General features: G+C 39.9%; 1 protein-coding gene and 1 pseudogene across 2 annotated transcripts; both read left to right on the top strand.

The window, feature by feature from the left end:
* The first annotated feature begins 52,672 nt into the window (after positions 1 to 52,672).
* LOC110542342 (elongation factor 1-alpha 1-like) lies at positions 52,673 to 54,405 on the top strand (annotated as a pseudogene).
* Positions 54,406 to 165,034: 110,629 nt separating this feature from the next.
* Positions 165,035 to 272,970, top strand: Marchf11 (membrane associated ring-CH-type finger 11). Of its 2 annotated transcripts, XM_060380411.1 has the most exons (4): positions 165,064 to 165,918; positions 167,076 to 167,231; positions 251,212 to 251,404; positions 272,496 to 272,970. In XM_060380411.1, the coding sequence occupies exons 1-4, from the start codon at positions 165,397 to 165,399 to the stop codon at positions 272,816 to 272,818; spliced, it is 1,194 nt and encodes a 397-aa protein (XP_060236394.1). In that variant the 5' UTR covers positions 165,064 to 165,396; the 3' UTR covers positions 272,819 to 272,970. The 2 variants fall into 2 exon arrangements, with proteins under 2 accessions (XP_060236395.1, XP_060236394.1); XM_060380412.1 differs by lacking the exon at positions 251,212 to 251,404 and having other exon boundaries at positions 165,035 to 165,918.
* The last annotated feature ends 15,388 nt before the right edge of the window (positions 272,971 to 288,358 follow it).

The following is a 288,358-nucleotide window of genomic DNA, read 5'->3' as shown; positions in this document are numbered from 1 at the left end:
TGTGAATAGCAAAAGATGTTTCTATCATATGATCATTATTCAAGGGTTTAGAAGCTCTCTGCTCAGAACTGAAGAATAAGCCTAAGTGTACTTTTTGTTTGTTTATTTGTTTGTTTGTTTTGTAATTTTACCATAATATGGGGATCCTACTCCATCCCCTGTGTCTTCCTTCCTTGTTTATCTCTGTGACTCCAGAACTGTCATGAAATCTTGCTGGCAATCTTTCCCCACCATGCCCACTTCTTTACCATTGCTACACACAGACAATATAGCTATCTGATTTTTCAGTCTTTCATTGAAAACAGCTATTTTTACTTCATTTTTATTCTGTATTGCAGCAACTTCTAGAATAAGAAATTTAGAGAATAAAATGGCTGATGATGGTGCTATGGTTTACATTTGTTTACTGTCCTCAGAGGCCTGTGTATGAATGGCTAGGTCCCCAAGGCAGTAAGATTGAGAGGTGCTGTCCTCTTTTAGAGGTGGGTTTTGTTGGATGTTCAGAGATCATTAGGGATGTGCTCTGAAATGCCAGCTTAGGGCTGGGTGTTTTAGATACATATTTTTACTACTGTAGCCACTTTGAAAGATAATTATTGGAGCCATATGCATCTTGTAGCACAGTAAACTATAAATGGAAGACCTTGGTCTGAAGAGATGGCTCAGTAGTTAGCATTTTTGATACTCTACAAGACCTGGCTTCTACTCCCAGCACTCACATTGTAGCTCACAACTATCTGTAACTCCAGTTTCAGGAATGCTGATTCTCTCTTCTGGTCTCTGCAGGCACTAAATGTGCAAATGGTACTTAGATGTACATGCAAGCAAAATGCCCATATGCATAACATTAAAACAGCAAACATTAAAAAAAGAGTGGAAGACATCGATTAGATACTGCCTAAGGCACTCTGCCAGTAAGGAACCTGAAGGTGGCAGGGTATTTAAAAAAGGCTAATGCACGAGGTAAAAACATTGGACTTCCATAAGAAAAGTTCTTGTGAGGTGCTGGATAGATTGTGGCTGAAGCTGTCGAGCAGCTGCCATGTCCAGTGCTGGCTGGGCAGCCAAGGCCCGTGATGTGGGCCACACACAGTTCCCAGGGTCTCAATCTTTCTTATATATTTTCTGGCCCACGAGAAGAGCATTTTCCTTACTATGTGTTACCTGCCATTACCATCTGGCACTCCTGATGGGGTCCAAGGAAATATTTTCACTGCATTTGGGACTGCTGCTTACAGAACTGAGAAGCCAAATATATCTTGACTGTTTACTAATCCTCCATCTTAGGTATATCACAGTTACATATTTATGTCATCTTATACAAACATCAGTTTTCTGTTTATATGAGTATCCACAATAGACAGATTGGGTATCAATATGTCTATTATCCTGGTAGATAGCAGGTTGTGCTACCTCAAAGCATGTTGCTTGGCATGTTGAAGATTTTAAACTGGAGGAAAATAAGGTAGGAGCAGAAAGGACTCTGTGACCTTGATCTAAGCAGAGTGTAAAAATGTTACATGAGAGATGCTCTTCCTGCCATAAAGGAAAAGAACGTTGTTATGTATCTCGGAAGACAGCTGACCCAGAAGAATCCTAGAGGAGGGTAATCACTTCTTCTAGCTTAGATATCTTTTGATCCTATTATATTTTCCCACAACTTTTACTTCAACTCTAACACAGAAACAGCATTTCTTTTAACTTTGATTTTTCCCAGAACCTCTCATGTCAAGTAAAATTTATACTACATAATTTGTATGTTCTTTTTTCTCATTTGTTTGTGTTTTTAAAACAAGATTTATTTACTTTTGTGTGTGTGTGTGTGTGTGTGTGTGTGTGTGTGTGTGCCTATAGAGGCAGGAGAAGGAGTCATATCCTCTGGAGCTGGAGTTATGGGGATTGGTGATCCACCCAGGATATTTAAAATAGATATTTTGTATGCTTTTTTATAGCAGTATAGGTCAGGAGTTTTAGGGTCAGATCAATCAATGCTTAAGCCACAGCATGACTTTTTACTAGGCCCCGATGTCACACAAACTGAGCACTTTGAGATTCCGTGTCCTCCTGTGAAATTAGGTGATGATATGTATACCCCAGAAGCTCGCCACTGCAGTGAAAATGAGCTCGGCACAACCATCTGTAATATGCTGTATTACGCTGGTTTTCCATTTTTCATTGTTCATAGTGTCCTTTCATTACAATTTATGCAGACCAACACTTCCATTCTTGAAGGTTGTCCTGTGAGCTGCGCGGGAGAACAAGATGTTCCCTCTGTTCAGTCTTTGGATGGTTTCCAGTTTTTAAAATGTGTAATCAAAGCCAAGACGGAAATCCTTCTAATGTTATTTTGAAGAGACATTTTTATTCTAGAAAAATACTGTTAAATATTATATGTATGTTAAGCTGTCTTTGTGGCCAGATCCTTCTATGCTCTGCAATTAAAACCATCCACCAATTCCTCCTAATGCAACCATGGATCTCTCAATCAAACAATTCTTTTATTTGATGATACAAGAGATTTCTTCTTACCATTCTTTGTTGGTTTATTATCCTTCCTGATTTTAACTTGTTCATTTCTTCTTCCTGGTGTCCTTACTGTATTAATTCTGTATCACTCTGACCAAAACACCTGTCTGAAATGACTTAAGGGAGGAAAAAAATTATTTTTTGTTTCATGGTTTCAAAACCTCTATCATGGCAAGGAAGGCATTGCAGAGTTCATGACAGTGTGTAACGTGTAGCGGAGCCTGCTTATATTTTCACAGTCTAGAAAACTGGGAATTGTCATAAAACAAGTGATATATTACCGCCAGCCAGGCCACTCCTCCTAAAAGCCTTACAGCTTCACTGAAGAGTGCTATCAGCCAGGACACAAGAACGCCAAACACGAGCCAGTTGGGCACACTTCAGATTCCACTGAAAACTTCTGGTCCTACTCCCTAGATGTGTGTGGACATCCTATAATGCAAAATGTACTTGTTTCCACTACCAATAATAGTTTAAACATTATTCAGAAGTCCAAAGTCTTTTCTCAGACTCAAGACAAGCTCTTAGCAACTGTCAGCTCCCTGTAAAACCAAGCAAGTAAGCAAGTAAGCAAGCAAGCAAGCAGCCAGCCAACTGAACAACAAGAACAAATGTTCTAATATACATTGGCACAGAGTGAAGATTCCATCCCAAAAGGGAGAAATTGGGGGGAACAAAAAGGAGAGATGAGATCAAAGAAATTTCAAAATTCAGCAGGTCAAACAATAAATATGTAGCTCCATGTCTGGGATCCTAAGCACCATGAACACATGGTATCAGTATGTGAGTATCATTGGGTTGCTCCATCCTTCCAGCCCTGCAGCCTACAGAACATTTGGCTACTCTCCCAGGCTGACTCCACTCATTGCCTGAAAGTTTCCTCAGAAGATATTCTACATTTCTGGCACTGCAATCATTTCAGTGTCTTCAATGAAACTTGGGCTTTCTCCTCAAAGTTTAATGCACTATCCTTTGAGATTCCCTGCATTGATTTGATACTATGATACAATATATTGGGTAGATTGGGGTGCAGTTGTCTTGTAATGCTCCCACTCTTTATGCCGACAAAGCCAACACTTCATGAGGCTGCACATTTTGCTACTTACTAAGAGGTAGTTTATAAACAAACAGGTGTGGACTTATAGGAAATATTATGAGAAGCCTCAACCCCCTCGTTGGAACATCCTGTATCAGTTCTAGAACTAGCAGTGGTGGTGTCCGAGGTCTGAGTAGGTTCAGGAGACCATTGCCCCCAGTGGTGAGACATGCTCCATGTAAATTGACTAACTCCATGTTTTCCTCCACTTTTGAAAGTCATTTAAGGTTCTTAAATTATCTTTTCTTTGTTTTCTTTTTTTTTTTAATTTTTCATCAATTACACTTTATTCATTCTGCATCCCCCCATAAGCCCCTCCCTCCCCTCCCAATCCCACCCTCCCTCCTCCCTCTGCATGCATGCCACTCCCCAAGTCCACTGATAGGGGAGGTTCTCCTCTCCTTTCTGATCTTAGTCCATCAGTTCACATCAAAAGTGGCTGCATTGTCCTCTACTATGGCCTGGTAATGCTCAACTAAAAGGAGACTTGATGGTGTTCAATCAGAGGATTGACCTCGTGCAGGAGCAAATTGATACCCTATGGCAAATTGCTCAACTTGGCTGTCAATGGAAGTATGCTGGACTTAGTGTCACTAGCATACAATATGAGAATTTTTCCCGTGCTGCAAATCTGTCTAAACAATTGTCTAGCTATATTTTAGGCAATTGGACTGAAGAATTCAATACTATGATGGAGCAGCTGAGACTGGCCATTGTTACAAATTCTACCAGAGTGGACGCAGGACTAGCCACAGGATTATCATCATGGATTGCTGCAGCCATGAATCATCTGAAGGAAGGGGCGGGCATGGGAGCGTTAGCAGGCCTTCTGGTGTTGGTCTCCTTGGTTTGCCTGTGGTGTATATGCAAGATTAGAGTCTCACAACAGAGTAATGCAGCCATGATCATTCAGGCCTTTACAGCCATTGAAGCAGGACATTCTCCCCAAGCATGGTTGGATACCATAAAAAGCTAAAATGATACGCTCAGGATGCGAGGCTAAGCACTGCACTCAGGGTCAGCCGCTTTGGACCCAGAGAAGAGCATGTCTGATTGCATGCGGGTTGATGCCCCAGGTCCCGCCTCTGAGAAAAAGGTATCAGACGGGTCTGATGCTCTTTGGGTGGATGACACCTAAATGAACATCGGTACAAAGTCCCAATTTATTTCTAATATCAGAGATCAGACCTCTACTCTTGCCTGATGCGTCCAAAACAAAAAGGGGGAACTGTAAAGAGCTGCATAATGCCGTGCCTTAAAGATGGAGCTGGTTTCCGCCTTCCACATTCCCGATGCTGAGTGCTCTCTGTCACGAACAACTCCATATTTGGCTAAGGCTGAGGATCTGGCTTGCTTCCGTGTATGTGGACCTATCTGCATTGCCTACGTGGCACGCTGGGGTTGGCTATCCAGAGGCTATTTAAGCTGTGGGCTGGCTTTCCCCAGGGTCAGAAGATTGTTCAAGGTTCCTGAATATACTGCATTGAGAAGAACAAAAAAAAAAAAAAAAAAAAAAATCAGAAAGAAGGAGAGGAGGACCGCCCCTATCAGTGGACTTGGGGAGAGGCATGCATGCAGAAACGGGGGGAGGGTGGGACCAGGAGGGGAGGAGGGAGGGGCTTATGCAGGGATACAAAAGGAATAAAGTGTAATTAATAAAAGTTAAATAAAAAATTTAAAAAAAAAGAGGTAGTTTGCTGGGCTATGGCAATGGCCTCTCCTTGGTAATACAGTTGAACTCAGGGAAACAGTTCCTTAGGTGGCCATTTGAGCAGAGGACTGTTTTGGCATTCTCTTCAAATGAAAGTCTTGCAAATGAGTTCTCAGTCATATACTCGGGATCCCCTAATGACTGGCGTTTCACCCTCAAGGCACAGTTTGTATTGCCCTGGTCTCAAGGTGCCTGGCTTCTCTTTAATGGTAATTGCTTTAACAATAGCAGCTTTGTCATCATTTATATTTCCATACAACATTAAATGTGCTAATGAATAAATTATATATTTGCAGATACTTCTGCTTGGTTTAGGTTCCCAGTTCTTACTGTAAACACAGATAAAAGCAGCCAACAAAAACTGTGCTACATCATGAACACTGTATTATAGTTTTCTCAGTGAAATAAACTAGTTGCTTTTGAATTCAGTCTCACTTGGATTTCAAGACAGACGCAACAGCCAGATTCTTTTTAAGAATATAAGTAACATGAATTTTCTTTTGTCCAATTTTCAGTGAAGTTCCCCTTCTTATTTGAAACCCCATGATGATGGCTCACTGTCCACATATCTATTGGTGTTAAAGTCTTCCAAATTCCAGCCAGAATTACCTCCTAAGCCAGGCTTGCAGCATTATTGGGCTTCCTCAGTTCCTGTCTCTGACTTTTTCATATACTTTCTGTAGGCCAGTTATAAGTCTTATGTAGTTATGGCACTGACCCCACTTCTGATAGCAAGTTTTTGTATTCATTATTAATTTTTGTATTGTTATGATCATAGTACCTGACAGAAATAACTTAAGAAAAAATTATTATTAATCTTGCCCATACTTCCAGAGGATCTAGTCTGTCGTGGTGACGAAGGCATGACATAAGTAAGCCGTTCATGTGGAGCCTAGCTGGAGAGCAAAGAATGCTGGGCATTTTTCTCTTTTTGATTTGTTCAGGCCCTGAGGCTGTAGGATGGCAATGCTCACCACTGGGGTGGATCTCCCTTCCCAGTCAGTTCATTCTGGAGAGGCCTTCACGGGCACACCCACAGGTGTGTTTCACCAGTCGCCCTGACAATGGAGACTGATCACCATACTCACCTACTAGACAAGCTTCTATAGCATCTGGTGTTTGGTCACTCTCTTTGGAAAGGAAAATCAATTTTCACTGAGTTCTGGTCATGAATCACAATAAGTGTTTTAACAGTTTACAATAGTATCATCTTTCATGATGATTGAGAAGGGAGCTATGTGTTTATTATTGGATTCCAATAATAGATTGCGAGGTTCCTATTTTTATTCACCTTGCCGAGGCTCTATAACTACCACATATTGAAACAAAAGGTAGTTTTGCCATTAAATATTAAGTGATGTAGAGGCTAATTCTAATTTGACTAGTAGTTCAAACATTTCCATATACTATGCCTTATTTAAAATGACAGAGCCAAGAACATAGGCAAAGATTGGTGGAAGAATAATGGACACTTCAAGAAAACCACGAGAACACAACTGACAATGCACCAGCTAATACAGAACATCAAGTGACCCTGGAGCAAATGTCTCTCACTAATTAATGGATGCTACAGCAGCACGAGAAAAACACTGCCTCAGAAAAGGGAAAAAAGGTCAAGGTGATATGAATAGTCACTGTGCTTCAAATACTGTGACTGGCAGTTTACCTGGACAAACTTAGTAGAAACTAAAATTGTTTAGAGAATTAATGGTGACAGAGGATATGTGGGTATGTCAATGTTTTTATGCTACCTAAAAAATTACCACAAATGAAGGCAGTTGGAATAGCTCTAAGTTTGGCTGGCCAGTGATAGTGTTGAGTATAACTGGATTCTTGTTTCCAAAATCTCACACAGCTAAAATCAATTTAGCAACCAAATGTAATGTATTCTGGAAGCTGCAATGAAAATCCTCTTCCTGGATGCTTCAGGCTAAGACAGAATCATGTGTACATCAGAGAGGTCCTTTATCTGGCCTCCTCTATCTAAAACACCATTCAAGATTCATCCTCAAAACCCTTACTCAGACTTCTGCTCAGTCTTCTGCCTTCCTCTTTGGCCACTATTAGAAGAGTATACTTTGCTTTTAAGGGCCATCTTCTTGTACCAAATCACTGTATCATATACTCAGAACAAGCAAAGGGGTGATACCACATGGACACAATCTGGGGACTAGAAAGTAAAAAAAGCCACACCCAGAAATTCTGCCTAATAATTTAGAGTCTGTTTGGGTTTGGCTAACTACTAATGAGCATAGAGCATTCCCTGAAGTGAGGTTGATATACCCAGTGTCACTCTACCAGAGAAAACATTATTTTTCTCTCTAGTTTTAATTCGTGTCAACATTTATTTATTTATTGTTTTATTGATTTATTATTTATTATAGGCTATTCACTTTGTATCTCAGCTGTTGCCCTCTCCCTTGTTTCCTCCCAGTCCTATCCTCCCTTTCTCTTCTCCCCCTATGCCTCTCCCTTAGTCCACTGAGAGGAGAGGTCCTCCTCCCCTACTATTTGGCCCAAGCCTATCAAGTCTCATACTATGTGTGTCTTTCTGAGTCTGGGTTACCTCACTCAGGATGATCCTTTCTAGTTCCATAGATTTGCCTGTAAATTTCATGATGTCATCGTTTTTAACAGCTGAGTAATATTCCATTGTGTAAAAGTACCAGATTTTCTGGTATACATTCTTCCATTGAGGGACATCTAGGTTGTTTCCAGTTTTTTGACTATTATAAATAAAGCTGCTATGAACATAAAGTTTCTTTTTAAAGTTATTTCTACTAAAAAATTGACTCTCACCATTTGCCTGCAAATTTTATGATTTCCTTGTTTTATATTGCTGAGTAATATTCCATTGCATAGATGTACCACAATTTCTGTATCCATTCCTCAACTGAGGGGCATCTGGGTTGTTTCCAGCTTCTGGCTATTACAAATAAAGCTACTACAAACATGGTTGAGCAAATGTCCTTGTATACTTGAGCATTTTTTGGATATATATCTTCTGATATATGCCTCGAAGTGGTATTGCTGGATCTTGAGGGGCTATTCCTAATTGTCTGAAAAGGCACCAGATTGATTTCCAAAGTGGTTGTACAAGTTTTCATTCCCACCAGCAGTGGAATAGAGTTCCCCTTTCTCCACATCCTCTCCAGCATGTATTGCCACTTGAGTTTTTTATCTTAGCCATTCTGATGGGGGTAAGGGAAATGAAATTTGCAGGCAAATAGTAGGAACTGGAAAATGTCATCCTGAATGAGGTATTCCAGAAGCAGAAAGACACACAGGGTATACACTCACTCATAAGTGGATATTAGATATATAGTATGGGATAAACATACTAAAATCTGTACACCTAAAGAAACTAATCAAGAAGGAGGACTCTGGCTAAGATGTTCAATCCCCATTCAGAAAGGCAAAGAGGATGGACATCAGAAGAGGGAGAAAATGGGGAGCAGGACAGGAGCTTACCACAGAGGGCCTCTGAAAGGCTCTTCCCTGCAGGGTATCAAGGCAGATGCTGAGACTCATAGCCAAACTTTGGGCAGAGTGCAGGGAATCTTATGAAAGAAGAGGGAGATAGTAAGACCTGGAGAGGACAGGAGCTCTACAAGGAGAGCAACAGAACCAAAAAAATCTGAGTACAGAAATCTTTTCTGAGACTGATACTCCAACCAAGGACCATTCATGGAGATAACGTAGAACCCCTGCACAAATGTAGCCCATGGCAGTTCAGTGTCTAAGTGGGTTCCACAGTAATGGGAACAGGCACTGTCTCTGACATGAACTGATTGGCCTGCACTTTGATCACCTCCTCTTGAGGCCGGGGCAGCCTTACCAGGACACAGAGGAAGACAATGCACTCAGTCCTGATGAGACCTGATAGACTAAGATCAGAAGGAAGGAGAGGAAGACCTCCCCATCAGTGGATTTGAGGAGGGGCATGGGTGGAAAAGGGGGGGGTAGGGTGGGATTGGGAGGAGGGGAGGGATAGATCTACAGAGGGGATACAAAGTGAATAAAGTGTAATTAATAAAAATAAAAATAAGAAAATACAAAAAATGACTCTCATTGTAGCCTTTATGATTATTTAAATATTTTTAAAGCTTTTGCTTCTTTTTGAATAACTAGTTACTAGACTTTTCAGAAAAAAACTTTTCTATATCAAAGGATCTTAGTTTTCTATATCAATGGATTTTAAAAGAGAAATGGTGTACTTTAAATGATTGAACATTTTGTTCGTAATAAAGCTTCGGAGTAGTGTACACATACATAAGAATACTTTCAATGAACTCTGCCTTCGTTTTTGTTTCTTTGGGAGGGATAATAGATGAAGAAGCAGAGTTTTCTTATATGTTGACCTTCGTGGTAGTCAGGATTTCACTTGAAAAATACTTGAATCCATGTAATGTTGTGACAAAGCTTAATTATTCATTATGGACATTATAGCTCTCTTTTGCTTATATAACTTCGGGAAATATCAAATAATGAAGCTTGTCTTTCTTATACATATTTATATCTCTTATCATAATTAACTCTTCTTTTTCTCCTTAGATCCAGTTCTCTGTAGGTGGGTGTTTATTTGTTGTCTGTTTCTTTCCTCTTCACTCACGAAGACAGAGAACTGCTTTTATTGTTTATGGATGCCTGTATCTATCTACATTAGTGTGTGCTCTAGTGCTGTGGGCTCATGAATGAATGAATGGATACATTTAAATTACATGGGCTATCCATTTTCTTAGACATTTATGCACATAAAATTATTTTATTTTTAGGAAAAGAGGTTTTTTAGGAGTTGTAAAGCAGCTAGGATGTGTATGTACAGCTACTGTTGGTTAATACAATAAGAATCACCTCATGGAACATTTTGGGCAATAAGGCAGGCATGTTTTTAGAGTTTGACTTTCTTAAGTCAATCCTATTATATACAGTCCTGTTTCTGGCTAGTGTTCTGTCTGAGGTTCAGAAGATGTATTGTCTGAGTTATTATGGGTTGCTGCAGCTATGTGTCATGGAGTGAGGTACTTAAACAATACTATGTAGTTCCCATGGCCTGAAAGCTAGAAAGTCTGGGGCCAATGTCTACCACAGTTCCTGGCGTAAGTACCTCTGTGCCTTGTTCATGGCCTCTGTCTTGCTGGGTCCTCACAGGACAAAAAGAGTTACCTTTCCACTCCCTTTCTTATATGGCATCAATCCGGTAATGGGAGCTTCCTGCTTAAAACATAATCCAATCCCAATTACTCCCCAAAGGTTTCACCTCCAAGTAGTAACCTTGACACAGGGGTTAAGTTTTAACATATGCATTCCGAGAGGATCCACTCCATCTCTAACAAGGTCTAAAGGAACCAAAGTTCAACAAAGATGCCACACAGGGAAGTAATTCTTCAGCAAATTAGAGGAGCTGGCTGGCAATTCGATTACTGAGAACATTTTGCTGATACAGCTTGTTCTCAGGCAGCTCCCATGATTTCCTTCCTACCGTTTTCCTTTTCAGCTCATCACAGGAGTGAGTGGTCTGCAGACCATTGTGAACAAAATTTAAGAACTCAGAACTTGAATTAAAATTTTTAATTTTATTTAACCCCTTAACAAAATGTACCATTTCCTTTTATTATAACTGTAAGAACAGAATAATAAAATTTTTATTATATCACATTACATTACACAATTTTAACATTAACAGAAATCATGAATAAGTTCATGCTGTATACTACAAACCTAAAAAAAAAAATTGTCCGGAGTCATTAGAGCTCTGACATCTTTGTTAGTAGTATTGGCATTGTTTCCTTAATCAAAGAGCTTATGTATTATTATAGCATAAATACATTCATTTAATTAAAATCTTACTTTAAATCAGTAAATGTTAAATTGTTAGTTCAGCTTTAGATTCTCAGTGAAGCCGAGCAGAAAGCATCGAGTACATATGTACCCTGTTCCCATGTCCCATAGCCTTCGTTGCCACCAGGCTGTGCCAGGGCAATACCTGCCTTACATAAAGCTAGACGATCACATTATTGTCAACTCAAGTGCACACTCCACGTTCACCTTCATGTTTGGTACGCTCTATGTTTGACAAACGTATAATGGCATGTATTCACCATTGCAGTCTCACAGAGATTGAATGGTAAACTTGTGCATACCTGTATCCGTATCCCCTAAGCCCTGGGAGCTCTGACTCTTTCCACTTTCACAATTTTCCCTTCTTTAGAAGCTCTTGTAGCCGAAATCATAAAACCTGTGGCCTTCTCAGCCTTGCAGCATTCACTTAGTACTAGCTTCTTAATTTCCTCCATGTCTCTTCACGGGTTGATAACTCGTTAATTTTTAATAGTGAATAATGCTCATCCATCTGGATGTGTTACAGTGAATCTGTTCATTTTCCCAGTGAAGAACACCTTGGTTGCTTCCAAGTTTTAGAAATTATGATTAAAGATGCAATAAGAATTTATGTGTGAGTTTCATGTACATACAAGTTTTTAGTTCATTTCTGTCAACAGGAAGGAGCATGGTGGCTATATCATGTAGTGAGACTAGGTCTACTTTTGTAAGAAAATGCCAAACTATCTTCCAAAGAAGCATTTAAAATTACTACCAGCCATGAGTAAGAATTTACTTGTCAGCATTTTAGATTTTTTTATTTTAACAGATGTGCAGAACTAGCTAGAAGTCTAGTTCTGATGTGCACCCCTGAAATGCCCCCCGCCCCTTGCGAACTTCTTTTGCTAGGCTTACCTTCATGTCTGTAGCCTTTGAACTTGCTTTGCTGGTGGGCTATCTTTGACTGGTGAGATGCTCATTTTCTCTTCCATCCTTCCCTCCACCTGCTGCCATCTCTACACTGATAGACCAAGCTCCACATCTGTGTTTTGGGAACCATATTTGCCTAGTCCGATTAAACAGTTTATCTACCAGCCTTACCTGGCCGAGCTCTAGTCACACAGCTCCTATACTGGTTCAGTATTTAAAGCAGGATAGTTTTCACATCAGACACACAGCAAAGAAAGAAGTTCACATGTCCAGGGCAAATTGTATAAACAAAACATCAGTGTTCATGGCAGCATGTCTCCCATCAGGCTCACTTAGTTGAATGGAAGTGCTCTCTAATGAAAACTACCTAGATGAACTTCAGGACACAAAATCATATATTTTATCAAAGAATTCAATAAAAAACTGGAACAAACACTTTATTGGATGCCAAGTGGATAACAATGAACTTTTGAGTGATGTACAAGGAGATACAAATACATGGCTGGATGATAATGTGGGATTTAAAAACTGTATTCAATAAAAATATAGAAACACAAAATAAAATGAAGATAGGATTGACAAACTTATCATTTCAATTTCAAACTCAGGGAACACAAAAAGAGAATCAAGTAAAATATCAGGACTCAAGGATAAATCAGGGAAATAAGCCAAATAAGAAAAAATATGGAAAATATTTAAAAGCATGGAAAAAGATCAAGCAGGCAATGTGGGTAACCATCAAAGGACAATATTTTTAATTATAGGTATCGATGAGCAAGAAGAATCCAAGGAAAATAGCATAGACCAGTGTTCAACTAGATCACAGAAGACAACTTCCCAAACTAAGGAATGGCATACCCAAACAGATACAAGAAGTACAAAGAACACCAACAAAACAAGATTAGAAAAGAAAACTCCTTCCACCATTTAATAGTTTGAGCACTAAATATACAGAAAAAAGCCTCAAGAGAAAAAAACATTAGTAGTTATCAATCAATCTGTCATCTATCTCTCTCTATGTATACATCTATGTATGTATGTATGTATGCATCTATCTATCTATCTATCTATCTATCTATCTATCTATCTATCTATCTATCATCTATGTAAAACCAAATTAAACCAAACCAACCAACCAATCAAACACCATCACCAATATTACCACCAACAACCCTATCAGAAAAACATCCAATTTCCAAACAGAAACTCTGGAAGCCAAAATGTTGCAATCTCCTTGCCTAATTTTAAAAATTGCCTTTCATCCTCTGTCAGATATAGGGTTGGTGAAGACCCTTTCCCAATCTGTAGGCTGTCGTTTTGTTTTGATGACAGTGTCCTTTGCTTTACAGAAGCTTTTCAGTTTCATGAGGTCCCATTTATTGATTGTTGATCTTAGAGCCTGTGTTGTTGGTGTTCTGTTCAGGAAGTTGTCTCCTGTGCCAATGAGTTCAAAGTTCTTCCACAATTTTTCTTCTAATACACTTAGTGTGTCTAGTTTTATATTGAGGTCTTTGATCCACTTGGACTTTAGTTTTGTGCAGGGTGATAAGTATGGATCTCTTTGCATTTTTCTACATGTAGATATTCAGTTAGACCAGCACCATTTGTTGAAGATGCTATCTTTTTTTTTTCTTTCCATGGGATGGTTTTGGCTTCTTTGTCAAAAATAAAGTGTCCATAAGTGTGTGGTTTTATTTATGGGTCTTCTATTCAATTCCATTGATCCACCATTCTGTTCTATGCCAGTACCATGCAGTTTTTATTACTGTTGCTCTATAGTACAGCTTGAGATCAGGGATGGAGATACCTCTAGAAGATCTTTTATTGTAAGCAATTCTGGGTTTCTTGTTATTCCATATGAAGCTGAGAATTGTTCTTTCAAGTTCTGTAAAGAATTGTATTGGTAATTTGATGGGGTTTGCATTGACTCTGTAGATTGCTTTTGGTAAGATGGCCATTTTTACTATGTTAATCCTGCCAAGCCATGAGCATGGGAGATCTATCCATCTTCTGATATCTTCTTCTAATTCTTTCTTCAGAGACTGGAGGTAAAGAACTCAAGAAGTTAAACGGCAACAAATCAAGAAATCCTTTTAAAAAAATGGGGTATAGGCCTAAACAGAGAATTCTCAATAGAGAAATATTTAATGGCAGAGATACACTTAAAAAAGAAATGTTCAACATCCTTAGCTATCAGGGAAATGCAAATCAAAAAGAGCCTGAGATTTCACCTTATACCCATCAGAATGCTAAGATAAAAAACTCAAGTGAAAATACATTCTGGAGAGGATGTGGAGAAAGGGGAACCCTCCTCCACTGATGGTTGGAATGTAAACTTGTACAACCACTTTGGAAATCAATCTGGTGCTTTCTCAGACAATTAGGAATAGTGCTACCTCAAGATCCAGCTATACTACTCCTGTGCATATATCCAAAAGATGCTCAAGTTTTCAACAAGATGTTTGTTCAAACAACGTTTGTAGCAGCTTTATTTGTAATAGCTAGAAGATAGAAAAAACCCAGATGTCCCTCAACTGAGGAATGGATACAGAAATTGTGGTACATTCACACAATGGAATACTACTCAGCAATTAAAAAGAAGGAAATCATGAAATTTGCAGGCAGATAGTGGGAATTAGAGAAGATCATCCTGAGTGAGGTATCCAAGAAGCAGAAAGACATACATGGTATGGACTCACTCATAAGTGGTTATTAGACATATAATATAGTCTAATCATACTAAAATCTGTACACCTAAAGAAGCTCATCAAGAACAAGGACTCTGGCTAAGATGCTCAACCCCCATTCAGAAAGGCAAATGGGAAAGACATTGGAAGAGGGGAAAAAAACAGGGAACAGGACAGGAGCTTACCACAGAGGGCCTCTGAAAGACTCTACCCAGCAGTGTATCAAAGCAGATGCTGAGACTCATAGCCAAAAGTTGGGCAGAATACTGGGAATCTTATGAAAAAAAAAAAGGGGGGGGTAGAATAACCTGAAGAGGAAAGGAGTTCTACAAGGAGAGCAACACAACCAAAATATCTGGGTGCAGGGGTCTTTTCAGAGACTCATACTCCAACCAAGGACCATGCATGGAGATAACCTAGAACCCCTGCTCAGATGTAGACAATGGCAGTTCAGTGCCCAAGAGGATTCCTAGTACGGGGAACAAGGACTGTCTCTGACCTGAACTTAGGGGCTGGCTTTTTTATCACCTCCCCCTGGGGGGTGGGGGGAAGCAGCCTTACCAGGCCACAGAAGAAGATAATGCATCCAGTCCTGATGAGACCTGATAGACTAGGGTCAGATGGAAGGAGACGAAGACCTCTTTGGACTGAAGGAAGGGTATAGGAGAAGAAGAGGAAGGAAGGGTGGGATTGGGAGGGGATGAGGGAAGGGGCTACTGCTGAGATACAAAGGGAATAAACTGTAATTAATAAAAAATAAATTAATTAAAATAATTGCCTTTCACAGGCAATTTAATATAATGAGATCTACTTTACCAGTTCCTGGTTTCATGGATCTTATATTTGTTACTGTTATTTAAAAGATGGCTTGTTCCAGCTCATCCAGACTTTTATTTCTCTTCTAAGGATTTTGTCACTCTGTTTTACTCATGCATATCTGATCCATTTTGGTGAAGAATGTGAAGACATTTGATTTCTTTGCTTATGGTTGCTCAGTTGTCTGAGTACAATTTCTGGACACACCATCTTTACTCCATCGCACTGCTTCTGCTTCTTTCTAAAGACTCAGTTCATCTGTTTTGTTTCCCCCCCCCCAAGGGTTCAATTCTGGCCAATTTATACGTTCTGACCCCTACCCCCACTGTCTTACTAGTTTTGAAGCAAGTTTTTATACTTGGTATCCAGCCCTCTGACTTTTCTTCAGTATTATATTAGTGAATGTAAAATCTGGATAATCTTTTGTGCTCAGAAACGTTTTCTGGGATTTTTATTGGGATTGAGTTGAATGAAATTTAGAACAACAATTTTCTATCTTTCTAAGTATGAACATGGAGGTATATCTTTATTCATTTAGTTCTTTGACAGCCTTTGTAGTTTTTACACATAGATTTTTTTAATTAGATGTGTCCTTCAGATATTTGGGAAAGATGCTGAGTTAAATGGTAATGTGTTTTATTTTATTTTACTTTTTTGAGGTTTTAATTTTTTTATAATAATTTTAATTTTTTATATTAATCATAGGTTATATACTTTGTATCCCAGCCTTAGCTCCATCCCTCATTCCCTCCCAATCCCACCATCCCTCCCTCATCTCCTCCCTGCCCCTTTCCAAGTCCACTGATAAGGGAGGACCTCCTCCCCTTCCATCTGACCCTAGCTTATCAGGTCTCTTCAGGATTGACTGCAATGTCCTCTTCTGTGCCTAGCAAGGGTGCTCCTCCCTCAGGGGAGGGAGGGGTTGAAGAGTCAGCCATTGAGTTCATGTCAGAAATAGTTCCTGTTTCCCTTAGTAGAGAACCTTCTTGGATACTGAGCTACCATGGGTTATATCCGAGCAGGGGTTCTAGGTTATTTCCATACATGGTCCTTGGTTAGAGAAGCAGTCTCATAAAAGACCCCTGTGCTCTGATATATTTGATCCGTGTGGAGCTCCTCTCCCCTCCAGGTCTTACAAATTCCCTCTTATTTCATATGATTCCCTGCACTCTGCTGAAGGTTTGGTTATGAGTCTTAATATCTGCTTTGATAAACTGTTAGGTAGAATTTTTCAGAGGCTGTCTGTGGTAGGCTCCTGTCCTGTTACTTGTTTTCTCCTACATCCAATGTCCATCCCATTTGTCTTTCTAAGTGAGGATTGATCATCTTACCCTGGGTCCTCTTTCTAGTTTATCTTCTTTAGGTGTACATATTTCAGTATGTTTATCCTATCTTATAGGTCTATATAAGTGAGTATATACCATGTGTGTCTTTCTACTTTTGGGATACCTCACTCAGGATGATCGTTTCTAGGTTCCACCATTTGCCTGCAAATTTCATGATTTTCTTGTTTTTAATTACTGAGTAGTATTCCATTGTACAACCACTTTGGAAATCAATCTGGCACCATCTCTGAAAATAAAGAATAGTGATTCCTCAAGATCCAGCTATACCACTCCTAAGCATATATCCAAAAGAGGCTCAAGTACACAAGGACATTTGCTCAACCATGTTCGTAGCAGCTTTATTTGTAATAGCCAGGACCTGGAAACAACCTAGATGTCCCTCAGTTGAGGAATGGATATTTTTTTTAACTTATTTAATCATGTATAGCCTTATCTCTGATCCCAGCCTTCTCTCTCCTCTCTTCCCAGTCCCACCTTTAGGTACCCCTCCTCTCATTCCTTTCTCTCCTTAGTGAAGGGTAGGCCCTCAAGGGTACAAGCCAACTGTGACATCTCAAGTGGCAGCATGACTAAGCATATCCTCTTCCACTGAGGCCTGACAGGCAGTCTAGCTAGGGGAAAGGGATCAAGAGGCAGGCAACATGTCAGAGACAGCGCCTCCTCCCATTGTTAGGGGACCCATATATTGACAAAGCTGCACATCTGCTACATATGTGTCAGGGGTCTAGGTCCAGCTCATGCTTGTTCCTTGGTTGGTGGTTTAGTCTCTGTGAGCACCCATGGGCTCAGCTTAGCTCACTCTGTAGATCTTCTCATGGTATTCTTGACCCTTCCAGCTCCCCTATGCTTCCTCCTACTCTTCCCACGAACTCCTTTAGTTCTGCCTATTGTTTGGCTGTGGGACTCTGCATGTGTTTCCATCAGCTGCTGCATGAATCCTCTCAAAAGACAGTTATGCTGCCTGTAAACATAGTAGAAGAGTGTCATCAATAGTGACAGGGGTGGGCTCTCCCATGCCGTAGGTCTCAAGTTGGGCCAATCATTGATTTGCCATCCAATCAGTCTCCTTCTTTATCCCTAGACTTCTTGTAGGCAAGACAAATTTTGGGTGGAAGATCTTACGGGTGGATCAGTGTCCTCCTTCCATTGGAAGTCCTCCCTGGCTTCAGGAGATGGTGACTGCAGGCTCCATATTCTCTGCTGCTAGGAGTCTCAGCTAGGGTCACCCCCATAGTCTCTTACAGGGATACCTACTTTCCAAGAAATGTCCTCCACCCACCGATTTTCATTCTCTTTCCAGGTCTTCCACCCTACCCCACCTCCACTCTTCCTACACTTTATCCTCACCCCCTTTCCCACCCAGTTCTCTTTTTCCATCCACCTCCAATGTATATTTTATTTCCCCTTCCGAGTGAGATTCAAGTGTCCTTCCTTGAGCTCTTCTTATTAACTGGCTTGTTTGGGTCTGTGGATTGTCGCATGGTTATCCTGTACTTTATGTGAATATCCACTTATAAGTGAGTACATACCATGTATGTCTTTCTGGGTCTGGGCTAACTCACTCAGAATGATCTTTTCTAGTTCCATCCATTTGCATGTAAATTTTATGATGTCTATAGGGGTGACCCTAGCTGAGACTCCTAGCAGCAGAGTATATGGAACATGAAGAAGTCATTACCTCCTGTAGCCAGGTAGGACATCCAATGGAAGAAGGGGACAGTGACCCACCCATAAGTCCTTCAACCCAAAATTTGTCTTGCCTACAAGGAGCCTAAAGATAAAGAAGGAGCAGAGATTGAGGGAATGGCAAACCAATGACTGGCCCAACTTGAGACCCGTTGCATGGGAAAAAAACCAACCTCCATCACTATTAATGATACTCTGCTATGCTTTCAGAGTGGAGCCTAGTATTCTGAGAGGCTTCACCTAGTAGCTAATGGAAATAGATGCAGAGACCCACATCCAAACAATAGGTGGAGCTCAGACAGTCTTGTGGAAGAGTGGGAGGAAGGATTGAGGAAGCTGGATGGGTCAAGGACACAACAAAAAGACCTATAGAGTCAACTAACCTGGGCCCATGGAAGCTCACAAAGACTGAACCACCAACCACAGAACATGCATGAGTTGAACCTAGGCTTCTATATATTTTAGAGATACAGCTTGATCGTCATGTAGGTCCCTTAACAATTGGAGTAGGGCTTGTCTCTGACTCGTGCCTAACTTTGGGTCTAGTTCCTTTAACTGGGCTGCCTTGTTTGTTCTCAGTGGGAGAGGATGTGCTGTGACTTGAGATGCCAGGGTGGTTGGTACATTGAGGGCCTCCCCTTCTCAGAGGTGGTGTGAGGGTAGGACTGGAAGGAGAGGAGAGAGGAGGGCTATGACTGGGATGTAAAATGAGTAAATAAACAAACAAACAAACAAACAAAGAAACCAAAGACATTAGGACATGTTCTTGCCATATGCTTAACCTTAGAAAATTCTTAATATTCTCACCATTGATGCTAATGCAGGGATTTGTAGACATTATTTATCAAGTGGAGGAAATTCTCCTGTATTGCTGTTTTGATGAGAATGCTTATCATGGATGTGTGTTGGAGTTTTCCAAATTCTTATTTTTCATCTATTGACATGATCATATGCATTTCTCTTGGTCAGTTCAAGAATGTGACCAAAGTATTAATGAGCATTCTAGTGTTGAACCAGCCTTACGTATTTTGAATAAATCAGTCTTGGTAATAGTGTAACATTTTTAAAATAGAATTTTAGGTTCTATTTGCTAGTAGTTTGTTAAGTAGTTTTGCTTATAGGTTCAACTATACTGGCTTGAATTTTAATATTCTTATAAAGTCTTTCTATGGTTTTGTTAGTGAATGAACTGTGGGCTTGGCTTGTAGGTCAAATTAGTAAGTGCTTTATGTTGATTTTTTTTCCTTAGGGAGCTTATGGAGAACCATTAAACGTTCCTTAAATAATCACCATTGAATCTCATTCCATGTCTTTAGTAGACAAAGATCTATTTCTCTGGGCATATTGGTAGCATGTCTTTTTCAGGAAATTGGTTCATTCCATCTGGGTCATCAATTGTGTGAGCATGGAGCTGCTTACGGTACTCCTTTATTTTTGTGTCTATGGGTTGGTAGCAATAGTCTTATTTATTAAAGATACTGCATTATCTCTCTTTTTCCTTAGTCTGACTGTAAGTGTATTGGTTTCATCATTTTTTCAAAGAAACAGCTTTTAGTTTAGGTGATTTTTGTCTATTAATTTTATGTGTCCGGTTCATTAATTACTCTTGTACTTTTAATTATTTCTTCTCCTATTTTGGATTTAAGGTGTGGTTCTTTCTTACAGTGTTTGAACCTTAGAGGCCTTGAGTATTAACATTGTATACTTCTTTATTTTGAAATATGTTTTTTTTTTTGTTAACAGTTCTTTTACTTTGCCCCTCCAGATTCACAAGTTTCATTTCCTTTCAGTTTAAAAACATTTTGAAATTCAGCCCATGAGTTATTTAAAATTGTGTTGTTTTATTTCCAATCACATGGGAGCTTTCTAGGCATATTCCCATCACTAGTAATTCGGTTTAATGTCACTACCTTCTGAGAGCAGGCACTGCGTTTTTTTGTTTAAGTTGTGTTTTGTGGCCCTGGATGTAGTCTATCTTGGTGAATATTCCTCAGGCGCCCGAGAAGGTTGTGTAATCTCTCATTGTTGAATGGAGTATGAATGTCAATTTTATTCAGTTGATTGATGGTGCCTCTGAGTTCAACTATATCCCTGGTAATTTTCTGCCTGCTGGGTCTGTCCATTTCTGATAAAGGTGTGTTTAAATCTCCAAGTATAATAGTGCATTTATCTGTTTCTCCTTGTAGCTCTATCAGTTTTTATCTTAAATAACTTGGTGTTGCTGGATGCATACACATTAGACTGTCACTGTTTCTGGAGTATTGACCCCTTTATCATTATCCCTGATAACTTTCCTGGCTCTGAAGTCTGCTCTCTCTCAAATCAATATAGGCACTCCTTTCTTCTCATTAGTGCTACGAGGACATATCTTTCTCCATTCTGTGACTTTTAATCTATTTTTTGTCTTTATATATAAAGTGGGTTTCCTGTTGACATTTACTGGCCTTGCATTTTTTAATCCACTGTTTTCATTCATTGCTGCACTAAACAGCTGATACTTAAGGAGATGACTTTCATAGTGTTTTACAGCTGAACTTATATCTAACATGCTCGTTACTGCTTTTCCTTTGTTGCCCTTGTTCTTTGTTCCTGCTTGTGTTTTCCACACTTTCCCAGCACTTTGAGATTTTCATTGAGCGTTTTATGAGTCTGCATTTTCTGTGTCATAGCTTATCAAATATACTTTTCAAGACCTCCAGTGGCTGTTTCAGAATTTGAAAGATGCATTTAGCATCTAACCCCAATTGAGATTCAAACAACACTGTAGACTTTATATGTACTGCACACCTTTTTGAACACTTCCTTTCTTGTCCCTTGTATAGATATTGCCACTCTCATACACACAGAAGCAAATGCAGTGGGCTATATCATTACTGTGATTGTTATTCAAATATTTTTATTATCATATATTAATCATACATACAATGACATTTTTATACATGTACACATGTATTTCAATCATATCTACTCTCCATTTCCTTCTTTGTCCTTCTACTCCCATGAACTCTCTTTCTCTTCCAGGATAGTCCTATTTGTATGTGGTATGTGAGTGTGTGTGTGTGCATGTGTGTGAGTGTTTGTATGTGTGAGTGTGTCTGCGAGTGTGTGTGTGTGTCCCACTGACTTTCATTATTCATGAGGATTTTCTGCACAGGAGAAAGTTTGTTTATAGGAACTAGGCGTCTAACCAGTAGCTACACCAGAAGAGGATGTCTCTACGTCCCCCACCTACCACTAACTGCACATATATCCTCGTACAGGGATGACTTCATGTCCTTGATGGAGCTCATACAAATTCTCAGTTTCTCATCTGTTAGGATGGAGTAGAGAGTTCAGTAATTTTCGCATGATAGTCTGAAAACCAAAGTCCCCTGAATTTATTTTAAAATATTTTAATGAAGATACTTTATTCCGGTTTGTTCTACAACATTATTACATAATTAAAATAAACCGAACTCCGAGTCTTACTGTAAAGATGCCAGAGGCTAAGGAGATGGCTCAGTCAGTAAGTGCTTATGGAACAAACAGGAGGGACCTGAATTTGAGTCCCCAGTCCCTGTGTAAGGCCAAGCATGCTGTTACATGCCTGTCATTCCAGCACTGGGAGGGCAGAGAATTCCTGGCACTTACCCCTGAGTGAGCATAGCCAAGTCAGTGAGCTCAGGGTTCAGTGCAAGAGCCTGTCTCAAAACAAAGGTGGGGGTGGAGGAGACTACCTGAGGTGATGCTCTAGCCTCCAGTCACACACACACACACACACACACACACACACACACACACTTCAGCAAAATACCAAAAGAATACATGGCACAAAAGATTTTAGAGTGTTCAGTGTAAACAAGCAGATGCTGAAATGAATTGTGTTTGATTTGTTCTCATAATGTGTGGAATCTCTTGCTGAGTTTTAAAGTGATGTTTGCCAGGCGTAGGAGACAGCATCTTCAACTTAAGTCTCTGGCAAAAGACACTAAGCGCTTCTGGGTCTGGGCCTGGCTCAGAGGTGCCATAGGCCAGCCACGGTTCCCCTGCAGAAAACAACTTAAGCACTAACGGAGGAGGAAGGAAACCATGATACCAATCTGTAAAAGCCGCTCCGCAGCTCTGGCCTGTGAGCCCTTAAGCCAGAGACTCGGAGCAGGAGGAATCCTGGGTCTTCCTGCAGAAGCCGCTGGTATCTTCACAAAGATTCCCGTTTGATTTTGACTCCGATCCAGCGTTCTGCTCCCAGCCAAGTTTACAAAGCTCATCGCCAGAAGAAGCGTCAGGTTGTTTCTGGCTACTTCCCAATCGCTGCTCGCAGCTAATGAAGAAGTGGATGTTCAGTGCTGCTAAGAGCCCATGAGAGGCCAGTGGAGGGGAACTCCGTGCAGAGGGTTCTCATTGTCTGGGAGCCAGGGATACCCTTGTTTTCTGAGGCTGTGTGGTGGCTGCTATTGAGAAGCTGGGGGCAAGCTGCAGGGGCATTGCTCTATTAAGGCTGCTGGCGGACCCCAGCGGAAGGAAGACTGCCAGAAAGGCCAGAACAAATTAAACGTCTAGCAGAGAAGAATGGGTGTCGACAGAACAGCCTGAGACCATTTTTCAAAGTGAAAATTGAAGCTGTGCTTGTGGAAGATATAGACACGGATCACAAGAAGAGGGTTTAGCTTAAAGGGGAAAGAAAACTGGTAAAAGGGCACATCTCGTTTCTTGCTTCAGCGCGTCTGTTCCTAAAATGATGAATTCAAGAACACAATCTAAGGAAATGGCTCAGTTCCCATGCACTCTAAAGTAGTTACACTTACATTACATAACAAAGAGGCTTGTATCCTTTGCAGGATGCAATGCTAAAAAATTCCATCATCTCGTTATTCAAATGAGCTTATTAAAATAGTTGGGAAGAAGAAGAATTTTAGAGGTTTCCTTATTGGACAACTTAAATAATTCCAATGATTTTTTTCCATTTATTCCTTTGGTTTATGAAGAGTGGTTATTCTTCTAGGATTTCCTGATAAGCAGATCCAGATGAAACAACCTTAAAGATCCAGATGAAACAACCAAATGGTCTCATGCCCAGCACAACCTCACACTATGAGAAAAGGAATACTTCACAGATGAATTCCCAGATGCTAAAGAGAAAGGAAGATTGAGGGCATGACACTTGCATGACTAAAGGATTGTATCTAAGATTTAGTTTCCAGCTTTGGTGTGAGGCTTAAGTTAAGGGGAGAGCAAGTGAGTAATTATTACAAGCAGAGTAATGCTCTGGCTTACTACTCTACATGCTCAGTTGAGACCATTGGGCAGCCCAGGAGAAAATGGAAAAGAAAATGGAGGTTTAGGTCCTACTAGCTTTGTTTGTATCTTACCTATACAGAGGTGTACTGTACAATGGGATCTAAATAATAATTTTTCTGATTTTTTACTATTTTCTGTGCATTGTTGTTTTGCCTGCATATATGTTTGGTGTGAGGGTGTTGTATCTTGTGGAACTGGAATTACAGATAGTTGTGATTTGCCATGTGGGTACTGGGAATTGAGCCTGCGTCCTCTGGATGAGCAGCCAGTGCTCTTCGTCACTGAAGAGCCATCTCTTCAGCACCCTAAAATTAGTTCTTTAGTTGGAATATTTATTGTTAGAATGTTTGGAAGAGTGGGAGGATTCCATGCAAGACAGAATGGAAAATACACAGCAAATTGGCCAGACTAGGAACATATGGTGGAGGGGCTGAGGAGAGCTTGCTGTGCGGCGCGAGTGCACAGATAGACAGACAGAGACACCCCCACACACACACACACACGACTCCCAGAGTTTGGATCCCCCGTACTCTTGTGAAAAGCGTGGCTATGCAGGTCTGTAATCCAACTGCTGCAGTGGCTGGAGACAGGGTGCTTGGGTTTTCCTGGCTCTCAGCTTTGTTCCAGGGTCAGTGAGAGGATGTGTCTCAAATGAATGAGGTGGAGAGTGATAGAGCAAGACCCTCGTGTCCTCTTTCAGATTCTACTCACCCTACTGAGACACATGTGCGTATACCTTCTCCTTCTTCCACTAGCCCTCTCCCCCCCACAGACACAAAGACAGTAATAGACACATAAACAGACATTCACAGAGACACACAAATACACAGACACATGCAGACATGCAGACACACACAGATACAGACACAGAGACACACACAGACACACACACCCAAATACACAGACACACAAACACAGATACACATAGACACAGACACACAGAGACTCACACACACAGATACATTCATACACAGACACAGATATACACAGATCACACACACACAGACACACGACTGGGGGAGGATAAACTAATAATAGAATAAGAAATGAAAATCCAGGAACTTCTTATTTACCTAGTCTCTATGCATCACAGATTTGGGGAGGGCTTCAAATGTTCATGGGGATGAATGATATTTGTACTTTAACTGGACTATATGAAATAAGATCTTTCCAAAGTGATTCATGATGCAAAAGCACATTAACCCTCTAACTTTCCCCAGCAAACAGAAGAATAAGAATTTCTTATATTTGAACCCTATTGCTCAGGAATTCAATAAAAAATATAAGAGCCAAGCAAAAACAGTTTTGGACCAAAGGATAACAATGCTGTTGCTTACTGTCTCCTAAATGTATAGAGGGCTAGTGTCAACCCTGATATTTTCCATTTGGTTCCTTTTGTTTATTGAGTGTCTACAACAAAGTACCCTCTAGGAGCCTCTAGGGACCAGTAACTTACTGTGTCCCTGAGGATGCTGCCATTTGTACAAAGACTACGAGAAAAGGAAAGTCTGTGGGATAAAGAACAGTTATTCATCTACTCACCTGGACTCTATGTTTGAGCACACACATGAGAGCACATGTCCCAAGATGGCATCCACAGCTTCATCTGGCTATTTAATATTTGCTGATTTGGAAAATGAAGACTTTATTTGGCTCGAGGACAGGTCGTTCCTTTGATTCCTGGACTTTACTAAGAAGAGGTAACTAAAATAATGGAAACGTTCAAACATTTAAGTTGGTGTGCTACATCTGTTGCTTACTGCTGTGATAGCTATTTTAAATTTTCAAAGAAAGATGTAAAAGTTAATTCTCTTGGGTAACAGCTCAAATGTGATACCATTTTAAGGAAAATCAACTGTGAAAATAGAAAATCAAGGTCGATTACCATTTAATCCATCTATAGACTAAGCTAATTGGATGTTACAGCTGCTAACAAATAGAATATATATGAATGTATAATATCATGTGGTATATATAGTGTGTGTGTGTGTGTGTGTGTGTGCGCACGTGTGTGTGTGTGTGTGTGTAACTGTGTGTATGTGTGTGTATAGGGGCATACACCTCTCTCCAGCAATATAAAGGTTTTCTCCAAGCTCTGTTCCTTACAATTATATTCATGCTTGAGCAAGGAGATTGACCAATAGGAACACACTCTCATTTTCTTGTTTGCTTAGGTTTGTGCCTCACCTTACTTTCCCTGTATTTTAAATAAATTAGGACACAAAGAGGAAAACAGATACTTCAGTTGCTTAAAATGTTGCTAGGTTCAATTTATCTTAAAACTGTATAGAAGAGCTAACCTATATATCATGGTATCTACTTTGGAGTACCAAGGTCAGTGTAAAATAATAATTAAAAAAATAAAGTTTTCCTCTTCTCCTAGAGAAAGTAAATACATTGGTTACACAAGAATTGTCTCACTGGAAAAACAATGTGAGTTAATTTCTCCAATTTGTCCATTTCTAGTGGGCTATTTCTATTGAAAATGTGACTACATTAGTTCATACAGAGGTGGGGATTGCCTCTTGGAAAGGGAATTGTAGTAAACTGTATGACCAACCTTCCCATCTTAGCAAACACACCTTCTTAATTCACTAATGAACTTTCATTTCTCCCATTTCATTTATTAATTTCACTGTCTTACAACTACAGAGGTAACATATTTGTCCTGTCTATGTGACAGACTTGTGCCAAAGCTGGTCAGAGTTCTAAATGAAAACCAGTATGCAAGACCTCTGTCTACATGATCAACTTGCCTATTAAAAAAGACATGGTTTGGGGTAGGGAGTTGAGTATACAAGATAATTCTCCCCCTGCTCCTTATCTGCTCAAAATTAAGACATAAACTTAAAAAATAAACTCTTGCTTTACTACCAGGAAGGACAAAAGTTGATTGCTGGAGATGACCACAAACCTTTGTTAGCCTGGAGAAGGCACCAGAATAATGTATACATCAAACTAAAAACTGTCTTCTACCCACTGCTAGCTTCCAACAACTTGCCTTCTCACAGTTTACAGTCACTGGAGATGGTAAGCCCTTGTCCTGTCACATCTCCAAGGATGCTCTACTCTCCATTGAAGACGTCCTGTAAGGCAGAGCTCCAAGCCTTCTGTTCAAGAATTACCCCTTCCCTGAGTTTTCTTGTGCAATTACATAAAATAACAGGTTGGCAAATCATTTTGTCAATCTTTCAGTTTTCTTCCAAAATTAATTGTAAATTGATAAGTAAAAGTTGCAAATATACTACCACAACATGAACTCAGGTCCTCTGCAAGTTCAGCACATACTAAACCTCCCAGCTCCATGATAATGCACCTTAGATATTATTCACCATGCTGCAATGGCTATTTAAATACAGAAGCTATTTGAATCACTGATTTTGTTTCTTTTGGCTATATTAAACTAAAATGAGGATTGCTGGATCATGAGGAAGCTCTGATTTTCAGGTCTTAAAAATAAAACCTACAGATTGTTTCTGAGAGCTGTGTTATGTACAGTCACATCAGCATTGTGCCAGGACTCCCCTTCCTCTGTCCCCATCAATATGCAACTTTCTGTCTTTGACCTGGCAGAAGAAGATCTTATTGTGAACTAAACAGACTTCCACGGTGATTTTAGCTATGTAGTCTTTTTTTTTTTCATACGCTTGTTATATACTTATCTGTCTTCTGTTGAGAAATTCTTATTCAAGCCATCTATTTATTTATTTATTTATTTATTTATTTATTTAGTAACTCATTTATTATTTATTCTCATGTGTTGTTTTACTGTCTAATATAATTTGAATATTGGCCTCTTGCCAGATGTGTAGATTAAATATTTTCTCTAATTCTATATGAGGTCTGTTCACTCTGTCAATTGTTTCTTCTGCTTTAATGAAGCTTTGTAGTTTGGTGGTATCTCACATATCTGCTTTTGTTTTTGTTTCCTGTGCTTTTAGGGCCACAATGAAAGAAAAAAAAAAAAAACTCATTGTCAGCACCCACATCACAGCGCTGGTTTTCTCCTAAGAGATTTTGTGTCAGACAGCACAGGTAAGCCTTCCCTCATTTGAGATGCTATTTCACTACGATGTAAGGTTCTGATCCCCTTCTCTGTGTGGACGTCTAGTTTCCCCACTATTTATTGAGCAAACCTCACTTTACCGGTCCTGTGTTTCCAGCATCACTCCAAAATTAACTGACTGAAATTCATGAATGTGATAACTGGCTTTCTGGTTTGCCTTTTGTTAGAGGGTCATAGCTAAGGAGTGAGAGCAACAGAAAGAAGTGATCACCCCTCCCCTACCATTACACTTTGTGTTGGCTTTATGTAAGAAAATTAATTGAGATATGTGTTAATATGTATCTCAATATGAAAGATATGAAATAATATATACTTATTTCAATAAGAGGAATACTTTTTGAATAATGGAAAGAGAAGAATTAGATAAAAATATAAGCACTCAAAGAGGAATAGAAAACAGCAAAAGAAGAAAGTAAGTGTCTGAAGGAAGGCTGTGCCTTTGTAGGTTCTTGTAATTGAGCAACTCTGTCTGGACCTGAGCTCTCTGGTATCACCCGCACTTTCTTTTTTAATTTTAATTTTTTTATATTAATTACAGTTTATTCACTTTGGATCCATCTGTAGCATCCTCCCTCATTCCTTCCCAATCACTTCCTCCTTCCCTCCCTTGTCTCCTCCTATGCCCCTCCCCAAGTCCACTGACAGGGGAGGTCCTCCTCTCCTTCCATCTGACCCTAGTCTATCAGGTCTCATCAGAACTGGCTGCATTGTCTTCCTCTGTGGCCTGGTAAGGCTGTTCCCCCTCAGGGAGAAGTGATCAAAGAGTCAGCCACTGAGTTCATGTCAGAGACAGTCCCTGTTCTCATTACCACTTGGATATTGAGCTGCCATGGGCTACATCTGTGCATGGGTTCTAGGTTATCTCCAAGCATGGTACTTGGTAGGAGTCTTAGTCTCAGAAAAGAACCCTATGCCCAGATTTTTTGGTTCTGTTGCTCTCCTTGTAGAGCTCCTGTCCCTTCCAGGTCTTTCTATCTCCCCCTACTTTCATATGATTCCCTGCACTCTGCCCAAAGTTTGGTTATGAGCCTCAGCATCTGCTTTGATACACTGCTGTGTAGTCTTTCAGAGGCCCACTGTGGTAGGCTCCTGTACAGTTTCCTGTTTTCTCCAACATCTGTCCCGTTTGTCTTTCTGAGTGAGGATTGACCATCTTATCCAGGGTTCTCCTTCTTGATTTAGGTGTACAGATTTTAGTATGTGTATCCTATATTATATGTTTAACATCTACTTATAAGTGAGTATATACCATGTATGTCTTTCTGCTTCTGGGATACCTCACTCAGGATGATCTTTTCTTTCTTTCCTTTTTTTGAAAGTGTACTTTCTTTTTTTTATTAAATTAAATTTTTATTTTTTATGTTAATTACAGTTTATTAACTTTGTATCCCAGCTGTAGCCCCCTCCCTCATTCCCTCCCAGTCCCACCTTCCCTCTTTCATCTCCTCCCTGCCCCTCTCTAAGTCCACTGATAGGCGAAGTGCTTTCCCCCTTCCCTCTGACCCTAGCTTATCAGGTCTCTTCAGGACTGGCTGCAATGTCCTCCTCTGTGGCCTAGCAAGGCTGCTCCTCCCTCGGGGAGAGGGGAGGTCAAAGAGCCAGCCATTGAGTTCATTTCAGAAACAGTCCCAGGTCCATATACTAGGGAACCCACTTGGATACTGAGCTACCATGGGCTACACAGGATGATCTTTTCTAGATCCCACCATTGCCTATAGATTTCATGATTTCCTTGTTTTTAATTGCTGAGTAGTATTCCATTGTGTAAATGTACCACAATTTCTGTATCCATTCCTCAGTTGAGGGACATCTTGGTTGTTTCCTGATTCTGGCTATTATGACTAAAGCTGCTATAACATGGCTGAGCAAAGGTCCTTGTTGTGTACTTGAGCATATTTTGAATATATGCCTATCACCTGCACTTTTAATAGCATTTTTTACATTAATAGTTTTAAAAATTTTCTTCCTGAAATCTCCTACACCCTGCTGTTGGAGATTGCTGTTGCTTGTTTGTTCTAAAAATAAATTAGGAGAATTTGGAGGTGTTCATGAACTGGAAGCAGCCAGATCACTGACTTGTTTGGTTTAGGGTGGTTTAATGGTGATACATCAATTTCTAGCTATTGACATAGACTATTTGATATACAGGATTGATTGGTATACTCAATTTCTTAACAAAGTCAGAACATTTTTCTCTTATATAGAAACATTGTCCTAAATCCAGTATTTGAAATCAAGTTGGAATATAGGTAAAGCCATTATCAAGCAGTAAAGGTTTAAAAATGTTGGCAGCTATTGGTAAATTGCTAGCCTCAAGTCCTTACTGTTAAGAAATTTCCTTTATGAGAAATTTCTTGCCAATGAGTTTTATTCTACCATGAATTGTTGGTAACATTTTTCTGCCTGTCTACAATAGCCTGTCTCCCAGTCTGGAGTACATGCTTCTTGAGTGCACAATTCATATGTTATAATCATTTAAAAGGTTCTCTAACCTTGAACTTCACTCTTTGTAACTATTCAATTCGCAATGATTAACTTTTGGCCACTCTCACACTCAGGTCAGATAAAGGAGGAGTGTGTTTGTAGCCAAGTGGCAGGGCAATTTTCTTGGTGACATTTAAGAATATAAAATGTATTTTCCTGCTTATAGGAATTCTAAGAAATGGAGCATGAAAATCATGACAGTTTATATCAGTTCCATGGCCCATTTATGTGACAAAAATTAATGATTTTAAAAATCAGGCACATGATCGTTTGGAGTCCAAATAATCTATTTAAATTTTCTTTTTAAAATTGTCTGAATTATCCATTTGTTTTGTCTCTATGTAAACAGAACAAGGGTTTCTATTGATGAATCTATATTTTATGCTCCCACCCTGAAACAGCTGTAATTCAGTGATTTGGGAAAACTTAATGAGGTATTGATTGTCTGTTGAACAAGCTTTGAAACTGGTACCCAAATTGTGGAAGGCAGTGTTGTTAATGAGAGAAAGAGAGAAAATGAAAGGTGAATTTCTAATGAAGACAGTAGATGAGTTCCTGTCAACTTGATATAATTTGAACTGGATGCTTTGAATCTGAGAATAAATTATTTAACTGTGGATGACAAACATGAGCTCATTTTGTTCACTTGGAATTTAGAACTGGAAGAGATTTGTACATATCTCAGAAAGCAGAAAAGTTAAAAACTATCTTAGAGATGAATTGTAGTGGCCCACTGTTTTTCAAGCCAATTTTTAGTTGTTCAAACTGGAAGAACAAGAAAAACCTTAGCGTAGGCATAGGACTCTGGGGACAGGAAATTAAGGAATGGCTTCTTTTGCTTGTTTCCTAAACATTCTCTGGTGGCTCTTAATGAGCTGTATCATTGCATCTTGGCATGAAACACCTCTATAAATTACCAAGATGGAGGGAATTTGAATGAAGGTACTATAGAAGTAGGCACACTGCAAACCTGTCCCCATATGGCATTTGGTTAGATACTGATTTCATGGATGAATGTCTGGTCTCTTGAGGGAGTTAGCCAACTTTGCAAAAAACTTTTTAGAATCACTGATCCAAATATTATACTAAGCAGGTAAACTGATGTTGGCCTGCACATCTAATTAAGCCACTACATTCCTCTCTTCCTTGTTATCTTGACTTCTTTCCATTAAGAAAACCCAGTCATTGATTGTGTGTCCAGATGTAATGGATTTGGTGTTTCCCATGAGCTCCGAATGCTTCTATTACAGTACAGATTAGAAACAGGAAGAATGGGGTGGTGAGCCATACAAAGAAATGAACCTGAAGCAAAACAGCAGAAGCTGACAAGTTACAAGCAGAATTTCCTTCAAGTCCCTGCATACTTGAGAGGTCCCAAAGCCATGGAAATCCTTAGGAAGAAACTAGCAGCCATCCATTTTGAAGACTCAACTGGCTTTTCTTACCTTCAAGAGATTTCCATACATTTAAATTTCTCTCAGTTTGTTGGTTACAGGCAGATTCTTTTAAGACAGTGGCTCTTGTATCAAAGGTGCATTTTGCCTTCTCTCTGGGGGCATTTTAGTTGTCATAACCGGAGAGAAGGGAGATGTCACTGGCATTTAGTAAATAGAGGTCAAGGATGTTGATAGTCCCCACAAGAAAGATTGATGTAGCCTCAATGTCAAGGGTGGGAAATGCTGGAAAGAGACCAATTCTAATGGATAGGTAGAGCTAATAGGACACTAGCAATGACTTAATGGCAACCAATGAAATGAAGGAATAAATCCAGGCAAGAAGAAGTAAGAATGTGACTGGATAAAGCAATGAACTTGACAGGTATATGGTGTCATACAGCATTAAGTTTGGACGGTGTGGCTCAGAATCACTTTGGCCCACTGCTGAGATCTGATTAGCATTTAATGGAATGTTTACATAGAGTGTATAGTTATAATAAATACAAACAATGGCAGTAAGTTTTTAAAATGAATTTCTTTCTTCCATTACCAGGTAATTATCATTTCCTCAACACCTTCTTTGCCCTGGCACCATGTTCAGTATGTTTAAAAATCCATTTACATTTGTATTCTTTATGTTTCAAAGCAACCTGCAATAGCACTAATAGGTAAGTTAGTTATTCCAGAAAGATTAGATACTTCAGCTATGCACCTTGTTTGATTTCTAAAAAAATCAGTATAGGTGAGATTAATGTGTGGAATGAAAAAAATTCCAGATTGTCTTTGCATGTGCTTCATGCACATAAAATATTAACAACCTTAAGGACTTTAAAGGCATCTGTATATCACTGTCTTGAAGAGCATTCTTCTTGGTCTGCTTTTAGGATCTAAAAGAAGTTTGTTAGGTGTTAGAAAGTGGCCAAGAGTTCTCCCGATGTGCTAAAAACCCTTGGTTCCATTCTTAGTACTGGAATAAACAGACAAAAAAAATTAAATAAAGTAGGAGGTTGACATTAATGACCTCAATGTTCTTTTCTTACCTAAGAGTCAAGATCTTGTCCTTTCCTGTGGTCAGTTAGGGTTGACAGAATTGGCTTTGCTGCCCATTTATCATGGAGAGTCAAAGAGACTAGAAAAGAATTAGCTGCTTAACTTTTATTTATAATTTATTACATGACAATTGTCTATGTGTGTATGATACATTTTGGCTACACTCAGCCCTCAACCCTCTCTTGTTGCCCTTCTATCCCTACTACCTCCCCTCCTACCACGTCCTCATTTCACTTTTATACCTTTTGTTTTGGCTTTGTCATCTACAGTGTTATCTGAGACTGTTGTATCAGGCATGGCTGCAGAGGTTTTTGGAGCATGAGTAACTCATCACTGGCTGTATCACTGAAGACAGAGTAATTTTCTCTCCTCTAGTAGCCTCAAATGCCATCATATAAGCAAAACTTTTAAGCTATATGCTTGGGATTATTTTTAATGGGATGAGTTACATATCTGCACAATAATATAAATACTCTGTAGCTGTGAATAAGTTAAGAATCACGGGGAGGGGCAAGATGGCAGCACCGAGTGGACTCTCATTCTGAGCAGCAGCAAAGCAGGATCGGCACAGTGACCAGCAATCAGAACTTTCGGCCATAAAACACAAGTGTTTGTGTTTCCCAGGTGAGAGGATACCCTACAGTGGGGGATTCAATCAGCTTTAAACTCACCCGGCTAAACCTCGGAAGAAATCCCAGTCCCGCCATTTGCTTGGTCGCTAGCCCCAGTCCAGAGCCACTCGCCAGTGTGCTCTGGTCATGTTCCCAGACTGAACTGTGCTCACCACAACATCAGAGACTGGAATCTCTAGTCAAGAGATAAACCCACGGTGCAGGAAACAATTGGGACCGACCTTAGGTCACCCAGACATCCCCTGGAAAAGACTCAGGTTCCACGGCTGCCCAGGAGCCAGCCCGGAGCCAGAGCCAGGGACCCAGGCTCCGGCACAGAGCCCTGCCTGAGCACCTGATTCGCTGCCCCAGATAGAACTGTGGGCTCCAGGGCACCAGAGACTCAGTTTCACTGTCGGGTGCAAACCCACAGGGAGGGAATCGGCTGGTCTGATCTCAGAGTACTCAGCCGACACCCCCACCCCAAAAAGGTCTCTGGAAAATTTCCCAGTTTAGGCAGACACCCAGACTCCCAAAGGCCAGAAATGCAGAGCCAAACGTGTCTGTGCCTGCGGGTTCTACTCACCATCCCAGACAGAACGGCGGTCCCCAATCTGGCCCAGAAGGGGACACACACTGCCAGCCCAGAGCAGAGCATAGAGCCTCTAGACCAAAGCAGTGCCCTCAGCTGCCATCCCAGACCCGGGTGCACAGCGTCTGGACTAGAGCAGGGCCCGCAGCCACCATCCCAGATAGGGACACACAGCTTCCTGCTCCGAGTGAGGCACCCAGCCTCCTGACCAGAGAGGAGCCCTGAGTTGCCAGCCTAGAGAGGTGTGCACAACATCCAGACCAGAGCAGTGCCCCCAGGCGCCAACTCAACCTAGGCGCACATTCTCCAGGCCCAGAGCGGAGCACTCAGCTGCTGGCCCAGAGACAAGTTGGGCATTCAGAACAGAACTGTGTGCCCAGGATACCAGACCGAGTTTCCCTGTTGGGAAAAACCATCTAGGGAATCAGCAGGATCTTCAAGAGGGCTGTACCTGGAAAACAGTGTAACAACAACAACAGCTCACTAAATTCAGAATGAGAAACCCAACAGCGGGGCAACTGTCTTGAGAACTTCTACAGGTGAGAGGAGAGCCTCCCTAACTAACAAAGACCACAGCTACTACTCAGGTCTATACACCTGAGGTGAGCAGTGGCAATTCCTGAGAAAAACTGGCCATACAGTGACCATACCCAAAAAGCAGAGGGGGCCTCCTTCAGGAAAAATCATCTTCCGGCCAAGGGTATTCTCCCTACCTCAGGACTCCAGGAAGCACAGAAACTAACAGCCAACACCTAAAACAGCCCAATGAGTAGAGGTCAGCGTAAAAGCCCAACCAACAAAAGACAGAGCAATATGGCATCTCCAGAACCCAGCCATCCAGGGGCAAGCAGCCCTGGACAACCCAGCATAATAGACAACCAAGAAGATAACCTTACATCTATGCTGATGAAGAGGATAATAGAGGAAACAAATAAAATACGGAAAGAATTAGAGGAAGATAAAACCAAACAGATCATGGCTATCCATAAAGAAATGGAGGAAGTTAAAGACAAGCAGATTATGGCCATCCGTGAAGAAATATGGGAAGATTCAGCCAAACAGAAATAATTAAATCACTGAAAGAAATAAAAGAAACAGAGCTGAAGAAACTAAAAGAAAAACAGGAAAATACAATCAGACAGGTGAAGTAAGTAAACAAAAAATCTCAAGATCTGAAGATAGAACTGGAAAAATTAAAGAAAACACAAATGGAGGAAATAATGGAGAGGAAGAATTTAGGGAAGAAAACAGAAACTACAGAGGTAAGCATAACCAACAGACTACAAGAGATGGAAGAAAGAATCTCAGGTGTAGAAGATACAATAGAAGAAATTGATGTATCTGTCAAAGAAAATGTTAAATCCGAAAAATTCCTGACACAGACCTCCAAGAAATCCAAGACAATATGAAAAGACAAAACCTAAGAATGACAGGAATAGAGGAAAAAGAAGATTCCCTTCTCCAAGGCCCAGAAAATATTTTCAACAAAATCATTGAAGAAAATTTCCCCAAGTTAAAGGAGAGGCCAATAAGAATACAAGAGACCTACAGAACACCCAACAAATTTGACCAGAAAAGAAAATCCTCCCACTACGTAATAATCAAAACAGTAAGTATACAGAACAAAGAAAAAATACTGAAAGCTGCAAGGGGAAAAGGCCAAGAAACATATAATGGCAAACCTATTAGAATCACATCTGACTTTTCAACAGAGACTATGAAAACCAGAAGGGCTTGGACAGATATCATGCAGACCCTTAGAGAACACAGATGTCAGCCCAGGCTAGCTACTATACCCCGCGAAACTCTCAGTCCTCATAGACAGAGAAAACAAGATATTCAGTGACAAAAACAAATTTCAACAATGCCTACACACAAATCCAGCATTACAGAAGACACTGGAAGGGAAAATACAACCCAAGAAAATTAGCTACTTTCAAGAAAACACAGGAAATAATTAACCTTACTACTTTAAAACAAAAGCAACCAAGCACACAACCTTATGACCACAGCCAACATCAAAATCAAAGGGTCTAACAGCCACTGGTCATTAATCTATCTCAACATCAATGGACTCGACTCTCCAATACAAAGACACAGACTAACAGAATGGATATGTAAACAAAACCCAGCAGTCTGTTGCATACAAGAAACATACCTAAGGCACAAAGATAGACATTACCTGAGGATAAAGGGTTGGAAGACGACTTTCCAAGCAAATGGACCCAAGAAACAAGCAGGAATAGCCATTCTAATATCTGATAAAATAGACTTTCAACCAAAATTAATAAAAAGAGATGGGGAAGGACACTTCATACTCATTAAGGGAAAATTCCACCAGGAAGACATCACAATCCTGAACATCTATGCCCCAAATACAAGAGCACCCACATTTGTAAAAGAAACATTGATAAAACTTAAACCACATATAGATCCCCACACATTAATAGTGGGAGACTTCAACATCCCACTCTCAACGAAGGACAGGTCAACAAAACAGAAATTAAACAAAGAGACAATGTGTCTAACAGAGGTCATGAATCAAATGGACCTCACAGACATTTACAGAACCTTACACCAGAACACAAAAGAATTTACCTTCTTCTCAGCACCTCATGGAACCTTCTCCAACATAGACCATATAGTGGGTCACAAAGCAAGCCCCAACAGATACAAGAAGATTGGAATAATCCCTTGTATCCTGTCTGGTCACCATGGAATAAAGCTGAACCTCAACAACAACAGAAATAACAAAAAGCCTACATACACATGGAAAATGAACAACTTGTTACTAAATGACAGCTGTGTCAGGGAAGAAATAAAGAAAGAAATTAAAATCTTCCTAGAACTCAATGAAAATGAAGACACAACATACCCAAACTTGTGGAAAACAATGAAAGCAGTGCTAAGAGGAACGTTCATAGCACTAAGTGCCTTCAAGAAGAAATTGGAGACAGCTCATTCAAGCAACTTAATGGCCCACTTAAAAACCCTAGAAAAAGAAGAAGGAGACACACCAAAAAGGAGTAGACGGCTGGAAATAATCACACTCAGGGCTGAAATCAATCAATTAGAAACAAATAAAACAATTCAAAGAATCAATGAAACCAAGAGCTGGTTCTTTGAGAAAATCAACAAGATTGGCAAACCCTTAGCCAAGCTAACTAAAAGGCAGAGAGACACCACCCAAATCAACAAAATCAGAAATGAAAAGGGGGACATAACTACAGACACTGAGGAAATCCAAACAATCATTAGGACTTTCTTCAAAAGTTTATATGCCACAAAATTTGAAAATCTAAATGAAATGGACTATTTTCTTGATCGATTTGACTTACCAAAGCTGAATCAGGACCAGGTAAATCAATTAAATAGTCCTATATTCCCCCAAGGAAATAGAAATGGTCATCAAATGTCTCCCATCCAAAAAAAGCCCAGGACCAGATGGTTTCAGTGCAGAATTCTACCAGACCTTCAAAGAAGAGCTAACTCCAATTCTCTTCAAACTATTCCACAAATTAGAAACAGAAGGAACATTACCAAACTCATTCTATGAAGCCACAGTCACCTTGGGACCTAAACCTCACAAAGACTCAACAAAGAAAGAGAATTTCAGGCCAATTTCCCTTATGAACATTGATGAAAAAATACTCAACAAAATACTTGCAAACCGAATACAAGAACACATCAAAAATATTATCCACTATGACCAAGTAGGCTTCATCCCAGGTAAGCAGGGGTGGCTATGAAAATCCATCAAAGTGATCCACCATATTAACAAACTGAAAGAAAAAAAAAACATGATAATCTCCCTAGATGCTATAAAAGCCTTTGACAAAATCCAACATCCATTCATGTTTAAAGTATTGGAGAGATCAGGGATACAAAGCACATATCTAAACATAGTAAAGGCAATATACAGCAAGCCTATAGCCAACATCAAACTGAATGGAGAGAAGCTTAAAGCAATCCCACTGAAATCAGGGACAAGACAAGGCTGCCCACTCTCTCCATATCTCTTCAACATAGTGCTGGAAGTCGTTGCTTGAGCAATAAGACAGTTGAAGGAGATCAAGAGGATACAGATTGGAAAGGAAGAAGTCAAATTATCACTATTTGCAGATGATATGACAGTATACATGAGTGACCCCAAAAACTCTGCCAGGGAACTCCTACAGCTGATAAATACCTTCAGCAAAGTGGCCGGATACAAAATTAACTCAAAAATATCAGTAACACTCCTGCATACAAAAGACAAAAGGGCTGAGAAAGAAATTAGGGAAACAACACCCTTCATAGTAGCCACAAATGACATAAAGTACCTTGGTGTAACCCTAACCAAGCAAGTCAAAGACATGTATGAAAAAAAATTCAAGTCTCTGAAGAAAGAATTAGAAGAAGATATGAGAAGATGGAGAGATCTCCTATGCTCATGGCTTGGCAGGATTAACATAGTCAAAATGTCCATCTTACCAAAAACAATCTACGGATTCAATGCTTTTCCCATCCAATTGCCAACACAATTCTTTATAGACCTGGAAAGAAAAATTCTTAACTTTGCATGGTATAACAAGAAACCCAGAATTGCTAAAACAATCCTCTACAATAAAAGATCTTCTGGAGGTATCTGCATCCCTGATCTCAAGCTGTATTATAGAGCAACAGTTATAAAAACTGCATGGTACTGGCATAGAAACAGAATGGAGGATCAATGGAACTGAACAGAAGACCCAGAAATAAATCCACACACCTGATTTTTGACAAAGATGCCAAAACCATACAGTGGAAAAAAGATAGCATCTTCAACAAATGGTGCTGGTCCAACTGGATGTCTACATGTAGAAAAATGAAAATAGATCCATACTTATTACCCTGCACAAAACTGAAGTCCAAGTGGATCAAAGACCTCAACATAAAACCAGACACATTAAATCGGCTAGAAAAAAAAGTGGGGAATACCCTAGAACTCATTGGTACAGGAGAAAACTTCCTGAACAGAACACCAACAGCACAGGCTCTAAGATCAACAATCAATAAATGGGACCTCATGAAACTGAAAAGCTTCTGTAAATCAAAGGACACCATCATCAAAACAAAACGACTGCCTACAAATTGGGGAAGAATCTTCACTAAACCTTTATCTAACAGAGGGCTAATATCCAGCATATATAAAGATCTAAAGAAGCTGAAAAGCAGCAAACCAAGTAATCCACTTAAAAAATGGGGAACAGAGCTAAACAGAGAATTCTCTGTAGAGGAATATCAAATGGCAGAGAAACACTTGAAGAAATGCTTAACTTCATTAGCCATTAGGGAAATGCAAATCAAAACAACCCTGAGATTTCACCTTACACCCATCAGAAGGGCCAAGATCAAAAACTCAAGTGACAATAAATGTTAGAGAGGCTGTGGAGAAAGGGGAACCCTCTTCCACTGCTGTTGGGAATGTAAACTTGTACAACCACTCTGGAAATCAATTTGGCGCTTTCTCAGACAACTAGGAACAGCGCTTCCTCAAGATCCAGCCATACCACTCCTGGGCATATATCCAAAAGAGGCTCAAGTACACCATAAGGACATTTGCTCAACCATGTTTGTAGCAGCCTTATTTGCAATAGCCAGAAGCTGGAAACAGCCCAGTTGCCCCTCAACTGAAGAGCAGATTCAGAAATTGTTGTACATCTATACAATGGAGTATTACTCTGAAATGAAAAATAAGGAAATCATAAAATTTGCAGGTAAATGGTGGGATCTGGAAAGGATCATCCTGAGTGAGCTGTCCCAGAAGCAGAAAGGACACACATGGTATATACTTACTCATATAGACTTATAGGATAAACCTAAAATCTGTCCGTCTAAAGAAACTAATCAAGAGTGAAGACTCTGACTAAAATGCTCAGTCCCCATCCCAAAAGGCAAAGAGGATGGCCATCAGAAGAAGAAGAAAGCAGGAAACAACCTAGGAAACTGCCACAGAGGGCCTCTGAAAGGCTCTGCCCTGCAGATTATCAAAGAGGCTGAGACTTTATGACCAATTGTTGGTTAGAGTACATGGAATCTTATGTAAGAAGTGGGAAATAGTAGGTTATGGAGAGGACAGGAACCCCACAAGGAGAGCAACAGAAAAGAGACCCATACTCCAACCAAGTACCAGGCATGGAGATAACCTTGAACCCCTGTGCAGATGTAATCCATGGCAATTTAGTGTCTAAGTTGGTTATATAGTAATAGGAAGAGGAATTGCCTCTGACACAATCTGATAGGCCTACTCTTTGATCACCTCCCCCTGAGGGGAGAGCAGTCTTACCAGGCCACCGAAGATGACAATGAAGCCACTCCTGATGTGATCTGATAGACTAAGATCAGAAGGAAGGAGAGGAGGACCTCCCCTATCAGTGGACTTGGTCATGCATGAAGAAGGGGTAGGGAGGGTGGGACCGGGAGGGGAGGGGCTTATGGGGGAATACAAAGTGAATAAAGTGTAAAAAATAATAATAAAATTTAAAAAAAAAGAATCACTACAGTTGGCTGTGATATCAAAAAATGTTGCTATCCTCTGATTTATTTTTCTGTGATTAGGATTGGAATATTGGTGCCTTACAAATACTAGGTAGGTGTTCTACAGCCCAGTTATACACAGAGAGCTATTAACTCTAAAGAGTGAAATTCTATCCAGTAATTCGAGACACTGCAGTTGACCTTGGGAGCTATAGACCAATTTATGCTATAGGTCAGAGAAAGAAGAGCAAGGCAAACAGCATGGAAAGATGAACAATCTGTCGTCATCCCTACTCAAAGAAGAGGTCACAGACAGAGGAGAGTTGTTTTGAGATCTCATCTGTCAGAACTACATATTGTGTTCTAGTGGATGACAGCATTCTCTCTCTCTTCTCTCTCTCTCTCTCTCTCTCTCTCTCTCTCTCTCTCTCTCTCCAGATTTTGGAGCCAGTGGAGAGATCGGCAAGAGAAGTAGGACAGATGGGGATTAAAGAGAAAGTTGGCATTATGATTGACTAAACTGATGGGAAACATGGCTTTACATGTGGGCCAAATAGCCTTAGTAACACTTCATCTGAATCAGAAAGCCTTGAGCCAGCAGTCTTAGGGCTAGCCAGATAACTGCAAGTGAGAAGCCTTGGACCAGCAAGTCCCAGGGAAAGCCAGATAACCACAAGTGAGCAAGCTGCTTCAGCCTACTGGTCAGAGCCTTCGATTTGCTTGTAGTGATAGAGTTTCTGAAGATGAACTTGGTATTACTTCATTTTGACTCTCAACCCACCAACTAGATATTCCCTTTTCCTACTGGCAACAGTAAGTGATGGGCAGAGAACAGTTTGTTTCAGTAATTGTCCCTCTAGGGTGCTGGATAGAAATTCTCTATTATTTTTAGAACAAAGGGAGATACAAATGAAGTTTTTTCTTTTTAATTAGTATCATTTTATTAGTATCATTTATTACAATTTATTCAATTTGTATCCCAGCTGAGGTTCCTTCCATCATCTCCTCCCAATCCCACCCTCTGCCCACTCTGTTCCTCCCCTAGTCCACTGATAGGGAAGGTCCTCCTCCCCTTCTATTTTACCCTAGTATATCAGGTCTCATCAGGATTGGCTGCATAGTCTTCCTCTGTGGCCTGGCAAGGCTGCACCTCCCAGGGGAGTGGTAATTAGAGAGTCAGCCACTGAGTTCATGCCAGAGAAAGTCCCTGCCCCCCTTACTAGGAAACCCATTTGGAGATTGAGTCTCTGGGCTATATCTGAGCAAGGGATTTAGGTCCTCTCCATGTATTGTCCTTGTTTTGGGTATCAGTCTCTTCAGGGTCCCCAGGGCTCAAGGTTTTTTTTTTTTTTTTTTTTCTCCTTCTTTCCTAAGATTCCCTGCACTCTTTCCAAAGTTTGGCTATGAGTCTCAGCCTCTGCTTCAATACCTCAATCAGTAGAGTCTTCCAGAGGCCATCTGTGGTAGGCTCCTGTCCTGTTCCCTGTCTTCTGCTTCCAATGTCTATCATGTTTGTCCTTCTGAATGAGGATTGAGTATCTTCTTCAGGGTCTTCCTTTTTTTTTTTTTTTTTAGCTTCTTTAGAACCCTTTTCCATTGCTGGTGGGAATGTAAACTTGGACAACCACTTTGGAAATTAATCTGGCATTTTCTCAGAAAATTGGGAATAGCCCTCAAGATCCAGCTATATCACTCCTAAGCATATATCCAAAATATGCTCAACTATACAACAAGGACATTTGCTCAACCATGTTCATGGCAGCTCTATTCATAATATCCAGAATATGGAAACAACCCAGATGTCCCTCAATGGAGGAATGGATACAGAATTTTTTTTTTTTTGTGGTACATTTACACAATGGAATACTACTCAGCTGTTAAAAACAAGGAAATCATGAAATTTGCAGGTAAATGGTGGGAACTGGAAAAGATCATCCTGCGTGAGGTATCCCAGAAGCAGAAAAACACACATGGTATATGCCACTCATAAGTGGATATTAGCCACATAATATAGGATAAACATATTAAAATCTATACTCCTAAACATATGAAGTTTTTTACCCCAAAATTTAAGAGATTCTTAGCATCCAAATATGGTTCTGAACAGCTTATTTTAAAAATGCATGCAAACAACAGCTTGTCAAGTCTGTATAGAGCAGAATAGGCATTGCTCAAAGAGTTTCCCAAAAGACTGCACACAGCATAGTGGGTTCTTTCTGCCACTGTATGTTATGACCAACTGATGAAAGTCAGATACATTGAAGAAGCGCGGGAAGGAGCCAGGTGAGAAGTATAGGAGTGAAAGCCAGAGAAGCAAGTCCTAGGTAAACCTGTCAACTCATGATGTGCTATGATCCTGGAGTGGTGTGGTTTCTGTTCTCCAATTTTACCTCACCTAAATCTACAAAGTCCTATGGACTTAAATACGTTTGGGTTGCTACCTTTCACAAATAGCAAAAGTAGTTATTTTTGAGAAAGAACAGAAAGCCTGGACTTGGGAGAGACATGATATTTCCAAGAAGCAGAAAGGGTCTTGTTTCCAGGGTCACCTGATATATTAACCAGTTTGATCACTCTAGATTTATATCTGATATTCTGGGGTAGCTATTAATAGAATGTGTTGTATTCATTCTCAATTGTGTCTTGTTTGGATAAATTTGATTTAAGGTCTTTTTTTTTTTTTTAGAAGAATGGATTTACCATTACACATATAATTAGTTCTACAGAGGTCTATGCCAAGCTAATTGCTTTCAGGGAGAATCAACTGATTGCAGTAATAAAGCAATCTCCAATAGGTTCTCTGTATCTATAGAAGACGTCCTAGGGCTAATAAAGGGTTAAAAAGTAGAGGCCCAGTACCAGTTGAAGCGATGAATGAGTGGGTAGAGTTGGAGTGGTGAATATGTTTCTCAGGCATCCATGCATCAGCTGCACACAAATTCTCAGGATCATCTCATACTCAGATGCTCTTGTTCCAATATCGGATGTAGTGATGGCCCCATACAATGTTCCTCTTTCTTGACTTTCTGAGGTGGATAATGATACTTGAAAAATGTTGGTGTTTCAAAAAAATTTTTGAAACATTCCTTCTATTCTTGATTTATACTTTTTATTTTATTTTTTGTATTGTTGAAACTCTGTATTTGCTTTTGTTCATGCTCAAAGAACCCCATTCAGGGTTAGCCAGCTGACAGCCTTTAGTAAATACTTACTTGCTAAACCAATGAATGGATGGTCAAGTGGAGAGCTATGCAATTTGCTAACACGGTGTAGAGCCAGGCCTTCCATCTCCCACTCCCAGCCCTACCATAGAGACCCTCTGATTCCACTGCTCTTGATCAAAATGTACCAGGAGAAAAGCTGAATAGTGGTCTGGAGAGCACTGGGGTTCTGTCTGTAGTATCACTGTTTTCCAAGGAGCTAAAGTATCACCTTACTCTATAAGTAGTTGGCAGAACTGTTAGTGCCTGTGAAGAGGAAAGTCATGGCTGGAGCAGCCAGAGTGTAGGCAGGCAGGCAGGGTCCTGTGTAAGCAAAGAGGTAAGCAACAAGGTCTTAGGAAGGAGCTTCGTGCTTCTCCTTGGTCAAGATTCCAGATCTGTGTCAGCTGATCGCAACCTCCATGCTTCTGACGCTAGTTAATAACAAGACACCTACCCCTTTTTTATACCTGCTAATACAGTCTGCATTTCACTTACACCAGGGTTGGACATGCTTCGTTTTTGAAACTCACTTGTCCTTAGGATGAAGGACGAAACTTGGAGACCCTACAGTCTTCTTTATACTTTCTTTTTTAAAATTTGTATTAATTACACTTTATTCACTTTGTATCCCCCCATAAACCCCTCCCTCATCCCCCTCCCCATCCCACCCTCCCATCCCCTTCTTCACGCATGCCCCTCCCCAAGTCCACTGATAAGGGAGGTCCTCCTCTCCTTCCTTCTGATCTTAGTCTATCAGATCTCATCAGGAGTGGCTGCATTATACTTTCACCGTAGCAACATCATTCTGAGTGCATGAGTCGTATGGGGATGCCTTGTAACTACTAGGGGTTATACACGGACTGAAAATTTATCACCCACAGCCACTCATAATGACATAAAGTAAGATAATGACAAATAATTAAGAAAAGAAATCTCTATGGAAATGGCTGCTATGTGGAAGAAGGTTTGTACAGATAGTGAGATAAAGAAAGGCACGTACCACAGAGGTTTTTTTTTTTTTTTTATGGGGGAGGAGCCTTAGTATCCGGGCAAGAAGATGAGGCAAGGGACTGCATGCTTTAAGCCAAATGCGGTGCCGCTTCACCAAGGAGCCTGGAATCTGTGGCATCTCATAATTTATACTTTTTAAATACTTAATTAGAATATCTTATTTTCCAGCTACTATTTGTTGCCAATTATTTTAAGTATTACTTACCATTTTATTTTTAAGTGAGGTAAAGCTGGCAAGCAAGTGAAAATCATTGTATAAAAACAAACTCCTGTAGGGCATTTGGTATGACTCTCCATATTATGTTGGCAGACCCTGCTTGCTATAGCCCAATGAATTAATATTGTGGCACAGCGAAGAGAACACAGATATGTCAAAGTAAATAACCTTTCTCTGCTCCTTCCTTTTCAGTGTGCTCTCAGGAAAGATGCTTGGTGCAAAGGTCACAGAAGACTGTGGGCCCACTTACTTATTGTGACTAAGATAGATAGGAAACCCAGAGTCACTTAATATTGGCACTACTTATTGTTAAAATAAAAGTACAGATGTGATTTAGCTGATAAAGAACCATGGCTCTGATGTCTTGTGAGCTACTCCGCACAGTTTCCTGGCTATCCTCTGGATCTCTGGGTCCCTCAAGATAGACCAATGGGAATCAGTATTGACAGAGTGATACTATGGGCCTCTCCCCATCCTGTTCTCATTTGCTGTGGCCTGTGTGGTAGATGGTTGCATACAACACCAGTTTCTCCCCTGATTGTCCTCTTCAAGGGGCAAGACTGCATTGTGTGTGTGTGTGTGTGTGTGTGTGTGTGTGTGTGTGTGTTTGTGTATTCATCATTGTCTTTTAGGGTATGCCTAAATAAGTTTGCTTCTCATAAGGTAGGTTAATTATTTAGTGTTGATAGTTTAGTGTTCATAGCAGGCACCTTTAGAAGTATTTTATTCAATGAAAATATTAGCTAGTTTCTGGCAGATGGTCATCTAATTTTTGTATTACTTTGGCAATGGGAAGTTTACTATCCCTGGAGGTAATTTCCCCCATGAAGTAAATAGGTAGACTGACCTACATTCATTTTATCATAATGATCTTCATCATAGAGAGCTGGCTCTCTATGATAGTCAGCAATAAGATTAACCTTGCTGAAGATGATTTTCTGGATGATCTCTTCTTACTAACTTTCTCCATATTCATATTCATGAATATTTCTTCACATTTAAGAAATGTCACAAACCTAAGGAGATGACCTGGTTATGATCCCTGACCTTGGTTGAGGAAAATGATTTGTACATTTTGAAGCATCCAGCTATTCTAAAGTCATCCCTGTCAAAGGAAAGGATGGATGGATAGATGCAAAAATGAAAAACCTTGTGAAACCTTTTCTATTAGACTTTATAGAAAATACCCCAGTGATAAAAACTTCATGAACTTTGACTGACTTATTTCAATATTTTGTCATAGCAGTAATGAAGAGTGTCTGTTCAGTCCCAGATGAAATCCCTGTAGCCATTTTAAGTCATTTGTGCCTGTAATACTTTAGGTGTGTTCCCTTTGTCTTGCTCCATTCCAAGACTGACCTTTGTACTGATCAGGCAGAGGCAGAAAGAAGACCAAACATAGAGTCTTCAAAATATGAAACACAAAAAAATATGTTCAACATCCAGAAAATGAAAAATAAACTACTTTGAGAGTTCATCTTACCCTAGAGAGAATGGTCTAGAAAAATGAAACAACAGCAGATTCTGGCAAGGATTCAGGGAAAGAATGACACATATTCATTTCTGAGGAGAGAGTTTTTGAATTGTGGTTTCTGGATTCAGCCAACTACAAACACGGCCAGACCCTACTCTGAACAATTCTTCTGATCCTTTTCCTTTAACTAAAGCCCCACCTCTGCAGACACCTCTTGCAGGACTCTAGTCTCCACATCACAGATGAAGCTTTGTTCCAGGGAAAGTTTTTGTTCATAAAGCAATTAAAACTCCTGGAAGGGCTCATCCTATGGTGATGATTCTTTAAGCCCTGTTTAATGGTGAGCTGAACATGCAGGGGTGGGTATGCCAGAACAACTGATGTTCTGTCTTTCACGCTGCCGTTTGATCACACAACTCCCTCTAAACACTGCTGCTCTCAACTATCAGGCTTGAAATTCTCTTCATTTTCTGAATTGACTGCTGTTCAAGTCTGAATTGTACACCAGCCATGGCTTTCAGCTTACGAAAACTCAATATATCTACTGCCCTGCTGAGGCAGAAGGGGACATCAGGGATTAATATTTTATCATTTTAAAATGCCTCCAAGATACAGTCTGACTCACCCTCATAACAGCAGTGGGAAACAGGAAGGAAGCAGGTAAATGTGTACTTCACACAGTTTTTACTTAATGGTAAATTTAGTGTTGTTTGGTTCAAGTTGAAAAATGATGAAATTATTCATGGGGAATCTAATTTGAGATCATCATTCTTGATGACATTTATGACTTGCTGCTGGCAAGAACTGTGTTATAGTACTGTGACGAATGCTCTACTTTTTATTTGAAGGTGACACTATTGTCCCCACATAATCTGCATGTGAGTTTTGCAGCATTTTTCTAATAAGAGGGACAAACTTTCATTTCGGCATTTTTGCTCTCCCTTGACATTAGGACGATGGACACACATTTCTGATGCCTGGCTTAGGATAAGTGTTACAGTCATCACCACAAGCAGAGAAAAACAAATTGCTTGCTTAGGGATTTGAACTTTTGCCACTGGCCTCATTAGTATGGTGTGCTAACCAACTAGGGTAGCCACAGGCATGCAATTATAAAACAGCGTGAATCAAACTCGATGCAGGGCCCTGAAATTTAACCTTTGAATATGTCCATTAGCCTTGACATATCTCTATGGAAGAGTATGACCTTTCTCTAAAGACATTTACTGCAAAAGGGAGTGCTGTTATCCTTCATAGAAATTTAATTTTTAGATATAATAAAAATAGAAAGAGAAGTGAATACTGGAGGACTGAAATTTGTGTTTCTATAATACTAGGTGTTAATTTTTGAACAATATTTGCAACTATGTCATTTATGTGTCAAATTTATGTCAATATTTCATTCCAATGTTAAAGACATCCTTGAGTCACATTTGAATTTATATTTATTAACATGGGTGAAGAATTAACATTTTACCACTAGATCACAAATATCAACACAGTCCTTACAGCAGTATCTTCATAGATATGCCAGACAGAAAAATCTCTGAAAGAAAGTATTAGTTCAAAAAGAAAAGAAAATTCTTTTCGGTCAATGCTTTCTTGAAAATTATTTTTAAAGAAAAATGCCTAATTACAATTATTAATAATCATAAGATAGAATAAACAGATATAAAAGCGTCAAAGGAAGTGAAGATGTAATAGATACACTCTGATGTTTATAAGCTGGGAATAGCTTGATTTTTTTTTTTTTACTGTCATGCAGCTTCCTCTGTTTCTTTCACTCCCTCATTTGGTCAGTCATCAAGTCTTGCTGATTCCATATTCCTAATTTTTTTTTTAATTCAAATTTTCTGTCAGGGCATCCCCAGTTTCTCACATGGAGCATGACGATAACTCCCATCTGTTTCCTGCCTCCAGGCCTCTGTTCCTTTAACTAATTTCCCATATTTTATAAACTGCAAATGAAATTATGTTGCTGCCCCACTTTAGTTCCTCCTTAGGACTCTGAGAGCTTTTATCACGGAGTCTGCAGTCTTTTCCTTCAGAGGCAGCCACTTACAGGGATGTGGTGTGGACAGCGTCTATGTATGCACATCATAAGCATTTTGGAGGACATCATCTCACATAGTGAAAGACCTCGAATTTAGTTTTCTTGCCTTAACTGTAAAATATATGATGGGAATAACATCATTATGTTGAATAGGTTTATGTTAAATCAGAAGTGTAAATATTTAACATTTCTAATTATTAAAATCTTTCTTTTTTTTTTTTTTTCAATGCAGTTTATTCAGGAACATTGAACAATCCTCGGACCCCGGGGAAAGCCAGCCCACAGCTTAAATAGCCTCTGGGTAGCCAACCCAGGCATGCCACGGGGGCAATGCAGATAGGTCCACATACATGGAAGCAAGCCAGATCCTCGGCCTTAGCCAAATGTGGAGTTGTTCCTGACAGAGAGCACTCACCATCGGGAAGGTGGAAGGCGGAAACCAGCTCCATCTTTAAGGCATAGCATTCTGCAGCTCTCTACAGTTCCCCCTTTTTGTTTTAGACGCATCAGGCAAGAGTAGAGGTCTGATCTCTGATATTAGAAATAAATTGGGACTTTGTACAGATGTTCATTTAGGTGTCATCCACCCAAAGAGCATCGGACCCGTCCGATACCTTTTTCTCAGAGGCGGGACCTGGGGCATCAACCCGCATGCAATCAGACATGCTCTTCTCTGGGTCCAAAGCGGCTGACCCTGAGTGCAGTGCTTAGCCTCGCATCCTGCAAATCTGTCTAAACAATTGTTGAGCTATATTTTAGGTAATTGGACTGGAGAATTCGATACTACGATGGAGCAGCTGAGAGTGGCCATTGTCACAGTAAATTCTACCGGAGTGGACGCAGGACTAGCCACAGGATTATCAACATGGATTGCTGCAGCCATGAATCATCTGAAGGAATGGGCGGGCATGGGAGTGTTAGCAGGCCTTCTGGTGTTGGTCTCCTTGGTTTGCCTGTGGTATATATGCAAGATTAGAGTCTCACAACAGTGTGATGCAGCCATGATCATTCAGGCCTTTACAGCCATTGAAGCAAGACATTCTCCCCAAGCATGGTTGGATACCATAAAAAGCTAAAATGATACGCTCAGGATGCGAGGCTAAAATCTTTCTTAATACCTGATCATTTTGTTTTTTGTTTTATATTAGTTTATTTACTTTATATCCCAAGGGTATCCTCTCATCCTTCCAGTCCCCCCAACTTTTTCCTCTACTTCCTCCTACCCCTCTCTCCTTTCCCTAGAAATATGAAGCCACCTCCTTTCATATCAACCTTCCCTAGCATGTCAAGTCACATCAGGACTGAGCATATCTTCATTCCCTGAGGCCAGGCAAGGTAGTCCTGCCAGGAAGAAGTGATCCAAAAGCAGGCAATGGAATCTATGTTAGAAACAGCCCCTCTCCCACTTGTCAGGTGCTCCATATGAAGACCAAGCTGCCCGTAGGCTACATGGTTACAAGGGGCCTAGGTCCAGATCATGCATGCTCCTTAGTTGATGTTTCAGCCTCTGAAAGCCGCCATAGTACTGGGTTAGTTGTCTCTGTTAGTTTTCTGTGAGGTTCCTGTCTCCTCCCAAATCCTTCTATTTTTTCCCCCAGTACTTACACAGGACCTCCAGAATTCCACCCCATGTTTGGCTGCAATCCTAGTATCTGTCTTGATTCTCTGCTGACCATTTTGGCAAGAAGGAACCTAAGCAGGAAAAATAATGTTAACTTCTTGCAACTGAAAGCCATGGTCCAAACAATGCAGCTTATTCTCCAATCCTCCAAACATACCTGCAACCTTAGTTGCCTGAACTTTTTGCCAGGAAAATATAGACAAATAACTCCTTTCTGCCACATCTTTCACCCAAGATTGTGTGCAGACCAGAGTGTAATTCCATCAAAGCCTAACTTGGAGAATCAATGAGTTTATTTGATTTACTTACAGACGATGGGTGAGCAGTAATTTACACACGCCAAAGCAGCCATACTATTGAAAAGTTTCACCCAGCACAGATGATGACTTCCTTATCACTGTATAAATGGAGTTTCTCAATTAGTTAACATTCTAGAGTCTATATAACTATAGCACCTCCTGAGATCATACAACTAAGACAGACTCACATATAGCTGACAGAGAGTCATGCAAGGGAATGGCTGGATTTTCAGGGGGTGTTGATGATTATTAATATTTATTATTGATTTATCTTTTAGTTAAACAGTGGTTATTCCTAAACCAGCTGTATACACAAATAATCACACATTAACCTAGAATACAATGCTGGACAATAATTACTCCATCCTAAACCTCCTAGTCTGCTTCCTCCCATTCAGATTTCCAACCTTATGCTTGCTTTTTAGTCATATCTTAGGTCTTTTTCATCTCTCCTGGTGTTTCCAGGTCCTCTCCTCTCAGATATTTCTCCTCTCACCCTCTTCCCACTCTTTTCTTTCTCCTCCCCTCCAGACAAGGACATCCCACCCTATTCTCTCTATTGCTCAGCATTGGCTGGCTGTTTTATTGACAATACAGAGAACAAATGGTAGCATGTTTACACAAACTTGAGACAGGTGATGCTTGGAATAAACATCACAATACAATGTCTGGATTGAAACCAGATAGTGGGTTAGAGAAATCAGCAGGTGAATGAACAAGGGAAAATTGTATACATTCCACAAGAACATCATACCAACACAGGGGAGAGTCCAATGATCCTTCACATTTCTTGTACAAGGAACATCAACAGCTGATTGAAAGTCTATTGTGAGTATTCATAGTTGCTCTAGTAAAGACTGCAGCCGTTAGTTTATTCTAGCTGATAATCATTACAGCTGAATGCTGTAATTGCACAGTATTTATGTCTTGTGTTACATTAGTTTTCCTAGAGAGATAAAAAGGCATGTCTACTCATATAGACCATAAGATCAAAGAAAAGAGTTTATCTAAGTCCAGCTTGGTGAAATATTCAGTTTATTGGCATTATTTGCAGGGTGACTTGTGGACAGCTAATTCATTACAAGTCCCAACCCACTATGTTGAGATAGCTGTAGAATTCTAACCTCTAGTCAGCCTTTTAGCCCCCATATATGATAGCACCCTCAACATCATCCTCAACTTGTGACATGAGGGTGTCAAATCTAGAATCTAATGTGAAAATATAGTAACAACTTCTATAACCTAGAAGTAAATATTACAAGTTTCAATGACTACAGTGGATATAGCCATCCGTCATTGTGTTGTTTTCTTATGTCTCTGTCATAACGTTGGGCCAATGTATTTTGTAGGTTACCATAGTTAGTATGCTTAATGACAGGGGATGGTCACCTGATAACCAAAAGAAATAGCTCTTCAACAATATAAGGGATCAGAGAATGGATGTCAGCCCACTGAACTCTAGAAAAAGAAATGAACACCCCAAAATAAGAGACACTTAGAACTCTAGATAGATATGACCAAAGGAGAACATCTTTATGATATGTTATAATCAAAATGTTAACAATACAAAGCAAACAAATAACATTCCAGTGTGTAAGTGGAACTGATGAGATTTCTTGGTGAGTAAAGGGACCTGCTGCTGAGCCTGATGACCTCAGTTTGATCCCTGAGATCATATGACAGAAGGAGAGAAATTTCTCCTCTGATCTCCACAGCACAGGCTTGCTATGATGAAACACACACACACACACACACACACACACACACTGAATGAGTGAATGAATAGAAAAGAAGTATTTTAAGGGAAAATGCCTACTTATATATGAAGGCGGGACCATCAGAAGAGCACCAGATTATTTGTCAGCCACTCTAAAATTTACAGAAGGCTTGAATGATATAGTTTAATCCTGAAAGTCAATAACTGTAAACCAAAATTGTTGTACCCAGGAAAGTTATCACTTAAAGTCAATGGAGAAATAGCATTATATATTCATTTAAAAATGAAATTAAACATATGTTAATTTTAAAATATAATTAAAAAAGGTAATTCATGCTGACCTGGCAGTCATGTGGAAAATACTAAAAGGAACTCTATAAACTGGGGGTGGGGGGGGAAGAAATATAGTTCACATAAAAATATAAATATAGTTTTTCGCAACGGGTTTGCCGTCAGAACACAGGTGTTGTGAAAGCCACCGCTAATTCAAAGCCAAAATGGGAAAGGAAAAGACTCACATCAACATCGTCGTCATTGGCCACATCGATTCAGGCAAGTCCACCACAACCGGCCACCTGATCTACAAATGTGGCGGGATCGACAAACAAACCATCGAGAAGTTTGAGAAGGAGGCTGCTGAGATGGGAAAAGACTCCTTCAAGTATGCCTGGGTCTTGGACAAACTGAAAGCTGAGCGTGAGCGTGGTATCACTATTGACATCTCCCTGTGGAAATTTGAGACCAGCAAATACTACATGACTGTCATTGATGCCCCAGAACACAGAGACTTCATCAAAAACATGATTACAGGCACCTCTCAGGCTGACTGTGCTGTCCTGATTGTTGCTGCTGGCGTTGGTGAATTCGAAGCTGGTATTTCCAAGAATTGGCAGACCCGTGAGCATGCCCTTCTGGCTTACACCCTGGGTGTGAAACAGCTGATTGTTGGTGTCAACAAAATGGATTCCACTGAGCCACCCTACAGCCAGAAGAGATACGAGGAAATCGTTAAGGAAGTCAGCACCTACATTAAGAAAATTGGCTACAACCCTGACACAGTAGCATTTGTGCCAATTTCTGGTTGGAATGGTGACAACATGTTGGATCCAAGTGCTAATATGCCTTGGTTCAAGGGATGGAAAGTCATCCGCAAAGATGGCAGTGCCAATGGCACCACACTGCTGGAAGCTTTGGATTGTATCCTGCCACCAACTCGTCCAACTGACAAACCCCTGCGCCTGCCCCTCCAGGATGTCTATAAAATTGGTGGTATTGGTACTGTCCCTGTGGGCTCTGTGGAGACTGGTGTTCTCAAACCTGGCATGGTGGTTACCTTTGCTCCAGTCAATGTCACAACAGAAGTCTAGTCTGTTGAAATGCACCATGAAGCCCTGAGTGAAGCTCTTCCTGGGGACAATGTGGGCTTCAATGTAAAGAATGTGTCCCTTAAAGACGTTAGACGTGGCAACGTTGCTGATGACAGCAAAAATGACCCACCAATGGAAGCCGTTGGCTTCACTGCGCAGGTGATTATCCTGAACCATCCAGGCCAAATTAGTGCTGGCTATGCTCCTGTACTGGATTGTCACACTGCTCACATAGCATGCAAGTTTGCTGAGCTTAAAGAAAAGATTGATCGTCGTTCAGGCAAGAAGCTGGAAGATGGCCCTAAATTCTTGAAGTCTGGCAATGCAGCCATTGTTGATATGGTCCCTGGCAAGCCCATGTGTGTTGAGAGCTTCTCTGACTATCCTCCACTTGGTCACTTTGCTGTTCGTGACATGAGGCAGACAGATGCTGTGGGTGTCATCAAGGCTGTGGACAAGAAGGCTGCTGGAGCTGGCAAAGTCACCAAGTCTGCCCAGAAAGCTCAGAAGGCTAAATGAATATTACCCCTAACACCTGCCACTACAGTCTTAATCAGTGGTGGAAGAACGGTCTCAGAACTGTTTGTCTCAATTGGCCATTTAAGTTTAATAGTAAAAGACTGGTTAATGATAACAATGCATCGTAAAACCTTCAGAAGGAAAGGAGAATGTTTTGTGGACCATTTTTTTTGTGTGTGTGTGGCAGTTTTAAGTTATCAGTTTTCAAAATCAGTACTTTTTAATGGAAACAACTTGACCAAAAAATCTGTCACAGAATTTTGAGACCCATTAAAACAAGTTTAATGAGAAATATATCTATATATAAATATAGTTTATATGTAAGAAATATAGTCTATAAAAAATACATTTTATGAGATGACTAGAAAAGAGTTGGTAAGGAAACCATTATGTACAACACAGTAAATCAGTAAATCCTTAATATAGGGGAAGAAGAAAAGAACAACCCATAATCCAGTCAGCCAGAAAAACTTCCAAAACCCCAGAACAAAATGAAAACCCCTCTCAATAAAAAAATCCCTAAATGCAAGTGACATCATCAATTAGAAGATTCAGTCTAATTGAGATAAAAAATATGACTCAACTGTCTGTAGAGCTTAAGAAACACACCTCACTAGCAAACACATTCAAATTCTTTGCTAGTCAAGGGGTGAGACTCACCTTATTATGTAAATAGAGGCTATAAGCAAGCTGGTGTAGCTGGACTAATCTAATAAAGTAGATTTCAAACCAAATCTAGGCAGAAGAGATAAAGAAAGCCACTACATAGTAATAAAGGGAACAATTAATTAGAAATATGTAACAACTATAAACATGTATAAAACTGGGGCTTCCAGTTTTATATAATAAAACAGCATAAGGCATGAAAAGTCAAATAGGTTCTTTTATAATAACAATGTGAGACTTTACTATATTATTGTTATTTTTAAATAGGTTTTCCAAATTAAATACCCACAGAGAACTTCACATTTAAAATACATCATAGATAAACTTGGTTTAACAGATATCTATAGAATATCCTATCCACAGATAATGTGCATCCTTTTCAGTGGTGTGTGGAATTGGCTCTAAAATTGATCATTTCTCTTTACTCTCTACCTCATTTATATGGAGACTAAGCAGCTCCTGGTGGAACATTCTGTTTTCCTTCTTCCTGTGAACCTCACTACACTCCTTGTTTATTTCCATTGATGAGCAACAGCTCTTGATACCCAGAAACACATTTTGTCTGGACCCCCAAAGGCCATACCTATCAGGTCCACAGCTACCACTCTCTCCTAAAAACCAGAGAGGAAAAAGAAACCAAGGAACAAAATGCCCACTTAACAAAGATAAAACCAGTTATCAGCATGCAGAACTATAATCTTCCCAATCCCAGGTGCCTAGATGCCAGCATAAAAACACAATCAGTAACAGCCAGGACAATATGTCTCCACCAGAGCCCTGAAACCCTACCACAGAAAGCCCTGAATGTTCTAACATAGCTGAAGCACAGAAAAAGAGTTCAAAACAACCCCTGAGAATATGGTCAAGGCCCTTAAAAAGAAAATAAAGAGGAAATTTTATAGTTATAAGTTGATATGTTTAAATATTCAGAGAGGACTGGCAAGATGGCTCAGTGGGTAGGAAACCATCACCAAATCTTAACCTGAATTTGATTCCTGGGACTCACTCCTGTAGCTTATGCCTTGATTTTCACAATTGTGCTGTGGTGTGTGTGTGTGTGTGTGTGTGTGTGTGTGTGTGTACATGCACGCATGCGCACACAAAATAAACAATTGCATAATTTTTTAAAATTCAGAGATATTTTAAATAAATAACTTAAGTGTTCCCTTTCACCACTTTTGTTTTTTTTTACATTATTCCTACCTCCCACCTAATTTAAAAACAACCATTATTAAGTATGAATCCTCCAGTTTTTATTTTTTAACATGAATGTTTATTAAAAGATAGTTGAGAGCACTGTTTTATGCTTCTAAAATCATAAATGTTTATACACACGAAGTATAACAAATCCCATGCTACTATGTGATTCCTAAGTATCTTCCAAATAGTTTAGGTTGTTTGGTCCAGGGATCCTCCCAAAAGGCTATAACAGATCCCACATGGTCATGGTCACATCTGCTTTATCCACTACTGTGCTCCACACAGGGACAATCCATTAAAGGTTTTCAATCAATGCTAGCTGAACACACTGGGAAAACATTGATCAGAGGACTCTCCGTGGGCAAGCTCCAGCAGCACCCCGTGGACAGACAGACACTGTAATGTTCTGATGGCCATGAGAGAGTTCTGAGACCCCAGAGCTGTTGAGGAAGATCAACGCTAGTCTTTTTTGGGGGGGATGGGTGGAGGGTGTGCACAGGCTCTTTATTGTTATAAGAGAACATTAATGGTGTTTGAGACCAGACTTCAAGGCAAAGCTCTTTAGGATGTTTTAATGATCAGTGAATGACTTAATGAATGTTGAACTGCAGGCGATTAACTCTTACTCTGACCTCTATTAGCTGTGAATTAAGACAGGGATGTAGGCTGCTAAGAAGGGATCTGAGTAAATATGGAAAGTAATTAAGCTTCTGTGGGTTCCCAGATTTTTGCAATTTCCATTGTAGTGATCTGTGTTATTGCTGAGGAGGGTTGATGACTCTGAATTCAGGAAGAAAAGGTTTGTTATTTTCAGGTCCTAAATTTGCATGTGAATGCATTCCTGTTTCCTCTCTATGAGGAAGGAGGTGAGAAGGCAGTTTCAATAGATATAAAATTGATGATAGTGGAAAGCAGCCGTATGCTTTCAGCTGTAAGATACAGTTGTCTGGGAGACTTAGCTTTTGTTTTCACCTAAATAAGCTTCTATACTTGGCCAAGGGCAAATAAACAATTTTTCATCTTCTCAGGAGAATGAGGAAAGACATATGCTTCTCTCAATATGTAAGACACCTGGGTAGGTTACATTGCTGAACTATGAATTTTAAATCATTGTTTTTTTGAATGGCTATGAAGCATCAGGAATTCTCTGGGCCAACAGATTCACCAACTGAGGTTTTAAATTTGTTTGTAATTTGTAAATTTTAAGCCAATAAAAAGTCATTCCAGAATAGTGATTATTTCCTTTACTCTCATTAGATCTTCCAGTATATAATGTCAAAATTTTGGAGATTGTTTAATCTTTTTTTTTTTTAAATTTTTTTTTTTAAATTCACTTTACATTCTTGTTGTAGTTCTATCCCTCCATCCCTTCCAGTGTCTCCTCCCTCTTCCTCCCCTTTCCTCAGAAAAGGGGAGTTCCCTTCCCCACCCAGCCTAGCTGGGTTGCATCAAGACTAAGCTTCCCCTGTGGCCTGGTAAGGCAGTCCCACCAGAGGGGAAAGTGATCAAAAAGTTGGCAAGTGAGTTCTTGTCTGAAGCAGCCCCCACTTCCCTTAGAGGAACAATATGAAGCCATCTGCTGCATCTTTGTAGGGACCTAGGTCCAGTTCATGCATTGTTCTTGATTGATGCTTCCATCTCAACAAGCCACTTTGGGCCCCGGGTTCTTGGTCCTGTTGGTCTTATGGAGCTCCTGTCACCTCCAGATCCTTTTCTCTTTCCTCCCACTTTCACATCGCCCAATGTGTGGCTGTGAGACTTGGCCTCTGTTTTGAGGTGCTCTTGGGTGGCACCTCTCAGAGGACAAACTCTGTCAGGCTCCTATCTGCAAGTATAACAGAGCATCGTTCATGGTTTCAGAGGTCGGTGCGCTCCGATAGGGTGGGTCTTTGGTTGGGCCATGCATTTGGTTGGGCGTACTCTCAATCTCTGCTCTATCTGCTCTATCTTTATCCCTGCACATATTGTTGGCAGGGTAAATTTTAGGTCAAAGTTTTTGTGGGTAGGTTGGTGTTCCCTCTGCTAGGAGACTAGTCTAGTTATGGGTTATACTCTTTAGTTTCTGTGGCCTTTGCTACTAAGGGCCCCTGCTTGAGTATCCCTCATATCCTCCCAGGAGCCTATCCTGACTTAGGTCTGCAGAGATAAGATAGATATCTTGCTTGTCAGAGAGATACCCCACACTCAGTTTCTCTTTTCTCTACAGTCCTTTCGTCTTCTCACCCTTGCTCTCCCCAGGTCTGTTCTCCACCCTCTTAACTCCCTGCACCCCCTCTCCTACCTTGTTTCCTCTCTTCAGCCACTACCTCTGCCTATTCTGTCTTCCCTTCTGGTGAGATTTATGCATCCTCTTTTGGTTCTTTTATGTTAGTTTTCTTCTTTGAGTCTGTGCCTCGTAGTATGCTTATCCTGTATAATATGACTAAAATCCACCTATAAGTGAGTGTATACCATGTGTGTCTTTCTACTTCTGGGTTACCTCACTCAGAATGATCTTTTCTAGTTCTGTTTATTTGTCGGTAAATTTCGTGATTTCTTTGTTTTTAATAGATGAGTTGTATTCCATTGTATAAATGTGCCACAGTTTCTTTATCCATTCTTCAGTTGAGGGACATCTAGGTTGTTTCCAGATTCTAGCTATTTGAATAAAACTGCTATAAACATAGTTGAGCAAGTGTCCTTGTTATATGGTGGTTCATCTTTTGGGTATATGTCCAGGAATGGTATAGCTGGGTCTTGAGTTAAAGCTATTCCCAGTTTTCTGAGAAAGTGCCAGATTAATTTCCAGAGTGGTTGTACAAGTTTACACTCTCACCAGCAATGGATGAGGGTTCCCCTTTCTCCATATCCTCACCAGCATGTATTGTCACTTGAGTTTTTGATCTTAGCTATTCTGACTAGTGTGAGATGAATCTCAAGAGTTGTTTTGATTCTCATTTCCCTCATGACTAAGGAGGTTGAGCATTTCTTCAAATGCTTCTCTGTCATTTGAGATTCCTCTATTGAAAATTCTTTCTTTAGCTCTGTGCTCATTTTTTGGCTTGTTGGTGTTTGATTTCTTGAGTTCATTATATATTTTGGATATTAGTCCTTTTTCATATGTAGGGTTGGTGAAGATCTTTTCTCAATCTGTAGACTGTTATTTCATTCTATTGACAATGTCCTTTGCCTTGCAGAAGCTTTTCAGTTTCAAGAGGTCACATTTATTGTTGATCTTAAAGCCTGAGCTGTTAGTGTTCTGTTCAGAAAGTTGTCTCCTGTACCAATGAATTCAAGGTTCTTTACCACTTTCTCTTCTAATAGATTTAGTGTATTTGGTATTATATCAAGTAGTCTTTGATCCACTTGAATTTGAGTTTTTTGCAGGGAGACAAATATGTATCTATTTGCATTTTTCTACATGTATATATCCAGTTAGACCAGCACCATTTGTTGAAGATGCTGTCTTTTTTCCTTTGTATGGTTTTAGCTTTTTTGTCAAAAATCACATGTCTGTAGGTATGTGGGTTTATTTCACATCCTTTAATTTGATTCTCTTGATCAAGCAGTTTAGTTCTATGCCAGTACCATGCCGTTTTTATTACTATTGCTCTGCAGTATATCTTGAAGTCAGGGATGGAGATACCTCCAGGAGTTCTTTGATTGTATAAGGCTGTTTTAGCAATTCTTGGTTTTTTGTTTTTCCATATGAAGTTCAGAATTCTTCTTTCAAGGTCTATAAAGAACTGTGTTGGTAAGATGGCCATTTTTACTATGTTAATCCTACCAGTTCTAGAACATGGGACATCTTTCCATCTTCTTCAGTTTTTCTTTCTTCAGAGACTTGAAGTTCTTGTCATACAGGTCTGTCACTTGCTTGGTTAGAGTTACGCCAAACTACTTTATATTATTTTGTGGCTATTGTGAAGGGTGTAGTTTCCCTAATTTCTTTCTCAGCCTATTTGTCATTATTGTACAGGAGGGCTACTAATTTTTTGAATTAATCTTGTAGCCAGTCATTTTTCTAAAGTTGTAGGGGTTTTCTGGTGGATTTTTTCAGGTCACTCAGGTACATGATCATATATCATCTGCAAATAGCGATACTTTGGCTTCTTCCTTCGCAATTTGTATCCTCTTCATCTCTTTTAGTTGTCTATTGCTCCAGCTAGAACTTCAAGTACTATATTGAATGTGTGGAGAGAGTGGGCAGCTTTGTCTTATCCCTAGGTTTCTTTTCATTTAATTTGATGTTGGCAATTGGCTTGCTAAATATAGTCTTTATTATGTTTAGGTATGAGCCTTGTATTGCTGATCTCTTTAATACTTTCATTATACAGTGGTGTTGGATTTTGGCAAAGGCTTTGTCTGCATCTCGTGAGATGAGCATGCATTTTTTTTTGAGTCTGTTTATATGATGGATTATGTTGATGGGTTTTTGAAAACCTAAAGGAAATAGATGATTTTCTGGATAGATTTCACTTACCAAAGTTAAATCAAGGTCAGGTAAACAGTTTAAAAATCCCATATCCCCTAAGGAAAGAGAAGCAGTCATCAAAAGTCTCCCAACCAAAGAAAGCCCAGGTCCTAATGGTTTTATCACAGAAGTCTACCAGACATTCAAAAAAGAGTTTATACTAATACTCGTCAGACTATTCTATAAAATAGAAACTGAAGGAACATTACCAAACTTGTTCTATGAAGCCACAGTCTCCCTAATACCTAAACCACACAACAATTCAACAGAGAAAGAGAATTCAGACTAATTTCACTTCATGAACATCCATGCAAAAATACTCACATCCTGAATCCAAGAACACATCAAATATATCACCTACCATGGTCAAGTAGGCTTCATCCTAGGGATGCAGGAATGCTTTAACATAAATCTTATTTTTAATATAATATTTTAATTAATTCTTTGAGAATTTCATACATGCATACAGTGTATTTTGGTCATATTCTTTCCCACAACTTCTTCTGGATCTACCACATTGTATACCTTTCTTCAAAATTCATGTCCTTCTTGCATGTTTGTTTATTTGAGACAGGGTCTCACTCTGTAGCTTAGCCTCACTTGGAACTCTCTGTGTAGACCAGGCTAGCCTCCAACTCATGGAGATTGCCCTGCTTCTGTCCCCCAAGTACTAGAAGTAAAGGTGTACAACCTTACTCAACCTCATTGTTTTACTAACTCACTGAGTTGGTGCTGTTTAATACACATGAGTGTTGGGCCATCCACTCACACAAGGCTGACCTACCAGAAACCATATCCTTAGAGAAAATGTACTGTCCTTCCTCTAGAGGAAATCAGCGACAGTATCTCCTCTGATTGCAGTGGCAGGCTTTTGACACCTCTCCCCTTCCATTGCTGGAGTTTTGACTAGGTCGATCTTGTGCAGACAGCCATGGCTGCTGTGAGCTCATCAGTACTTTGTTCTTGTCAAGCTCCATCTTGCACCAGTTTTCCCTGATTTCTTATGATTTTTCCACTTCTTCTTCTGCAGTGTCCTATGAATGAGCCTTGGGAGGTGGGTGATTCAGATATTTATGCTGATCACTTCATGGACACTTAGTTTTGCACTTGGGCCAGTTGAGAATTTCTGTGTAAACTGCTGTTTACTGCACAAAGAAACATTTGGATCTGAAATCAGAGCTGGAAATTTTACAATATCACTTTTCTTTGTAGCTGAATGAAATTCCATTATATATATGTACCACACTTTTATTATCTATTAATCGGGTCATTGACATCTAGGCTGGTTTCATGTTCTAGCTAATGTGAATAGAGATGCTATTAGCGGGAAATGGTATGGAAGATAGTCCTTTGTAGATATTCTAGTGAGTGGAATGCCTGGCTGCTATGGTAGATCTGTTTCCAGCTTTCCGAGGAGGCGTCACACTGATTTTGTAGTGGCTGCACAAGTTTGTACGCCTCTTTTACAATGCCCACTGCTGGAAGTTTCACCTTTCCTAATTTCAAATTGCACTATAGAGTCATAATAATAAGAATGGCATGGTACCAGCACAGCAGACGTATGGTACCATGGAATAGAATTTAGAAAACAGATGTAAGTCCATGTACCTACAGCGACACAATGTTTGATAAAGATGTCAAAACTATACATTGGAGAAAAGGCAGCATATTCAACAAACGGTGCTGGGAATACATGTAAAAGAATGAAATTTTTATCTCATCTCTCAACCTGCACAAAAATCAAGGTCAAGTGGATCAAAGATTTCAATATTAGACCAGAAATCTCTAGAAGAAGGAGTAAGGAGTATTTCTCAGGATATTCTGTTTGTACAGGAAAAATGATGAACAACCAACAATTGAGATCTCATAAGATTAAAAGCTTTTGTACTAAACAGGAAAATGTTCACTGACTGATGAAATGGCCTACAGAATGGAAAAATGCCCACTTGACATCTAGCAGATTATTATTATCTAGAATATTCAAAGATCTAAAAAGCAAAACCTCAAAAAAACCTCGAACAATCCAGTTGAAAATTTCTATACAAAGGAATAGAGAGTTCTCAGAAGAAGCAATAAATATGACTGAGAAATGCTGTCAAAGGTGTGCAGTGACCTTGGCCACGTAGATATGCATATTAAATTGCTTTGAGACTTCATCTCACCCTGGTCAGAATGGCAAAGATTAAGGAAACAAATAACAATAAAGGCTAGCAAGGAAGCTATAAGAGGAGAATTTAATATTGTTTTAATATAGCAAGAAGCCTGGTGATAGAAAATGAGTTACTAACAGCTTAGAAAATTTCCATGACAGTGTTTGAAATCTAACTCCTTTACTTTAATATGAAAGTCATGACTTCTAGACAGCATGACTGTAACTTTCCGTCACCACTTGGGAAGTAATCATTGCTTGGACTGGTAGCAAAGTCTGTTTATATGGTAAACATTTCTATTTCAATGAGACCCTGGTGATTTTAGGGTTGTCTGGGTCTGTAGGCTCCTCATTAGCAGACGAGCCTTGCCTTGTCAACTCTGGTCTTCAGAAATGTGTGCCAACAGCGGTGTGCAGATAAGGGGTTACCAACTAGCTCTTGGGAACAGTGCTATAATGTTGCTAACTGTCAGGGTCCAAACATCCCTGGCACATTTGAAAATGCTGAGTGGCAAAGAGATGCACAGTCAGGCGCTGAGCTGGTGTGGGTTCTCCCCAACTCTCTCGGCAGCATCTTAATTTCCTCTACAAATGGCACAGAGTTTGTTGACTTTGCAGAGAAAGCACTATGGTGAACACATTGTGACAACAACGAAGTCAGAAAGACTTTGTATTTCATATTAAAACATTTATCATGAGAATTAAAAGGTCATAATTGTACTTAGTAAAAAATGTAGTAATTATGTTTTAATTTTATGATATACCTAATAAACCAACTCAAAAAAGATTACTTGACAAATTAAGTTGTATTTGGACTGGGCTTTAAAATGGCATGTGTGTAGCTTATTTTTGTGATGAAGTAAAATCACTATCATGCTAAAATAGAGGAATATAAACCAGAACATTTTAGATTAGTTTTTGCATAAAGATTTAATTAAAGGAATGTTTTTGCATTTGTTTTCTAAGTGAAAAAGTTTGTTATTATCTTTGTAAGTATCTAAGAATGCACAAATGTCAATCAGGGAGAATAACTGAGTTAAACTAAAATGGAAGAACTTTATTTATTTATTTATTTTTTATTTTGTCAACTTGATCCTTGAAGACTCAAATGAATCACAAATTACATACTCTTGTAAAAACACTAAATTTATATCCCCAGGTGAATATTTCAAGTACCATTTTTAAAAGAGTCTAAATACAAAAAACATTGTTCTTTAATGATAATTTGTTTCTTTTCTAAAATCTTTAGTGAAATATTGAGTCTTTAAACCAATTTATTACTTAAGACGCTCAGTCTATTCACTGAACGTCTTCCAAAGAATTAAAATTGTACAAAATTGCTGCCGATACAGGATAATTAAGTACCACTTATGATTACATGTATTATTAAATGTATTCATTTAAAAATAATTACATTTAATTGAGGAGGAAATGTACAAAATGCTTAGAAAAAAGCAATAAAAGAAATGAAGTCATTTCGACACAAACACAAGAATATCTGCTTCATTGCATATTAGAAAAATCTGTTTCTATTACTTTGTGATTGTGTATGTCCATGTATATGTATGTGTATATATGTCCATGTGTATATGTATGTATGTATGTATGTGTGTGTTTGTGTGTGTGTGTGCAGGTGCTCACAGAGGTCAGAAGAAGGCATCAGAACTCTTAGAGGTGGAATTAAAGCTAAAGTATGGAATTCAGTTTTCTTCTTTTCTCATGTGTGCTTCAGAGGTCACACTCAACACTCTGGCTGTTAAGGTGGGCATCAAGCACCCTTACTCACTGAGCCATGGCATCTGCTCTCTACCTTATGTAAACAGAGTCTCTTCTTAAGTCTGTAAGTCACCGATTTGGCTAGCCTAGCTGCTTGAGAGCCCAGAATCTGTCTGTTTCTAAGTCCTGTGCTAGGATTATTGGTGAATACTGCCGTGCCCAGCTTTTTAGGTTTCTGAGGATGTAAACTCAGTGTCTAATGCTTATGCAGCAAGCACTTTGTCTACACAGTCATCTACTGAGCTCTGAGACTATATTTTTTTATTAACAGGTTTATGTCATAAGATTTTTATTAATATGTGGCTTTGTTTACCTCTCAACTGGATCAAGAGGCTGTACGTTTTAGGGTATTTACACTGTTAATCATCTCTTTTCTGTCTGAAGTTGTAACTAATATTTTTTTTAGTGGAAAAAAAGAGGAAGCTTGGAACTGCTGGTTATTCAACTGTGAAAAATAAATGCTGTCCTCTGGACATGATGCAGTTCTCATACTCATAAACTCTCACTAGCTGTAGTTACCTACGCAAGATCAGGCTAGCCAAAATTCTGGAACAAATGGGGTAGGTGATCTCCAGGCCCCATTGCTTACTGAAGAGATATTGGCAGTTGGTAGCTGCTGGGGTCCAGGAAGAATCTCTCTTTTATGAGGGCGTGGCCACTGGCAGGCTTCCCAGTGGGTGGCTACTCATCCAGGCATGTATGGACCACACTAAGTGGACTTAGTGGGTTATAAAAATAATAATAATAAATGTACGTTTTGGAGATACTAGGGGAGGACAAAAGGGAAGTTTCAGGGGAAAATAGGAAGTAGATATTATCATATTTCATGTATACCCATATAAAATTCTCAAGAATAAAAAAAAATAAAGCTGGAAGATAAATGCAGATTTACATTCTAAGTAATAACAAGCCATTTAGAGGACAGCTAGGTTTGGAGGCTAAAATAACTTCTGGGAATAAAACACTGTTCTTCATTTAATAATGTAATAAAATTGGCCTTTTGTTATTTTCACAAAATGGAAAAATTATCAGCAAACTGGATTGCAATGATTATCATACTTCTGGAATTCATTCTTTAGTTTCTAAAACACCTTTTAATTCTAACCACCTATCATTTGACAATGATATCTAAATCAGTCTGCAATTTTAGAATATATATGACCTGATAATATTTGGATGAACACTGAATGTGTGCTCCTAAATCCTTACATTGAAAGTGAAAATATGACGTGAAACTATGTGCAGATGGCACTGTGGAACATGATTTGTTTGTAAGGGCAGAGAACTCATGAACAGGATAAGTGTCTATGGAAGATATAGAAACAATGCCTTTGCTATGTGGTGTCAGCAACAGCAAGCTATCTGCAAATCCAGGAGTGGGGCCGGCAGACAGGGAGCCCGGTAGACAGGGAGCCCGGCAGACAGGGAGCCCGGCAGACAGGGAGCCCGGCAGACAGGGAGCCCGGCAGACAGGGAGCCCGGCAGACAGGGAGCCCGGCAGACAGGGAGCCCGGTAGTACTTTGACCTTAGACTTGGTTTGCAGTTCACATGTTAGAAGTGAAAGTATAGTCACTGTTATCCACATTATGGTGATTTGTTATCATAGCCTGAATGAATCAAGTCAGTCTTGATTTTTATATAATCTTTAAAGTATTCTTCTTCTACCTCTACAAATAAGGGTTATATTACACTTATGATAATTCCTAACTGTAAAAACGGTCAAGCAAACTACTGGTTTCTCTCATAGACTGGGGAGGGCCTTCCCTGCTGTGTCAATGAGGTGAAAATGTGTAAGAAGGATCATAATTAAGGATTAAATTTGTATTGGAAATAGTGAGGGGATATAGCCACAACAGAATGATATGTTGGCATGAAAGAGAAATGGTCACAACTGTGTTTGCTATAGAGCACATAAAGGCATTTGTCACTTTCAAATATCCGTCTCCTTGTTTATGACCAATGTAACCAATAAGGGTTCAGAATCTCTATGGCATGCCTTGGTTTTGTTTAATCTTGTACACCTAACATCATAGCAACAATCACAACAAGGACCCAGATTTTGGCTACTGACAATGACAAGAACCAAAACTTTATAAGAATGGCTGCTTCTAGGATGTGGAGATGAGGACTATGAGATGATCATTGAGTGTTCAGCAGCATCAGAGAATACAGCCACATCTGCATGCCCATTGCAGCTTAGATAGGAAATGTCCTCAGTGAAAGCCTCATGTGGTGGGAGCTTGGTTTTCTGTTGTGGACACGAGGTTGGCTGGAGGAGGTGAATTACTGAACTAGCTGTTTGGAGTTATCTTGTCGGTAGGTATTTCCTATCTCATTCGCTGTGTCCTTTCCACCACAATGGGGCTTGCCTTGTTCCATCACACACTCCTTTCCATGACAGACTGAACAATCTGGAACCATGAGCAGAATAAATCTCCCTTTTAGTTATTCTATAACATATTAACAGCAAGAAATTTTATCAATGTACCCACTAAGCCACCACACTGATGGACTGTGCTAGATGACCTCAGCAGCCCCTAAGAGCTCTGAATGGGAACTTTGTGACAATAAATCAAACAACATCAGCTTGCAGCCCGAACTATAACATGTCCATAATGACATAATGAGAAACTCAATGAAAGATGAATTTTTTATATAGAGTTCCAAATGGTTTATATAGACACTCATGTTCAAGGACAATAACCATTCCTCAGGCATGGGCTATTAATAGCATCTTCCTTTCAGGTATGGAAACAAGTAGGAAAAGAAGAGTTACAGTGATGAGACCTGGCAAAGGTTTTATTAGACAGCCAATTATGGCCAACTTTAACAGTTAAATGCCATGTTGAAAGCATGCTATTGACAAAAGTGATGCTTGATTGCTGTGGTCTTTGTACTATAAACTCGGAATACAAATATTAAAAAAGCCTTTCGAATTGATTTTTTGAGAATTTCATACAATGCATTTTGGTCATATTCACTCTGCTTCTCCCAAATCCACACATCTCTCCACCTCTCCCACCTCATGTTTTCTTTTGTTCTATAACTCTTCAACTCCAACTGTGCTTACTTCTGGGTATGCAGCCATCCACTGAATCATAGATGATCTACTTGGAGACACATCCTTAAAGAAAACTGTCTTGACTTCCTCCAGAAGCCATCAACTATCCATAGCTTCTCAATTAGGAGTGGGGGATCATGAACTTCTTCCCACTCAGTGATAGACTGTTCACTGGCTTGATCTTGTGCAGAGCTTGTGTAGGCATCCACAGCTGTGAGTTTATTAATAGAACAGTCTGGTTATGTCCAGAAGACACTATTTCCCTCTCATCTTCCCTAACCTGAGTACAATCTTTCCATCCTCTATTCTGAGCTGCTCTCTGAACACTGCGGTGTGGAGAAGCCCAACCTCATAAGGAAAAGAATATCAGGCAAATCCAGTGTGAGAATATGTTACACAATAGCTTCCCTCAAGCTGTTAAATTCATAAATAGTAGTTTGGTAACAGCCACACCAAAGGAAGTACAAGAAGACATGGTGTCTAGGTGTAGGACTTGTATATCATCTCTACATTTTTATAATTGCACTAATATGTACATATTAATAAAAATTTATACTTGCTTTACAGATTTTATCTCTTAATGTAAATTGTATTATACTGTACATATTTACCAAGGCTTCATTATCTTTTTAACATTATGAAGTTTTAGAGTTGTCTACCCAGATTACATGTGGCATTGGATACTGTGGGAGTATGTGTGTGTGTTGCAGTATTTGCAACACTACAGCAATACTGTACACATTGTCTTTGTATAAATCTTCTTTAATATGTGAACAAGATTTCTCGAGTATTTGTGCTCAGGGGCAGGTGTATGTAGACTCAGCTTTCCTAGAAATTGACAGATTGTTCTTCAAAGTGCCAGTAATGAGCATGCTTTGTTAGAGCATGACCTTTTCTGTGAACTTGCTTTTTCACCAAAGACAAATGCTGTCACCCAAAGATATTATTCACCTGCTACTCTATTGTTCTTTCTGAGTGACTTCTGCCCTGTAGAAAGGTCTTCCACACTCAAAGATTATGTCTTAATACTACAGTGTAGCTTCTGAAGAATTTAATCTGAAAAGGATTTCCTGAAAGGGATTCAGCAAATAAATGTTTTAACTAGCAGCTTCCTCACTTGAGTAAGTATATACCTTCTGGAGCTTATAATTGTGAAGGGCTGTCTTAAGATACTGTGTAAATTATTTAGCTTAAATGCTGTTAATTAATAGACACATTAGTAAAATGGCAAACAGACTTGGAATAGAAAAGAAATGGGAAAGATGAAGATCTTAAAACTGATTTTATTAGATCATCTGTAGATTCCATCTATCCCAGAGATTACTAACCTGGAAAGGAGAAAAGCAGCCTGCTGTTCTAATTAGAGCTGGGCTCTGCGAGCATCCTTGGGAGGGCTGTCAAAGCAAGAAGTTCATCATTTGAATTGGAGCTTTACCTCCACCAACATCCTGCCTGAGCTGCCCACCCTCAGCTGTCCACCCACCAATGTCTGATGCAAGGATAGAATACAAGAACAACACTGTGTTTCTTTCCTTGTAATTTCTTCTCAGACAAAAGCAAGTCCTTGTCTTCCGTTTTTTGTTCCCACACTTCAATATCTTGCTTTTACTATCTTTTCGGCTTTTCCTTAATTACAGTGAAAAAAAAATGCCAGACAGAGAACAAGCAGGTGGGGTGCATGAGAGAATGGGGGTGATATCTTACGCCTGGATGTGTCTGAAAGGTACATCTTTTCCTTCACTGCCGAGTGCTGAAAGATTCTTTGCCTCACTCTCTTAGTCACTTAACTTTCTTCTACCCAAAGACTTTTTGAGTTAACCTGTGATTGATGTTTTCCAGGTCTCCTTAAGACTTTGCTGCAATGGGAAAGAATCTGGTTACAGTGTGTATTTCTTATATTTTTAAAGGATCTTTTTAAAAAAATTATTACTGTTTTTATTAATTACAGTTTATTTACTTTGTATCCCAACTGTAGCCCCCTCCCTCATTTCCTCCCAGTCACACCCTATCACCCTCTTCTCCACCCATGCCCTTCCCCCAGTCCACTGATAGGGAAGGTCTTCCTCCCCTTCCATCTGATCCTAGTTTGGATCTTCTAAACAATTTGCTACCAGAACTGAAGTCCTCTTAGTGAACAATGTAGTCTTAGTAGAGAGTATCACCTTAACTCAAGAGAACACAGTGCAGCTGCCAGCGCACAGCTGCCCGATTGCCCACATGCAGAAAGCAAGATTCAGGAGGTCGTTTGGGAGAGAATGGCTTTGTCAATACCTGGCTCGGTACCACTACTGTGCCTGCGTCCTGTTCTTATTGTAAAGCACAAATAAGCTTTGTAAAGATACTTGGTTACGGAGGTTAACATTTTTCAGAACCTTAAGGGAATTCCTGAGTTTGCTTTCCTCAAAGTAAAATAAGGGCACCAGACCTCAAAGGAACAATCATTTAGAACTCCAGTTTTTGATTCTGCAAACATTAGTGGGGAAAGTCACAAATGAAGGGATTTATCTTCGTGTGTCCAGATTACCAAAAAATGTTGGATGATGTTTGTCACTCACATCATGTATAGTAGAGTAAAGGGAGGGTTCAAATGGTTTTTCCACACAACAAGGACATTTGCTCAACCATGTTTATAGCAGCTTTATTCGTAATAGCCAGAACCTGGAAACAACCCAGATGTCCTTCAGTTGAGGAATGGATACAGAAATTGTGGAACTTTTACACAATGGAATACTACTCAGCAATTAAAAACAAGGAAATCATGGAATTTGCAGGCAAATGGTGGGACCTAGAAAAGATCATCCTGAGTGAGGTATCCCAAAAGCAGAAAGACACACATTGTATATACTCACTTATATAGACCTATAAGATAGGATAAATATACTGAAATCTATACACCTAAAGAAGATAAATGAGAAAGAGGACTTGGCATAAGATGACCAATCCTCACTTAGAAAGACAAATGGGATGGACATTGCATGTAGGAGAAAACAAGAAACAGGACAGGAGCCTACCACAGAGGGCCTCTGAAAGATTCTACCTAGCAGTGTATCAAAGCAGATACTAAGACTCATAACCAAACCATCGGCAGAGTGCAGGGAATCATATGAAAGAAGGGGAGTTAGTAAGACCTGGAGAGGACAGGAGCTCCACAAGGACCAAATATACCAGGGCACAGGGGTCTTTCATGAGACTGTTTCTCCAACCAAGGACCATGTATGGATATAACCTAGAACCCCTACTCAGATATAGCCCATGGTAGCTCAGTGTCCAAATGGGTTCTCTAATAATGGGAACAGAGACTATTTCCTACATGAACTCAATAGCGAGCTCTTCCACTCCCCTCCCACGAGGGAAGAGCCGCCTGGCTAAGAAGAGGACACTGCAGCCAGTCCTGAGGACACTTGATAAGCTAGGGTCAGATGGAGGGGGAAGAGCTCTCCCCTATGAGTGGACTTGGATAGGGGCAGGGAGAAGATGAGAGAGGGAGGGTGGGATTGGGAAGGAATGAGAGAGGGGGCTACGGCTGGGATACAAAGTAAATAACCTGTGATTAATATAAAAAATAAAAAATTTTAAAAAATGTTTTTTCCAGTGTTTCTTTATATGGACAATATAGTGTTTTGAGTGAGAAGTTAATCACTCCTATAAGCCTGCATTTGAACTTTTCTTTTTTTATTCTAAACTTATTCACTTTACATCCCAATCATAGCCCCTTCAGTCATCTCCTCCCTGTCCCACGCTCCCTCTCTCTTTCCCCATCCTCTCCCTTAGTTCTCAGAAAGGGGGAGCCCTGCTCCCTTACAAACTGGCCACAGACTATCAAGTCTCTTCAGGACTGCCTGCATCCTCTTCCTCTGTGGCCTGGTCTGCCCTGCCAGGGGGAAGTAATTGAGGAGCAGTCGATGGAGTCCATGTCAGAGACAGTCCCTGATCCCCTTACTGAAGACTGAGCTTACATGAAGACTAAGCTGCTCACCAGCTACATCTGAGCTGCTCACCAGCTACATCTGAGCAGGGGACCTAGGTCATCTCCATGCATGGTCCTTGGTTGGTGCATCAGTCTCTGCAGGACTCTCTGGCCTCAGATTTGTTGGTTCTGTTGGTCTTCTTGTGGAGCTCCAGTCCCCTCCAGGTCCTTCTGTTTCCCCTTACCTCATTCTTTCAGAAGATAACCTGCACTCTGCCCAGAGTTTGGCTGCAAGTTTGAACTCTTGTTCCTTAGTTGGTGGTGCTGTTTGGGAGATCTGAGAGGTCCGGACTTGCTGGAGAAAATATGTAGGCTTTGGAATCTCAAAATTTTGTGCCATTCCCAGTGCTTTTGATCCCTGCTACGCGCTTGTGGTCTCTTACAATGACTTTCATCACCAGTTTAGTATTTCACTAAGTCTTTGGAGACTTCATCTTGAGATCCTTCACAATGTATGTTCAACAGAGCACTATTTCTAAAGAAGAGCATTTTCTTATGTCCCAAGGATGTATACATTTATGAGAGACCAATCAACCTGTAATGCCAAGAAATTTTTTAAGAAACTTCTTGAGCATATCTCAAAGTTTACTTGGAGTCCTGCGGAAGTTTATAAAAAAAATCTCTATACATTTGATCTCTGTTGTTTTGAGTTAGCTGCTTTGTTGTTTGGTTTATTGTTATTATTATATCATTATTATCTCTTTGAGAATTTTGTACACTATGGGGTTTTTTTTTGAGACTATAATTAAATTTCTCCCTTTGTTTTCCTCCTTCCAAATGCTCCATATACCTCTGTCCTTTCTCCTTCATATTCATAGACTCTTTTTTAATTGGTTATTGTTTTGTGCATATATATGTATGTATGTGAATGCATACTTCTAAATACAGCCTGTTCAGTCCCTATAATGTTACTTGCCTGTGTGTTTTCAGAGCTGACCATTTGACACTGGGCAGCCAGCTGGTGTGCTTTTTTCTGGAGAAGATCACACCCAGCTTCCAGCTTTCCCCAGTTACCCATAGTTCTTTGTGTAGGGTTGACATCTCATGGGCTTTTATTCCTTTGTGGTTTGGCATGTTCATTGTTGTCATCCACATCCACCTTTCATTTATATAGTCATGTTCATGAGATTTAATGGGTGTAGCTTCTAACATTCCTAGGAGACAGTCTCACAGCCTCTGATCCTCTGGTTCTTCCAGTCTTTTGTTCCCTCTTCCACAATCTTCTATGGGCCTTAGGTACAGAAGTGTTTTGTAGATGTATCCATTGGGACTGGGCCCCACAGCTCTGCACTTTGATTGGTTGTGGTTTTCTGTAGTGGTCTCCATTTGTTGCAAAGAGAAGTTTCCTTGGTGAGGAGGGAAGAGTACATCTATCAGTAGGTATAAGGGCAAATCTTTACAGATTCTTGTTAGAGATTATGCTGGTTGAGTAAATTCGTGGTTGAAGAATCTCTTCCGGTTCTCCTCCAATAAGCTCCCTTCTCTAACTCTTCCAAGATCTACATCCTCTTCCTTACCCACCAAACTTTGAATCTTTTTAAAAATTTCATCTGTGTTTTGTCTGAATGTGTATGTGTGCACTGCATACATGCCTGCTGCCCAAGGAGGCCAGAAGATAGCACCAAGTCCCCAGGAACTGGAATTGTGATCTGCTGTGTATAGTATTAGAAATCTAACCCAGAACTTCTGCAACAGTAGTAAGCACTCCTAACTTCAGAACAATCTCTTCAGCTTCCCCCAGCATTTAAAAAAAATCTATCAAGACCAATCTGTGTGGCCCAAATATTGCTGGATGTGTTGCCTTCCAACTGGAGTGTACTTAACCTTGGGAGCCACACTATTAGAGAAAATTGACTTTCCCCTTCCCAGAAACCAACAGTTGGCAATAATTATTCAGCAAAGGGAGGGAGTTTATGCCAACTCCCTTCTCCATACTGAGATTTGGTCTTCCTTAGGCTTTCACCAGTCTTGTACATGCTGCCAAAATCTCTCTGAGTCTGTATGTGCACCTGTTCTGACATGTCCAAAAGACATAACTTCCTTGTAGTCATTCACTGCCTCTGGCTCTTATATGCTTTCTTCTCCCTCTTCCATAATGATCTCTGAGTCTTGAGAGCAAGGTGTGTGGTATATATGTTCCATTTATAACTAAGTGTTATACAATCTCTTATTCTGCACATCTTGGTTCGTTGCGGATCTCTGTGTTAATTATCACTACTGCAAATAGAAGCTTCTCAGATGAGGGTAGAGAAATCAGTTGATCTATGAGTATATAATGATACATCATCAGGAGTCAGCCAACTACTATGTCAGTTTAGCAGTATAATATTAGGTAGTAGGTTTTTCTCTAGGACCCATGACCTCTCTGGCTGTAGGTTATTGGCCTATGATACCAAGTATGGATTTCATCTTGTGGAGTGGACTTCAATCCAATCAAAAAGTAGGTGATATTTCCATGATGTTATTGCCACAATTGTACCAGTTGACATGCCTTACCAGGTCAGTTATTATAACTCACAGAGGTCACAGTTGAATACAAATGATGATTACTTTTACCCTCCAGTACAGCGGATAGCAACTGCCAGCACCAAAAAAGCTTGGCAGTTGAGAAGAAGCTTTTGGGTGAGTCCCAGCTTGATTTCTCTAAATTAGTGTGTGGGTTCTTCAGCAACAAGTTCTTATCATCAGGTTATGGAGGGTAACCAAGAGCATTAGCAACAACCTGTGATTTCTTTAGGTGGGGGTAGTCTATGGGACCTCTCTGGGCAACAACTCCAAAAGAAGTAACCAGTTCCTGGTACTGGGTTTATTTTCCTTAGCCCATAGTTTCTAGTTTTGCAGATATATGGAATGAGATAACCCAGACCTAGAAAAACAAATGTCATGTTTTATTTTATTGTGGGTGTTAGTTTAGAATCTTCAGATATGTTTGGTTCATTCCTGATCATAGAGGTCAGGAAATTATCAATCTTTGGGAGAAGATTCAAGGGAAAGGAGAAAGAGTGTACTGGCAAAGAAAGTTAGAAGGGAATAATGGGATGAGAGAGGCTAAATTTGGAGAGGGAATGGGGGACAGGGTATAGGAGGGAATTTGCAGAGGGATAAAAACACTAAAGAACTTTTGAAGATGTTATATGGAAACTACCTCTGTAGAAGCATATATATGGCCATGTGCTTTTTGTTATGATGCTGTCTAGACAGTGGTGTCACTTTTGCTGTTGGTAATCAGAATGCAAAGCCTAGGAGGGATCTGAGATGTAGACCATATCATACATATACTCTATATTAGTTATTTTTCTATGGTTATGATAAAACATCATAACCAAGCCAACTTATAGAAGAGTTTCTTTGGGGCTTACAAATTCTATAGGGTGAGACTCCAATATGGTGGAATAGAAGTAGCATGTAACATATAGCTTGAGCAGCAATGGAAAGTTCTCATAGAATCACACACATGAAAGAGAAAGAGTGTAGTGGGAATGGCATGTGGGTTTTGAAACCTCAAAGTGACAGATACTTCCTCAGCACAGCCACACCTCCTAGTGCTCTTTTAAACAGCCAAATACTCAAATGTTTGAGATTTATGGGGTGACATCTACTCAAACCACCACACCATGAAAGCACCTAGCCTAGTTAACATGCGTAACAAGCCACAAGAGCTCTAAATATATCACGATACCTTTCCATACAAAGAAATGATTCTCACATATTTCCAAAGATGATCACTTACATGGTTCCCCGAATCTGCCACTCACTGGCATTAACAGCCTTCTATCAACAATCCATATCTTCAGTCTCTTTCTTTTAAAACCTTACTTTTAAAAATCCAACTTAAACGTCATCTATGACTGTTTTTACTTGACATGTGAAAAGTATGATATAAGATTTGATACATTCCGGGAGATGATGGTTTACAGCAGCTGTATACACTTTTGTTGCAAATAGACCAATACTTTCAGCGATCTTTTTCTACTGGATATTTTTGCTTGTTCTATGCTTCAAAAATACTGCAATAAAATTATTTGCAAATATCAATTGCAAATAAATTTGAAATTTGCAAATTTGAAAAAAAATTTGAAAAACAAGTCCAACTTAAAGTGATTTTTAAAAACCACCAATTCTCTTACATACTGTTCATATAGTACAATATTTTTTGTACATACTATGTGGTATATACTCTGGAGGCGAGGCTATTCTAATCAGTGCTGTGGACAGCACTCTTCTAAGTCTCTAGCCCTTCCTTCAGAACCATCCCATGGTACCTTTCATGGTGAATCATCATGACATCCTGGTTACACATTCATTCACTGACATTTTCTTTCCTAGGTCTGTGATATTTTTACAAATATTCCCCAATGTTGTCAATGTTCATGGTATTCCCATTACCCTGAGATATTGACACCTCTCTTTTTCCCACTGATATGTACCTCAACTCTAGCATAGCTCTCCTTCTAGAAAAATATGATACTGCAGAAATAAAGAGCTAATAAAGTACTAACGAGAAGCCATATGTGCAGTATAAAATGTTACAGACACAACATTAAAAAGTAAAAGAAAGGATATTTTGGGGGCAGAGCCAAGATGGTGACAAGCACACACAGTTCCTGAGCTGTGGAAGAGCTAAACCTTCGCAGTTGGTGAGTGGAAGGACCTCTAACCCAGGAAAACAACGGTGAGGCTTTCTAAACAACAGGGAACATTACACAAGGTGAGGACTTTGATCTCGGGTCACCCGGGGACTTATTCGGGGAAAGAGAGAAACCAAGTAGTTTTCCAAAGTAAGGGGAACAAGGACTATTTCTAACAGGATCTCAAGGGCAGGCTCTTTGACATCCCCCGCCCCCAGGGGAGGAGCAGTCCTGTTAGGCCACAGAGGAGGACTTTGCAGCCAGTCCTGAAGATACCTGATAAAACAGGGTCAAATGAAAGGGGAGGAGGTCCCCCCCAATCAGTGGACTTGGAAAGGGGCAGGGAGGAGACCAGGGAGGGAGTGTGGGGTTGGGGAGGGAATGAGGGAGTGGGATACAGCTGGGACACAGAGTTAACAAAATGTAACTAATGAAAAAAAAAAGTAAAGTAAACAGTAGAAAACGATTTCAACACTGTTTCATTTGGCCTGTTCTATCAAAAATATGATCTTTTCAATACATGATAAACATACACATACTAAACACACATTTTACATCTTTCAAACCATATTGTTGAACTGCATTATATATGTTCAGTTTGTGGCATACTTCATTTAAACTAATCTTACTTCAGTCCTCAGTAGCTACAAGAGGGTAGTGACCAGGTATGACATAGCTTAGCTCCAGACAATGGGCGTACTCAATGTCTCAAGATATTGGTATCTAAATGCTACCATCATGCTGACTTTTGAGGGTTTAATACCTTGATACTATCTCATAAATTATTCTTTCACTGCCCCTGAGATTTCCAGGCTAAGAGTCACTGTGCCTATGGATATTTCCCTTATTTCTCTGTCATCCATATTTTCTTTGCCATGAAGCATTTATTTTATTTTATTTTTTATTATTAGTTACATTTTATTAACTCTGCATCCCAGCTGTATCCCACTCCCTCATCCTGTCCCTAAACCTTTCCAAGTCCACTGGTTGGGGAGGACCTCTTCCCCTTTCATCTGACCCTGTTTTATCAGGTATCTTCAGGACTGGCTGCAAAGTCCTCCTCTGTGGCCTAGCAGGACTGTTCCTCCCTTAGGGGGTGGGGAGGTCAAAGAGCCTGCCATTGAGTTCTTGTCAGAAATAGTCCCTGTTCCCCTTACTATGGGAAATCAATTGGTTACTGAGCTACCACGAGCTACATTCTAGCAGAGGTTCTAGGTTATATCCATGCATGGTCCTTGGTTGAATGTCAGTCTCAGAAAAGACCCCTGTGCCCAGATATACTTGGTCCTTGTGGAGCTCCTATCCTCTCCACATCATACTAACTCCCCCTTCTTTCATATGATTCCCTGCACTTTGCCGAAGGTTTGGTTATGAGTCTTAGTAGCTGCTTTGATACCCTGCTAGGTAGAGTCTTTCAGGAGCCCTCTGCAGTAGGCTCCTGTCCTGTTACTTGTTTTCTCCTACATCCAATGCACATCCCATTTGTCTTTCTAAGTGAGGATTGATCATCTTACCCGGGGTCCTCTTCTTACACAGCTTTATTCTCCCCATTTTTACAAGTTCCTTGTAAATAGCCTTAATGTGTTCATTCTGCCATCTTTGTATTTGATCAGTGAAATGTCATGCTCGGTTCTCCTCACCCCTTGGCCTATTGCACATCTGTCTGCACTTGAATAGCTGACTACGGATGAAACGAAGATAGGATTACAAGCATCTCAAACGGATCCTCAATATTACCTTACCGTACACTGGACTGCATTTCCGTATCAAAGGACTTCTTTCATTCTGTGACAGCCGGTGGCACTTTTTCTCTTCTCAAATAGATTACGTAATTCCTTCACCAGTTAGAAAGCAGAAGAGAAGCAACGAGGGGGGATAAGCTCCCGTCACTACAGCACATTCGTTAGTGTAGTGGTGCCTCAATCCCATGCTTCCACCCATTTTGCTGACATGATGGACAGCACTGGGTTCTTATCTCGGGCGGCCTCTCTTGTGCTTGGATGCCAGCCTATCGTTATTCCGAGGATTTCTCTCCTGTGTTATTGCCTCTCTCCATTACATTATCAATTGCTATGACTTTAGTGAAGTCATATCATCAACATTCTGAAAGGCTACAATGCATTCACGTTAAAAAAAGAATTCTCTATTAACATTAGAATATACTTCAGGAACTGCTTCACCCTTTTGCTTTCCATTTTAAGCAAATTCCTGCAATTTTACTGTGTTGCTGACTGTTACTCTTCTCTCTAGATTTCCATTTAATACCTGTTATTTAGGTTTGTTTCTATATGTACTAGACATTCTCTTATTAAAGTCACTAATGGCTTACACCTCTCTAATCCTACTATAATTTCTCTATTTTCATTTTACTTGATGTTTTAGCATAGCTGACACAGCCACTCCATTTTTCTTTTAAGTCTGAGAGCAATCTTGGTATTTAAAACAAAACCCTCTAAACCAAACAAAAACAACTGACCCAAACAACTACAAAGCCACCACCGCCACCAAAAGCAGGGCAGGCTAGCTGTAAATGTTGCAGCTGCCCAGAGGGGAAGATGAAAATAGAGAAAGAAAAAGAAAAGACCTTAGCTTTTGAGGAAAGGTGGTGTGAAGGTCAGTAACATGGCGGAGAGAGGAGATTCAGAGAATAGTTGGAAAGCCAAAGCATGAGTAAGCTTTGGGCAACATGTGAAAGAGAAGACAAAAGAGAAGAAAAAGACAAAGTTACACTGTTTTGAGTTAGGGACCAGAAAGGCAGACAGTTCAAGCTACTCTCATGGCAGCGCTTAGGGACTACACCAGAGCACAAAAGTTCTGGGAAAGAAAGTGAATTTATTTTTGTAGTTTCCTTTGTCAGGTCTTTGAATTAGCTTATCGCTATGCATGGCTGTATCTGAATGCTTGTCTGAACTCCAGATGCTAAAACCAATAACCTCACCCATACTTTGTCCTAGAAGTCTAAATGGTATCAAAACATTAGCATTTATAATTCAAACTTAAACACAAGCATTTAGCTAAGTTTACAGCACTAGGCATGAATTCCCTCCTACCAAGTAGGCCTTAAGTCCAATTAGACAGTTATTTTTTTTACCCCCAAGATAAAATGCCCTTATAATGCCATTGGAGAGGTCTTGTTGGGTCATTTATTGTTGTGGTTTACAGGCTTTACAGAAGCAAAGGACCACTGATGCCTATTCTCCCTTGGCTGCTTACTATGAGAGCTGGTACCCAGGAAGAAGGAATCCACGTCATTTCCATCTTGATTCCTCCAAGTCTTGTGTTCTGTATGTCTTTAACAATAGGATCTCACCTTCATGTAATAAGGAGGCAAACAGCCAAGAGGAATGGCAATAGCCTGTGTTATTTTAGGTATCCGTTGCACTTCCTTGACCAAAGACTGGAAAAGAGGTTACTCGTGCCTGGCACTAGGTATTTTGCTAGATAGTCTATAGTTCTTGGAGAGAGCATTATCACCTTATATGGCATAACTACATTTACTATATGCATATGTACACACACATATATATGTATACAATGTATGTATAATACATATGTATGTATATGTGTTTATCATGTGTTTCTGTCAAATCCATCTCTGTGCCCTCTGCTCCAACTCTTCTCATATACCCCCTACCACTTTTCCCTTCCAAGTTCCACATAGTCTTTTAAAAATCCACTGAGTCTACTTTGTGTTGCCAGTACGTATGCATGTGTGTGTAAGGTCCTCCACGGGAACGTAGTTTTTACATCTGATTCCTTTATTTCTTTATTCATTCATTAATTTATAATGTGGGTTTATTTTAACTCATCACTTGTTGACAGTAAAGATTACCTTCTATATGTATTTGTTTACAATTCTGTATCCACATCTAGATTTTATTAACTGAATATAGAGACTCAGTATATTTTATTTACTGATATAGCCTTAGACCTAGAAAAAGACCATTGCTAATAACCAATTTGTGCTCAGTATTTGCTGAACAAATGAGTAAATGTGGAACACACTTAAAAGTAACAATCTACTAAACTATTGGTTATCACTATGCAATTTTACACAAAATATGTGTCAAATCATGTTTCATAAAAAAGATTTTTCTATCATGAGGGTATCAAGTAAGACAGATCTTAGTCTTTGCTTCAATGCAATATCATATTGAATTCTCCATATTAAAGTTATGTGACTCTCTTAGTTACTGTTGCTGTGATGAAACACCATGATCAAAGCAACTTGAGGAAAAAAGAATGTATTTTGCTCACAATTCATCAGTAGCAGCGGGGGCAAGACCTCAAACAGAGCAGGACCCATGAGGCAGGAGCTGATGCAGAGGCCAAGGAGGGGTGCTGCTTGCTGGCTTGCTCATCATGGCTTACTCAGCCTGCTTTCTTAGAGAACCCAGGACCACCAGCCCAGACACAGCACCAAGCACAGTGGGCCTTTTCCCATCAATCACTAACTAGGGAAATGCCATACATGCATGCCTACAGCCTGATCTTTTGGAAACATTTTCTGATTTGAGATTCAGTCCTCTCAAGTGACTTTAGCTCTCATCAAATTGACACAAGACTATCCAACACAGGGACAGAATTCATGTTTTCATGACTGACCAAAAGGAACAATTCTGATATAAAAATCAATTGAAATAGTTACTTTTTCCTGTACTATTTGATATTACCCAAAGCTAATAATTATACAGAAACAAGAACACTGTTATTGAGACAGGAAAAATGACATATACAAGGGAAAATTGTATCCCAGGAGGTTGGGGTGGGAGAAATATAAAGAAAATGCAAATGGTGTGGCCACCATGATTAGGAGTTTGGCAAGCCCAGGAAGAAGATGAAGTAACCCAAATAGATAGAAATAAAAGAAAAGCCACAGCTGGTAGAAATTATTTTGTAAAGTGTTTTGTGTGTGTGAGAGAGAGACTACTAGGTAATAGGAAACTATATAAGTTACTTGCGCATCACATTTGAGACCAACAACCCCAAAGTGATATGACTGAGCAGCTAATGGATTAGAAATGAATTCGGAGGTTCATTTTAGACCTAAACATCATGTGAAGTCTTCTGGATAATATCATCATTGTACTTCTCTCATTCACACAGTGTGAGAATTTGCCTTATTTTCTCTGTGAATGAAAAACTAGCTTCTTTCCTTTAAAAGAAGCTAATACAACCATGTTCCTTCTTTCCTTCATTTGAGCAAATGTTGGAATTTTCCTTTGAATGAATGGGACACAGAACTAAACAGAGAATTTTTGACAGAAGAATCTTGAATGGCAGAGAAGCACTTAAAGAAATACTCAACTTCCTTAGTCACCAGGGAAAGGCAAATCAAAACAACTCTTGAGATTCCATCTCACACCTGTCAGATTGGCTAAGACCAAAATCTCAAGTGACAGCAAATGTGAGGGTATGGAGAAAGGGTAACACTCCTCCATCGCTGGTGGGGGTGTAAACTTGTACAACCACTTTAGAAATAAATCTGGCATTTTCTCAGACAATTGGGAATAGCTTTACTCCAAGACCCAGCCATACAACTCTTAGGTATATACCCACAGGATGCTTTACCATATAACAAGGACACTTGCTCAACTATGTTCATAACAACTTTATTCACAATGGCCAGAATCTGGAAACAACCTAGATGTCCCTCAACAGAATAATGGGAAGACACTGTGGCACATTTATACAATGGAATTCTACTGAGCAATTAAAAACAAGGAAATCATGAAATTTGCAGATGAAATGGATGGAACTAGAAAAGATCATTCTGAGTGAGGTAACCCAGGAGCAGAAAGACACACATGGCATGTATTCACTTACAAGTGGATTTTAGCCATATACTACAGGGTAAGTATACTCTGAGGCAGAGACCTAAAGAAGATAAGTAATAAGAATGACCCAAGAGAAGATTCATAAATCTCACCCAGAAGAATAGAAGGAATAAACAGAAGTAGTGGTTGAAGAGAGGGAACAAGGTAAGACAGGAGGTGCAGAGAGTTAAAAAGGTAGAGATCTGACCTGAGGAGAGTGAGGGTGAGAGGACAGAAGGCCTGTAGAGAAAAGAGAAACTGAGGGTGGGATATCTCTGTGACAAGCTGGAGACTTCTAAGTCTGGGTAGGTTCCTGGGAGGCCATGAGGGGGATGCAAGCAAAGATTCCTAGTAGCAGAGCCCATACAGACTGAAGAGGACACCTTCGAACTAGATTAGTCTCCTAGTAGAGGGAGGGGAACACCAACGCACCCACAAAAACTTTCACCCCAAATTTACCCTGCTTACAAAATGTGCAGGGATAAAGATAGAGCAGTCTCCGAGTGGGTTCCCTAGTAAGGGGAGCAGGGGCTGTCTCTGACATGAACTCAGTGGCTGCCACTTTGATCACCTCCCCCTGAAGGGTGGGGGGCACATTATCAGGCCACAGAAGAAGACAATGCAGACAGTCTTGATGAGACCTGATAGGCTAAGGTCAGATGGAAGGGTAGGAGGACCTCCCCTAACAGTGGACTAGGGGAGGGGCATGGGAGGAGAAGAAGAAGGGAGAGCAGGATTGGGAGGGGAGACTATCAAGTCTCTTTAGGACTGCCAGCATCCTCTTCCTCTGTGGCCTGGTAAGGCCGGCTCCCCGCTGGGGGAAATGATAGAAGAGCAGGCAACAGAGTTCATGTTAGAAACAGCCCCTTTTAAAGAAGTTTTATATGAGGGGCATGAGGTTTCAACTATAAACAAAGAACTATGAGCAACTAAGGATACAAGGATTCAGAGTAATAACCTTCCCCAGGGAAAAGCATAGTAATTAGTTATCTAATGCCATATGGTCCACAGACCTTTGTATGGAGAAACTTTACTTACCCAAGTTGGAAATTTCAAACATCAAGTCTGCTTTACTACGATGATAATTGAGTGATTTTATTTTTCAAACAATTCTGTTAGGGTTTTGATTTGTTCTTATTTGAATGTGGTCATATGGTTATATCTAACTAGTTTGAGAGATGAAGAATTCTTTTTTGTTCTCTTTGTGTGTGTGTGTGTGTGTGTGTGTATTTATTTATTTATTTATAATGTAACATAGGGAGTATAGGGAAGCTCACATCACAGAAAAAGGAGTCAAATTACCATTTATTAATGGTGGGCAATATTATAAAACCTATGTTGATAAAAAAATTACAAAATTCTAGAATATATTGTAATTTGCTTCCTCTTACGTGTATATGTGAGAAATACATTGATTCACTTGTAATGTAAACTCATATAAACAAATCTTCATTTAGATTTGTAAAAGAAAAAAATAATTTTTTTTCAACAAGTGAATCTTTACATTAAAATGAAAAGCAATATCTCTCATACTGTAAATAACTATTATTTGATTTTATTTTTTAAAAGAGAGCTAAAGAAAATGACTTTAGAATTTAAATCATTTTAAATGTATATTAGCATTTAGTGTGTAACGAATATGAAGTTCAATAATATCCATGAATATTCAAGGTCAAATGATGATTTAAAATATTATAAATATTTATGAAGTATGTGTGTGGGAGAAAGAATGAGGGAGGGAGAGAGAGGGCGGGACAGGGAAAGGCAGAGATAAAGAGAGACTCATGAATGACTAATAAACTGCCCTACAGAAGAAAGAGGAAATAGATCTGTATAACCTCCTAGGGACATGACTTTAAAGAGGATGTCAGTAGTTTAAGTTCTTAATGCCTACGACATTTGTACTTCACACAAATGCATGATAACGAACATCACATAGAACATGCTAGGAATATAATATGATTTTATACCCACACAAGCACGTATGTGTTATTACAGAGAGCCTTATAATTCCCTCACTGGAACAGGTGATTGTGACTATAAACAGATATCAGCATAATTATACATTCATTAATACCCGTGGATGATGCAAGTACGATTTTAAGTGTTAATGGTTTCTTCTTCCTTCCTCCCTGTCGGCTTTGCCTCTCTCCCTTGGTTAAATGCTAGCCTTTTAATCAGTCTTGATTGCTTTGCTTTGAGCTGAGACTTCCTCAGGAACTCCTCGGAGGCACATTGTTTTGTGGGAGACAGCTGTTCTTTACTAGCGCAGGCTGAAGAGAGTTATATATAGTGATGGTAATAATAAATTGTGTACACAAACACATAGACCACATGGGGCTCTGCCAATGAGCCTTAGAGTTTCATGTGACACTTCCCTCTGAATTTACAACCTTACCACCCCATCTGCTGCAATGACCCCTCGTAGCTGGCAGAAGGGTCAGAGGTTCCCTCCTCAACTTTCATGACCGCTTTGTAGTTTCCTAATTAGTTCACTCACGATTTCCCTTCCCAGCTTTGTTTAATAGAAAACTATCCAAATCTCTAAGATTTTAATTCTGCTTTTATTTTGTGAATATGAAGCAATCTCTAAATAATTCTATTCTATTTCTAAAAATGCAGTATTGTAAAATTTGTATGTTTGTAAAATTCAACTATATAAAGCACCAGTGACTGGAAAAAGGGGAGACTTTGTTTTAACATATTGAGAATCATTTCTTGTCTTTTTAAAGTAGGGTGTGATGATCTTTACTGTGGTTTTGATTTATTTTCTCAGAGATAGATGAGTTCATGTATTTTCATATTGGTTGTCCATTTATATGTCTTCTTTTGGAATATGGCTGTTCAAGTCATTTTTGTTTTATCAGAGTAGATTATTTATGTTGGGCTTTTTGTTTTTGCCTTCATTTGAGTAAATCTATATATTAATACAGCAACTTTGACAAAGAACATGGAGGTTGCAAAATCAAACATCTAAAAAGAGTGAATTACCTTATAACCCAACAATTTTAACACGGCGTATTTACCCAACGGAACTGAAATCTCTATTAAGAGATATGGTCTCTTATTTATTGAGGCATTAGTCACTAAGACATGGCATCAACAAAGGTGTTCATCACTAGAGGAATGTGAAAACCAAATATCTCACACACACACACACACACACACAGTAATTTTATTTGCTTAAAAATAAACACAAAATTATCAGCAAAACATGGAAGCGGCTAGAAACCATCCTGCTATGTGAAATAAGGCACAGATAAACAGTCAAGTGTGGTCTCATTCCACATGAAATATATGACTGCTCCTAGAACCAACAAGAGCAATGTTCATCAGCAGCCAAGGAAGGCAGAGAAGAAAAAAGTATGGGGAGAAACTGGATAATGGGTCCAAAGCTAGTTACAGCCAGATATCACAAAAAAAGTGGTAAATGTTTAAGGCGACATGTGATCTGGTCATCTTCAATTGGTCAACACACAGTGCAGAAATTCCCAGGCAACACACTGCTCTATAGAAAGATGTGTTATTTATTATTTCAGTAAAGGTTGAGAGTGTTTTTAGGAAGAAAAGGGAATCAGATTATCACTACTGTGTTTGACAACAGTTCTTCCATGTTTAAAATCAGCAATTCTAGTTTCTTGACTGGTGTCACAGCACCTGAAATAAACACATACAAGAATTGGAGATTATATATTTGAAATAATACATGATTCATCTTATTTTAGGCACCTTCCTATGTGCCAGGCATTTACCCGTGTCACTATCAATCTATTCAGATCTTTTAGACACAATGATAAATGTCTCTTTTTGCACTGTTTGGAACATCTCTAAAACAGAAAACAATTGCTCACCATACTGGCCTTTCAATAGCAATCTGTTTTGTAGCTGGCAGCAGTAGTAAAGGGCATGGTATTTACACCACAGCAAGAACTTGTCAGGGTCTCTGGATTTTATTCATTTCCAGTCTTTATGTCAATGTCATTGTTACTTATCTTTATGTCCATTTTCATCACCATGGAAATCCTGTTTTGTTTTTCATCATTTCCCATCTATTTTGAGTGTCAGTATTTAGTATGCAAGCATCTTTTCTAAACCACAAAGTGCCAGGATGATATAGATGTGGGCTACACCAATCTTCATTGGATCCATTTGGGCAGAGTGAACTTGGAAAGTCTTTTCCAAAGATGAAGCACCTGTGTGTGTCTGTCTGTGCCTTATTCTCTTATGAGTATGATCTTAAGTTCCTTCGATGTTTTAGTACGTGACAAGTTTTTGATTTTGTCTTTTGAGTGGATGGTATTCCAGTGTGTGAGTGATGTATGTAGGTAGGGAGGGGCTTATCATGTGACATTTTATTTACCCTTCATCTAGTAATGGATGCCTTGGTGAATAGGGCTTCAACAAATATGACACGTTATATCTTGGTACACTGATTTCGCTTCATTTGGTTAAATATCCAGAAACAAAATTTCTGTACCACGAGATTGTTCATTCTTTTTCATGTTTTTAGGGTTTCTCAGAATGTCTTCACTGGTTTACATTGCATATGGTATCCAAGTATGATGTGGTCTATAACTGCATGGAAAATGACAGTTCCCATGTATAGTTCTTTTACTATTCTGTTTGGCTTGCCTTTCCCTCAGACACAACCCTCATCTTTACCCCTGAAAATTCTCCTTGGATACAATGTAGTAGAGACTACTCTAGTAAATTTTGGAATGACACTTAACATCTCTAGCTTTAGGATAATGGGATTATCCTAAATTATCCTATGGAGCTATGTTCTGTTTTTTGTTTTCTCTATGCCACCAATGCGACCTTGATCACTCTCCCTCCTCTATTATGTATGGAATAAAACATTTGAAGGGTCTCTCAGAATCTGTATCATCCTTTTGCTTTCTTACCTAGCTGACCTCCCATTGGTTTTGTGAGAGTTTGGATAGGATGATACCAGAAAGAACACTTTGAATACTGCCTGGCAGAGCTCAGTGGTTTTCAATGGAGGAACACACAATCAGAAGCATATTTTGATCAGACGACCATGACTAATGGAAGTGCTCAAATCAAGATGATGTGCACTCCCGGTTGGTTACAATGGCTTTTAAAAGTGATTTAAATTTTTGTTCTTCTGTATATTTCACTAACTTCTATTTTGTTTTGTAAAGAGCATGAATAACGTATGAATTTCATAATTTGAAATTAAACTTGAGTGACTTATAATCAGACCCTTTATGTAGCTTCAGTCTCAACTGCTGAAAGATCTAGTACTTGTACATGCATTGAAGAAAATGGTGATCCATTTGGACTCATTAGTGACTCGGCTATTTCAGTACGGCATGCTGGCTTGGCTCTACCCCTCCTCCCAACTTAGTCTTTAACATTTCCTGTCCTGTTCATGGCCCTGGACAGAAAGTATATGTGGACTTATACACCTGGGCCATTTTTGCTTTGGCATGGCCAAAGCATTGATAAAGCCTTGTAGGTAGGGAAAGAGGCCAGGATGTTTGCCTCTCCCTGAAAAACTCTGTTGATGATAGCAACCAGGTTTCTTCTTCCAAGGCTCCAGGTCTCTGTTATTTCAGTACCAGCTGCTAATGTGCCCCAAGCCTGTCAAAGACTGTGTTGCTAGTTGCCAACCCTCGTTTGGTGTTTACCACCCCTAGTTTCTTCCTCTAAGCCTTCATGTAGTTTGTTGTTATAGACAAAAATGACAATCCCAACTGTTCTATTTTACCAATAAAGACTCAGGAGCCAGATGCTGGAGCAAAAACCTGCGGGCTCAGAGAAGAAGAGAAAGTACCCAGCTGACCTTCCTTCTCAGCTCAAGTCCAAACAGAAAAATCCCAAAAGGCTTATTAGCTCAACTGACAGCCCTGGAGGAAAATGTCCAAGACCAAAGGTTTGCCAGCTCAAAGCCCCAAAAGCTATGGAGTGGAGGAGCTGAAGCCAAAGCTTGAGCTAAAAGCTCTTTTTCTTCATGCTGTCTTAAATACCCCTCAACTCATAGTCCCTCCCACTCTAAAATCCATGTCAGCTGGTTTCTTGCTCTGCCTCTTGATCTAGGGTTAACTTTATTAAATCCTCTCTACAGAAAGCTCTTGGACTAAAGGTGTGTGCAGGGCTGGGTGAACCACATCATAATCATCTGTTTACAATAAACAGAAAGTTCTTGGATTAAAGGTGTGTGATAGGGTCCAACCACATCAAACAATGTTTTACAGTTCACAGTTTTGGGGTTCACAAGAGGATCAAATATCCTGCAAAAGTTTTGAGCATTTCCATTCCTAAAGCCGCTATATTTGAGTCAACTGGTAGCAATTCTGTTTCTTGAGAAGATTCTGATCTTCACTATCAATACTCTCAATTCCCTAGAAGCTCACAGGTCGGAACTGAATTTCTTGTTCTATTTATACTTCTATTAAGAGTACCTAAGTTAGGATAATTTTTAAATATCAGAGATTTATTTCTCACAGTTAAAGATTGTAAGAAATCTAAGGTCAAAGCATAAAGAATTTTCCTCTGGTGAAGAGCCAGCCATAAGACAGAAAGAATCCACATGGCAGAAAGTAGAAGGTCAAGCTATTCAAATGCTGCATAAAACCTTTATAATAGGAACACATAATTGCATTCACAGGGAATGGGCCTCTTGTTTAAATACCTACTAAAATCCTGACTACCTAATACCTTCAGATAGGTAATGTGCAAATTTTGAAGCCACTCAAACTGAAGCACTCAGATTCTAAGTTCTATATTAAGGTCATTTACCACTTAAGATAGTTTTCCAGGTAAGAATCCACGTGATAGATGCTAGCAGGTTGTATTTACCCTTTGTCTCAATAAAAGGTCATTGGCAAATATGTAATTTTTCCATAAAATAAAGATACATTTTAGATAGTAGCTGAGGTATGTATTATACATAAATAGAGAAGATTGTTACCAGTGGTCATGAGCTGAGCCAGGTGTGTTCAGGTTTTTGACCTCTCATTCAAAGGACTGAAATAAAGTCTCACATATATTTGCAACAGTAGCAAGGAAACTATATAAGCAAAGATAACCAGAATATAAAAGAAAGACTATGTAAAAAAGGAAGATCAGAATATACTGCAAAGGGGGCAGCAGGCCATGTAAGACACTTGAGGGTCTCAGCTATTGCTTTGGACTATCATGCCATTCAAGAGGATGACTTTACTTAATTAAGAGGCCTAGTGAAGGTATTTGTCTGCTCTTATTGGTAGATCAGATCATATAATATTTTTTCTATTTCCTTCTCATAATGGATTGGATTTAATCATATGCATGCCCAATATGCTGGTTAGAGGCACATTGGCCTTTCCATTCCTGTATCTGGAAATAACAAAAGTATGATTGAACAGAATCTAAGTTTGATGCTGTCAAGGAAAGAAATAAATTTATGCCAGTGTCAGGAGAAGGAGGCACCTGGAGCCAAATGCAAGCTGGGTTCCAAGATTGCTGTGTGCTTTGTTTGGTGGTGTGTGTGTGTAGAACATAAAGATAAAGGGGCTGGGCTGGGCTGCCAAGTATGTGCTTAATGCAAACCAGGCAGAATCGAAGGATACGAAATCCAGGGCTCTTCCAGCAGAAGTAAAATGAAGAAATAGTAAAGAAAATTGAGGGATGTGCTTATGTATGTCATACGGAAATCAGTACACTATGAAAAAAGATTTTGTTAAATGCGCAGATAGAAATGGAGACACGGTCGTTCAAAGAATTTAAGAAAATTAAGCAGCACAGCATGAAGAGGCTAAGCATTTTATAGATGAATGAAAGACAGAGTTTTACAAGACCCCATAATTTGAGCTAAATGTCCTCTCAATCATTTCAAAAGTTGGATGACAGTGGGTTCTCTAGTAATGGGAACAGGGACTGTCTCTGACATTAATTCAGTGGACTGCTCTTTGATCACCTTCCTCTGAGCGGGGTGCAGCCTTACCAGACCACAGAGGAAGACTATAAAGCCAATCCTGATGAGACCTGATAGACTAGGAGCAGATGAAAGGGGAGGAAGACCTCCCTTATCAGTAGACTCAGGGAAGAGCATTGGTGGAAAAGAGGGAGTAGTGGGATTGAGAGGGGATAAGGGAGGGAGCTACAGTTGGGATACAAAGTGAATAAACTGCAATTAATAAAAAATAAATTAATTTTTAAAAGTTGGATGAAGGAAAAATCAGTTTTTAAATTACCTAAGATTTTATGGAATAAATTAAAGATATTTAAGTTAGTTTTATCAATGAAAAACGAAGATTTGTTGAGAAATTAAAAAAAGAGTACAACTTAGACCAAGGTTGAAATTAAAAGGCATGAGGTGAACATAAACAATTTTTTTTTTAAATTATCAGAGCACTGACATAGATCACAGTGGTCAGGCCAGTTGAGAGGCAGTTCTAATAATGTAAGTATCAAGGGAAGAAGATTCAGAAAATATAGCAAATGTGTTATAAACTGCAATAAACTTTTATGGCTCATCTCAAACCAATATTCAGGATTTTGGTTACATTTTCTTATAGAAAAGGACAAAGGATGCACTATTCAGTATGTTGTCTCTGAAAAGGAATCTCTACCATTTCAAGTGACCCATTAGGATCCCTGAGAAGCCACTGTGAGTGACACTAATATGGTACAAAACATTTTGTGGGTAACAAAAGCTGAGACACTCACTTTTATTGTGAATTAAATCACGGCATCAGAGAATGTGGATTGAAGCCCTAACTCCTACAACAGTAAATACCACTTTGTTCAGAGGTAGGTTGTAAATTATGATTAGGTCATATGTGGGTCTAAATCAATATGACAGATGTCCTTACAGGAGGGGAATAGGATCATAGACAGAGGCATGCAGTGCGAAGGTCACGTGATAATAGAAACAGAAACTGGAAGGGTACAGGGGCAAGAAATGGATCCCACAGACTTCCATTAACAGAAGTAGAGAAGCCAGTGGTCCACACAGAGGCTCACGTGGGAAGAAAAACTGCCTCCTTAGTGAGTGGCATTTTGTTTAGCATTCCTGAAATTTAGCATAGCTTCCCCCTTCTTAACCTTCATGGTAATGAGAGTGGTCTATGTGAGTATATGCAACAAGGAGGTGCGCTGTTTATAGGGATTTTATAAATGATAATAAAATTGGGCTAAAAGGTGTTCTGCTCCTAAAATTACCACCCCCCAGCAATTTCAAGCCAAACCCGCAAACAACAATGTCTTCTCTCTCTCTCTGAAAGTGTTTTTGGTGTAAGATCTAAACATTTGCTACCATTGAATAAAAAATAAAAACTGTATACATGTGAGCTTCAGGTTAAGATGGTAAAATTCTCTGTCTTTTAATGAAAACTATATTCTGTGTGGATGTTATGTTAGGCTACTCTCATCTACGAAGGCATAAAACTTGTACAAGCTCACATTTCTTGGGCTTCAGAATTGTTTGGACCCTCATCCTGTTTGATTTGCCTTCCATCCAAATGGTAGGGTATGTTCCTCGATTTGTGCAACACATCAAAGAGCACTGATCAGGATGAACAGAGTGGTGCTTCAAGTGGACCTTTCACGGCTACCTTGAGTCGCTTTTCGTACTTCAGTGTTTTCATCAGGAAGGAGAACTCTGAGCCCGGCTAGTGTGCATCCCAGCAGAGATATGGGTATACTCGTGATCCCTGAATTTAATTTGCAAAAGGATGCCTACCAAATTTATTCTGGTATTTAAACTTTTTTCTTACCATTTGTAGATCTGTAGTTTAATGCGAAAGAAACATTTCTATACAGTAAGATGAATAAATATGATGGCTCGGTCAACAATGTTTGGGAATAGATGGCCAAATCTGATTTTATCAGTCACTGAACACACATGTTTAAGGAACAAAGTTGATGAAGTCATGGAAAAGATTTATAAAGATAAGGTTTAAAAATAAACACTGTAATCATTACTCGTTACCAGGATAGATCATGAATATGTAGGTGTCCTTTTTTTCATATTTTGGTGAGGTTAAAAAATACCAACTTATATTAGTTTCTAAGAACAGTTATAATAAAATATAGAAAATTGTGTGACAGGATTTTTTTTTTCTGTTACCATTCTGGAGGTAAAAATGAGAAAAAAAATGAAGGTATAGGGCATGGTGGTCCTTTGTGAGGCTCTGAGGTGGCGTCGTCTCTTGGCTCACTCCCAGATTCTGATGACAGATTATATCTTTGCATTCCATGGCTTGTAGACATGCCATTGCAATCCTGCCCTCATGGTTACAGCTTTTTTCTCTATATGTCTTTCTCCATTTCCAAGAAGGACAAATTGGTGTATCTCAGCCTCACTTGATTAATTTAGGATGATCTCACATCAAAATCTTTCATTCAATTATATCTGCAAAGATCCTAGTGTTACAGATTAGTCCATATATTTTGGGAGGCCATGATTCAACACAATAAATGACTGTTTTCTATTCTATTTTGAGCAAGGCTGATTTTATTTTCATTTTTAAATTTGTAGTATCAGAATTTACAAGGCTTCAAAAGTGAGGCTTTTTGAGCCGTGTATATGAACTATTTCATTTTATGTGGTTTGGTATTTGCTAAAAGTACTTAATATGATTGTTACAGGGTTTAAAAAACTTTGACTGTGCTAGTCAAATCATAGGATATGATTTATCATGGTCTGAAATTAAACTAGAAAGGGGAAGTACAGAAGAAAAAAGGGAAATTGGTTGATACATCAAAGAATTCAAAGCAAGGTGATCTTTGCATGTGGCCTTGGCAAGTCCACAAGATCTTAGACATTCAACTCATAAGGCAGATTCGACATTTAAATCTCCAACATGCTGCCCTTAAACAGTATGTTAACCTAGCACTTTGTAGATTTTTTGAATGAGAATGGGCCCCATAGGCTCATTTGCTTAAGAACCTGGTCTCCAGCTGGTAGAATTGTTTGGGACCGGATGACAAGGTATGGCTTTGTTTGCATGTATGCCACTGAGAGTCAGCTTTCAGGTTTCAAAACCTACACCATTTCTAGTTAGATCTCTCTTTCTGTGTCTCTATGGCTCTGTCTCTGTATCTCTCTGTGTGTCTCTATCTCTGTCTGTTTCTCTCTCTCTCTCTCTGCTTCATGTTTACAGATACAATATAAACTCTCAGCTACTTTTCTAGTACCATGCTTGCCTGGCTGCTGCCACGCTGCTCTCCTGAAATGCCATGGACAGACCCTATGAACTGGAAGCTCAATTAACTGCTCTCTTGTATGAGTTTCCTCGGTAGTGATGCTCTGCTACAGCAGCAGGACAGTAACTAAGGCACCATAGCTAAATTTGAAGATAAATTTGTAAGATGAATTTAAAGGTATGTGCATGCAATCAAGTGCAGAAGATTTTCAGAAGAGGGCACTGGTAGGAACTTTGAAACCATCTGTCTCTTGTGTTTGTAGAAGTATAAATCAGGTTTTTCCAGAGAAACTAACATAATATATACTTTATATAAAGCATATATGCATATATAAAATACAGTACATTTATATATAGTGCATATTTATGTAGTTATCTATATGTGTATACACACACACTTGGACCGATGTATATGTTGGTTCCACATTCATGCACTTGACTGAACTGAGCATTGGTCAAAATTAGTTTAAAAATTTGCATCTATGCTGAAAATCTGTGCTGAAACATTTATATACTAAACAAACATACACTGTAACTATTTATTTAGCACCTACATTGTATTGGTTACAATGTATTGGTTACATTGTACTGGTTATTGTAAATAATCTAGAGATAGCTTAAAGTACCCAGGAAGATATGCAAAGGGTACAAGCAAAACCCTGCCATTTTATACAAGGGGCTTAAGCATACATAGATTTCATATCATCAGGCAGTCAACTCCATGAATATACCATGGAATAATTATAAGAGGGTTTTTTTTTTCAATAAAAGATCAGCTTATTTCATAGTAGCTGAAAAGTCTCAGTGTGTTGTCTGTGACCTGGAGAACACGGAGAGTTGAGTGGGATTAACAAAACTAGTCCTGTTCTAAGTCTGAAGTCCTGAGGACCAGAAGTCCAATGTCTGTAGCAGGAGAAGATGATGTCCAATTTAAGTGGGGAGAGATAACAAATTTATTTATCTTCCTTCTACATTTTAAATCATTTTGAGTCCTCAATGGTTTGACTGGGTGGTGTCCATCCACACTGATAAAAATGTTCTATGTTAAGTCTATTGATTAATATAGCTATCTCTTCCTGAAACACCCTTGGAGGTTCTCCCAGAAATAATATTTTATTAGACATCTGGGACTCCTTTATTTCTGTTGGCGGACACATAAAATTTACTGTCTCAGTAGGTGACACGTGTGGGTATAAGCTTTAGATATGTTGTTTGGAGGGCTGAGGAGAACAAAGCTGACTATCACTGCTAAAAGCAAAGGGACCATGCAGTTATAGGACGCTCTCAAAAAATATACAGGAGACACAGGAGGACACTGGTAATGGGAAGAGTTTGTTGTAGCATTTTTGTCTGTGGTAAAGAAAATGAAATATGAAAGTATATGAATGAGACACAAGTTAGTAAACCATGTTATTTCAGTGTTTAATTGGCCATTGGAGAAGCCATTATAAACCTTTCATTTTCAGAGAGAAGGTGGGACGTGCACAGAGATAATAATGTACAGAGGTATGGCGGAGGACCGGAAAGGTGCTTTTACTACACACAGAACAAATTGTTAGCATTTGACTGGAGAGTTCCTTTTATGAGTCTTTCCCTACAAAAGTCACCCACATACGAATATTACATGTATGGGCACTTGTGTGATAGTTTATAGCATATATGAATGTGTGTGTGACGCGCACACACACATGCATGCAGAGTACTGAGGACGATGTCAGGTCTGACTTCTTCCATGTAGGCAGTGTCTCTCACTTTGTCTGAAGCTAGACTGGAAGCCAGAAAACCCCAGTGGTCATCTTGTCTCTGCTCCCTGAGGCACTGGGGTTTCATGGGCACAAATGACCATGCCCAGCTTTTCACACGGCTGCTAGGGATTTGATCTCAGGTCTTCGTGTTTTCAAAGCAAGTGTTTCAGCTCACCGAGCTACGTCTCTATGTAAGGATTTTAAGGTCGGTCTTACATTTGATTACAGAAAGAAAATTAGTAAAGTGAAAAATAATAAAAGCTAACTGAAACACATTATACAGGAAAAATACTTTGTGTAAATTTAGTCTCAGTTGTGTGAAATGACAACCACTTAGAAATGCATTGCAGAATTCCTTTAATAAAATGTGGAATTCACTGTTAATAGCTATATATATATATTTAAACGATGCACATTTATTGCCTCACATAATTTATTGCATACATTAAGCATAAAATTTCCTGTGGGCAATAATAAATGTGATTTATAAGTCACAATTTGTGGGAAGTCTGTTTCTTATTCTCTTGAGGACAGTTCCAAAAACCATTAAAATATAAAAAATTGTGGATTTCTTCATTCAGGCAATAGTATTTGTTTTATTTTACTTTACAAAATATATTTTAAATGAATTTTGTATTTACCTTACTAAAATTATAAAAATTGTCAAAGTCAAAGATGATGGGGTTTTGAGGTTTTGGTGTCTTCATTTTAATCACTTTTGGTATATATGTGCTTTCTTATGTGCTTCTAAGTGAACAAGCCAGTGTTTCTATTAAAAATCAGAAAAGATATTAAAATTTAAAATTTAAAAATAAAAAGTAAAAATGTATATAATTCTTATTGGAAAATTCAAAACAGTTTCCCAGTATTAGTGAAACCTTACTGAATATTATTGAACATAAATCTATTGTACATTATACCAACGTGCATTTTAGTATTAAGTTTTCCATGTTAAGAACATTAGGTACAGATGCTCCTTGATGCAGAATCAGTTTACATCCTGAAAACTCCATCTGTTTCCACAGTGTTCTGAACTGTAGCTTAGACGCACAGAAGTGGGCTGACTGGAGGTGTGTCGCGCTGTGCTGTTCAGGTCCTGAGAGAAAACTGTGAAAAGCATGACAGGTCTAGTGACAGATCAGAATTCAAAAACCAGTGTGAGGGTACCGAGTGCAGAGTGCGCCTGTCCACACCATCACGAGGTAGAGAAGTCATAGGCCGAGCCATAGTAAGTCAGTCATAGTTATATAAACCATAGTATAACTGCGCCAATCATTCCGAGCATCTTGACAGGTGGTTCGTCTCAAGGCTAATTGATACCAAGACTACATCACATCTTGTCAAGTGTGTGAAGTCTGCCTTCGAGAACAAGACAGGCCAGCCAAACCTACCAGGCCTCCTGCTATTGGAAATAACACTTCATAAGAAACTGGACACTCTCCTTTGCATAGTGTCCATGCCTACTTCCTCTCCACAAAGGCCCAGCCAAACTATTGAAATAGGGAACATACAAGCTGCAAATTCCAAAAATGTACCACCTGGCTAGTCACTGTTTTTAAATGTCCTGTTCTATGATTGAGAACATTCTCCTTTTCCATGGCATCTGGGCCAGCTGTGCTTCCGAATGCCATACTTCTTGCATTTATACATTATCTTTAGGCAGCATTTTGTTCTTTTCATTGACTGTTTTTGCTTAGTCTACTAGTTACTACAAAGTCTTTAGTGTCAGTATGACCGGCCTGTCTTCTCGGTTAAGTAGGCACGTTAATTGAAATGAGAATAGGGGAGCCCTTGGTTTTCCTGAAACTGTCTCTATAATTTTTTTTCTGAAATCCTTTTAAACTAAAAAAGAGCCCTTTGATTTTTTCAATAGAGTACAAGGTTTAGAATTAAAATAATATGATTATAAAGTAGTATGGAGGTGAGAGAACAGACTAAATGAACAGGTTCAGGAGGGGATGAGAGATGGAGAAGATTAAATACTGATGAAAACTCAGTCACAGCAAGGTGTAAACAATCAGATGAAGGCCAAGAGAAGCAGAATGGCCCTTACACTGAACAGAAGAAATACAACAAGGAAGAGAAAATGTAAATTTCACAGATAAGACTGTTCATTTCAGAATTTTTCTCAAGAGCCACTTCTAAGCAATTCGTTATACGTTGGTAAGATGGAAAGTCTATACATGTCAAAACTCATTCCTGTTTCAATTTTTCTCTTCTTAACACTGAATGATCATACAGGGGATCAGGAAGAAAATCATTCACCTTTTATAATTCTGATTAGTTTGCATACTGTATTATCTACAGACTCCTGGAGCCCTCCGCTGGCATAGCTATTTTTTAATTTATTTTTATTTTTATTTTTAGACATAGCTATTTTTAGAAGGTTATCTTTACTGTTACACTTTTCATTCTTTGTACTTGTGTGTGTCTATGTGTAGGTGTGCTCATGGTATTGCAGGTACCTGTCTGAGGTCAAAAGTGTCCCTGGAGCTGGGATTACCGCAGTTGTGAGCCTCCCGAAGTGCGTGCTTGTATATTTTATTCAGTGGGGTCAAGTTCTATTACGGGGCTCACTTGATGATCAGCTTTGCCAACTTTTACAACTTAGGCTCTCGGTGATGCCTCAGGATACAAGGGTTAGCCTTCAGGTGTGTCTTAATTAGGTTAATTGATACAGGAAGTCCTAGCCCAGTGTGATGGGTGCCATTACCTAGTCAAGGACTCCTGAATTGTACGAGTAGAGATAGCAAGCTGAGCACAAGCAAGCAAGTGAGCCAGCATGCATGCATTTATATTTTCTCTGCACTCAACTGTGTATGTGATGTGACCAGCTCCCCTACATCTATGGACATTGATTTAGAATCATATGCTGCAAAACCCCTTTTTCCCTCTGACCTTTATTCCATTGGGCAGGATATTTAATCACGCAACAGAAAGGAAACTAGCATGGTTGAGTACTTTATAAACAAAAGAAGAGTATTGTATTTCATAGTTCTGGTCCAAGCATATGACGACACTATCTGCTTAGTCTGTTTAGACTCATAGCAGATGATACCACAGGGTAGAAACTTCTGGGAGTGGGAAGTGTGTATACAGCCTGAACAAACACACAGGTCAGTCTCACCTTTTAACAACAGTTCTCGATTGTGGGTCATGACCCCTATAGGAGTTGCATATCAGATATCCTGCATTCATGTTATATATGTATATATATATTACAATTCATGTTCTGATTTGAATTCTCCACCTAGTGTAGTGGTTCTCAACTTGTGGGTCACCACCGTTTTGGGAAGTCTAATGACCCTTTCACAGGGGTCACATATCAGATCTTAGATATATATCAGATATTTACATTGCAACTCAGAATGGTAGACAAATTACAGTTACAAAGTAGCAACAAAAGAATTTTATGGCTGGGGGTCACCACAACCCAAGGAACTATATTAAAGAGTCGCAGCATCAGGAAGGTTGAGAACCACTGCCTTATAGCAGTAAGTCCCTGTAGTGACGAATGTAGTTCTGCAGTTACCTGACTGATCTTCTGAGAGAATTCACCACCTTTGGCATGGAGCCTCCATCACACAGTCACCTCCCAGTAGGACACCCTTCTTCATGCTTCTGGTCAGTGCTGTCCCACTGGGAACCAAGCTTCTAGCACAGGAACTTTGGGAGACAAACCATATAGAAATCACAACAAAGACATGAATCACAGCCTTTAGTGTAAATCAACCTCCTTGTAGCAGAATGATTAGAAAACTACCATAAAGTCTGCTATATCATTGGCTTTGCAGCACTAGAAAACTTTTGTGATCTTTGATTATAGATGTAAATTGACTTATGCCAAAGCAGGACAGGGGCATTTGTTTGCTAAGGGGTGAAAGTCAAGGAAGAGCTTTTAGGAATAGGGATTTGAAGTTTTGGGCAAAAATCTTGGTGCAGGTCACTCAAGTCATGGTCTGTTAGGACTAGGACTACACTGTAACATGAAAGTGTAGACTTGGTGTCAGCTGCTGATGACTGTTGATGAGTATGGAGTTTGTGGAGGTGGAGCAGACTGCTTGACAAGTTGGTTGACAAGGATTCTCTGAAACAAATGATGTAGCTCACTACTGCTTAAACTACTGGAAAGGAATTACTTAGGAGAAATTAGGGCAAATTTATACATATGTTCTCTCTGCTGTTGGATGAATTATGTTGACACAGGTGGTCTCAGGACTCACGCAAGTTACTGAATGAGGAACTGAAAACAAGGAGATTGGTGTTCTGTTCAGGAAGTTATCTCCTGTGCCAATGAGTTCTAGGCTCTTCCCCACTTTTTCTTCTAATTAATTTAGTGTGTCTGGTTTTATGTTGAGGTCTTTGGTCCAGTTGGACTTTAGTTTTGTTCAGGGTGATAAATATGGATCTATTTTCATTTTTCTGCATGTGGACATCCAGCTGGACAAGCACCATTTGTTGAAGATGCTGTCTTTTTTCCATTGAATGGTTTTGGTTTCTTTGTCAAAAAACAAGTATTCATAGGTGTTTGGTCTTATTTCTGGGTCTTCTATTTGGTTCCATTGATCCACTATTCTGTGTCTAGATCAATACCATGCAGTTTTTATTACTATTTCTCTGTAGTACAACTTGAGTTCAGGGATGGAGATACCTCCAGAAGATCTTTTATTGTGGAGGATTGTTTTAGCAATTCTGGGTTTCTTGTTATTCCATACGAAGTTGAGAACTTTTCTTTCAAGGTCTGTAAACAATTGTGTTGGTATTTTGATGGGAATTGCATTGAATCTGTAGATTGCTTTTGGCAGGATGGCCGTTTTCACTATGTTAATCCTACTGATCCATGAGCATGGGAGATCTTTCCATCTTCTGATATCTTCTTCAATTTCTTTCTTCAGAGACTTGAAGATTTTTTTTTCAAACAGGTCTTTCACCTGCTTGGTTAGAGTCACACGAAGGTACTTTATGTTATTAGTGGCTATTGTGAAGGGTGTTGTTTCCATAATTTCTTTCAGAACAACAGCAGCACAGGCTCTAAGAGCAACATCAATAAGTGGGACCTCATGGAACTGAAAAGCTTCTGTAAAGCAAAAGACACTATTGTTAGAACAAAACGACAGCCTACAGACTGGAAAAGGATCTTCACCAACCCTATATCTGACAGAGGGCTAATATCCAGAACATATAAAAACTAAAGAAGGTAAAAAGCAACAAATCAAGAAATCCAATTAAAAAAATGGGGTACGCAGCTAAACAGAGAAGTCTCTCTAGAGGAATACAGAGAAACGCTTAAAGAAATGCTCAACATCCTTAGTCATCAGGGAGATACAAATCAAAATGCCCCATAGATTTCACCTTTCACCCATCAGAATGGCTAAGATAAAAAACTCAAGTGACAACACATGCTGGAGAAGTTGTGGAGAAAGGGGAACTCCTTCATTGCTGGTGGGAATGTAAATTTGTACAACCACTTTGGAAATCAATCTGGCGCTTTCTCAGACAATCAGGAATACTGCTTCCTCAAGATACAACTATACCACTCCTAGGCATATATCCAAAATATGCTCAAGTGCAGTGCACAACAAGGACATTTGTTCAGCCATGTTTGTAGCAGCTTTAATCATAATAGCCAGAAATTGGAAACAACCCAGAAGTCCATCATGGAGGAGTAGATACAGAAATTGTGGTATTTTACACAATGGAATACTACTCAGCAATTAAAAACAAGGAAATCATGATATTTTCAGGCAAATGGTGGGCTCTAGAAAAGACCATCCTGAGTGAGGTATCCCAGAAACAGAAAGACACACATGGTATATACTCACTGATAAGTGGATACTAGTCTTCTAAGATAGGATAAACATACTAAAATCTGTACACCTAAAGAAGATAAACCATCTTGAGGAAGCACTATTCCTAGTTGTATGAGAAAGTGCCAGACTGATTTCCAGAGTGGTTGTACAAGTTTATATTCCCACCAGCAGTGGAGGAGGGTTCTCCTTTCTCCACAACCTCTCCAGCATGTGTTGTCACTTGAGTTTTTCATCTGGGCCATTCTGATGGGTGTAAGGTGAAATCTCAGGGTCATTTTGATTTGCGTTTCCCTAATGGCTAATGACGTTGAGATCCAGCCATACCACTCCTAGGCATATATCCAAAAGAGGCTCAAGTACACAATAAGGACATTTGCTCAACCATGTTTGTAGCAGCCTTATTTGTAATAGCCAGAAGCTGGAAACAGTCCAGATGCCCCTCAACTGAAGAATGGATGCAAAAATTGTGGTACATCTACACAATGGAGTATTACTCAGCAATGAAAAATAAGGAAATCATGAAATTTGCAGGTAAATGGTGGGACCTGGAAAGGATCATCCTGAGTGAGCTGTCCCAGAAGCAGAAAGACACACACGGTAGACACTCACTCATATAGACATGTAACATAGGATAAATCTATGTTATAAAATAGAATAAAATGGTATAAAATGTTACAAAATCTTTACATATAAAGAAACTAATCAAGAGAGAGGACCCTGGTCAATTCCATCCCAAAGGCAAAGAGGATGGACATCAGAAGAAGTAGAAAATAGGAAACAAGCTAGGAACCTGCCACAGAGGGCCTCTGAAAGGCTCTGCCCTGCAGACTATCAAAGCAGATGCTGAGACTTATGGCCAACTGTTGGGCAGAGTACATGGAATCTTATGTAAGAAGTGGGAAATAGTAAAATCTGGAGAGGACAGGAACTCCACAAGGAGAGCAAGAGAAAATTTGAACACAGGGGTCTTCCCAAAGACTCATACTCCAACCAAGTACCAGGCATGGAGATAACCTAGAACCCCTGCACAGATGTAACCCATGGCAGTTTAGTTTCCAAGTGGGTTCCATAGTAATGGGAAGAGGGACTGCCTCTGATATAATCTGATTGGCTTGCTCTTTGATTAGCTCCCCCTGAGGGGGGAGAAGTCTTACCAGGCCACAGAAGATGACAATGCAGCCACTCCTGATGTGATCTAATAGACTAAGATCAGAAGGAAAGAGATGAGGACCTTTTCTATTAGTGGACTTGGGGAGGGGCATGCATGAAGAAGGAGGAGGGTGGGTGGGACCAGAATGGGAGGAGGGAGTGGTTTATGGGAGGATACCAAGTGAATAAAGTATAATTAATAAAATTTTTAAAAAAGCGAAAAAATAAAAAGAAGATAAACAAGAAAGCGGGTCCGGGGTAAGATGATCAATCTTCACTTAGACAGACAAATTCGGTTGGGCATTGGAAACAGGAGAAAACAAGTAACAGGACAGGAGCCTACTGCAGAGGGCCTCTGAAATACTCTACCTAGCAGTGTATCAAAGCAAATTCTGAGACTCTTTAACCAAACCTTGGGTAGAGTGCAGGAAATCATATGAAAGAAGGAGGAATTACTAAGAACTGGAGAGGACAGGAGCACTACAATGACCAAATTTATCTGGGCACAGGGGTCTTTTCTGAGACTGATTCTCCAACCAAGGACCATGCATGTATATAACTTAGAACTCCTGCTCAGACATAGCCCATGGCAACTCAGTATTCAAGTGGGTTTCCCTTGTAAGGGGAACAGGGACTGTTTCTGACATGAACTTAATGGCTGGCTCTTTGACCTCCCCTACCTCCGAGGTAGGAGCAGCCTTCCTAGGCCTTAGAGGAAGACATTGCAGCCATTCCTGTTGAGACCTGATAAGCTAGGGTCAGATGGAAAGGGAGGAGGACCTCCCCTATCAGTGGACTTAGAGAGGGCCAGGGAAGAGATGAGGGAGGGAGGGTGGAATTGGGAGGGAATGGGAGAGGGGGCTACAGCTGGAGAATACAAAGTAAACAAAGTGTAACTAATATAAAAAAATACAAATTCAATTAAAAAAAAAGAAAGAAAACAAGGACATTGGGAGCTGGAGAGTTGGCTCAGTGGTTAAGAGAACTTGTTGCTTTAATAGAAGGCCTGGGTTCAGTTCCCACCATCTCCATGGCATCTTACTGTTGTGTGTAACTCCAGTTTCAGTAGGGCCTCTATGGCCAACAGGAAGCTATGAGTCCAGACATAAATGCAGGTAAAACATACAGGCACATCAAAGAAAAGAAGAGACACGTTAAATTATTGCTTTGTTTTTACACACTTATCAGAAGAGTTCGCTTTGTTTATACCAAAATTATGGTGTAAAATTTCCTATTTGCTTTCTATACAAGTGTTTTATTTTGATTGATCTAATTTGTCACTCGTAACAACTAATATTAATGTGGTTATTGATGAAGCTGATTCTCTCTGTTTAGTGTCAGTAATGGCTTCCTCAGATGATGTTATAAAATTAAAAACACATATCGAAGCTATACATGATCTTTGAAGGCTTAAAAAGTCCTATTTATAACAAAATATGAGAACAGAAGCTGTACTTTAAATAGGAGTTTAACTTAATTTTACCAAATTAATTAAAATTCTTTCTTAAGGTAATGTTCAATATAAAAGAGTTAACATTCTTGCCCATATTTCCCCTCACACTTCAGTGATATTTTTGAGTATCTGACATTTGCAGATGCGAAGGTGAATTTTTCTTCATGGGTCCAGCCCTCTTGGGAATAATAGCTATATAAAAAACAAACAAACAAACAAACAAACAAAAAACCCAGCACAAACAGCACAGAAAAGGTAAGTGAGACAGTGGGAGTTAGGAAGATTAAATAATCCTAAAGTACTTCCATGTTAGGGCGTAGCTGAAAAACTGAAATCTGTGATTCTCATGTACAACAGTTTGATTTTCTAATCAATGGGGCAAAACACTTGACAGACGCAACTTGAGGAAGAAGCTCATTTTGGCTGGTGGCTGCAGAGAGATTTCCTTTCCTCACAGTAGGGAGGGTGTGGTGGCACGAGTGGCTGCTTCTTCACAGTGTCAGCGGTTAGGAAGCAGAGACCCAAGACAGAGGAGAACAAAAACCTGCAAGGCCTCCTCTTGGTGGCCTCCTCCTGCCAGCTGTGCTCTAGGCTTTGCTGATTCCATAGCTCCCCAGGCAGCACAAACAACCAGGGACTGAGCGCTCACTCAAACACATGGGCCCACTGGGGACATTTCACACTCGAAACGCGACATCACGCAGATTCAGAATTATGTGAATCAAATGTTTATCAGCCCGTTAATGATAGACCTGAAAAGAAAGTAAGCTGGGCAAAGCAGCCTGCTGAGAAGTGGGGTGGTCACACCTAGTGTAGGGAAAGAATATCGGAACACTTTGGGTAGGCTGGATAAAGCATTGCCTAATGCCCCATAGATCAGCAAAATTCTAACTTTGGGGTTTTTCTTTTCTTTTTTCTTATATTTTTTTATTTTAATTTTTATTAATCACTCTTTATTCACTTTGTATCCCCCTGTAGCCCCCAATCCCTCCCTTCCTCCTCCCCCTTCTCCACGCATGCCCCTCCCCAAGTCCACTGATAGGGGAGGTCTTCCCCTCCTTCCTTCTGATCCTAGTCTATCAGGTCTCATCAGTAGTGGCTGCATTGTCTTCCTCTGTGGCCTGGTAAGGCGAGGTGATCAAAGAGCAGGCCAATCAGTTCATGTCAGAGACAGTCCATGGTCACATTACTATGGAACCCACTTGGACACTACATCTGTGAAACTAATCAAGAAGAAGGATTCTGGCTAAAATGTTCAATCCTCATTCAGAAAGGCAAAGAGGCTGGGCATCAGAAGAAGAAGAAAACAGGGAACAGGACAGGAACCTGCCACAGAGGGTCTCTGAAAGGCTCCACCCTGCAGGGTATCAAAGCAGATGCTGAGACTAATGGCAATCCTTTGGGCAGAGTGCAGGGAATCTTATGAAAGAAGTGGGCAAGAGTAAGACATGGAGAGGACAGGCGATCAGGAGAGCAATAAAACCAAAAAATCTGGGCACAGGGGTCTTCTCTGAGACTGATACTCCAACCAAGGACCATTGATGGAGATAACCTAGAACCCCTGCACAGTTTTTTTCTTTTCTAGCGGAATAAAATTGGCTTATAAACATGCAGTACCACTGAGTTTAACTCTTTGGTTTTTGTTGTTGTTGTTGTTGTTGTTTGCTTGTTTGTTTTGTTTTTTTTTTTTAGTTTTCTATGTTTTAAATTTTTAAAAGTTTTTAATTAAATTTTTATTTTATATTAATTACAGTTTATTCACTTTGTATCCCAGTTGTAGCCCCCTTCTTCATCCCCTCCCAATCCCACACTCCATCATCTCCTCCCATGCTCCTCTCCAAGTCCACTAATAGGGGAGGTCCTCCTCCCCTTTCATCTGACCCCAGCATATCAGATTTCATCAGGACTGGCTGCATTGTCCTCCTCTGTGGACTGGCAAGGCTGCTCCCCCCTCAGGGGGAGGTGATCATAGAGTAAGACACTGAGTTCATGCCAGAGACAGTCCTTGTTCCCCTTACTACGGAACCCACTTGGATACTGAGCTGCCATGGGTTACATCTGTGCAGGGGTTCTAGGTTATCTTCGTGAATGGTCCTTGGTTGGAGTATCAGTCTCAGAAAGGATTCCTGTTTCCAGATTTTTTGGTTCTGTTGCTCTCCTTGTGGAGTGTCTGTCCTCTCCAGATCTTACTATCTCCCCCTTCTTTCCTAAGATTCCTGCACTCTGCTCAAAGTTTGGCTAAGAGTCTCAGCATCTGCTTCCATACCCTGCTGAGTAGAGTCTTTCAGAGGCCCTCTGTGATAGGTTCCTGTCCTATTTCCTGTTTTCTCCTTCTTCCAGTGCCCATCCTCTTTGTCTTTCTGAGTGAGGATTGATCATCTTACCCTGGGTTCTCTTTCATGTTTATCTTCTTTAGATGTGCAGATTTAATATGTTTATCCTATATAATATGTCTACTATCCACTTATAATTGAGTATATACTATGTGTGTCTTTCTGCTTCTGGGATACTTCACTCAGAATGAGCTTTTCTAGATCCCACCATTTGCCTGCAAATTTCATGATTTCCTTGTTTTTAATTGCTGAGTAGTATTCCATTGTGTAAAGACACCACAATTTCTGTATCCATTCCTCCGTTGAGGGACATCTCGGTTGTTTCCAGGTTCTGGAATTTTTTTTTTTACAGTTTATTCAGTTTGTATCCCAGTTGAAGCCTCCTCCCTCATCTCCTTCCAGTCCCACTATCCTTCCCTGTCTTGCCCCCTCCCCTCCCCTAGTGCACTGAAAAAAATGGGAGTTCTCCTTCCCTACTATCTGACTCTAGCCTATCAAGTCTCATCAGGACTGCCTGAAGCCTCTTCCTCTGTCATGTCAGAGACTGCCCTTATGCCCCTTATCAGGGGACTAACCTGGAGGCTGAGCTCCCTATGGACTATATCTGAACAGGGGGTCTAGGTCCCCTCCATGCATAGTCCTTGGTTGATGCATCAGTCTCAGCAGATTTTCCTGGGCCCAGAATATTTGGGTTTGTTGGTCTCCCTGTCTTATTCAAGTCCTTCTACCCCACAGTTTTTCCATAGGACTCTCTGCACTCTGCCCAAAGTTTGGCTGTGAGTCTCTGCATTTGCTTCTATCCCCTGCTGGGGATTTGTGATAGGCTCCTGTTCTGTTCCCTTTAGAATTCTTAACAACGGCATATTGAATGGTGGGGAAACACTTAAAGAAATGTTCAGTGTCTTTAGCCATCAGGAAAATGCAAATCAAAATGACTCTGAGATTCATCTTACACTCAATCAGAATGGCTAAGATCAAAAAATCAAGTGACAACACATGCTGGAGTAGATGTGGAGAAAGGGGAACCCTCCTCCTTTGATGGGAATGCAAATCTGTACAACCACTTTGGAAATCAGTCTGGTGCTTTCTCAGAAAACTGGGAATAGCCTCACTTCAAGACACAATTATACCACTCCTGGGCATAAACTCAAAAGATGCTCCACTATACAGCGAGGACATTTGCTCAATTATGTGCATAGCAGATATTATTCATAATAGCCAGAATCTGGAAACAACCCAGCTGTCCCTCAATGGAAGAATGGATACAGAAATGTAGTACATTAAAAAAAAAAAAAAAGAAATGTGGTATATTTGTACAATGGAATACTACTCAGCTGTTATAAACAATGACATCATGAAATTTGCAGGCAAATGGATGGAACTAGAAAGGCTCATCCTGAGTGAGGTTATCCAGAAGTAGAAAGACACACATGATAGATACTCACTTATAAGTGGATATTAGCCATATAATATAGGATAAACAGTAAAATATACAGACCTAAAGAAGCTAAACAACAAGGAGGATGCTTAATTCTCATTCTGAAGGGCAAACAGGATAGACACAGGAAGCAGTGGAAGAAAGGGAACAGGATAAGTTTAACTCTTTAACTAACAGTAAAATCAAAGTAACATGTAGGTACTTCCTAAGAAAATTAAATGATCTTTCTATGATTCAATTATATGACATTGAAAATAGTGTGTTCAGGTGGGAATTTCTTAATACTATACATTGGGGGTGTTATTTTTAATCTACAATCTGAAGAAAAAATTCCATCACGATAATGGGAATTAGTTAAGAAGTATTATAAATCTTCCAGGAGAAGTAAGTGGTAGTCGTCAAACTTGAGTCATTATTGATTAGAAGGAATTCTCTGACACTGAGAAGAAAGCAAATGCTGTAAATGACCATGGGCAGAAAAAGAAATTAAGGCCAACAGTTATAGTAATTAAAAATAGCTTTAGATACTTTTTCTTAACAGATATCAGAAGTATCAGAAAATATTAGTAAAGAGAAACCACTGGCAATCTATAATTTAAATATACAAACACAGGAGGAATATGGGCAGGAGAAAAGAGTTTTCTAATGGAAGGCACTCTGTGAACAGCAGCAAAATGTTTGGAAATCGTGAATGATCTATAAAACTAAAAAAAGGGGGGATTAAGGTGGAAACAGATGGTAGAATGCCTTTAAATTCTGTAATAGGTTTCTGCATTTTATTCCGTGAGCCAAGTAGTTACGTGTTTATAGACAGGCTTTGTGTAGATAATCAAAGTTGCAGATGTGGTGGGATGAAGGAAATATGTCTAAAGAGGCAATGATGTGGGGTAAGGACTGCATTGTCACACCCTAGGTTGAATGTCATAACTCTGGCCTCAACTGGGCTAAATGGCAATAGCTATAGACAGGGGGGAAATGGAAATGCCTCTTGGTAGTAGGGTCTCAAAGGCAAGTCAGATCCTTCAATATATGTGAGGGGAAGGCAGGCTGGTAATAAGAAATAAAGAAAGAACTGACAAGACACAATCACCAATGTGGCAGATGTGGGGAAAGAAACGGGTTGTTCATTGACACACTTTGCTATTGTGACTTACTCTGATGGTTGCTTTATCAATAAACTTGTGTTAAAAAGATTCGAAATAAATTGTTTAAAGTAGATATTGTTTATTTATCATGGCTATAAAATGTTTTCAATTAGCATACTATGGATTCAGTGGCCTTTGGAAATAAACCAACCTAGAAAGCAAGAGAATGGACAGAACCTAAAGAGTTATGCTTTATTTCGGAATATACCATAAAGTATCATTCCTGTTTTCCCTCACTGTATATTCATACTGCTAGTAGACAGTGAAGGCCAGAGGCCGTCAGCCAGGGCGAGAGTACTATACTAACCCATTCTTGACTCTACCACAGTTGCCTCTTCAGCCTCACTCTCTTCATGCCAATGCCAACAAACTTAGGTTCCTTCAAGTTTGGCGATGGATTGGACAATGCCATTTGGTTTTTGATATTATGAATTATCAATAATGAAAACATAGAAAATGATTTAAGATTTAGGAGAAAGTTTGTAAAGGGGAAGGAAAAGCCTTGACAGAATAGTATGCTCACACCTTGAATAACATAAGAAGAATGGGATCAGAATCTCAACAAAGTCTACTGTGTACCCAGAGGGATTAAAATGAATACCAGCACTATTCTTTCACTGACTCATTCAAGTCCCTTGTTACTAATTCTAATACTCTAAAACCTTGGATTAGTCTTCAGAGGTCAGGGACTTGACTACTTCTCTTATAATAGTTTTTCTGAAGGAGTTTGGGGCATGCCACTTCCTAACATGACACTTTGTTATGCTAATTACTTTGAAATGAGGACACAAGGGGACAGTGGAAGAAGGTAGAAATTCCCTGTGTTCCCTTTACTTCCTAATTACGTATCCTCCAGAAGGACTCATTTGCCCTGAACCCTTTCCCTGGGAATCCTACTAACCCAGGAAAGTTGACTCCAAGCACAAGAGAGGGATTCAGAGGCTGATGTCATTTCCACACAGGTGGCCACTTATTCTTTAGAGGGATTTGTCAGCCTTTATCATCAGGGGACCTAATAAATAACATAAGGAGCCCCAGAGGCCTTGTATGGACTTTGGAATTTACACAGCATGTAACAATTTCAGGAGAGTTATGATGGTGGCTCAAATTAGAGTATTGGCAAGCAAAACAGAAATCACTGTTGAATCAAGACATATTCTGAAGAGGAATAGACCCAAGATGATTGTCAGGTTACTGGCATGAACAACTGGGGGATGTGGGTGTCAGCATCTGAGCTAGAGATAACTAAGGGAGCACAGATGGAGTGTGGGGTGAGCATTGGAATTTGGGAGCAGTGGGTTAGGCATGCCTGTGAGATAACCAAGAGGTTATTTTAAGGAGACAGTTGCATTTTTGAGCTCAGAGGAGAGGTCATAATAAGGGACATTGGGTTGCCCGTTGTGAAATCTGGGGCAAGGATGGCTTCAGCCAATGGCCTTCAAGCTAGGATGTGTGCTATGAGCAGGGCCTTGAGTACACTTGTGGAGAGAGGTCAAGAAGGAAGAGAGTAGAAGCCTGAAGGATCACAGAGGAGAGGAGACCACGAAGACTCTCAAGCATAGGTTTGGGGGTTCACCAAAGAAAAGTGCAAGACCTCTCACTGTTGCAGATTGAACTGTACTCATTGCTGGTACCTGGAAAATGAGCCAGTTTGGAAATGAGGCCATTGAAGATGTAACTGGTTGAGGTGTGGTCACACTGGAGTAAGTTAAGCCCTTAATCCAACAAGACATGTGTCCTCATATGAAGAGGAAAATGCAGTGTTAAGCTGTAGATATACAAGAGGAAGATGACAGGGGTAAGGACTTTATTGACACAGTTTCAGGGCAGGAACACCGAGGACTGGTGGCCACCATCACGAGCTGAGAAGAAGCCTCAGAAAGTTCTGGGTAGATAGAGCTTTAAGACTCGCAGGTTGTGGTGTTTTGCTTTGTTATACTTAGAAAACTAATAAAGTTGCAGCCAGCCTCAATCTGACCAAGGCGAAGAAGACTAAAGCCCATTGGATTAGTAAAATAAGCATTGGTGATGTGCAAGTGTCTCTGCTGAACAAAGCACTGGTCAAACTTCAGCAGGTGGTAGAGTGACTATGGGAAATAAACAATGGAGGCAGCTCGTGGAGAGACATGGGTCTGTGTATTGCCAGTAGCGCCACATCTTCACAACTTTTCTTATCATATTTTAAACAATTTCAATGGATATGCTTTTGGAGTTATTGTAATTATCAAAGTTTACAGTAAAGCTTTTATGAAGTGCTTCAGAATATACCTCATAGAATCAACAATAATAACAAATTCATATCTAATTGATCAAATGATACTGTTACTTAACATAGACAATCACCTAAAATATCTACTTTTAGGTATTGACAAACAGGCTATTTAATAGTTGGAAAAATTTTTAACACATTTTCTTTTTCAATCACATTTCTATTTTAGTTCTTCCCAGAATTCATAATTTTTTAATTTTCTGAGTAGAATATGTGTGAAGGTATAGTTTCTTCTTTGTGATTAACTGTAAAGTTGAAAGTAACAAAACAATTTACCCACAAAACAATGGGGAGAGTCTCCTTTTTCCTTAGAAGACATGCCTTTTGTTCACTGTCGACAGATCTGGAAATCCTCATGTTAACCCAGGCTACTAACTCTTCCAAGTGTAAATGAGTACATATTAGGCATTGTAAAATGAACAGGGCATGTTAGACATTTGTGCAATATAAGTATCACTATTTGTAATTGATTCATCTGTTTGTTTGTGTATTCCTCCATTCCTCAATAGAGAAAAGGCTGTAGCAATAAATTGTAATAATGAAACACGAACCGTGAGCTCAGCCTTTGGTGAAGAATTTAACGGCAGGCTTTGAGGAAGGAAGTTAGACAGCTGGGAGAATTGAAATCTGGTATATAATGGGCAATAATGACCAATATTTTAGTCAGATGGATACCTAGTCCCAGGAGTGTAGGAAGATTCTCCAATGCTAGCTACTGGGAGGCTTGAGATCAGAGCTCAGTCAAGCCTTATTTCCAGGACAAGGGTTGGAAGCAATCTTAATTATCAGGAAAAAGTTTTTATTTGGATATTCAAACATGCATCTGCTTATACGGTCCTCTCTTGGGTGTGAACCACTGTGCAGATGATGTCTGCATCTTAAAGAGACGGCCACAGCTGCGGAGTTAAGGGCTCGTGAGGAAAGAGTGCTATTTGCAACTGCCACATAGCAGCCCAGGAGCAGCTGTAGCACCAGCGACAGCACACATTGCCTTTTGCCCTATTCCAGTGGGAAAGGCAACATCATGATGCTACCATCTTTTGTGAATTCACTTGTTTTACATTTTATCCAGGTTAAATATGTCCAATATATATGGCATACAGTTTTTCAGAACTGAGAATATTTAATAACGATGTCATCTTGGCATTTAGGACATTGCAATGTGATCCCAGATGCCTTTCCTGAACACAGGAAGATGTTAGCCTCATCAGACCATTTAGTAAACTCTAACATGGATCAATCCATGGGTAGAAAGTTTATATGAGATTGTTCTATGGAGGTTTCCCATGCTTTCACTATTACTTTAATCTGCCTCATAAAAACGATAGAATGAACTTTGAGGTTAATTTAGTCAAATGATTTTTATAATTAAATTCCAATTTAAGATCGGCACTGCAAGTAAAAGCAAGCAACGAAATTAAATCTGTTTAACTAGGCTTTGGTAGTCTGGTAGAAAAATCAGTATTGGAACAAAGAACACAGGTATTATGTAATTTGAACACTATCCACATGATATCAAAGCATAAGATGAAATCTTCGTCAATTTTCAATCAAAATCTAAAGCTGTTTTTCTGCCTTCCACATTTTAAATATAGTCTCTCCTTGATCCTGGAAATTTTTTTATCCTATCAATCTTAAGCCTTAGCTATTTTATTGTGAGCATTTGGAGAAGTTTCTGTGGTCAGTATAAAATATTTAGAAGGCTTGAATTCTAGTTTCGCATAAAAACAGCTTTTGGGCCACTCCAATTAGCCGTGTTCATCTCTGATGAACATTTTAGTGCACTCAACTATATATGTATTTCCTGACTCCACATCCATGTTAGACTTTGCCTTACGTTTAATTACACCTTCAGCCACTGCCATGATTTTTATCACCACACACTGAGAGCGCTTTTACTGAAGTTGCCTTTAAGAATAATGACATAACAGGAGATCACTTTGCACATGCCAATATTGAATAATCAATGATAGTCTTTATGGAATCATTCAAGGTCAATCAGATTCAGAGCCTTACATGATAGTAATACTTACCTAAGAAGATAGTTCCAAAATGGAAGACAATATTGAATGCAGAATCATTTCCAACTAATCAAAAAATGTCAGGCTTCCTATGCTTTGCAGAATGAGATGAGAAGCATGGCTAAATTCTTTCTGTACTTAGAGGATAATTCATGATATTGCTTTCTATTCTCGTGTACATTCAACAACCTTGAAGTCAGAGACTCCCAAGAGCGAGCTTATTTTAGCCAAATAAAACATGGTAAAAATGTTGCATGATGTCACTCACTCGCTGACTGTGTTATGATGCATATTTAACAGGGGAAACTGGATTCTGAAGAGTTCAAGCACTTTTCCCATTTCACACAACCTCTGAGCTGGAAGCACAGCCCTTATCCTGTTACTGTATTCACGTACCCATGGCTCTTGTGAGTTAGTTTCCTTAAAGAGAAAAGTCTGGTAGTAGGAGGTAATGGATGCTACTTTGTGTAAATGGATAGAATTCAAAAGCAGAAACAATTTGCTTGTTCAAAGAATCCCAGGGCAGCATGAAAATATTCAAATGACTTCTCTCTCACTCGCAACATTCTTGCTTCTCTGGCCCTTATCGAAGACAGAATTTAATTTTTAAGAAGTGAGACTGTACATGTGTGAAGAAGGGGGAGGGAGGGTAAGTTCGGAAGGAGGTAGGGGCTTATGGGGAGATACAAAGTGAATACAGTGTAATTAATTAAAAAAAAGTAAGACTGTAGATTTCATGGAATGTTAAGGCTTACAGGAGGAAGCAGAAGATTTGGAAACTGAGTTGTGAGTGTTTGGCTCTAGAAGCACACTGACAGCACACCTCCAGATACCATCGAGGCAGAAGAGGTAGAAGGACTGTGGGAATCAGAGTATGGGGAGGGGCACAGGGAGGCCCCATCTTCTGAAACAACATAAGCACACTCAAAGCATCACAAATGCCCAGCACCTGTGCTTTCTTATATAACATCTGGAAAAAGAAAGGAATGAAGAAGAGACGAAACATGGAGGAGAGAAGTGAGGTAAGGGGAGGAAGAGGACCAGCTGAGAGGAAGTTTTCTGGGGGGAGAGGGATGCAATCGGTAATGGAGTGGATGTGATCACAGTGTGTTGTGTGATACCAAAAAAAAAAAAAAGAAAAATTAATTAATTAAAAATTTAGCTGGTAGAGTAAATATTTCTCTTCTCATTATTCAAATTTAGAGTAAAAGACTTCTCAGTGACATGAATGTGCTAAGTAGATACTTGGTGGGAAAGGACTCAAAGGACAATGAGTAAAACCTGAACCTAACTGTTTGATTCAAATTTATGCAGATTAAAGCACAGGGAGTTGCCAGATGTTTAATCATGCTTTCCAAACCACAAAAATAGCAGTAACAGAGTTCAGAATAAAGAGAAATAGTTTGTCTACTATATTAAAACTTTTTTTCAGATAAGGAAAACAACTTTCCTTTACAGGAATAAATATTTACAGTACTTGGCACAATTTAACCAATAGTGAGTGAATTATTTAAAAGTAAACACAAAGAACTCCATCTCTGTATCCCACTATTGTGCCCTTTGGCAATACTTCCTCAAGGATGTGGTTTTGTTATTGTTAAGTCTGAATGGAACCATGAGGTTCTCAACTCTCCACTGGATGACTGAAATGTGTAAACAATTTAGCATGAGAGAACCCATGCTAGAGCAGAAAGAGCTAGCACAAGACCTTAGTGTGACCGTTCTGATTAATACAATTTGATGAATAAAATATTCTCCCAGTTAGGGTTTTTATTGCTTGCTCACTGCTTTCTTATAGAACTCAGAACTACCAGGGCAGGGGGTGGTGTCACCCACAAAATGGCTTGGACCCTCCCACATCAATCATCAACCAAAACAAAACAAAACAAAACAAGACATCACCTGCTAATTTGGTGCGAGAATTTTCTCAACTGAAGTTCTCTCTTCCAAAATGATATAGCTTGTGTTAAGTTGACATAAAACTAGCCAGCACAAATATTACATTGACTTTATTAATCTGTTTCCTGTGACATTGGATTTATAGTCCTTACCTAATAGAGGAGCCAGCTGTATAGAACTTGAAGTTAGTACAATCTGGGAACGCTTTATGAAAAGGAATATCAATTATCTAATCCTTGCAAATACTATAAAACTTTACAACCAGTGATCTGGACAACTGGATTTTGGATTCCAGCACCCACATCAATTGCCTAACAAATATATTTAATTCCAGCTTCTGGGTCTGATGCCCCCTTCTGGCCTCTATGGGGACTTGCACACCAATATTCATATGCACATACATAGACATGTAGACTAAAGTAAAATAAGATAAATTCTTAAAACAACCAAAACCAAAAAACAAGACAAACAAACAAGCCCAAATCACTTTACCACCAGAAGTACACCAGGCAATTTAAAACCATCACAGTTAAACTTGCTCCGGATTTAACAGACGGAAGAGTGATCATGAGATTATGATGCATTCTAAGTGGGTACTATCACACTACTGTGTTGATGGAAGCAGGGTAGGAGGAGGTGTTGGCTAGAGTTTTTAGGGAAAAGCAGCCTGCTATAAAGTCAGAGTGAAGGAGAAGTGATTCCTGTTGAAGATATGGAGTCACTATCACTAGAACATGTTCACAGAATTTCCCCTCATATTTTATAATTGATATGTATTCAGTATCAGAGTCTGCACTGTTCAGGTAATTTCCCTTATTTCAAAGGAAACCTTGTTTGCAATCCCTGTCAACTGTCAGTTACTTCTAACCTGGATCTAGAGCAAGAAAAGATGTTTGCTTACACAGGAGTTATATACACATATTTTACTTGAAAATTGCCTTTTGCTACTTGTTAGAGATAGCTTCAGCTGTCAACTTGGCACAAACCTAGAGCCACCCAGGAGGAGGGAACTTCAACTGAAGAATTTCTCAGATCATATTGGCCTGTGGCCATGTCTGCAAAGCATTCTGCATTGTTAGTTTACGTAGGAGGGCTCAGTCTACTGTGGGTGGTGCCATCCCTAGGTAGGTATAAAAGAGGCAGATAAGCCAGCCAGGAGAAGCAAGCCAGTAAACAGCACTCCTCCACAATATCAGCTTCCGTTCCTGCCCCCACGTTCCTGCCTGTGTCATCCCTTGGTGATGGACTGTAATATATAAACCAATAACCCTGTTTTTCCCTAAGTTTCTTTTGGTCATGGTATTCATTCATTCATTCATTCATTCATTCATTCATTCACTTAGGTTTTTTTTTTTACACTTTAAATTTATTTGAGGAAGTCAATTCAATAAACAGGCCTCAGTTTTTCCTAAACACATATAGCTGAAGATTACCGTTTACTTACCCCAAACAATCACAGCAGTGTAGCCCCATTGTACTTGCAGCACTGAACAGACTATGTTCTGTTGTATTGTTGTTGTTATGTGGTATCTATTATTATTATTTTAATATTTTTCCTTTATTGAAAATAAATATTATAATATATAATATATATTTTATTTAAATATTTTCTTATAAAATATACCATGATTATAACTTTCCCTTCTCTCCACTCCTCCAATTTCCTCCCCACATCCTCTTGCATGTCTTTCATTATAAAAGAACAGGCTTCCAATATGTAATGACAGCAACCAAATATGATAAAATAAACTACAGAAGATGAAGAAAAGGCTATCATATAAAAGTTGGACATGACAACGTAAGAGGAGGAAAAGAGACCCAAGACCAGGCACAAGAGTCGGATCTTCTTGTTTTAGTTTTTATTTATTGTTATTGTTATATTTATTGTTGTTAATATTGTTCTGTATTTATTACAGCAATGAAATGCCAACCAGAGCACCTCTTTTAATCTATTGTACTTTGTTGTTTCTTGATATGTAGTCTCATGGTTTCACAACACATGTATAAAAAAGATGAACATGTTTGCACACTTGTTTTGACTTTGAGGAAAGCTAGATGTCAGTCCTTAGGCTTTTACTGAGGTTGAGAAATTCACCAATATAAATGACAGTTACCATTAGATATCTCTTAGAGCAAGCATTCCCATCCACAAAGCCATCTACTCAGAAAACCCATCCCTTCCTTGCCCCTGACATTTGACATTTGATCAACAATTAACGTAGTTCTGCCCTTGCATCCATTATGCATCCCCAGCTCTGTCTCCCTACCATCCTTACTTTAAATCAGGCCCTTACTGTTTTGGGTTGAACTCAAGGAACAGTCTATAAACAGATCGATTTCTTCAGTGAACTATTAGAATAGTATTTCGTTCATCCAAGTTTGGTGATGTTTTTAATACTTCAACAACTATTCACTTTAAAATAGAAAACCCTCAAGGGTATGTTACAATCCAAATCTGGCCATTTACTTAACTCCTCTGTTGCTTTTGATCCAACATGGAAGACCTTCCTGCAGATGTCTACAGTGTAAGTTCTTTTGTACCTTTGTTTTGGACCCATGGTTTTCTCTGGTTTCTTTGCCTCCTTCTGCATAAAAAGTAAGCACATGTTTTTTGGGCTCAGCATAGTTTTCATATTGTCCTTCTCCCTACAGCTTTTTTGTTTGTTTGTTTGTTTGTTTGTTTTTGCTTAAATTCCTTAGCAGGCTGTACAGATACATACTTCTACTTTAGTACTACTGAATTTTTCCACCCTTGTTTTCAGATCTGCTTCCCTCATCACATTGTTGGCTTTGTCCCTCCTGTGCTGGTTCTCAACCTCAGACATTTTTGTGCTTAATACATATGAAGGATTAACACACTTTTGCTGAATGCATAAAGGGAGAAAGATAAATTCTCAGGTACTAGAAACTTGATGCAGGATCAGCTTAGCATGACACTTGCTGATGCCATTACACAACCTCAGCTCAATACTTGAAGAATATCAGTTAGAAAACAGTTTGGAATTTTCAAAATAGTAAAATGCTTTCAAGAACAGAAACTGTAAGCAAAGCAACAATGATGATTGTTGATATCTAAGATCTCCTTCTGTCTTCCCTTCTCCTAATCAGCATATTTTCCTTTCCGATAAGGGAGCTTTGGTTTTACCTATTTACATCATATGCTTATTAATATGCCACTCTTTGATTCCCAACACCAGCATACTTAAGCATAAAGATAATATTTATATGAAAGCAAATGATCCTGTGTACATTCAGTCTTTCATGCCAAGAGTACAGGTGCAGCAGCAGGCAAAGCAGAATTTGTGTTATTGTAAAACTTCCAGTCTACTGGGAAACAGACTACAAACAAACAGATACAAAAGCAGAAAGCCAGGCAATGGCAAATGCAGTAAATGAGAGGAAGTGGAAGAAATAAAGTAACAAGGGTGAGGCTTGCTCTTCTGCATGGGATTGTCACCAGCGATCTCTTTCATGAGGGAACTGTCAAGAGTCGGCATGAAGAAGAAAGAACACAGCTCTCAAGGAAGAGAGGCGGTGCCCAGAGCTCTAATTGTGGTCTCAGGACACAGCTCCTGGAAGCACTGCCATTTGGCCAGTGTTCCCAGACAGCCTGCTGGTTCCTGGGAGCTTATCTTACGGTTTCTTTACTCTGGGTTCACAGACCTGTTCTTTCTCTTTCCTAGCATCTGAAAATAATTATTTTGTATTTTTTTTGTCCAGTTTTATAGCCATTTCTTATGATAGAACCTTTCTGGTACAATTTATTTTGCATTGGCCAGATGCAGAAGACCACCAATGCATTTTGAAACACAGTCTGTGAGGTTGTAACTCAGCTATCTTTGCAAGTTTTAAAAATTCATTTGTCTTATGAATTTTACATGAGTGGCAGTTTTCCGTACTTTGACAGAATCAAGTGGACTTTTCCGAGGCCCAAGAAGTAAAGTTTTCACTGCGTAAAACTTGGGCACCTTCCCAAGCTTTGCCATTTCAGTTTTGAAATGGCAAAAAGAAAGGAGTGATCAAAAGTCAGCAAGCAATTCAAACTGTGCATACCACCTGCAAATCCAATGCTCGTTTCTAGAAAAGTCAGAGATTTATTTTCTGAGTTTGGAATGCTTGATGAGTTTCAAAGAGTGCTAGGCTAAATATCAGACGATCCGAATCCCACCCCTCCCTGCCCCTGCAGTCCTATTGCTACGCACATGACTGTGGGTGAGGTGACAGTTCCTTCATCTGTGAAATTATATCTTGCTTCTTACTTCATAAGATTAATGTGAGCCTTAGATATGGTAAGATTGGTCAAAAAAAGCATAGTAGAAAATAAGACACTGTGTAAATATAAGGTAGATTACTCTCAATTCTAGGAGAATAATTAGACAACTTAATAAAAAAGTTAAAAATTTCAAGTGTCAACATTTGAATAAAAAAGAATAATGCAGTATAAATAATAATTTACTTAGAGGAGACAACTCATTTATTTTTGTCTGTAACAAATTAATTGAAAATCACTTATGTATTTTTAGCAGCCAATAAACTTTCCTTCAACTTAATCAAAGTGTCTAAATGTAGTAGGATAAGTTATGATATAATACTCTAATCTTATCTTAGTTTTAATTATGATCTTATATTCTGGAGCTATTTATTTTGCTGAGAATTTCATTGAAGAATAGAATGTCACAATTGTTATGATTTATTACAATATTTCTGATATAATCACAGATGCTATACCTTCAACTTTTGACCTGTATTCAAAAGAATATATTGCTTCTTTATACAGTCTTTTCCAAAAATCAATCACACTTCTGGAACCTTGAAATACTGAAGCTAACTTCCTGTCCCTAAAAATAAAGCATTTGCCTTTCCAAGCCATACAATTATTTCAGGACATCATTAGGAATAGCAATTTCCCTTCTCCTGCCTAATGGGCTTATTTATCTAAAAAAAAAAAAAAAATCACAGAAGCATAAAGCGAGAGACCCACAAAGACCATTGAGTTGAACAGAGCCAAGATTTATTCTGTAGACTCAGACATGGATGGCAACTCATTGTGGGGAGTCCACAGGGAATGAAAATGGGCAGAAACTACATACAAAGTGAATGATAGCAATTTGCCATCAAATATCTGCCCTGAAAACTTCGTGTGGGGAGGCTGTGTCATTGCTTCTGTGTCTACAAGTTTGGCCATCTGAATTAAAGTTAGTTTCATAGCCAGTTTTATATAGGTGGGTTGAACAACGAAAATTAGAAGGTTTTCTCCTGTGTCTGGTATCTTAATATCCAGTGGTAGTGAAGTGTGTTAAAACAAAGACATTCAAAACAAATATGGCATACACCTCAGTACAGTCAATCCAGGGTCCCGAATGGCATGGTGTGATGTGAAGAAGTGTTAGGGAGTGAGTCTACATAGGTAAAGCTTGGGCATGAAAAAAAGCTCAGGTTTGTGAGATAACTAGAAAGTAGAGAGACAATTAGTAACTAAGTGGATCTGGCAGAGAGAGAGAGAGAGAGAGAGAGAGAGAGAGAGAGAGAGAGAGAGACTCTTGCTTAGCATGCACTAGCCTAAAGTTTTACCCACCGAGCCACCAAGAATAAAACAGAGACAAAGAAATGGGTGGGAGAGAAATGAGGAAGGAAACAAAACACCAAAACATTGGTGAGAATTATTGGAAATAAGGGAAGCAAACTATTTTCGAGGGTGAAATGGTGAAAAATCTCGAAACTGCCACAAGGTCAAGTGCAGTAAGTCTGAAAGTCACTTCAGTGCACAATTGGCAGCTCTAGCAATTCAACTCATGTGGGTTCACTCGGTGCCAGTACAAAGAGCAAAGAGGAATCGGGCCAGGCATCTTTTTATTATCTATTTATTTATTTATTTATTTATTTATTTATTTGGTATAGATAACATAGGAATGGGTGGATAAGAAGAGAGGTAGAATAAAAAGGGTTTGTTCTGGGATCCACAGAGATGGTTCAGTAAGCATAAGTGTTTACAACTCAAGTCTGACAGCCCAAGTCCGGCCCTTGGCGCCTATGAATAGGTGGAAGGGGAGAACACATTCCATGGAATTGTTCTCTGACCTTCATACCCATGGCACGCCCTATCCTTCTCCCTTCTTCCCTCTTCTCTCCCTCCCTCCCCTTTCTCTCTCTCACACACACTGAACAAAATTAAGTTTAAAAGAAGTATAAGAAGGGTAAATGAGGATCACTGTCATGTAAACTAGAGGAAGAATTAGACAGCAATCTCAGAGGTGTTACCCTTAGTCGTACAGTAGTAGAGAATTTTGTTTTCAGAGAATGAAGAGGCAAGAACAGTCTTGGAAGCAGTCCACTCTCTGCATCCTTGGACATGCTCAAGCAGCTGCCTCCCAGTTGACTGGAATTTGACCAAGAATGTGACCTATTAAGTCACATGTCTCACAGCATCCAAATGAATGACAGGCTTCCTGAGTTGTTGCCACAATTAGATTAAAATGCATGCCAGAAGGCCTTAGCAAGATTTTTTTTTTTGGGGGGGGGGCGTCCTACAATATCTGTGACTGTATCAATGAAAAAGTAAAAGACAAAGCATTATGTTAAAGATAAGGAAGGAACATTATAATAGTAGTCTTTAAATAAATATTTAATTTTTAAAAATAAAATATAACATTTTCTTCTTCCATTTTATTCCTCTAACCCCTTCCATTTACCTATCTTTTTCATTACTTATTCACTCCCCCAAACAAACATGTTTCTTGATATTCCAAAATATATAAATGCTAACCCCCCAGGCCATATGTATGTATGATTTCAGAGTTGGTAACTTGGTAATAGATATTCAGCTGATATGTTCTTCCCTAGGGTAGACTAGTTTCCCATCCTCATAATTCCTTAGTTGCCTCTTGTGCAGGCCTTGGCTAGGCAGCCATGTTGAGGAGACTTCACGAGTGTAGTTCCTCTGACATTTCCAGTAAGCACAAGCTCACAGCAAGCTCCTGTTCCTCTGGCTCTTAAAGTCTTTCCCTCCTGCCCTGTGGCCACTGAGCCTTGGCTGTAGGAGTTCTATCATAGATGTATCAGATGGAGAAGGACCACCATATTCTCACTTTGCATTTTGATTAACTGTGGTTTTCTGTAATGGATGTTGTCTCTTTCAAAGAGGTGTCGTTTGGATGCGGGATGAGGCTTCTCTGTGGGTATAAAGATAAAAGTCTAGAGTCTAGTGAGGAATTACACTCCTAAAATTGAACAACCCTTAGGTTCAATACTTTGTAGACTCTATTCTAGTTTCCTGGAAACTAGAATCACAGAGTAATGAATGGCATATTCTTAACTTAGTTTTTTTAAAAAATTATAAACTTTATCATTAAAACATACCCTTTGCAGATAAAATAAACATCACATCATAATTAACAAGACTCAAAGTGCACACATCTCAATGAGCTTCTTTACAACTGGAATAGCTGTTCTGAAACTGCATTCTCCTCTACGCTTCTTTAGAGATTCCTAAAGGTACCCTTTTCAGGCCCTCTGACAAAGCTGGGGTTAGTCCTCCACAAAGACATTTAAAAAACAGAATTTTAAACATAATTTTGGGACTTAGACAAACAACGAAACTGGACAAAAGTATTACAGTTCCCATGGAGCAGGGCGCCTGCGTGTTCACAGCCTCTTCCACACCTTTACCTGAGTGTCCACTTGTTACAGCTGAGGAAGGTGTACTGACAACTCAGCACATAGTTCATGCTCAGAGGCCCCCTTTGTCCTGGTTGTGCTATGGGACTCATGTCTACTGGCACCAATTTACATTATTCCATGAGAAGAAATGAGTTTCTTAAAGATCCCCTCCACTTCCCCTGCTTATCTCTCCCCACCTCTCGGCATCCCCTGGGACTCTTTACCTGAGTGTATTCCTGTTCCTCCTGACAGAGCTTCTCTTCTCTAATATGCATTATGAGTATTTTAGAAATTGCATCTCCTTAGAAAAACCTTTTTTTTTTTCTCTCAAAACCTCCAGTGCTTCTCCACTGTGTAAAGATGATGTTATAATATTTTAGTTTTTGGTCCTCATCTTACAATAAAGAAAAATCACCAGACTGATAGTGGACACATAGTGAGTGTGTGTAAGTCTTACAAATGCAATTCCATAGTATTTTTTGTCATCTTTCATCACTACACTCCTGAATGACCTTTTTTTGGGTATACGAGGAATAGCTAGCTCCCTTATTAGCTACTGGCTCAAATGAAGGTAACTCAGTAGAAAGATATGTTTGATTTTAAAATTTGAAGAAAAAAACAAGAGAGACACTTTGAACACAACAACATCCAGGTAACAGTTCGGAAAAATCAAAGATTCATGGCAACTGGTAATACATTCCCTGTTGATGGTCCTTCCTTGTGTTCATCCAGAGAATCCCAAAGGAGGGCATTTCTAATTCTTCTGATAGCTTTTCTCTTCATCGTATTTTCGAGGCCAGGGACAAAGGGCCAGACAGGAACACACTATATTTCACAGGTGAAATACTCTTGTTACAGGGCAGTCTGAGAAGCAGTCATAGACAAATGTTGAGGCTGTGTCTCAATAAAATTTAATTAAAACAGGTGACAACAACAAAAGAAAAAGGTGGGATTCCATCAAATAAAAAAGACCCTGAAAACAGCAAAGGAAACAATTAAAAGCCAAATTTCAAACTTATATACAACATTGGACAATATTTGTAAATATTGTCTGTATTACAGTGGATAATAGGTTTAGACATAAAAATAGCTAACTCTGCCTTGAGCCAACAAGGATAGACCCAGATGACATTGTGTTGGATGAAATAAACAAGGTACAGAAAGACAAAAACCTTGTGGTCCCATAATGAAAATGTTGGTCTCATAGAAGCAGATTAGGGTTGCCAGCTCTCAGGGGTGGGATGAGGGTGACAGAAACGAGCAGACCTAGGTCAAAAGGTGCACATTTTCAGTTCCAAGATGAGTACACTTTGTAGATCTAATCTATGCAGTAAGACTTAGAGTTAGTAATAGTAGATTATGTTAGCTTGAAAATTGGTAAGAATGATTTTAATCCTCTTTATCCTCAACCTATGGTGATACTGTGAGATGATAAATGTGTTCATGCAACTGTGCCAAAGTATCTGCATAGTAAATCATCGCGCTCTGTACCTTAAACATATACTGTTATTGTTAGCCAACCACGTATTTTAAAGTTAAGAGAACTAGATGGCAGACAAGGTCTGGCTATAATATGTAGACTACTGCCAAGGAAGATCCCTTGGTCTTCCTTAGAGACTCCCAGTTGTTAATTCTGAACATCTTCATTCTACATTGTTTATTGTTTGACGCTATCAGAGCTACATCTAATGAATTCTGGAAAGGGTCTAATTTATGCCCCTCATGGTAAGGGTGGTGGCATACTTAAAATGTGTAATTTTCTGTTTTACATAAAATGTTTTTCCTGCTAACTCAGTTTCATTTGGACTGATTTGGCTAAGCAGATATTATTTTCTGACAACTATTCAAATGCACCAGCTAATGAATAAATAGAAGCTACATATGTGAGCTGATGTCAAACCCTGAGAGCAAGGTCTGGCTAGGGAAGATGACTACTGCAAAAACTCCCATTCCCACTGTAAACCATGAGAAGAGTAGCAGCTACTCTCTCACTGACATCTACTCTGTGTGATTTTCTCCTTCAGCCAAGACGAAATCAGATGAGTCCAGGAAGTTTTCTGGGCTTTTCAATCTTTGCAAATATATTTTGTACTAAGAACTGAGAAGTACTGATTTTGTACTTGAAAAAAAAAATAAAAACAAAAACCCTGGATCCCATTCAAAGACAAATTAATTCTCTCTCTTCAGTGGTATTTGCTATCTTCCCCAAATGCTGATGTCATCATTACAGGCATAAAAAAAATGACTAAATTGACTAAATAAAAATGTTCAAAAATAACATCATTTTAGATCCAGACAAAGATGTAGAGTTTAAATCCAAAGCCATTATTTTTATCACACTAATGGAAACTAAAATAAGCAACATTAGATCACAGAATGTGTTCCTAATGACCTGTACAATTTTCATAGTTTTAAATTCCATATAAGTTGTATTTTATTACCAGATTAGTCCAATATCAAATGAATCAATAAAGTCTAAAATGGCACACTCAGAGGAATGGATATAAGTCAGATGGAGCCGGGAGAAGGCTCAGCAGTGTACAGCACTTACTGCCCTTGCAGAGGACCCAAGTTGGGTTTCCATTACCCACACTGAACAGCTCACAACTACCTGAAACTTCAGCTCGGGAATCTGATACCTTCTTCTGGGTTTCATGGCACCTATATACATGTGGTATGCACACATATCCAGACAAATGCACATATATGTGAGCTGAACAAGGACCACAACAATACACATACTGATGTAGACAAGAAAAGCCCAAGAGGCCTCAACCCTACATAAAGAGCTAAAAACAACTAAAGAATGCTGAGAGTGGGAGAAATCATCCCCAGGGAAGAACACACTGGTATTATCCAATACCAACTGGTCTACCCTGAAACCATACATACAAGTAACATTATATAGACTGAGCAGTACACACACACACACACACACACACACACACACACACATGCACGCACACACACACACCTCACACACTGTGTGTGTATACATATAGATATATACATGCAACAATATAAACAAACAAACAAACAAAAAAGAGGCTGTGAATTTGAAAGAGAGCAAGAAGGGATGAATGGGAGGGTTTGAGGAAGGAAAAAGAAGGAAATGATGTGACTTTATAATTACCTCACAGAACAAAAAACATAAAAAACACTATTAAAGAGGGACAGTCATAGAAGCAGTAGCAACAGATGAATTCTACATTGTTGTTGTTCTTAAAAAGTAGGGAAATATCTTTTGTTTTAAACTTAATATTTCATGTAATACTTAGTCTGTGTTTCCTTAGGGAAACATGTTGTTCTTGAATCTGCTACTTCAACACTGCTTAGTCTTTATAGATGTAGACATAGAGTATTCTTTCATTCTAGCAAAGAACTGAAGTGCCAATTTTGACACAAAGGCAAGTAAACTGTGTATTCTATGCAAAACCTCTCAATGATGTTCTATTCAAGACAATTATGTTGATGTATTGGTGAGCACTTGCACAGCTTAGCTGAAGGAGGTGGCACTCCTCCAGGTCAGAGCTAAGTTCTTTGTCAGCCTGGGTATGCACAGACATCGCTTTTCCTTTCCTCAGATTTGAGTCCAGCCCCTAATGTGAAGCAATCTTCACTGTATTGATATTCTTCCCCCCAACTTATTTTACTTAATCATATTTATTACAAAAGCTCAGCACATAAAGATCACATTTGAAAATATTCCCCATGATTAACCTTAGGGCAAAAAAGTTAATGCAATATATACTGCCAAGTTCATTAACAGTCTCTTGATGGGCTAACAGCTGTGTGATGAAGACAGTAGCCATCAATTAAAGGAATAATGATCTTCAGAGCAGAATTTTCAATATGGAACAGTTAGTTAAGCTGTGGATCTGAATAGCACCCACTGGGTGGACATATCTCCAAGCAGCAGTCCTTTGCCTTATGAGACAGTATTTGTCAAAAACTTAAGGAAACTGGTCAACTTAAAAAAGAAAAATGAATTTATAGTTTTCAAAGAATATCATCAAAATATATTTAGTATAGAAGTTAATGAACAAATATATATATATATATTATGTTGAAAAGTTATGTGTCATATAAGATTTATATAATAAGATGTATTTGAACACAGGGGTCTTTTCTGAGACTCATACTCCAACCAAGTACCACGCATGGAGATAACCTAGAACCCCTATACAGATGTAGCCCATGGCAGTTCAGTGTCTGAGTGGGTTCCATAGTAATGGGAACAGGGACTGTCTCTGACATGAACTGATTGGCCTGCTCTTTGATCACCTCCCCCTAAGGGGGGAGAGCAGCCTTACCAGGCCACAGAGGAAGACAATGCAGCCACTCCTGATGAGACCTAACAGACTAGGATCAGAAGGAAGAAAAAGAAACCCCCCCCTCCCTACCAGTGGACTTGGGGAGGGGCATGCCTGGAGGAGAGGTAGGAAGTGAGGCATTTGGAGGGGAGAAGGGACGGAACTAGAGGGAGGACACAAAGTAAATAAAGTGTAATTAAAAATAAAATAAAATTAAATTTAAAAAAACAGACAAGAAAAAAATAATAAGATGTATCTTTAGAAGTGATTTTCTCATTGTATTTATTCCCTTAACGGAAGGTGTTATTGAGTCAAAATGTAATTATAACAAGATGTCTGAAGCTCATGTAATCGATATGTTTCTGATGAGGTGAACAAGATGTTGTTTTGCGAACTAAGGGTTGACTTAAAGCATTAAGGTATAAAACATGGTGTGTTTCATTTAAAGTCTTGTTTTCCTCTCAATCCTACCCTTGCTCCCTCTTCTCTCCCTATGCCCCATCCTAGTCCACTGAGAGCGGAGGTCCTCCTCCCCTTCTATTTGACCCTAGCCTATCAGGTCTCATCAGGACTGGTTGGATTGTCTTCCTCTGTGGTCTGGCAAGGCTGCACCCACAAGGGCGACGTGATCAGAGAGCCTGTCACTGAGTTCATGCCAGAGAAAGCCCCTGCTCCCCTTATTAGGGAACACACTTGGAAACTGAGTCTATGGGTACATCCGATCCAGGGCTTTAGGTCCTCTCCATGCATTGTCCTTGGTTGGGGTGTCCATCTCTGCAGGGCCCCCAGGACTCAGTTTTATTGGCTCTGTTGGTCTCCTTTTGGAGCTCCTGTGCCCTCCAGGTCTTTCTGTCTCCCCCTTCTTTCATAAGATTACCTTCACTCTGAAGGGAGGGGGACACAGCTGGGATACAAACTGAATAAACTGTAATAAATAATAATAATAAATTAAAAAATAAACAAATAAAAAATTTATAAAGCACACTCTAGGTATATCTTTGAGGAAATATCCATAGATAATCAACTAAAAAGAGGAGACACCTCTGCTAATTTGTAGCTGCATCCTATAGGCTGAGAGCCTGCATACACCAAAAAGATAAAAGGAATAAGCTTGTATTAACGTGATATCTTCTTTTGTTTCTTGCCCTCTGGTATTTGAGTTGACCTACCACAGATGCATCTGCCATGATGGATTAAAACCCCTGATACCCTTAGCCAGAAAAAAATGTTATCTTTGAAAAAAAAAAAAAGACCCTGTGCCCAGATATATTTGGTCCTTGTGGAGCTCCTATCCTTTCCCCATCAGACTAACTCCCCTTCTTTCTTATGATTCCCTGTACTCTGCCAAAAGTTTGGTCATGAGTCTTTGCTGTGAAAACACTGCTAGTTAGAGTCTTTCAGATGCGCTCAGTAGACTCCTGTCATACGTTCAATGCACATCCCATCTGTCTTTCTAAACGAGGATTGATCATCTTACCCCATGTCCGCTCAATTGGTTATCTTTTTTAGGTGTATAGATTTCATTATGTTTATCATATCTTATAGGGAGCTGGATTTCAATATATTAAAACTCAAAGTTTTACTGTAGCAAAATTCCCAAAGATGAATGCCCTTATTCTAGATAAAAAAAAAATAGTGGGTGGATGATAAGAGCACATTCTTTGCTGTTAGAAGACTTCACACTCCAAAGTGTGGTAAGGAATTAGGCATATAAACAAATAAATAACACAAATACTACATATAGTAACAAATTAACAACAACTACAATGTATAATAAATAGTAAATAAAAAATGAAATGAGGAAAAGGAGTTCAGTGTAACCATTGAGTTGTTTGTGGTGGATGGAATGGTAATGGTTTTGGTGCTGACATTTAAATTGAGACCTAGATGATGTCAAGAAGGCTTTTGACTGGAGATCTCTGGGAACAACATGGCCAGCAGAAAGGCCAGGATGAGGAAGATTCTTCAAAGTTGAACTTCATATGTTATTTTTTACTTTGTTCAAGCATGCTGCTTTTCCAATTAGAGAGGTGGTGACTTGTTTTCCTTCACTTTGAAGCTGGGCTTGTGTCATGAACTGCTTAGGTAGATGTAGAGCTATGCCAGTTATAGGCTGATCTTATGGGAGAACTAGCAGCTTCTATTTTCTATCATTTAAGTAAACCACATTAAAGAAATTTCCCTGAAACTTCCACACTGTCTGATGCCCAAGGAATGAGAAGGAGCTATACCAAATAACATGGAGGAACCAGGCATAGGAGAGCAATCTTCATCCACCTTCTAGGCCATCCTGCTGAAAGCAACCAAGCAACTAATCATAGTCACAGTGGAAGAGAAGAACCAATTTGCTTGGGCAGCTTGCAGAGGTTGAGGAAGAATAATTATTTTGGCCACTGCTTTTCAAAGTGTCTTACATAGAGCTGAAGGGATAAATATAGGGCTGTCTAAGGAATAGAGATTTCCTCTCATGCTAACCAGAGAGCTGTGAGGTATCAAGTTACCCCAAGGTTTGAAAAGAGGGTGTAGTGAGACCCCAACACAGTTTTTCATGAACTGAACAAGAAACACACACAAGAAATTGTGAAATTGTCACCAAGAGTCACATGCTTTAAGGTATACTTGTGAGGAAGTAAATGCAGTTGGTCTTCGACCTCTCCATTCCACTACAGGAGAGAAAGGAGCCCTGATCCATTTTCTATGTCATGTGCAGCAGACAGCAGTTGGATCCCTTCGGGGACTGGTTTTTTAGGGAAGGAAAACTTGACTATGGCTCAGAACTTGCTTCCCAATGCTCAGAGCTCTGCTTTCTATTGCCATCAATGAAAAGGCAGTTCATGGGGAATCTGGGATTTGGGTAACAGAAAGGCTAACGCCTTCCTTATATTTAAAGTCTAAACTAAAGCTAAGAAGCTGGCTAGAAAATATTCAAGAGTACGGACAAAGAGATAGATATTTAGTCAAAGATAATGACATTTTTAAAGGTTGGTTGGGAGTGGATGTTGGAAAGTGAACAGTAGTCAAGAAGACTCAGTAAAAGATGGTTGTTGCGAGGCTGATTGTGAGAACTTCAGGTGCAGATGAGCATGGGAGGTGGGGTGTGTGGTCTCCTGTAGACTGTACTGCTCACATGGAGAACAGTACAGTGTGGAGGAGATGATGGTGAGGAAGCAGAGGCGTTTCTGTAGAATGTGTGCTGCACCCTGCAAGGCAGAGCTAGCACTTAGCACTTGAGCATTGGCCAAGACTGCAAGAGGCAACTCAAGTGGCTCCAGGTGTATGGAACAGTTGTGATATAATTTTTATAACCCCCCCAATTAAAAAAATACCTGTCGTCTGGTGCTAGGAAGGAGGAGATAGAGCAAGAGAAGGCACTGAAGTGGGTGGAATTGTTCCCACCTGCTGAACATTAGACTGAAGGAAAGCGGGAGAGGAACATAATTTACCCTGGGGGAAGGTGAGTGTGATGGATAATCTTGGTTTATAATCAACTGGATGTACCTGGATAGAGGGAATCTCATTTGAAAGATTGTCTCCATCAGACTGGCCTTTTCACATGTATTTTGGGCATTTTCTTGATTGCTAATTGAAGTAGGAGATCCCAGCCCACAATAAGCAGGGCTAACACCGTGTGTGTGTGTGTGTGTGTGTGTGTGTGTGTGTGTGTGAGAGAGAGAGAGAGAGAGAGAGAGAGAGAGAGAGAGAGAGAGAGTGAGAGAGAGAGAGAGAGCTTTTTGTTTCATTTTTGGGGTTTGGGTTTTTGTTTTGTTTTGTTGGGGTTTTTTTGTTTATTTTCATGTTTTTTGGGAGAGAGAAGGCAAGATAGGTGATAGGAAATTAGAGAGGATTTGGGAAGAATTGGGAGAGGGGAAAACATGATTGAAATATATTATATGTAAAATTTAAATAAACAAAAATTAAACAAATTTAAATACAATTAAATCAATTTTATTTTTAATTATTTATTTTCAGGAACTAAAAAAAGCTAAACTGGAAGTAGCATTTCCTCTTGGTCTCTGCTTCAGTTCCTGCCTCTTGGTTCTTGTCCTGCTGTTTCTGCCCTGTCTTCCCTTTATGATGGACTGGACTGTAAACTATAACTCATCCTTTCCTCCTCAGGCTATTTTGATTACTAAAGTGGAAGTTTCTGGTTTCTCAGAAGACTCAGTTTTGTCATGTGATGTTTTGCTGGAGGCTTGCTTGTGAGAGGGCATGAGATATTTTGCTCTGAGCTCTCTCTTGTGAGGGGCGTGATTTTGTCCAGCTGAGAACATCTGTGGGTGGACTTTGAGGAGGAGATACTTAGATGTCTGGGAGCAATGAGGCTTCCAGTTTTGAATCAACATCGCTTCACTGATCTTCATGCTTCAACACTTGGCTTTGCAGAGAGAAACATTCCAGGAACTTCTTGGGGTGATCCAACTGAGTCTTGCGGCTTTTGATGAACTGTCATAGTTATTTGTGTTGCTGCTTGGTGTTGGCCTTTGGACTGGTCTGCTGGTATCCTGAGGACTGAGTTTGGTAATCCTCTAAAGACACATTGACTCTAATCAGCAGGAAGTAGATAAAAGAGGTCTACAAGCTTTTTCTCTACTAATCTCCTATTTAAGGACAAGGGATTGGAAGGGAGGTAAAGGTGTTTAAGAACCCTAAATAAAGTAGGTTTGTGAAAAATCTAAACCTACAGATTATTCTTTGTCACAGTAACACAGAGGCCACACCAGGACAGTGAGATCTCATAAAATGCTAACTGAAAGTTAAGAACACTGCCAAGAGACAAAACTAGGGAGAACAAAGCCTCTTCTAGAAAAATGTGTGTATTCGTAAGTTGCTTGGGAGAGGGGGAAGCTGAGCTTTTTTTTTTTTTTTTTCTAATTATTCCTTGCACATTGCACCCACACAATAAACCCGATAAAGGTTAAGAAGCTCCAGAAACTGATTGATTGTGTTTGAGAATCTGCAAGAAGTCATCCGGGAGGATGCTTGGATTTGGAGGGAATGTGGGAGGGGGCTACCGCTGGATACAAAGCAAATAACCTGTGATTAATATATATAATATATTAATATTATATTATATATATTAATATATATATTATGTATATTAAGGTAGGCAGGAGGAGAAGCCTGTGCTGTATTCTGAAGAAGCCCGAGTTCTACAAGGCCTTCAGAGTGTGCAGGAAAGACCTAATTGTGTGGTATTTTGACTGAAAAGGAAAGAGCCTCTCACTAGTTTTTGATAAGGTTGTTAGGGCATTTGAAGGGAGGCCAAGACCTGAATAAGGGATAGGACACACTGAAGGGCGTGCTGTCGATGAAGCACTTTATCTTTGGAGGCATTTTGGTAAGATACATGAGGGATGTTTGTTTTTGTTATTTAATACATTAAACGTCATCAAGGTAGTTTGGGAGGCAGGCCCTCGGTGATTTTTAGTGCAGTGCAGCCCAACAACTCTCAGATTTCATTGTCTATAGGAGAGGTAGATGAAAATCCTGGTATGTATGTTTTGCTCCTCTAGAATCTGTGTCCCACTTAGGTTCAGGAAAGCTGAGAAATCCTGAATCTTGCTCTGAGTCTATAGTTTCATGTGATTTTTGTCTTTATCACCTGCCAGTTAACTGCCCTAAGTAAGACATATTTGCTATATTTTCTCTCTGTCTCTATCTCTATCTCTGTCTCTGTCTCTGTCTCTCTCTGTCCCCCTCCACGCTTTCTCTCAGTTTCAATCATCAAGTTTTGGAAGAATGAAACATTTTTTGACATCTAAAATACTTTGAAGAACTCTCTGTCTGGGGAAGCCATAGAAAATATGCTGAGTAATTCCCTGTTCCCTTTTCATTTAAAAAAAATATTTTAAAATTTCTCTTGCTTTGGTACAGGATTAGAGGTGCTTAAGCAATTTTTTTAACTGTTTGTAAGACAGTATACTCACAAGCTAAAGGAATTTAAAGAACAGCATTTTAGTGACAAGTGAAGCAATTTAGATAGAGCCATTTAGAACCATTTAAGCAATTTTGACTTAGTCATATAAATAAAAGAGCTGTTCTCTGTAGTAAATAACCAAGATGATGTTTCCATCCTTTCCCCCCATAAAGGACATTTGGTAAGGATAGACTTCCAAGTCATAAGCAATAAATGTTAAATGAAAATAAGCCAATGTTGCTATCAGCATTTGAATCTGAACAGCAAAGAACATCCGTAAGGTGGAAGACATTTAATGATGTGCTATTGAGCTGTGTGTAGACAACTTGCTTTCATCTACAGTAATATGTAATTTGCATCTGATACCTGGATAAGCTTGGTACAGTTTGATAGGCAACGTGATTCAACCATGAGGCATCTTAACACGTAGGTGCAGGCCAGAGTTGGTGATTATTCCACAAAAGTCTTCTCTAGATAAAAAATTGTCCCTATATTTTTGGGGTTTTAAAAATTATTTAATTTTGTTTTCTATAAAGATTCTTGCTCTGTGGCTAGCCTCAGGTTCACAATCCTGCCTCAACCTGAGTGACATTTAATGTGACTAATTTCACATGCAGACATTTAAAAAAATTTTTTGACATTTTTTTACTATTAATTTTTACTTTTTTATATTAATCACAGGTTATTTACTTTGTATTCCAGCCATAGCCCCTCCTTTCTTCCCTCCCAATTCCACCCTCCCTCCCTCATTTCCCTGCCCCTTTCCAAGTCCACTGCTAGGGGAGGTCCTCCTCCCCTCTATCTGACCCTAGCTTACCAGGTATCTTCAGGACTGGCTGCCATGTCTTCCTCTGTGGCCAAGCAAGATGTTCCTCCCTTGGGGGGGTGGGGAGGTAAAGGAGCCAGTCTTTGTGCTCATGTCAGAAATAGTTTCTGTTCCTCTTACTAACCCACTTGGTTACTGAGCTACCTTGGGCTACATCCAAGCAGAGGTTCTAGGTTATATCTATACATGGTCCTTGGTTGGAGAAACAGTCTCATAGAGGGCCCCTGTTCCCTGATATATTTTGTCCTTGGGAAGCTCCTGTCCTCTCCCGGTCATATTAACTCCCGTTTTTATTGTATGATTCCCTGCACTCTGCCGAAAGTTTGGTTATGAGTCTCAGCATCTGCTTTGATACACTGCTAGGTTGAGTCTTTCAGAGGCCCTCTGCAGTAGGCCTCTGTCCTGTTATTTGTTTTCTCTTACTTCCCATGTCCATCCCATTTGTCTTTCTAAGTGAGGATTGATCATCTTACCCCGGGTCTTCTTTCTTGTTTATCTTCTTTAGGTGTACAGATTTTAGTATGTTTATCCTATCTTATAGGTCTATATAAGTGAGTATATACCGTGTGTGTCTTTCTGCTCCTGGGACAACTCACTCAGGATGATCATTTCTAGGTCCCACCATTTGCCTGCAAATTTCATGATTTCCTTGTTTTTAATTGCTGAGTAGTATTCCATTGTGTAAAAGTACCACAATTTCTGTATCCATTCTTCCATTGATGGACATCTGGGTTATTTCCAGGTTATGGCTAACCAAGCAGGTGAAAGAAAGACCTGTTTGAAAACAACAACAACAACAACAACAAACACTCTTCAAGTCTCTGAAGAAAGAAATTGAAGAAGATATCAGAAGATGGAAAGATCTCCCGTGCTCATGGATTGGTAGGATTAACATAGTAAAAATGGTCATCCTGCCAAAAGCAATCTACAGATTCAATGCAGTTCACATCAAAATACCAATACAATTCTTTACAGACCTTGAAAGAAAAATTCTCAACTTCATATGGAGAAACAAAAAACCCAGAATTTCCAAAATGATCCTGTACAACAACAGATTATCTGGAGGTATCTCCATCCCTGAACTCAAGCTGTACTACAGAGCAATAATAATAAAAATGGCATGGTATTGGCATAGAAGCAGAAAGGTGGATCAATGGAACCAAATAGAAGACCCAGAAATAAACCCAAACACCTATGAATACTTGATTTTTTTTTGACATTTTTAATACTCATGGTTACAAAAAAGTAAAGTATAATGGCTTTCTTTTTTGAAGAAGAAGCAACTTACTTTGGGCAAAGATGAACAACTGAGATTACTTATGGTTACACACCAGTAGTTCACAGAACTTGAGAAGAGAAGGTAGGAAGATCACCACAAATTCAATACTATCCCGGTTTACAAAAACCCCTTGGCATTCCAGGTCATCCAAGACCCCATTTACAGTTGACATTAAGTGCTAAGTTGTCAGGGTTTAGAATCACTGTGCAAGTTACCCACTGTGGGCAGCTGCGAGGGATTTTCTACAGTAGGTTAATTGATGTGGAAGTCTCACCTTAAATGTTTGAGACACTAGTCTAGGAGCTGAGGTCCAGGGCTAAATGAGAAGGAAACAATATGGTCCTTCCTCATCGCTGTTTCCTGACAGTGACCAGCTTCCCCAAAGCTACTGCTGCTGTGATTTCAGTGCTGTGCTCTAACAGTGAGCTGAAAAGGATCTTCAGTTGCCTAAGTTTCTTTTGTCAGGTGTTCTGTCATCATAACCAGAAATGTAATAAATATATCCTGTCTCAAAACAAGGAGTCTGATAAATGGTAGTAGGACCATTTGCTATTGGATAACCAGTTGGCTTGCTCTTCCCTGGGGAAGACTATTTCTACTTCTCCTAGTATCCCTTACTTGCCTGTAGTTCTTTGTGTAGGGCTGAGGCCTCCTGAGCTTCCCTTCCTTCACATGAGCATGTCTATTGGTGTCTTCCTTGTTCAGGTTTTAGGCAACCAATACCAAATGGTCAGGCCTGAAGTTCAATATATATTATATATATATATATATATATATATATATATATATATATGTAACATTACATAGACTGATCAGGTTATATTTATGTGTTTATGAATAGATTTGTATACACACATATGTAACAACAATTAGTGAAAAAAGAGATTATGAATTTGAAAGAGAACAAAGGAAGTATCTATGAGAGGCACTGGAAGAAGAAAGGGAAAGGGCGAATGGCAAAATTACATTATAATCTCAAAAATAATTTTAAAATGTTTAAAAACTAAATTTTAAGCTAGTATTATGATATAGTTTGATGGCTTCACTGGAAATAGCCTAAAGTGCAATAACTTATTTCAATAGTGTTAAAAGTCAAAATGATAAAGACTTGAGAATTGCTCTATTATTTCAATCAATGTCTACTTGATAGTTTTTACCTATTCTTTGAAAAATGTTCAATTTGGACAAAGAATTGAACATACTGGACAATGTCTGTAAGTATTATCTCATTTTTTCCTATTTTCATGAAAAATGTCTGGGAGTAGTCTGCTTTTATTTCAGTGTTATCTGATTGATCAAACCACTGGAGCACAAACTTTCAATTGAAAAAGGAATGTGTTTTGTTAATTAATACAGCAGATGTAGATTGCCACAGGAAATGCTGGCTCTTAACTTCGTGGGGGAACATATTTTGTTCACCTGCTCATGTCTCAGGAAAATGTGTAAATCAGAGAGCAATGTCCAGGAAGAAGGAGACTCATTTCCCCTGCTCACTAACATCCTTGTCCTTCCAGTGCTACCCTGCTTTTGCCCATTCCTGTACCCTGTAGCTCTAATTTAATTACTTTCAAATGTTTATCTTTAAAAATGGATATCCCCATGCATCTTTCAGCTTAAAAGCACTAAACAGATTTGGCATGGGAAATAGGGAAAAATTAATTATGCAATGACTAAGTTCTTTCAAAATTGCCTAGCTGGAGTACACTCCAACTTCAAAAATGTTGTGGTTTAAGCTAATATGTGTCACATGATGAGTGGATGGAACAATTTGTCATCTAGAAAAGGGGTAAGAAGCTATCTGGACCAAAAAGGTAATGTATGAGAAAGAGAAAACACTGTTCAATTTTGTTTGTTTGTTTTCACAGCTAATTAGAGATTGTCCTAAATATACTTGAATTTACCATCTGCTCCTCATTCCATATTCTCTTGGTTTACAAGAGAAAAAAAATCACTAGATCCAGGACTACCCATTAGGACCATTCTGATTAAGAAGAGATGGGTGGACAGATGGTAAAGTTACATGATGGAGAAGGAGATAAGGGCAGTGAACTACTTACAATTAACTCTGTTATCAGAGAGTTGTAGAACAGTTGGATAGAAACTATATGTTGAATGTCACATCTAGAAAAACCTAGGGGAAAACACAATTTCTGACAAAATTCTACTTATATTAATATAAAAATCTTTTCTAAGACTTTTTATTGTTATTGCACTCAGCATTTACTGAGAATGTGTATATTGGAGGCTTTATTAATTTCTTAGCAGGCTCTTTCACATTTGCTTCTCAAACAGCCAGAAGAATTTAGTGTTTCTGCCGTTTTAGGCTGTCAGACAAAGATACTAAGACTTTGTGAGTTAAATATGCTTCCCAAGGCTGAACAACAAATACAAAGTAGAATAGGAGACTCAAAAGAAGTCTGACTCAGATTCTTACTATATTACATCCCCTTTTGCAGCCTTCAATAACTGCTGATCAGCCATGTCTTACACGCTGCTCTATATTCCCATCCGGCCTGTCTATGTTAAGGCCAATGTCTCCTTCCCCTCTTTCCTTGACTTTTGCCTTTAAGATATCTCCAACTGAGAGGGGTTTCCATATTAATGATACAATGCTGAAGCCATCTAGTTCATTCTTCCCATTTTCCATTCCTGTAGTGAATCTTCACACACAACACAAAGCAGCATCGGTCATCACCTAGCTGGTCGTGGCTCTGCTCACATGCACAGTTGACTCTGCTATCAGCCCAGGGCCTGAAGACATTGGTGTTTGATTGACTTCACTCATCCACTGGCAGCCTACAATGTGCATTCTTTTTCAATTCTCTGTTATATTACATTATAACTTGCCAAGCTGAAGTTCAGCTACTCTGTGGTTTTCTCCTCAATTTATTTCTCTGTCATTGCTGCAATTTCAAGCTTAAAACCAGATTTGATGACTAGTGTTTTCACATTCCTTGGGACTATTAATAAAGGTGTTAAACCCAAGCAGGCCTTCAAAGTGACCCCTTGGTTTCTATGTGAGCGCTCCTTCAGGGAGGCCATCCAGGACCAGCCTAAACCAAATACAAACTGTGAAATCGCTTTGCAAGCAGCTCTTAAACTTGTTACCTAGGGTCAAAACAATTGCCCATGTGGCAATCAGATGGAAATGGTTGTTGGGCAGGAATAAAACATGAAGTAGAGGACACAGGGAAGAGGTGGGTAATTTCTGTTTTCGTTGCTAAGGACGACAGGAAGGACAGCATGTGTGGTTCCTCAGCACTGTCAGTTATGAAGAAAGAAGTGCTGTTTCCCATTATAAGAAGAAGTTGAACCAGGCATGGTGGCACATACATTTAAACCTAGCACTTGGGAGGCAAGAGGCAGGGGATCACTGAGTGAGACCAGCCTGGTCCATAGAGTGAGTTCCAGGAAAGCCAGAGCCATAAGAGAGAAACCGCGTCTCAAAAAAACACCCCTAACCCTTTCCCCCCTTTAAATAAAGTAAAAGAAAGGTAGAAACAGTTGATGTGATTTTACTTTCAGACAACATTGTTTCCATTTGGTGCATGGTAAGTGATGTACACAGTGAACACGCTCTTTTCCTCTTTGGCAGTAAAGCCAAGTTTATTAATCTCATGATACAACTAAATGATTTGTACATGAAGAGAACACACTGAACATTTGTTTAATAAAACCTCTTATGATCATATGTGAAATCCAGTTATGACAATTAAAGAGATGTTTCTATGAGCTACAGTATGCCCTCTGCCCTCCCATTTCCATCACCCACTTGTCTTTCTGAGCATCTGACTGGCAGTAATTAGACCTGAAGTGAAGATTTGCTTTTTCAGTTGCATGGGATTCACTCCCCCTCATCTAGTTCGGGGTAGCCAACGGGGCTCCTTCCACGATTAGGATATCTATTTTCTCCTTGTTATCTTTATTTCTCTTCATTTTGTTTCCTATTATACATACTTGTTTAGTGAATCATGACCTCCTTGGTGATATCCCTGTGTGCACAGGTTAAAAAGCCTTACTTTCTAGGTCTCTGTAGAATATTTTGTCATTAGTTGGCATTTTTTTTTCTGTAATCATTTGCTTGTTTTTTGCCTCGAAGGGAATGTCCATGGGAGAAAGTACTTGTGTGTTGACTTTCTCCAGAAACTAAATGTTATGATTATGGCTTCAGACAGAGTAGTTGCTCAGTAAATATTTATTCAGTGAGTAAGCAGGTAAAAGGTGGGGGAAATTAGTGACATAACATATTCATGGAAGCTGCTAAGTCTTTTTGATTAGGTCTTCACCAACCTTGACAATAGTCATTAACCATCTAGTTGTGCCACATGCTTAATTTATTTTCAGCTGAAAATTTGGCCTATTCAAGCTTGATCACTGCTCTCAACACTTTGCAGTTATATTTTTGCCTGTCAAAACTACAAAAATAATTAAAAATACATAGGTACACACACTGATAGCATGTGATAGAGTCCATGGATAGATTCCAAAGGCAAAATCTTTCCTGTTCAATGACGCCTGAAATTGCTTTCCCTGGACAAGGCTTTTCATTCTAAATCAAAGATAAAGTTTAAAGATAAAAGACCTAGGAAGGGTCTCAGTGGGGAAGCATGTATTTGGTGGCTGAAAAGAACTGTGGGTCTGTTCATGCCTTCTTTTGCAGTTATTAATCTCGTAGGGAAGTGAAAACTTGGGTCAAGAAGGGTGTATAATTTTGAATTGTTAGTAAATAAAGATGTAATGCTGCACTACACATCAGTTCCACCCTAAAGGTCTTTCTTTCCTTTGACTTAAACAAAAAATCCCCCTGTCTTACTTGTGTTTATCCCCCTAGATATTTGCTTTCTCCCTATAAATTTTCTTAGGCTGTCCCTTATAGGTGAAAGCATATTCCTTTCAGGATTTTCAGCAATTACTCTTTCTTGCAAATTTGTTTTGAGATTCTGTTTCACCACATCTTTGAATAGAGTCTACTAATAAAGTCTTCCTCTTAGGACAAAGTGTGGAAGATGGCTCCAGGAAGTGAGGATGGATGACTCTCAAAGTCAGCATTATCTCATCTGTTAAGCCTGCCTTCGGATGTGCTCATTTTGTCTGTTTTCACTTTTGTCCTTCAAACACAACCATAGGAACCGTCCCTTTATTTACAATCTCAGAGCCACCCTATAAATAACAGAAAACCTGCTGTGTTGTAGGTGTCTAGTGTTATCTGAATTGCCTACCTCATAACATTTTCCCCACAGAGATAAATGTATACACTGTCCTGATTCAACAGCCATTTTCAATGAGGTACATGGAGTTGATGTTAATTCAAGTATTCAGAGCAACGTCCATAAAGCCCAAGATATGGATCTAACATAGGATTTGTGCAGCCTTAGTCCCCACCTGAAACTGACCTCCAATCCATATTTTATCTAAGAATGTCTATTTTATATGTAAGTAAAAGGGAAAAATAAGGTGTGAGTTGTATTGGAATTCTGAAATAAAAATAGATGTTAACAGAGTTGAAGATGATAAGGCACATAGACTTGCTGTGTAAAATATGTTTATGTGCAAATATAAAGTAATAATGTATTGAACTGACAAACTTTTCTACCTTCCAAACAAATGATTTTTTAAATCTTTTAGAGAAGAACAATTTAAATTTGCTACCCAGTTAAAAAGAATGGAGGTCATCAAAAGTTTCCTTAAGTTTTTATTCTCCATGATTCTTGCTACATTATTGTTCTTTTGCTACAGAAACTGCATGTAGAATTTACTCACTGTGCATTTATAGCATAGTCTGCAGAGCATCACTGAGTATTATCCTGGTTGCACCTCCCTTGACCCCTCAGTTTGCTCCTGATTAAATGGGTATAACACTTCTGTTTTCTTTTCTCCTTAGACAACATCAACATGTTATTGAGACTTGATCTAGGTTATAAAAATAAATAATGCTATGCATTATTGGGGAGATGGAAAGTTCTGTCTACCTCTGCAAATTGGATCTGGTTAGGGTGGACACAGAAATATTGTCAGCAAGTATTTCTGTGAAGCAGCAGCACCCCCAAACCTGCTCCCTTGCTCCACTGCAGCCTGGATTTATGCTCTTCTGTTAAGAGAGAAGAGGGCATTCTATGGAGAATGAGAATCAGAGATCTAGGAATGAGAACTCCTGTCTAGGGACGTGGGATCGAAAACAAGAACTTTAAATGAAACAACATGTTCGTTGTATGGACAATAACACGTGATTCCTTTTAAATAACCAGACTGAGGATTCTTCCCAGGATTCTAATAAACTATATATAAATCTTTTAAAAGAAACCAGCACTCAGAAATCTCTTGCTTAATTAATAAAAACTGTCATAAAAATAAACAAGAGTATCTTTGTGACACAGGCTGAGAGGAAACGTGGGATTTGGGGATAATTTTAATTGCATGATATAGCACAGCCATTGGAGTGCTGGAGGCAGCTGTTTTTGTCTCTGCTGTCCCGCGTGAGTGTCTGTGGTCATGGATATGTTACTGAGTATCTCTCAATCTCCATTTCTTTCTTCGGAAGATGGAATAAAGCTTAACCTTGTAAAGTAGCTTCAAGGACTGAAGAGATAACCAACAGAAGGAAGTCACCTTCACTTTCCAGAAGGTGTAGGCACCCCAAATCCTCTTACTCATTTTCCCTTTTTAAACATTCTTATTCTTCTTTGATGGTTTTGCAGTAGATCCATTGCTGAGATGCTGATACATCCAGACTCCAGATGAAATATTAACTAGTCTTGCGTAAATCTGAATATCAGAGTTAAGTATCGTAGGAGAGGGCAGAAAACTTTCTTATGAGAAGCCCTACTTGTATATCATGGAACACTTTTAAAAAAATAAATTTATTTATTTATTTTATAAATGACAGTTTATTCACTTTGTATCCCCACTGTAGCCCCCTTCCTCATGCCCTCCCAAACCTACCCTCTCTCTCTCATCTTCTCCCATACCCCTCCCCAAGTCCACTGATAGGGGAGGTCCTCCTCTCTTTCCCTCTGACTCTAGTCTATCAGGTCTCATCAGGACTGGCTTCATTGTTTTCCTCTGTGGCCTGGTAAGGTTGCTCCCCCATCAGGGAGGGAGCCAGCCACTGAGTTCATGCCAGAGACAGTCCCTGTTCCCATTACTAGAGAACCCTCTTGGAGACTGAGCTGCCACAGGGTACATCCATGCATGGTCCTTGTTTGGAGTATCAGTCTCAGAAAAGACCCCTGTGCCCACATTTTTTGGATCTGTTGCTCTCCTTGTGAAGCTCCTGTCCCCTCCAGGTCTTCCTATCTCCCCCTTCTTTCATAAGTTTCCCTGCACTCTACCCAAAGTTTTGCTATGAGTCTCAGCATCTCCTTTGATACCTTGCTGGGTAGAGTCTTTCAACAGCCCCCTGTGGTGGGCTCCTGTCCTGTTTTCACTTTCTTCTGATGTCCATTCCATTTGCCTTTCTGAGTGAGGATTGATAACACATGAAGATGATGTGGAGAAAAGGGAACCCTCCTCCATTGCTGGTGGGAATGTAAACTTGTACAACCACTTTGGAAATCAATATGATGCTTTCTCAGACAGTTAGGAATAGTGTTTCCTCAAGATCCAGCTCTCGCACTCCCAGGCATACATCCAAAACATGCTCAAGTATACAACAAGGACATTTGACACCCATGTTTGTAGCAGCTTTTTTGTAATAGCCAGAATCTGGAAACAACTCAGATGTCCCTCAACAGAGGAATAGATACAGAAAATGTGGTGCATTTACACAATGGAATACTACTCAGCAATTAAAAACAAAGAAATCATGAAATTTGCAGGCAAATGGTGGGATCTAGAAAAGACCATCCTGAATGAGATATCCCAGAAGTAAAAAGACACACATGGTATATACTCACTTATATTACACATATAATTTAGGATAAACCTAATAAAATCTGTATACCCGAGGTAAGATGATCAATTGTGGAACACTTTTTATATACCAGGTTCTCAATCTATTTCTTTAGATATTTCTGACAGTGGAAACCATCAGCTATTTCAAAAAATGAACATGGTCCTAATAGCAGAATCACAGAGAATGCCATCAGGAATGTCTTTCAAAACTTTTAAAACTTGGGTGAGTTGGGACAAATCTACTTTTTCTCTCATGTGATTGCAGTAAGAGTATTTTGGAAGCACAGAACTGGAATGTGACTTGTGGTGTCAGACAAGAATGCTAACATGGAATGAGTACAATATACTTCATCTTTCTATAGATTTATGACAAGATATTGGAAACAACTAAGTTCCATTGCAGTCAAAAAGTAGAAACATTTAGCTTCTGTGAGTTATCTAACAGAAATGAGAGAAAAAAACATTTCTGTGATTCTATCTGCTCTGTCAGGAAACATCATCCATTCCTATGTAAATGAAAGGGAAATAAATCTGCTGCTGACTCAGCAATCCTCTTGGCTTTTTATTGCATGAATATCTCATACTGCTAAAAGAGTATTTTTATTAAAAAAAAGGAAAAAAGAATAGATTACCTGTCATTTGTGTATCACCCTTAAATGCAATCCAGAAGCTTCATTTGGTGTCAGACTGACAAAATGGCAGTATGTGGTGACACCAGAATCTAGCTTCAATGACTTAAAGAAAAAGGATGTCTGATTTGGTTGGGTGACTGTCAAGGGTAGTCGGTTTAGTCATGGCTTTTGCCAAAAGAGGTTGGTTTTAGAGCCAATCTATAGTAGAGTGCAACCCCACTGAGCACTGAGCTTAAAATGTATATTCTCCACATAATAACCAATGTGTTGCTTTGATTACTAAATGCTCTTATATATTCTAAAAACTAGAAAAGACAAAATGCAAGTTGAGTGAGAGTATCCAATAGTTGAAGCAAACAACCTTCAAAATCATATGAAAATCTTCTTTGCTTCCAAAATCTTAGTCTGCATGCAAGGACATTTATCCAGTATTGAAATGATTAAGTTATAACTATGCCAAAATTTATGCAGATACATCCAAGTTTTGTGGCTCACGGGTGATGTTCTCAAACTGTGAAATCTCACAAACAGGTCTGAATCAGAGTTTTTCAAGGCCAAATAAACACTTTACTGGAGGCAGAGCAGGGAATTTATTTGCGTCCTATTGCCTGGTGGATAAATAATGCATAGGCTTGGTGAACAGGCAATTACAGCAAGGAGAGTTGAATTGTTTTGTAGCTATTTTATTCAGCTCTTAGTAAGCTGGACACTGGCTACAGAGAATTATTCTCCTAGGAGACACTGGTTGAGGATAGAAGGCACCTTCCTGTAAAATACTAACATAGGCAATGCAAGCTATTAAGTATGGGATAGATGGCTAAAGGCCGTATAGCAGATTGTTCCTTGAAAGGACATATGTGATATGACTTGAAAAGTTCCACATCACCACCTATTTTAATTTTGTGACAACCTGCTGCTGGTCAGAATGGCAAAAGTAATCATTTGTTATTTTTGTTTAATATCATTTAGGATAATAAGTATCTGGATAGCCTAAGTATTAGGTTATTAATATCAAGACAGATGTGCTGGTTAATTTTATGCAAACTTGACACAAGCTAGAGTCACAGGAAAGGAGGGAGCCTCAATTGAGAAAATGTCTCATTATGATTGTGTTAAAGGCAAGCCTGTAGGGCACTTTCCTAATTAGTGATTGAATGTGTATAGTGCCATCCCTGGGCTGGTGGTCCCGGGTTCTATAAGAAAGCAGGCTGAGCAAGCCATGGGAAGCAAGCCAGTAAACAGCACTCATCCATGGCCTCTGCATCAGCTCTTGCCTCCAGGTTCCTACCTTGCTGAGTACCTGTCCTGACATCATTCGATAATGAATTGTGATGTGGAAATGTAATCCAAATAAACCCTTTCTTTCCAACTTTATTTTAAGTCATGATGTTTCATCAAAACAGTAATAACCTCAGCTAAGATAATATATGACACAATATTGAAAATTTATTTCCACATTATATTATGTGTCTAGAATGTAAAAGTGTGATAGTAGAAATATTTGAAAAGAGAAATTCTTATTCTTATAGGGTTTGCAGATCAGCAAAAGAGACAAAAGCAGCACACGGAGCTTTCATAGGCAAATATGGTGATTTGAGGTATTTATAACACCTAGTATATCATGACTATGCTTAGAGAGTAATAAGAACTGTGGAGGAACAGTCCCTACTCCAAAGACTTTACGATAGTGTTGCAGGAGACAAGGAGGAAGAGCTGTAATAGAGCAAACAGGTTTTCTGAGTCACAAAGAGTTGACAAATGGGCTGACTGTTTTAACACTGAGTACAGCTAGCAAACTCTGAAAGGAGTAAGAAAAAAAATGGTGCCAAAAGAGGGAGATATAGCAGAACAAACAAGTTTGGAAAGGTATAGACTTGTGAAAGTGAGTATTCTGAGATCCACAAACACAATCAGTGTAGCCAGAAATGCAGGTGTACAGGAAGGGGTGAGGCAGGGAAGCGAGGAGAACCACACTGAGTCCCTTCTGCAGTTTTGAGAACATAGACTTCATTCTCAAGGAAGACTGAAACTGTCACCACGATGATCGTCACAATTTTGTTGGGAAGAGAGATCTGGCAGCACAGAGGAAAGTGGCTGGAAGGCAGAGGGAAGTTGGAGATGACCATTGGTTAGCAAGTTGCTGTAATGATACAAGGTAGAAATGGCGTGGTCCTGAGCTAAGACAGAATTGATATGGAATGATGTGAGTCAAATCGTGAAGGTCCTTAGGTGGCTGCAAGGGTGACTCAGAGAAGCTGATGCAATGCCATCCCTCAGATGGAGATTACAGGGTAAATACAGTCAAATAGACAGATGACATGTTTGGTCTTGAACCTGTGTTTGAGTTTCCAGACCAACGAATGGGTGGATATTCCAGGAAGCAGCAGGTCAGTGAGTTCTAGCTTTGTACAGGACTGGGCAGCTGCAGATTAACAGAGCAGCTGTGGTGATCAGTGATGCTACAGTAGCTTTGGAAAATGCCATTCTTAGAAGTCCTGAGAGACAGAAGCCAGTGAGAACATTTATATTTGTTTACAGAGAGGAGGACCAAAAAGAGAGAGGGAAGGAGTTACATGGTGAAGAGGGGTGGAAACTTGAGAACCCAAGGATCATTAACCTGTGTTCTTAACTGCTGAGCCACCTCTCAGTCCCCTAGACCCTACTTCTTGGTGAAAGGCTAGGAAGGTCACATGGTACAGGAGCATGAAGAAGGAGTATTTTTTTTTAAACTATAATTTACTACTAATCTGTGGTTCTCAAGACTAGGGGACACATGGCCCAATGCAGCCCTCAGGAGTTTTGTTGGATGGATGAGGAGGCAATGATTGTCTCTCTATTCCTGAGATAAAGCAGAGTACGACTGCTCACTCTTATACAATGTATATATGGAGAGATGAGGTGGGGGAATGGAGACAGATAAAGACAAAGAATAATATATGTGAATTGTTTTCCATAGCAACTATTTTTCTTCAGTACATCTATGTGTATCAAAACATCATCTATACCTCAAATATATACAATAATTTTTAAATAGCAGAAAATTCAAACAAAAACATTATGGAGGTTTGAATGAAAATGGCCCCCATAGGCTCATATATCTGGATGCTTAGTCACTAGGGAGCAGAACTCTTTGAGGATTAGAAGGATTAGGAGGTGTGGCCTCGTTCAAGTAGGTGTAGTCTTGTTGGAGAACGTGTGTCACCAACAGTGAGCCTTTAGGTTTCTAAAACCCTTGACTCTCTCTCTGTCTCTCTCTGTCTCTCTCTCTCTCTCTGTGTGTGTGTGTGTGTGTGTGTGTGTCTGTATCTATCTCTGTCTCTGTATCTCTCTATCTGTTTCTCTGTCTGTTTATGTCTCTGTCTGTCTCTGTCTCTTTCTCTCCTGCCTGCAGATGAGGGAGTAACTTTCAGCTACTTCTGTAGTACCAAGCTTGTATGCTGCCATGCTTCTGGCCATGGTGAAAATGGACTCACCTCTGAAACTGAAAGCCAGTCCCTGTTTAAATGCTCTGTTTTATAAGAGTTGCCTTGTTCATGGTGTCTCAAGTTGCCTTGGTCATGGTGTCTCTTTACAGCAATAGAACAATAACTAAAGCAAACATGGAAAGACTAATTTGATAAACCCTTCCTGAAACTGGATTCCTTCTTTGATAGCAATAATTTATTGCCGATGTTGTTTAATCTATCTCAAGGAAAAAATACCTGAATTTTTAACTGGATTGCTTTTATGGTTTGAATGTGATGTATTCCCACAATGTTTATATGTTGAAGGCTTATGTAGCAGCAGCTGGAACTGAGGTTTTAGAGAACTGGGTTATAAAGATTTTAATTTCATTAAGGAGTTAATCCATTGGTGAATTTACAGTTTGATAGTATTTTGGGGGTGTGGTGTTGGCCTGGTTGTAGGAAGTATGTCACTTGTGGCTTTACCTACAAGAATATACCTTGTCTCTCTGCTCTCAGTTACAATCATGCCAGCAGCTCTTTTCTACTATGTCCTTCCCACCATGATGCCCTGCTTCACCACAGGCCCACAGTAATGTGGCCAAGTGATAGCAAACTGAAGCAAGAACCAAGATAAATAATCCCTGCTTACCCTTTTTAGCTTTATCTGTCAACTTGATACAGTGCAGACCCATCTGAGAGTAGAGTATCAGCTGAGGAGTTATCCTGATCAGATTGACCTATGAATATATCTGTGGAGACTGTCTTGATGATTGATGTAGGAGGGCCTGGATACTGTGGATCTCTCTTTCTCTATTATCTGGAAAGTTGGTTCTGGACTGTACAAGCTTGAGGCTTAGAGCTATTGATGGCCAATAGCATTTCTCCACAGTTGCTCTTCCAGTTCTTACCCAAGATCCTTTGCTGATTTTCCTCAATGATCTAGAAGCATAAGCATAATAAACCCTTTGTTCCTCTATGTTTGATTTTGACCGGAGTATTTTATCATAGCAAGAGAAAGAAAGCTAGAACACTCCTTTGAACTTTTTCTCACAGATATTTGTCACGGTGTTATCTATTAGATACTCGTGCCCATGTCTATCATGAAATTTAACTGATTCTGACTATGAAAGAGAATTGTGATTATAAAGCACTTTTGATTTTTATCTTAAATGCAATATTACAAACAAAGCAGCCATTCTTACTCACAAAATCCAGTTCTTTCAACGTCTTGGCAAATTATTTTGAAGACTGCTATAGATTAACTGTATACCATGAAATCACTCTGGCAGTCTTAATAAAAACTCCCACTTGAATAAAAAAACAAGCCCATAAAATTAAATTTAAATGGTAAAGAGGAAGAGACAAAAGAAATAAATTACATAATTAAGATCAAGATAATGTTTATGCCAAATAATCAGCCCAGGTGAAATTAGTTTGGAAGAAAGATCAAAAGCCCACATTTTTTTTTTTTTTGTGAGGAAGCCAAGGAATGTACTAGATGTACAATGGTGATGTTCTCATATATGGACATGGGGCTACATCCTCTTAACTGAGCAGGTCTTTTCAAGGCAACAGCGCACTTTCTAAATGAAGTTTAATTTCAAAGGGCCTGATGGTTAAGCACTCACCCTCTACTTCTCAAAGCTGCTTCGCTGTCTAGTGATTTGCTCTCAAGACATTCGTGTAGATAATTTTGCTTTCATTCTTAAACATGGACTGTATTCAGCTTTGCGTGATGATCTAAGGGCCCAATTCTTTGAGAGACTTATGTTATGCTTGCCTACATTTACAGCATTAAAACATGTAAGGAGGCTGGGCTTGATAACGGATATGCTGTAATCCTACCTCTTGGGAGGTTGACACTTTGAGATCAAGCTTGACTACATAGAAAGACCCTGTCTCGTAGCAAAATAAAGTGAGCGTAAGTATAAATAAAACAGTTGGGATGTATAGATGTAAAAATAGACCACTGTATAAGTGCAAATTCATTAAGGGCATTAGCTGCTCTTGCAGAGAAACCCAGTTTTTTTCCAGCATCCACATAGCAACTTCCAACCTCCTGGAACTTTAGTTCCAGGAGATCCAACCCCTTCTTCCAGCCTCTCCAGGCCCTGAATGCATGCACATGGTGCACAGGCATAATACAGGCAAGCCCTCAACACATTAAAACATTTAAATAACCTTTAAAGAACAAATTACCATTGAAAGACCAATATATAAAAAATCTGTGTTAGGTGAAAGAATTAAGATTGTCCTAGAATGCAGAATGAAAAGACACACACATGACAAAGTTTCAGAAAAGGGGGATTTAGATGGGGAACTGCTGATCTTGAGGAAGACACAAGAAATAAGGAATTAACACAATAATGAGAACATTAAAGCTTTCCAATTTCCTAGATGCAAGCTACAGAGAGGGGAAAAACCCAAATGCTGCTTAATTTAATGAGGAAAGAAATTCACTTACAGACATTGGTTAATTCCCAACATCACCAAGATCTACCTCAGAAACAGCCTTGGAATGTGGGTGTCCAGGAGCTGTATGAAGACTCAGGCGCTGATGGTACAGCTTGGACCACAGATGTGATGGAGACTGCATTGGGAGTGCTGCTGTCACACTGCAGCATCTGCCACTTGGTTATTGCTGCCATGCTCCCTCCTCAAGGCAGCTTTTGTTTTAAATTTGCACTGGTAGATCCAAGCGGGCAAAGCACAGGTTGGGCATTTTTCTTCCAGCTCCTAGGAAAGCAGTGCAAAGATTTCTTCTGCTTCTATAGTAGAGTGCAGTTCATTCTCACCTAAAGGGGTTTGTTCCCAAACATAGCAAAAAGTCTTGCCTATCCCTTCAGCCTTGCAAATCACTTCTGACAAAACTTAATATGGCCAAAGCGATGGCCTGAGGCTTCTAACTTGAGCTGGGAAAGATTGATTTTTTTGCTTACGTTTCTCTCTTAAATGGAGCAAATTGCCACATTGGGCTGCTCACGTGTTAAGTGACTTCACATGGGCCGACGGCCAGGAAGGGCCTGAATGTTCCAAAATTTCAAGGGAAAAAGAGTCCATCCATCAACCACCCCCGTGAGCTTGGGAACTTTCTACTGGGCACTTTGATACTGACACAGTGCTGGATGACCCCTAATTGTGCCCTGGGAGGCCTAGTGGCAAGGGCATCTAGATGATCTCTACCCAGCTTCCTGACCCTGAGAGAGGCTAAGATGATGCAAGTAATGTTCTAACATCCCATGTCCTAGAGGCATTGTCACAGACCTGAAAACCAAATATTAAAAATCCAAATGATTCTTTTCTGAAGATTTAGCCAAAAATCTCTAGAGAAAATGTAATCAAAACTAAAACCACTGAGTATAAAAAGTATAATATGTAGAAAGACATCACAGTGCTTTCTTTCTTTTTTTTTTTTTTTTTACAGTAATTCTCAAAACAGACCACCTCTGGTGACCAAAATATGTGTGCACTGAGGAACTTCTCTTCATGCATAACCAGACCTTCTGCAGAAGAGTCAGCCATTGGCTGGGCTGGGTGACTTCTGATCCCATTTCATTCTGACCTGGTTTACGTGTCTGGTCTACTTGATGTCAGATCCCAGAGAACTGAGTCATCATCAGGGCTGCCCTCATCAGTTAGCATTTGCACATAATAGGTTGTTGCTTGAGGTTCTAATGGGCTATGAGTTGGGGTTTTCCGTAGCCCTTCCCTGTGACTCCCACCTCCTAGAAATTGAGCTAATGGTTACTTAGCTCAATGGTTTTGATCATTTCAATTATAATGCAAAACATGCAGGCGAAGAGTGAGGTGGACATGTTGCATAGGTCAAGGCATGTGGGAAGCCGGTGCCACTCTTCAGGCATCACCATGTGTCCAGGTACCCTTTCGTCTGACAAAACCCATGGCTCTTTAGTGGAGGCTTAGCTGTAAAATCACAATTGCCCACATCATTAGGCCCTAGCCATCAGACAACTCATTAGCATAAAAAGACACTTACCACTTCAGAGATTCTAGTGGTTTTAGAAATTATAGGCTACAAAACAGGAACAAACGTCTGCCTGTGCAAATATGAGGATGTGCATGTATATATGTATGCATATATACATGAAAATACAATACTGTAGATAGCAATGAAAACTCATGTATGAAAGAAAACATACAGGCGAGCTTTTGCTTATGACAGCCTTGTGGCTGCCAGGGCCTTCGAAAAATCACAGAAGCAATTGGAAGTTCCTAGAGAGAAGCAAACTGATTGAGTTGGATCTCTGCCAAAGCAGAGAGTTAAGGGGCTGATGTCCCAGAGAAAAGGAAGATGGACAATAGATAATTACCTCTTCCTCCCTGTCCCCAGTGAAGCTACCCTGAGGTGGTTCTCATATCCCCTCAGAGTGGCTTCAAGCATTGAGTGTGTGTGACTCACTGTATCCTTCTCGGTAGCACACCTCAAAAGACTGCCTCCCTGCCCAACCCCCAGCCCTACGCCTTGTTCCCGGTCCTTAGAATAATAATACTGAAATATCCCATAAGCCTCCCCATAAGCCCTCTGCCTGAGGCATTGTTCTGTACTAGCTAAATCCAAAATAAATGACCAGAAACGAAAACATTTTTGAGACAACAGCAATAGCTAATTAGAAAATATAACGGCAAAAAGCACCCCCTAAGTTTATTGTGTTGTGTTTTCATTATTGCCTAAAAATACTTCCTAATTTCCTCTGTTATTTCTCTGTCTGAACTATGGGTTAATATATGCACAGTCCTTCCAAGGTATATGGTAAACACTATTTTGAAGTGCTAGCTTTATTACTGGAAGCCATAAAAATAAAGGCACACTTCCCTCTATTCACATTCACATGAACATACCAGACCACATGCAAAGGGTCTCTTTTATAAGATATAAAATTTTACAATATGCATGAAAAAATAATTATATCTACATCTAGAATTTGTGGAGTATTCTATACATGGACTATGCATGGCAATATGTATTCAGTATATATATATATATATATATATATATTTAAAACAAAGAAACAAAGACATGGGAATTTATCCAAATTTTAAGGTTGGTAAGTTACGCTTAATTTTGAACCTTGTTAATTTTAATTTATAAAGTGCTTTCAAATCAGTTCAGGAAATGCAAAGCAAAATTATTCCTTTCCCATCTCAGATTCTCTTACAATCAAATAGGGACATCGGAGTGAATCTATAAGGTATTAAAAAGCTGGTGGCTATACTAGTTGTATAATAAAAACCGTGGTTCTGGAACATAAGAAGGAAGTTGTCATAAACTGGCAGAAAATGCTATTGGATCTGAGAACCTAATAATACAGCAACTTAAAATTTCCCCAATTTATTGTCTCTCTCTAAACCTTCACAGTGAGCAGCACTGGAGAAAGCAGGGAGAGTGGTGGTGTGACAGCCACTAAAAAGGCCAGTGCTGGCAGAGACCTATGTCAGCCCCTCCTGCCCCCTGGAGAGCAGCTGGCTCCGATTCTGGTTTCTAGCATGTTAATGCTGAGTCATGGGCCCTAAGGATGGGCCATGGCCTGAAGGGTTACACACATCCCCATATTCCAATGCCAGCTCTGCTCCTGCACTGTCCTCATCCATTCCACACCTCCACCTTTCCAGCTCTGCATCATCCACCAGGGAACAGCAACACCCAAGCCAGCCATCTGGGAGACCATCTCAAATGCTGAACATGCAACTAAGAACCACCAAAGTGGAGTAAAAGTAATAGCTTGGAAGGAAAAAAAAAAACAACATTAAAGTGATTCCAGTACAAGAACTAGAGTATGGCAGGCAACAAGTATGATGGCCTTAGTTGGAGTTGATGCCACAGACACACACAAATGCACAAAGCGGCATAGATAAAAAGGTGCAGAGGAGCTGAGAAAAGTTAAGCAGGGAGTTTGGGTCACCATGGAATACACTGTATGAAATTCTCAAATATTTAATAAAAATATTAAAATTATTTATTTTAAAAAAGAACAATCGCCCTCCAAATGTTATCTGCTTTTGGTTCTTTTCTGTCTGCTTATATTTTTTTTTTTTAGCTCTTGATTTTCATTGCATTTTCTTAGTCAATTTGTTTGCAGTATTCACCTCCTAGAAATACAAACTTCATTCCCCTAACTATCCTCCAAATGTTTGTTTCTGTTTAGAACACAAGTTTCAGCACAAACTGAATAAGCATGCTGCTACATTCTGAGAGGTTTAAAATTCACCAAGGGTTCTATTTTTCAATGTCTAAAGTAAAAAACCCAAACTATCCTTTGAAGTCAGTGGGAAACCTTAGCACAGAGCACTGAAGAAACTGAGAGGGGAGAGGAGAGGGCACGTGGCTTCATCAGCCTGAGATGCCTTCCCCCTTCCATCACATTGCACCCAACTACATTGCTTTCATTATGTTTGTTTGTTCAGTGTGCGTGTGGTCTGATTTTTGTACAATGCTTACCAGCATCTTTGGCTTCTACATGTCTTTATATCAAAAGTATCACTCTACTAAGTGTAGTAACAACAACAACAAAACCAAACCAAACAAATAAACGTTGCTAAATATCCCGTAGAGGTAAGAGTTGGGTAGAAGTAAGAAAAGTTGAAAGTTGCTCCTGGTCAAGAACCACAGGATGAGAATGAGTTTTGGCTTTTTGTTACCAATTTTAGTTATGATTTCTGAATGCATCATTTTTGAAATTTGAAACCAGATAGACCTTTTGGCACAGGCTATCTTTTCCTGACAGAACACAGATAAAAGCCTAGGAAATAGAACACTTATGCAATGAACCTCCACTCCTGTTATTTTCTTTCTGCTAGTAGTATCAAAAAGTAAATTTTGAAAGATGTGGCTCTGTTACTCCAGGCCATCAACCTCAGAAAGTCAGTCATGTTGTCCTTGTTAGTATTTAGGCAGCCTGCTTCTGGGTTGCCTAGCAACCCATGATGTCATCACGTGTTGCCTGCCAGGTAGCCACAGCTGGCTTGCTTGGTTAAATCTTTAAAAGGACCAATCCACCACTTTGTCTCTCTCTTGCCCTCTCCTCTCTTGCCTTCTCCTCTCTTTCCCTCTTCCCTTTCTCTGGAGCCCCCCTTTCGTCTCTCTCTCTCCTTCTCTCTCTCTCTTCATCTCCATCTAATAAACCTCTTTTATATAAAATCTGCTGTGTACATCATCATTTATTTGGTCCTAACAGTCCTGGCTCCAGCCTACCCTCATCCTTCCTCTACCCATTCTTTAGGGGGCAGAAAACCAAATTGAGCTCTGCTAAAGATTTCTTTCCTCACCCTCCTTCAGCCTGGTTCTTCTCTTAAATACAATCCCCTTGGGTTTTCATCTCTTCATGCTATGTTGGCTAGGGAATGCTTAAGGCTTAGTCATCCCCTTGAACCTCAGTTTCTTCTCATTAACCTTGTGCTGTTTAAAGGAGGCAGCTAAATGCCTTTTTGTCTCCATGAAGGCCTATACAGTAAATATTAATCTTTATAGGTTATATCTGTTGTATATTCTTCTTTGTTAGTACTCAGGGATTTAAAACTTTCTGAATTCTGGCTTAAAGTCAATGCCACACCACTGACATCACCCTTGGGTTCTGGTTTTCACTTACATTGTCCTGTTCCCAATCCTCAGAGTTTCTCTTCCCTCCTTAGTGGGCATGAGACAACCTGTGCAGTTGTCAATAGACACTAAAGAGGTTGAGGACAGCCTAACCTACAATATGGTACCTTCACATAAAGCAAACAGAAAAAGGGGGAAGGTCCTGCTCAGGACCTCTGTCTCCCTGTCTTTAGTCCTCTTTTATAAAACAAATAGTAATAGAATTCTATGACATTGTTGTAACTCAGGTCATATGACCATTGTGAGAACAATACCATCCCTTCACCTGAACAGAGGAAAGGAACACATATCTCTTAAGACACATCAACACACAGAATAATACAAACAGGCCTCGACTAATTTCTCCAATTCATTAGTGTTAGATTACACTTGTTTTGTCAAATCATATTTTATCATGCCTCCTCATTTTTCATTAGATGCAAACATTGAAGAGAATATAATGTTCTTTATTCAGAAATCCTCCTTTGTCCTGTACAATTTGTATTATGTACATTTGTATTTTTTCCTGCTTATTTATTTTGATTGATAGACATTATACCAAGGGTGAATAAGAAAAAAAATTATCTTCCTCCCACAAAACCCCATATAACTTCTCTGTCTTTTCAAAACCATTTTTAATGAACACAGCTCATATTGCTGCAAAAATTTTGCTGGTTTACATACATAGATTATGCCGAAAGGTGGTGGTAGTTAGGGTTTTCTACCCTAGACGAAGTTTACTGGTCTTAAGCTTCTTAGCCCTTTCTTGACCAACTGCCCCATTTTTATTTTAAGGCTCAGTTTAGTCATTCAAATGTCCAGTGTCTGACAATAATCATAAACTGTTTTCTCAAAACCAAACTCTTTGTTTGTCCAATATCAAAATATGCAGTGCTAAAAAAGTTTGCTTGGAACATATGTGGATGATCTTTCTGCTTGCATCTTTCCCATTCCCCTATGGCTCATCTCTCCCTACAAGCCAGATCCTATTCTGGGTGAAGGAAAGGTGATGAGAGGTGAAGGAAAAATGTGTGATAGTCTTTTCTTGTCAGATACATTCATTCTGGCTGTGCCTGATATGTACTTTGAACTGTCTTGCCCAGTTGACTCTGGCATTTTCAGCTCTCTAGAGGGTCCCAGCTTTTCCATGGCTCCCTTGACCTGTCAGATGCATTGTAATTATGGATGGCTCCTAAGGAGTTTCTTAGACTGTGGTCAATGGGAAGTGCATGACCAGCTTTTACTGCTGAACCTCACTGACTCTATTGAGAAGATGGACAGCTGAACACATTTTCTGTTGTGTGACTTTGAATGAGGCTATGTAATTAGGCATGTCTTGATACACAAACCATGAATGACGGTAAATTAAAGAAGGCAGCATGTCCATGGCTCCAAACATTGGGTAGCTGACTTTTCTTTGGCTCACTGCTTAACTGGAGTAGGAGCATATCCCAGATCATCTCCTTTACACTGAGTATGAGTCAGCCACCAACTATCCCTCTGTGTCTTAGAAATGTAAAGCCCTTCCAAAACTCCATTTGAATGGCTAGGGTAAGAAATCAGTGTTTCCCCAAACACTGAATAGAGCAGACCAGTATTCAAGATTCTTTCTACAAATATTTATTGAGTATCTACCTTGTCTAGACACTGACTGTTCCTGAAGCTGAGGGTGCACACAGTTCTGGACGAAATCCATGCCTTGTGATAGATGGAATTTTTCTAACAGTTTCATCCTGCCTTGCTTCTGGTGTGGGAGGGAGTTCCCAGGTTATGGCCTAAAATATAGACTATATCCTTGTTAAATTCTGGATGTTACCAATGTAGTAAATCAACTTTCGACATATTTCAGAAATTTGATTATTATGTATGTATGTATGTGGAACTTCAGCATGGTCAAACCTATTTTATCACTGAAAACATGTATAATACTTGAAAAGATGCTTATAAATAAGGTTGTGTGGAAAGCAAATACAAGGGAGGCTTAGAAGCCTCAAAGAAACACAAATTCTGGGGCTGCTTCAAAACCTGTCCAGAGACCTTGGACAAAATATAGTAGAAATAGAAAAAGGTTCTTTTAAGCAAGGAGCTTTTAAACAAGTTACAGTGGCGATGGCTAGGGCTTTTTCCTTTGGCTCCTCCTCTTGGAAACAGTCACAGACATACCCAGTGTTTGCTTTTGTGTATCTCATTAGCGTCTTTCAAATTACACAACTGAGTTTAACCACCACCAATGCATTTGGAAAGCTCTGCTACCCCAGGAGGTTTTGTTGTTATTCAAACTGGTAAAGCTGGCTGATTCTCACAGCCATGTCTTGCAGTTAGGAGCTGCCCACCTCCCTTGAGGTAGTTTACTATGGACTTATTAGTACAAGAAACACATAAAGTTTGGTGAGGAGCAGCTTGGGTTGAGGAGCAAATTGCCAGAGAGAGCACCTAAATTTCTGTCACCAGCTTACTGAATGAACAGTTTGCTTTCTCTGGGACCCCATTTTTTTCTCCTCCATATAATGAAAATAATAGTCCCTGGATCCTGGCCCTGAGATGAGGATTAAATAAATTAGCACATATGAAGCACTTGGAACTGTGCCTGACCTAGTAAATGAGCAATCAATTTTAGTTATCATCGATAAGTACAAAAGAATTGTTCATGTAGTTGAAAGCTCATTCATTTTTCAGATGAATCTCTGAAAATGTTGCAGTTGCTTTGTTCTGTGTGTTCACTGTGGAAGCTTCTCCTGAATACCCATTATGTTTCAGACATTCGTGCCAAGCACTGGAGAAAAACTATCAAGGTTGCCTGAATATAAACATAAATGACTATAAATGACCAGCCTGCAAACAATGTGTGATCTTTTGGTGGAGAAGGACCAGGAGCTTGAAGAAGACAGTGGTGAATATGCATGTTAGCCAAAGCACTAGCAGACATAATGTGCCAGGGCTGGGGGAGCGGGTTATCTCAGAGGCTTTCCAGAAGCATATAAGGAAACATCTCAATCAGGTTTTCTTAACTGACAGAAAAGGATGACTGATGGTGGTGGTTTAAATAATAAAGTCCCCCACAGTCGTTGGCATTTGAATAGTTGGTCCCAGTTGGTGGTGCTGTTGGGGTCTCTTTAGGAGGTGTGGCCTTGCCAGAGGAAATACATCACTGGAGGTGGGATCTGAGAGTTCAGGAACTTGTGCTGTTTCTAGTTCGCTCATTTCACTTTCTGTTTTTGGTTCAAAATGTGGAGCCTCAGTTTCTCCTCCAGCTGCCAAGTCTACAGCCTGCTGCCTCCAATCCGCCATCATGGCTCTAGCTCTCTGGAACTGTATCCCAAATAAACTCTTGCTTCTCTAAGTTGTCTTGGTCAACTGTGTTTTATTACATCAGTAGAAACATTTGACTTTTTGGTATCTTTCTTCTGACCATCCACATCAAATGTGCTCATTCAAACGTTACTCAGCATTGTGGCTTACTGTCAAGAATTGTGTTCCTTCTGTCTGATGGCACTTGAAGCCTTTATGCCATGACACTGTACATCTATATCAAGAGAAGACTTCCTAGGAAAGTGGGATAGCATTCACAATCATAAATAAATAAAATTAAAAATAAGAGAAAAGTAACTAATTATTGAAAAAGAATCTTCTGAGCATGTTTCATCACCCTTTATAGGGTAGTCAACAAACATGGCACAGGCAACAGAAACACACCTATTCTCTAAGGTTAAGGTCCTGATAATTGAAACAAGGGTCCACGTTTGCTAAGTAATTGTGCTATCCAGAGCAATATGCTAAGGCTGTGTACTTTTCTCAGACACTCACATCCTTCATTATAAACACCAATGCATGTAGAGGCTATGAGGCAGCAAGATTTTCAGGAGTTAACTCAAGCATACATGAAGCTCTTTTGCGCATAAATGAAATCTTACTACTGAGATATTTTTAAGAGATTGGCTTTAAATTGTTTTGGAAGGGAGTAACATTAGCTGTTATTTTCATATGCTTACATTTCCAAATTTGTTATTTGCATCCTGCTGTGGACATGGAAATTAGGGAAGCATATCTACTGAGTTTTATTTAAAATAATAATAATAATAATAAGGATCACGTCCCTTGGGGCACAGGCTGAGGTGATCTGTTAGGGGGTGGCTTGTTCCTGACCCTCAGCTCTAGGTTGTATTAGACTTTTTGGTAGGCAAATGGTCAAACTTTACGGGGACAGTTTTGAGCAGTCTTTGTCTCCTTGTCCTTCAGCACATAGTTGATTTGTCACACTTGTCACACTCATTCCAATTATAGTCACTTTCTCATGCTTGCATCACAAATCTTCTCAGCCTTCGCATTTTAGCCCTCACGCTGAGCTCACTATGCATGGCAGACAGTTTCTTGATTTGGTTCAGTCAGAGTGCTTCTAGCATACTCTGGTCTGTCTCTTAAACCCGTCACAACTGGTTCTGAGAAAGTTTACTGCAATGAACCCCTTCTCTGTACAGAATTATTTGTATTTTGGGGTCCAATAACACTTTTAATTCTTGTACAACCCTTGATCTCTGTAAAGTGTTTAATTTTGTTTTCCCTTCTTGGTTTTTGTACAGATGTTAAGACATCAGGCAAAGGGCACTGTCCATCAGACCTGGGTTGTTCATTGCTGATTGTACTTATGGTGTTTTCTTTTACAATTAATCTCTAATATATATATATATATTATATTATCATATTAATATATATTATATATATAAACAGTTGAGCCTGTGACAGTATCAAATATTATTTCACATGTAAAGTTTTATTTTACCTATGTGTGTAGGTTAGCAAACAACATTAAGGAACTCATCTCTCTCTTCCCCTCTGTGGTTCCCGAGTATCATATCCAGGTCAGCGAGCCTGGCAGAAGACATCTTTAACCTCTGAGACATCTTGTTGACCCATCAAATGTTATTTTTTAAAACGAGTAATTTATGCCAATTTGCTCAAGCCTCTCTGCACTTAGCTTTGAGGCATCTGGTGCATAACTAAATTTTATCATAATTCCTGCTTCTGTATCACAGTAAGTAACTCGCACGTCTGGAAGTGTATTTTCATGCCTTAGCTGAGGACAGGGCTGGGGGCGGGAATTCTGATGTCTAGCAAAGGGTGGCAAAGATCATTAACTGGTACAAGCTACAGATTACATCCAAGAAGTGGGCATAAATGGTACCTTTTTATTAGCCAAGCAGCTGTTACTCTGTATGACGAATTTTGGGAACATCACAGCTCTCTCTTGGAATGTTTAAAGTCTAGAGAATGGTGCGGGAAGATGCCCTTGAGGTTAGTAGGCCAGTGTAAACTTGTAGCTGGCTCTCCTCTTTGTTGAAGAGTGCCTCTATGGTCGAGCCCCTGCAAGAGACATAGTCATCACAGCAGACAGGATTCACACTCATGTGAAAGAAAGCAAACTAATACTGCTTCTTGCTTCAGATTTTCACTCTCCTCAACAAGGTCTGATGTTCTGGTAGTGGGATTAGCAATTTGGAGAAAAGCGGGTAGGGCCAGGTGAAAGAGTAAAGAAACTTGGCAACTCCCTATTTAAATGATAGCTCTTGAATGATGATCCCCAGGGATGGAGCCTTTGTCAAAGCTAGTTATAGAGTGGTTGTCTGCATTAGCAAGCTCTGTAGCTGACTCCTCTGCTCTCTACCTAAGCATGGTGGGATCATACGATTTTTAAGTTGTTATTTATATGTGAGTGTATTAATAATTTAAAAATAGTAGTTATTTTGAATTAGCATTTTTTGTTAATAGTAATATTTAGTTTACTTAACTGAGCATCACAGGTATTTTAACCTTCAGAGAAAAAGGTGCATAGATAGACTTAATTCAAATGGGTTAAAATGTGGAATGATGAGAAAGACCCAAATAAAAACATATCTAATGCTATAATTTAAGGTGTAGTGTTGAAGATGTAACATGAAATCCCATTAATATATGAGTTTGGTAGAAAACAAGATAAATTTCAGCTTAGCGGAATCAGAGATGGCTTTATTAGAGGTTGGGCTGCCCTGTCAAGTGACATCGATTTTACTACATTCCAGATGGCAGGCTGGTTCTGGATGCCCTGTGCATGCAGACATCCATGGTGTTTTAATTAGGCACTTTGGGCATTCACATCTCTGATGTGAAGAACTCTTTTGTATTTCCAAGGTTCAAGGCAGGGGAGAACACAAGGCTTTCTTATTATTTTAGTGCGATATCATCATTTACAAATCAAACATGCTCATAAAAGACCCTTTTCCTGTATGGAAGGTCTCAGAACATTTGGGGAGAGGGCTGAAGAAGGGGTGGCTTTGGTGGTTTTGATAGCACTTGTTTGTTGTCAGAGTTTAGGTATCCTAGAGCTTTCAGAGATGACACCAGGCACCTGGACTGTAGGTCAAAGCTATCAAGTTGGTGTGGATCAGTGAACATAATAAAGATAGAGAGGACCTGGCCATCTTCATTTAGAAGCCTTTAAAAGTGGGATCACTACTGGGACAGAAAACCATGGAGAGGTGTGGGAAGCAAAACCAGAAAGAGAGAGAGGAAGAATGTTCTGAAACTGTGGGTAGAGTTTACAGATACTAAAGAGTAAAATCAGGTAAAATTAGAAGACACAGCAGTTCTGTGGCAAGATTGGTCACATAATCCGTTATTCACCCTTTCTCCTTCACTTTGGTTCCTTCAGGCTAGAGCATGAATTTTAAAATTGGTCGTGTGTCTTTGGTGAATATGATAAAATCTCCTAAGATTTTGACTTTGGTTATCCCTGGTAACAAAGGAATAAGTAGGCAGTAAGTACATACGATGAAAAATGAGATAATTTGTATTAACTCAGTTAAAAAATGGAGAATAACATCTTGCATATTATGGAAGAAGCATATTTCTGCAGGTGACTGCATTCTCACCTGAGAATTTCGCTTAACCATAGTGCTTTAAACACAGAAGCTAATGAATAATTCCCTGCATGACAGAATATCTTATTTGTTTTTTTTTTTTTGAGTAAATATTTGCTGTGTGCTACTATGTTCTAGTCACTGGTAATAGAACCATTAACAAGACAGTTTCCTCTAGGACAAGAGTACCAGTCAAAGATGCTAAGTGAGGAAAAAAAGTAAAAAGAAAAATATGGACAATGTGGTATATGAGTGGATATGGTGGCGGGATGAATGAGTGGGTGTTGAGTAGTGGGATGGAATTTGGCTAAGGTCAGATTTCAAATGAGAGTGGAAGATCTTATTTCAGACGTGGTAGTTAGTGAAGTGAGACAGGACTGAGTCTTAAAGACTGAAATAGAGAAGAAAGAGATCCTGTAGGGGTGGTGGTTGCAGGAACAAGCTGGTGACTGTTGTGAGAGTAAATAAGAAGAGGCGAATTCTGGGTAGGATATTTAAGATGTCTTCAGAAATGGAGTTAGGGGTGTGCCAAGGTGTTTTTTTGTTTGTTTGTTTGTTTGTTGCTAATATAATGACTATGATGGGAAGATGTCTTTGTTAGGGTTTCTATTGCTGTGAAGAGACACCATGACCATGGCAACTCTTAGAAAGGAAAACATTTAATTAGGACTGGCTAACAGTTCAAAACTTTAATCCATTATTGCCAAGGTGAAAAGAATGAAAGCTTGCTAGCAGACACGGTGCTGAAGAAGGACCTGAGAGTTCTACATCTGGATCAGCAGGCAGCAGGAAGAGACTGACCAACTGACCTGCTTTCTTCAACAAGGCCACACCTCTTCAAACAAGGCCATATGTACTCCAACAAGACACTTCAAGACCACACTTCCTAATAGAAACACACCTTATGGGCCTATGGGGTCATTTTTATTCAAAATACCACAGAAGCCATCAGTGATACCAGTCGGGGAGCTGAGGTGTGAATTTGCACTTGAATCAGATCATCTGGCTGCTGCAGGTGAGAAGCAGAGGGGCAATCAGGAAAACAAGTTGATGGTCCAAGTGATCACAGCAGTGAAAAGAAGTAGTAGAATTTGGTACATACTTTGAAAGTCCATTTGTAGGATTTTTTTTTTTAATTTCATACACTAATGTGAAAAAGAATATGCAAGGTTGACGTCAAAGATTTTTGGCTTGAACAACAGAGTGAGTGAGCAGCTGGCTACTGGCATAATGAGGATGCAAAAAAAGGTTTGGGGTGTTGTCTACTTTTGGACTGGACCTGCTTAGTGAAAGTGGCTTTGAGTAACATATCTTTTTGTATGAAGCTAGAATTAATTGAAGAGGAAGGAAGCTGTAAGTTGTGGGCCTCACTGCACACGGAACTGTGCTGACATGCGGCTGACAGACATGCTTCTGTGATTCTCTGTAGAGGTGAGTTCTGGGTACGATGTAGCTCTCCACCATCAAGCACAGCCTCACCTCAGGGTTCTACAGCCTAGGGCTAGGGAAGTGACTCCAGGGTTCTGTATGGGCTGGATTCTTAGTTTCTTTTCTTGGGCAGGTGGAGACAACTGAGAATACAGTGTGTTATATTTAGTCTCCTGTTCATGTACCAATGTATGGTAAAGGTGTCAACGGGATGCTTTTGGAATATCTGCAAGAGCTACACTTAAAATATTTTAAAAAGCTATTCCAAAGAGGTCTCCAGGCTATCTTTGTTTGTTTAAAGGGTATTGCAAGGTCATCACATCTAGTCCAGATTCTCGATAAATCTAAAATCACTCTCGCCTGCCATAGCTTGCATTAACTGCTTTCTAACCCTCTTCCCTTGAAGTGATTTCAGCATCTAATTCTAGCGTGTGCACGCTAGGGAAGCTGCAAGAGAAACTCTTAGGATATACATTAATGCCACAAAAGGACATCTGGGGACACACTTGCCTGGCTATTTCTTATTTTTCCCCACAGTTCGTAGATTAAGCTGCTGGTGTCTAAAGGGTCTGTACTTCCTAATGAAACACGTTGTGACTAATGTATCTGAGGAGCATAATAGTGGATTTATTTTTATCTGCTGCATTATGTTTGGCTTTCTTATTTATATTTGTTAAAGGTTTCACATACTTTTCAACATTCACTTACATTGGCAAAACTTGACTTTTTAAAAACTTAGTTGATAAACATCAGCTTCTGGTGGCTTTTGGAAGTGAGGTGTTCTTCCTCAGTCCTTGTTTATATGTCTTCTCTCTCTCCTCCGTTTAGGCAGCTGATATACCCATCCTTTTTCCATATCTCTCATTATTCCACACTTTTACAGTAGAGGTCAAAATTTATAGTGTCTACTGGTCCCTTGAAGACTCAGTAGGCAAAGTGAAGCCTTTTGTTGTTGGGGGGGAGGGGAGATGGACTTCAAGTTCAGTGAAGCTGGAAAATAATGTTTCTTTCCATTTTTATGTAGTTAATCATCTTATTAAGAAAACAGAATTTCATATTATTTGAGTTATTTTTCCAGAAACAAGCAACTGAAAGAACATATCTAGCTGCTGCTTACCTGCTATCTACATAATCCCTGCCTTCATTTAATAACATATTTTGTCATATCTCATAATGATTTATTAGATATACTTTGAATTATCTGAGATTATATATAAAATTTGTCTCTTTTTAAGAATTTATGATCAGGCTTATGAGTATATTAACACTTATGAAAATCTTAAAAGTGGGATAACATACAAATGTTATTTTGATAGGTGAGGACTTAAACAATGCCTGCCTATAATCATATTTCTTCAGCATGGTAAGTTGCCAGGGCCTGCAAGACTTATTTTCAAACTGTGTTTGCTGCCTGCCACTGTGCTACCAAAAATAAACTGGTCTGAGGGAACTAAGTGTGAGAGGACATTCCTGGAAGCTGTTTCATCTGAGGCCATTTGTGACAAAGCATTCATGATTTTTTTTTTCTTTTTTTGCAACTTCATCCAAATCACACTGATATATGTCAAAAGATCTGGGTCTCTCTCTCTCTCTCTCTCTCTCTCTCTCTCTCTCTCTCTCTCTCTCAAAAGCAAATATACTTCTTACTGCCAAATGTGTAATTGCAAAATTTGCTCTAGCTTGTATTTTGTCTCAACTATTTCAAAATCTGTTAACTGGAGTCAGAGACACCAAACAAACCACATACTACAGAACTATTTTAAGATGCAGAAAGGATTGGGAGTGAATTCAGGCATATGCCCAGTACCCTCCCTCCCCATGAGTTCTCATTCTCTCTCTCTCTCTCTCTCTCTCTCTCTCTCTCTCTCTCTCTCTCACACACACACACACACACACACACCACAATGGTGTCAGAGCCGGGAAAGCTGGAATCAGCCAAAAGTCCTTTAATAATCTGGTGACCTTGAACAACTTGGTTTGCCTCTTTGATCCCGGGTCTTCAGCTATGAAGTGTAGCCAATGAATGTTCTTAGGGCCAGTCGCTTGTGTCAAAATCATTAAGGTGTCACTTCAGTGAAAAGTCACAACTGATTTGCATAGAGACCTTTTGGTGTGTAAATCCGACCACTTAAGAATTCAGATGACCAGATTTGAAATGCACTGCCAGAGCACAGGTTTCTGTCAGGTACCCTGCCCAAAAGGAAGGAAGGAGGGAGGGAGGGAGGGAGGGAGGGAGGGAGGGAGGGAGAGAGAGAGAGAGAGAATTGGACCGGGGGTCAAACAGAGGTTCAAGGTTGTAGCCACTTTTCTTGTGAAGGAGGCAACATTATTATTGCAAGGATTGAGACCCACAAACCATAGAATGGGGCATTGCTAAGGATGTGACCCTCTAACCTCCGAAACATCTCAAAAATTTACAAACCCAGGATACATAATGCAGAAGAGGGGGACAAGAGGGCTGGACAAGGGGTGACAAAGGTTCTAGAGGCTTCTGCTTGAAGACTTTTGGGATGCAGAGTCCTCTGAAGGGAGTGAGGACTGGGATCCCCCCAAACAGCAGTAGAGCAAAGAGCAGTTACAGCATCTGTCCCCAAGAACCCTTCCGCGAGCGCCTCAGCTCAATGGGTTCTTGCATCACAGGCGTACCTGCCTCGCCCCCATCCCTACTCCTACGCGGGTCTTCGCTTGGCCCACCGCGCCCCCACCCGGCCGCTGTCACGGAATTCCCCAGACCCACCTAGTAACGGTTTTTGGATCAGCAGCTTCCGACCCCTCCCCCTTTTCTTTGCTCACTAGAGCCGCAATGCCACGCGCTTATGAGAGGGGCAATCCGCCCCGGAACCGACGTGAGCGGCCCGGGGCGGGGTTGGTGGAGGCGACCCAGGGTTCCCCCAGTTCCAGCTGAGTCCTCTACGCACCCCACACGTCCCTGTCACGCACGACCCCCTTCCGAGTCCCGCGCCTGTTCTCCCCAGCCTCCCAGCACAGCTTGGTGCTCCCTCCCACCCCACCCCCCTCGCGCCTGGCACGCGCAGCCGAACTCGGCGCCGCCTCCATCAGAGCCGAGCCGGCGGCTCATCCGAACAGCCGCCTCTGCCGCCGCCGCGCCGGTCCTCCGTGTCCCCTCCTGGTCCCGCCCTCCCACTCCCGGCGCCCCGGTTCCCCTTCCCGCCCACCTCCTTCCTCCATCTCTGGCCTCCTCTTGCGCTTTCACTGGCTGCAGCCCTCGCCCGGCCCGCCATCGGGCGGGCAGGAGGGCGGCGGCGGCGGCTCCACCATGAGCGACCAGGGCAGCAATCGGTGCGGCGGGGCGGACAGCCGCGAAGCTGAGCCGCCCCTGCCCCCGCCGCCCCAACCTCCGCCGCCTGGAGAGCCGGCCCTGGCCCCCACCTCCCCTCGCTACCGGCCGCCGCTGCCCGCTCCCCTGGAGCGCACCGCGGGGTCCGGCGAGCCGCCGGTAGAGGTGGTCCCGCGGCGCAAGGGTACGAAGGAGCCGCCGCCGCCGTCTCTGCTGCCCGGCGACCAGGAGTTGTCAGCGGCCGGTGACTCCTGCGAGGGTGTCAGGCGCCTTCAGGAGGTGGCGGTCCTCGAGGCGGCGGCGGGGAAGGGCGGCCCGGGGGAGCCCGAGGCCGGGGCTTACGGGGAGGGCGAGCGGCGAGGAACCGGAGACCAGCCCGAGACACGCTCCGTGTGCAGCAGCCGCAGCAGTAGCAGCGGCGGCGGCGGCGACCAGCGCTCGGGGCACCAGCACCAGCACCATCAGCCCATTTGCAAAATCTGCTTCCAGGGCGCTGAGCAGGTAAGGCCGGAGGGACTCCGGGTCGGCAGGCGGTGAGCGGTGAGCGCACCCGGCCGGCGAGGGTAGCTCTTTCAGCACCGCGGACAGAGCACGCCTCGCGCAGTGCCTTTTAGTCCAATTCCTTTTCGATGGAGGCAGATGAAGAGTCCCGTGGCGAATACAGAAGTAAATTAGCCAATGCCTTTGCCCTCTATCTGATTCTGCACTCAGGCACTCCTCTGGTACTTAATGATGGTAACATCATTAAGAGTTTGGTTTTGTGCGTGTGTGTATGAGTGTGTGTATGTGTGAGTTAATCAGGATTTTAGTTTATATGTAGGAACAAACCTCCAGCAAAGGTGAAGCCTTTTGCTATTAATGCGTCCAGCTTAGTCTTAGAATACAAATGGGGCAGTGGTGGAGTAAGTCATGCTACAATACCAAAAGAGGGTGTTTACTTATTGCAGATTTTTAATGAGAGAGGTGCTACAGTTCTTGCAAAAGGAAGAGCGTTAAAAGAAAGGCTGTTTTAGCCGATTGATGAGCTTGGTGCTCTGCTAGAAACACATTTAAAAATTATAAACACCATTAAAGGCATGTGCAAACTTCCTTGAGACTCATCATGCAGGGAAAGGATAATGCACCACCCTTCCAAAGTGTGTGAAAACATTAGGTCTAGTGTCTTGAAAAGTTAGGAAGCTGCAGGAGAATACACAGGCTTTCGGGAACGCAGTGCCCTGAGTCGATATTTATGATGCTACATTTAGAAAAGTAAAAGCATACGACTGCTATGAGCTGCTTTCTGCCATGCACTTCTTCTTTAGCAACGATTAAGAATAACTGCAGAGGAAATGCATCTGACCATCCACTTAAAAGTTATTAAAGAGATTTACTAGTAGAGCTTTCCCCCAAGGGCATTGGGGCCTATATCTTGCAGACATTTTGTATGTCAGTGGAACATTTATGTCATAACTCTAAGCACTATCTTGGAAATAGTGTTTAAGACTTTAGTATCATTCCCATCAGAGATATAAAAATTTAATTTTGTTTCTGGGATAGAGCTTGACGCTTGCATTCTTTTGGGTAAACTGCTTAGAAGGAAAAGAAATAGAGCTTAAGATTTTTAAGTAGAGGTGGAAACATTCACAAACATTCACAGTGAACTGTTTTCTTTTCAGGGCGAGTTGTTAAATCCTTGCCGATGTGATGGGTCTGTTCGGTACACACATCAGCTGTGTCTTCTAAAGTGGATCAGTGAGAGGGGCTCTTGGACCTGTGAACTGTGCTGTTACAGATACCACGTGACAGCCATTAAAATGAAGCAACCTTGCCAGGTAGACACAATGCTTACTCTTCCAGGAATAATTTTGTTAACAGGGATAAACTTGAATTTCATTTTTTCTCAAAAGATCTCCTTAATGCTACTTAAGAATATTTAATGAAACTTGCAGTAAGACCGAGGTTTAGAGGTTTAGATTTTGTAGGATGTGTGTAGAGAAAGCTGACAGTCTATCTGAGAGACTCAGAGGACATTTTAACCAAATCATTTTATTTAAATTTGTTGTTTACTGACTGAATTATTCCCAGTTCTGTTTCATAAAGGGTAAGTGGGTAAAATTTCACAGAATTCAGTTGAGTCTGTTTTATTAATTAGAGATGTTGTATTGCTTATTTGGCAGACAGTTTTCATTCATTCAGAACATGCTTAGCTCAGTTTACGGAAAAGAGATGCAAATAAAGTGGTCAGTTTACTATTGCAGAAATTTTCAAGCAAATCTGTGAGCTCAACTCTGAGTATTCTTCTACTCAAGCTTTCTGTAAGAGTTTTTTTTTTTTTTTTTCTTGCAGTTCAATTTTGTCCACATTAATTCTTGGTGGCATTTGGTTACATGGCATGCATAGGCATGCTCTCTGTAGCTGATCTGAGTAACACTGCTGAAACTGTACAGCATTTCAAACTTTGCTGTAAAATCACACAGTGGCGCAAAATCATAAGTGCACAGAGACCCCACCCCCCTCCCGCACACAATAGGTTATAGGCTGAGGGGAGTATAAACTATAGACTATTAAGGATGATAGGGGAAAGTGGGGAAATGTGTAGCAGAGATCTGGCAAGGAGATACAACAGCTGTGAAAGAGGAGTGGAAAAGCTGAGAAGGGAAACAAGGTGGAACTAGTGTCCCTTACCACTAGATTTGGCCAAGGCCAAACTGAAATTACATTGAGCTATATAACATGCATAACACTGTAGTTTCTGAAGGGATCCAGAATGTGAGTTATTATTGCATTAATAATTTAAATTTCTCACTATTTAATTGGTATCTTATTTATCATGCAATTAATTTGCATCTCTGAGAACTGCATTTAAGGCATGACTGGCAATCATGAAATGAAAAAGGGAATTTTCTCCACTTCAGGCTTACACATTACTTGAAAAGGGGAGGTATGGCCACACTGAAGTCAGTCACAGGCCTGATACCTTTTCCTGAACTTCTGAATGTGTCTCAGTTCATGGATCAACTTAAGCTGTCCTAAAAAAAACAGTTGGAACCATGTCCAAAGTCAGCCATGGCATGGTTGACATTGTTGTATCTCTGATATTCTTATGAACAGAATACATGGGAGGTAAGACATAGGAGAAATAAGGCAAATGTCGCTCCAGTAGTGAGCCTCCAGAGAAAGATGTGTGGAGCTACCACAGAACGCTAGATATTTCAGAAACTTTAAATGAGTTACTATATAGTCATTCTTTTTGAACAGTAATTTTTCAGTAAACAGAAGCAGGTTTTTTATTAACAGTGAATAGAGGTGAATGTCTACAGCAAATAATACTGCTTATAATAACTGTGACCCTAGAGCAAAAGAAATTTATATCTTTAGCTTCATTAAAATCATTTTAACAGACGCAAGTCTCCAAACTCCATTCCCTCAAAAAAAATCAAAATCATCCAAATTAACCCAACATTACTAATGTATTTAAGATCACATATATATGAACACATACATATATATGTATATATACATTATCTGGTTATTACACTGAGATGGAAAGTAATATTTAGAAACAAGGCTCATGAATGCTATGCTAGTAGGTTGGGTCATGCCAGACATGAAAGAACTTTGCAAGGCTACATTCAATACATATAAAAGTTGGTAGTTATATTTTAAGGTGCTAGGGGTCAAACCTAGACCCTCACATATACAGGGCAAATACTCTACCACTGAGCTGTACTCCACATCAAAGCTTGATAACCTTACCTAACTGCAATTGGTCATGAAGTCCCAAAGAATGGGCTCTTAATGTTCAGATGAAGAGACAGCTTGGTTCTCTGCTTGTCATTTGTGTTATGGATGACCCACAACCTGAGCTTTCACTCTGACTCTTAATGTGAGGCCCATGGGAGTTATCAGCCATCACTCCTGTCTACGTTCCTATGGTCTGGTACAAAACCAGCTCTTCCTTGGGCAGAATCAAACAGGAAGCATGTGCATGGCTTTTCTTTTCCTGTCTGTTGCTCTCTTCCATAAGAATAGGGTCATCTCATAGCTCTAGACAGATGGTTCACTGGAGTAGAGCAGAACAGAGAATAAACACTATTGAACACATTTACTGAATAGTCAGTCTGTGCCAGCCACTGTTCTAAATGCCTTACACACCGAGATACCAATATTCAGTCTTTGTAACATATTAGCAATATGTTACAAAGACTGAATCAACACTGTTATCTCTGTATTACACAATGTGAAACTGGGAACACAGCCAGTCTCTCCTGGGGGGGTATATCAGAATTTTAACTCAGTCAGTCTGGCTTCAGGGCCCATGCTCTTAACCACCATGCTGGAATGTTCTTCTCAGTCTTCTGCTAGCCTATCTTGATGTTTCAGGTCTTTCAAGAGGTTTCCTATGTGAGACTTGGTTTTAAACCAGCTCTCTAATAAAATTTCAAAAGTCTTGCTGCATGACAAACTTCCTACATTTTTACCGATTTAAGCAGTCACTGGAGCATATCACCTTCTGAGAGTCTGTGCATTGACTGGGGTCAGAGGGGAAGCTTTGTTCTGTCCAAAGCACTGCCTGGAACTGTGACCCAGAGGTTTGGTCATGTCAGTGTCCTTGAGGTCTTCCCCATTTGACTTGTTCTCGGTGGTGGCTGTTCCTCGGGGCTCAGTTTGGAGATGCTAACTAGTACCTTAGTTCTCCTTCCCCATCCTGTGCTTCTAGCATTATGGTGCCTGGCTTCGGGAGGAAGCAAGTAGGCATTACAAGTCCAGGAAGACTCAACTTTGGAAGTGACATGGGTTCACATCTTCTGTCTTCTCTTATTTGAAGTAAATTTAAATTTACTCGGATTCAAGAGACAGGCAAACTGAATTCACTTCTGGAGTCAGACCTGTCTTTGTCTTTAAAGAGAGACCCCCCCAACTCTTCCCAGGAGAAAGTGTCCAGTGTGACTCAGGTTCCTACCTTGCTATCTCTATCTGATCTTCATCGGGTCTATGTGGACCAGTAGGCATTGCTGTAGCTTCCCTGTTTGGAGCTCTGAGCTGAGGAGGCTATCAGTTCATGGACGCATGACTTGCCCTTGGTGTTTGGGGCGTTTCATTAACTACTTTCTGGAAGGTTTTGTTACCATCTTGCTTTCTTTGTTGTTCACTGAGAGATGGGGACAGTGAAGGCTAAGGAGCAGAGAGGCAGGAAACATGCACGTTTGAGTAAAACATGTGGCTGAGTGCCTACTATTTTGGTTTTACTTGTTTTTCTCTCATCAAGATTCAAATTCTCCCACTTCCCTCCTGTTTCAGTTATGCTCAGTGGCAGAACCTAGAAGAAAGTGAGCAGATATATTACACCTTAATTGGTGCATCATTAGCAGTGAAAGTTAATTCATCTGAGGTACCTAAAATGCATTTACCTTCCTCTCTACATGGCAAATCTATTTATTAATACATCCAAAATGATACGTTAATGGTATTTCAAGAGTAAAAGCTAATTCTGTTTTGAATCACATATAATGTCTAAAAATTGAGATGCATGAGCATATAAATTCACATTTACTTCCAGTTGTAGGTGACATTATAAACTGATAAAGCAATGTTGTAGCTTGTGAATGCTGTCTGATGGAGAGCTTTGAGGGAATAACGTTTACTAGGTAAGGAGCCACGTGGGACACTGTAACCTTGAAGTAAGACTCAGACTGCGGTGAATCCAGATAGTAAAACATATGTACAGGAGAAATCCCAATGTAATTGTACATACGAGTCAATTCGTAGCTTTTAACATATATTCACTGTGTGTGTGTGAGTGCACACGTGTGCATGAACATGACCATACGCCGTGACGTTCTTGTGGAGGTGAAAGACAGACTACTTGTGGCAGTTGGTTCTCTCCTTCTGCCACGCGACTTTTAAAGATCATACGTGGTTGTCAGACTTGCTATCAGGTGCCTTTAGCCTCTGAACCATCTCTCTAGCAATGACTTATTTTTAAAAAGGAGATGATGATGATGGCACCTATGCTATATGTCATTTTGAGCTTTATAAATATACATGGCGTGCTTAGAATGGCTCTGTTGTCCCTTTGTCTCTCATCATTGTTACTTGTTAAACCTGCTAAGACATAGGGGTTTGGTCCCCTCTGATAAGACATGCCTCTTGTTACCATCCCTGTAATGCCACTATAAAGTGAGGTTACTGCCTCTTTCCATAGAATTCTTTAAGTTTTATTTCTAACTAATTAATAGTACTTGTATAATCTTACAGTGCATATTAAAAGATGTTTCAATGCATGGATATGCAGTAGAATGATTATAGCTAGCTGATCTACACTTGATCTTTGCCTAAAGGCCGAGAAGTGATACAGCCAGCTTATCTATTCACATCACATATTTCACATTTTTTTTGTAGTAGGATCATGTAAAACATGTTGTTTTAACTCTTTTGAAATAAACGGAACATTGCTGTTGACTACCAGGTTTTACTCCCTACATCTAGCTGCAGTTTTATACCCAGGGACCACTGTCTCCTCTTTTCCGTACTCCAGCCCCAGCCCATCTTCTGATAACTGCCATTCTGCTCTCTTCATGTAACAAATCCATATCTTGTGGATTCCACATGCATGTGAGCACGTGGTGTTCTTACCTGAGCCCAAGCTTATTCCGCTTAACATGATACCCTTAAGCTTCACTCATATTATGGCAAGTGACAGAGGTTCTTTTTGTTTCTTTTGCTTTTTTAAAGACTGACTAGTGTTCCTTTGCATATGCACATCATCCTCTGTGAGTATTAGATTGTTTTGGATCCTGTACCCTGGTGATTGTGAATTTCATATATTTTTTAAATTTTTTAACATTGTTCTTCACCTACATTTTTACTTCTTGCTTTTTAAAGACAAAATGTATTCCAGTTTTTAACTGAACCCATTATTATACATTATTGATAAATTAATGTTTTTGAAAGCACGGAGATATATTGATCTCAGTGTTGTAAACATAGTCACATTCCAATTGTCTCTCCTTGTGAGTCTAAGTTACATTTATCTTGAGTCTTCTTGTATTTAGAGATCTGAGATTTGGAGAATTTTAAAAGTAGTTATTTCATAGGATAGTTCTATTCAAAGTTAGAAAGCCAGTGCCATTTGTAGTTTGGAACGGCTGCCTTTGGGTACAGTGCATGTGACAGTCAGTGAGAAGTTAGGGAGCCTGGCTTAGATGTGATTGGAGGGTAATGACACAGGTGGCGTGGCAGGGCATCACAAAACAGCAAATCAACACCCCTCCTACAAATTCACCTTCCTTCCCTGCCATTACCCAGGACAGAGGAAGTATCAGCACTGTCTACCTTGCCTTGTGGGCCTGGGGAAGAACTGAGCTTGAACATTAGACAGTCACCTTTTAAGGGACTGGGCCCTGGCCATTTTTACCCATCTTTCTTGGTGCTTTGCCTTTAAATTCTTGTAATGTACTCGGGCCACAGGTCTTCTCAGAGCAGTTAGAATAATCGGAAAGTCTCCCACAAAAGGTCAGGAACATAAAATTATTTTTCCGTAATGAGTCTAGAACTCATTACTTTCTTAAATGGGATATGGAGGAGATATTTTCACCTTCACAAAACCTCATAGTATAATGCACCAGGAGAAGCTGATGAATTGTCACTGAGATTTTGAAGAGTTATTGAGAACACATAAGAGCATGAACTCAGTCAACCTGGTATGCCCTCCCTGGGAAACATCCCCAGTTGTTCATGATGACTTCACTTCAGCATGTCCATGCGTGTGCAAACTTGTCTCATTTTGCCTTTTTATCCAGATCTTGCTCTTGTTTCCATCTTCACTGAGTTCAGTAGTAGATGAGGAGCTGAGGCAAAGCTTTCAATGATGATGTCTAATAACAAAAAGGTGATGTTCAAATATAATATTTCAGTTGTATATGATAGGATAACTTCTAGGCAGCTAAGATAAATCATGACCACACCACAAGAAAGTTTCTTTACCTTAGATAATGGTTTTGTTTCATTTACTTACTCATTCTCCAGATGGGTGAATCTGCATTTTACTCACTAGACAAGACATGATTCTCTGTTGAATGAAATATGTAGATGAGTTTGCGTACTACTGTAGTCATCATGTTTACTATACAGCACTGTCTGCTGTTGATTCTCCAATCCCAAAGCCAGATGACTCTGGGACAGGAGAAATGGGAGGGACGTAGGGAGCATTTGGAGTTTCATGTGTCCCTGTGTTTTCAAAATTCCATTCATGCTGAGCCTGGGAGGCAATGTAGACCATGTAGATGAGAACTTCCAGAAATTTTTCCTTTATACACACCTGCTTTTCCATATTTTAAGGAAGTTTTTAAGTGTGTCTTCCATCTGTTTTGATACTATTTCTTTCTTTGCTGAATATGACTGGTCACCTAGCTGCCTCCAGAAGAAAGGATTTACTGTACAGGTGTGGATGGATCTATCCCTTAAAACAAGTTAGGGTGGCAAAGACTATTCAAGAAAAGGACTACAAACATTATTACAACATTTCTCCATTTGATATCTGGTTATTTAAATCAGAAGGGCAGAATAGAAAGTTCATGAAGCTCCAAGGGCCATTGTGACTACTGTCCAAGCTCAGAAACTGCTGTCACCATTACCATACAGATGAATAGACAATGACTGTATTCCAGGGAAGTTTCATTTAGCAATGTTGAAGTTTGAATTTCACTTCATTTTAACATTTCAAAGAATGGTATTCCTTAGCATTTCCCCAGTCATTAAAAAAATGTAAAGACATTCAGCATACACAAAAAGCGGTTACAGAGTTGGGTCCATCCCAGACAAATAGAAGGCTGATGTAGACTTGAGGGTCTCATAGTGAATCACATGGGCAAAGTGTTTTAAGTCTTAATGTCTTAATGTTTGCAACTTTAAGTGAAGTTGTAATGAACTTACATAGTTTAGAAGACAGTGGCAGTTTAGCTTCATAAAATTATTAAATATTACTATTGTCAGTCACTAAACATTCAAACCATTGTTCTCTCCAGGCTCTTAGTTGACTCAGGTCACAGGGACGGTTTCCGTCTCGTCTGCTGGAAGGCAGGGCCCCAGAAGCCCTGGAGCAGGCTGTCCTCTCTTCTCTGCGAGTCTTGGCACGCATGTGAAATGTGCTAGTGGGCCCATCCTCATGCAGATTCTTGCAGTGTCTGTCACTCACCAGGTGTCTATAGTTCCTTCTGCACGTCCCAACACTGAATTCCTCCAGTGTTCTTAGGATCTCTAGACCTGGAGTCTTAATGGGTCATGAATAGAATGGGTGGAACAAGCTTTAGAACAAAGAATGCAGCACAATATTGTCGGAGATTAAATTTCAGGACTGAGCACATCCTCTCCTCCTGTGGCTTGGCAAGGCAGCCCCACCAGGGGGAAGTGATCGAAAACCATGCAGCAGAGTCCATGTCAGAAACATTCCCCCCTCCCCTTACTAGGGAACCCACAGGAAGACAAAGTTGTCAGGTATATGTGTGTAGGAGGCCTAGATCCAGTGCATTCATGGTCCTCAGTTGGTGCTTCTGTCTCCACGGCCCTCTTGAATCCATGTTAGTTGGCTTTGTTGGTCTTCTAGTGAAGTTCTTGTCCCCTCTGAGTCCTTCTATCCTTCCCCCAACCCTTCCACAAGGCTCCCTGTGCTTCACCTAGTCTTTGGCTTGAGTCTCTTTTTTGGTCACTTTGTGAGCATTCAGTGAACATTGGTGATAAGACAGAGTGAATGAGTGAATGTATGAGTGAGTGTTTTAGCTCTAGAATCGTGGAAGTTCTGTTACTTCTGCAGGGAAACTCTGCCTTAAGGAATTAATGTTGTTTTCATTACCCAAGTACTGGTTTTCTGCTTGATTGCTGTTCTTTTTTTTTTTTTCATTTTCTTCTTAGATCTACTAGCAGTGAGAGTCAAAATATGCCTGGGCAAATGTTTTCAGTTTTCCAGACCACAACAAAAAGCCTCAAAAGTAATAAAGAGATCAGTTTTTATAACCTAGATTAAGAAAGAAGGAAAAGGGGCAGGCAAGCTTACAGTGAGATATATCCACTCTTTAAAAAAATCTTAAAATGTCATGGAAAAAGCCTTAATAAATATGGAATTGCTATGTATAACACACTCACTTTCTTGAGATTATCACTGGTTGAAGGGTTTCACATAACATTTGCTCAGGGAGTTTGAATAATTCGTTGGAAATTTCACTACATGTTGATAGCTGTAGATGAGCTGCTGAGAAAGTCTACTGGTTATAAATTTTTGCTGTGAAATCTGCCACCTGACTGAAAACAAGGCTGTAGTCTTTGATGCATGGTTTGTACCATTGTAATATAACTTCAAAGATGATGATTTTAGACTGGTGGGTACACTTCCTGCACAGGGAGATACAGCAAAGAGCAGACTATTTCCTCCTTGGTCGTTTCCTGCTTTACCTTGCCTCTGGCTTTGCTGTGCTCTGACTAAAGTGATCAGAACAAAGGAAACTGAGCTTCCTTCTATTCTTGGACCTTCTGAGCATAGAAAGGATGACTCGGAGGACAAACCGGGAGTGCATCAGACCATTCAGGATGGCAGAGAATGGCCTGATGAGCAGATAATCACTACAATTACGAGTGAATGCATGGCCAGCTCAGAGGACTCTGCTGAGAACAACTGTATTGTGGTTTGTACTTTCTGTATCCTTGGATATTTGACAGCATGTCCCCAGTGAGAACAACTCATAATTCAACAGCTGTTCCATGTGATTTATGCAAATGAAGTTTGATATCAGTGAAGGTGGACTGTAAGCTGTTTTATGGGAGGAAATAAAGGAAACAGAAGCACAAACTACAGGCGAGGGCAATACAGGGAATTATTAAAGAGATATTTTCTGCTCCATCCATCCCTTAGGTTTGTCATGCTGTGCAAACTTCTATCTAATAACTTACTCTGTTTCCATTTTTATCTCCTCAAGTTAGTTCATTTTGATTGATGACACAGGGGTAGTGTCCCAATTGGAATAATGGAAGTTCTTTCCTTAATGTGCCTTTTGTCTTGCTTCTCTTTTTAGCCAGCTAATTATGTACAAGTGGCCAAGAGCATAATTTGGGCACAAGATAGAGGGGTGTGGACTCCTCAAGTGTCTAGCTGTTATTGCCGGAGCTCCCTGGGTACTTCTTTGCTATATATGGTCTTGCATTTGTGCCAAATGGCATCCTCCTTCTCAGTTAGCATCATGACACCGAGCTACAAAATAGTTTAGATGAATAGGGAACTATTTCAAGATACTTACACAGGCTCAGTGCATTTTTTTGGACCTGTTAAAAAAGATTTTAGGAAGTAGTAGTATCTTCTACAAATATCAAGGGACTTTATACTTTTTGTGAAAAAGATTTCAAAAGCTCCTGTATTAAACTTCTGCATGTTACGTTTGCATATTTTACATAAATATACATTAAATGACCTATTAGTTTTTTTAATTAACTGTGTGAAAACTTGTTAGATGGGTACAAAAGAAGACAGAGTCTCTTTTAGTCAGTATTTGTTTTTTTCCTTGGCCCATCTCTTTCCTGATTTTCTGAGCATTATCTTACCATCATTTTTTTTAATATGGAGAAAAATAGGTGGAAACATTTTAGTGAATATTTAATTTATTGGAGAGAAGGGCACAATGAAGAAAGATGGTGACCTTTGCCTATATAGTGTTTCCTAGGACCAAGAACACCCAGTGTCAGACCTAGAGGTTGAATCAAATTTTGATTGCACAGTACCTTTCAAGCCTCCTGCCACAGCATCTTTCTTTGTCTTTCATAACAGCCTTTCAGGAATAGTGCAGTAGCTTCCGTGGATTCCACTCTAGATCTAGACAACTTGAGCAGCTTAAAGAAGTAAAAACAAAAACACATCAGATGCTAGGCTAGCTAACAGTATTGCAAGGCAATTGTCTGAAATTTCTTGGGTAGCTTTGCGCTATGTGGTTCTCTGGCTGTGGAGTGAAAAACACATTGGTATTGAAAATTTCTGAGTGATTGTCAGGGATGCGTGAGTACTCCCCCTTTCTTCCATAACTCTCTTCTTCTGACCTGCTGTTGGTAAGGCTGAAGGTCATGTCCATGACAGACAAAGATACTTAGAAAAGAATGATGCCACCTTATTTGGAACATGATTGAGTTCTGTTCTTATAAGGTTCGGGGAGAAAATCACAAGACAGTTCTCAAGTGTCCTGTATGGAACTTTCACCATCAAGTGGCCATGAATGATACAAATTATTAATGTGACAGAGGTTGGAAATAGTTTGGGCATGGATGTGTGAGGATTAATAGTGTCGATTTGACAGAATCTGGAATGAAGTAGGAGACAAGCCTACATGACTGTGAGGGACTATCCAGATTAAGTTAAATGCTGGAATGTCTGTGAAAAGCTGAAAAATTGAAGATGAGATGTGGAAGATGCCAGAACCATGGGACCATGGGACTTCCCCTCTAAAGAAAGTAACAGGCTCAGAGTAGGGATGCTTAAGAGTCTATGTGTGCTGCAAGTAACACGTTGACAGGTGGGGGATACTCAACCCCTGTAAAGCCCAGATGGTTTCATCAGAAGCTCACAATGTTGGACAGGTAGCTATGGTATCTGTTCTTGATTTGGTTTGATCCTTGCTTTGCCCCCATTCTTCCCTTTTGGAATGCAGTTGTTAATTCTGTGCCATTGCAAATTGAAGGATAAATTTTGTTCTTGACTGTGTAAGAACTCACAGTTAAGATATTATTTTCAGTCTCATATATGAGACGTGTCCTTTGATCTAAACAGTGTTGCAAGTGTTAAAGACTGTGAAGACTCTTGTAGTTGTATTAATTACAATTTGCCTTACAAGAATGCCATGGGCCTATGGGGACAGGTGGCAGAAAGTTATGCCTTGAAAGTGACGTGTTTGAATGTCAAGTTGTTAAGGAGTGGAGTTGTGATGGTTAATAATGTCCATTGAACAGGACTTGGAGTAAAGTAAGAGACAAACATCTGGGAATGCCCGAGAGGGACTATTGTGATTAAGTCAGACTCTGACCATGCCTGTGACATTAAATGATTTTTTAGATCCATCTTAAATGTGAATGGTGGTCCTAGACCTCATAAAGTAGAGAAAATGAGCTGAGGAATAACAGTCATCCTTTTCTGCTTTCTGAATAATGACTCACTGTGCTCAGCTGCATCAAGCTCCTGCCACTGTGGGTAGCCTACCAGACAGACGGTACCTGTTTTGGTTATTATTAATTGTCAACATGATGAAATCTAGAATTACCTGGGAGACAGACCTCTGGGCATGCCTGGAGGGTGCCTGTCTTAAGTTAATTGATGCTCAAAGGCCTGTCCTAATTGTAGAAGGTCACAGGAGGCTGGGTTCTGTAAGGTGGAGAAGAAAGCAAGCTGAGCAGTAGCTTGCATGTATTCATCATGCTGTTTTTCAACTATTGGTAGGATGTGTCCTGACTTTTGGAGCGCTGGCTGCCTTGGGCTTCCTAACGTGATTGACTGTACCCCCCAAACTGTGAGCTAGAATCAACCTCCCTTTTTAAAAATTGCTTTTTTCAGAGTATTTTATCACAGCTACAGGGGGAGAAGCTAAGACATTATACTCATGTTGTGAGTCAACACAAACCCTTTCTTCCTCAAGTTGCTTTTGTCAGGTAATTTGTCACAGTAGCAAGACAAGCAATGGATACACAAGAGCCTGGAAGCCGATTTTACTCATGTCCCAGAGGTAACCACAGAATATTGTTATTTTCTACTATGAACTGTATAATCAATACTTTGTGATTGATTATTTTTTTATTTAATATTTACTGCTTCATTATTAGCACTGTCCTAAGCCCAGGACAGTGTTAGTTAAATAAGTATGACCTCTGATTCTAGAACTGACAGCAAATAGCTATAAGGCCTTGCTACTTATATCTTGTGTTGATAATTCTGTGGGAAATAAATTGAGTTTCATGGCTAATTTTATGTTCAGGTGCACCAGATAAATTCTTAGTCGTTACTCTGGGTGTGTCTGTGAGAATGTTCCTGGAGAGACTGACATTTGAATCTGTAAGTGGAGTAAAGCAGAATGGCTCTCTGTCCAATCTGGTTGGACCTGTCTAATAAATTGGAATCCCAAGCAGAGAAAAAAAAATGGCTGACTTTCCTTTGTAAGGAGAGTGAATTCCAACTATCTGTTTCTAAGTTGGAGAATGAGTTTGTTCTTGCCACGGCATGTGCACAGAAGTGCCAGCTCCTCCTGGATCTTGTTCTTACTGTCCTTCAGATTAGTTGACTTTCTAGGCCATTCTGTTGGCACTCCTGGTTCCTCGGTTTCCTGGTTCCACCTATCGCAATGTCTGCTTGGATTAGTCTCTAGCTCAGTGATTAACCATCTTAGGACTCATCAGTCATATGAACTAGATCCTGGCTATGAGTCTCTCAACATACACATGTACATACACATACACACACACACACACACACACACACACAAATAGAGACAGACAGGCATAAACAGACACACACACGTACACACTGATAAAGAGACACATACAGAATGAGAGAGAGATGCATGCAGACACAGGCAGACCCAGACACACACACACACATAGACAGAGACACACACACAAACACACACTGATACAGAGAGACAGACACATGTACACAGAGAAAGAGCAAGAGACACATGCACACAGACATACAGACAGATACACAGACATAGACAAACATAAATGGACATACACACATAGACATAGACACATACACACTGATACAGAGATACAGATACACACAGAGACACATACACATATACACACAAAAACACAGAGACACACACACAGACAGAGAGAGACACAGACATGTACATACACATAGACACAGGCACACACACAGATACACAAACACACAAAATAGACACAATTAGGTATAAACAGACACATACATAGACGCAGACACATACACACACAGAAACAGACACACAGAGACACACAGACACACACATGTACACACAAATACACCTTGTTGGTATTGGTTCTTTGGAGAACCCTGACAGCTGCCCCACATGATTTCTGAGTTTGTTAAAATGACAACGGATTAATTGAGTAGAGTGGACACTGACAAAAATAAATGAATAAACAAAAGCAAACAAATGTGAAAGAATCGGTAACTGTCTCACCAAGAATACTTCAAAAAACTTATGCGATTTCCCTCCTTCAGAAGCATAACTCCATCCCTTCTACCCTTTGAGTGTGGATTATATTCATTGATTTGTTTTCAAAGAATAGAGTGATGGGATGTTAGAAAGAGGGGAAAGAAATGGGTTTATGTTTGCAATGTTGAGCAAACGTTGCTTTAGTCACAGGCTAAAGGTTAACACCGTCTGGGAATGATAGCATCCTCAGTGACAGGTCATGTTGATAACATGTACCCCTGACCTGATGTGATGAAACTGTTTCATCTCAAACCCACACCTTGGTGCAGTTATACAAATATATATAAATCACTAGACAAATAGATACGGGAGAGGCATACCAAGCTCTTAAACGGCCTTAAAAGCTGAAAAAAGAAAAAAAAGAACGAGGAGCATCTGAGACAAGAAGAAACAAAAGGGTATGATGACAAAATGTAATACTGAACCAAGGTTGGCGCCCCGAATAGAAAGTGGAGATCAGGAAGAGACAGTGTGTTATCGAGTATGGAGACTAGCCAGTAGGTCCATCCTGGTGGGGGTTGATTTATCAGTTGCTGTGACTATGCAATGGCAACACTCAGGATTCCTAAGTGCTGGATTATGTTTTCATAAATACCTAATGGACTTTCTGTGAATATGTGTTAACTTATACATTCATACAGTTGTCTTCATCTACAATTTGTGAGGGAACTATCTGGGTTTATTTCTTTTAGTTTCTCTTCTTCCCACCCAGGACCTGGCATGTGGAATTAGGATTTTAGGATTAACTTTTCACTAGTAAATATGTACACAATATTTTTTACTATTTTCAAATAGCTGATATTCTCTTTAACTCCAGACTATACAGAAAAGCAAATCAGGTTGACACAACTAGCCTTTGAGACCTATGTTATACCCGTTTAAAATCTGCCATGTATCTTTTACGGGGGTTGAGGTCATATGAGGAGTATTGTAAAGCTTTGAAAGAAGATGGGCTTTGGGAATTTGCAGACCAGTGTAAGCTCAGGCACCTGGAAAACTATGTGGCAGACAGCGATATCATGCTTGTCAATTCCTTAATGCTGCTGGGTTGACCAGATCAAACTGAACACTTATAGATGGTTAATTATGGTATATTTTGAAATTACTTTCAATGCTGATTTTATAAGATAGTGATAACAAGTCAGGTAAAAACCAACTTTAAAATTATTTCCTTTCTAGAGAAATGCAATTTGTTTTTCCACTGAAAACACAGTTCTTAAGATGAATGGCTTGAGAGAAAAGTTCAGTCATCCCATCCAATGTCGCCTGGACACTTGGCTGCTTGGAGAATGAACGTTTGATGCTCTGATGTTCAACTTAATATAATTGAGATATATTGAAGTGTCTTCAATGACTTGGCCACTGTGAAAGACATGCAATGACTTAAAGAGTTGGAAATGACTTTTTCTTTTTCTTCTGGAGCTGTGCAAATTGATATTTGGACTTCCAAACCCATTTGGAAATAAATGGGTTCCATTTATCAGTGCAGTGGGATGCTGGACAGGCCATATTGTTTTTGCATCTCTGTCATTGATAGGAAATGTGCCTATAAAATGTTCTGAAGGATGAGGATTCCTTCTTCAGAAAACTTTTAATAGCGTGGAGATTTTTTGTTAGATCTCACAGTACTTGACTAACATGAATGGGTTACTTGCTTGCCCAAATTTGTTGGAACAAGTCATTAGTAACTCAATACCTTCAATTTTTAGAGTATAGGTATGCCTTCGCTGTTAAGAGTCTTTTATTGAGAAGAAAAGCAGCAGTCATGACTTAGGGAATGAGATGCTCCTGGTAATGAAGGCAAGAAGGAAGAATGATCAGTCATAGGAAATTATTCTCCGCAAGCCCTTCTCTAGGTTTCTTGTATTTTAGTATTTGGTTTCACACTTGAAAAGTTTAGGTCACCTTTTAAAAGTTGAGAATCCTCTCTGAGTAAATGAGTGGGTCTCCAGGAGTCTATAGAACAAGACACTTCTCTGCCCCCTCCATCCCTTTCCAGTTTTGTGGCAGAGAGCATCCCTGTGCAACTCTGCCCTCTAGTGTCTTCCAGGACCCACAGTCATGTTGTTCTTGGAATTCTGTTGAATTAGAGATCTCTGTGTTAGAGATATCTCTGAATTTTTTTCATGTTTCATAAACTTAAACATGACCAAAATAAATTCATCTAAGTTTTTCATGTTAAAATAGGCATTTATTTAAAAATCTTAAAAAATAATGACAAAAATAGGTATTGTCTATCATGGCTAACCTAATCAGTGTGAATAAAACTTTTCTATTTAGCTAGGCCTTTGGTTTTTTTTTTTTATCAAAACATGTGTGTGTGTGTGTGTGTGTGTGTGTGTGTATTATACACACACATATGCTTGCTTTTGGGTTAAACTTTGGGCATTTTGGGAATAAATTTTAAAGCAGTTTATGTTTAGAAGGCATGTAAACTCAAGCAGAGGAAATTAATTTGCATTCATTTTAAGGAGAGCATTCAATTATGATTCCTCATTGTATTTTTGGGTGTGGTATGTTTAAAGAGAAGACAATTATAACACCTAGTGGTATCAGACTATGTGTGATATATTGAAAAGCAAACACTTTGGGGAACAAGGCACAAATTCTTTAAAGTAGCATAATTATGTAGTTTCACATGTACAGAAGAAATTACTGGCCGACAATTGGATAAACTTTATTATTTAAAAGAGAAACTGATCACATATTAGCTTCTGTTTTTACATTTTCAAAGAAAACATTTTACTTTGCTTTAGGGTCCATTTCTCAAGAGGATTAGATGAGACACCATTTTCATGATGTAAAGCTTATGAAGTGTATTTGAAAATGAGGTTTTTCATTAGCACTGATTATTTTACTAATGGCAAGCCATCATGCTTGAGGGAGACTGTCTTCCAGGCAGCTTTAGTTCTCAGTGAACAGGCAGCTGAACATTAATTAAGCTCTAACCACCGAGGCTCCGACCATCCTCAAGGCTCTTTCATCGTGAGAGGATGTGTGAAGAAGACTATTTCTTCTGTAGTTGTTAGTCCCTAGTTTTGTGTCCAGAAATAACAAAAAAATCAAAGAAAAAAAGGGAGAGACATGAATAATTTTATTTTCCTAGGTGGGAAATAAAACTTAACTCTAGAGTTCAATGTATTTTAACAACCTCAATAGTTGATTTTGGCAAAAACAGTTTGTCTGGAAACACATATAAATTCCCTTTCCATATTAATGAAGCCAAAATTGCTCTCGGTTGAGGCACCAAGAATATGACTTATCATCAGTGGTGTTCTAAGGATCTTGTTTTGTACCTGTCCCTACCTTACTAACTCACGTGGCAGGAAGCATGGCAGGCGGTGGCAGGAATGCTCCCTGTCAGGGAAATCCGTTTCAACTCCGGTTTTCAGGCTTGTAGGGGGAAGCTGAGCAGGTGCTGCTGAGTGTAGGCAAGCAAGCTTTTGTGCAATGATAGTGGGTTCACAACATTCAGTATACCCTTTTCACCAATTTATGTAGCTTTTTCAAGATAGACCGCTGGATTTCAACACTACGGGGAGCATTTGTCAATGCATTTGGTTTATTCATCTAAAATTAACTACTTAACACTGGCAGATAAAGATTACATATGTTTACCTTGTAAAGCACATTGTTTACATGTATATAAAATTGCAAGGAGGCTAACACAAGCTAACTGACATATATATATGCATATAGCTACTTATTTAGTATTTGTTGTAAGAATCTTTAAAATCTACTACTTAGCTATTTCAAGAATACATCACTACAGTCCTGGCTATAGTTCCCATGGGTCTCTTGAATTTTGATCCTTCCTGGTTGAAAATCAAATCCTGTGGCCATCTCTCTTGGCCTATGGTGACTATGCTCTATTTTTTGCTCCTGAGTCCTTTGTCTTCAGATTTCACATAAAGGAGAGATCATATACTATTTGTCATCTCTCTCTCCTTCTCTCTCTCTCTCTCTCTCTCTCTCTCTCTCTGTGTGTGTGTGTGTGTGTGTGGCTTATTTCACTTAATATAATGTTTTGTTGGTTCATCTATGTTATTATAAAAGTATTTCTTGTGCACAACTGAATAGTATGTCATTGTTAGATTTTGGAAGCAGGTAAATGATTCAAAAGGAAACTGGGGTATACTACTGGAGACTGAAGAGTTTATTATAAGTACTACAATTGCTGTGGACAGACAGAGGCAGTGACCTGATGGGAGATTCCAGGCCCCAACATCATGCAGCAGATGAGGAAACTTCTTTTTATACCTTTTTAAATACATTTTGAGAGGTGAGGCTTACATCAAGAGCTGAGCCCAGACTCAGTAAGCCCCAAGCAGAAGGGGAACAGATGTGGCACTCTTGATGTGGATCCACCTCCCAGGTGAGTGCGGCAGAGGCAGGTGTGCTAGCTCAGGACTGACAGATAGCATCTAATATAGTGTCTGGTAGTATCTGTGGGATGAGGCTGGCACAGAGGCTGGATTCTTTTCATTACATTCTTCTAGTCATTACGTGTAGATGCCCCATTTTCTCTTTCATCCATAATAGATGGACAGACACAGGATGATTCCATATTTTGTTGCCATGAATAATGTCGCAATAGACTATTATGGTGCGAATAGCTGTTGTATGTGGCACAAGTGGCCCTTGCATGTATGTAGTTCATTTCTTTTGGAGTATACACAGTGTTAGGATTCTTGGGCCATATGGTAATTCTGAGAATTACTTCTGGAGCAGCCCTCATGGATTTCTACACCTGTACAAGTTTACATTCTCAAACACCGTGCAGACTTGCCTTTCCTCTCTATTCTTGCTCTTTAGCCTTTTGATAATAAACATTCTAACAGGTATTAAGTAGTAACTAACTGTGTTTTCTTTATATTTTCTTGATGACTGGAAATGTTGAACACTGGGGCTGAAGAGATAGCTCAGTGGTTAAGAGCATTGTCTGCTCTTCCAAAGGACCCGGGTTTGATTCCCAGCACACACATAACACCTCACAATTCTAACTCCAGTTCCAAGAGGTCTGATACCCTCACATCAATGCACATAAAATAAAATTAAATAAATTATTTAAAAAAGAAATGTTGAACTTTTTGAAACATGTTTTTTTTGTTTTTGTTTTTGTTTTTTTTTTTGGCCATTTCAGAAATGTTCATTTGGGTCTTCTAAAAGCAGGTTTCATTTCCTTTCTATCGGCTTTGTTTGAATGCATGGATTGCAGATGTTTCTCTCATTCTGTAGGTTGTCTCATTTTCCTGATGGCAGTTTTGTTTGCTACGTAGAACTTTTGAAATTTCATTGCAGTTATTATTTATCTCTGTATTTTTGTTGCCTATGCTTTTAAGGTCACCCTCAAACAAACCAATGCTTATGTAAGCAACTCATTCCACACACAAAGAAGACTAGAAAGCAGAAGAGGGGGCTTGTTGAGAAGAGTGTTATCAAGGGAGGATAAGATCAGAAAGGCTGGTGAGAGTGAAAATGACTGCAATTCTTCATATACGTGTTTGGAACTGTCAAAGAATGAAGAAACTCTTCAGACTGTTGACTCTGCTGCTGCCTATGAGACAGCGATATTTACCCTCTATGGTACTAAGGTTGCTTTTTTTATGCTTACCTTCTAACTTCTCAGTGTAGAAACACACTGAGTTTCATCAAGTTCTTCTGCATCTACTAAGATAATCACATTTTTATTCTTTATTATGGCAATGTGTTGTATCATATTTATAAATATGTATATGTTGAAATTTTCTCACATTCCAAGGATAAACCTCACTTTATCATTTCATCATTCTATTGAATTTAGTGTACTGCTGGTATTTTGTTGGTGATTCTCAAGTTTATATTAACCAGAGACATTGGTAATGATCTTTCCTCCTAGTATCTTTCTATGGCTTCAAAACCTAAGAGCTGTTATCATTAGTTGCTAACATTTTATGTTGCCACTGAGTTGAAAAAGATTGGTAATAGTATTAATATTTGATAGCGTCAACAGTCAAGCCATTAAGTCTTGGGCTTATTTAATTAATTATTTGGTTACTGATGCAATCTGCTTACTAGTTTTTGTTAGATTCAGAGTTTCTACTTCTTTTTAACTAATCTTTGGTATGCTATAAAACTAAGACCTTAGAATCTATTTATTGGGTTATCCATTTGTTGGCACATAATTGCCCAAAGTCATTTTCTAGCCCCTTTGTCTGTTAGGGGCATCACTTGTAATATCTCCAATTTGCTTAGGGTTTTCCTTCTTTCTTTTTATGCGTGTCTATTTAATTTGTTTTTACTTCATCCTTTCACAAAAGAATTCTTAGTTTATTGGTGATCTATTTCATTATTTTACTTATTTAATTTATTTTATATCTCTATAATTTTTATTTACTACTGTTAGTCTATAGTCTTTACTATTATTTTGGCTTAGTGTGATAAATTTCCAGCTCCGTGAACTATAATGTTAAGTTGAGATCTTTTCTTTTATTGATAGATAAATTTATCACTATAAATATTATAGGTTTCTTTTTGCTACATCCCATATGTATTCAAATACTGCCCTTTGTCTTATAACATTTTTGACTTATTAATTAACCCACTTATTAAACAATGCCCATGGATTTTGGCATTTTTAAAATTTCTACCATTAATGATTTCTGGTTTCATGTGAGTGTGGTTGAAAAGCATACTTGATGCTGTTTTAATATGTGAAGATTGCTTTGTGGCCTAAAATGTAATGTATTCTGGAGAAAGCTGCACATATCTTTGAGAATAATGTGTGGTGTGTAGATACTGCATGGGAATTCTTCTATTTGCTAGTTAGATGTATTTTTGTGTAAAGTGTTGTTGAAGTCTGATATTTCCTTATTGATTTCTATCTCAATGTTCTGAGCTCTGCTGAAAGTGAGTTACTAAAGTCCTCAATGGGTGTTGCATTAATCTAGCTCTTCAGACTTACTAATACTTCTTTTGTGTACGTATGTGCTCTGGTATGACTGTATCTATGTGCTAATGTTAAAACATCTTGATGAATTAATCCTCCTTTCAATATATAATGACCTCTTTTGCCCTTTTTATCAGTTTTGCATTAAAGTCTATTTTAAACCCATTTGAAGTAGATATACGCTATGAGCAAGTTTAGTGATTATACAACTACACAACTGTATTAAATATAAAGATGTGCAAGTAATGCTTTGCTTTATTGAAAATTAAAACATATTTCTAAGCCAAAGTAAATATTACAGACTATTTAGAAAGATAAGCACAACATTGACACACACTGATATAGTTAATTTATAGTCAAACACTCCAGGGGCATATGTTACAGTTTAGACAGCTTGAAAAATATTCTCCATCCTACTTTGATAAGAAAAGTGACATGACACTTATTACAAAATGGCTCTTTCTCTCAGTAGCAAACAAAAGGTAGTAAATGAAATAAGCACGCAGTAAATCAAAACCTGATTCATATGGTCAATAAAATGTTTTCAGCAGTTAAATCTTCATCGCGATGCACAGCATACTAATCTGTATGGCAATAATAATCAAAATAATTACATTGTAATAAAGGGTTTATTCCAAACCCAGAAAAGTTTCGGTGACCTACATAAAATTTCACTGAGCAAAGAAAGAAATACTTAAATTAATGTGCACATGAATGGCATGTTTTGTGCCCAGTGTTAAACTTAAATTTGTGGACAAATTACGAGGAACTAAGAAAATGATACATGTTGGTAAAGGCAGTTTCAGTTTACAATGCGAAGATGGAGCCCTTCAAATAAAGTAGTAGCTATGTAGAGGTGGCCGTTTTAGGATAGGAAATTAGTACATAACTTCTTATCAGCCCTGAGAATCTGGTCAGTACTTTAGAAGTGAGAGAATTGACTTCTCATATCTTATCAGAGAGCCTGGTAATGGAATCCCTCCTCAATGTTTGATCAAAATCAAGCAGAGTCCACAAAATGATGGTGCTATGATTAGATTATAGTCATTATCTTTGTGGCAAATGTATCTAGAACTCACACAAAAACTATTCATATTCATGCACACAGTCGTGGATTAAAACTCACAAAGCAAGTGGCAGTGGAACTGGTGGAGAATGGGCAGGTCTTGGTCATTAGAGCGATGTGTTATTTTTAAGACTAAAACCATTTAAAAACTATGGTTGAAAGTCATTTGTAGTGAAAGAGTTAGGGTATGTTTGTGTGTCCCACTAGGGACACACCTTCTCAAGCTGACTGGGCTAAACTTAGTGAGCCCACGAGAGAGGCTCCTTTAGTACAAACTTTACAATGCAAAGCAACCCTGAGCTCCAGAGACACTGGCGGTGATGACAGCTGCCCTTTAGGGAGCTGTTGAGTACCATATGTTGCGCAGAACACTTAGTAGGACCACTGTACTTGATATGCTTAAGAATGATCAGCCCAGGAATGAGTTTCTTGCTTTGTACCAAGAATCATAGGACCATCCAGAATTTCTGAAATTAAAAGGTTAGATCAACTTGGAGAAATAGAGTCTCCCATTCAGTCAGTCAGGGGGTCACTATCCTAGTTCATGAGGCACTACATTCTTTTTTTTTTCTTTTATCTTTTAATTTTTATGTACTTTATTCACTTTGTATCCCTCCCCATAAATCCATCTCCCTCCCCTCCTAATTCCACCTTCCTTCCCCCTTCTCCACACATGCCCCTCCCCAAGTCCACTGATAGGGGAGGTCTTCTTCTCCTTCCTTCTGATCCTAGTCTGTTATGTCTCATCAGGAGTGGCTGCATTGTCTTCCTCTGTGGCCTGGTAAGGCTGCTCCCCTCTCAGGGGGAGGTGATCAAAGAGCAGGCCAATCAGTTCATGTCAGAGACAGGCCCTGTACCCATTTCTATGGAACCCACTTGGACACTGAACTGCCATGGGCTACATCTGTGCAGGGGTTCTAGGTTATCTCCATGAATGGTCCTTGGTTGGAGTATCAGTCTCAGAAAAGACCCTGTTCCCAGATTTTTGGTTCTGTTGCTCTCCTTGTGGAGCTCCTGTCCTCTCCAGAGGACTATCTCCCCCTTTTTTCATAAGAGTCCCTGCACTCTGTCCAAAGTTTGGCTATATGTCTCAGCATCTGGTCTGATACCCTGAAACTAACTTGAGACAGTATAATATTGTTGGTATTTAAAAAAACTGAAGAAACAGACAAGAAAAACTGAAAAAAAAAAAAACAAGAAAAACTGAAACAAAACAAAACAAAATGACAGTAGAAATATTTAAGATTCCTTTTTCTCTTCCAGGCCCAACCTAACCTATGATTCCTGGGGGCAATCCTGGAAAAATAATGGCACATAGCCTTCTCAGAACTTTGCAGAAGTGTTTACGTGGGCACATACATGCGTGTGTGTTTGTGGCATTTACCTCCCCCACAGGAAACATCTACCTGCTTTGTTCTGCAGCTCCAGGCTCCAGGCTCCAGGCAGCCTCTCAGCACCTATGCACCTGCTGTCCTTCCCCACCTAATTTACTGTTTCAGTTAGAAAGAACTGGGCAATTTAATCAGTGTTTGATCAGGAGTTTCTAACTTTCACTGTTATAAAGGTATTGTAGTGGATTCTGTACACACACGAGGATCCTTGCTGTGGGACCACGTCAGGCATGGAAATGTTGGGTTTTGCCCACCATCAGCACTATAGGAGCCTGCTTTTTTCCCATAAGCATTGTAGGACAGTGCTCATTTCCCATATCCTCACGGTCAAGGAAATCATAAATAGTTAATTATCACTAAATTATTAATGTTACATAAAAGTGATACTCTGTTATTTTAATTTTCATTTCTCTGATTAGAAAACATTGGCTGTTACTTCCTGGGTTTACTGACCATTGCATATCTACATTTTGTATGCATTTGTATAAATTCCCTTATTAAAGAACAATCTTTTATTTAAATTTGTTCTTTGTCAGTTTTATAGGCATATGTTATGTCTACCCTCTGATCCCCCCTCCTCTCCCAGGAGCCCCGTTCTCACTTTGCACCTCTTTGTTGTGTTTTGTGAGCCACTGAGTTTAACAGGGGCTGCCTGTGTGAACATAGGCTGTCTGCTGACGCAACCTGGGCTCAACACTGGGAACACAACGCCTGCCTCTCTTCCAGAACCTGTACCCCTCCTCCCTGCTAACTGTTGTGTGCTGATGAATTCTGCTTTCATACCACTGTGAGCTATACCGTCCCCAAGTTCATCTTCCTGGCTACCATGACCGCTTTAGGGCCAGACACCACATCCATATACCTTGTTGTGACATGGAAAGGGGGAAAGGCAATGCCTTTGGATAGATCTAGAAATGTCTAGGGGACATTTCCCAAAATTTGTTTACAGTATTTAGGCTTCTAAATAATAAACATCAACCCGTTCATATTGTCACATGTATAGAGAAGATAAGACCGAATGTATTGTGTGTGTTCTGGTTAACATGAGACACATGAAGTAAAGCTCTTTAGTTCCCTGCTGAGTGGTGTGAGTAGATTTTGGTCAACAGTTAGCATTTTCCACTATAGCCAGTTCTAGCAATTTGTGCATCCGCTGATTAACAGTCTCTTCAGCACCTGTGTCTTGCACTTAGATTTGGGTGGGAACTTTGCCACAATACTTATCATTTAGCTTTTCTACATCTTAAAACACAGCATCAAACATCCCGTTTACTCTTGCTTAAGAGCTTCTCAGCTACACCCAGCTGACTGCAGAGAGACAGTTATGTTTCTCAACATGGTAATAAGGCCTTCAGGAAATTAGCCACACTGGGACCTGTCAGGTCAGTGCCTACCCCTTCTGTGCTGTCTGTGACATGTGATTGGGCCAGGGTTGCTCTTGCTTTCCCAGCACACAAAAGTTGTTGGTTTTTATTTTTTATTTTTAATTTTATTTCAGTTTATTTACTTTATATCCCAAGGGTGCCTCCTCCCTCCTCTCCTTCCAGTCCCTCACTCCATTTCCTTCCTTCCCCCCTTTCTCTCTTCCTTTCCCCGTAGAAAGGCAGCCCTGCCAGGGAAAGTGATCCAAAAGCAGGCAATAGAGTCCATGATACATTACCCCCTACCCAACACCCCAGGTGACCCACATGAAGACCAAGCTGCCCATCGGCTACAAATACGCAGGAGGCCTAGGTCCAGACCATGCATGCTCTTTAGTTGATGTCTCAGTCTTTGTAAGCCCCCAAGGGTCTGAATTACTTGTCTCTTTTGGTCTTCTTGTCAAGTTCCTGTCTCCTCCAGGTCCTTCCATTTTCCCTTATCCCCCAACACTTCCACAGGATCCCCTGAGATCTGGCCATGCTTGGCTACAAGTCCCATCATCTGTCTCGATCTGCTGCTAGCTGGAGCCTCCCAGATAACAGGCACGCTCGACTCCTGCCTGCAAGCACAGCTGACCATCATTAATAGTGTCAGGGGCTGGCTCTCCACGGTGGGGTGGGTCTCAGGTTGGACCAATCATTGGTTGGACATTCCCTCAATCTTTGGTCCCTCTTTATCCTTGCACTTCTTGTAGTCAGGTAATTTTTGGATCACAGGTTTTGTTGGTGGGTTGTTGTTCCCCTCCTTCCACTAGTCCTGCCGGAGTAGGAGGCGGTCACTTCAGTCTTCATACCCCCTTACCTTCGTTAGGAGTTTCAGCTAGAGTCACACCCATATCCTCCAAGGACCCTACCCATGTCACAGGTCTCCAGCTTGACAAAGAAATGCCCACCTCTATTTCCATTCTTGTTTCCTGCCCTGTCACCTCCCACCCCTATTCTTCCCACACCTGATCCCCACTTTGCTTCCTCCCCATTCCATCTTGTGCCCATTTCCCTCTCTTTATCCACTTCTGGTGTCTATTCTATTTCCCCTTCTGAGTGACATTCCAGCACCCTCCCTTGGGTCCTCCGTTGTTACTTAGCTTCTTTGGGTCTGTGGATTGTAGTGTGGTTATCCTGTACTAGAGGTCTAATATCCACTTATAGGTCTAATATATGCTTATAGGTCTAATATCCACTTATACCATGTGTGTCTTTCTGCGTCTGGGATACCTCACTCAAGATGATCTTTTCTAGTTTCATCCATTTGCCTGCAAATTCCATGATGCCCTTGTTTTTAATAGCTGAGTAGTTTTCCATTGTGTAAATGTAACATAATTTCTGAATCCATACTTTGGTTGAGGGAAATCTAGGTTGTTTCTAGTTTCTATTATGAATAGAACCACTATGAACATAGTTGAGAAAATGTTCTTGTTGTATGGTCAAACATCTTTTGGGTGTGTACCCAGGAGTGGTATAGCTGGGACTTGAGGTAGAACTATTCCCAATTTTCTGAGAAACCACCAGATTGATTTCCAGAGAGGTTGTACAAGTTTTCACTCCCACCAGCAATGGAGGAATGTTCTCCTTTCTCCACATCTTCACCAGCACGTGTTATCACTGAAACTTGATCTTAGCCATTCTGACTGGTGTAAAATTGAATCTTAGAGCCATTTTGGTTTGCCTTTATCTGATGGCTAAGGACAATGAGAGTTTCTTTAAGTTCTTCTCAGCCATTCAAGATTCCTCTGTTGTGAATTCTTGGTTTAACTCTGTACCCCACTTTTAAATTGGATTATTAGATTTGTTGATGTTTAAGTTTTTTAGCGCTTTGTATATTTTGGATATTAGTTAGCTCTCTGTCTGATGCAGGGTTGGTCAAGATCTTTTCCAGTTTGTAGACTGTCGTTTTATTCTATTGACAGTGTCCTTTGTCTTGCAGAAGCTTCTCAGTTTCATGAGATCCAATTTATTAATTGTTGATCTCAAAGTTTTATGTCAAGGTCTTTGATCTGCTTGGACTTGAGTTTTGTGCAGGGTGATACATGACTTCTCTCTATTCTCCTTAGCACTTTATTTTTTTATGAGTTTCCTTTATTGTATTTATTTGTTATTTTATGTGCATTGGTGTTTTGCCCGCATGTATGTCTGTGTGAGAGTGTTGGACCCCCTGGAACTGGAGTTGCAGACAGTTGTGAGCTGCCATGTGGGTGCTGGGAATTGAACCCAGGTCCTCTGGAAGAGCAGACAGTGCTCTTAACCGCTGAGCCATTTCTCCATCCCCAGCACTCTTATTTTAAGAATATTTTATTTTCATCTTTAAATTATGCATGTGTGTGTGTGTGTGTGTGTGTGTGTGTGTGTGTGTGTACATGAATGCACATGCCTGAGTACAGAAGGTACTAGGTTCCCTGGAGCTAGAGCTATAGGTGGCTGTGAGCCACCAAAGTAGCTACTGGAAACTAAACACAGGACTTCTGCAAGAAGTATCTCTTAGCCACTGAAGTATCTCTCTGGCCCCAAGCACTGTACTGTAGTTTTGCTTCTCTAATTGGGTGTGCACACTGTTTTTTTCTTTGTGCTACACAGTGAGGCACCTGAAGACAGGATTTGTGCCTGGATTGTTTTCTCTTTCCTAGCTGTGCACAGCACATTGGACACCACACTGATAACAGGAGCTGAGAGATGATTTAGTGTTCATACGTGTCCGCACTTAGTGCCCTAACATTTATTTTATAAATAGTAAATAATCATAGTACGCTCATGAAACCTACACTTTGTGTGGTCCAAATAACATTATTGGTGATGATCATAGCAGTAAATAGAGAGAGAACGCAGCTGGAGGCTGGTGGCAAGGGAACACTGAGTCCACTCCAGCACACTTATATATCTGTGACTCCTGCTTAACTGAGTGCAGGAAACAGAACTCAGGAATGATGTCATTTACTGCAAGTGGATTATCCAAGGCAGTTTTCTCTCGGATAGGAGGGGCTGGTGAGACATGTAGGCTGCTTTTGTGTCTCTGATTGGGTAGGAGTTGAAGGTCTGATTCTGCTCTGAGGACATTTGGAGGGGATTTATTGGACCTTCCACACCTGTCCATGTCTGGTGATCAGATGTTTCAGAACAAAATTAGATCCTGGTAAAACCCAACTGAATCCTGAGGAAATGTGGATTCGGCTGCTTTGTTGTTGTGTTGTTGTTTAAGGTGAATTAATTACTAGGGCATGCAATGATAGGACATGGGATGTGATAATTTTTTATTCTTATTCCAAAGATATACTAAAAACATATTTTATTTATATTTTGTTCTTTGGCCCAGAAGCCTGGCATATGTCTTATTACAAGACAGGGATAGACTTTATTGTATGGCTGGCCAGATAGGAGCTGTCTGGTTTGTACCATTGCCATTGCAAATATACTTGTTAGGACATGTCCATCTAAATAAATGCAAATAATGCATTTGGCAAAACTTTCATAGTAGGACTGAAAATTAGAAATTAAAGATAAACGCTAAACTACAAACCTCCTCACACTTAATGAATGAGACTGCATATACAGCAATCAGTGCTGGCATTAAAACACAAGTGTTCTGTTCATTGTTACTTCAAATTGTTCTGGGAGAGCTAACTAATTAGGAAAGGAAAACACACACACACACACACAATTATCGATTTGATAAACCTTCAAAGAAGAAGAAACAAAGGTGGAGGGTGAACCAGGAAAGAAGAGGCCTCCAGGCCTACCTGGGCTACTGGCTGTGGATCCCATGGCTGCAGAGGACATCTGACACCAAAGAGTCAAGAAAGCCAAGGACAAGATGAAAGAGAGGCCTGATTTAGTGTGATTTGAGGAGACAGAAACTCTATCAACATAACTTACCCTACAGTTCCTCTAACTAGCCTGACGGCTGCTTGCTGTGTAAGTAATTAACATGGGTAGCATTTTGCAGTTGTCAGCGATCGTTGGTCATTTAAAACCTTGGTTTTATTTTGTGGTAGAAAAGAAAAAAGACAGAAAATCCATTTTGGCAAACTGTTTGATATGACACTGTAATAGGACTTTAAAGGCCATTAGACCCCACCTCCTTACACTGAAATGGCCTGGGGATTTTTCTTTTTTCAATATGAATGATAGATGACATCTTCAAACCAAAACAAGCTGACTGCAATAGCGTTTGTCACTGTGAACTCCCGCCACTACTTCCATGACATTTTTCTTGAAAACAAGTCAGCATGTTCAATCTTTACTCAAAGTAGAGGGTCTTTGACCATTTAAACTGCATTAAACTCTCTTCCACTAACCTACATCACAACTTCCTATTTGAACCCTTATTACAACTGTTCTCAACCTGTTGGTCCCAACCCCTGAATATCAGATATTTATATTAAGACTCAGAATAATAGCAAAATTATAGTTATGAACTAGCAATGAAAATAAATGTATGGTTGAGGGTCACCACAATATGGTCACCTGAGGAACGATATTAAATGGTCACAGCAGCTGGACATGGTGGTGCATGCTTATAATCCCAGCACTCCAGGAGTCAGAGGCAAATAGTTCTCTACAAGTTTGAGGTCAGCCTAGTCTACAAAGCAAGTCCAGGATTGGCCAAGGCTACCTAGAGAAACCTTGCTTTAAAATAAATGAGTAAGTAAGTAAGTAAGTAAGTAAGTAAATAAATAAATAAATAAATAAATGTCTTGAAGCATTAGGAAGGTTGAGAACTACTGCCTTATCCTAACCCAGAAGGGACAGTTTTCTGCATGGGTTTCACAGGCAGCCTCTTTCCCATCCACCAGCTGTCGCTTTCATCTTTGCGTGTTTTCTATGCTGTGAACATGACCTTCAAAATCCAGATGAACACTCACTGAAAAGCCCAACTAGTTGCCCACTGGCTTTCTACTCAACTGGATGTTTACCTAACGGACTGAAAACTCAGATAAGGAAGTGAATGTTCTATTCTAATAACATTCCCAGCATTTTGCATTGTGAATGTATAGACTTTATTTGCACCAAAAGATCCTCCTGTGGCTCTTAGATTTTGATAAAACATTTTCTGAATGCAGAACCACGTGACTCATCTCTGTGTATTCCTCTGTATGCTCAGTACACAGATTGCAAAGTGTTGCTCTGATGAAGGATCAGAATGCATGGTTTAACTAAATACTCAGACCCTCAAATCAATCGAGCAGGCTGATGGGAAACAAGAGGTAGGATTAAGGGATGAGAAAGAGAGAATGCCAATGAACACGTGTTTAGTGGTTTAGTGCTGGAGAAAAGAGGAGTGTCGGGAGGTGCTGCTAGAGAGTGTCTGCACTGGGGAGGGGAGGAGAACTTAGGGAGTCAGTTCATTGAGATGGACATCGCACTGGGGGAGCACACATGATGGAGCATCATGGAGCAGTTAGCTAAATTTCATCTTAGAGGCAGTAATGGTCAACTTAATTAATATTTGCAAGCATTTATATACACTCTAGTCCTTTATGTTTCCTAAACTCATTCCATAGCAGCATTTGTACTGAATTTTCTGAGCAATAACCATTAATACTTAATTGTTTTTTTTCTGTGTATAAAGTGTTCTTGCGTGTATTAGCCCAATAATGCCTTATGAAAATCTGGGCTATTGATTTAATCATTACTTTCTTTTTACAGATGGGTACATTGGGCCTTAAGGAAGTGAGAATAAAAGTGTTGTGGGTCACTTGGCAAATGATGGTAAAGCAGGAAGTTAACTTGGTTTCACTTTAATTCAGTCAGTTTTGTTAACAAGAAAGAATGAGCATGCTTTCTTCTACAGACTGCTGGACTCAGCTCAGTGCTGTGGTTCTGGTACAGTTTGATTATTTAATTATGTTCTCCAGTCATTGATATATTAAATCACAGCTTGGTTGCAGGGCAGTACTGTTGAGAGATACTATGGACCTTTTAGAGACTGGTCCAGAGGGAGGCCCTTAGGAAATTGGAGGTGTGCTTTCTACAGACTGGCTCAAGCTATGATCATTTCTCATGAGGGGCTGTGCTCACCGAAGGCCCAATCCCTGTGGCCGCCTGAGCTTGGACTTGAATCTCTAACGTGCGAGCTAAATGAACATTCTACCTTTATAAACCTGGCTTCCCTGAGTACTGTATTGTAGGACACAGAGTTAACTAGCCTGCCAAATTATTGGGGAGTTCCTGGAATACAACATGTCACACCATAAAGTGTCCTAGTCCATTCAAACTTCAAGTTGAATATGTCTAGACCAAAATCTCTGCGTCTTACCCATCCCAATGTCTGAGATGCTTTGAGTACCAACATCATGAGACAAGTGTGACTGTCCAAAGCACTCAAATTATTAAAGCATTGTCAAGTGTTTGCCTTCATCCTATGTGCATGGGCTGTAGGCATTCATAAGAATTTCAAATGAATTCCATATTTAAGTTTGGTACTCATCTCCAAGAGACCTCTTCATGCATATGGAAAAATCCAAATTGTCAAAAGATCTCAGGACTGAAATGTTTTGGTCCTAAGCATCTTATTTAGGGATACTTAGCCTCTACTTTTGAAGCTCCACTTGTGTTCTGAAGAGGTTTTTACTAGCAAACTGTCCCAGGTGAGTCTGTTACTGAGGGACTCACACAAACTCTTTATTAGTGTTCTGGCTCCAATACCTCACCCCACTTGGACCCAGACAACATTGTTTCTGTTATTTGACTTCTCGTCTTTGATCTTGCTCCATTTTATAGTTAGTGTCTCTAGATTAAATGAGAATATGAGTATGCATAGGGGAAGAACGCTTATAGAGCACTGGCTAGGAATTAGCTGTGTTTTGGACAGTTTTCTTCAAGATAGGCATTTTATAGGAGCAGTGAAACCTAAAGACATGGCATAAGGGAAGTCCTTTCTGGCGGGACAGAATATGTATATTTAGTGATGTGGGTAGCTGTTTTTATTTTTTCTTTAATCTTTTTTCTCCTTTCTTTTTGTTTGTTTGTTTATTCACTTTATATACGGATTGTAGCCCCTTCCCTCCTCTTCTCCTGGTCTCACCCTCTCTCTTCTCACCATTCTCTTTCCCCTCCCCGTCTTTTTAGAAAAGAGAAGCCCTCTTCCCCAAGTACCAACCAGCCCCAGCACATCAAAAGCATCAGGACTAAGGGCATCCTCTTCCACTGAGGCCAGACAAGGCAGGACAGAGCTAGTGGCAAGGGATCCAAAAGCAGGCAACTGCATTAATGTGGAGGGGAGGTAGATGTCTCTTAAAAGATGCTGAGGAAGAAGAAACCAGACAGAGTGAAGGAACAACAGCCAATTTGCTTTGACCCATTGTTAGAACGAAAGAAAAGGATAGGAGTCAAGCTTGCCTGAGATGTGTCTCCCCACCCGACCCTGCCTCCTTGGCTCCCTGCCTACACATTTGTGGGTGGTGGTTCCTGGTGTCTTTCTCATGAACTTGTGCTATGTCTGAAATGAGAAGCAGAGAACAGAGCAACGAATCAGAAGTGCATCAGTCAGGGTGAAATGTCAAGGCCCAGTAAGGAAACAGAGAAAGGGGATGGAAGGCAGTCTAGGTATAGAATATTTTGCTTCAGTCTGATGCAGTCATTTTGATATTAAAACATGAAATGCAAAGAGAGCAAGCAGAGGTTTGCTATATGAGGAATCAACAAAGGACAGCACAAGGTCAACGGGAGCCACACCTGTGAACTTGACCCGGCTCACTGAGTTACACTGTCTAGTGTATACCTTTGAAATGTGGCATGGAGAACACAAGGGCAGAGTGTGCCTTGAGTGTAAAGATGGGCTGCATCAGAGGTCTCTGTGATCTGTTTTGTCATCTGGTTGCCTTAAGAGCCATCTGTAGTCTCAGGAGGAAGGTCTCTTTTTTAAAACTCCGCTCCATTGGGAGAGTGGAGTCAGTGTCATTGCTGTTGTATCAATGGGAAAAGTGCCACTTCAGTTAAATTGTATTGCATTTTGTTAGTAACCAAGGGATGGTTCAAATGGACAGAGAATTGAAAGAATGTTTCCTGGAATAGGTTATAAGCCACTAATCCACCACTATTCTGTGTACAGAACTTGAGAATTCATATAACTGGTCTTCCTGGCATTGGGGGAATATTAGAACCAATCTTCACTGATATCAGTGAGCACTATCTACATTCTGAATGTCTACTATCTGCAGTGTTATTCTTCAGCGTGGTCATAAAGTCTCTAGTGTGCACTGGGGAGGGTTTGGATACACCTGTATGATGGGGCACTTGGTTTTTCTTCTGCCATTGGTTTAGACTAGATCATTCTCCAACTTTGAGCCTGTGGAATATATCATTGTGACTTTAGGGCAAAAATAACAATAATGATTTTGGCATTGGTACATGCGAGAAATACAAGTCTTAGTCATTTTTATAATGTTAGTTCTCTGTTGTTCAATCTCCCCACTTTCTCCCTCTCTTCAATTCTATGAAGTTTTTAAAAATAAAAAATATATGTAGGTGGTGATAGGGCAAACCTTAATCTCAGCACTCAGGAGGCTGAGGCTGGTCGATCTCTGTGAGTTTGAGGTTAGCCTGGTCTACAGAGTGAGTTCCAGGACAGCCAGGGCTACACAGTGAAAAAAAACAAACAACAACAAAAACATTTCTTGAAAAATAATCAAGAATTATACATTTAGCTTTTATTACATTTGCCAAATTCCTTTTCCAGTTTGAATGGAGAAAAAAAAATGTTTCTTCCATCTGACATACTAATATGAGGGTCCCTGCTCCGGGCTGTCTACTTCTAATAATGCACACTTCCAACTCCCTCGACACTGAGGACAAGGCCCCAGGTATAATTTCTACTCACAGCTATTCTGAGTGTTGCAGACCATAGGCCACACAAAGATTGCCTTTCAACCTCAATCTCAGGAGCCTTATCTCTCATCATGGGCCTCCTGCTCTTCTGCCCTCTTCTAAGGCCCTGTGGTTTCTTATCAGCAGGGATAAGACAGCCTTCCTCAGATAGTTTCCATTAGTGACAGTCCCTTCCCCAAATTCCCTCCCTGGCCCCAGCTCCTCTCAGAAATCCCCAGTGGCTGTCATATTTGTAATAAAGAAGGAGGTCTGCTGCTTCTGTTTGGTGTCTGCTTCCTGAAAAACTCAAGAAGTAATATTGACATATGTGTTAGAATAGTTCTGTGCAATTTAGGTGGCATAGGTTTAAGGCGGTTTGCATTAAGCCGTAGGGTTGTCTGTGGACATCCATATGCACATGTGTTTGGGAACAGGTGGAACTCTTGCACACACTGGGCGTTGCCTTGGAGACTGTGCTGTTGTACAGGAAGACAAAGAAGCCTCCTCCACCTTCTGTGTCCACAATAGAGACTGGCAGCATTTGTCCTTGGAGGATTTGTCAGACTCAATTGTGTGAAGCTGATGATAACTAGTGCATTTGGGCAAGGTTATGCTTTGAGAAATCATTGCACCTTCATTTCTAGTAGTTGGATGTGGGTCTACAAAAGCCATTCATCTGCATTTTTTTTATATCATCAAATTATGTTTGAGGAGCCTAGAGGAACGGAGTGAAGGTTAAGAGCATTTGCTGCATCTTTTAGATATATACCTAGGAATGGTATAGCTGGGTCTTGAGGAAGCGCTATTCCTAATTGTCTGAGAAAGCACCAGGTTGATTTCCTTAGTGGTTGTACAAGTTTACATTCCCACCAGCAGTGGAGGAGGGTTCCCCTTTCTCCACAACCTCTCCAGCATGTGTTGTCACTTGAGTTTTTTATCTTAACCATTATGATGGGTGTAAGGTGAAATCTCAGGGTCATTTTCGTTTACATCTCCCTGATGGCTAAGGATGTTGAGCAGTTTTTTTTAAGTGTTTCTCTGCCATTCTATATTCTTCCACAGAGAATTCTCTGTTTAGCTCCGTACCCCATTTTTAATTGTATTGCTTGATTTGTTGCTTTTTAACTTCTTTAGTTATTTATCTATTCTGGCTATCAGCCCTCTGTCAGATATAGGGTTGGTGAAGATCTTTTCCCAGGTTGTAGGCTGTTGTTTTTTTCTTACAACTGTGTCTTTTGCTTTACAGAAGATTTTCAGTTTCATGAGGTTTCATTTATTGATTGTTGCTCTTAGAGCCTGTGCTGTTGGTGCTCTGTTCAGGAAGGTATCTCCTGTTCCAATGAGTTCTAGTCTCTTCCCCACCTTTTCTTCTAATCGATTTAGTGTGTCTGGTTTTATGTTGAGGTCTTTGATCCACATGGACTTTAGTTTTGTGCAGGGTGATGAATATGGATCTATTTTCATTTTTCTACATGTAGATATCCAGTTGGACCAGCACCATTTGTTGAAAATGCTGTCTTTTTTTCATTGAATGGTTTTGGCTTCTTTGTCAAAAATCAAGTATCTGTAGGTGTGTAGGTTTATTTCTGATCTTCTATTCTGTTCCATTCTGTTTCTATGCCAATACCATGCAGTTTTTATTACTATTGCTCTGTAGTACAGCTTGAGATCAGGGATGGAGATACCTCCAGATAATCTTGCTCAAGTACACAACAAGGACATTTGCTCAATCATGTTAGCAGCAGCTTTATTCATAATAGCAGAACCTGGAAACAATCCAAATGTCCCTCAATGGAGGAATGGATACAGAAATGGTGGTACTTTTACACAATGGAATACTACTCAGCAATTAAAAACAAAGAAGTCATGAAATTTACAGGCAAATGGTGGGAACTAGAAAAGATCATCCTGAGTGAGGTATCTCAGAAGCAGAAAGACACAGATGGTATATACTCACTTATAAGTGGATACTAGTCCTATAAGATTGGATAAACATAATAAAATCTGTACACTTAAAGAAGACAAACAAGAAAGAGGACCCAGGGTAATATTATCAATCCTCACTTAGAAAGACAAGTGGGATGGACATTGGAAGTAGGAAAAAACAAGTAACAAGACAGGAGCCTAACGCAGAGGGCCTCTGAAAGACTCTTCCTAGCAGTGTATCATAGCAGATGCTGAAACTCATAACCAAACCTTTGACAGAGTGCAGGGAATCATATGAAAGAAGGGGGAGTTAGTATGACCTGGAGTGGACAGGAACTCTACAAGGACCAAATATATCTGGGCACAGAGGCTTTTTCTGAGACTGTTTCTCCAAGCAAGGACCATGCATGGATATAACCTTGAACCCCTGCTCAGGTGTAGACCATGACAGCTCAGTATCTTATAAGTGGGTACCCTAGTAAGGAGAACAGGGACTATTTCTGAAATGAACTCAATGGCTTGCTCTTTGAACATCCCCCCCCCAACAAAGGAGGTGCAGCCTTGCTAGGCCACAAAGGAGGACATTGTAGCCAGTCCTGAAGAGACCTGATAAGCTAGGGTCAGATGGAAGGGGAGGAGGACTTCTGCTATCAGTGGACTTAGGGGCAGAGAGGAGATGAGGGAGGGAGGGTAGGATTGGGTGGGAATAAGGGAGGGGGCTACAGCTAGGATACAAAGTAAATAAACTGTAGCTAATATAAAAAATAAAAATTAAATTTTAAAAAAAGCATTTGCTACTCTGCAGGAGACCTGGGTTCATTTCCTGCATCCACATTTGTTGGCTCATACCAACTCTAACTCCAGCTCTAGGGGATCTCAGAGCCTTTTCTTGCCTCCATGAGCACTTGACCTCGAAAGAATGTGACCCCTACACACATACATATAATTTTAAAAATTGAAAAGAAAAAAATATTAAGCCATGAAAATTGTTCCAAGGGTTCTCTCTGATGATTTCCATTTTTTTCAACTTTTCTTTACATCCATTTTGGCAATTTAAGGATTTATTTTACTTCTTGACTTGGAAGTTTAATTCTTTTTTATATAGTCTTATTACTTCATATTTATAAATTAGTGTGTTGAAGTTTGACCAAGAGACTTCCCTGTGAATATGTTAGGACTCTCTGGAGATTTCAAAAGATTATTTTATTGTTTTCAGTATTATGTAAATTCTGTTTTTTAAATTATGGTTTAATTTTTTAAGTTTATTCTATTTTATTAATTTATTTTTTATTTATTACAATTTATTCACTTTATATCCCAGCTGTAATCCCTTCCCTTGTCCCCTCCAAATCTCGCCCTCTCACCCTCTTTTCCTCCCATGCTCCTTCCCCAGACCACTGATAGGGGAGGTCCTCCTCCCATTCCATCTGACCCTAGCCTATCAGGTCTCATCAGGACTGTCTGCATTGTCTTTCTCTGTGGCCTGGTAATGCTGCCCCCCCCCCAGGGGGAGGTGATCAAAGAGCCAGCCACTGAGTTCATTTCAGAGACAGTCCCTGTTCCCATTACTAGAGAACCCACTTGAAGACTGAGCTGCCATAAGCTACAACTGGCAGTTGTTCTTCTAGGTTATCTTCACGAATGGTCCTTAGATGGAGTTTCAGCCTCAGAAAAGACCCTTGGACTCTTTTTTGGGTCTTTTCTGAGGCTGAAACTCCAACTAAGGACGATTTTTTTGGTTCTGTTGCTCTCATTGTGGAGCTCCTGTTCCCTCCAGGTCTTTCTATTGTACCCTTATTTCATAAGATTCTCTCCACTCTGCCCAAAGTTTGGGCAGACACACATAGAATATACTCACTTATAAGTGTATATTAAACACATAATATAGGATCATCATACTAAAATCTGTACACTTAAAGAAGCTAAGCAAGAAGGAGAACCCTGGGTAAGATGATCAATCTTCATTCAGCAAGGCAAACGGGATGGACATCAGAAGAAGGAGAAAACAGGGAACAGGACAGGAGCCTACCACAGAGGACCTCTGAAAGATTCTGCCCAGCAGGGTATTAAAGCAGATGCTGAGACTCATAGTTTATCCTATTTTTAATGAGTTTTTCTTAAGCTTTATCATCTGGGGAAAGTCATGGGAATAATAGGTTACTTGTGATATATATGTGTTTTATATATATGTGCATATGATTCTGTGCACAGCTCAATAGTAAGGTCTTCATGGATCACACTTCTCCAATTACTGCTGCTTATTTAGAGCTTAGACCATAAAACAGGCACTAAAGCAAAGATTTTAGATGGCATTCTATTAGTTGTTAATTGTTGGGTAAACTAAAGGGATGTCTCAGATTTCCCAAATCTAATTCTTTTTATATGTATATATATTTTAATTCTTTATTAATTACACTTTATTCACTTTGTATCCCCCCTGTGGTCCCTCCCTCCTCCTGTCCCAATCCCTCTCTTCCTCTACCCTCTGCATGCATGCCCCTCCCCAAGTCCACTGATAGGAGAGGTCTTCTTTTCCTTCTTTCTGATCCTAGTCAATTAGGTCTCATCAGGAGTGGCTGTAGTGTCTTCTTCTGTGGCCTGGTAATGCTGCTTCCCCCTCAGGGGGAGGAAATTAAAGAGCAGGCTAATCAGTTCATGTCAGAGACAGTCCCTGTTCCTATTACAATGGAACACACTTGGATACTGAACTGCCATGGGCTACATCTGTGCAGGGGTCTTAGGTTATCTCCATGCATAGTCCTTGATTGGAGTATCAGTCTCAGGAAAGACCCCTGTGCTCAGGTTTTTTGGTTCTGTTGCTCTCCTTGTGGAGTTCCTGTCCTCTCCAGATCTTACTGTTTCCCACTTCTTCCATAAGATTCCTTGCACTCTTCCCAAAGGTTGCCCATAAGTCTCAGCATCTGCATTGATAGTCTGAAGGGTAGAGCCTTTCAGAGGTCCTCTGTGGCAGGCTCCTGACTTGTTCCCTCTTTTCTCCTTCTTCTGATGTCCATCTTCTTTGACTTTCTGGATAGGAATTGAGCATTTTAGAAAGAGTCTTCCCTCTTGATTAGTTTCTTTAGGTGTACAGATTTTAGTAGGTTTATCCTATATTATATGTCTATATGAGTGAGTATATAGCATGTTCATCTTTCTGCTTCTGGGATAGCTCACTCAGGATGATCTTTTCCAGATCCCACCATTTACCTGCAAATTTCATGATTTCCTTGTTTATTATTGCTGAGTAATATTCCTTTGTGTAGATATACCACAATTTGTGCATCCATTCCTCCACTGAGGGGCATCTGGACTGTTTTCAGCTTCTGGCTATTACAAATAAGGCTGCTACAAACATGGTTGAACACATGTCCTCATTGTGTACTTGAGACTCTTCTGGGTATATGCCTAGGAGAGGTATAGCTGGATTTTGAGAAAGCTCTATTCCTAGTTGTCTGAGAAAGCGCCAGAGTGCTTTCCAGAGTGGTTGTACAAGTTTACATTCCCACCAGCAGTGGAGGAAGGTTCCCCTTTCTCCACAACCTCTCCAGCATGTGTTGTCTCTTGAATTTTTGATCTTAGCCATTCTGATGGGTGTAAGGTGAAATCTTAGGGTTGTTTAAATTTGCATTTCCCTGATGGCTAATGAGGTTGATCAGTTCTTTAAGTGTTTCTCTGCCATTTGATATTCCTCTATTGAGAATTCTCTGTTTAGCTCTGTACTCCATTTTTTAATTGGATTACTTGATTTTTTGCTGTTTAACTTCTTTACTTCTTTATATATACTGGATATTAGTCTCCTGTCAGATACAGGGTTGGTGAAGATCCTTTCCCAATCTGTAGGCTGTCGTTTTGTTCTGACGACAGTGGTTTAATTTTCTGACAACTAAGCTTGGAGAATTTCAACTTTGTACAGATGGTAGATAGAATCTTTTCTCTCTCCGGTTTTACAGATTTTCTGTTTCAATGCACAGTGAACAAAACAGTATTGTTTCTTCCTATATTTATAACTTTCTGGGTTTTTTTTTAGCCTAATAATTCAGCAGGGATTTGTAAAGAAGTCTCATTGTTGCTTTGTGATATGAATTCCATCTGAGTAGCTTTGTATCTTTACCCTTATACCTTATTTCCGTGAAAGTTTTCCAGCAAAATGGTTCCTTTAACTCCTCAGCAATCCTTATCCTGCTGCATTTCATAATGGTGTTGCTATGTAAATACTGATGTCATACTTGTAGGTGTTAGATGTACTATAGATTACACACTCTACAACCTCAAAGTCACTTTTTCGTACCTGATGCTATTTGCGATGAGTTCAATGTGTCTCATTAGGATCAAAGTTGTTGAAATTTTAATTGACAGATACATCTACATAATGAATTTTAGGCATTTTATGTCCCATTCCCTTGTATCAGCCTCCCTTCTCCCAGAATCCCCTTTTGGCAGTTCCCCTCCTACTTTCATTTCTAATTAGTCGCTATACGATATACTGTTCTCTAAATTTTTATTTTTACCATTTCTCAGTTGCATTATTGTGTTTTTACATAAACCTCTACCATTTTTCCCTTGTGGGGACAAAGGTGGGCCCTTCTTTACAATGGGAAATTTTATTTGTATTTATGTGTTGAGTCCCAGTTTTGTAGTCACATTTTATGCTGTTCTTTGTTGCAGTGCCTACAATTTTATGACAGGGACTGGATTTAGTTGTGCAGTTTTTCCTATTATTCGGAAAGATTATGTTACACTGTAACTCTTCCAGAAACAGCCTTTACAACTGTAGTGTCATAGATATGCTTAGATAATTTTATTTCTTTAGACAGTATATTTTCACGCCCCTTAAGACCTGTGAAAGAGTAAGTACTTTCCACACTTAGTTCTATCTTCTCTTTTTACTGCCTAACTTTAGCTGTTCATATCCTGCATTTTGGCTCTTCTATTGGTACCTTTTATGCTTTTATTGCGTATAATTTTCTTTTTCTCTACCAGATTTACGCTTGGTGTTTTCCCCTCGGCTCCTTGGGATGAGCCAGTGTAGCATAAAAACCCTCCACCTCTCTCGCCACGTACCCTCCAACACTGCGAGTCATCCTTTTCAGCACAACCCTTCCGTGCCCTGGTCAGACACACAGAGTTTCTTTCTGTTTCAGAATGAGGTTCTTGAGTTGCTTTTATTTTTATTCATTAAGTGCATTCAGTAACCACCAATACCCATTTCCTTGTGGTTTTTGTTTCTTGACTTTGGCCTGAGGACTCTAGTGACTCCTAGGACAATCCCATTGGATTATCCCATCAATTGGAGGCCTTGTCCTTCAGGAGAAGTTTACCTTTGCTCTGTCTGGATGTGAAAAGGTATTTTCATTTTCAGCGAGGTGGCTAATTTTGTCTTCATTGTTATCTTTCAGACTTTTCTGAGAGTGTGGACTTTGGATGTTTCTTTTATTTCTTACTTTATTGGCTTGTACCTTATTCATTTATTTTTCTGTCCTCTTGCTCTGTTTTTGTATTTGTATTTGCACACCAGAAGGGAATTTATTATATCTAAGTAGGATTGTTTCTCCCTTCACCCCTTTCTCTTTGACAAAGTCTTTCTAGTTAGGCCAGCCTGGTCTTGAACTCACAGTCCTCTTACCATGGATTCCCAAGTGTTGGTATTACAAGTACATGGTGCTGTGCTTGGCTTTCTCCTGAATTTAGCATTGTACGGTATATTTTCCTTATATGAGCTACTTGGGCACAGTAAGAGACTCAGGTGGCTAGGACTCAAACTCAGCTCTGCAAGCCCCTGCATTTTTAGCAGGAGACCTTCACTAGTGTTGAATGTCCTTCCAAGTAATTCATGTTCATTCTCTTCCTCTCAACCCTCCCCATCTCATTTCTTGTCCTTCCATTGATCTTGCTGCTTCTTGATACCTTCATCATGTTCATAATCCTCACACAGAGAAACATGTTTCAGATTAGATCAGTTATCTGCATGCAGTATGCAGTGTGATTTATTTGCACTTTTTTGGGTAGATGTGGAGGATATTCAATGACTGAAATAATGCCTTATCCCCCTGAGCCCAAGGATTTTCAGTCTTTTAACTGTTTTCATCTTGAGCTATGTGATCTCATTTCTTAAGAGATATAATTATTTACAGTGTTTTCCTCTGAACCTTCCCCCACCCTCTAAATTGTGGCAAGCAGGATAGAGAAAATTAATCTCATGTTTTATTTTTCAATTTAGGTTTCAATAATGTACTTAATATTTTTGCACCAGCTTCCTGCTTCTGTTGCTTAATAGGGCATAGCAGCACTTAGGTTTTTAAAGGCTTCCAGGACATATTCTGAAATGTTCTCTGTATCTGAAAATTAAATATCATCTTTCTTTTTCTTGGCCTCCAGGCTAACATGCCATACTCTCTTGTTCTCCGATGCTTTGAATACAAATCATGCATTTCCAAGCATGGTCTCATTTGTCTGTTCATAATACCTTTCCTCCACCACGGTACTTTGTTAAAATCCCCCTTTACATGATTATCTAAAGTCCTCAAGATTTACTGTGCATCTCCATCCTGTAGGGGAGGTTTATTTAAGAAGAAAGAAGTGAAGACAAATGTGAGAGTCTCAGAGCAATGGGAATGGGATCCTGATGTTCTGAGCCGGAATGATGGGGATGGTGGCTGCCTGGTTGTTCATGAGGTTTAGCCAAAGGGAAGATGCCCAGCCACTCACCACAATGTGGTCCATCACCTATTGTTTCTTCACCATATTTTTGCTCTTGGGATATTTAGACATCTCAGACAGAACTGACAGTATATTTGGTTCTGAAACCTTACAAGCTTTCCCTATGCGTTTAACATTCAGGATGCAGTCTCCTGCATCCTCTGGACTGTTCCCACAACTACCTGGTAAATGCTCTGAGCTCCTGCAATGGTACTGTATAACAAAACAAACAAACAAACAAACAAACAAAAAATCCTCTGCAGCCAGTCCCTAAATGACACACACAGATCACAGGCAGTTGCTTCTTCTTTGACTTTTTGTATTTCTAACTTGGTGAATTTTCTCTTACCACAGAATGTCAGCTACATAATGAGCAGGACTGTTTAAATTGTGCCTATTCGCCAGCATTTAGTTTTTCTGAAGCCAAATACAAACAAAAATTAGAGCTAAGGGTGTAGTTGGTGCAGGAGGTGGGGAATATTTTTTTCAGAACACAGTAAGATTGTTTTTCTTCTTAAACTGTCCGTCAAAAACCAACACTAGTTACGAAAGATTCAGAAACGGAAAGGGTTCTGAGGCAGAACAGCCTGGAGAGGTTGATAAGACTCATTCCTGACCACCTGGCTCTCTCCCCTCTTCTTCCTCCTCCCACCACCAGCTCCTGGTTGATAAAAGATACATTTTGTTTTAAAGTTGTCTCCCCGGTCGTGCTTTTGTTCCAGTGCTATTATACATTGTGTTTGCTGCAAATCTGATTGAAACGATTTTCAGAATCTGTTTCTTGCTGTGTAGAAAGTAGGCATCCTAATCTGTAGCTTACCGCTTTCTGCTTTCACATATCCATAGAAAGCAATTCTGATGTGGCAATAAGGCCACTCAGTAAACAAAGCCAGCACTTGGTACATCTCCCTGCACCCCCCCCCCATGACTGTTTACTCCCTTCCTATGAAGTGTGATCACCACTGTGGCTAGAACCTTCAACATTTAGGGGTTGCTTTGACTGTCTGAACATGCCTTGGTTTTTACAGGTGTAAGCCTGCTAGCTTGCTCCTCCCTATGGTGTACTGCTTCAGGCTGACCACTGCTAACTGGAAAATGCACAGTGCTGCTGGCTTTACACATATGACTAGAGACATGCATCTGCTTAAAATGAAGTCTATCCAAGTTCATCTTCCTAATAAATTCATCCAACCTTACAGGCATGTGTGTTAAAATAAGAATGTCACATGTTTCCTGTGGGACACTTAGGAAGGGAACTGTCTTCAGTGAGGGTGGAAAACATGCCTGATAAAAGTGCTCTATGAATGTTTGGATTTCCAGAGTCCCATTAAGATGCAGAGTTGGTCGATTTGTGTCAATGAAGCTTCTCTCCGATGTATTCACACCTCAAATTTGAAGCACATCATGAACATTCTTTGACTACTTTCAGTGACGATTTTTGTATTATGTTCATGGAAGAATTGGGTGGCTGTCTTTCATGCCTGGTTTCTTCATATGCTCCACCGCCAGAGTAACTGCTTGTTTAAAAAAAAAAACATCAGAAATAAGGTTATTTTCCAAAGAACAATTTGCCATTTCTAGTTTCTAGCAATCCACCAGTTACATTCTAACCACCCAGGGAGACTGCCTATAGAATCTGTGTAACAATCCAACTATATTAAATGCACAAATGTCACCAGGACAGCCCTCAGAACTTCAATATCCCCAGTGTGTTAGCACATGTTGCAAAGTACAAGTGTTAAAATTCAAGCTCTGTGCACAGTCACATTGACGAAGCAGTGGGGATTTTAATTGACTTGTGACATAGGCTGACAGTTACTCAACATGTGTAAGTATGAGTGTATGGCTCTATCACTTTTTCATCATTAGAACAATCAATATGAGTTTTTAGTTGAGAGATGAACCCAATATTCCAAAGCTGAATCTAGCTATGACATTAAGATTTTTAAAAATCGGATTCCACCCATATTTGCCAATTCAGGTACTAAAAATCTTAGTGGATAATAAACACTCTTTTCTCTTTTGTTTTTCTGAGATTAATGGAATCTATGGTGATCCTATTTTCAATATGTTTTGTTTGTTTTTTAGAAAATAGACCTTGAAACACGAAAAAAGGGAAGGGAGGAAATATTTATTTTGTGTTTCATATCACTAATTAAATTGTATACTTTATCCAGATGCATTTATTTCTTTTTTGATTCTTGCCTTATTAATACGTGTAAATTTTAATTTAGAGCAGTTAGAGCAGGTATCAGAAAAGATCATCAAGCCAAACAGTTATGTAACTCACTGGAATGAATGTCAACTGGAGGTCACTATTCATTGAAACCTGAAAACAAAGTCTAGAAAGACATCATGGCCATCCCACCATCTCTACAGTTAAATTGTATATGGCTTCTTCCAGAGTTGCTGAAACTCAGCATAGAAGGAAAGAATTGTTGAGCCAGCAAGTTGTTAATTTTCTTAATTAAGGAATAATGAGACTATAAAATAGGTCTAAAATAAATATTTTATTTGAGCATCTTATCATTAAATTAAAATTTCCAGAGCTGCTTCAATAAAACATTCAAAAATAAGTATTTTTCTTATTGTAAGCTGTGACTTGATAAGTTGTTTAGTATTTTATTTTATAGGAAAAGAAACAAAATAGAGGTATAAACTCTCTGCTAGAAGTTTTGCCTGACGTAAAGAAAATATAACCAAAGGAATACTACTGATAGTGAGAAGGTGATGGGAAATGTTCCCTTTATGACCGTAAAATGTCATAAATCGATAAATGTCTTTGGGATGTTCCAGCACTAACATTTTAAGATACTGGTCACTTCAGAAATGAAGGACACACTCTAACCTCATACGCTGCCAGCCTGTGTCAGTCTCATGCCAACCCATGTGAATATTTGATAAATTCTGGTTTTCACATTGAAGGCTGAACTGTGGTGCTAAAGCTGAGTCCCTCCAAAGCAAAGCCATTTTCTCATCAACCTGGGCCTGTCAAAGGGTGATGGCACTTCTTTATATAAAAGTGTTAATGATGAGGCAGGTGTCTTTTCTGAGACTGATACTCCAAACAAGGACCATGCATGCAGATAACTTAGGACCCCTGCACAGAAGTAGCCCAAGGCAGCTCAGTGTCCAAGAGTGTTCCCCAATAATAGGATCAGAGACCATCTCTGACATGAACTCATGGGCTGGCTCTTTGATCACCTCTCCCTGGGGGGTGCAGCCTTACCAGGCCACAAAGGAAGACAAAGAAGCCAGTCCTGATGAGACCTGATAGACTAGGGTCAGATGGAAGGGGAGGTCCTCCTCCCATATCATTGGACTAGGGGTAGGGCATAGGGGAAGAAGAGGGAGGGAAGGTGAGATTGGGAGGGGGCTACAGCTAGGATACAAAGCGAATAAACTGTAATTAATAAAAATAAAATAAAAATTAAAAATGTTAGTGATGAAAGAGTAGGGCCATTCTTGTTAAAGAGCAGAGTCCATTTTGTTAATGAGAGGAAGTAGGCATCATAACTAGGGCTGAGTTTTGTCTCTAAAGTTTAGGTGTCTATTTGGTACCTGAATGGTTGGTAGTTTTCTGGCATGACCAGATGCCGAAGTTTGCTCACATACTTTTTTTCTTAACTGTTTTGAACACTGAATGCATTTATCATGGACACTGAAGGATAAACTTTAAGATGAGTGCATACACTCACAGTTTGATATATGATGAATGCCATTCATCCCAATGGAGTTGCTTTCCACTTGAGGGCACATGCTATGTTCAGGGCCCTTTCCCACACAATCCTCTCCTAATAATTCTCAGGCCATGTCAGTTTTAGAGTCACATGTTTGGGCACATGCTTTCCTGTTGCTTTGATAAGATACTTTGACAAAAGTAACTTCAGAAGGAAAAGTTTATTGTGGTCAGTTAAAAGATATCATGATGGAGACATCAAAATATGAGGACCTACCCTGCAGGGTATCAAAGCAGATGCTGAGACTCATAGTCACATTTTGGGCAGAGTGCAGGGAATCTTATGAAATAAGGGGGGGGGAGAGAAAGACCTGGAGGGGACAGGATCTCCACAAGAGAGCAAAAACAAAAACAAAACACTGGGCACAGAGGTCTTTTCTGAGACTGATATTACCACCAAGGACTATTCATAGAGATAACCAAGAATCCCTGCACAGGTGTAGCCCAAGGAAGCTCAGTATTCAAGAGGGCTCTCCAATAAAAGGAACAGGGACTGTCTCTGACATGAACTCAGTGACTGGCTCTTTGATCACCTCCCCCTGAAGGGGGTGCAGCCTTACTAGGCCACAGAAGAAGACAATGCAGTCAGTCCTGATGAGAATTGATAGACTAGGATCTGATGGAAGGGGAGGAGGACTATCAGTGGACTTGGAGCAGGGCATGGGAGGAGATGAGGGAAGGAGGATAGAATTGGGAAGGGACTAAGGAGGGGGCAACAGCTGGGATACAAAGTGAATAAACTGTAATTAATAAAACAATAAATAAATTAAAAAATCATGAGGACCTTAAGGCAACTATTCCCATCACGTTCTCAATCAGGAAGTATAAAGCAATGAATGAATGCAGACATTCATGTATTATCTGCTCATTTAATGTGATCAAGGTTATAATTCATAGGCATGCCCATAGACTAATCTTCCTAGTGAATTTTAGATTCTACCAAATTAACAGCACTACTAACTATCACAGGTGATAATATAGAGAATATTAGATAATACTTCTCTGGCTTTTCTTTCCCCTTCATCATAGCGTGATCCTATCGGTTTCAAACTTGTATTCTCCCTCATAGGCTTGGCAGCTAATGACTACTCATCAGTTTTCAAAGCTGAGCAAAATATTCAGCCATAGCCTCCACCCACGTGTGAACTACCTACCGACAAGCATTGTCTTTTAACCTCACAGGTGAGAGCGCTACTTAGTCAGACCCACTGTAATCTTCTTGTGACTGTGTACTTCTGGGGGCCTTAAGAGGCCTATCTGGACTGTGTTAGAACATCAGAAAACACTGGGAATTTTTATTTTCTCCCATGGTGCAGCATTCCTGTAGAATTCCCACACAAATAGTTTTAGTCTTTTGAGTCACGTGTAGCTTACATCAACACACCATGGATTAAGGATTGCCTGGTGGAGTTTAGTGATGAAATAGATAGGGCTAAGAACACCAGCAAGAGTTGGTAGACACCAAGGGCTGCAATACTAGGGCACAAAGATCAGGAGTGGGAAAAGAGATGAGCTGGTGTAAGGGACTGTGGCTACAGCCACATTCCTGGGCAGGCAGGCAGGGTTTATTGTAGCTCACTACCACATGTAGATCAATACCACAAATTTGTTGTTTCTACCCTCTGACCTCCTAAACTCCCCTCAATTGATCCCATTTTTCAGAATACAGAAGTCAGGTGAGTTCATGGGATTGACACCAGAGTAAGAAAGATCGAGACAAAGGTCCAATCAAGAGTATTTAGCACACGACCTTTCCTTTAGATCTTCTCTCACAGAAAGCATAGTACTCAGGAATTTAACCAGAGTGAAATTCTGCAAAGCCATGTGTTGCTACATGCTGGACAGTGTCTCTTCTCTGTAGAGTAATAATAAATTTTAATTGTGGTATTCAGACTTTGTCCAGAAGGCTGGCTACCCATGCAAGTGCACGGCTGTTGTGCTGACTCTGGTGGTTTACAGACCTTCTCATGCACACATCTGTCAAGGAAGTTGGTTGATGTGGGCAGAACTCAAAGTCTAAGTGGCTTCATCTGCAGAATGACTTGCTCACTCTTCTAGCTTCATTCTGTTGCTTTGATCAAACACTCTGATCAGAATCAGCCTCAGAAAGAAGGGTTTATTTCATTTCACATTTATGGCATGCACTTTACCATTGAGGGAGGGCAGGGCAGGAACTCCAGGGAAGAATCTGGAGACAGGAACCATGGAGGCACATTGCTTGCTGGCCTGCTGGCTGGCTGGCTCACAGATTCATGTGCTAATTTTCACATGTAGTTCAAGAAGACTGCCAGCCTAAGAACAGTGCTGCCCACAGTGGGCCAAGCCATCTTGCATCAGTTAACAATGAAGGCAATCCCTCACAGACAAAACTGGTTAAAACAATTACTCAACTGACCCTAGTCTGTGTCCAGTTGACAGTTAGGGTTGGCCAGGACTCATGTCCCAGTCTGTTGCCCTCCAAATGCCTTCTGGGATTTGGAGCTTTAACGATCACCGGAAAGGAAAGAGATGATGGGAATCACAGAAGATAATTTTTGCTATCCTTGTGTGGTGACATCTGGGCCCTCAGATCTTGGTGATGTGGTTTCAACCTGCTGCAGAGAAAGGGAGGTTTGAAGATGATTAACAGTCTGTGCTGAACATGTGTGTGACTCTTAGCTCTAAACATGACTGACGTGAGCTGGGGCTAATTGAATATTCATCCCACAAATTATAATATTCATTAACTCCCATTGTTCCAGAATTTTTCATTATACTCAGTAAAACTTGAATATTTAAAGTTACTCTAGGTATATTGCTCTAACTCCATCATTTATTATTTGGAGTAATCTTTTTTTTCTCCTGCTTGAGCTATGCCAGTACAAGTAGGCCAGACTTGTGCTGTTATTAAAGGTTTATGATTCTTTCACTACTTCCTCCAGTTGTAATGCTTTAATTAAGTTAGTATTGTCTGTTAAGTTAATCTGACCCTTTCTATCTAGTCCTATGAGTAATAGATGTTGACTGAAGCAGAGCATTTACAGGTACCGTTTCTTTAGGTCAGAACAGTTAATCGTACTAGTGATGAGCAATGTGTAGGATGAATTTATTTAATCTTAATATCCTTATACTCTTAATTATGTAGACCTCATTGTATGAGAAGATTAGAATTATTTAAGATCTTTAACACAGGACAAAAGCCCAGGAAATAATGTAGTATCATTGTTTTTCTTGCCCTAGGAAACTTAGGACCATCATAGAGTATTAAGTTCTTCCATTGTTATGAACAATTGATTCTTATTTTAAAATGTGTATGCAGGGCATAAAATGCATCTATTATAATGTTAGTGATAAACAGGAACTTTGTAGTTAAGAACCTAAGCTTAATTTAATATTCAAAGTATTAAAACTAGGAGTAAGGAACATAATAATTCATGTGTTATAAATTAGTTTATCTGCCAAAATAATGCATGACTACATTGCTAATTAGTGGCATTTATATAGTACATTCTTGGCATAACATTTCTTGGAACCAGTGAGCTTTATGTAAATCAGAAACTATTTAATTATTGATTCCCTTTTCTTTATATGCTGTATTAGTCAATTGTGTGTTGCTACAGAAAAACTAATGAGTAATCCAATAAATAATAATTAATTGAAGATAGACTTCCACAAAGAAGTACAAATGGCTTAATAAACACATGGGAAAATACTCAACAATCTTAGCCATCAGTGAAATGGAAAGTAAAATTCCATTGAGATCACATTTCACCCCATCCAGGATGGCATCATGAAGGTTAGGGTGAAGGAAGGAAAGGGCCCCTTATTCTCTATTAGTAGCAACAGAAACTAGTGTAGTCATAGTGGGAGAAATACGTATGAAGGATCCTCAGAAAACCAAAAGCGGAGCCACCACATGATTCACTTATAGCACTTTGGTAATATACCCCCTAGGACTCCATGCTGTATGCTACAGGCATTCCTGTGCACCCGTGTTTATTATCACACTATTCACAATAGCTACATTACATAACCAGCCTAGGTGTCCATTCTATTTAGCCAGAAAGAATGACATGTCATTTATAAGAAAACACATGGAACTGGATGTCCTCATATTGAGTAGAATAAGGAACTGAGACTCAGAAGGAAAAAAAATGGCATATTTTGCTTGTGTATGGAAACTAGATTTTATGTGAGAACAGAAGAGTGGAAGGGGACTTAGCGGAAGTTAGGGCATGGGGACTGTGAAAAGTGCAATGAATGAATGGTGAATATGAATAGAATGCACGAGATAAAAATATAATGAAATCTATCACTTCATAAAAATGGAAATATGCTAGTAAAAAGTTTAGCAAATTTTAAAAACAGAAAAGGTTTATTTAGCTCACTATGTTGAAGGTTCAAGGGATGTGGAAGCCAGGACTTGGTGGAAGTTTCCTTGGTTTCATTACAATATCATCAAAGGCATTAGAGATGGAGTACATGTTAGGTGGAAAAAATCCCTTGATGAAACAGGTAGCCAGAGACCAAAGACATTTCCATTGTCACTGTGTGCTGTGTCGGGGTGAAGGGGATTGTCTGTGTAGGTAGAGATGTGTGTGCATCCTGTAGGAAGGCCTGATGTTAATATCATCTTCTGTTACTTATCTACCTTATTTTTCAGTGTTTCTCGTTGACCGCAGAACCAATCATTTTGGCTAGACTAGCTGGCCTCCATGCCCCGAGATCTCCTTATCTCAGTCACCTGGTGTTGAGGATACAGGCATGTGTCATTACTTCCAGCTTTTTATATGGGTGCTGGTCATCCAAACTCAGATCTTCATGCTCACACAATAAGCACATTACCCACTGACTCAACCCCTAGTCTCCTTTTTATTATATTACCACCCCCACACACACAGAATAACTCACTTTGACAGATTAGTAGTAATCCTCCTGAGGGGAGGAGCCACTTCAGCAACTTTGTTACCTTGGACTAATTTCCATGTCTCAGAGGTTTCATTGCCACACTGTCACCCAAGCTTCCAAAAGGAAAGTTTGGGGTGACACACTCAACCCTATCCAAACCACAGGATGCCTGCCTCTTTTGTCCACCATCCCAACTTCAAATCTTGGTTTTGCAATTGTGAGTTCTTTATTCCTTCATTAATTTTTCCGGCTATAGTAGTCTCCAATACTTATTGTGCACAATGGCTCTTGACTAAAGTAATATTGCTTAAGAATCCAAAGCAGCAAGGATAACAAGTGCTTCATCCATATATACTTGCATTCTAGAATTCTAGAATTTCCAACAGGAAGTTATGTCATAAATCAGAAGGAGAAAATTCTCATGACATTGACCTAGTATCTACAGATTTCAAGGGCAATATATCTTTGCTGGAGGACAGTAAAAGTTGAGGCTGCTTTTTATCAGTGTACCTATTAAGGACATATGTTAATTTTTTTCTCATTTTTTTAGGTAAATTTTCCCAACTCTTGTTGCAGGTAAATAGGATTTTCTCCTTACTGGGCACTTTAGGCTTCCTCAAATGACTTCTTTGGGTATTATATCAAAGCAGTCAATACCACGAAGGTATCACAGCCATGCTTATTAACCTGCTTGATGGTCTTGATGAAGGAGCCAGTCATATAGTGTTGACAACTTTTTCAAGCTCTAAATCCATTCCTGGAGTGAGCCTGAACACTAGCTTCCTCACGGCAGTGCAAGCATTGCTGGGAAACTAATCTCATGCTTTGAAAACCACACTGCACAGGGCCATTTGGGGACTGTCTTCATCACTGTGGACTCTGGAATTAGACCTCAAACATGATTTGTTGAATGTGAACCGTGTGCTCTCCTGTTCTAGAACAGCTGGGTTTATTATCCGCAGTTCGCAAAGCAGTAGCTTTATCGGTGGCTAGTGTGTGGATCAGCGTTGGTGCTCGGTACCCATTCATAGTCACGGATATCCTGTCACCAGTGCTGTCCTCACCCATGTGCTATCTGTCAGCACAGTATGTCCCATCAGTGCTGTGAGAGCGCTGCTGTGTAGCACAGCATAAGGTTTAAACTCTGTGTCATCATCCTACAACCATCAAAAGGAGGCTGCTTAGTACTACTACAAAGAAACCGCTGTTAGAAAGGATTTCAATAATCTTAAAACAGAATATAAAAAACCTGGTATACTTTGAATAAATCCCGCAATATTTCTAATAACACAAAAAACAAAGCCCCAAAACACCATCACCAACAGTCTATCAGATCTGATAAACATCAGGGAAAAGCCTAGAAATGGTTGATGTGATTGCTGGTCTGTGTTGTCAACTCACGTGCAGTAACAGATGCTCAGCACTGGAGAAGAGCACCTCTGTGTCTGTGGCAGCATTTCCCAGGACAACTGGCATGTGGGACATTGAGAAAAGACGCCCTCTAAATGGGGCTGGACCCTCAAATGGTCAAAGTGCTTGGAGCAGAGGAGAAATGTGAGGAAGGCTGCAAAGGAGCCAGCAAGTTTCTAACTCCATCTTCAACATGGTGCCAATACATACAGACTGCCCAGCATACTTCCAGGCTTCCATCATTGGACTGCCAAAGCATCACACTTCCTGCATTTGAAATTTCATTCTTTGGCTTTCTGGATGCAGACAGCTATAACAATACTTATTACCTGCTCTTCTACCCCACATCTTCTCCGTTTTCACTCCTGTAGAGAATGCTTCCAAAAACAGTTGAGATGAGAGATGTAGACTTATGTCTTCTGTAGTTGAATATCTTGTCTCTAGATGTGTTTGTTTTTCAAGATAATTAATTAATGATTCTATAAATTTCTGGAGCCTGAACACTGAGAGTCCATGGGTGGAATCACAGAGAGTTCCATAAGCTCCAAGATATGGCAAATTTCCTAGGCAATTCTGTTAGGAACTGCAGGAAACGCGTACTTTCACTCATTGGCTCTCACAGATCCTTTCTCCTCAGGTGCTCTCACTCTTCTCCCCTGTGGGTCACTTCATGTACGTTTTGTCAGCATCCTGAAATACAGTTTCTGAGTAACAAATTCTCATTTTCTTCTTCCTTTTTTTTCTTTAAAATTTCACATTATTATTCTTTTTTGTCCTCAGTCCATTCCTACTCCCATCCAAGGTTAATTTCACGCTCAGTAATTGCAACAAGCCCACCAGATCCACATTCCGTTCTCAATGTCTCCTGCATTCAGATACTAGTTTAAGTCATCCTTAATTCCTCCGTAAAATCTACATCACAACTCTGTGTATTTAGGATAAAAGGTTTGGACTTTCCTCAAGCTGTCTAGGCTTTAGCCTTCTAGCCTGTTGACTCATGGATATCTGTACATTTTCATGCCATATGGTGGCACATAAAAAATACATTTTTGTACTTATATACTAAATGAGATCTGTGACTTATTTTTTAACATGAAAGTACTGCACATGCTTGTCTTTTGCAAATCCTCCTTCACTGGTGTAGTTTCTGCTAAATGATGACTTTGATAACATTGCTAATGCTACTCATTACAAATGCCAGTGCAATTAAATAAGCATGTATAGACTTTTGACCTTGTGGTACAGATGAGTCCACACACGGCTTTGGTAATACTACAGGAAACTGTGGCTCCACCATGGAACCCAGCCAAAGTGAAAACTAACACACCAGGGGTTCACAGACAAAGTACCATGAAGCATATCCCAAGGCTATGTGTTGTTTATTGGTTCAGTTGAGCTGCTTAGACAGTGCATAGGCAACATTACTGTTTCCAAGTTTAGACATCTCAGATTAGGGAGCTGGCAAGATGTCTCAGAGCTGTGAAAGGAGGTTTCTCCCATGGCTTTCAGTGGTCATGTTTTCTTCTCTTCACAAGGTCATTCCTGTGTATCTGCATTATTATCCACTCTTCTTACAAAAAGACCACTCTGACCCAGTCCCAGCCCATGCAACCATTGTCATTTTGCCCAGCTCCATTCTGTCAAAGTGTGGTCTCTAAATGCAACAACAGTGGGTGGTAATGGAGCTAGGACCTCAGTGTAGAGAGGTCTGAGAGGATACAGTTGAGATTACAACATGGTATATGCCAAGTGAACAAGGTGAAGAGGTTAGGAAAGGGGAAGGCTTGAATGAGAAGGGATGGATTCCAGGCAGGTTTCAGTAGGAAGGGATGAGTCCAGGCCATGAGGAAATCCATTGTTTACACCACATCCTGGAGGTAACTGTAAAAAGACTATTCATTTGAAGAAGTAAATGTAACATTAGGATGGCCTAGTCCAGCTGTTCAGGATTAATGAAGGATGCCTTCTGTGGAGATACCTCTTTATAGGTCATGCGGATATGAACATGTGTTCTGACCCCTCTGAATATCTCTGTATCATTCTCCATTGACGGAAACCCTTCTCTTCTAAAGTAGGGTGAAACTACCTCTATTGTGCCTGGCCCCTGCCTTGCTGCCAATGAAGGTGAGGAAGTAATTGGAGTAGTGGCTGATGCAGAGGGAAGTCAGGGCTATGAGCATATGTGATGACATGAGGGAGGAGGGAAAAAAATAAGATGCAGGGCTGGGGAATCAGATTGTATAGCAAAACCATCATTAAGCACATCAGAATACCACTGTGCGAACTTTTATCATTTGTGGAATGATTCTTTCTCTAAAAATGCTTCCCTTAAATATTGTTTTTTTTTTCTGGGCTTTGGAAAGGTTTTAAGCAGGTCTAATATGGATACTGAGAGCTGATATGTCACATTACTGACCAAGAAAGGATCTGGGACAGAGACAATCAGACAGGTAGGGCTGGAGAAGACTTCCTTCCAATGCACATGTGGAGAAGCCTGATCTAGTTCTCTCCTTGGAGGAGCTTCTTTTCCTATGCTTTGATAGTCTTATGAGTGGGGAAGAAGAAAAACCGATTGACTTTAAGGATCCATGCCAGGGGGAGGCATGCTGCTGAGACATCTGAGACCAGAAGTGTCCTTTGGTTGTCATCCTAGATAAGGCTTTGGGATCAATGTGAAGGACTATTCATGGGTGAGAAGAGATGGGAACATTAGAGCTACATTGCCCTTATCTCAAGACATGGCTTTGTAGTCATGTGCCATCAGACAGAGTACCTCAGCTCTCAGACTCTGAGTTTCTAGGGTACTAATAGGACCACCAAGTACTAATGTAATGATAATAGTAGCCTTGATTTAAAGCCTACTGGTTCTAGAACATTAGTACCTAAAATAGTACTGGTGCTCAAAAAAGTTGTTCTTATTAGACATGTGTAATCTGTAGCTATAGTGATAGGGTAGTAGGACAGTTGGTATAAAGGCTGTTTTTCGTGATAGGTAAGTTTATTTCATTAAGCATAAAAGCTTTAATCTCGCTCTTTGTATCTACCAATGGAGGTTGTTTTCTGGGCTATGGTGACACGGTCAAGTGCCATTGCTAATTAGTGAAAGGCCAGAGCAACTTGGACTTCAATTATTGAGAAAACCTCGAATCTACTCAATTGCTACCTCCATTAGTGACTCCTAATTTCACCACTGGACCCACTAATCACCACTTCATTACCCTATTTTAAATATTTGTAGAGCAGTTATTGTTAGTTTTTATTTATTGGTTTGCATCATTCATTCATTTTCTTGTTTATGTCACCAATATGTATTATATTGTTATCATGTCACAGTCACTCTGTGTGCTAAGGCAATGAATGGAATAAAAGGATGAAATAAAAGGCATTCTTTGTCATTGTGGGAAAGGTGGCTTAAAAAATAAATAAGTAAATATGTAGTAAAATAGTGTGCCAGATGGTGGTAAATCTTATGCATAAAAACCATCAAGTGCTTCTCTGGGATGTGGCATTTAGGCTTAACGCTACAGGGCTTGTTATAGAAGGCTTCACTTCACCAATGGATTGCACCTAGGCAGAAATTTGAAGGAGTGATGCATGTGTCCATCTGGGTGAGCAATGTTCACCATGAAGTGAAGAATACCCGTTTTGTGTCTACATCATAAGGAGCTCAGTATAACAAGAACAAAACTGAAGAGTGAGTGTATTGATTAACATTTGCCATCATAAAACACCACCACAAAGTTGATGGTTTCAGACAACTGCTATTTGTTTAGTTCAGTAACCTATTGATCAGCAATTTTGCTGGGCTCAACCAGGCAGTTCACCTGCTTGTCTCAACTGGGTATGTTCTTGGCAGATGCCAGATAGCTGGATCCTGGTCAGTCTTGTGTCACTCACATGGGTTCGCGTGCCTGTGGCCATGTTGATCCATTGTCCTCCAGCAAGTTATCCCGTGTTTGTCCCCATTATGTCTCTTTTATTATGTTTTTTCTTGGTCAGAGGAGGTCTTGTGGCAGTCCTGGCATTCCAAGGACAGGAGTAACTTCTTTTCAATTCTGTTACTTATTCTGTTTTTGTGTGAGTTGCAAACCTTCCTGAGGATTCGGAGCTGAGTCCTAGCTGGAGATGATATAATAATTGAGAAACATTTCCAGGCTACTCTGTTCAAAAGAGACCTGAAAGCAGCAGATATATTCCCGGGAAGGAGTCTACTGTAGTTCTCTAAGTGAGGTTTGTCATATAGGAGGCAAGAACTGTCTTATTCTTCCACAATATTTTCAGTGTGTAGCTGGAACATGGTGAATTTTCTACACATGTTGGTTAAATGAAAGAGTGAAAAGATAATATCCACTGGAGGGTTGATGAGCATGGAAGGGATTAGAAGGGAGGGTATCTAGGAGACATGAAGGAAGAAAAGGATTATGACTCTATTTCAATTAAAAACATATTTGGAGAAGAGAGTGGATGAATCAATGGGAATTTAAATTTCCAAGGGGAGCTTGCAGAGACCAAATTAGGACCCACTTTTCTGAATTTCTGTAGGAGGTCCCCCCTAGCCCTTAGGTGATGTGCAGACAGTGGCTATGCTTGCTGTCCTTGGACTGACTTTTGGGATGGGAGTGCCCTTGAGTTAAAGCACTTAGCAGAAAATGTATGGACAATTAGCAATGGGAGGCAGGGGGGCGGGGAGAATCCATTGTGGAGGGTTATTCAGTACTGTGTTTTAAGCTATTTCATTTTACTCCATTGCATTTTAGATTGTTTTCTTGAATCCATGGGTTGAGTTTTTATTTTTCCTTCTTTTATCTTATTTTCTTTTTTAAATAGTAGTTACAGTTTATTAACTTTATATACCAGCTGTAACCTGCTCCTTCATTCCCTCCCAATGCCACCCTCTCTCCCTCATCTCCTCCCTGCCCCTTTCCAAGTCCACAGATAGGGGAGGTCTCCTCCCCTTCCATCTGACCCTAGCTTATCAGATATCTTCAGGACTGGCTGCAATGTCCACCTCTGTGGCCTAGCAAGGCTGCTCCTCCCTCGGGGGGGGGGGAGGGTGGGTCAAAGAGCCAGCCATTGAGTTCATTTCAGAAATAGTCCCTATTCCCCTTACTAGGGAACCCACTTGGATACTGAGCTACCATGGGCTATATCTGAGCAGGGGTTCTAGGTTATAGTCATACATGGTCCTTGGTTGGAAGTACAGTCTCATAAAAGACCCCTGTGCCCAGACATATTAGGTCCTTGTGGAGCTCCTGTCCTCTCCAGGTCATACTAACTCCCATGCATTGAGTTTTACTATAAATAGAAATCATAAAACAGAGTGTTGCACTTTTTGCTCTAGAGGAATAATTGGTGGAATAAACTAAAAAACTGGAGGATGATCCCTAAATACTTTTGTCAGCAAGTAAAGAAATGTGACGTGTGTGTGTGCTCACGTGTGTGTGTGTGTGTGTGTGTTGTTTCATGGGACTTCAGTACCTCCAAATACATGGTGTTCATTGGCCTCTTTTTTTTTTTTCAATACTTGACAACCTCACACGTTCTAATTTTCAGCTCTAAGGCTTTGAACTATTTGCTAACCCTACCTCAAATCCTATAGGATGTTGACTTGTGGTCCTTGGGTGACACTTCTCTAAGTGGCACTGGAGAGGAAGCACCAAGTTATTTAATTGCTCTTCACTCCAATCAATGCTGACTTGTTCCACCTTTACTTTCATGAAACTGTCCTTGAAGTGGGTCCTGGCCTGGAAGGGGCTCTGGACCTCTCATGGTATGACTCATTTCCTGCTGATTCTTCTCTGGAATTCTCTTTGTATCTCGTAATGCTCAGGTTTATTTTGGTTCTGTGTTTTGCTTTGATTCTCAAATCTTGGTTCTTGCTCTATTACATATGGAATTTCTTTTGTGCTAACAAATAACTACCTGTCTATTGCCAACTTCCTTTGCATGTCTAATGAGAATTAGAATCTAAATGAGTCTATAACAGAACTCATGGTCTTCCTCCTGAAATGTTCGTGGTTTCTAAATTCCACATTTAAGCATTTTGTTTTCGTTTTTTTTGTTTTTTTTTTTTTTTTCTGTTTTTTTTTTTTTGTACCCCTGTGTTATATACAGCTGCCCTGATCCAACTTTCCTCTTCCCCTGTTTAGACCAGCTGTATCATCTTCTAAATGGCATTTCCGCTGCTTCTCCACTCAGGTTCATGTTGCAATAGAACAACAAAAGAAATATCACTGTGTACCGAGCTTGGGAGACTTCTCAATTCCCTCAAAAGAACCAAGGTTCTTTTTGATGATGCTGTGTGTGTCTTCTTCTTTGAGCTCATTTCACTTTGTTTGTCTGTTTTCCTGCTACTCATGTTTACCTTATGCCCCAGAACTCCTCCCGGTACCTTTGTGCTCTGCCCTCTGCTAAGTTCATGTGTCCTCTGCTCTTTTTTTGAGTGACTCTTACTGATTCACGTCTAGTAATCTGGATGAAATATTATGGCTTGTATCTTAAGTTTCTTCCATATGTGAAGGTGTGATGGCTAATTTGTGATGCTTGTGAAGTGGTAGAATTTTAGGAGGTGGGGCCTAGGAAAGGAAGTTTGGTCACTGGTTACATGCTCTTGAAGGGCATATTGGAACTCACCCCCTTGCTCTCCCTTTGCTTCCCAACCATCATGAGGGCAAATTGTTCTCTTTTCCATTATCTTCTGATGTCTCATTGTCTCACCACAGGCTCCAAACCAGCAGGACTAAGTAACCATGTCCCAAAGCCTCTGAAACAGTGAGCTAAAGTCATTCTTTCCTCCTTTAAGTTATTTATTTGACTAATCACATATCTTGTTCCCGAGATAAAACACCATGACCAGCAAAACCTAAAGGAGAAAAGGCTCACTTGGCTTACTGTTCCAGTTTCCAGTCCACCCTGTTGAGGAAGTCAGAGTAGCAGGTCCTCGAAGCAGCTATTCATGTTATACCCACAACCAAGGGTGGAGAACGATGAGTCAGTGTGTGTGTGGTCAGGCTCAACTCACTGTCTTCACTTTATATACTTCAGAGTCCCCTGGGGTGGGAATGGAGCCACTCACAAAGAGCAGGTCTTCCCACCTCATTTAATGCACTCAAGACAATCACCCACAAACATGCCCACAGGCCAACCAAAATCTACACAACATGTATCCACACCCTCATCTTAGGCAACTCTAGATTGTGTCAACTTGAGACAATTAAACTAATCTAACATTTAGGTATTTTGTCACAGCTACTAAAAAGTGACTGACACCCCCCCCCCTTTTTTAGCAAAGAGGTTTCTTGGAATCCCAACCCCCCAATTTTGTCCTTTTGCCTTCCTTCAGATGTGTTGGCTGGGTTTGCTTATGGCACTTGTCATCACTTGTGGTTGCATCCTGACTCGTTTATGCCATTTTTAATCTAGTATCCAGTAGGCTGTAAGTGCTACATGGGAGGCCTTCTGTGTTCTCCTGTCTTTGCACGAATGTAAGAAGAATTTTAACTTGCAGGATAACTGAGTTTAAATTAAAGGAGCCAGAATTTAGTGTGTATTCCACCTTCCTGAAGGCCAGAATCTCTGTTGCTTGACAAGACTTGCTGTTGACTAATCCCCCATTTATGTGTGTGTGTGTGTGTGTGTGTGTGTATGAATATGATAACTGTTTAAAATGTCTGCATAAATCATTTTAAGGAAAGTTTGTACCATTTTACCATATAGCTTTAAAGATTATTGAATAAATGGGCATCACAGCAAGATAGTCAGGAATAAATAATTCACAGCATCCCTAATGAATCATGCTATAGGAAAGCTGATGGAGTCATATTTTATTTATCTCTGTATTGAAGAAAATCAATCTCCGAGTTTTCAGAGTGGTCGGTCCTGGTGCTCAGCTTCTTGGCCCTGTGTGTGTGAAGTGAGGTTCTCTTCTGAGGGAGAGCTGCTCCAGCACTTTGCTGTCCCAACTCAGCTGGTAAAATCCCTGCTGCAGTTACCACTGCAGTGTTAGTGCATCTGTCCTCAGTGGATTTCCATCTTATGACGTAAGTAATCCCTCTGAAACCCCAGTCTCTGGAGTGACATTTGCCTTTCATATCTCAGTCTAGCTCTCTGCCTCTCATTTGTCCTCCTCAAATGTCCTGCCTGGAAAGCATTAACTCTTCTTGAACTTGTTATTTTGTGCTTGTAAAATCCCTTAGAACCTGCCACTGTCCAGCCCTATGTAATCAGAGGGAAAGGAATTTCTGCTTCGAAGATACTCTATTTGCCCAAGTCTTGCTTCCTAAGCATTTATCTATAGGGATAGGCATTTTCACATAGCTCTTAAGTGCTGTGTCTTTCTTTTAAGGTACTCCAAGATGTGCCATCATCATGAAGGGTAGGAAAATAGTACATTTTTTTTTGTTTGTTGGTCTGTATGCCTCTTTTTGTAGTTAGAAGTTCACAGGTACTGTGACTGTTTTCCAAAGTACATGTAACAGCATTTATCTGCAGTTCAGAAGGTAGAGCCACTCTGTTCTCTCTGCCCCTTGAGACACCTAGTTTAATGAAACTGTAAGCACTGGTGAGGACCCCTTTCCCTTCCTCCCTACAGAGGAACAGGGGCTGCTGAGCTGTGTTGTGCCTTGCATCTCTGCTGAGAGTTAACCCCTCGGGTCTTGGGCACTGAAGTTTGTGGTCAGTTTGATTTTATGCACGTGAATTCAACTTTGGGATTGTGTCAGACAAACAGAGAAAGCCTTGCATCACTGAAAGGGCTCCTTTGAAGTTAAAGCTATTTTTTTTTACTGATAAACACAAAAGAGATGGTCTCCTTGCCACTTGAAGTGTGTCTTCTGTAACATCCTAGGCCAGCCGGTGCTTCCCACTGAGCTGTGTCTCTGTCACTGTAAGATTTAGCTCTTCCAGGAGCACATCTGAAAGTAGTGTCAGCAAAAGTAATTTTTACTGACAAAGGTAACTATGGACAAAAGTAAAATCTCCAAGTTTTAATTCACCTGTCATGCATTTTTGTGGAAATAATTTTATTCTTGCTTCCTGCCCAATATTTTAAGGGTCCTGCCGGCCTGCTAACATGTGGCCTTTCTGAATATGAATACCTTCCCTGCGTGCTGTTGCTCATCCTCTCTCAGGCCTCCTGGGGTTGGGGGCTGGGCCCTGTGCTCAGGTTTATTGATGAGCTCATTCCCTTCTCCCAAGCGGATGAGGCTGCGAAATCAAGAGCCACTTGACAGTGGTCCTCAGCTGCGGAGGAAGCTGGCAGCACCGAACGTGAGTGGAGCCCGAGACAGCACAGGAAGAGGAGCTAAGTGCACAGCTAATGCAAGTGCCACGAAGGAAATTGACGAATTAAGGAACTGGAGGGCACTCATTACAAAATAATGGCCTAAATTAGACTCACAAATTTTGTCTTAATAAGGAGATGGGCTAAATATTTCATCTTATGTTATTCTTCTTTCAAAATGCCCTCTACAAATTTCCATTGCAGCTTCTGTTAAAAATATTACTGTAGAATCAAGAGTCATAATCTTATTTATGAACCTGCCTGATGTTTTCCCGTGCAATGAACAAAGCAATCACAACAGCCCAGAGCACAGAGGACAGTTAAGCGCTTCAGAACAGAAATTCTTAGATGATTTCTTTTCTAAAATTTCAGCCTATAATTTTAATTCTCAAAATGATAAACCAACTCATCAAAAGGAGATTAACCCATAAAAATGAGCAACCATGTTGAATTCAGTTTTTATATTAATAAGTATGGAAGGCATTTCATTCTGATGGCAAGAGTAAATGTCCTGTGGACATGGACCCTTGTACAAGGCTGGGGTGGTAGCGGTGCTCAGACTTACTAGAAGAAAAGTAGAAATTACCGCCACACAGAATAGTGATAGTGTCTGGGAGATTCATGGATACATGTGAAAAACTCAGCATGCCAAAGATTGACCTCAAACACGCCTCCTGTGAAGATGAAACCAGACAAGATGCAGGTTTTCCCCAGTTATTTATTTTTCCTTTAGTTTTTATGGTAGAAATAAGATTTCTGCTACTTTTAATTTTGACATTATAAACTATCCCCATTTAAAAGCAAGATAATGTATTTTTTAAAATACCCATTCTGGTTAAAAAAAAATCAGAATCAGAGGAATGGATTCCATTTTTAAAAATTTCCCAAAGAAACCTGGTGTTGGCATTCTAGTCCGTGTAGCTCTCCCATTGAGCGCCTCTGAATCCTCATTCCATGTATATATCAACACATTTTGCATAGTTCAGCTAGGTCAAATCTACCTGGAATGATTATCTTGTTGAAACATAAGCCCAAGTTCTCTCAGTGCTCAGGACTAGTACTCTGAAGTATGCCCTGGCCTCCCATTGGTACCAGTCAGCTTTGGTGACGACTGTCTCAATGCCATAGTGACCTAGATCTTAGGTCTTGGTAGTCTCCTTTTAGGATGGGAATTTCCTCACTCTGTCTTTCAGAAGGAGAAAATAAACCATGAGACATGTTGGGTGTCACCAGTCCAACATGAAAAGGGACTTTGTGGGACTTCACCAATCCAATGTGTAAAGGGACTTTGGTGGATCACATCATTCTTTGGAGGTTCCGAGAAAATATTGTACGTATGCTGGAGCTGATTTTATTTTAAATCTATCCAATATTGCCTCTCTTTTGCTTCTTCCTAGTGTGCATGGCTATGTAGATAACATGCAGACTCTGTTTTGGTAGCTTGGGATGGGTCCTCCCCATCTTCCTATCAGACCTCCAGGGATACAGTAATTACTACATCCTAGGCTGGAAAGATGTCCCAAGTGTGCTGTCACCTTCTGTGTGTGCTGTTCATTCTGCTGTGCACTTGCTAGCTGTGACCTTGTCTTTGCCCTCATTGTCTCTTAAATGACGCTTTGGACTAGGGTATTTCTGAGCGCCAACCTGGTCCTTGGACCTCCACAGCTCGGATACACACTCATCTACATCTCCTGCTTGTATTGTACCATGGTTGCTCTTTTCCACATGGAATGCTATTGCTTGCCCACGAGTCAGTGGTGGACATATGCCTGAACAGGTTTGTGGGACAGTTGTCTGTGTCCCATCTCCTTTCACTCAGTAACACAGGACAATCATTCACTTGTGAAAAACTGTTTCGAACACAGTGACTGAACTGTGTGAGCTTTGTGCCAGGGTTTTAACTAGGGACTCAGCAGTATCACTGTAGTTTTTAAGGGCTGAGGCTTTAAAATGGTACACATTATATGTTTGGGAATTACCTGAAAAAATTGAATAAATCAGTTCTGGAGAACTGAGAAAGAGACACTTTTCTCAGAGGACGCTCAGTATGGAGAATCCATGATGGGTTCAGTGGTTTCCTGCTGTTGGGACAGCTATCAGAACCCAGCTGTGGGATTTCTGGTACCTCAGTCTTCAAAGCAGCTGATAGTAGCTGTTCCTGAGTACTTATTTTACAGGGCAGAGCCATCTGAGCTTGGGATTCTAGTCCCTCTCTAGTCTCCTTGCTCCTCTGTGCTTGTCCAAACTTCCCCTGTAAAGGCAGTTCAAATGCCTCTACATGAATCAGTAGGAGATACAATTCTCTGTTTCAGTCAACTGCCTCTCATGATAAAACACCTCAGATAATTAGCTTATAAAGACATAAGTTTATTTTAACTTGCAGTTTTAGAATTTCCCATCTGGGATTAAGTTGGTCATCTCTTTCAGTGTTCTAGTGGGAATGATTGGTGGCCACAGCAAGGAGAACATGGCAGAGTAAATGGTCCACTTTATGTCTAGTGGCCAAAAGAGAGGAAAAGCCAGAGTCCCACCATCTGCTTCAAGACCCATCCTCAGCCACACAAGGGTCTCATAAAGGATCTATCACTTCCCAACGGTGACCAGGCCCTTATCACATGGGCTGTATGTACATGTTGGGGGAGGGGAGGTAGGCAACACTGGAATGCAGCACCTCACAGAAGACAGTTTTTGTGACTCCCATTGAACCATCCCTGAACAATGGGGCAGGGGAATAGTGGATGGATTTAAAAAGGGAAATGTAACTTGACTAGAAACAGAGCATGTGTGAGATGGGTGAAGAAGCGTGTGGCTGGCACTAGAATAAGAAACCACCAAGTGCTTACACCTAGCAAAAACATTTCAAAGGCATTTCAGAAATTGTCAAGGCTTCATTCCCCACAAGTCCAGACATTTAGAAATGCAGAATTCTGTCAAAGACCTTCGAGGGCAATCTTTTCAGTGAAGAGACCTAGAGTGTTCTCTATGCTCAGAACTACAGGATTTGTTTCCTTGTGTTCAGCCAGAAAGGCACTGAGAGACCATGGCAGCCATTTTTTAAGCAGGACCCTCTATGGCTTGTGCAAACAGTAGACCTCAATGTCATATATGCAAGATGCCTTATGTATCTTGGTATCTGGTACTGAAAGTTCGAAAGACAGCCTAGAAGGCTACACAGTGCACAAGCCGGAGTTCCTGCAGCCAGCCCCTGAGAGAGTGATGTGGGAACCTGTGAACAGGATGCCAAAGCTTTATTAGAGACCTTGAGAAATTAGACTGCCATGAACAAAGATCATCTGCTGAGGGAAGTTACAGGCAGCGTGCAAAATCAACTTGACACAGAGGACATGTGGATAGCATCCAGCAGAGCCACAGGGCTAGAGATGCCCAAGCCCTTGGTGGCCCACACCCTAGTATAGTGTGGGATGCCATATGCCACCATTATAACCTGTGGGTATGTCTATTCCATTTATGCTCTCTGCAGGGGCCCATGGCTGAGTTTGCTTTGAATTCCGCAAAGAGGTTTTGGCTTCTGAGCAAGGCTGGAGCAAATAAGACTTTGGCAACTCTTAAAGATGGGCCAAGTGCATTCTGAACTGTGAATTGGGCATGAGGCTTTCAGGACAGGGACAAAATGCTGCGGTTTTGATGATGAAGATCTATCATTCAACATGTTAAACTCATGTCAGGATTTGGTTTTGAGGGTAGCACTGTTAGGTTAGACGTGGAGCCTAGAGGAAGAGCATCAGGTCATTGGAGAGTATGCTCCTTAAAAGGGGACTCTGAGACTTGATCCCCTCCTTTCTAAACTCTGTTTAGTTGTTTTGCTTTTTGCCTCTAGGCCAGAAAGTGCCATGATTCATTCCTTGACCCATTTCCTGTTCCACATTGCAATTCTAAATCTTTATCAGAGATCTAAAATAGATCTGATAATAGACTGGGGCCTCTTTAACTGTAAATAAACAATATTCTTCAAGTATTTTGCTATAGTGACAAAGATGACTAATGTAGATACCGAATTCTCAAAAAACCACTGTTTCTTGTCTGTATCCACTATGCTTTACTTCGGGCATCAGCTGTGTGAGCATTTTCACACACCAAACGCTTTTCCATTTCTCTGTAGACACTGACATATGAGGTAAATCTGGTCAGTTCAGGTTCAGACCTACAAGACTGTCCCTACCTTGGCTTTCATTTGGCTCAAGTCCAAGTTGAATTCTCTCTTACATCTCTGGTAACTATAGATCAGAGGATTCTGAACTCTTCCCTGAAATGCAATCTCAGAAATTTGCCAGAATGACTTATGAGCTCAGGAAAATACCGTAACTACTTTTGCTTAGTGGTATAGCAAATATGACTTGGGAATAGCCAGTGAGAAAGGTAAAGAAGGCTCCTGCAAAGTGAAAGGAAGGGGTGCAAAGTGAGGACCAGCACAAAGTCCGCTGTCTCTCTCCTTTTAGATTTTATAGCACTCTCATTCCATGGAGATGATTAATTACCTCACTTGTCCTTGATGCTCTGTCAGTCTTCAGCTCCTCTTTCTCAGAGAAGATCAAAAGAAGGGAATGGAAATTTCAATCCCCTAACCGAATGGTTGGTTCTCCTGGAAGCAGTTCCATCTTGAGGCTATCCAAGAACCCCCAGCTCTGTCTTCCTATTAATGCATAGAAAGATACAGGTGACTCTAGAGAGCCCAGTGCCTTTAAGAGCTGTATGCTCAGAAATGGGGACGGAGACCAGGCACTAATAATTGTTATATCACAGCAGAGCAGTGATGTAGGAATTACTATCTTTGTTTGTCTTTCCACTGAGGGCAGGGAGGCTCTGAAGGTCAAGCAGGTTCCTAAGGTTAAATAGAAAAGGGGAAGTTAGAGCAGTTATCTAGGTCTGCCCCTTTCTTCACAGCAGGTAAAGGACATAGTCACAACATACTGTGTGTGTGTGCGTGTGCCCACAGATGTCTGCAGACAGATTTCAAAAATACCGTCTCCGTGATGTACTCCTTGACTTCCATAACTGCAGGGGAAAAATACTGTGTGGCTTTCTCAGGTGGCTCAGCTCACTGGAAAAATACTAACCTTGTGTTGCATTGGGTGGCCTTGTAATGGGGAGGAGAAGGCAATTTCCAGAGAACATTATGGGTTGTGGCCTCTGTACTCTGTGAATCTTGCTTTGCAGCCTCTCCTGCATCCTCCTCACCTTGTCACAGCAGCCACTTGGATGAACACAGCTGACCCTTCTTTTATCACATCATCCCACTCTCTGCCTGGCACCTGTCCCTACCCTGGCAGCAGTTCTGCCCCAGCCGCTCTGCTCCCCTCCTCTCAGGACAGAAGGCGCAGCACAGCCCTCTTGAGATCATTCACTCACCACTGAAAACCAGTGCCTCTCTCTCTCCACTTTCTTGGCTCTGAAACGTCCAGAGGCTTTTTGCTTTCAGTGGAGGGTATGGGAAAGGGCAGTGACATTTAATATTGTTGCCTCTGTTCAACAATGAATTCATTGTTTCTAAGTTAGAAGTGGTCTTATTTTGCTATTAGCAGTGCAGTCCCAGTCTTTCAATCATTTTTTTTTCTTCAAAGAAGTTCGGTGGAGAACAAATTATCTTTTAATGGGGATGTAACTTACTAGAAGCCAATAATAGGGTGATCTGATTTTCAGAAAAGCGTCATCGGTGCTTCCTCTGAGCCTCTCTCTCTTAGCCAAAGCACTGGTTGTTCTGTGTCCTTTCTTCTGAGCTTGTAAGCACAGGGCCACTCCAGGGAGCAGCCTCACATCCAAAGATGGATAAACACCCTGCTTCATAGATTGCTGAAGAGTGGGTTACCAGCAGAAGCCTTCACATTCATGTTTTCCTATATAGTTTATTACTTCGGAGTGTTCTTCAAGATAAGCAAAGCTTTCATAAGAAATAACATGCTACTCCCTCATGTGCAGCCAAAGTCATGGCTTGGGACCCTCCTGCAGCCACCTTTGATGTTGATGATGCAGGTGGTTTCTGTCCCTTCCAAGCCAGCTCCCTGGGGTTTACAAGATGGGACTATGGATGAATTGGAACAAATGCATTTTAAATTCACTCAGCACATCTGTGGTGACAAAAAAAAAAAAAAAGAGAGATGAGATTTCTTCCACTTGGTAGTCCTTTTATGTGACAGATAGGATTTCGTGAAGTTGTTACTATTGATGCTTGGTTTTGCTGAGAAGTCTGTCTTCCATGTTTGGAAGGCGTTTGGCAATCTTCATTGAATCGATGGTGGTGGCATCATTTCTAGAAATGTCAACCGGAAACAGCTGTAGATAGTTGTTGAATAAACGGGCTTTAGGCAGGAGCGAAGTCAAAGCATCAAGCACATGTGTGTGTGTGAGAGAAAGAGAGAGCAGCTTAGGAGCTACAGTGGCTTTGGAGAGCCTTTCATTCTGTCAGTTAGGGCCTCTTGTGAAGCAGATAAGACAAAACTAAACTTTGCTCCCTGATCCAGTGTGCCTTAGTTCTGATGTGGCTCTGTGTCAGGGTAAGAAGTTACAAGCCTCAGCATTGGGAAGTTATAGTCCCTGCTCAAAGAGTTCATGGTGCTGTCAGGAGCAGGCGGGTGGATTATAGGGAGATGCTCATCCTGCTGCTGATGCCATGGAGAGCAAGTTTAAAAATCCCATCACTGCCTTCCTCATTTTCTAAAATTCATTTAAAATATTTGACAAATATATACATGTATATGTATATGTATATCGGGTATAATATATATATATATTTTTTTTTTCTTACATTTTGTTAACTCTGTATCCCAGCTGTATCTGCTCCCTCATTTCCTGCCCAATCCCACCCTCCCTCCCTCATCTCCTCCCTGCCCCTTTCCAAGTCCACTGATAGGGGAGGACCTCCTCCCCTTTCATCTGACCCTGTTTTATCAGGTATCTTCAGGACTGGCTGCAAAGTCCTCCTCTGTGGCCTAACAGTACAGCTCCTCCTTTGGGGGGTGGGGAATCAAAGAGCCAGTCATAGAGTTCCTGTTAGAAATAGTCCTTGTTCCCCTTATTATGGGAAACCAGTTGGTTACTGAGCTACCACCGGCCTAGATCCTTCCTTAGGTCATGTGTTTTTTGTTTTTGTTTTTGTTTTTTAGAATTCCAAGAAGGAGATAAATGTGAAATTACATTAGCTACATCCTTGCCTTACTGATTCAACTGATTAGTGGACCTCTTTTAATAATTTGAACTCGTCCAAGTGGGTTCCATAGTAATGGGAAGAGGGACTGCCTCTGACATGAACTGATTGGCCTGCTCTTTGATCACCTACCCTTGAGGGAGGAGCAGCCTTACCAGGCCACAGAAGATGACAATGCAGCCACTCCTGATGAGATCTGATATATTAAGATCAGAAGAAAGGAGAGAGGGACCTCCCCTCTCAGTGGACTTGGGGAGAGGCATGCATGAAGAAGGGGGAGGGAAGGTGGGATTAGGAGAGGAGGAGGGAGGAGCTTATGGGGGGATACAAAGTGAATAAAGTGTAATTAATAAAAGTTAAAAAAAATCTTAAAAAGATAATTTGAATTCTGTGGCATGGCAAATGAAATATTTAGATAATATACCAATGATGAGAAAATCTCCTAATAAAAGTTAAACAAAGAAAAAAAATCATATCACTGACTGTGCCTTTTACTGTTGAGATGGTGGCCCCTTTGGAGTCCTGTAAGCACAGGCTTGTTTTTTTAATGGGGCGCTGCAGAGGTAACCCACTCACCTCCCCTGTGTGCTGCTTGTTTACACTGATCCTGCATCTGTGGCCTCAGCTCAGACTTTTATATCTTCAGATTTTCCCTGACATTTACAGAAAGACTTGCCTCCCCCAGGAGGCTGTGCGGGGCTGGGAAGAACACGGTCGTCTCTCATTGTTTTTGGTTCTAGGACATGATGCATGACTTCATCCCATTTCTCATCCAGTAGTCACATTGCTCACATGCGTTGTGCACTATTTGAAATCAGACGTTATGTTAGATTGTTGGACTAAAGCAGTTGTTCTTTGAATATTTCTGTAGACATACAGAATGTGCCATGGGAGCAATATTCACAGGTCTTAGCAAAGGCAAGCAGAAGATCAAGTTTCTTTTTCTTAAGAAAAGCTACAGCCTGACAAGTGTTTGCACTTTCTGAGGAACATTGTTTTTTCTTTCTAATGTAATCCTTCTGTCTTACTTAGGGTTTCTATATCTGTGATGAAACACTATGTCCAAAAAAAAAAAAAAAAAAAAAGTTAGGGAGGAAAGGGCTTATTCACCTTATGCTTCCACATTGCTGTTCATCACCAATGGAAGTCAGGACAGGAAACCAAGCAGGGCAGGAACCTGAGGCAGGATCTGATGCGGAAGCTGTGAAGTGCTGCTTTACTGGTTTGCTTCCTCTGGCTTGCTCAGCCTCCTTTCTGTTCAAACTAGGGATGGCACCACCCAAAATGGGCTGGGCCCTTCCTCATTGATCACTAATTGAGGAAATGCTTTACAGCTGGATCTCATGGAGGCATTTCCTCAACTGAAGCTCTTTCCTCTCTGATGACTCTAGTTTTTGTCAGGTTGATGCAAAACTAGCAATCGTGCCTTCTAATGTTTTCAAACTGTATTACACTTACTTCTCTGTATTTCTGTGTCTTGGGATGACTGGGTCTCTGAGTTCCTTGCAGTCACTGGCCAAGGGCCTCCATCCTCACTGATTGGTCAAGAGTACTCTCAGGATGCCTGGGCATTTCTCTGCATCACCCCGCACTCCTGCAGGGCTACCAGATTTGTAGATTCTCAGTTATCATGTGAGTGAATGGGTGGATCATTTCAGCAAGGGGAAGATGCCCTGGAGGAAAAGTTTCTTTCTGATTCCTAGAAAACTTTCACTGAAGGGGAAACAAAAAGTCTGAAAAGTCCTGAAGAGGCATTCATCTACTCCTTAAAGTAAGGGGAAAATGGGACAGCAGTCGCTTCTTCACTCATTATACGGGAGCAGTGAGTTGATTTTTTGCACATGGGTGGTTACAGTGTTTATGTCACTGAGTGGGGCTTCTTGGAATTCAACTCAATGTCACATGACACCAGGGAATGGGATGAGGTGGAGGTCTACCTGGAAGGTAGGTGGAGTAACCGGACACAGGCAGAGCAGTGATCACTCCTTAGCAGATTGACTCTAGAAACTGAGGACTCCGGAATTCCCTTTTCTCACAGAAGGTGTGCAACAAACACTATAGCTAAGTGCAGTCCAGGAGCCACACCCAAGCCTCTACAAAGAAGTCATACAGTAAGAAGATTCCAATTTGACCCAAAGTTCAAACCCACTAAGACAGAGTAGAACGAACTCTGCTTATATTAATAGCCCTCTCTGTTAGCATCTGCCAGGAGACTAAGTGTACTTTAAATATTTTACAGTAGAAGATAGCACACACCAAATAAGCATATAAGTTTTGAAGATTCCATTTGTTTCTTATTATTTTTTCATTTTTAGGACCTATCTCTATCTTAGACTCTAAAACTTAGTTTTATCAGATATAACTTATATGCCATAAATTTCCTCCATTTTGAGTGGGGTTTAGTCATTTATAGGCTTGTGTAGCCAGCATCTAATTTTAAACACTTCTATCATCCATGAACCATCTCTAGTGTTTTATTTTTTTAAGTGTTTTCTTTGTTTTGTTTTTATTGTCACAGAATTCTTAAGGTGTAGGGAAAAGGAGATGGGGAAGAGAGACCAGGTGTTAACTAGGAAATTAGTAAATTCCTTGGCACTGAGGAAATTGTGAAGCAGACCAGTGGGATCTCCTGTAAAGAGAATGAGGAGAAGGGATGGAGAAGGTGTGCAGCTGAAATGAAGAACTGGTGAGACGCAAAGCACACACTCCTCTGAACCTCAGCGTGTTCTCACCACGACAGCAACAAGAGCTGACCGGACGCAAAGCTGTCTAGGCAACCATCTTCTTGCCTTTGGCTTTGAGGTCTGAAAAGGTTTGACTGGGCTGTATGTCTGTGGCTGCTGTATGCCTTGGAGCAAGAGCATTTGTTGCCAGACAGTGCCTCTATCACATGACTAAGACTTCGTAGCTCATTAGCACACAGTGCCCCTTCCACCTGCACAGGGCCTCAAAATCCAGAACATTCATATTGGCTGCACAAGGACAGTCTTTGTTTTGGTTAGACACAGGCTCATTTCAGCCATGCCCTGTTGGTCAAAATGTATCCTTCCACCGACAGGGGTAAGGAAATGATTCCCACTCCATGGCTGTAAGAGCCAGAGGATGGAAGAGCACACGGCTAGGATACAGCATTTTTGCTCAGCCTTGGAAACAGAAAAAACAAGATTGAGCTAGGCAGGAAACCATCTCTGAGTCATCCTGCCACATCCAGAGCCCTGGCTTTCTTGTGCTTATGTTCAGGTCAGTGCTTTGTGGTAAATAGTCAAGCTCTCCAATTGATATGGAAACCCACTAGCACTTGCCCACTTAATTCCTACTTTCTAGCAAGAAAAATAATTTTGTTTCCCCAGCAGTATTTTCTTTCTACGTACTTCCTCCTTTCTCAAAAGTCTACAGCAGCTTCTTTACCCAACTGTCTCTTACCTATCCTGCTGGGCTTGACTCAAATTTACTTTTTCTAGAAACTTCCCCTGATGGGCACAGCAAAGGAAATGTGTCCACTCACTAGGCATCATATTCATCTTCTCCATGAGTATACCTAGTTCTCTGATCTTAGAATAGGAAATTTTCACAAAGCTAGTGATTTCTCTACAGATTTCCATGCCACACACATGTGATAAATGTGCACTGAATGCATGCGTATGTTTTAGAGGGGGGGGCATGCGAAAACTCTGTGTAGTTTTACATTGGTGGCATCATCACACAGTGTGACTTCTCGAACCTGGAACAGAAGTAAAGACTGGTTCCATGCAGTGGAACAGTATCACCATCCAGCCACACGGACTGTGTCTTTCCTCTGTGATTGAGCCTCTTTGTGATCTTCTACCCATTGACTCAGGACTCTGTTTAGGAAAGGCGAACAAGTCATGAAGATGAGTGTAGTTTTTCTGAAACAGGTCTTAGGTACTAGTTCCTTTCTTGATATAACAAAATGCATGAAGTTGGGTACTTGAAAAAGAAACATCGAGTTGAGTTCCCAGTTTTGAAGACTGAAGCTCAAGATGAGGTGGCCCTGTCTGTTCATCCTCTGAAGAGGGCCCTCAAGGTAAATAGTCAGAAGCATTTTCAGGGGAGAGCACATGACAAAACAGGAAGCTGAGGAGATGCAGGGGCCAGCCCCTTATATCTCCTCTTATACCTCTTCTCACTCAGGAGAAAAAATCTTGGTAAGACCTACATCACTCCTCTGGGAATATAGCTCTCTCTTTTCCTTCCTTTTTTTAAACTGCTTTAATTTTCTTTTGAGGTTGCAATATAAGTGCATCATTTTCCTTTCTCTTTACTCCCTCCAAACCCTCCGTATACCTCTCTTTCCTGTCTTTCAAATTCATGATCTCTTTTCTCATTAATTGCTGTTACATGCATGTTTGTGCACATACATTTATGTTCCTAAATACATAGTTACACTTGGCTCAGCCTTCCTCTTAAAGACGTACTGGAAGTATTTTCACACAGAGGACCAAATTTTCAGCACATGAAAACCATATCCAAATGGAACCAATAGCTAGTATCAAATGATATTACAAAGAATACCACTGAGATCCTTATGAAATGATGTGCTAGGGGCATGGGGCCACTTCTTAGCCTCATCTTTGTCTTACCACATTATTTTGCTTTATTATGGGCAAAACCCCAAAACATTGTAAAAATCTCACAGAAGAGAGTCTCTGCTTTCTGCTGTCATTCCTTGTTACCAAAGGCACTGTTCTGCCACTATTAGACTTCTCAGTGCATGTTCTGCATGAACTTAGATGATAAGGTAGCTGTCAGCAATGAAAATTCTGTGCAAAAACAAATTAGAACACACTGAAGTTTGTAACGCTCCCTGCTCACAAAGAAAGCCTGTACATTTTTGTGGAGAGGATGCTCAGCCCTGCCGTAGTCTCACACTCTTTCTCGGGGTTCCCAAGTGCCCAGCATATAAACATGCTTCACTCAGTATTTAGAGGAGTAACAAGACAAACATGAATTATGCACTGGCATACAACTTTAAATCATGTGTGGCAAAATAAATAAATAAGTCACTAACTCTTTGTCACACAAGAAATATTTATCTGATTTCAAATAATGATTAGGACATACTCTATTATTAAAAAAAATTAGCAGGAAGAAAGAAGGTAGCACAAGGCTTCAAGAACTGAAGAAATACATGTATTTTTATCTCAATACATAGGACCTTGACCGGTATATAAAAATCTATAAATGATCAGGACAATCCAGTGAGAAAGAGAGAGAGAGAGAGAGAGAGAGAGAGAGAGAGAGAGAGAGAGGTCATGTGGATGGTTCTTGGGGGATTAGGAGAAAAATAATAGAGGAATGCATATGCTTTACCTCAAGCAAGCTCCCAAATCTGTGGCTACAGGACCCTTCGCCTATTCTCAAATAATTGGCCTGTTAAGGGGAACTCTGGGTAGACAGACACTACTCTGAAAGGCTCCTTTGATTCTTGCAATGAGTATCCTTGGCTCCCTCCCTTTCCCCCCATCTTCTTCCCCTTGTTCCCTGAAAGGGGAAGTTTTCCTCCTTTGCCATCTGCCCATAGGTTAAGTCTCATCAGGACTGCCTGGATTATCTTCCTCTGTAGCCTGTTAAGGCCGAATTGCCAGAGACAAGTGTTCAAGGAGCAGGTAACATAAGGAGTTCATAACAGAAGCAGCCCCTGCTCCCCTTACTGGGGAACACACATGAAGACTGAGCTGTCTATTGGCTACATCTAAGCAGGATGTATAGGTCCTTTCCAGGCATGGTCCTTAGCTGGTGCATCAGTCTGTGTAGGACCCTATTGGCTCAGAGATTTTTTTTAACTTTGTTGGTCTCCTTGTGGGGCTCCTGTCCCCTCCGTGTCCTTCTATCCCCCCTTCTTCCATAAGACTCCCTGTGCTCTGCCCAAAGTTTGGATGTGAGAGCCTCAGCATCTGCTTTGATCCCCTGTTGAGTGGAGCCTTTCAGAGGATCCTCTATAGTAGACTCCCATCCTGTCCCCTCTCTTCCACTGCTTCTGGTGTCTAACCTGTTTGCCATTCTGAATGGGATTTAAGCATCCTTCCTAGGGTCCTCCTTTTTGTTATTAGCTGTATACTATAGAATGACCATACTAAAATCTACAGACTTTCTGAGTTTTATTTGATAACACGGAGTCTGCATATATTCTGGAACAACAAGAGGAGTTACCCACACCCTTCTTTGTTTGTTTGTTTTGTTTTTGTTTAGTTCAACGTATTTTGTTGTTTTTGTTTTGTTTTGGTTATATGAAGTAGGTCTAGGTGTTTCAGTTAAATGAAGTGATAGTTTGTTGTCAGGACAATGTCAGTCAATTACGTGCTTTTTCTAGTAGCCAGGAGATGAGAATTAAGACTGTTTTCATATAAGGAGATCAGAGATTTTTCAACTGTCTGGTTCTTGTATAAATTTCAACCCATAAAGGAATTTGGAAGTTTCCTTTTTATTTTTTTTTTCATCCAAGAGAATAAAAATTCAAATGATTGGTGGCACCTGACAGAAGGTCATTTTAAATGAGTAATCTGTTCTGAAAATATATGAACAATAGCAAGAAAACAGTTTTCCTGAAAGTATTTTGATTCTATTTTTATCTAGAATTTAAACATGGAGAGAATGTCTTCCCAAACAACAGTGTATCTTAATCTATAATTGTAATTTACTTGAGTCTTTAATGTCTTTGAGTAATAGTATGTAACTCATATTTAAATGTTGTGTTTCATAGCTGGATGTGGTGGCAATAGTGCCCAATACACTAAGGCAGGAAGATTTGGAGAGGAAAGCCAGTCTGAGAAGCACAGAATGTCCAAGGGGTAGCTGGGGCTATATAACCTAAAGTGCTAGTCATGCATTCCATTTCTTCATGAGTCAGTTTTGAGAAAGTGATTTTTTTTTCTATGCCACCTATCTGTTTCATTTACAGTATGGAGTTGATTGGCATGGAGTCAGTGATTGCAACCCCTCTTTCATTCAGTAAATTGCTGTTAACTTTTCTAAACACATGGTTCTGTTGTGTGATGATTTTCTTGAAGTTGCTCAGGTTTCAGCTTTGTTTTTATCTCATTCTAAAAAGTTTATGAAGATGATTTTCTAGCAGAGAAGGCCAGGTCCAAACCATGAAGTCACTTCATCTTGCAGCCTATAAAGCAACTCTGTTAAGAACAGGCCTGTATCCAAGGGCTTGTTGTATCTTCTTGTCAATCTGATTCCACAATGGCAAGTTTTCTGCCCATGTTTCCAATCCTAACTCGAGGGCTTCCATCTAAACACTATCTAAAGATGATTGAAAATAAATTGTGTTTAAATCCATTTCTCTCTGATGAGGACACTCGTTAGGAACAGATGTTCTCTTGGGTAGCTCTGGCAAGTAATCCCACCTATCATCTTACTACAGAGCCATTAGCTTATGATTCATATCTGGCCTTGCTTGTAAAAACAAAGATGACACAGTACTTTGGGCTCAGTGATCTAATGCTCACCAAATGGAACTGCACTAAAGTTCAGGCTGGTCTCCTCTTACCACATGTTATTTTGGGGGAGCAAACTGGGTTCCTAACTTAGAAAATGCTTTAACTCTTTCAGATAACAGGATGGAAAGCATATCTCTTAAGTGGTTCCCTACATACCCAAATGTGTCTTACTGGCTGGAAGTCATTTATTCAAAAGGAAACTTTATATCTTGTTTTGTCTTGGTCTAATGTCATGTTTTATAGAAAACTCCTAGATTTTTCTTTGTATCTTGTCTTCTTTGTAGGCAGTAATAAACCAGAGTTAATCAGCATAATCTTTTTGTGAGATTGCCATTATTATGGTTTCAGAGAAATTAGCATTATTTTCTGAGAAGAGGGACTGGCAAGGACCCTCACATAGTGCTGCTAATCCTGACCATATGTATTGTCCACATCTCTTCAGAACAGATGAAAGCACTCCTAAAGAGTTTATTTTCAAAGAAGACATAGTTTATGATATGAATTTAATTTTTTTTCTAAATTAGTTCAAATTAAAGAATTCACTCCTTGAGATTACCTTCCTTGAGTGGCTATTATCTCAGAAGCTGTAAACTCCGGGTTCAGCAAGCACCTGTGAATGGCTCTGAGCGAGCTCATGCCAGTCAGTCTTAGCTGGCACTGCATTGCCTTTGCTCTCACTGGTTTTCCTTCTTTCAGCCCTTTTTGTGATAGGCGTAATTGTGCTTATGTTGTTCTTCTTTTAAGGTACAGTCTATGGATGCTTAAACAGGTAGAGAAAGAATGAGAGCAGACACAGGAAGCAGAGAGGGAAATGCAGAAATAATTTGGGCTTTGGAGGGACAGATCTCTACTCAGTGGTGGTTTGGCTAGAGTTAGGACTTCATGATGATGGATGGGAAAAGAATGATCATTTGCCAGTCACATGGGTGGAAGAAACCACTTTCAGTATCCCACATTTCCAGGCATTGGTGGGTGGATTCAGCAGTGTGGTGAGTCTGAGGGGATAAGGTTCAGCTTCAAGCATCATGAAACCTGTGGTCTGTGCAAAATGTAGAGACCACAGTGCTGTCTGTGATTGAAGTGAGAAAGTAATGGGCAGTAAACAGATGTATAAATAGTGGATTTGAGGGCCAGGAAAGAAGAGTCATCCCTAGAAGAGGGAGAACAAGAAGGAATGGTTTTGGTAATTGAGGTGGCTTTAGAGCCTATCGGGAGTGGATGGGAGGTATTATCAGTAGGAGAGAAGGAACATGCTCAGTGCCAAAAGTAATGAAGGACACCTGAGAGAGTGAAATAAAATTAACCGGGAGAGGTCTATCCTTCCCTTCTTTTTCCTATCCCTTCATTCTTCCCCTTGATCTCTCTTGGTTGTTTTCTCTTACATTCTGCAGCAACTGTGTGCCAAGCACTGAAGATTCATGCTGATCTGACAAAGAGGCTTTATTGACGTAATTCACAGGCTTAGCCCTTCTTCACTTAGGAATGTGGATCTGGAATTACACAGAGAAGGAGATAGTGTTCAGCCACAAGTCAAGCTAGAATGTTCTTTTAACAAGCCACAGGAGAAAGGGTTGGAGTATCACCAGAAACATGTCATAGCATTGCAAAGAGGAGGAAACATGAAATTGTCATCAAGGTTCACTAGAATTATAAAATCTAATATATTAACAGTATGAGCACAGGAGTTAGGCTGCCTGAACCTATGCCTAATTGCTAGTCCTAAATGGGATAAGCTTGGGGAAATTGTTTAACTTCCTGTCCTGGTTATTTTTTTCTGTTTTTTGTTTTGTTTTTTTAATAAAATACTCTGACAGAAGCCATGTAAGGGGAAAAAGTTTATGCTGGTAAGCAATTCACGGGTATAGTCCTGGGGGCAAGAGTTTGAAGGAGCTGGTCACATTGCTTCCACAATGAGGGGACTGAGAAAAATAAATGGATGTTCAGGGCTGGCACATTTTTCCAATTTATGAAGCCATGACTTAGGCCAAGTGCTGTCCATTTTTAGGCTGGGTCTTGAGACTTCAATTAACCTAATTAAGATAATTACTCACCATTCTTCCTAGAAGCTTGCCTTCTAGGTAATTCTAAATTATGCCAATAATCAATATTAACACTTAAAACTCTCCCCCACCCCTCCAACTTGACATCCAAACATGTCACCTTCAAGTCAGAATTTTCTACCTTTCTGGCTCAGAACATGTCATATAATGCAGAAATGCATTCAGTCTAACTTTACAGGTCCTTACTGTCTTTAAAAATTCTAATATCATTTACAAATCTAAAGTCCAAGTCTCATCTTATACTCAAGGCAATCTTTAAATTATTAAATCCAAAACACATATTTCTAACATGTAACAGCATAGAATAAACATTGCCATTTCCTGAAGGAAGAATGAAGACACACCAAGTAATGATAGGAACAGTGTGAGACTGAAACCGGGTAGGACAAATATGTACAGTTCCAGCATCTTGGACTTTTGATAGAATCACCTGGCCACCCAACACATTAGGTAACCACACTCATCTGGCTCTATTGCCTGCAGCACACACAATCTCTTTCTTAACTTTATTTCATTCCATGCATGCAACTTTCTTCAGCAGATACCTCATTCTGGCATCTTCAACTTCCTGTTGTCTCTGCTGAGCTTTAGACTTCATCTCTACCACTTTGCACAATGGACTCTAAGGGCTCATTGCATGAACTCTGATCCTACCATATTTGCTTTATCTGCTCTCTACAATCCTCTTAATCTTGCATATTTCACATCTGCAAAGATTGCATCACCTTTGTGCTGCTGCCAAGTTCTATCAATCCTTATAGCCAGAGATATTTTACTATTTTGTGGGTTTCTTATTCTCTCTTCTAACCTTCTCCACCCACTTTTCTTCTTCCCTTTCTACCCCCTAATGCTAAACAAGAGAAAAAAAGAATGAAGAAAGTGTGCATCATTGTCATTAGACTACTTGCTGATTAGGGGCATCGAGTTCCTTGGGGCAAGTTTGATTGATGCCTCCAGGATATCTTTTTTTGTTTTTTGCTTCTCCTCATCTTTTTGTGCATGATTACTTAACAAACCACATGCAAACAACCACCAACCAGCTACCAACAGCAGCTCTGCCTCTCATTGGCCCTATCATTTATATATCCACTGAAAAGTTCTCAGAATTCCAAATGTCACACACTTACGGAAACTATCTGCCAATGACAAAAACAATGTCCTTGCTAGAGTATGAGGCAAATCACAGTCACCTGCTGTGAAGCAGCTTCTTATCCGCACACCTGGGATTAAAACAAAAACATGTTCACAGAACATTTCTGTGTTTTTAAAAAAGAAACCAAAATTTAAAAATTCTCATTATACAGCCTAGCCCTATTGGACCACAAATGAGTAAGCTTCTCTGTGCTGATCATGGGGAAACACTTGCCTTGGCAGTTAGTTCCTTTTGTGGGCCAGGGTTCCTCTTCAGCTGCATTTAGTTGGTAGAAGGCCACTCTTGAGGCACATGTTCTGTTGCCCAGTGCAGATCAGGATATTTTTGATGGTCACAGCCTTCTTTTCTGCATGTGTCTTGGCTGCAAAGTTTAACTCACTTCAGCTCTTTTTCTCCTCAATAATCTGTGCATGTTTATTATCTTTCTTTTCAAAATATTTTTCTTACCCCAGAAGTGAATAGGAGCCATAAAAAGTAGCCAGTAGAACCAGAATGTTCTACTGTTTTTTGAAATGTCCTCTATCAAAGAGATTAGTCCTTCATCTTTAAATTAAACTTTTCTCATCTTTTTAGGACAGTAGCAGAATGAAGACAGATTCTTGGCAAAAATATTAAACAATTACCCCCTATAGAGTCCTTATCCTCCCTGAGACTTCGTGAAATGGGGCCTCTGCTATGCACATTTATTTTAACATTCTTGTTTTCCAAGTTTCCACCAGAACAGGCAGTTATGCTTGGGATCTAGCATACAAACTGTCAGACTTTTTCATTTCATTCACAGAAGAGTTGTGGAGACCTAAAACCTTCAGGGTCAGGTTTATCAAAGTAATAGTCCTACTGCTAGTGCCGTTTTTATATCTTAGGTATTTTTTTCCCTTTGGTTGTGATAAAATACCCCGACAGACTCAACATAAGGGAGAAAAGGCATATTTTGACCAACACCATACATCCCGTAATAGCAGACACTTGAAGCAGCTGCTCACATTTTATCTGTATGTAAGAAGAATAGAAAACTGTGCTCACCTAATTTTGTTTTGTTTTGCTGTTTGGTTGGTTGGTTGGTTGGTTGGTTGGTTGCTTCCTTTCTGTGCAGCCCAAGACCCAAGACTTGGGTCCCAGCTTTAGGCTGGGCCCTCCAACCAGAGTTAACATAATCAATGTAATAGTCCACAGACCTGGCCAGACACTAACCCAATCAATGGAAAGCTTCATAGTCAGGCCCAGAGGCTTGTCTCTTATGCGATTATAAATCCTGTCAAGATGGCAATCAATGTGAACCATCACATTATATCTGCTTGCATTTACTTATCTTTAAAATGATGGTTGTAACTCTCTCACAGAGTTGGACGGTAGTTCAGTGAATGAATACATGTAACTTAAAAAGATGACTGGCATGTATTGGTCCTACATGAATGTGACAAATTATCATTAAATTGTCCCCAGGGCACCCAGTGAGAGTAAATTTTCAACACAGAACCTTTTTGGCCCCAATTTTTCAAGGAACAATAAATTGTTTCTCAGGAAGAAGCAGTTTTTCAGGATTCTTAATTAACTATTATGGACTAGGGTGAAATAACATTGTTTGAAAGCCGATTTAGCCACCCATTGTAACATCCTTCTACCCATTCATGGCACGAGATCGATGAAACATACACATGTGAGGGAGAGAGAAAGAGAGACAGAGACAGAGAGATGAAGATAGAAATAGAGAGGGGACAGGGAAGGGAAAAGAAATTACATGAGAAGAAATCCTTTTGAGACAAGATCTCATTATGGAGACATAGTTCTACAAGAGGTCACTAAGCACACCAGGTTGGCCTAGTCTTGTGACAATTTCAATGTCTCTCTTGAACTCTGGGATTTCAGGCACGAACTACCATACTTGTGTCTCTAGAGTAGAAAAATATGTTTCACTACTGAAGTTTTTAGCTCAAGTTTTAAAGTATTTTCAAACTGAAGTCTAGCCCTTGGATACCATGAGGTGGGAAGCCAGGACTCACAAGAGTCACCCTTTTTTTCCATTTGTTGTTCTGCCTAGGTGTATCTGAGCTGAGCCTATGGATAGTCTCTGCTTTCTGAGAGAAAACATGCTGGTTGAATTCTCTACCACAGAAGATAGAGCTATTTTTTCCTATGGCAGGAATGAGACAACTTTTTTCCCTTTGTAACTAATGCTATAAATATGGAGGAGCTGTCAAGAGATGTCAAAGAAATCACCATGATGATGTTGTACAAAGGGAAGCCCCTGTGTCTAATATCACACTCTATAATGTTGGCATCCACAGTGTTTATCCTTATTAGCCATTCAGTGAAGTGAAGTTACATTTAGGGTTCATCATCACATGAGGAACATCTATTTAGTTGATAATTTTTGTGTTGTTAATGGAGAAAGTTAAATTATTCACAAAGTAATACTAGAACATTTCAGGGGATCCATCAAAGAACACATACAGTTTTTTCTTCTTTAAAACTAAGTTTGAAAAACCCCAGCAACAGAAAATATCGGTAACAATAGTACATAATTGACACTCCCATTCCAGCATAATTAGGTTTTTATTTCCTTGTAGCTCACTTACATGATATTAAACATAATCATGCAAAACTACAGGCCTTCTCATTTTAAGCCACCTTAAATTTGGCCTTAGTCAAACAAGGATAAAACATCTGTATTTCTTGCTCCTGAATAGTGTCCCTTTACTCATTTGCTTTCTCTTCAAAGGAGGGGCAATCTTGTGTGGGTCATAAGCTTGACCTACAGAAAATTTAAGTGTGTCTCACATGCCAGAGACCATGTGACCACTTCATCTCCTATGTCTTCAAGAATTCCAAGCCATAGTATTGGCCACATTCTTTCCACAGCCAAACATCTATCCATAGTGTCATATATTTAAGCTTATTAGGTAATCTTAAAACAATTAACAAGTCTAGCTGAAGAAGTATAATGACTTACCCAACACTGAACTGTTTAACTTAAGCTTTTACTCTTCTATCACACAGACTATTGGCAAGAGAAAAATACTACCAGTGAAGAAGGACATTCTTGCTGAATGCCATTCATTTTTGGTTACCCAGGAGTTCTGTAATTCAGTCCTATGTACTTAGTATATGGACCTCCAGATGAAAATGAAGTACACACAGACAAACAGATGTACACACACACACACAGAGATACACACAGACACACATACAGCCACACACACAGACACAAACACACAGGCACACATACAAACATATGCACATACACAGAGACACATACAGAAACACATAAGACACAGAGACATACAGAAACGCACAGACACACAGATACACATACACAAACACACACACAGAAACACACAAACATGCAGACACAGAGACATACAGATACACACACACACACACATATACCACCACTACCCCATAGACTTAGGTATGAGTCACTTTAGAGCCAGCTGCGGCAATGTATTCCTCATTGTTCAAGAGTCTGTGGAGCAACATAATTCTGAGTTCATTGCTATGATTGAGACCCTGTCTGAAAAAACGAAATCCCCAAAATGTATGCTTTGTTTTGGTTTGGTTTTCTGTTTGTTTGCTTTGTTTTTCTCTACCTGAAGGGATCGATGCAGGTCAGGACCGTGCATGTAGGCGCGGCAGGCAGCATCCATTTAGGGTGCATGCCGGCTTCCTGTGGTGCTTCCTGTGCTGCAGCACTTAAGAGAACACGTGACGCTGACCTTCCACATTTGTTCGGTGGCAACAAGCTTAAGCTGATTTACCATTAAATACCTAGAGGTGGAGTGAATGTGTTTCTAATTACATCAGGAAGCCAAAAGAAAAAGCAAAAATACACTTGAAATACAACCTTGTTCACTTGTAACTATGAAATAATACTCAACAGTTGATTATTTATTCAGATTTGTTAAAGTGAAGAAGGTAACCTCACCTTAAAATGAAGACCATGTTTCTCACAGGGAAGAACTGTTGGCTGTTGGTGCTCTGCCTTTTGTTAAGTAAATGATTGTAGAGAACTATTTTAAGTGCATGTTGACATTTGATCTATAACAAGTACAGAATTCAATAATATATCTGTGAATACTAGAAGGATAGTTCAGATTTAAAATACTACAAGTTGATTACTACAAGTTATCTGCTGATGAAGTATGTGTGAAAAACAGAGGAAAGGAAGAAGGGAGAGGCTTAGAGAGAAATTACGGCTGAGGGTAGATGTACGGTACGTTCAGAGCATATATGCTCAGACTTAAGGTAAGTATGAATTTTAACAAAACTCAGATTTTTTTGAATGGACATATTAGGTTGGGCTTCAGTGGGGAAGGTTCTTCAATGAGCCCAACATAGCAACAGCCAGGGCTTTGCCCAACAGGCTGAATGTCTGCAGGCTCTTGTGTTTTTCATTGCTTATGGCTTAACCATCATTTCTTGAATAATTCTCAAGCATATAACACTGAGAACATGATTAACTGACCTTCGCAAGCTAATAGGACCACTGAGTGATGTTTGGAGCACTTGTAAGTGCTCTCAAATATTGATATGTAGGATACTAACTCACTTTTTGTTGAACACTGTGTACCACTGTGTTTCATGTGTTTCTAAGATCCACCATTGGCATATAAGTTCTAAATCTTGATAAAAATGCTCCATTGTTTACGCACTGATAGTGAGCCGGTTACAGTTAATAATGTGAGCTATACTATTAAGAGATAAGAGCAGCTCTGTGGTTCTTGCATGATTATTTTCATATGCATTACTTTTGATGACTATTTTCACTGATGATCACATACTGTTTATTTGCTACTTTACATTCTTCTGCTAGAACTGGAAGGAATTTTCCCTTTCTTAAAAAAAAAAAAATACATGAAGGGGGAAAAAAGCTTGATATAGAGGAACCTTCATTGTGAGTTGTGAGAATTTCATGTGGGTATGTGATTTTCAAGTACCAAACATCCCTGAGCCATTCATACTATGTATTATTACCTGGACTAAAACCATATTAAATATTGAGAATTGCGAATTAATGAAAATAACAGTCAAAGGAAATTCACTGATTTTTAACTGCCTGTCTATTTTTATATTCTGGATGTAATACAGAAATTTGTTTGGGGGATAATCAGATTGAAGGGGGAATAGCATCTTAACGAGAAACACTAAAATATGATTTTTTTCCCTTTTCTTTTTAACTCTGTGAAGCACCTTTTCCTTACATGCCTCTGTTTCTCTTTTAGTGGCAGAGCATTTCTATAACACTGGTTGAGAAAGTTCAGATGATTGCTGTAATCCTAGGATCCCTGTTCTTAATAGCAAGTGTGACTTGGCTCCTCTGGTCAGCCTTCAGCCCCTATGCAGTGTGGCAGAGGAAGGACATCCTTTTTCAAATCTGCTATGGAATGTATGGTTTTATGGATCTAGTGTGCATAGGTAAGACCGCGGTGTTAAATATTCACAAACTGTCAGTAATGCATCTCTTTCAGCCTCTGCGTTTTCACCAGTCTAGTCAAATATGTTCAAGAATGTTGCTTTATACATTATCTTGGCTTCTGGGTAATTACTGGGGCAGGAAGAGGAGGTGGCCACAACTTGGCTGCTTCCAGGGTAGTTTGAAAAGAAAAATAAGAGGTTAGTGTTCATTTAATGTGGCATATTTTGCAGCCAAAAAGAAGATGGAGTGGTTGAAGAAATTACTTGGGGTGAGCAGTTAGGAATGTCATTTGTTTCTCGGGGGCAAGAACAAATAAGTTCCCTTTCCAAAGCGAAGGAAGCATGGGCCAATGTCAACAGCAATACTGTGGGTTTGCCGAGATGACTGTGCTCTAAAAAACATGCTTCGTAATTGGGACTCAGATTCCTCTGGGAGCATAAAGGGCCCTGCTGAAAGTTGAGGACATGGACGGTTTTTCTTGTTCACTTTTGTTTCATTGTGCCTAATAAATTCAGTGGCTGAGGAGAGGAAACATTTCTTAGTTTCCCTAAATGCAGCTAAACTAGACTTCACAAGAAAGGTTATGCTTATGGGTCACGTGGCCAGTCAATGGAAGTTGATTCATGCAACATTCTGTGATGTGTGTGTGTGTGTGTGTGTGTGTGTGTGTGTGTGTGTGTCTGTGGTCTCCTCACAGGCACTGTAACAGTGACAGTTGATGGGTATGTGATGAAAGTGCCTGGAGAAGGGCCCTGGGGAGAAGTTGTCTTCTCTGATTTGGTTTGCAGCCTCCTGGTGGTAAAAAGAACCAAAGGGTAAGGTAGCCATGATTAAAAAAAAATGGTTTTCTGCAAATGTTTCCCCTGGACCACTGGCAACAGTAGCATCCTCTCATCTGGTTAGAAATGCCCATCAACCAGATGGGCCCATGCCTGAATCAGAATCTGAAATGCCCATGCCTGACCTACTGAATCTCGAGAGGCAGAACTGGAGTTGGCATTGTCCACATTTTCTGCAGGGGTGATGAACACTGAAGCCGAAGAGCCAAAGATGCTTGGGAAAATGCTGCATGTATGATCAGATGACTTAGTTTCTGATCCCAGCCTCTGCCTGAGTAGGCTTGCTTCATCGCTCCATCCTCCATCTTTGTATCCATGAAATGGGGCAACAATCTCTAACCATGCAAGTCAAAAGAGAGGTGACATTGATGATGAAAAAAATCCTGTTATTAGTTGGCAATGGTATATTGGATATATATGCATAAGTCAGAAACACCAAAATGACCCTACGTCATGTGAATTAATGTCTGTACTAATGGGAGTCTTAATTAGTAAATTTGGTACCCTCAGTTGTTTTATGAAAGCAAGTTTATGCACAGTGTATAATCATCCTGGCTTTCCTTGCTTTCTTACTTCCCTTGTCACTAATAGAAGACTAGCAAGGGAGAAAATGATGAAATTTCAGACCTAAAGTGAGAAATAAAGGCTGTCTCTCTCTCATTTGTCGTGCAGGTTGATAATCCAAGTACAGAGTGCCTGGGTAATTAGTCTGATCATGTGTATGAGCTCTTGTACAGTAAACATGCTCAGAAAATTTCAAATCTCTCTTCAGGTTTGATGGTAGGGCATTCCTGTAAATAAAGAGGACTCGTGAAATTACTCTTCACACAAAACTCCTCGAGCGTCTCAGAGACTGAATTTACTTCCCCTAGTGTCTGTTACAAAATGTGGAAGGCTTTTGGTATTACAAGGAAAGTGCTTCCTAGCCTGGAGGAAAGGATTTTTAAAAGTTTCCCCATAAATAAGGGACAAATTCAGAAGAATATAGATCTATTTATTTAATATGAACATTACATGTATACTAAAAGCTGCAGTTTTGCGTTTTTGTGTGCCAACTAAAATAAATTTAAATAAGAGTGTGAAAGACAGCAAACAAACACTACGAATCACTGGTTCAAAATTTAACTTGTAAGATCTGGTTGCCTTTCCTTACCTCTTTGTAGAACTAGAAAAGACCAGATGACTCCTAGGCAGGAAAGCATTTTCATGAGCTTCTCAGTGTGCATGCATTGCTAAATTATAAATATTATTGTCAGCATTTAAATTAAGAGTATTAGAACTCTGCTTTCAAGAACACAGACATGTGAACTAGTAATCTTTTGGAAATATGTGCTATTTGTGCTCCTCTTGTGAAACTTGAATTTTCCCTCATTTTATAAAACTTACATCTCTTAGAAACAAAAATACTTCCCATATTTTCTAGAGACATTTTAGAAAGTGAATTTTTATCTGTTATAAATATTGAAAACACTTTTTTTTTTTTTGGCTCATCAGACCTCACTCTCATCATTCAGTGATCTATTTGCAAAGTTGAAAAAAAAACATTAATTCAGATCATTTCATTTGGCAACCTTATTAATCAGACTGTTTTAGAGCTGTGAAAATGTCAGTTTTTCTTTTTACCCTAAGAAATTGAGAAAGTAACATAGTAAAGGATGCATTAGCCAACTGAATTATGGCCAGTATTAGCCCCTGCCAACATTGCAAATTAATGTGTCTCCTAATTAAAGGCACATACTAACAAAAACTACATAGCTTACACCTTAGAAACTACTGACTAGAAGGCATAGAATCAGCATTAGAATGGAAAGGAGATTTAAGATTGGGCTGGCTTTCCCCAGGGTCAGAAGATTGTTCAAGGTTCCTGAATAAACTGCATTGAGAAGAACAAAAAAAAAAAAAATCAGAAAGAAGGAGAGGAGGACCTCCCCTATCAGTAGACTTGGGGAGAGGCATGCATGCAGAAAGGGGGGAGGGTGGGACCGGGAGGGGAGGAGGGAGGGGCTTATGGGGGGATACAAAAGGAATAAAGTGTAATTAATAAAAGTTAAATAAAAAATTAAAAAAAAAGATTTTGAGTTGAGTTTTCTCAACCCAGTTATTGGACATGTTCTGTGTCAAACGCAGTGCTGAGTGCTAGGAACACAAGTGGGATCAGTTGTTTTGCTACCCCCAGGCAGGCCAGAGCTTCATGTGAATATGGAGGTATTCAGAATCAAAACGTCATCTTGTCAGACCCTAATCAATCAACCAAATAAAATGTTGGAACACTGAGAGTGGATCTCATGCTCGTGAGTCTCAAGAACTGTCTCCAAAGACTATAGAACCACAGCTTTGTACTGAGGTCACCATAAACTCACACAAAAAATACCTCTGTAAGGACATCTTACTAGAAAGGCTACCTGTTTGACCTTGAACTACTGTCTTCCTTGGTATCCATCCTTGAGCATAGTTGAGCTTAACCCCTGTGGGCAAGCTCAACTATGTTTTTTCAAGTATTTACTCCACCTCCTTTCATTTTTTTCTTCAAAAAGCTTTTCTGGCTTCCATTTCTCTGAACACACACCTAAGTTTCTGTGATACACACACGCATTGCCATTTCAAAACTTAATTATTTGGAGATTGCCTGTCACTATTTGTTATTTGGTTGACGGAGAGCATAGGTGCATAAACATAGTTGGAATATAATGGGATGTGACATCATAGGCAAGAAAATGGTAGTTGAATGGAGTAGGGAGTGATCCCTACTTGGGTACTACATGGAGGGAAAGTCTCAAAGAAATTTTAAGGAGAAAGTGATAGACAAGCTAATGGCTAATGTCTGGTGACAGCAGAGATACCTGCTTCCCAGCACTGGAGGAAGCTGCATCATTTTTCCACAGAGAAGGCTTAGAAATAGTTGGAAGTATTTTTACCTGCTTTCCAAACTTTTCTTTCTCTCTTTCTTTCTTTCTTTCTTTCTTTCTTTCTTTCTTTCTTTCTTTCTTTCTCCTTTCTTTCTTTCCTTTCTTTCATCTCTTTACAGCCTGATCCCAGCCCCTTCCCTGCTCTCTTCCCAGTCCCACCCTCATGCTCCAAAGAATAGACAGTTCTTAAAAAAATCATCCATAAAAATACCAGAAAAAATAAAATTTAGCCATTTTATTAAGTACTTAAGAAACCAAATCATTATATACACATTTAAAGATTTGTAAAAACATTTTTGGGCCTAGGAACAAACCTAGGGTGTTGACCTTGCTAGGGAAGCCCTCTACAGCAGAGGTAAATCCTGGAATGCCAGAAAACATCTTTAATTGAGAGCATTTAATTATTCATTTCCTGATGCATTGATTTTGTGGGTTCTTTGATATTTTTATTATTAATTAATTTTCTTCCTCCATATGACAGCTTATCACGTTAGTACTTTGATATTGTAAATTCTGCCAGGATGTATGTTGAAATATATAGATCAAGTCTGCCAAATAGAAATATCCATAGATATGAAAGTGGCCCACATCTGCACTGTTGAATACCAGGCACATCTCTATGCTTGGCTGTTTAAACTGGGAATTGTGGCTGTTGAGAATGAGAAAAGTAGATTTTAAGTTACATTTTGTTTAAATTAATCTAAGTAGACATATATGGCTGGTGATCAGCATTCTGGTCCAGATCTCGGAATCTGTTAGTATTCTACAAAACAAGCTTCTCCTTGTTGGAACACTGCAGTTCTCAAAAATCAAGGAACTAACAGAGGAGTGAAGTGGCAGGGGGTTCAGAAAGTCTGAGTCCAGAAGGGATGGAAAGACAACTCTGGTTGATGCTGAGAACCACAAAGTAGAGACGTGCTTGACAATTTCTCCTGGAAGATCTTCTTGCAAAAATTATACATCTTTACTTAGGCAACACCCCAGAGTTAGACAACAGATTTTTAAAAAGTTTAATAAATACCTTCAGTTGGTGGGAAATCCATGTCTGTGAAAGATAGGTTCTGCTCCTTCCTGGGACACAATGGAAAACACTCCTTATTGTTGCTTTCTTTTGAAAAAATGGATTGATGTTTCCTTTTAAAATATTTCTAGCTATGCACATACTATGCACACACACCTATTTCATTTGTAATTGTAAAATCTGTGGTTATAAAAAGGCCATGTGACTCACAGTCCTCTTCTTGATGTGACACTTCCTTTGTGTCAAGAGAATGGACATCATTGTCAACATTTTAATGTATATCTAATCATTCTGAGGAATTTTGTGTTTATGTTCTACAAACATGTACAGCAAATTGTCGTTGCTATCCAACAGTGTGATCCCCAGAGCTTTCCGTGTTGGTTATACCATGATTTATTTCACCATCCATCAACTGATGCTATTTAAGGCAATCAATGTCACTTTTGCCATGAGGGATAATACTGTAGCAGACATGTGTTTTCATTGTTTCTTCAGCCAAGTTTCTAAGAGCAGATTGGCTGGCCAGAGTAGTAGGCATGTGTGTTAGATTTTAGAAAATCCCTTTCAATAATCCACTCTACAACCTTTACCATTCACAACCCACCAAAGAAAAGTTCTTGTTTCCCATGCCTTGGCAGCCATTTCCGCATTCTCTTATCACTGCTGGTGGCTTTAGCTATACAAAACAGTATTGGATTCATTTTCTTCAAATCAGTTCTATAACTAAGTAAGTATGACAGTTTTATCTAAGAAAATAAGCATGGCCACCCGGGGGCATGCCAGTGGGCAGTTTGTCTTCCCTTCGGTCTTGAAGAAGAGTGGTGCAGTGTGCAAAGACACAGCACATACCCTGTGTGTCACTTCTGTGCTTTCTCTCTGAGGTGATGCTCAGCAGCAGTGATGGAGAGTGGTCCCAACTGACTCTAGAACATCCCGGTAGCTTAGATGCTCTGGGGTCAGCTGCTTTCTGCTGTTTTTTGACATCTCCACTCTCTGTGTAGAATGTATTGGCTGAAAATAGCTGAAGAAAACAGCCTCCTTCTCTCACTTGGCTCCTCAGCTAAAACACTGATCTGTGACCTTTCTTCTCCCTATTAATTTCTGAATTTAAAGCAGAAGATCACAGAATGGAGGAGGATTGACACTCATGCTCCTTTGTACACACACTCAGATGTACCCACTTGGAGCCAAAACTCTCTCTCAGCGCTCTTTCACAATAAGGACAGAAGTCTACAACCATCCCATTATGAACACAATAGATCTCTTCTGAAATAATGATGTGCATTTAATATGACTACTTACTCTGATTCTGAATTCTCCCAAATTTAGGAAATTCTAAAAAGTAAACCAGGATATACTAGAACGACAATCAGATCAAAATATTTTCTTCCTTCTGTACCAATTACAGTCAACACTGAAACATATGCTCCTTCACAGGAGGCTCAAATTACCCCAAATAAACTTTCACTCTCCTAGATCTTCAATCAAAACAGTTATTTAAATTCAAACAAGTCTCAGAGTCATGAGGATAGCCCTATTGAAATGTACTTCTCATAGTCAAACATTTATTTGGCTGAAGTTTCTTGGGCACACACATTTCTCAGAGCTACAGTCACTAATGTATTCATATTTCATTACAGAGCATTAGAATGATAAATACAATTCAGTGTTTGGTTGACTGTATTAGACAGATATTTACATCTTAAAGAGCCAAGCTAATACTTTTCTCTGGCCTTTTAATTTAGGTTAGCATTCACTATATAAGTGATTTTGTTTCATTTTCTAAGTTTTTTTTCCAGGTAGAAAAACTAAAAATAGAGGCAGGAAGATGGTTCAGGGAGTAAATGTGCTTGTGGTACAAGCCTGATGACCTGAGTTGGGTACTCTGACCCTAAGTAAAATGCCAGATCCAGCACTGTGCCAGTGTGTCCCAGTAAAAGCAGCACTCCTGTGGGAAATGGGAGTGGAGGCAGGAAAATCACATGTAGCTCATGAGCCGGCTAGCCTGACATGCCCAGTGGCAAAAGTAAGAGGTACCCTGCCTCAGAACTAATGTCAGTAGGGACTCGGGAGATGGCTCAGTGGCCACAAGCCCTTCCTACTCTTTCAGAGAAACTAGGTTTGGCTCCTAGCACCAACATGGCACTTCACAACCACCTGCAAAACATGTGGTGCACACACATGCATGAAAGTAAAACACTCATGCACAGAAAATAAAAATAAATCTTTAAAAAATGTACAAAGGCTAGGACTGACTCTTGAAAATTATCCGCTGACTTTACACAATTGTAGTGGCACATGAGTAACTGCTCACATACATCATATGCACACATCACATCACACACACACACACATACGCATGCACACTCAGGAAAGAGAGAGAACTAAATAATCATGTGCTTTAACATGTTGATAAGAAAAATTTAAAGGACATTTTCTAACTCCTGGTATTAAGTGAGTAAAAATGAATAGTTTTGATAAGAAACTTCATTATTATCACAAATAAATTCCCTTATTAGATACACTCACATAATGACAAAATAGGTCTGTGGGTCATCTCCATTGCTTTCAATAAATAAGAATCAATTGGCATAAGACAACATAATTAAGAAAACAGATCTCCTGTTATGGGAATATTAAATTCTAATACATCTCAAGCAAAACCGAAGAAAAGACATAAGTTCTTGTTTTCTGACACCTTTTGAAATGACTCAGAAGTTGCCAATATTTTAAAAGTGTTTTGTGTAAAAACTAAATTTACAGAGAAGACAGAAGAGTTAACAATATTTTTCATTAGAAGTTGAGACAGGTCACAATTTAGGGGGCAACGAAAGAGCCTCTATGTTACTGACTATACATAATAGGTAAGGTGTGTGTGCTTGAAGCTGAACCGGTGGGGGTCATTGCCCACAGATCACATGTGTTAAAGCTATGCGATATCTACAGATACATATAAAATTCATCAGATTGTTCCAAATGAATCATGTAAAATTAGCAAGAGAACACCAACATGATTGTTCCTCTGTTTATGTCCTGTGGGGGATGTTGTTCTACAGGTATGGGCTTGGGAAGTCAAATAGGTGGAGGAGGCTCTTTCCCCACCTGCCTGAAAGTGGGGCCAGACAACCAGAGTCTGGCATATTCCAGCATGGGCTAACTTTCCCTGTGGAAAGGTAGATAACCTTCTACTTCCAGCCATTCTCCCATCCTTTCCTCAGACACTTACATTCCAGAGTGACCTGGACTGGGCAGGCCTTCTCCATTCAAACCCACTGGCAGCATCCATCAAAAAGATGGAAACCTGTCCTAAACATGTGGATGCTCTTCTCTGACAAAACACTCAGAATCTAGATGCAGACCTTTATCACACCCTGCCCTTTTACCCAGCTACTGCCGTCATGACCTGGTTGGGGACTAAGTCACTTCAGTTATCGAGAAAGAAAGCTTTGAAGTCAATAGTGAGCCCTGAGCCACAGGGTAGGGTGCAGGAAGCTGCTTGAGTCGTGTTTGACAGCCTGGGTTTTGGGTAAGGCTGGGCTGTGGGAGGCATTGTTGCTTTTGTGTTCTGCTGAGCTTTGTAGGAAGCATGATGTGTTTAGGTCTGCATGAATCATAAGACATATGATAAAGGAATCTCAGCTTAAACACTGTTTGGCATAACAACCACAAAAGTTGATTAGCTTGTATTTCCTTTCTTGAATGTCGGTATCACTGTAATTTTCAGCTACAGGAAATTCCTTTATTTTTCTTGTACTGTAATTTTATCAGGGACCCACATCGCTCAGTTCTCGGTTGTTAGGGGACCTTCACCCTTCTGCTTCTGTAATAAGGACAGAGCAGTCCTCTGTTCTTTCCCTGAGCTCCTCTGGGTTTCCCCTCAAGCCGTCTTAAGTGGAAGATAGGCTATATGGTTGGCTGCACTGTCAGATTCTATGCCATGTTTGACCACAACTACGACAGAGTACACGCTCTGCTAGCTCGCTAGAAACCATTCTTTAGCTGTAGTGAACTTTTTAACATGGACATATCATTATTCCCTTACTTCAGAACTGGCTAACTGCCCCAGACCCTAGGAAATGCCACCATTTCATTCAGAAAGTGTCTGATGTAATCAGCCAACCTGAAACACAATCCAAGTCTACCCTGAACAGAGCCCCAGCCTCGAATGCTACAGACTGTGACTGAAATTTGGGTACATGCTGTGGGCAGAGACAGAATGACCCTGAGCTGTTGAAATGGTTAAAGAAAAGCAGACTTTTACATTCTAAATGCTCTGAGAAGCAGGTCATTATCCCTCTCTCTGAAGGCATAAATTATAGGGTTTTCTATGCCTTAATCATAGTGATGTTTACCAGTTTTCAAAAAGATTATTATCATGGTTGGCTATTATTGATACTGTTGTATTTTGAACCACAGGAAGTAGAAGAGGAAGGAAATCGTTTTTGATACATGCTTTTCTGGGCTGCATTGGAATGGTCTTTCATTACTAATTAACACCATAGGGTCTCCCATGAAGGGTAAAAATGAAAGATACCACCTCTAGAAAGTCTTCATCTTACATAACCTTGTAAAAACTATTTCCCTTAAAGAAATATTAATAAAATTAACAGAAGAGCAGACTGAGTGTACTATTATTGTTGACTTTCATCTCCTTCATAGGAAATTCAGACACCCTCAGCTGTCTCTCTCCATGTAGAGCTGTCTAGCAAAAAGTGTTTGAGTTGCTAGTTGAGACTCATTCCGCTTGCATTGTGTATTTAGCTCATGCTGCTCCTGAAGTACAGGACAGAGAATGAAGCAGAAAATTGGTCAGCACACAGCACATAAGGCTAGATAGGACACATTGTCTCTTTGTGACTTAAGAATAGTTGGACTAGGTTTTTTTTTGTTTTTTTTTTCTTCTGCATTTTAAATAGCTAAATATATCAAAGGAACTTACGATACATGAAATTGTACCAAACTGAAACTGTGATGGCTCGTAGTTTTGTATTGAGGTAAAGCCATATCCGCTTACGTCTGTGCTATCAAAAGTTGCAACAGAGACCAGAAAGTTTGCGTAGCCTGAACAATTCACTGTCTGGCCCTTTTGCATTTGCTAAAGAGAGATTTAGCGTGCCCACTGCAAGGTCTACTTGATGCAGGAGAAGATTAAATATAACCTGGAAAGTGCCAGGAGAGAAGTTTCTGAGAACTGATGAGAGGTGGGGTAATCAAGTCAGGAGCAGCAAAGCCTTCCTGGAGGAAAAATCTTGAGCTAACTTTTGAATTAGAGCAGAAACATGGAAAGGGTCTAAAGCGGGGGCCACTACTGAGACTAAGCAACATAATACCCCTTCTCTTTGTCTTCCCCTCCCCTCTTTTTCTCTCAAGATTGGGTTTCTCTACATAGCCTTGGCTATTTTGGAACTTGATCTATAGACCAGGTTGACCCCTAAATCACAGGTCGAGAGACCTTAAGAAATACTTTTCTTGCTTAACGTCATTAGCCATCAGGGAAATGCAAACCAAAACGACCCTGAGATTTCACCTTACACCCATCAGAATGGCCAAGAAGAAAAACTCGAGTGACAACACATGCTGGAGACATTGTGGAGAAAGGGGAACCCTCCTCCATTGCTGGTGGGAATGTAAACCTGTACAACCACTCTGGAAAGCAATCTGGCGCTTTCTCAGACAACTAGGAATAGCACTTCCTCAAGATCCAGCCATACCACTCCTAGGCATATATCCAAAAGAGGCTCAAGTACACAATAAGGACATTTGCTCAACCATGTTTGTAGCAGCTTTATTTGTAATAGCCAGAAGCTGGAAACAGCCCAGCTGCCCCTCAACTGAAGAATGGATGCAGAAATTGTGGCATATCTACACAATGGAATATTACTCAGCCATGAAAAATAAGGAAATCATGAAATTTGCAGGTAAATGGTGGGATCTGGAAAGGATCATCCTGAGTGAGCTGTCTCAGAAGCAGAAAGACACACATGGTATATACTCACTCATATAGACATGTAATATAGGATAAACCTACTAAAATCTGTACATTTAGAGAAACTAATCAAGAGAGAGAACCCTGACTAAAATGCTCAATCCCCATCCCAAAAGGCAAAGAGGAAGAACATCAGAAGAAGAAGAAAACAGGAAACAAGCTAGAAATCCGCCACAGAGGACCTCTGAAAGGCTCTGCCCTGAAGACTTATCAAAGCAGATGCTAAGACTTATGGCCAAATGTTGGGCAGTGTGCATGGAATCTTATGTAAGAAGTGGGAAATAGTAAGATCTGGGGAGGACAGGAACTCCACGAGGAGAGCAACAGAACCAGAAATTTGAACACAGGGGTCTTCCCAGAGACTCATGCTCCAACCAAGTACCATGCATGGAGATAACCTAGAACCCCTGCACAGATGTAGCCCATGGCAGTTTAGTGTCCAAGTGGGTTACATAGTAATGGGAAGAGGGACTGCCTCTGACATGAAGTGATTGGCCTGATCTTTGATCACCTCCCCCTGAGGGGGGAGCAGCCTTACCAGGCCACAGAAGATGACAATGCAGCCACTCCTGATGAGATCTGATAGACTAAGATCAGAAAGAAGGAGAGGCGGACCTCCCTTATCAGTGGACTTGGGGAGGGGCGTGGGTGAAGAAGGGGGTGGGTGGGTTGGATTGGGAGGGGAGGAGAGAGGAGCTTATGGAGCATACGAAGTAAATAAAGTGTAATTAATAAAAATAAAAATAAAAAATAAAGAAATACTTTCTGCATATGGTTGACCATCCTGATACTGAAGAAATGTCACTGATAATCATAGGCTCGGTGGACAGCCATATGTATGTGTTTCTGGGGGTAATAAAGATGTTATAATCTAAACAAGTGCTTATGGATTTCTTAAGCTTGGTAGGGGACTTCCATAATGAAAAGCAATGACACAGTGACTAATGTGGTAACAATTGGAAGGAGTTGCTGCTGGAGATCCAGGGAAAGCCCCTCAGCTGGAACCCACAGAGAGGCTGATGTTAGTTCCTGAACAGTGTGGCATCAGAAGACCATTAAAGGAGAGAAAAGTCATGGATTCCTCTTGAACATTTATTGTTGTCAGAGTTTCTGGGGAATCCTAGGGAATGTGGTCAGCGAGGAGCTAGAATTAAGAGTCCTCAGCTCAAGATAGACATAGGAGCTAGAAACATAGGAGCTACATCCAGGTGTCTACAAGGTGACCTGAAGTTTGAGGAACACAGGGAGATAAAAAGAGTGGAGGAACATGGCCAGAGTAGGAAGGTAAGCTGAGGGAGAGAGGAGGCTCATATGGCCCAATCAGAAATCACTCCAGGTAAAGAGAAGCAAGGATTTGGCAGTACAAGGGAGCACAGAGAAGAGTAACTGCAGCAGTGTGAAGATGGGCACAAGAGGGCTCAAAACCAAAGTTCTCAAGTCTCGCCTGACAGAAGACACAGTTAAAACTGGGTGGAATCTAGAGGGAATGTGGTCTTGAGAAAGATTTGCTTTTTACATTGCACATTTTAAAGGTAGGGCCAGACATAGACAACCTGGGAGAAGAGATGTTCCAAGTCAGAGGAAAGAGGGAAGACCCAGGGAAGGGAGGGAACAGCTTGACATCTGAATGAGTGCAGAGAGCTGAGCCCAGCTTCCAGTGGGTGAGGTTGCATTATTATTGGAGGAGCCAATTTTAGATGAGAAATTATTTTTTCTAAAATCCCAATCATATATATGTGTGTGTGTGTGTGTATGTGTGTGCATACATACACACACATATCTTTATTCATCCACTTATAATTAATCCAACAAAAAAGTATAGACACATTAGTAAAGGGAGTAGAAACCATGATAATCTATCCCATAAGCCCTTTCTCTCTTTCTGTTGTTTTTCTTAATAAATATTATCTGTATAAAGAATCACATATGACCTGGAGAGAAGGCTCAGTGTGTAAAAGTGTTTGCAGATAAAACCTGCTGAACTGAGTATGATATCTGGAACTCACAAAAGGTAGAAGGAAAGAACAAAGTTGCCTTCTGATCTCTATACATCTGCCATGGCACCCACATATCCACACCATTCTTATACACACACATGCACACACACGCAGGTGTACCCACAGGCAGACATTCAGACAGACAGACACACACACACACACATAAACAAGCACACACCTCACCCTTGCCTCATCTTGAAGTTTCTTAAGTTTCTTCTGCGGAGAGAGAATTACTTTAACCTCCTCTTGTTGGCCATACTATGGATTTATAATCTGTAGCAGTTCATAGCTTTGGAGGAATGTTCTATGACTATACCAGTGGCAGGTTTGTTCTCCGAGGTTAGTAACAAAATGGTTAAGAGAGTCTCTAACTTCCAAGGAATAATAAAATAATGATTGATTGATGAGTTGACTTTTCAGACAATCTGAGATGACTAGCAGCTTGCTTTTCATTCTCTGTCTTCTCCTCTTCCCCCTCCCCCCTGGAAACAATAGGGAGGAATCCATAGTGTTCCTTAGGCTTTAGTCCTGGCCATCATTTTGTAAGCATCTGGCTTCATAATTGTTTTGCTGCAGCCAGTATTTGCTGACAGGCTGACAAGAGAATGGAGGAGAAGAATACTCAGTTTCCTGGGCTAAATACAAATCCCTGTAACTCTTCTGCCACCAATGAGCCTCTGTTCATCCCCGCTTTCCCCTGAAGGCAAAACCTACTGTCATAAAATAAAGCCAATGACCCCTTAAGCTCTCTTCACATCCGTTTTTGAGTCACATGTTTGAGTTCATCTGCCAGTGTTTTAAAACATACTTTATTGTTTCAAAGGGTTATATACTTAAGATGTTTGTACTGCTTACATAATACTAACAGAACTAGATTTAGTCAAGGCTTGATTCAGGCATTCTGTAGATCCCGCTGATCTGTTTCTTTCTTTTTCTTTCTCTGGAATTCAGCAAGGGTTGATTGATTGAATTTTTATCATATGCCAGGCAATGGAATAGGAATAATATCCACCAAAAGGAAAAAGAAGACAGGACTCAGACTACTTGGGAGCACACAGCAGATTAGGAACCACAGTGTTTATACAAGGTATTATTGTACAAGAAATGAATAAAACAGATCTGTCCTATGGGAGCTGGAGGTGATAGGAAGGGAAGAAGAGCTGACAGATTATGTTTAACAAGGAAACAGAATAAACTGTTCTTAATAGACCACCATTCGGTGGGTGCCATTTCTCTATAATGTTTTCAATCGATGTTTAGCTAAGCAGACAGAGCAAGCAATGGCCATTTACTGAAGCAGTGATGGGCAGACAGAATAAATTTAAGCTTTGTCAGTACATTTTGGAAAAGGGTCTACTTCACTGAGTTCAGCCAGTGAAATCTGACTACAGCATCAAGATGGGCTTCACAGTCTGTGTCTTTCCTACCCTGGTGCAATCAGCCCTGGAGGTCTAATCTAAATGGGCTCCTCCCATCCACCTAAGGAACGTAGACCCCACAGAACAAGGAGACAGTGCTATAGAAAAGACCCCACAGAACAAGGAGACAGTGCTATAGAACAGACATGGAAATTTATGCTGTGGACTTGGAGAAAGTCCATCAACTTAGGGTTTCTTTTAGTGTAATGTTCACCTCTTGAGGTGTAAACTTATCTACTTGAACAGGGTGGGGGCTTCTGAACATTAGTGCCTAGAAGTTGGCCAGTATCTATGCCAAGGCTTTTTCTGTGTCATGGAGGAATTCATTGTTTCTCCTACACAGACACCTTCTAACAGTGGTAATGGTGAATCTGTGCTTGCTCCCGGTTTATGGTTAATATTGGCTAATATTGTGTGTTTTATATTGGCTATTTCTTTATGTCATTTATTTATATATGGATATCACAAAACACCCATTTACGATTAGCACATTGTGGATTACAGAGGGCTCATCTGACATCAATTTATGATAACTGTTTTGGAGGCTTTGTGTATTGTTTGTCTTCATCTCACTTTTTAAATTTAACAATCTTGCATTTTTATGTGATTTTAGCCTTCATATATAGTACATTTCAACACCAGAAATATTTTAGCACATAAAAAAATAACTGACTTATGGTTATTTCTTCAAGACATTGGTGAAAATTATTAAATGAGGAGATGCCTTTATAATAACAGCTTCCACACTCAATTTCTCTAAGCATTGGGGATGCTGCTTAAGTATGTGTTGGGAAAGAATTCTAGGAGAGTGAATGCACTTGGCATTAATTTTTTGTTAATAATTATTGAGGGTAGATAAAGGATGAACAGGCTACAGTGTACTTGTGGAGGTTGGAGGACAACTCCAAAGAAATGAGTCTCTCCTTCCACTTTTAAGTGGCCTTTGGAGATTAAATGTAGACAGTCTGGCCTCTGCAACAAGCATTCTACTCACTGAGCACCACTCAAGCCATTCATGGGATCTTAGCAAAGTTTATCACCATCCAGGATATAGCAGACTAAAGTTTTATGTTGTAGATATTCTGAAGCAATAATGCTGTGGTTTAACCAATTATTGCCCAAAATAAAGGCATCAAAAGTAAGGCCAACTGGTGCTATGGGCTCCAAACTGACTTGCCATATAGGAATACCAGAGCCAAATCTTTAGGATATTTCTAGAGCCACTGACTATTCAGGTTGTCATACTTGGGTTTTTGTTTTGAAAACTGATTCCCAACCTCAGTTTCCCCTCCTTCCACTCTTTCCCAGTACCCCACCACCTACCCTGTTCCCCAGATCAACTCCCTTTCCATCTTCCTTCAGAAAAGAGCAGGCCTCTAAGAGACAACAACAAAACACTACAAAATAAAATTTAAAAAATACAATAAGACAAGGAAAAAGCCCTCATACTGAGACTGGATAAGGCAACATAACAGGAGGAAAAGAGTCCCAAGAGCAGGCAAAGGATCAAAGACACGCTTACTCCTACAGTTAAGAGTCCCACAAAAACACCAACAAAACAGTCACACCATATACAACGAGAACCTGGTGCAGACTTCTGCAGGCCCTATGCTTGACACTTATAGCATTTGAACACACATACTCATGTGTGCATGTGTGTAACTACAGCTAGTGTACAATTTTAAGTTTTGGTTTGATTCTGCTTGCAAAATTTTTATTTAAATTAAACCAAAAACCTACTTAAGCCTGCTTTGATTTTCAAGATAATTCCTTAAGAAAAATGTTCCCTTGAATATCATTAAGATTTCTATTACATGTATTGGCAAGAAAAAAAATAAATGCTCAGCACATCACTCAACTCTCATACTCTGTTGACATACATTACATTTGAATATAACACATATCCTAAAATATTTAATATTTATAGTTTATAGAGAATAGCACTGTTTTTTCCTTCAAGGTTAATGGTTCAAGTAAAATATGAATCCAAGCCTCTATTATTTGGTCTGAAATGTGAAAATTATAAATTCCTTAGATCATACATGGCAAAGTACCACTAATACGGTTCTTAAAGGTTGATGTTTGAGCACAGTGAGTTAGATTTGAGTGAACCACACTTTGGGCAGAGTGCAGGGAATCTTCTGAAAGAAGGAGGAGATGAAAGACCTGGAGGGGACAGGAGCTCCACAAGAAGAGCAACAGAACCAAAAATATCTGGGTACAGGGGTCTTTTCTGAGACTCATACTCCAACCAAAGACCATGCATGGAGATAACCTAGAACACCTGCACAGATGTAGACCATGGCAGCTCAGTCTCCAAGTGGGTTCCCTAGAAAGGGGAGCAGGGGCTGTCTCTGACATGAACTCTGTGGCTGGCTCTTTGATCACCTCCCCCTGATCTTTACCAGGCCACAGAGGAAGACAATGCAGCCAGTCCTGATAAGACCTGATAGGCTAGGGTCAGATGAAAGGGGAGGAGGACCAGTGGATTGGGGGAAGGGTATGAAAGGAGAAGCAGGAAGAACGGTGGGGTTAGGAGGGGACAAGGGGGAAGAAATACAGCTGGGATACAAAGTGAATAAATTGTAACAAATAAATTAATTAATTAAAAAAGATTGTAGGACTAGCCACAGGATTATCATCATGGATTGCTGCAGCCATGAATCATCTGAAGGAATGGGCTGGCATGGGAGCGTTAGCAGGCCTTCTGGTGTTGGTCTCCTTGGTTTGCCTGTGGTGTATATGCAAGATTAGAGTCTCACAACAGTGTAATGCAGCCATGATCATTCAGGCCTTTACAGCCATTGAAGCAGGACAGTCTCCCCAAGCATGGTTGGCTACCATAAAAAGCTAAAATGTTACGCTCAGGATGCAAGGCTAAGCACTGCACTCAGGGTCAGCCGCTTTCGACCCAGAGAAGAGCATGTCTGATTGCATGCGGGTTGATGCCCCAGGTCCCGCCTCTGAGGAAAAGGTATCGGACGGGTCTGATGCTCTTTGGGTGGATGACACCTAAATGAACATCGGTACAAAGTCCCAATTTATTTCTAATATCAGAGATCAGACCTCTACTCTTGCCTGATGCATCTAAAACAAAAAGGGGGAACTGTAGAGAGCTGCGTAATGCCACGCCTTAAAGATGGAGCTGGTTTCCGCCTTCCACCTTCCCGATGGTGAGTGCTCTCTGTCACAAACAACTCCACATTTGGCTAAGGCTGAGGATCTGGCTTGCTTCCATGTATGTGGACCTATCTGCATTGCCCACGTGGCACGCTGGTGTTGGCTACTCAGAGGCTATTTAAGCTGTGGGCTGGCTTTCCCCAGGGTCAGATGATTGTTCAAGGTTCCTGAATAAACTGCATAAAAAGAAGAAAAAAAAAAGATTGTGGTGTTCATGTCTTCCCATATCCTCCATATCCACCAGTGTTCGTTTCTCTCAGGGTCAGCAAGAACACTTTAGGTTTGAGTCCTGAGTATGCTAAGCTGGGATGTGGAAAAGGTTTTCCACAGTGTTACAGTTTGGCTCTTTTAGCATGAGATCTCTTGTGGCAATGGAAGCTCTGGCATTCCAAAGCCTATGGTGATACCAAAGTGTTATATAGCTCTTGGTCAAGCTGTTGGTCAAGCATAGTAGAGGTGCGGGCCAAAGCCCATGCCTGGTTGGCTCATAGCCAAAACACAGGCTGGGAGGGCCCAGGTTCTGTAGGCCAGAGGGCAGGCTCAGTGAGCTGTGATCCAGTAGGGAATAAATGACAAATCTCAGAGGGTCTTGAAGTAAGTACAAACCTATGTGCCTTTATTCCTGTGAAATCAAGGGTAATATAAGCCTAGGGAAGAGGGAGGGATTTCAAGGGTAAATGTGTTTGATTCACTGGGGTCAGGAAGTTAGGGATACTTAAATTTTCTTCACAAGAAGAAAATAACAGTACTTAATTATCCTACGGGGAGGGGGAGAGTCAGGATCTCCAAGTATAATTGAAGGTCACTGCTGGACTAAGATCCTGAGCAGGCTAGGACATTTCTAGGAATTCCTAGATGCTTGCTAGAGCAGTTTCCTTATTATGGGGAGGGTCTGACCTGGAATCAGACCTGAGGGCTATGTGACCTATTTATAAGACCTGGAATTAACAGGATTGGGGGAGACACTTAGAACGCCACTAAGAAAAGGGAGGCTATCATCATAGACAGAGCACAAATGAATGGCTATAGAGCAGTACACACCTGCTCAAATAGCCTTTGCTGTGTTTCAGGGGATCTGAGGAAGAGAAGAAACGCTCCTTGTGGGCAGCATGAGATTTATTCTATTTAGGTGAATTTAAGCTTCAGAAGGAAAAAGGCAGCTCTGAATGCTCATGGAGAATAAAACAAGATCTAGACATGATGCAAGACTGAATGCAATCTCAGCCTATAGAGGTGGACAGACAGAAGGACAGTGTCTGCTGAGAACTTCCAAAGAGTTTTCTTTAAATGACAATAAGAATGAACCCCACAGGACAATAGGACCTGTTATTCCAAACTGGGGGGACTTTTATATTTGAGGAAGTGATTCTAAGAATATATTCCTAGAAAGTCAGATCATTTACCCTCTAATAAATGATCGGACTTCGGGGCATTCAAAGAAATTTAATGAAAAAGAATAAAATGCCAAAAAAAAATGAGTGATTTTTCTACGATGAAGCCACAGTACAATCCTTATCCCTACTGTGCTCACTCTGAATGATCCTATATCAGACTATAATTGTTTTTTGATTAGTGTGAACAAGCACTTACATCATATAAACTCACTATTGTTGTTGTCATTAATAGTAATGTCTTAATGATTTATATAGTTACCACCTCAGAGGAAATTTGAGTGCTTCCATATTGAGGAATTACAATTCATCTCCAAACCCTCCTTCTCAATGCAAAAATTAGATGTTTCAGTTGCATTTTAAAGAAGAAAAAGAAAGTCAGAAAGGCTAAATCACTGGCCATGATGAATTCCAAAAGCTAAGAAAAGAAGCAACAATTAAACCTGGTCATCTTGACTTGTAATTCTGGCTGTACCTTGTAAACAACTGGTCCATGGGGTCAACTCCCATCATTTCTTTGGAAAGGGGAGCTTCAACTGATTTTTCTGGAATTATCACAATTGACAGAGCATTATTTTGTGACAAAGAAGATTGGGCCTCAAAGACATGTTCATTTATCAGGTCACATGTGTTTTCAGCAGATTGGTAAATATCTCTGTAAGCTGTTAAGTAGCATGTACAAGAAGCTTACCTTTTTCTATTAAGTGGTTAAGGCAAACAGACAAAATTCTGACTTCTTCAAGGACTAGATGTGTTCATCTTCTGTTTGACATTGTTTTAGCTAATGAGAGTATGGAAGGGAGGGAAAGAGGAAGGAAGAAAGGAAGGAAGAAAAAGGGGAAGGATAGAAGGAAAGGAGGAAGAGAAGAAAGGGTTGTGTCCTCAACACAATCCATACTCTCATTCCCCCACTCACTGGGCCTCTGAAAAAATAAGTGCCCTTCCAACCACTTATTCTTCCAACCTTAAAATCACTGGGCTGACTCGGGCTCCTTTCTCTTACTACAATCTCCACCATTTTTTCCTCTGTGGAGACTTGTTTTTTTGTGTTTTTCTGTAGTCTACTTTTGACTTCTCTGCTTTTCAAGGGTAGTGTTGTAATCTCTCTGTTTCCCCAAAGTTTTCAATACATGTTAGATAACTAATAAATTATCTGTCTCATATACATAAATAAAATGATAGTTGAATATCTATATCCCTATTTCCTTACTTGAAATGTAATTCAAAGAACTTTTTAAGCCCCCACTAATTTCATATAACCCTCCTATCCGTACTACTGTATTTTTAGTTCATTCTCAAATCCATCGTCAGCAAAATGATTGTACCAACAAGTGTGCTTTGCTGCCATGCTGTACACCACCTGATGAAATGATTCTTCCATGGCCACTCTGCTGTTTGACCTCCAATGGCATTTAGGCCTCTTCAAAGGCAAAAGCGCACATTGTTCCCTGGAAGGGATATCTTATCCTTGACCTCCATTTATATCTGGGAGAGTCACAGTGTCACATGCTACTAGACCATGTGCTGAAAGCAAACACATGTAGAAAGGGTGCTGTGTCACAGGTGAGCATGGCACAGGCAGTGGGGCTGGCTCTAGGCTTTCATGGGCCACATCCGGTTTACAGTCCAACAGGTTATGGACCCTGAGTTTCTCGTATTGCTTTATTTCCCTGAGAGTCTGCTTCAGAGCAGGATGACTACCAGATTCAGAACAAGGACTCTGTGGCCAACCTGCTTGGATTCAGTTCCTGGCTCTGCCACTTTCAATTGTGTGCACAAGTGCGTTCACAATAACATCTTCACAACTTGTCCCTTCTGTTTGTAAAAGGAGGGAAATGTTTACTTCATAAAGCTGTGCTGGGAATTAAATGAGGTAATATATATAAAGTTATCAAGGAGTTAAGGTGTTCAATAGATCTCTGTATGGTTGCTGGAAGAGAAGTAAAATATTATATTGTATCTACTGTGTGTCAGCTATTGCTTTAAGGGCAGCAAACGCGGTAGTAACCCTAATGTCCACCTCTTAGGTTGTCAGCTCTATCCCCATTCCTAGCAAAGCTGGAGAAATATCAAGTTTAAAAAATGAAGCCAATGACTGAAAGCAATGTAGATACTTCAAGATGTACTCTGAGCCAGGATGGTGGAAGGGAATTACATCACTGACAGCTACACATTCATCAGTTTTCTTTAAATAATGAACATGGAGTAGTTTGCCCATAGCCAGCCAGAGTCCTGTGTCCTTTTATAATGATGAGTGATGGAGATGAGGCTGTCTTAAATTCTTTACCTTTAAAAAAGACAATGTTTCCAGCTTTGAACTGTCAATAGTCATTGTCTTTCCTTGAATTTTAGGCCTCATTGTCCATGAAGGAGCTGCTGTTTACAGAGTGTTTAAGCGATGGCGAGCTGTTAACTTGCACTGGGATGTATTAAATTACGACAAGGCGGCAGACATTGAGGAAAGCAGCCGAGGAGAGTCTTCCACGAGTAGGACTTTGTGGTTACCATTGTCAGCTTTGAGGAACAGGAACTTGGTCCACCCAACGCAGCTAACCTCACCACGGTTTCAGTGTGGCTATGTGCTCTTACATCTTTTCAATCGGATGAGAACCCACGAAGATGTGTCAGAAGACAATGGCTCCGGAGAGGTAGTAATGCGAGTGACGTCCGTGTGACAGATGTACACGGCAGCAGAGTGTGGGAACCCTGCACATTTCGGAATGTAATTGCAATGAATGGCAAAACCATAGCACTTCTAACAGTACATCCATGAACTTTTTAAAATCTATGCTTTTTATATGAACATTTGAATTGCAAATACATTTTTTTCTGAAAAAAAAAAGCCTCCTTGTTTGCTTTGTGACTTGCTACATCATCTTAACGTTAGCTATTGAAGTTGTCCTACACATGATTTAGCTCTACTTGGTTAAAAGAATAATGAAAGTTATCATTAGGACCTAAGGTGTTGACAGGTTTGTTGGTGCTAGAGATAGAACCTAAGGCTTCGTGCATGGTAGGCAAATACTCTACGAAAGAACCTATATTCACAGTCTTGACTGTTCTTCCTATGGGTAACTTTTAAAGCTATGAAACTGGTTAGATCATTGGGAAAGTGAATAAATACAGCACAGGGTTTAGATGTCAGGCTAAAGACAGTCAGCAAAGATGATGGAACAACAAGAGGAAAATCAAGAGGTAGAAACCATGAAAAAGCATTGAAAAAAAGAAGTGCAGGATACTCAGGAAGCATCAGACAAAGGACTGGCCACTGCTTATGGCCATGTTGATGACACCTGCTGCAACAAAGTTGAATTATTTGGCTAGAATATTCAAGTTGAAAAGACCAAATTGAGCATGTTGCAAAGATAAGAAGAGGCTATAGGGTGAAGATGCAAGCTGTCTGAAGCAGAGAAATGGGGCAGAGGGCTGGAAAGAATATGATGACAAGACAAGCAAGGTCACTCTCGCAAATGAATATAAGTGTAACATTCATGAGACGCTTTTAGAGTCAGAAGGAGGGTCTCATATGCAGATGGAGGGTCAGGAAAATTTGAAGTAGATGTTGGGAGAGAGTTTCATAGAAGATAGTAGATGCAGAGCAGAATTTTCAAATAAAAGATGTGTTTGAAATCACATAAAAGTGACACAATCTCATGTATAGAAAACTGCAAACAATTCAGAATGACTACAAGACCAGTGAGGTCAACTAACAGGGTATTTGGCTAAAGGTTTAAAATAAAAAGCCAGGTGCAGTGGTGCACACCCACAGAGGCAGAGGCGGGTGGATCTCTGTGAGTTCGAGGCCAGACTGTTCTACAAAATGAGTCCAGGACAGTCAAGGATATACACAGAGAGACCCTGTCTCAGGAAAAAAAAAGGAAAGAAAGAAAGGAAGGAAGGAAGGAAGGAAGGAAGGAAGGAAGGAAGGAAGGAAGGAAGGAAGAAAGAAAGACCTATGTTTTTTTTTTTCTTGCTTATTTTAAAAACATCTGTGTCAAAATGTTTGTCACATGTGCAGCATTTCAGGCACAGTACAAATGGGCCAGTTCAGAATGATTCAGGCAGGTTCCCGAGTGCCTGAGTCAGGCACCGCCTCCAGGTATTCCACAAAGCTTCCTGGGCCATCTCTCCACCCCTTCTCTTGATTGACAGACTTGTAACAGCAACATCGGTTCCCAGGATTGCAAATTCTAGGCATGATGGGTTGTTTTTGGACTTCTGTCAGCACAGGGAATGTCAAAGGAGGAAAAAAGGTGTGGATGAATTGGGTAAGGTTTCAATTCTCATTATACAGACATCCCTAGCACAAGCAGCCCTCAAAGTCTCAGCCCACCAAATGTTTCTGGTGCTGTATAATCAGAGAGACTCACAAAACAGTCTCTTCATGTTAGCACAGCCTAATAGGCTATCATAGTTAATTTGATAAATAATTAGTATCTTTAATCATCTTAATCAGATTTTCCAATTACAAAAAGCATACACGCCTTCTTAATCATCCAAATGCTTCTCCTGCCCATTGGCTGAATAGAGTTCTGAGGAATACTCGCCTACCAACAGTGAAGAGCTTTCTGTTCCTCTGATAGACCATATTTCTCTTGCAAAAAGAAGAAAAAAATTAATCCTTTAACTTCCCTGAAGCAGGGTTCTGACTAGTGGTACCTGTAATTATCTATAATTCATTCTTGTAATGAAATGATTGACACATATTGCAGGGCAATAACTAAGTGTGCAAGGAGGGAGGCAGGCGTGCTTAGTTAGAAATGTGAGGTAAGCTGGCTGGTAATTTGAAGTTCATGGACAGATCTAAAAGCTTATGAAACAAAATGTTGTCTATTCTACTTTCTAAAAATAATGTTGGAGTCCTTTAAAACATTATTGTTTACATTTACAAGGATGACTATAATTACTCCATTGAAAAAAATCTCTTCATTTTGCATAGTGTATTTTTCCAGTTACAATTTTGTGTCACAAACAATGAAAAGGTAACACATGTAGAAATGTAAAGAATGAATCACAAAGCCAGGCAGAGAGGACTACTGTTATTTAGAAGCAGATCCAGGAAGTGAAGTTAGGAATTGTATTTCATACTGAGTTTGTTTCTGTCTGACACCATGTGGCATAATTCTGGGAGAGGCTCCTGGACACAGCATTTAATGGGGAACAATTTTAGTTACTGCTGATATTCCAGTATAGTTCACTGTGTTAATAATTCTTCATTAGTAGATCTCCAGCACATTTTAAATTAACAGGACTCCCACATAGAGCAAGCCTGTCCTTTGAGGTAATGTACACTGTGAATTTGTATTAACATTCTTATAGCAACAGGAGTCTGGGAAATCTGCAACATTTTTGTGGAATACAGGAGAGTGACATCTGTCAGGATGAGGATGGCTAGATTTATGTCAAGCCTGACTGTGTCCTGCCATATATCATTGTCTGTGTTCTGTTTTTTATCCCTACCATCTTCACTGCCCCATCTCTCTCTCTCTCTTTCTCTCTCTCTCTCTCTCTCTCTCTCTCTCTCACACACACACACACATACACACACACACATACACAGAACCTAAATTAATGTTGAAATAAGAAAATTATTAGAATTTCCACACAAAGTACCACTCTTGAAATACTTTTATAGAAAAAAATGTGAGTGTATATATGTGTGTGTGTGTGTGTGTGCATGTGTGTAAAGAGAGATTTGAACTCACTGTTTTAAAATAAAACTAAAACTCAATATCATCTCACAGACTATTATGACAGGAACAGCTTTTCAATTCAATACAATAATTCAAACTAAATCTCTAATGCCCAAAATATTTATAATTAGAAAATGAATTGAAAATATCTTCAATTGTTATTTTCAAAATCACTTCCAAAATGATAAAACAAAACAAAAACAACAACAAAAAAACTGAGAGCTGGAAAGCAAGCTGTCTCTTTTGAATACTATTTGTAGCATGAACTTCTCTGGACCAGTTTGTAAGTATCATGTCAGCAGCATGGAGAGCATGAGGCAGCTGTTGATGAGAGATGAGGACCTGTGTCTCTGGATCATGCACGGTGGTTCCAGGTGAGCTAAGAAACATGGCAGGTGAAGCGGTGGGGAGGTGGAAGAGTTGTCTGTGTGACATGAGGGGAAGCTGTCCCCAGGATACGGGAGAACCTGGCTCCTGAAGTGAACATCTGAAAGTCAAAAGAGGAGATGTAGTGTCAGCAGTCTAAAAGGAAGGGGACACGCTACAGAGGAGATGTAGTGTCAGCAGTCTAAAAGGAAGGGGACACGCTACAGAGGAGATGTAGTGTCAGCAGTCTAAAAGGAAGGGGACACGCTACAGAGGAGATGTAGTGTCAGCAGTCTAAAAGGAAGGGGACACGCTACAGAAGAAGGGGACATGTTACAGAAGAAGGGGACATGTTACAGAAGAAGGGGACACGCTACAGAAGAAGGGGACATGTTACAGAAGAAGGGGACATGCTACAGAAGAAGGGGACATGTTACAGAAGAAGGGGACGTTACAGAAAAAGGGGACATGTTACAGAAGTAGGGGACATGCTACAGAAGAAGGGGACATGCTACAGAAGAAGGGGACATGTTACAGAAGAAGGGGACATGCTACAGAAGAAGGGGACATGCTACAGAAGAAGGGGACATGCTACAGAAGAAGGGGACATGCTACAGAAGAAGGGGACATGCTACAGAAGAAGGGGACATGCTACAGAAGAAGGGGACATGCTACAGAAGAAGGGGACATGCTACAGAAGAAGGGGACATGTTACAGAAGAAGGGGACATGCTACAGAAGAAGGGGACATGCTACAGAAGAAGGGGACATGTTACAGAAGAAGGGGACATGCTACAGAAGAAGGGGACATGCTACAGAAGAAGGGGACATGCTACAGAAGAAGGGGACATGCTACAGAAGAAGGGGACATGTTACAGAAGAAGGGGACATGCTACAGAAGAAGGGGACATGTTACAGAAGAAGGGGACATGCTACAGAAGAAGGGGACATGCTACAGAAGAAGGGGACATGCTACAGAAGTAGGGGCACTGGGTGTAGAGGGATGCAGAGTGATGTCAAGATCTGGTCCCTCCTTACAGGGGTGACTAGGACTACGGGACTAAATGTCACAGGGATGCATGAGCAAGAAAGAAGACTTGGCAAGATCAGTTATGGGGCACAAGTGTCTTCTTTGTACCCACTGCACTAAGAGGTATAAGAACACACAGACTCTAGAGCATCATATAGGCCAGCCATGTTTCCTTCCTCTTTCCTCAGGAGACATCAAAGCCTCTATTCTAGGAAGAAAAGCAGGTTACAGTCCCGTGAAATAAAAGATGGCTTCTTTGTTATTGAAACCTCCCCAAACACTTCAGAGTAATTATATTTTGTCATCTAATATTTCTCTAATATAAAATTTAACTTTTTCTATATATTGAACTAATAAAGTATATGCCAGAATCAGGCTTGCATTATAACTCAGTGATGAAGTTTTTGTCTCACACAAGCCCTGTGTTCTATCATTAGAACACACGGGGAGGTGGTGGGCTAGTTAGGCAGGAAGAGGAGAAAGGGAGGGACGAGGGAAGAGTGAAAGGGAGGAACCCAGTGGAGAATATTAAAAATAATTTTACGGAGGAGAAAAACAGAGTATAAATGTTCAGAGGCCACAGCAAAGAACAGCTTCTAAATGGAAGAAAACCTCAAGAATTACCAACCATGGCTGAAAAGCAAGACCAAAGCCAGGGAGGAGGTCACCCAAATTAACAGGAAGCAGGGCCTTTGTGATTTAGACAGAGATTCTGGTAAATTTTCAGGTGAAAGAATAGTCCATGGACTAATCATGAAAAACTGTGCAAAGTTGAAGGCAGCCATTTTCTCAAAGAAGAGCTACCTCCTTCTCCTGTCCTTTATCTTCACACAAGTTCCTTTTTTTTTTTCTTTTTGCCTCTTACTTCTGATGTGATCTCTGTGAGCTTGTGTAAGTAGTTTAGGAAGGGCACCAGAATACTTCCAGTGTGATTGAGAAACTAAGATTCCAGAACCTTAGGAAGATGCTCTTTATATGGGCTTCCTGCAGAGGGGCTGAGGGAAGGGACCCTCTACGTGCACTTAAGCTTCAATTCCAATAGGAGGAGAAAGTAGAGATAATTAAAATGTAGCTTCACGAAAGCAAATTAGGGTTCCTTTATCTGATGGCTTCCATTTTTCTTTTGTCTTAGTCTGTTATTAAATATTTTGTTAAGAATTTTATATGTGTTTTTAATTTTTGATCAAGTCTACCCTCAATTCCTTCCACTTCAATCCCTCCCCTCTCCCGCATACCAATATTCTATTCCAACTTCCTATGTTCTTTTTAAAAAACCTCCTGAGTCAACTTAGTGCTACCTGGATATGCATATGCATAGGGCCATCTACTGGGATGAGTAGCCTCCCAAAGGGTGCATCCCTGAAGGACCCGGACTCTCTCAACAGGAATCAGCCACCAATAGCTCCTCAGCTAGGAGTGTGTCTTCAGGATTCCTCAAAGCACCCATGCTGGATTTAGTCTGGCATAATCTTGCACACATTTCTTGCATATAGTAAGAAATATATATAGTCAAACCAAAACCCTCTCTCTCTTTGAAATCCTGACCCCTCCTGCTTCTGTAATAGAAATTACATTCTTGTTAGTTGTTCAAACCCCAAAAGTTTGATGTCATCTCTCCATATTTCATTTATTTGTATCTGTATTCAAACAGCTTATTCTAACATTTTTTTCTTGTATCTGATAATTGAAGACCACCTTCCTTGCTGGTCTAAGTTCTCATGATCTCTAATGGAAACAGTTACAAGAGTTCCCAAAGGCCAATTATACCAGGTTGGCTTTACTTCCTCCAAGTATAAATGACTATCTAGGATATCAAAATGTGACCAGAGTTGGAAAATAGTGTTTAATATAGCTTATTAGTTAAAATGAAGACAGAATTCATGAGAAAAAAGCCCTCAGGGCCAAAACGGATGTCTTTGTCAGGTGTCAGGATGTGGAGTTGCAGCCATACACAAATGTATCACATAATTATGGAGACAGAAATTGGAATGATGGTCCTCCAAGCCAAAGAATATTTGTACTTTTGACAGCCTAAATCTGGAGGAGGCAGGAAAGGATGCTTTCTGAGTGATTCAGAGCAAACCTGGCCCTGATAGTTCCTTGACTTTGGACTTCTGTTCTTCAGGACTGAGACAGTGAACTTGCATTGTTCTAAGCCACCCAAGCTTTGATACTTCCTTAAGACATTCTCAGGAAACTAACACACTCTTCTTTGTTTCCAGTCTTCCAGCAAGCTGAACAGCAGAGCCATCATTTCAGAATGAAAATGGAGCACACCGCTCTAACTCAAATATTCTCTGTTGAGGGCCCATTCCATTGACAAGGAAGTCACTGTCCTTGCTGAATCCTATGAGAACCTGTTCCTGGTGTTACCTTCTTCCTCATCCTCACAGCTCTTCCTGCTTGCTCAGCCTGGCTTGTTCTGATTTCATACCTGTCAAGAGCATCCCAGCTTTAAAGTTCTGTGCTGTGTAGATGAAGCCCAGTGCACCCTCTGCAAGTAGCATTTGCTGCTTCTTGTCATGAGCTCTGCTCAGACCTCTGTAGAAATGGCATTATCCACTCACTCTCTGCTTTCTATTTCTTGGAGAACATTTATCCATTGATCACAGTCTATGCCTCTCTGTTCTTACTATGTGCTATTCTTAGTGCACAAACTCTGTGATCTCTGGGCTGTCTTTGATTTCTTTGATTTATTGCTGCTCCCAAGATGCCTAGAAGAAGGAATGGGTTCTGATTAAATTGTGGGGGGATGTCGATGAATGAATCTGTTAAAAAATCATGGCATGTAGATTTCAGAGGAGATTATCAAAAGTTTAAAAATAAATTGGTGAAGAAAAGAAAATAAAGGAGACATCAAGGTGAGAGGTAATACCACAAATGAAGAATCCATGAAGGCATCAAAATGTGTATTTCTACACATTTGATTAAGCACAAACTCTTGTACAATGTAGGTTAAACTATGAAATGTCCCTGATCTACCTGGTTATATCATTAAATACACATCTTTAAAAATAATAAAGTTATGTGACAGTTTGAAGTCCAAATAAACCATTATAATCTACTCATTAGGAGACAGAAGAACAGGCATCTACTCCTGGCCAGACTGAGTACTCTTCATTACACAATCCCTTTCAGTTCTCAAACTTGCTGGACAGTTTCATCTTCTTCTTCACTCCTCCACTTTCTCTGTCTCACCCCTTTCTTTATCACTACCATCACCATTATTAGGGTCCAAAAATCACAGTTCCATACTACCTCAACAAACTCTGAATGACATTATTTCAGAAACATGAAATAAAACTTATAGGATATAAGTTATAAAAATACCCTCAGGGGATTTCAGCCTAAAATAAAGTCATAGCCTTCAGGAATACATTAAGTCTGTTTCACAAGCTCCTAGTGAATATGATCAAAATATACTGTATATATGCATGAAATTATCAAAGAATTAATAAAATATTAAAATATTTTAATGGGCTTACATTTATCTTTAGCACTATGCATCTTTTTATCCCTTTACTAATTTTTATATTTAAAGTTTATATATGTTGCAAAGATTATATGTATATATGTACATATATATAGATATAGATATAGAGATACAAATATTTGAGTCCCAATTTTCAGTTTAATAAGTGGTTCTTTTAAATACTCCTTTACCATGTAAAGTAATGCAGTTGTCAGGGACTTTGATGTATTTAAGGTGACAGTCTTCTCCCAGAACTTACTTGATTTCCCAGCATATTTGCTCTCAGGGGAAATAAAAGTATAGTAATAAAGATAGATCTAAAACTAAACAAATATTGCCTACAACAGAAAATTTACAAATAACCTTGAAGAAGGGAGAAAGAATTTCTCAAATGCTTTTCATCCTCTCATGGAAAGGGAGGGAGGAAACCATTAAATAGTAGTTTAATAAATTATTTTTCTAAATTATACTTCATTCTTGAAATTTGAAAAACTTTTCTTAAGTACATCAATTCCCATAACTTCTTAGCATCTATGTGCAGAGCACTCTTTATGACTTTAGGGAGAGTCGGATATCCTGAGAGACAAAGGAAATGCTAAATGCTATAAGAATGACCTGGAGAAAGTGTAGCATCTATTGCTACCAGGTTCAAACTTTGTTATTTACTTGGATCTGTGAGAATTAAGGGAAATGGAATTCTAACAGCAATTTTTGTTTTTCAGCCAGGAGAATTATACTTCAATAACAACTGTTCCACTGGAGACCGTCAGGTAACCATGTTTATAAACACTTTGCACCAACGACCTTCCAAATAAAAGCAAATTACATTTACAGACAGAAGTACAAGATGAAAATATTCTTCTAGTCTATTCTTTTACCAAAATCACTCAAAAATATCATTTATATCTGTCTCATTCTGTCACTGAAAGAAATAAGTTCATGCAAGATGATAAATTAAAATTTTCTATAGGACCTTATGCACAAGTCATTTTATGTTTGGAAAAAATTAGTATTATAACCTAGAACCTCCACTCAGATGTAGCCTGTGGTAGCTCAGTAACCAATTGGTTTCCCAAAGTGAGGGGAACAAGGACTATTTCTAACAGGAACTCAACGACTGGCTCTTTGGTCTCCCCATCCCCGAAGGGAGGAGCAGTCCTGTTAGGCCACAGAGGAGGGCTTTGCAGCCAGTCCTGAAGATACCTGATAAAACAGGATCAGATGAATGGGGAGGAGGTCCCCCCCATCAGTGGACTTGGAAAGGGGCACGGTAGAGATGAGGGAGGGAGGGAGGGAGGGAGGGACTGGGAGGGAATGAGGGATTGGGACACGGCTGGGATACAGAGTTAATAAAATGTAACTGATAAAAAAAAAATTAAAAAAATGTTGGAAAAAAAATAAAACATTTATTTCCAATTATAACTAGAAACGCTTGTTTCATATGTAATGATTTTATGAACATATGTGTGGATGTGCTTGAAAATATAACATTTAAACTCACTGAAGTAGGTCTATGTGTCATACAGAAGCTTGGAAGACCTGTCAGTAATAACAAACGTCTCTGGGGCTGGACTTGAAGGTCCTATGGGTCCTCTGGTGATACTCTCAAGATATAATCAAGGACTGGTTCTTTTAAAGTCAGTCTCCTAAGTGTGAGATTGCAATATTCTATAGAACAGAAATGCATTCGTTAGCTCCAATCACGTTCACTGCCAGAAGAATATAGATACTCAGTCAGGGAAGTGGAATGGGAAAAGAGGAAAGATGACAGCTATTTGTCACTAACTGTGGAAATGTCACCATCAGAATAAAAGATTGGGATTGTGCTCAAGGTTTTATTCTCCAATGTCTGGAGTTTGCTTCGTGCCTCCAGTCATTGAGGCAAATCTAGTTCTCATCCATCCTGTTTACTCTTTAGAGTCACTTTTAATCAGTCCTGGGTGTGCTCAGAGGTGTGCAGAAACTCTGGCCTCTATCCCAGCTTCATGACCTCAGTCCAGGCTTACAGTCCATCAACATTCAAGTTTGAAAATAAAAAAAATGATATTACTATCTTTAGAATTTTGTAATTGACATAATAATTTTACATGGTTCTGAAGTATGGGGTAACAGTTTGATCTATGCAAAGAGTATGAAGTCATGAATTTGAGTATTTCTAGTCCTTGAATATTTGTCATATTTTAGGGGAAACTTCAAACTTGTCTTTTTTAGCACTTTATAGACCATGTAATACATTTTTGTCAAATATTGTTGACCTCTTATGTTGTAAAACACTAGACTTATTCTTCCCACCAAACTGCACTGTGGGGCTCATTATCCAACTTCCCCTCAATCCTTCTCCTCTCTTCTATGAAACATGATTAGACTTCTACTCTATACTTCTATTAGATCCACCCTAACTTTCACATATATGTGAGGATGGACCATTGCTGTTTTCTGTGTGTGCCTCATTACTCTTAAACACAGTGTTCTCCAGCGATATCCACGTAGCCACAAATGGCAACACTTCATTCTATTGTTTTTTATTTTATTTCTTTTAATTACAAATATAATTACATTATTTCCCCATTTCTTTCCTTGCTCCAAACTGTCCCATGCTCCAAAGCTTCCTCTCAAATTCATGGCCTCTTTTTCTTTAATTACTGTCATTGTGCATGTGCATATATATATGTACATAAACACACACACTGATACATGTATTGATATACATACATATGCATACATCTATCTATCTATCTATCTATCTATCTATCTATCTACCTATCTATCTATACACAAACACGTATATTAATCACAGAGCCTACAGTTTAGTGTTGCTCGTGTGTTTTAGGGATGACCATTTGGTATTGGATAACCAATTAGGATGTTCAATCATGAAGAAGACTAATAATTCCTCTCTTAGTATTTATTAATTACCTGCAGTTCTTCATCTTGGGGTGTTATCCTGTGATAAGGCTTCCATCCATGCTGAAATGTCAAGTAGAATTGTTATTATCCGGGTCTTTTTTTGGGTAGCTGTAGTGTTGAGATTACATATAGATACATACATATTTTAGAAAGCTGCTACAGTATAAGGTAAGTTTCCATATGACATTTTGAAGGGTGTTAAAAGTTATTTATTCCTTCCTATATCCTATCCTCCATTTCCTTTCCCAAATTTTACCATGCCTTTCCTATTAACCCCTTTACTGCTTTTTAATCTCCCCATCCTTTAAAGCCAACCACCAAGACCCTTCAGTAATTTCCTGACATTTAAGGGTATCAAATCAACTGTATGTATCTGCAGATTTAAGGCTAGTATCCACAAATGAGAGAAAGCAGCTGACATTTGTCTTCCTGAACCTGGATTACCTAATTCAGAATGGATATTACCAGATACATTTATTTACCTGCTAATTTGATAATTCTTATTTATTAATAGTTGAATAATATTCCATTGTGTAAATATACCACATTTGGCACTATCCATTCCTCAGTTGGGCAGCTAGGCTATTTCCATTTTCTGGGCTTTGTAATCAAGTGGTAATGAAATGAATGAACATGAATCTCTGTAGTAGGATATAGAGGGGTGCCATCCATAAACAAAGAACTATAGGCAATTAATGACTTCTTGGAGAAAAATTAGCCTCTCCCAAGGATGAGCCCTCTTATTGATTTTCCAATGCAGAGTGGTCAGCCTAGAAATCTTATATATACCACTACCAAAAATGGACTCAACAGAATATAAGATATATCATGTATATGATATGCACATATATATGTCATATATATGTATATATTCAATATATTATATTAAATATATAGTTAATATATTATATATTTAGTATATTATAAAATATTAACTAATATATCATAATATAAATAATATGTTATAATAATATGTAATATAAATGATATATTATAATAATACATCAGATATATATTAGAGTGGGACTGCATTATGCATATATATAAATTATATAACATATACATATATGTAACAATAATAATCCATTATCATTTTGAGAGTACAGTGGACATAGGAGGAGTTTGAAATAGGGTCTCTAGGAAGGGCTGGAGGGAGGAAATGGAGGTGGAAGTGATAAAATTCTATTTCAATTAACAATCATATTTTAACAGGCTTATTAAAAAGGAAAACTTTCATTGCATTTGATCCATCTCTTCAATTTTCTTATTGGACAATGGAGGCCATAATTATGGTGCATACTTTGTTGGTTTTTTTGAAATCACTAAATGTACTGACTTGAATATTTACGGTATAGTCTGTACTTTTATTATTGGTACTTTTGTTACATGGATGAGAGAGGTCCGTGACAACTGGAGTGATAAGAATTTCAAGTATCACTTATGGATATCTGTATGGCCAGGAAATGATGCTGCCTTCCCCAAGTGAGGAGTCAGAAGACTTGGAACATCTCTGAAAATCATCAGATGCTCTGGAAGCCCCCTGTCCTCTCTTTTGTTCAAACTGGGACCTATTTAATGGATGTATCATTTTCAAAAGCTCACTTCCTTTTCCTTACCTTTCCTCCCTCCATTTTCTGATTCTTTTGATGGACTCCCTATCTCGATTTCTTTTTCCCACTTCCTAAACCACCCTCAACTTCTCCAGACCAGCCTCCTTAAAAGTGAGCCATTCTTCATCTCAAGTCAGAGCATCCCTATACTGCAGTTAGCGACCTTTCAAAGCTGGGCTTTTAACTGGGAAGCAAAGTTCTCATTCAGTCAGTTGTATTTCTCTATGTATGTTTATGACATGGAATAGCACATCAATTCACTTTTATTCTGAAGGGGTAGGGCTCTAGAGCATCAGTGAGTAGCTGACAGTCAGCTTCTTGCATAGTAGGAATTAGCCTGGAAGCTCATGAGTACCATACACAGTGTTTGATTGGTTCTAGCATCCTAGCAAAGGTCTTCGTAATCACCTTTCCATAAGGGAGTTGGATAGAAACCAAATAGAATAAAATAGTATCATGTAATACAGTATGAGTGGTAATGGGTTATTTGAAGAGTCTCTTCCTCTCCATCTTCCTCCCCTGCCCCTCTCTCTCTCTCTCTCTCTCTCTCTCTCTCTCTCTCTCTCTTTCTCTCTCTCTCTCTCTCTCTCCAAAATCTAGTTCAAAAGAAAAGTCATGAATCATTATCATCAGATATTCTCAAAGTCCTCAGCTGAGCAGAACAGAGCTATGGATAGTAGACCTGTGGACCTGCATTCTGGCTCTTTTCCTGCTGGGGTTGATGGATTAGGTGCCTCATAAACACACATATGCACACATGTGAGAGTGCCCTGAAAAAGTAAAACTAAAGAATGTGAGAATTAAAACCATTTGACCAAGTAAGACTGAAATGCAGAAAGATTTGCTTTCTTGCCTAATACTTCAGCATCCTTCAATCTTCAGTGAACATGTACATTCTATCTTTAGAACACATTTAGAGCAAACAATTCCAAAAATGATACCAAGAGACTCCATCTGGAATCAATTGTTTAAAATGTTCAGCAAAACCCTCCTTCTCTTTGGAATGTTCAGGCCCTGTAAATAGAGTTAAGATTAAAATAACTCTCCAATCTCACTGTTGGCTAGGAAGTAGGAGGGGGGAACGACGTTCCAACATAAAGAATTCCCACAAAATATTCCTGTATATTATGTGGTTTATCCATGTGGTTCTTTCTACCCTTGTAGCATTTTTTTAAAAGTTATCTCTACCTTGTCTGGGATTAGCAGTTCCTTTCCTTCCCAAGTAGAGTAATGGAATAGTGAGTTTATCCCCAAGGAGAGCAGATAGCACCAGAAGGTATGAATGAAATGACAGGTCAACAGATGGCCATGAGTGTCACACCAGCCTCAGTGTGGTGCTTTGCATAGTGCAAGGAAGAGTAGAAATGTTCTTTACACAGGTTAGACCAAAATAATCATTCCTTTATGGAGCATGGGAGGAGTATAAGATGGAAAAGGAGAGGATGATGTAATATAGCACTCATGTATGAGATTCTAAAAAAAAAAAAATCACTATAAATAAAAACAAAATCAGATCCATTCTTTTTTTTTTCACAGCTTGGGCACATATGGCTCCCATAGATTGGGTTTCTGGAAGTGGTTTGTCAGAACCATTCTTAGGTCCTATCAGGTGCAAACTTTAGGGTGTTGATAATGGCTAATTTTCCATGGCATCAGGAGAAATACACTTCCTATCTCTAAGTAAATGTTATTACCCCTAACTCTCAGGTTTACATCTCACCTGGTATCTTTATTCACCGGAATTAGAAAGAACTGGATCTAATGCTAGTCTCTACCTAGTCAATCTTCAACTGGATTTCTGGTGCACTTCAGATGGAGTGGCCTGAACAGTCCCTAATGGGTCCTCTCTCACAGAGAAGTAGCAAGATTACTTTTGAGTTTTGTTGTTGTTGTTTTATTTTTATGGCCATGCAAGCAAAAAGACTGTGTGTGTCTGACAACACCTACCTACCTGGGCTTTCTTATATTTCTCACTTTTGAGACAAGTGAAGTCTTGCAGTGGATAGCATCTGCTTACCCTGCTGCTGTGCTCGTGTATGGTGTGGGCATGATCTGTTTTCAAGGAGAAAAGCCTCCACTTAACATGAAGGGCCGCTGAAAAGACACTCACAAGAAATGTTTCAGTTCTCCCAGTTGTCAGCTCATTCTGAGCAGGAGTCAAACACAATTCTCTTGTATCATAAGTTAATGGCAAGTTATTTGAGACCGTTCTCTGCCTCTTCCCTTCTCCTTTATCTAAAAGGTTGATGCAAAGTTGGGTCATAACTGCTTATATAAAAAGGAATAAGTGGACTTCTAACACATAATCCAATTTAACACCCAGGCCTCTCTCAAAGTCAGCCAGATAATATCTATTTCTGAAAGGTCATTTTAACATCACATATGGTTGATTTCACTACCTTTTGAGGGTTCTTATTTATCCGATGCTCAGCTTAGACAGAGCAATACCTAAGACTTTTCAGCTACTTCACAGAGTATGAGGGCACCTCCTTTAGGTGCCCTAATTCTCTGTTGTAAGTACAAGATCCATGGATAGTAGGCAATCCTGTTCTCTTGGTGACGTAACAACACTTTTGGACCCCTGTTGTGTAGCCATTCTCAATTTTATTGTCTAAATGGGAATCTTCAGGTGTTACTGTGTGTCTTTGTTGTTTGTTTGTTTAAGTGGTAGCAACTGCATCCCTTTCAGGGTGATGCTCTTGGAAAGAGTTGGGAAAGAAAGATTCTCTGTGACATGTCCAGAATCTGACCTGAAGAAGCCAACTCCCATCATACGGTCATTTGGAATAAGCAGCCAGGCACACTATACCCACCCCCACCCAAATCCATCTGTTTCATCTTCTGGCAGCTATGTTGCCTGTAAGGACTGTAGGGAAGTGCTTTATACTCTTTCTCAAGTTTCACATGAAAGCCATGGTCTGGAGCAGCCCTGGACTAGCCAAAATCTTGTCATCTTCACGGAAGGTGTTCCTGACATTGGTCAGTTGCTCCCACTGACCATAACATCTCTAACCAGCCTGTAAAATCTGCTAAATCAGATACCACAAAAGAATGCTCCTGGAACTGATCCTATGATTTGGTTTTTTATGTTAGTTCTTCTAGAGGGTGTACACTAAAATCCACGCTTTCTTGGTATCT

Source organism: Meriones unguiculatus, chromosome 3, assembly GCF_030254825.1.
Source record: "Meriones unguiculatus strain TT.TT164.6M chromosome 3, Bangor_MerUng_6.1, whole genome shotgun sequence".
Lineage (NCBI taxonomy): Eukaryota > Metazoa > Chordata > Mammalia > Rodentia > Muridae > Meriones > Meriones unguiculatus.
The sequence above is the reverse complement of the archived record's forward strand: the minus strand, read 5'-3'. Positions and strand labels throughout refer to the sequence as shown.

Bases quoted from the DNA above. Each gene is read 5' to 3' on its own strand.
- Marchf11 (XM_060380411.1), top strand. From the start codon at position 165,397: ATGAGCGACCAGGGCAGCAATCGGTGCGGCGGGGCGGACAGCCGCGAA. The intron at 165,919-167,075 runs GTAAGGCCGGAG...TTTTCTTTTCAG, and splicing joins GCTTCCAGGGCGCTGAGCAG to GGCGAGTTGTTAAATCCTTG. The intron at 251,405-272,495 runs GTAAGACCGCGG...CTTGAATTTTAG, and splicing joins TATGGATCTAGTGTGCATAG to GCCTCATTGTCCATGAAGGA.